The following is a 221,536-nucleotide window of genomic DNA, read 5'->3' on the forward strand; positions in this document are numbered from 1 at the left end:
TTTAGTGCATCCTCTTTCAGTGCAGGGCATAAACTGATGCTCCAGAAAGCAGCTAGATTCAAGTCACAAAAATGAAGAGCCTTCTCCCAGAAGTCCTGCGGTGGAGCTGCACTGGAGCCCTATCACTGTGCAGAACATGCTGTGCTAGACACCGCGCTAATCCAGAGCAAGGCTCAAGCCCATCACAGAGCCAAACTGGGGCTGTGTAATCCAGCCCTACCGCTGCTCTGCCAATCAACGGTTGCCCGTCCTGCCAGTGCAGGCCATCGCCACCAGATCTGTGAACCACTGTCCCGATAGCTAGGAGAGAGGAAAGAATAATCCCTCCAAAACAACTCTGCTAAGATCAACTGCAAGAGCAACTGTCCAAGAAATGATCAGATCCTCCAAGCCCTTTCACAACCAGGAGGGAAGGCTCCCACTGGTATCGAATGCCAGGCTGGCTGGTTGGCACCGCCCATCTTTGTCCCTGAAAAAGCCTTCTCAAGTCTGGCAGCCAGAAGGTGAAAGGGCAAGTGGAAGTTTCAGCGAGAACTGGGAAGATGTTCTGGGGCAACTCAGGATCCAAGAGAGAAAAAAAGAAATTGTGAGGGGACACCCAACCCCGAATTCAACACCCCAGGCACAACGCAGCACAACTTACATGTCAGCATCTTCATCCCGCCTGTTGGTTTCAGCTGAGATGGAAGGTCCCAGGTTTAGATTGTCCTCTTCATTAATGCTAAGTGGAAACCACAATGTTTACAGGTTTGCATTTGTTTGTGGGGTTTTTTTAACTAATTTGACGAGTTAGGGTAACAGTGACTGGCTAAACTGCATTATGTTAAGCTCTTCAAAGCAACACAACATCTGGTTAATCTGTTTCTTCATCGCTGGGATACAGAAGAGCCTTTGCTGAGTGTAATCTGACACTGTGCACCTGTCCCAAAGTCCCCCTCTTTTCCATCCTCAGGCTTTAATGTAGAAACTCCTCTCTCAAGAAGATGGTTTGGGCACTATCCAATATGTAATGGTTTCTACCGAAAGGAGGCACACGACAAGAGAGGAATTTACTGTTGCATTACACCGTCAGACAAAACACAACTTCACATCCCTTACCTCAGCCCACTCAGTTCCATTGTGAGGCTCTGAACTTCGTTGGCTTCCCCAACACTTAACCTGAAGAAAAATCATTTGATTTAGGACTTGATGCTTTGGTTTTAATTAATTAACTCAATCTGGTTTTCTGCAGTCAACCCCGAACCTTCTAGGCAGGCTTGGCCTTAAACTTCTGCCTATCAGCGTCCACTTCTCTGGTTACAGCTTAGAGAGATACGTTCTCTTTTACTTGAGTTAAGCAATTCCATTTCTTTAAGCAATGAGAAAAAAACCACATGGCAACTGCTGGACGTGTCCCGTCCAGATGTCTTCCCTCAGCTGAGGAAAGAAGCACCCAGAGGTGGAAAGGCTTTAAGAAGAACCAAAATGGGAAGACCAAGCTGAGGATCACTGGTCTTAGTCCATTAAGATCTCCAGACAATATTCGCCTCACAGTAAAACGGAGGGCCACTAAGTGAGATGAATTAATGCGGGGCACCTTTACCTCTTCAACAATGGCCCTAGCTAACAAAAGAAGAGAGCCACTTCTCAGGAGAAGGGGGAACACTAAGGAAGCACTCAATTTGTGGCAAAATTAGCAGCAGCTCTCAAGTGAATATGATGCAGCTGAGTGGTTGTCAAGATACAGCAGTGCATGAGTGAGTCAGAAGGTGGTTTATGGTAAATCTAAATCACAAGTCTCTCTCTATAGACTGACAGGCATTCTGAACGTCTTCAGATACTTGGACTTTTCCTAATTATGCATGTCTTCCGGTATCTGCCATGAACTATGCATCATAAAATATTGTTCAGAGAGAAAATACCAACACGAAAGACCTTGCTTGGACTGCAAGGATCTGAAAAATAAAGGGACCACCTGTGGGTGCCAATTTCCACAAGGCAGAAGCAGAAGAGAAGTCACTGTTAGAAATCACGCGCAGCGCCAGCGAGAGGGCAGGTGCCAAGCAGAAAGAGAGGGTCTGTGTCGGCCCACTGTGACCGAGGGCTGCTCTGGGTGGCCGCCGCTCTGTCCCAGGACGGCTCCAGGGCTGTCCCGCTACAAATGCTCTCCACCCCGGGCCGGCACAGCCCGGAGGAAGGGGGGAGGCAGATGAGAAGTCTCTGTGGAGTAGACCACCCACGTCCCAGAGCGGCCGGAGCTCCGGCAGGTTCAGACACCCCCGCTACACCCGCAGGGACGAGCCAGCGTCCCTCTGCCCCCTGCCCGAGCCCTTACCCGTGTGGCGTCCCACCCATGGCCACAGGAGAGGGCTCCGCTCAGGCAGCTGTGCCACAGTCCTGTGTGAGCCTGCGTCCGGACACGACGGCACGACGTGACAGTGGCACGGCGGCGCAGGCTCTGGCAGTGGAATGTTGCAGTGGGAGAGAACGTCACGCAGCAACGTGATGAAATAATGGCGTGACGCATCGAAGCCATAATACACACGGATACAGCATCTCAGCCTTCATACTCGGCACAGCAAAGGCCCTTGGGAACAAACAAGAAGTCTCTTAGAAAGCTACATTCAAGCAAACCGGCTTTAAACCTTCCCTTTACATTGACAAGGCAAACAGCACTGCTGCTGTTAAAGGCGCTCTTTTTTCCGTCTTTTTAGGAGGGTGAAAGAAGCTGTGAAAGTAAGTTTGTTTTGTCACTAAAAAATGCCAGCCATGAAAGCTCATGTCCTTATAAAACTTCCTTTATCGCTGAAAATAAGTTATATACAAGATCTTACCGACCAAAGAGTTCGCAATCACCTGCAAACTGATTCACTCCAAGATCACAAGAAACGCTTGGTAGGCAACACCAGCATGTGAAGGCAGTGACTCCCCAACTCGGTTCCAGGTCAAAAACAACTCCTTTATTAGTGGAATATAAGAACAATTGCCAAGACTTCATTTCACGTTCATCAGTATCGTCTACAGATCTTCTTGAATTTGTCATAGTCATAATCTTCTGTTGTTTTTTCACTGAGCGGGCATTTGCGATTTGCAGGTGACCCTTCTAAAGGAAGGGGAGGCCGTCTTCTTTCCTGTCCTTTCATCTTCTTGAATTTCTTGTAATAATAATCATCTCCTGCTCTTTCATTGGTTGGTCGCTTGCGATTTGGAGGAGACCCTTCAAAAGAAAGAGAAGGAACTATTATTTCCCTGTCCTTTCACAGGAGACACTTCCTTATCTCCACCACTGCCCTTCTACAGCCCCGTGCTGTGTGAAAGGTTACTGCTTGAGCTGTCAGTGCTCCCAACCTTGCACCCCTTGCTCTTCCAGCTTTCATCAAACCGTGGTCAGCCAGCTTTGGCACCACGTTTCAGTTGAGACCGTTGCTACTCCGCCCTTGGGCATCTCTAAAGACACACCAATCTGCCTCCAAATCACCCCTGAAAGCATGGTGAGACACAGCAGAAGGCTGCCTTTCCTCCCGATGACTGCAGTAGGAGAGGCTCTCCTGGAAATGCATTCCCATCTCCTGCCTAGTAAGGTCTATGTTTGCTCGACCACCTGTCTGCTTTGGCAGCCTACAAAATGGATCCGCCTGATTATAAACCATCATTTACCATCGCAGACGAGGCGGGCCTTTCCAGCCCACGCTCAAGACGCAACTGAAAAGAAAAAGTCTTGAAATCTAGGAGGCAGTGTCAGCTGGCAGTTCAAGAGTAGACAGGCAAGCCGTGAGTAGGTTGTCACAGAATGACGGGGGTTGGAAGGGACCTCTGGAGATCATCTAGTCCAACCCCCTAGCCAGTGCAGGTTCACCTAGAGCAGACTGCACAGGAATACGTCCAGGTGAGTTCTAAATATCTCTAGAGAAGAAGACACCACAACCTCCCTCTGCAGCTTGTTCCTGTGCTCTACCACTCTCAAAGTAAAGAAGTTCCCCCTCACGTTTAGATGGAACTTCCTATGACCAAGTCTGTGCCCATTACCACTCGTCCTGTCACTGGGCACCACTGAAAAGACTGGCCCCATCCTCCTGGCACCCACCCTTTAAGTATGTATAAGCATTAAGAAGATCCCCCCTCAGTCTTCTCCAGACTAAAAAGACCCAAGTCCCTCAGCCTTTCCTCATAAGAAAGACGTTCCAGACCCCTAATCATCTTTGCAGCCCTTTGCTGTACCCTCTCCAGCAGTTGCCTGTCCTTCTTGAACTGGGGAGCCCAGAACTGGACACAGCACTCCAGATGCAGCCTCAGCAAGGCAGAGTAGAGGAGGAGGATAACCTCCCTTGACCTGCTTGCCACAATCGCCTTGATGCACCCCAGGATGCCATTGGCCTTCTTGGCTACAAGGGCACATTGCTGGCTCATGGTCATCCTGTTGTCCACCAGGACTCCCAGGTCCCTTTCCACAGAGCTGCTCTCCAGCCCCTAACCTGTACTGATGCCTGGGGTTATTCTGCCCCAGGTGTAGTACCCTACACTTGCCTTTGTTGAATTTCATAAGGTTCCTCTCTGCCCAACTCTCCAGCCTGTCCAGGGCTCGCTGAATGGCAGTGCAGCCTTCCAGTGTGTCCGCCACTCCTCCCAGTTTTGTGTCATCAGCAAACTTGCTGAGGACACACTCTATCCCTTCATCCAGGTCACTGATGAACATATTGAACAGGGCTGGACCTGGTACTGACCCCTGGGAAACACCACTTGTTACAGACCTCCAACTAGACTCTGCCACTAATTACAACCCTCTGAGCTCTATCTATCAGCCAGTTTTCAATCCACCCCACTGTCCATTCATCTAACCCACACTTCCTAAGCTTGTCTATGAGGATGATGTGGGAGACTGTGTCAAAAGCCTTGCTGAAGTCAAGGTAGACAACATCTACTGCCCTCCCCTCATCTATCTATCCAGTCATGCCATCGTAGAAGGCTATCAGATTGGTCAGACATGACCTCCCCTTGGTGAATCCATGTTGACTACTTCTGATAACCTTCTTTTCCTCCAGATGCTTTGAGATGATGCCCAGAATGAGCTGTTCCATCATCTTTCCAGGGATGGAGGTGAGGCTAACTGGCCTGTAGTTTCCTGGGTCTTCCTTCTTGCCCTTTTTGAAGACTGGAGTGACATTGGCTTTCCTTCAGTCCTCAGGCACTTTGCCCAAGACCTTTCAAAGGTGATGGAGAGTGGCCCCATCAATGACTTCTGCCAGCTCCCTCAGCAATTGCGGGTGCATCCCATCAGGACCCATGGACTTAAGGATGTCCAGTTTACTTAATTGGTCTCTAACTTGATCCTCCTCAACCAAGGGAAAGACTTCCTTCTTCCAGGCTTTGTCTGTTACCTCCAAAGTCTGGGACTCCTGAGGGCTGGCCAGAGCAGTAAGGACTGAAGCACAGAAGGCATTCAGTAACTCCGCCTTCTCTGCATCATCTGTCACCATGGCACCTGTCTGATTCAACAGCAGGCCCACATTTTCTCTAGTTTTCCTTTTGCCTCCGATGTACTTGAAGAAACCCTTCCTGTTGACGTGGGACTTGAATATCACCCAGCTCTCTTGAGCCCCCCTACCCTCTAGAGCCCTAACCCATGGGATTTCTCCAAGCAGCTCCTTGAGATGATCACAGTTAGCCCTCCTGAAGTCCAAGGCTGCAATCCCCCTTGTTGTTCTGTGCATACTGCACATGATGCTAAACTCTATCTTCTCATGATTGCTACAGTCAAGGCTGCCCCCAACCTTAATGTCCTCCACCAGCCCCTCTTTGTTTGTCAGTACTAGGTGCAGTAGTGCACCTCTCCTTGTTGGCTCCTCCACCACCTGAGCCAAAAAGTTATCATCAATACACTGGAGGAACCTCCTGGACAGTACATACCTGGCTGTGTAGCCTTCCCAGCAGATATCAGGGTGATTGAAGTCCCCCATGAGAACCAAGGCCTGTGATTGTGAGGCGACTCTCAGCTTTCTGTAGAAGGCCTCATCAGCTTCCCCATCCTGATCAGGTGGCCTGTAATAAACACCCACAACAGTGTCTCCCATATTAGCCTGCCCCTTAATCCTTACCCACAAGCTCTCAACTTGCTCTTCATCTGCCCCCAGGGAGAGCTTGATACATTCTAGTTCTTCTCTCACATAAAGAGCAACTCCACCACCTCACCTTGCTGACCTATCTTTCCTAAAAAGAACATAGCCATCCATGACAGCATTCCAGTCATGTGAGCTATCCCACCATGTCTAAGTAATTGCAATGAGATCATGGCCCTGCAACGGCACACAGATCTCGAATTCTTCCTGTTTATTCCCCATGCTGCGTGCATTGGTGTATAAGCATTTCAGGGAGGGAGTTGCGTGTGTAATTTTCACCCTTGAGGGGTGGTAGGCCTTCTGGTTCTCAACGATACTAGCATGTTGCCCCACAAGTGCTGAGCTACTACACCCAGGTGCCTCTCTAGCAAGCCCAGTTACCTCCCTGTCCCCCTTCAAATCTACTTTAAAGCTCTCTCAATGAGCCCTGCTAACTCTTGTCCTAGAACCCTCTTCCCCCTGTGAGATAGGCTTTTCCCATCTGTTACCAGCAGGCCTGGTGTCTGGTAAATCAAGCCATGGTCAAAGAACCCAAAGTCCTGCTGGTAGCACCAGGCTCGGAGCCAGGCACTGATCTGCTGGCTTTTCCTGTTTACCCCCTCATCATTCCCCACAACTGGAGGGACAGAGGAGAACACGACTTGTGCTCCCTTGACCAGTCGTCTCAAGGCCCTGAAATCTCCCCTCATTACCCTTCAACTTCTTCTCACTACTTCATCACTGCCTGCCTCAAAGATCAAAAAGGGATAATAATCTAAAGGCCGTACTAGGAAGGAAGGTACTTTACATCTTTAACCTGGGCCCCAGGGAGGCAGCAGACTTCCCTATGTGGCGGGTCCGGCCAACATATCAGGTTTGCGGCTCCCTTCAGAAGTGAGTCGCCTATGACAATGACCCATCTTTTATTTTTTACTGAGGTGGTTTTGATGCTGGGGGTGGTCCGCCTAGACCTCAACAACACCTCCAAGCTGACAGAACCATCATCCTCACTGTTGTCCAGTTCCCCTTGCAGAGCACCGTACCTGTTTTGCAACGACACCTGGGAAGGTGAGGTAGTCACTGGGAAGACGCGCCTGCAGTGCCTGTTGCGTCGGGCAGGAACATCTTGCCATTGCCCCCTGTCCTCAAAGGCACCACATTCAGCTGGGCGGAGAGAGGACAGGGAGTTCTCTGTAGCATGGGCTCTGTCTGCCTGCTGCTACCTCTCCTTGCTGACGGATGGAAGAAAAAGACCAAGCCAGATGGGGTCTATATGAGCACGCCAGAAAAAGGAATCGGACAGCTGCTTGTGCTGATAGATGAACTAATTTGTCCCACATCAGACTCTGTCCCAACTGACTGCTTTTTCTTCAGCAGTGGAGAGGGTCACACCTGGGTGAGGAGAGCTCCGCGAGACTTGCATCTGTTGTGCTGGACATAGTTAACAGCCATGTTGGTGGGAACAAAGGAAGTTTTGCTGCCTGTCTTTTTCTTCTGCTCCTCTGCCAGCAGCTTGGCCTTGGCCTCTTCAGTTGAGGTGGTGTTTTTTATATTTGTGCTAGAAGAAAAAAAACGAAGGAAAAACTACTCATTCATCTTCAAAAAGGGTAGTAGGCTTGGAAGTGCTAAGTGGAAGGATTTGGGGGATAGTAAGAGCACTGCTATGGTATTGGATGTGTTTTTTGAGAGAGGAGGCAGTGCTATATAGCAACTGATGCCTTGTTTCAAAGGCCCAAGGGAAGCTCGCATCATTAGTGCATCCTCTTTCAGTGCAGGGCATAAACTGATGCTCCAGAAAGCGGCTAGATTCAAGTCACAAAAATGAAGAGCCTTCTCCCAGAAGTCCTGCGGTGGAGCTGCACTGGAGCCCTATCACTGTGCAGAACATGCTGTGCTAGATACCGCGCTAATCCAGAGCAAGGCTCAAGCCCATCACAGAGCCAAACTGGGGCTGTGTAATCCAGCCCTACTGCTGCTCTGCCAATCAACGGTTGCTCGTCCTGCCAGTGCAGGCCATCGCCACCAGATCTGTGAACCACATACTCAGTTCCGAGGTCTGCTTCAGGAGTGCCGCTCAGCATCTGGATGGAGAGCATCTCCTGGGTCTTGTTGGCAGAGGAGGCACGGACGCTCTCTGGCAGCTCATACAGAGTCTCCTCGCCATTCCTGAGCTTCACCTGCTGTTCCTTGTTCTCCACGGTTCCCTTTCTCTTCTTCGGCTCAGTCTCCATGTTCTTCATCCTAAACAGAAGCACATGAGAGACACACAGTATTTAATTGTTTTGTGTACTCTGTCACAGCACTGCTGGGCACAGCTGCATCACTGTCCCGATAGCTAGGAGAGAGGAAAGAATAATCCCTCCAAAACAACTCTGCTAAGATCAACTGCAAGAAGCAATTGTCCAAGAAATTATCAGATCCTCCAAGTTCTTTCACAACCAGGAGGGAAGGCTCCCACTGGTATCGAATGCCAGGCTGGCTGGTTGGCACCGCCCATCTTTGTCCATGAAAAAGCCTTCTCAAGTCTGGCAGCCAGAAGGTGAAAGGGCAAGTGGAAGTTTCAGCGAGAACTGGGAAGATGTTCTGGGGCGACTCAGGATCCAAGTGAGAAAAAGAGAAATTGTGAGGGGACACCCAACCCCGAATTCAACACCCCAGGCACAATGCAGCACAACTTACACGTCAGCACCTTCATCCTGCCTGTTGGTTTCTGCTGAGATGGAAGGTCCCAGGTTTAGATGGTCCTCTTCATTAATGCTAAGTGGAAACCACAATGTTTACAGGTTTGCATTTGTTTGTGGGGTTTTTTTTAAACTAATTTGACGAGTTAGGGTAACAGTAAAGTCAAGCAGATAAAGAAAGTAAGTGGAATTCAGTGAAAGGAAACACATTACCAACAATACCACATTTCTTCTCCATCCTTCTCTACATCTAGGAGATGGTCTCACACACTGTATTAACACTAAGTGGTCAATCTTCCTAATCCCCCCACATAGATAGAGGAACTGTTGCTGCTTTGGGGAGATGAGAAGTGAAGGCAGATTTTAGTGCCTTACAGCAAGTCAGCAAAATAAGGAACAAAGCTTATTGTGGGTGCACATGTCAACGAGCTCATCGCCTAATAAATGGCACTAGATGAGAGAGGAATTAGGGTGGAGGAGGAGGTGCAAAAGTGTCCAATTTAAGCCATGCGTGCAGTACAAAAGTAATTACCATGAAAACACATTTCATGGTAAATCCCAATCCTCATCTTTTTCTTCATGGCTGGGATACAGAAGAGCCTTTGCTGAGTGTAATGTGACACTGTGCACCTGTCCCAAAGTCCCCCTCTTTTCCATCCTCAGGCTTTAATGTAGAAACTCCTCTCTCAAGAAGATGGTTTGGGCACTATCCAATATGTAATGGTTTCTACCGAAAGGAGACACACGACAAGAGAGAAATTTACTGTTGCATTACACCGTCAGACAAAACACAACTTCACATCCCTTACCTCAGCCCACTCAGTTCCATTGTGAGGCTCTGAACTTCGTTGGCTTCCCCAACACTTAACCTGAAGAAGAATCATTTGATTTAGCACTTGATGCTTTGGTTTTAATTAATTAACTCAATCTGGTTTTCTGCAGTCAACCACGAACCTTCTAGACAGGCTTGGCCTTAAACTTCTGCCTATCAGCGTCCACTTCTCTGGTTACAGCTTAGAGAGATACGTTCTCTTTTACTTGAGTTAAGCAATTCCATTTCTTTAAGCAATGAGAAAAAAACCACATGGCAACTGCTGGACGTGTCCCGTCCAGATGTCTTCCCTCAGCTGAGGAAAGAAGCACCCAGAGGTGGAAAGGCTTTAAGAAGAACCAAAATGGGAAGACCAAGCTGAGGATCACTGGTCTTAGTCCATTAAGATCTCCAGACAATATTCGCCTCACAGTAAAACGGAGGGCCACTAAGTGAGATGAATTAATGCGGGGCACCTCTACCTCTTCAACAATGGCCCTAGCTAACAAAAGAAGAGAGCCACTTCTCAGGAGAAGGGGGAACACTAAGGAAGCACTCAATTTGTGGCAAAATTAGCAGCAGCTCTCAAGTGAATATGATGCAGCTGAGTGGTTGTCAAGATACAGCAGTGCATGAGTGAGTCAGGGCTGTCCCGCTACAAATGCTCTCCTCCCCGGGCCGGCACAGCCCGGAGGAAGGGGGGAGGCAGATGAGAAGTCTCTGTGGAGTAGACCACCCACGTCCCAGAGCGGCCGGAGCTCCGGCAGGTTCAGACACCCCCGCTACACCCGCAGGGACGAGCCAGCGTCCCTCTGCCCCCTGCCCGAGCCCTTACCCGTGTGGCGTCCCACCCATGGCCACAGGAGAGGGCCCTCACGCAGACCGGGGGTCCCGTCCCCAACGGCCGCAGGGCTGGGCGCGCCCGCACGCCCCAGGAGCGGTGGGCCTAGCTGGGCTCTCTGCGGGCTCCCGACCCCCTCAGCCACCTGCTCGTCGTCGTCCTCCTCAGAGTCCTCCCTCCGGCGGTGGAAGGACCTCTTGCCCGGCATGGCGCCGGCTGCCGCCCAGCGCTACGGCCGCCACAGTGCAGCGCCCCCCACCGCGGCGGTCAAATCGGCGCCGGATGCGTCGCGCGGCGATGACGCCACGGCCCCGCGACGAAGCCGGCGGCGCCGCGTGTCCGCCAGCACCGCGGCCGGGCAGGAGCCGTGGGCCCCGCTCTGCCCCTCGTGGCAAGCGGCGTCTCCAGGCGCTGCTCCGGCAGCGCGGCCTTCGCCCCGGCGGTTGGGCTGAGCCCCCTGCGTGCCCCCTCGGGCCACGTGCCATCTTTAGTGAAGGAAGGTTTTAGAACCCGTCCTTCCAAGCAGGACGTGGCTCCCCCACGCCGAGCTGGTGCCAGAACCCCGCGTGGCCGCAGCGCGAGGCGCCGTGTCCCCGCCGCCGGGCCGTGCTGCTGGGGTCCCCCGGCTGAGGAGAGCCGGGGTTCGCCCCTCCAGAAGCGCCCGCCGCGGCAGACGCCCCGCCAAGGGCTGCGGCGGGGGGGGGGGGGGGCTGAGCTCCGGCCGCTCGCGTGACGCGGGCTCCGGCCCGGCCCTCTGCCTGGGGAGCCCTCGGGAACGGCCTCCCCGGGGCCCGCCAAGGCAGCGCCGCCGCCCGCCTCCTCCCGTCTCTTCCCCGCCCCGCCGCGGCCCGGCCCCCGCCCCTCCCCCGGCCTGCGCGGCGCCCGCCGCTCCGCCGCCGCCTCCCCGCGCTGCTCGGGGCGCCGCGGCCCTTCCCCGCGCCGGGCCGCAGGGCGCGGCCTGCCCGGCCTGAGGCGAAGCCCCTTGGCGGGGCGGGGGCGGCGGCGCCCCGAGCGTCCCACAGGTGAGAGGGGGCCGCGGGCTGGGGGCGGCGGCGGGGCCGAGGGGCGGTTGGGCCTCGGGCCGGGGCCCGTCAGGGCCGCTCCGCCTCGGACGCGGTGTCGTGGGGAGGGCGGCCGCGCCGCGCCGGGGATGATGATGCAGCAGCAGCAGCGGCGGCGGCCGAGGGGCTCCTGCGCGGCCCTGCCGAGGTCCCGGGGCCTGGTGCCTTCCCCGGGGCGACAGCGGCCCCAGCGCCCCCCCCCCCCCTTCCCTCGGCCTGGGACCCTGCGGGGCGGCCGGTGGCTCGTTCCTCCCGAATCCAGCGGTGTGAATGGATATTTACATTCAAATTCACTCACGCTGAACAGCTGTAGTGTCTGATAGGAGAGGAGTTGTATTTTGGGGGTCTGCTGCGCTTGAGGAGCAACGTAACAGGGCGAGGGGGGAGTTCCTGAAGGTGTTTTTGTCTTAAAAGCTAAATCTCTATGTGCGCCATTGTGTCGTAACCTCCAGGAATAAATCTGTGTTAAAACCTGGTCTCCTGTGCCTGTTCTACATAACCCCCCTGTCTTTCCCACACGGCGCGCGGTGCAAACGTCCAGCTAAGAGTCAGAAGCGCCTGGTTTCTGGTTCTTCCTTGTCAGTAGGGCAGTTCAGTAAATATGTCTTTCTTCAGTATCACAAGTATAAAATGTCACTAAGAAGAGCTGCGGATACTCCTTTCTCTTGGGAGGTTATGCAAGATGAGCGAGTGGACCCGGTAGTTGTTTTGCGGAGGAACAGTGCTAGGACTTCTTTGATTCGTACAAACAGTTACTCCGCAGACCGTGAATCTGCATGTATCTGAAATTCTTGGCAGCTGGCTGTAGCTTTGGCACAAAACCGCACAGTTGTTTTAAGAAAAAAACCCAACCCACCGCAAGAAATGTGTTAGGGTAGAAGGCAGAGACCCTGCGTTTGGCAGCAATTTCAGCAACTGAAAGTAGGTTGCAGTTCCCGTGGAATTGTTTTGACATGTTCATGTACTGTTCTCCCACAGTGGTGCTTGAGAAAGACAGGCTGAAGGACTTGTTTTAAGGTAACTTCATTTCCCATCATACACAGTGCATTTTGACAAGCACAGTTAAGTTTTCTGGCAGTGCTTTTATTAAAGTCCTAGTTTCCTGAGCAGCATTCGAGAGCTGTGTGCGCCAGCTAAGGCTTTTAGGGTAGTGTCGGGGATTGAATTCTTTTTTCTGAACAGTTACGACTCAACCCTTTTCTTATGTGATCAGTCCAGGCTGAGAGGTGAAAATGAGGTTTTTCATGTTTTGTTCAAAAAGGGAAGCCCTAGGTGGGAAGGTCAGCATCCCAGTGCCGGAAAGTTTAAAGGTGTGGTTTTAATTTTGAGTAGTGGGGTGGTCCCACCAAATGCATTAAAACCATCCACATCCACAAGAGTGAACTTAACATAGTGTGCTCTCAAATCAGTTCCCAGTTAGCTGAAGCTGGTGAAGGGGTCTGAAGTTGATTTTAAAACAATATTTTGTTCATTATTCTGGGAAACCGCTTGTGGGCAAGGGATAAGAAATCAAGGAAGGTGAGCTAGCAAACATGGCATGGATACTGGTTTTTTTCAAATTGGACCAGCTGATGCATCTGGGAAAAGGGGTTGGTTTTGAGGAAGGGACTCAGAGCCTGAAACTGTCCTGGTTTTACATGTTAGTCAAAGATACTGCGCTCGTGTGAGTTGTCTTTTAAATCAACAGACCTTACATGATACTATTCTGCTTCTCAGTGAAGCTGCATGAAATTGCTCCATTGTTTGTTAAGCATCTCTTCACAGGTTACTGAGGTCCTGGTTACCACCACTGTTGTGTTTTCTGGCATGTAAATATGATTCCTTCCCCCTCCACTTCTTTTTTTGTTATGATGTGGGCTTTTCCTATCTGCTTCGTTTCCAGCCAATAGTAATATTGTCGACCCTGGTCTGTGGTGTTAATATCACTTGTCTTCTTTTTTCTTTAACAGTGACAAGTGAGGTTACTTAAAATATGTTTAAGAAACACAAACTCTTTTCATTTTGTTTTATAGCTACATGCTACTTAGACATGTTTAAAGTCTTTTACATACCCATGGACCACCATGAAAGTGTTTATTGTGCTCTTAAGCATGCAGCTATGAAATCCTCTGTACTTGCAGTGCTTGGATGTATGAGCTGGGTGGAACAGTGTGTTGTTATGTTTTGTACAGTCTTTGAGAAAGTTATGTGGCTCATACTGTTAAAAATCTATCTATGAAATGGTAAATTCCTCAGAGCCTAAAGGCTGGTTATCTCTTTTACAGATCATTTAAGTCTAATTCCCTCTTGCCCAGCTTCATTTACAACAGTAATCATATTTTTAATGTTTGATAAAGTAGTATAATAACTAAATGTTAGATTCAGATCAGCACAGTACGGGTAGCGTGAAGCCCCTAGACACCCTAGGCTAAATACTCATGTCTGGGGCTGCAGCGCTCTTTCACTTTTAATCTAAGTTTCATGCCAACAAGCTAATTAGATTTAACCTTTTCATGCTGCGTGTTTGTGTTTGGCAAGAGGAAGTCAGTTCAGATCACCACATTTGTGTTCTCACCCTACCTGCTGAGCTAGCACAGAACACCTAGTTTCTCGGGGGAAAGCATAGTTTATCAGTCTAGTCAGGTTCATGGAGTACCGAGTATTCATGGTACTCAAGACCAGTTAAGTGATGTATGAAAAGCATGTATGAGTTAATGGGAATTTTCATTTATTGCCATAGGACTCCGCATCATTCAAAGATGTTAGGTGATCCAGAAAGTCTGGGAGTTTAAGATTAAGAGGAGGGGGGTCACTGTACTGCTGTTTTCATTTTGAGGCTACAGCAAATCCATCCCCGTACCTGAAACCGAGTCAGCAGCTATGCTGCTGAAGCTGTGCCTGTGTTTCTGAACGCACACTCCTCATTGTACAGACTATTAGCTTTATTCCTGCGTTTACTTCTCCTCCTGGTTGCCTTGCTCGCTTCCCTACGATACCACAATGCAGCCACTCAACAACGGGTCAGAACTGTGCTAGCTAATATGGCTGACTCCAGATTGAGATTTGCTTTGATCTCTGAACCTTTAGGATGGGTATCGTAATCTCTAAGATGCAAGACATGCTAATTTATCTTCTTACAATCTGTGAGAGCAAATCTGCCATGTAGCTGAAAGGAACTATCCTTTCTTGTCTTAGGAAATCACGGCCCCGCAGGTGAGCGTTGGTGAAAATGACGGATACAAGAGACATCTGTCCTCACCTGGATTCCATAGGAGAGGTGACCAGGGATGATCTGCTGCTCAAATCCAAGGTACAGGGTGTTCAGGTTGTCAGTCCTTTCCCTTTTAGCTATCGTGCGTGGGTTTGCATGTTTGCTTTTTAGAGAAAACGCTGCCTATCTCCGTAGAGGAGCGGCAGCAACTCTTATTCCAACGCTGACGTACCCTGCACAGGTCCCATAAAGTAAGCCTTTGTTGACCCCATCTGATCTGTTTCTCACTGTCATTTTATCCTGCTCAAATGTGCCACTTAGCTAAAATGCTGCAAAGCGTAGATTTAATTGGGCGTGTGATACTAAGAAACGAAATACTGTGAGCTGCAGGTTGGCGAGGCCTGTCTTACAGAGAAGTTCGCCGCTCCTGAAGGACTAGGTTACTTAAAAACCAACCAAGCAAACCAACCTTCTTTTGTCATGAATATGCAGGGAACTTGCCAGTCTTGTGGAGCTGTGGGACCAAATCTCTGGGCTTGTCTTCAGGTAAAAATGGCTTGCTATTTGTGCGCATGATATGGTGGGACTTCTCCTTAACAGCCTCTGGAAAAAAGAAAGGAAGGATTGTACTGAAAAAACCCAAGAAGAGCGGGAAGCAAAGAGGGGGTTCACAGTAGAACTACGCACTGTTTTTTGATGGGTTCCAAGGAAAAGACTCCCGAGATTGAAGGCTAACGCTGTCAGAATATGCCAAGATGTAACAGTTTGCTCCTCATAGGCGATTGCCCCCTGGCAGTCCCGAGAGGAATGAATAAAATGCCCAGCCCTGACCGTTGGCTGGGTCCTGCCTCTGCCGGCAACTGGGAAGGGAGGCTGCAAGCGTGAGACCTCAGAAGACGTTGCTCAGGGCAGCGAGGCAGAAAGGAATGACAAGGGGCATGCGGGCGGGCAGGGCCAGTTTATTTTTACACTGGAATGCCCAGGCGTTGTGGACTGCTCAGGTGAGCTGCCCATTGGAGCAATTGCCTTGGAAGGGAGCCTTGACGTGGGTGCAAACCTGGTTCCAGGTTTTCTTTGTTAAGTCAAGGAATTCCAATTTTCCATCTTATTCTGGGCCCTGAATAAAGAGCAGGTTAGAAAACTGGCAAGATGCATTTGGAAGTTGCAGCTGCTGGTGGGACTGGAGTTGCAGGCTATTTTGTGAAGGCCCTAATTTGTGGTGCCCGTTGTACTTTTGCGCTTTTCTCTCACTAGATTGGTTGTCCTTACGTTGGTTGTGGGGAGTCCTTTGCTGACCACAGCACACTTCATGCACAGGTGAGCTTTTCTCTGTTGTCCATCTCAAGATAGAATTGGATTTTTCCCATTACCTAATCCTCCTCTACCCTGTTCACCAGTCCAGTGTTTCAACTGACACCAGCTGTCAAATGAGATTCATTATTTCACCTTTTAATTTATAGGCCAAAAAGCACAACCTGACGGTGAATCTGACCACTTTCCGTGTCTGGTGTTACGCTTGTGAGAAGGAGGTGTTCTTGGACCAGCGGCTGGCAACGCACACGCAGTCACCGCCAGTAAAGTTCAATGAACCGGTGGGTCTGTGTCACAACGTGGCAGGGTTAAATGCTTGGCAGGGTTTTTGTTTAATTGTTGCAAAATTAGCCAAGAGGTTTCTATTATTGTCCAGGCTTTTGTTGTGATAGGAACTCTTTAACTGAAAGTGGCTACCTGTAGTCAAAGGACCAATGACCTTGTCTTACAGGATCTCCAAGCAAGACGACTTCCATATGACCTGACTATTCATTCTGACTTTATTTTTAACCTTTCCTAGCCTCTTCTATGGGGCGTCTGTTTCTGAGAGGAACCACAACAGCTGTCACATCTTCATTTCCAATGCATGGCCCATGGAAATTTTAGCTGTCAGACCAGAAACACATGTACTTGTGACACTGCTGCATATTCCTGATGCCTCTCTTACCATGTGGAAGCAGTAATGGTACTATTTCTACTCCCTGCTTGCATTAGTGAGAAGGGTAGACAGTGCAACTGGTTCATCTCTCTCCAGTGTGCTTTTTTTAAAGGCTGGCTCGATTTATGTGTAAGATAATCTCTCTCACAATGCATCTTTCAAAGAAGGCCTCTCACTGATGCTTATTTCTCTGTCTTTCATCTAGGATTCTCCATTGCCTGCTCACCCTTTGAAAGCTGTTCCAATTGCAGTGGCTGATGAAGGCGAATCTGAATCAGAGGATGATGATTTGAAACCAAGAGGTAACCCTGCATCGAGTTGATGAAAGGGACGTGAGGGTATCTCTGCAATCTGTAGGACCTGCACTGAGAGGTTCCTAGGAGCAGAGTGTAGACACTGCCTAGAAAGGGCTGAATTCCGCCTCCTTTGGGGAAGAATGTAGAAAGCAGCACGTCTGGAAAGTGTTTGATGCCTCTCTTGTTTGTGCTTTAGGCCTTACTGGAATGAAAAATCTTGGGAACTCCTGCTACATGAATGCAGCACTTCAGGCTCTCTCTAACTGGTAGGCATTAGGGCCTTTCAGTAGAGTCTTTACTAAACTTCACTAAATATCAAAAGTGGTGCCTCTGATCTGAGACCTTCATGAGTCTTGCCCAGAGAAATCAGCCAGGCTAGGTGCAAAAAAAGTCAGTGTTTGTTTAGGGCAACAGAAGTTTTACAGTGGGAAACTGAGTGAATAGCCAACTTTTGGGTACATACAAGACTCATGTTTAGATGAGTGCTGGAAGTAAAATGTCATCATTTCTATTGTGACAGAAATGTATTTATCACATGGGAAGGCATGTCACATCTCTTTACTCTCCCCAGTGATATCATTCTAACAACCCATATCCTAAAATATTCTCTAGCCATCCTGCTGAGAACTGACTCCAGGATCTCTTCTCTATACTGGGAACAGATTCAGATCAGCCTTTTTCATTTGTTTCAAGTTAGAAGATGAGTCTGCATCTGGAATCGCTTCTTTCCTCAATTTAAAAACAATATCTTAAGCATGCTTTCGAAAAGGCATGCATTTAAGTTTTGATAAACCCTTAAATAGAAGCAGAGGAGAAATTTCTGTGCACTGAATTCTTCTCTTTTTTTCTTGTAGCCCACCTCTCACACAGTTTTTTCTGGAATGTGGTGGACTGGTCCGTACAGATAAGAAACCAGCACTGTGCAAAAGCTACCAGAAGTTGGTGTCTGAGGTTTGGCATAAGAAACGGTGAGTGGTCACTCCCTAGTCTAATCTGGACAGGTTTCATAGTTACGTTAGTTCTGAAGTCTGGCATCAGCAAAGAGGAAATTTGATCTTCAGGGATAAGTGCATAGTCTAAGGCAGTCAGTTCAAACCCTTCGTAGATGGGTACGTGAGGATTCCCCCATATCTAGGAGATCCCGTATCCTGCTACTGGTGATAAAATGGGCATATTGATGTGAGTGAAAAGAATACGTTCTTAATTTTATAACTTTAAAAAGGAAGAGATTTTTTTATATATAGCTTCCCTGTTGGCAGTGAAGAAAAAATGATGGAGTAAGGGAATACTCTTGGCTGTTTCTGAGTGTTTTGCATGGACTGACCAGCACTTAATTGCACTGCTCTCAATTAGCAGAGGGATTGATGATTTGGATGGAAAAAGTGATACAGAGATTTTTACCAAAGAGAGTGGAAAATGCAGGTGACATTTTGGGTAATGTTCACTGTTGGTTCAAATTCTAGACCAGTTCAAGTTCTAGACCAATTCAAAGGACAGTGTAAAATAATGCAGCTCTGTTTAAATCTGAAGATGTCTGCTCTGTGCAATCAATTGGAAAAAATCAAACTAGGAATTTAAATGGCATTGCATGTTTCTTTCATGTTAGTTGTTAACAAGGGATAAGTAATATACAGAGCAAAAATGATCTGTGTCTTTCTGGAAGAGAAGGCTGTAGACTTTGAAGCAATATAATGTCATTTGAATATTGGTTTTGATTTACCTCGTTTTCTGGGTGGTCAGCCTACCCAGATTGTGAGACAGACAGACATGGTGCTGTGAATCAAACCAAGTAACTAATGCAAAACCCTGCTCTGGAAAGAATCACTTGAGACAATTCAAAGCGTGGACAGAGCTTTAAGTTAAACGTGCTCTAGGGAAGACTTTCTCTAGAAGGATAGACTGAAATGACTGTGAGATGTTTTCTGTCTCTTAATTTGTACGTCATCCAGCTAATAGACAAATATATGCCCAGGCTTTGCAGGTGCGTAATTACCTTTTGTCCTCTTTAACTAGTTACCACACCCTGTTCTATGGCTTATTCGACAAACCGGCTCCAGGCCTGATAAGCAAACTAACTTTTTTTTTTTTTCCCCATATCTAAACAGCCCGAGTTATGTTGTTCCAAGCAGTCTATCCCATGGAATTAAACTCGTCAACCCCATGTTCCGAGGCTATGCACAGCAGGTGGGGCCTCAACAAAAACATGCCATTATTCCAAAGATGGTGGGATTTTTCTTCCTGCAGTAGTGGTGCTTGTGTTCAGAAAGAAGAGCTTGAGCTCAGGGGTCATGCCTGTTTTGTGTCAGTATTAGTGATCTGACAGAGCACTTGGGTGGGATTGAGGAGACCTGGCTTCTCCCTCAGGCTCTGCCTCTGGCTTGCTGGTACCAAATCAATGCATTTTCCTGTGTCAGCTTTCTCACCTCTGAAATGATGATAGTCACCTCCTTTATAAAGGGCTTTGAGATCTATTGATACGTGCTCTATGAGAGTTAGGTATTTATTCATGTCAGAGCTGGGAAACCTGGATAAATCTGTACTATTTCTGGGGAATTACAGCAAACTAGATCTTATTTGAAGATGGTATCTTTTCTTCTTTGAAGTTTTTATCACCATATCTCTTGTGTTTATTCTTTAGAATAAAATGGAAACATCAAACTATGTTTGATTAGAAAATTTACAAAAGAAGTGACAGTACATCTAAACTGTGATACTGTCAGGAAGTCAAAACAAAGGATAAAAATAATTATTAATGAAAGAACTTCTATATTTGTCTTTGATGTGAAGTATATTGGAGTGGAAAACTTTCAGCTGTAAAGAGATAAAGTTGAAAGGAAGACAGGGCAGGCTAAAAGCCAAACTACCATAAAATAACAGCATTATCATAATTAACTTTCTGGAGTTGTCAAAATACCAAGTCGCTTTCCAGCAAGTCCTTTGAAGCCAGTGTATCAGCTTTTACTATATATTATGAATGTAGGAGCGTGCATCTAGACTATAGTCTTTGGTTTCTGGTTCCATTCCCTATTTATTAAAGATTTTAATCTGCCCTCTCTAAGAGAGGCATTTCCATGAGCAGAAGTCAGTGTTCATTAAATTTGTTTTGTGGGTAAGCGTCTATGGCCTGCTGTTTTCATTAGGTTTCTCCTCGTCTCTTGCCTCTTATCAGTAGTAAACCCCTGATAAATAAGCTCATGGTTTGCATGCTACGGCTGCTCTCTGGCTTTTCAGGGTCTTTCAGCTGAAGATGTTCAGATAAAAATTGGGTCTTTTATCATTTAGGAGTTAAAAACATTTACGTAGCAGAGAGGCTTCTTGGTACATTGCCACAGTACGCTCTTTGCTTCAGTAGGGTCTCCTTGTTTTGCAGAGGTGGCTAACCTTTGTGGGCAGCATTGAAAGAGGCTGTGAGTGAAGCCATCTCCTCTTTTGCCCCTGTCATTTGCCCCATTTCTGGATGGATACTGACATGGAATTACTCCTGGTTTTCAGGACACTCAGGAGTTCCTGCGGTGCCTGATGGATCAGCTTCATGAAGAACTGAAGGAACCAATTGTTGCAGAGACGAGAGATTTGGATACCAGTGACCAGGACGACAAGCGAGAGGGTGACCGAAGTCCTTCGGAGGATGAGTTTCTCTCCTGTGACTCCAGCAGTGACAGGGGTGAAGGAGATGGTCAAAGCCGGACCACAGGGAACATGGGCAGCAGCTCCCTGGCAGAGACAGAGTTGTTGATCCAAGATGAAGCAGGGAGAGGGATCTCCGAGAAAGAGAGGATGAAGGACAGAAAGTTCTCCTGTGGCCATCGGCGCAGCAACTCGGAGCAGGTGGATGAGGATGCAGATGTTGATACTACTATGATGCCAGTTGATGGTAGAGCCTCACCTGAGATGCTGCCAGCTCCCCGTCCTGCCAGCCCATGCAGGACACCCGGTATAAACCTCTTCCAGTTGTGTTACTTGTGAGAAGACATGTTACCATCCTACGCAGGGACAGTGTTGTAGTGCAGGGGCAAACCACACATAATGTGACTGTTCCTTCTATGGGTTTCAAAAGGTTTTGCATCCCAGACTTTCTTCAATGTCCCTGGCAGTAGTTCAGCCTTTGTGCACAATTGCTTCTGTAAGAAAATGTAATGCGTGAGCCAGAGAGGTGCTTAGCCAGGCTAAGGTGCTACGGAACTGAGTAAAAACTACATCCTGAAGGCAGCGATAGCTGCTTCTGCCAAACCTACAAGTGCTGTATTTATGCCTTTTCTTAATTTAAGAAAAAGGCTTTATATGTGTACATTGCTTTATCTGATAGGCTGGCCTGGGGAAATACTAGCTGTGGAAAAGGCATGGAAGAAGGTATTTGTTAATGTTGGACTGTGGGCTTTGTGGAGAGAAAATAGCGACAGACAGTTTGTGCATTTCTGTGTCTTAGGGAAAAGAAAAGAGCAGCAGTTAAGACGTAGGTGTGGAGTCACCTCAAACTGAACATATCCGATCTTTCAGCACTTCCTTATCTTAGAGTCTTACTCTGCCAACTGGCACTGAAGACAGCGATGCTGTTTATGTGGTTTAGGGATACGGGAGCAAGCCGTAAAACCTAATTAGTCATAAGTGTGAAAAAATGGCAGGTTGGGGTTTTTTATATATATAATTATTAGCTGTTTAGTATAGCTCTGTATGCACTCTTAGCTATGCACTGAGGAAGCTCTGCCAATTTGTGCAAGCAGGACGGTTAATAGACACTGAACTGTGCGTATTGGCAAAGATTCTGTGCTGGAATGCAGAGCTGGGCTGACACTGACTGCAGTAGGTTTGCCTTCCATAACTGGGGTTTTCACCAGTGCTCTTCTCCCCATTTTCCCAAACAGAACCTGACAACGATGCCTACGTGCGCTGCTCCTCACGTCCCTGCAGTCCAGTCCATCATGAAGTGCACTCCAAGCTCTCTAGCAGTCCTCCTCGCTCCAGTCCTGCCAGGCTTGGACCTTCCTATGTACTCAAGAAAGGTAGCGCAAGGAGTGTATGCTGGGAGGCAAAGGGAGGAATGTGTGGAGGAGGAGGGGCTCATTTGCAGAAGAGAGAAGGAATCATCATCATGATTCTTGATTAACAGTTGTAAGAGTGCTGGTTCCCCTGGGTATCAGCGCTTTCTAAAATAGTACTAGGCAAAGACTACAGTAAACCTGCAGGTAAAGTCATGCTCTGGGCACAACAGATGTTCTAGTATGCTCTTATATTGGAGCCTGAAACAATTTCCATGTCTGCATCTGCATGCTGTGTTATTAATAAAATGGCTATGAAGTCCCAGGCACAAGCTCTGTCCCTTTAGGGAAGTGTGGAGACGTGTAAACATTTGTCTGCCAGACCTGAATTTCATACTGTGTGGGCCAAAGAACTGTAAGATGATATTACCAAGAGAGAGCTTCCTGTCTCTTAGACTTCTTAGGCTCACAATAATAGAATTAAGGCTGCAGATGTCAGTCCAGTGCTGGGAGCATTGTTAGACTTCAGAGTGGAGCCTGACTTCTGTTGTTATTGAACTGGTCTCTTCATCCCAAGCAAATTGCAAAATGAAATCCCTCTTGCGTAGCCTGCAAACACAATGGCATGTGCTTATACCACTGTCCCTACAGCTGTTCAATAATGGCATTCTTTCCTCAACTGTGTTCCAGCCCCTTGGCTGAGGTCAGCACAGCCACAGATGTTCTGGCTGGATAAAAAGCACTCTGTCTCCATGCACGTGTGCATGGGGAAGAGGGTTTGTTGCTGAACAAAACTGTGTGTTTGGCCAGTCCCTGCTGTGGAGAATCCTCTCCAGTGCAAGACACTTGGTAAATGTCAGAGGGGAAAAAAAAAAAGGACAAAATACACAGGCAGGTGAGGGGGGAGAGGAAGTAAAGTGTAAAGCTTAGAGCAAAATGTTGCAAGACCTTGGAAAAGCAGGGACTCTCTGTGGCAGGGCCAGGCTTCTAAACATGTAGTAAGAGGATGGAAACAGGACTTCCAGTAAGACAATTTCTGCCTGCTGAGAGCTGGCACATTTGTGTTGGTTCAGTTGGCTGCCTCCCCCTTTCTTGTACCACACGAAGCAGCAGTGTTCTTCATGTCAGTTTACTAAGGGTTCCGCTGTCTCACTGGCATGCAAGTGGCATCTGAACATGCAGGACAGCACTTGTCTTGTGTTCTTGTGTGGCTGCGTGACTCTAATGAGACAGGAGACTGGGAAGAGGTTGCTACATGATGGGGCTTCTTTGTCTGTCTTTCAGCCCAGATGCAGGCTTCTGGGAAAAAGAAGAAAGAACTTCGCTATCGCAGTGTGATTTCTGACATCTTCGATGGCTCCATTCTCAGCCTGGTGCAGTGCCTCACCTGCGACAGAGTGAGTCGTCTGGTGGCTGTCAGTCAAAGAGCACAGTCTTCTAGCTTGTAGATCTCTTCTTAGGAAATGGTGCTCCTATTTCCCAACACTCTGGGATGTGGTAGGCCTGCTAAAATGGTGACAGGTGGATGGTAGGGGAGGCGTGAGAAACCTGCCATGCCAAGAAGTCATATTTCTCTGTAGGGGTCTGCTTGCTTATCCGTGTTACTGAGTTGGCATAACAAAATCACATCCATATTAGAAAACTGATTCCAGTGCTACAAAAACCATGACAAAAGTCATGCTGCTGACAGCGGTGAAGAATAATTAGCCAGAGCGAGTTGCTCTTACTCCCAGCTCAGGTTTCTAGCCTAGACAAAATCCAAGCAGTGATAAAAGGTGATGAAGGTCAGGTCACACCTCCATTGCATGCACAGGAAACCCAGACCTCTTCCTCTTGGATATTTCCAGGTTTCTACAACAGTGGAGACATTCCAGGACCTGTCACTCCCAATCCCAGGGAAGGAGGACTTGGCCAAGTTGCACTCTGCCATCTACCAAAACGTGCCAGCTAAGACAGGGGCATGTGGGGACAACTATGCCTCACAAGGCTGGATTGCTTTCATCATGGAGTATATCCGGAGGTGTGTTCCCTATGCAGGACCTCTTTTTTTTCTGGGGTTTGCCCTGCAGTGCTGGAAGGCAGCTACCCCTAACCAGTGGTGTTTGCAGCAGAATGTCAATTGTAACCCTTCCTTGGATGCAACAGTATGTGGTACCTCACAGGTCTTTGAGCCTTTTCATGTAAACCAGTTGCTACTGTTCCTGTAGTTCTGTCAAACACTTTGACACCTCTTGTGCAGCTGATAATCCCTCACTTACTTCTGCCTTTAGCTCAGTCTTGCCCTCCAGAGCAAATTAATTCCTGGTGTAGTTTTCCAAATAATTTCCAGTTTGAGCAATCACCGTAGGAACATCAGTTGAGAGAAATTATGCTTTCCCTGCTCCTCTGGGGTGTGTGATGAGCTTAGGACCTACAGCTAGAAGGAAACCCATCATCCATTTGGGGTTTTGTATGTCAGAGTGTCCAGCTATTTTATGTATAACTCTTTCTCTTAATCCTCTCTCTTCTGCAGATTTGTGGTGTCCTGTATCCCTAGTTGGTTTTGGGGTCCTGTTGTGACGCTGGAGGATTGCCTTGCTGCCTTTTTTGCAGCAGATGAGTTGAAGGGTGAGTTTTCTTCAGTGGGGTCTGACAGCACAAAACAAGGAAAACCACGTGGAGGAGTATTTCACATGCATTTTGGAGGTGGATTAAATCTCCTGGAAATCCTGCCTCAGTATTTCACTTAGAGACTGGCAGTACCAAAAATTGGCAGTTCAGCATCTCTGAGCAGAAGTGAGTTTCCCCACCTGCTCACGGGTGCTGCTGTTTCATACTGAATCTGGATGATAGTGTCTTCAGCGAGGAGCAGACATGGCTGTTGGCTATTTGGGAGTGCTGTGGCTCCTTAGCCTTCTTAGTTTCTTCACTTTCTCCATCCACTCCATAAGCTCTAGAGGACTTAAACAATTTGCTGTATTCACTTGTGTCAGTAGGCAATTGCATACTTTTCTGCTAGTTTACTACATTCTCTTTTTGTCTACACTTACTGAGAGAAGTGCTGATTTTGATCTCTTCTCACCCTGACTTCCCCGAGAGGTCACTTAACTTGGTTTTTCTGCACTGGATGGAAATGTAGCCATATCAGCATTGTTTCCTCTGAGTAACCACATAATGGCTTTCTTCTCTTTGTCTACAGGGGACAACATGTACAGTTGTGAACGGTGTAAAAAGTAAGTTTGCATTATGTGTATTGTGTTGTATTTCTGGAACTGTGTATCTCTGTACTGCTGTCAAACATTTTGCTATGCCCTCTGCCTGGACATTTCTTCTGCTGAGTGGCATGTAAAATCTGCCTTGCCTTAAATTAGAGTTCTGGTCTTGAGAGGTCACTGATTGCAGATAGGAAGAGTGCTGATTTTGGGGGGAAAAGACAGGAAGAAGGATATGAACAGGGATGTGGCTTGGCAGTAACGGAGCTATCGTAGTAGAAAGAAGCAGCATGACAAACTGATCATGCCATGCCTCATTTGGGAACAATGCTGCAAAGAGCCTGAATTTGTTGCTGCTGGAATTCAGGATTTGTCTTGGATTTCAAAGCGAGCAAGACCCAGCCAGAGCAAGACTCAGTCTTGCCTTTTGACATCCCTTTGCTTTAGAGATTTCTCACAGCTGGTTTCTTTTTCTCCCTCAGGCTGCGGAATGGAGTAAAGTATTGCAAAGTCCTCCGGCTACCAGAGGTGAGTAAAAGCAGCTTGTTTGCTAGTTTTCTTTCAGCAGCCACTGAGGAGGTAAGGAGGCTAGAGGTAGAACAGAAATAGCGATTTGTTTTGGTGGCAAAGTCCTGTATCTAGAAGAAAAGAGACTTCCCCATTCTAAGCTGATGAGCCAGCAGGATTCATGGCTAACAGGCAAAGAACTCTTGCAAAGCTCAGATGCAGAGATGTGCTGTTGGATCAGAATACCCACGTCAAAACTGCGCTTTGGTGTTCTCTGTCTTTGGTCTTTTAGATTCTTTGCATCCACTTGAAACGGTTCCGGCATGAGGTGATGTATTCCTTCAAGATCAACAGTCATGTCTCCTTCCCCTTGGAAGGGCTGGATCTGCGACCTTTCCTAGCCAAGGAGTGTGTCTCCCAGATCACCACCTACGATCTCCTGTCGGTCATCTGTCACCACGGCACAGCAGGCAGTAAGTCCTTCTTTTGTGAGTACAGGCAGAGGTGAACAGGAATGACATGTGCATGAGCAAAGCAGAAGCATGTTCCAGGACTAGTCAGCACCTCTTCTGGGGTGAAGTGCAGTGTAAGGCCTGCCCCCGCCATTCCCAGGCTTGCTCAGCCTCTGCCCTTTGAAAGGTGAACCGAGCAGCTTCTGACAGAACCCCTGCAGCTATTTCAGCCTCGCCACTGGGTTGGCTGAAACCCTTTCCCAATGTTCAGTCTCACTGAGGGGCCCTTTCCAAGCAAGGCAAATCAGGGTGACAGTGCCAGGCTCCCCTGCTCCTGCAAAGCTTGCCTGAACAGGAGTTATGCCTTTTTTTTTTGGTCTCTCTCTCCGTTCTCTGCCAGCAGCTAATCCTGTTTGTGCTGCTGACGTTATCCCAGGCCTGACTTCTGTCTGCACTCCGAATCCCAGCAGTGTCGTGTTCTCTCTGTTACAGGTGGGCATTACATAGCCTACTGCCAGAACGTGATCAATGGCCAGTGGTATGAGTTTGATGACCAGTATGTCACTGAAGTCCATGAGACAGTGGTACAGAATGCAGAAGCCTATGTCTTGTTCTACAGGTGAGCTGGGCCCTGGGTGCAGCAGTCCCTTGCTGGTTGCAGAATACCTAGAAATGCGTTTGGAAAACTAAGTTCTCAGGAATTGCTTATTTTCTCTTCCTTTCTCCACTTAAGGAAAAGCAGTGAAGAAGCTGTGCGAGAGCGTCAGAAGGTTGTGTCCCTTGCCAGCATGAAGGAGCACAGTTTACTGCAGTTCTACATCTCTCGAGAGTGGCTCAATAAATTCAACACCTTTGCTGAGCCTGGTCCCATCACCAATCACACCTTTCTGTGCTCTCATGGAGGTGAGGCAGTGCTGCTGGACCTGGGAATAGCAACTCTTAGCTATACCTTTTATGCTTCAGAAAAAAGCTCCAGCTGTCATCCTGATACAGTGTACGCTGCAGTAGGATCCGCTTCTTTGGCAGAAACTCCAGCCCGCTCAGGGAGAGATGAGACAATTACCCCATTGTCCTGCTGATCAGAGGCCCAGAGGGATGTGTAGTGCTGGGAAACAACAGTTTTCAGTTCTCTGTTTGTTTTTAAAAACAAACCTGTAGAAAGCAGATAAGGCAGCATTTATCTGTGTTACCCTATCAGCAAGGTTGGCCTTCAGTGTTTGTTTGGAGAATGAAGCACGTGCTGCTGAAGAGAGCTGATACCATGTTTTACTGTTCTGCTTCTTCATCTGTCATGCTGGGGAGCCCTTGTGTTTCTAAATCACCGACTGGAAATGAAGCACTTGGTTAGAAATTGAGGCCATGAATTGAGAAACCTCCACAGTTAATGAACTCTTGATGGTCTTCCATTAGCAGAGGAAGGAGATTCTGGAATCAGGGAGTTTTCAGCAAGGAAGATCTGCCTTTTTTAATTGTCTTTACCCAGCAATAAGGAGTTCCCTGGTTAACTCTCCCTCTTGCCTTTGCTCCACAGGGATCCCTCCTAATAAGTACCACTACATCGATGACCTGGTTGTGATTCTGCCCCAGAATGTGTGGGAATATCTCTACAACAGGTGAATATGGCCACTTAATTCTTCTTCCCCATGAGTTTTGGGTTTTGTTTCACACCTTGGGTGGTGATCAAGACATAATCCCTTCCCAGGCCACCTTAAAGGCGTGCAGTACTTGGTGTGGACTGGCAAAGACTGGTATCTCGTAGAGCCTCCTCATCTAAACCAAAATGAGCTTTTTCAATGCATTGTCCCAGAGCAATATTGTGACCCTCACTGTGTTGAGTAAAGGCAGTACTTTCCATTCAGAAAATGGCTGCAGATGCACCTCCTTCATCAGCATCTGTAGTAGTATAAAAAAATCCATCTCTGTAAGATTCAGGGCTGGGAAACATTTCCATTCTCCTGCAGTTCTCCATTCCCCTCCCTCTCTTCCTGCGCTCAGGTTCGGAGGCGGCCCTGCTGTGAACCATCTGTATGTGTGCTCGATTTGCCAAGTGGAGATTGAAGCACTTGCCAAACGCAGGAGAATTGAAATCGACACCTTCATCAAGGTTCGTATGGGAAGCATCTGGAAGCAACGGCAAAGGGCAGAGGTGGGAAATGGAGACCTGTCACAGTTAGTGGAAAACTCTTGCCCCTGTTTTCCAGAAGTGATCTACAGCATGGCCAGGAGATTGATCTTGGGGTCCCACAGTGCTGGCAGCATGGGGAGGGGCAGCTGGAACAGAATAATGCTGTGCGTGGCTGCATTCAGACACAAAGTTTGAAACCATCCTAGTCTCTTGCCTGCTCTAGTGAGCAGGAAGAGGTTTTGAGGAAGGTGGTGGAATTACAATGGGCTCTTCTGAAGAATGGCAAGGCTTCCTTACAGCTAACAGAAGGGGCTCCCTAGATCTCAGGAGTGACTTAATCCTTCCTTGCATGTCTCTTCTCGCTCTTCCAGCTGAACAAGGCATTCCAGGCAGAGGAGTCTCCAAGCGTCATCTATTGTATCAGCATGCAGTGGTTCCGTGAGTGGGAAGCCTTTGTCAAGGGGAAGGATAATGGTAAGAAGCCAGGGACCTGTGGAGTCTGTTGGGGGTGAGGGGTAGAATGGAAACAAGTCTATTTGCTAGGTGCATCTCCTCAGTGAGCACTGCACCTGACTGGTATGACTTGAGGCTGAACGGAGTTCAGACAGCAGCCACTCAGACTGCCTGCAGGTCCCCAAGGCCAGGGCAGAAATAACAAGAGAACTAGCTTGGGAAATAAGCTGAATCTGGTGGCAACGTGGAAAGCAGAATGTTTTTTGACATGTTTGTTCTCCTCTTACAGAGCCTCCCGGACCAATTGACAACAGCAAGATTGCACTCACAAAAGCAGGTGGCCACGTGCAAGTTAAGCAGGGTAAGGCTTGTGCTTGCTGTCTTGTAGTGTTCCTAGAAGGTGAAGGAGAATGTTCCGCTGGATCTAGCTGTCCATAGTGAAGCAGTCACAGAGCAAGATGGTGTTGCAGAGGACAGTTCTCTGCACATCCCTGTGCTGACTGCCCTGAGTGAGCCATCTCAGTTCTCCGTTGGCAGCTCCTGTATGACCAGCTTGCCGATGGGACTTGCTGTAATAAAGCCTGCAGTCCCCCATTTCCTGCTGTTGCTGTTCCCAGGCCCTTTCCACCACTCGCCCAGCATTGTAGCTTTGATCTTGTCTTGCTCCTGACTTGTCTTTACTCAGCATCTGCTGTGGTCCAGCTTGTGAAATAATAACATTGCTTGTGCTGTCCTTGCTGGGCTCTCCTGCCAAGCAGATAAAGATTGCATGTCTACCTGGGTTATCTCTCAAAGCAACCCTTTCTGCTTTCCTCTTCTATAACCGTTATGGCAAAGTTCTCTGCTTTCCCTGCTTTGTGCTTTGACCACCTTAAGTTGGCCCTCCTGGGACAGCTTGGAGGAGTATTTTCAGTCTCTCCCAGGCAGTGCAACCCCAGCTGCCTGGGACTGGTGTGTCTGAGTGCACGTTTTTAAGCCCTCTGGGCTGTCAGAGCTCATTCACTGCTGTGCATGAGACGGGGGGTCAGGTGGGCCCTGGTATCATGGGCTGTTGCTGCTCAGTTCCTCTTGGGGAAAGGAAGAAGTGACCCCACAGCAGTTGGTGACAGTGCCGTGGAGCCCCGGTGCTTCCAGCAGCAGGTGGCACCGCCGAGGGCTGCTGGGGACCACGGTGGCTACAGCTGTGGCTACAGCTGTGCAGTGCAGAGCTGCCAGCGGGGCGGGGGCCTTCGGTGGGTCTAGACCCTGTGACTGCAGACAGCGCTCGTGCCTCGCTTTCCCTGGGGGTGGGCCTGTGCAGGGGGAGGTCCTCGTGTTGTGGTGCACCAGCCTTTCCCTCCGGCGGCTGCACAGAGCAAGGGCCCACCGGCTGCACGTCCGATTACTGCTGTTGTCCCTTTCAGGTGCTGACTATGGGCAGATTTCTGAGGAGACATGGATTTATTTAAGCACGCTGTACGGAGGGGGCCCAGAGATTGCTATCAGACAGAACGTGGCCCAGGTCCAAGAACTGGAAAACCTACACGGGGAGCAGAAGATTGAAGCGGAGACGCGGGTTGTGTGATCCGTGCGGGATGGGGCAGGGAAGGTATGGCACAGAAACGTCCGTGTGGGGATGGAAGGCTGGGGAAATCCTGAGGCGTCAAACCTCTTCCGTTGTCTGGTACGTGAAGGTGTGTGCAGCTCCCACCACCGCTTCTGGGGAGGGCAGGTTTCCTCCAGCGTCCTTTCGTGTGGCTTTGAATATAGGGGTGGCGCTGGGCAAGACTGGGAGAAAATCAGCTTCTCTGTAATTCATCTCTGGATAAAGCTGGGGTACGAGAACGCAGCCAAACTTCTCTAGGATACGTTTTGACCTGCGCCCTCTCCCTTTTGTTTGTTTACGAGGAACCAGCACTCCCAGCTTGCCCCAGTGAATGAGTGTCTGCTCCTTTGCAGGTTTTGCTTTTGGCACTTTTCTTTTTAACTCAAACGTATAAAGATAATGAAAGGTTATCTATGTTTCCAGCGGGCAGTGTTGCAACTAGAGAAATCTGTTATTTGAAGCTGACTAAAGCCACAAGGTCTCCCAGTCGTTTTGTGCTGGTGGTGCACAGCTGTCACAACTTCCTCGTTTTGCTCTTTAGCTAATTCTTGCAAATTCCATTGCAATCAACTAAGAAATTTTGAAAGAGGCCATTTCTTTCTTCCCTAGCCCCTAAAGCCACACCTTCATGGTCTTGCAGAATTTTTTTTTTTCCTTGTATCTGATTTCATGTGTTCAGCACGTTTTCAGAGAACAAAGCTGGAAGATGAGCCTTCCTAATGGCTTCCCACTGCGCTCTTTCTGCTCAAGCTCTTGGCAGCTTTGTAGCTGTGGGATGCAGCCTTCCAGGGGGTTGGCTCACCCAGGTGGTTGGCTCACCCAGGTGGTACACGAGCAGCTTAAACGCAGAGCTGTTAACGGGCAGGCATCGTTAGAGCAGGACACCGGACAGCTCTCATGCAGACTTTGGGACTCCTGATTCATAGCCCCATTCTCAGAGTGACCCCGCTGTAAGCCTAGATCTGTCTCCGTGTCTGTCACGAGAAGCGAAGGGTGCACGAAGGCTGAGAAGGAGCCCGTTTGTTCGCACAGAGCCTATTTAGATGGCTCACCCCCGGACAGGGCGGTAATGCAGTGCTGGGGCAGGGGCCCGGCCGAGCAGCCCCCAGGCACTTGAAGCAGCTTTTTAGGAATGAGCTGCTTTCTGCAAACAAGCCCCCACCTGTGTGCTGAGGTCATTCCAGCTTCTCTACACAGATGTCGTTTGTGTACACAGTGGCTCATTTAATGAACAGAAATAACTCGCTCCCCAATCTACCGCCACTAACGCAGCCATGGAGCATCCGCTAGCAGGCAGCGGAGAGAGGCATGAAGACAAAAAAGGCTGAACACTACTTTTTGCAGCAGGACTATTCTTAAAAGTTCTTTATTCATCTCAAGCCAGAAAGGCAATAGTGAAAACTTTGCAAGCGTTTGAGTGCAATTTAATGGAAGCAGAGCGAGGCAGAGGTGGCCTCTCACGGGCTGAGGAACCGAACTGTGTGTTCACCGTGCTGGAACCTGAGTAATTCCACAGCATCACGTCTGGCCTGGGAGGTACCAGGCTCAGCACAGGGCTGGGACCTCCTGAGCTCCTCAGTAACAGAGAGAGGGAAGGAGGGGGGGAAGGCTGCTCTTTGACTTAGAGATAGAAAGTGGGAAGGGTGTAGGGCAGGAGAATTTGGAAGGAAAAAACGTGGCCTTCAGATTTTTTTTTAGACCAAATGTTTGCTGCAAACAGCAACAACTTCTTTAAAAAAGTGTCTGTAAATGGTTCAGCATGTTAATTTTACTATGCTGTTTGTTGGATGCTTGTATATACCCAGCCGGGCCCGAGGGGAGGTCAGAAAATGAGCCACTGTTGGGATTTCTCATTGTTTTAAGCTGTCTTTGTTAGTCACTGCAGCCACCTTCGGATCTGCTGCGGAGCCTGTAGGGCTGCATGTCTGTGTTGTCTGTGCCGGTCGGAGGTTGCTGTACAGATTGTAGTAACACGCCTGTGCTTAAGTGTTATACTTTGTGCTGAAAATGTGTTAAAATAAATACATGTGCATACAACAAGTTGCATGACTTGGTGGCTGCCCTGCGTGGCCAGAGGGTCTGACGGCTTCCAGGGAGCTTATGGGGTTAATGAAGAAAGAAAAAAAGGGGAAAAAAATTTAAAAAAATAAAAATTTAAAAAATCCAAACTTCCTGCTGCTGAGAGGCTTTGCAGTAACAGATCCTGCTGAGGAGCAGCAGTGAGCCCCAATAGCCCATACTGCGCTCGTTCGGAGGAGGGCGCCTGCTCCTTTCACTCCCTGCTTACCAAGACTTCATGGCTCTTTTACCCAGTTTGTCTCACGTGCGATTTGTGGCCATCATTGCTGTGAGAGTAACTTGCAAGGGAAGTAGCTGAAGTTTCACTGAGCTGTTCCAGGTCTCTAGAAGGAAGTCTGTGCAGTTTTCTGTCAGTCTGTTGGGTGGCTAACGATGTCATTACCGATATAATCCACTGCCCTGGTAACACTTACGTGAGAGCAGCTTTGCTGCCGAGGCCCCAGGAAACACTGGGCTCTTGCCAGCAGGTTCTACCACTGTGAATAATGGAGTTGCTAAACCAGGCGGGCGATGCGAGAGCTGCCTGCGGCTGAGGGGCTGGAGGACAAGAACCGTTCTCTGCCAGAGCAGTGAATGACACTGTGGTAGCTGAAGCCTGAACTATCTGAAGAAATAGAGCTGGAGTTGGGTTAATAAGGACACGGAGCTTGTTCTTTAGCAACCTGAAGTCAACTGCCAAAACTTGCATCTCGCAAACAAACCCGTCACCTCAGCAACTGCAGAACAGCGTGTAACCCTCCAGGAGACAGTAACGAACGCCCTCCCCCAGGGAGGGGATTTCAGCGTCTAAACAGCTCTACTGCTGCTTTGGCAAAACCCTAGTTGTACTTTTGTTATCCTCTGTCTGTTAAAACACTCCAAGCTTAGTTCTGCACCTATATTTCATTTGAAATCTGACTGCAGCCTTGCTTTGCTCTGACTCCCGCAGCAGGCAGCTACGGTATTTCTGAGCACGCACCTCAAACGCAGCTCTGGGACCCGCCGCCAATGTAAGCTACATTTCATGGCTGAACTTTTATCAGTTCTGTGTACAGTCACTTCATTTTCCCCTTATTTTAATCAGGTCCCTTGCTGATTGCAACAAAGGGGAGATGAAAGAACTATTCATGCACTGGACTGATGGAGCCAGGCTCACTATTTAGATTATCTGCTCTCTCCCCCCAGTCTGCTGGGAGCACTGGGGAGTTCAGTTTACATGAGCCGCTCTTCCCCCAACTCTTGTCATGCCCAGACGACAGCCTCATGAGCAGACAGACCATTTGGATGCAGCTGAGCTGTGACACCCAGACAACAAGCACTCTGCTCTGTCTGCCCCACGCTCTCACCTTACAACGCATGCATCACGTCTCAGCCCACGGAGAGGGGAACTGGCTCTTCCTCCGGCGATGCAGGACCACGTACTGCACGTGTGCCCCACAGCTTCACCTTCACGAGTGCTCGCTCACGAGGCCACAGCTGTGCTCTGTGGCCCACTAGCGCCGGCAGCACATCCCCAAGTATGTGGCATCCCACACACTCTGACATGTTCTGTGACGCAGCCGGTGTGTGTAAAGCTTGTTTTATTTTCTTCCCAGTTATTCCTCAGCTTGGCTTCAGCTTCCAGCCCTCAATCACTCATTCAGTTGTGCTGTTTCTATTTCTAGTTAGCAATAGTAATACTGTTTAAGATAAATCAAAATCAGAGCCAGACTGACACCCCCTCCTATTCATTGTTTCCCAAAAACGCAAAGACTAGCACACTGTTTCATAAACAGTACTGATTTGTCCTGAATTGACAGGGATTCTGTCAAATTAAATTCTGTTTTAAAAATAGGCAATCTGACCTGAGGGAAAAACTCTCTATAGCTGCTTCAAATGAAATTATCAGCCAGGTGTCACCTACTATGAGCTGTACAACTGCAAATCCTCACAGCTCCTAGATGAGGCCATTTCCAATGAACTGGACTAAGAGGTAATGGAGAAGCTGTCCAGAAGCCAGCCAGGGGTTTTGTCTCAGCTAGAGACACACACGCCATTCACCAACCCTGCGTATTAAAATGGAATTGTAAATATCTTCACCCAGACTTGCAGAAATGCAGCTGGTTTTCAGATTATTTGGTGAAGGGAAAGATTACTGTGTTTCATACATCTGCATGTTCACGCATGCCTGCACAAATGCATTATTTGCTAGGCTTGCAACAGGTTTAAAGTATAAACCATCAGTATCAAAAACATCTGCAAAGACAGACTTGCAATTAAACCAAAGCATTCACTACAGGCAGCACAAGGTATAGCGCTCTGCTAGAGGAAATACCTTCCCCAAGCTTCCAGTTCTCATGGCCTCCGACTGAGGTGGGAAAAGGCAAGATCCCCCCGTCCTTCCCAAGTACACCAAGAGCCCCAACCAGAGCTGTGCGGTTTTCTTTCTCCTCAGACAACCAAATAAAAAAACCGCAAAACCCCAACCACTTCAGCCTCCCTTCAGTGCCAGCTGGAAAGGTAAAAATGTGCTAAAATTGTGTCTCAAAGTGACCCGATGGGAAGTAGCTATGTGCGACAGTCAGTCAAAGGTACAGGCAGAGCCAATTTAATACTCCAAATACCTGAAAATTCCATGAAATAAACCCTAAGAAAGTAAGAAGGTGTCGTCGTTCTTCTGAATACAGCAGCTAGGTCCATGCACCCCCCTGGCACAGGCTGTTTCTGCTTATTTTTCACAGCTGGACACAAAACCCAAATCCAGCCCATAGCCAAGGAGAATAACGAGGAGTAAGAGAGCAGTTTAGGGGAGTTTCAGGCTGTCACATTTATACCTGGCTGAAACAGTAAGTCACAGGCAAATTCCCGTTCCCGACTGGGAATGTTTGTGGGGAGGCAGAAAGGTCCCTGGAGAGCAACGGCCAGAACCTCAACGGCAACCTCAGCACAGCAGATGCCCCACCGAAGAGGCAGAGCCTTTTTTATTGGGAAAGAGAAGCGACAAAACCATTTTTCTTCTTCTCTGGATGATCAAAAGGGTCCAGTGAAACTGCACTTCTGGAATTAAATGTTTATTTAAATATGCGGATGACTTTCCTCTCATTGTTACAAGGTCAGTATTCGCTTTCAAATGGAAGCACTTTATTTGGTTGAATTCTGTCTCCAGAAATGAATGGGCAACACCAGAACCTTTTACATTGGCAATGAAATCACAACACTGAGATGCCGCCAAGATCTAGAGATCAGTGCTCAAACACACATACACACACATATACAAATAAAAAAAAGTGCTCGACATCATCATGTTAAAATAGAATTTGGCTTCTTTTAGGTCTTTTGACACTTCAGGCAGGAAAACAAAAAGAACAATATGCATCAAACTAAATGAACTTCTGAAAAATACTCAGCATTAAACACAACTTTCAGTATCAGTAAATATGTTTCTTCTCTATTTACAGGTGTTAAGAAAGGGCATTAGAGACTTTTGCTGGGGATAATGAGGTTTTGAAGGATGTACGGTCCACGCTTCTGGGCGAGATTAGTAAATGCTAGCAGAGTTTTTATAAACCAGTCATGTATTTAATCCTTCAGATTTTGCAAAAGGTAAATTCTACAAAAATTACTCATTCGTTACCCTGAACAAAGGCAGCAGAATAAAGATGTGTAGGCTACAATACATGACTGCCGCTACTTTTTTCTTGCAGTAGGTTTTAAGTTCCGGGCTTTCAGGAACTAGTTGCCAAGTTTATAAAAACTCCATACACGGTCTTTTAATAAAACTTTTGAAGAAAGTCAGTCAGCTAAAGCTAATGCTCCTTCTAAAGCGCTATTCAGCAACACAGACATTGCAATTGTTCAAATGTTCCACAGAGGCTGACAATAATATACTGTCCACCTAGATTAAATATATAAAAGCAAACTTTTATCTAATTTTTACATAGATGGCACAACAATAGGTGAAAACGAATTCTTCTAGCTGCTGATTCAACAGTGCATTGGACACGAGAATAAAAATACTGCAGCTAAAAATATTTTAAAGATATTTCTGCACACCTGTTAACTGCTTAACCATTTAGATCCCCTGATGGATGGATGCAAGAAAGCCTTTGCACAAATCTCTGTACAAAGCCACCGGTGCCAACCGTACGGATCGCATTCTGCAACCAGAGGCTCATGGATCTAAACAGTTAAGTGACCACTGTAGCAGCAATGATGAGGACGGTAATTTAATTATGACCCTTCCGACGCCGCTAACACTGTAGCTGAGCGGCCTCAGTGTTGGTATCACCCGCTTCTCAACGCAGGCTCCTGAGCCACTTGAATTAGATTAAAAAACATAACCTTTTGCTGGTCGATGCTTGCAGCTATTAAGCACCATAATACAACAGCTACAGTACTGCCTGTAGGACTGAGGGACTTTGTGCTATTAAAAATAAAAGTTGGTATCTTGAATGGAGAGGAAGGGACAGAGTTACGAACACAACATGTAACCCAACTCGAAAGTCACTGCATCCTGAGTGGGGATGACCTAGGCAACCCCCAACATGGAGAGTACTTGATTCTTGGACACATTTCTGTATGCTGACCCTGCACAAAAGCACAGCAGGCAGCAAAACGACACACACGTTTGTCTGCAAACTAAACCTGAGAGGTTTCATTTTAGGGTCACTGCCCGTAGTGGCTTCCATATCAATTTTCTCAAATTCTGGGGATTTTACAAAATATGCTGAAGTTCGCTAAGAGCGAGTAGATTCCCCCAAGTGATGTGTGGATCTATGAATAGATTAGGCCCTCAGAAGCTATTAAGTAGCAACTGACTCTTACGGGGCTCAAATGTGTACAAGATGGCTGTAAAATCCAAGCAATGGTAAAGACTTAGGAAACCAACAGTTAGAATATCGAAGTTTAGAAAGCAATTGACCCTTTCTTAGGCAGTTGAGGTCCAGATCGTGTGGTACTTGGAGATCTTACAACTCTCTCTCCACTGCATGACACGATAAAGTCCAGCATCACTTATGCTACTTCTGTTTCAAATAAAAGCATGTGAGAACAGGATGGTCACAATTCCTGTCTGGCTTCTGGGTCGAGGTCCAGTCCATGACAAGGTGGGAGAGCAAAATAGAGCGCGGTTTCTTTTTTTCTTTTCTCTTTTATTTTTCTAAAAAAATTCTCAAACATTAACTGATGAGAACGCACAAGAGGTCATGCAAAAGGAGGAGAAGGCAGGTCTGAAACGCTGAAAAACAAACCAACAAAAGAAAACTGCAAAGAGATTAACAACCATGAGCCACAAAATAACGTGACCCTCAGGAAGGTGGGCGCAGGCAAGGCAACAGGGCGAGCATGCAGACTGAAACGAGAGCAAAACGGAGGTCTTTGTGACGAGCAAAATGGGGCTTCAAACCAAAACGCCAGTGTCTCTGTTTGTGTGTGTCTGTGTGTGTGTGTGAGAAAGAAGAGGGAGAGAGGAAGGAGGGAGTAAAGAGGAGGGGGCAGAGAGAACAAGCAGGAAAACAAGCGTACATACGTGAGCTTGAAGGCTTTCAGGAAACAGCAAGGTCATAGGGATTTAATACTTGGAATGAGCATCAGCCTAGATTTAAAAAAAAAATATAAAGGCTGACAAGTATTAGTGACCTTTTGGGGAAAGCAGAATATTGAATAATGCACGTGGATCAAATTTAATATCCGCAAATTCAGAGCCCAGTCCAGCTGCTGTAACACTGTTCCCAGGGGAGGCTTTCCACGTGTACGCACCTCCCTTCCAAGCTGTTTGATGAGACTACCCGCAGGATTAGCACTAAAGGCACCGTGTGAAATGCTGATGGAGCAGTGCATACATTCAGATGGACTGAGGGACAAGGGAGGACAGAAGAGAGACCAGTACATGCTTGGGACTCTCTGGGTACCCGTTGCATCAAAGGGCAGCCAGCAGTTCTCTGACCGGTGTTGGGAGGAATTGGATGGGGGAGAAGTGTTGGTTACATTTTACGGAGGGGCTGTGCCAAGCTGGCAGAAGAGTGGGAAAGGCTGATAAGTTAATCTGAGCCACAAGTAGCATGCCATGAAAAAGAGCAAGCATCTGAATGGTACTGGGATGGAATTTAGGTCTGAGTTTTTCAAGTGGGAACTCCAGACAAGACTGTGAGTCTGGCTTTCCATGGGTGTGTTTTAACTGCCTGCAGGGTAAACAGACCATTTTGTTTCTCCTTCTGTGACAAGCTCGCCCCGAGGTTCTTGCACCAGCACAAACACCTTTAGGAATCTAAAACATAAGAAAGACAAAAAGAAAAGAGACTGGATTAGAAAGAGGTTGGGGAAAACAGGATCCCTTAAGAGTAGCACTGCCTGCAGGAGGTTAAAGGAAATACAGCATCCAAGCATCTACCAGGTTACAAGGGGTTAAGGAAGGCTCCTGAACTCGGGCATGCATTGCCAGCACTCAAACAGCAATCATTCAGCCTCAGCCCTTCCCTCCAGCCTGGGGATGAGCATCACTGGGACACTGCTCTCCTCTGGGAGGAGGGCGTCAAACTCGGGAGCAGGACCTTGCCAGCACTTTCTTAGTGCAACAGAGAAAACAGCTTTTTAATTTTCCGTCTGCAAAGGAGTACTGTATCTGTTCAAGTGACAGCTCCAGAGACCACGAATGATACTGAACAACAGGAAGCTAAAGCACAAGGAGTTTCCCAGACGAATGCAGGCTAGCTATCCTTTCCACAACAGGCTGCAAAGACCTTTCATTCTTAAGGCAAGTGCAGAAATAAACAGGTAAGTGAAAGCAATCTTAGCCTCTAAACCCATCCTTTGTCACATTCCTATACCCACTGTCTTCTGGCCGAGGGTAAGTTTTCTCTGTGGCCAAATGAAGCTACAATCCAGAAGTGAGATTTGGCCAAAGAGACTGCTGTATCCAAGGGAATACAGGATGATCCCAAACCTCCCTCACATTCCAGAGAGCAGGGGAACCTTCCAATCTCCTTTGCACCCACTTCCATAAAAGAAAAATCTCCAAATGACACCACGAAAGAGTTTTCACAGAGCCACAAGAAAATACTTTTCCTGAAAAGTAATTGCACTTGTACTTAGTGTGGGAAAGCAGGTGAAAAGCAGCTCTGGGCCATTTGCTTTCCCTTAGTAAAGTTAAACTTAAATTAATTGCCATTAGAAAAAAAAAAAAAACCAAACCAAAAAAAAACCCCTCACAGGAATGAGAAAATATAATGTTTATTAGAAGAAGACACCATGGTACATCAAGCTATAAAGAGATTCCTGACAGATGATGATTCTTTAAAAAATAAGAATAGAAACAAAACAACCACACTGGCCAGATTTAACAAACCTTAACACAAAAGTTTCTATGCAAGACCAACCAGATGCAGGCAGCTGAGGAACCAAAAATGCTTATCAACATAAGAGGGACTGAGTAGTTATCAAAACAACAACTAGGTTACGCAGAAGAACAGCCTATAAAACCATTTATAATTATACATATATAAAAGGATAAAAACAATTCAAATTCAAGTAACTTTAGGTTTTAAGTTATGTTATATACATTTTTTTTTTTTATACTGGGAGAACTAAGGGCAAGTATTTAACAAAAGGGTTTAAAAAAGCCACAGTCCAGTTTATAATTACTGTTTCCTAAATAATTTGGCAAGCATTAAATAATCAGATATATCCTAGATAAAAAGTGCATCAGCATGGTTAACTTTTACCTATTTATTTATATAAGTCAAGGCTCTGCATAATGGTTACAGCAAACAAACAGCAGAGCTGCAACACTGAGAATCACAGAGCTGTCTATAAGGATTTATTTATATAATTGCAGGCGAGGAGAAACAGACCCACAGGGGCAAAGGAGCCGAAATGCTAATCAGCCCATGGCTCCAACATTTTTTTTATCAGGAAGCTTAACATCACAAAACAGCCTCTATTCCTTGCATGTCACCCAAACAGCCAGTCTTTCTGGTGGAAGCGAACATGGCATTTTTGTTGGGTGGAATGGATGGTTTACATAAAAGCCAGTTATTTCATGCAAGTTCTTTTGTGTATCACACTAGTTCACAACATCCCTCAGTGAAAGACAGTTTTGCTCCCAAAATGATGATGAGGTACCAGATTCACTAACAGTACAGTCAGTCTTGAGCAAAAAAGCCCAACTGGTTCCTGTATTTAACAGTTGTCAGCATCAGCACCAGATACCTGCCAGGTGCAGAAAAGCCCTGCAAGAAGCTACACCCATGGGTGCACAGAGTTTTCTTCCTCGTCCCCTAGCAGTTAGAGCTTGGCATAAGCCCCAAAACACAAGTTTACTTCCAACAGATCCCATTCTTAGTCTGCATGTTTTTTAGCACTTATAATAGTTTCCTGCATGCGTCACAAAGAGAATGAACTGTGTCGGCTCTCATTTATATTAGGAAGGACAATAATGCTGTTTACAACTAAATTCGTACAGTCGGGCTGGTACTTTCATTGATAGTGATGCACATTTAAATTTCAAGAGGTGAACTTATACATGCATCAGCTGAGTGAACGGTACCTAACAGAGTCTTTCATTGCTGGAGATATGTGCATTCATCTCTTCTAAAGAAAACCTTCTGAAATAGAGCTCTTAAAACAACCGTAGCAGCAAACCAGCAGAATAAAAGGTGAACAGGCCTATGCAAACCTACTCAGAGATTTTCTGAAGTGATTTGTACACATCTGGAAAAAAAAAAAAAGGCAAAACAAGATAGATATTACTGTTCTTTTTTGTGATAGGGTTTGCTACACTCTCTGACTGGAGGTACCATTGTAAACTTTACAAACAGCCCTCACACAGGTATTTGCAGGAGTAGGCAGACCTAGCTCGGCTCCCATGAAGACTACCATCAGGAGAGTGACTGCAGCACACAACTTACCTGTCCTATTCATCTCGGGTTCGGCAGCAGAGCCCTGACAACACAGGCTTCAGCTGACTGAAAGAGCTTGCCAGCTGCCAAGCGGCTTTTCACAAAGCATTTCGCAGTTGGGTTTCTCAGGCGGAGCTGCCTCGGGCTCAGAGCACTGGCACAACCTAGCCAGGCAGGTTCGCCCCAGCCAGGACTGATTCTGCTGGCTAGAAGAGTCACGAACGTACCCCGAGCTGGTGTGAATGCTCCCACCCTTCATGCAACTAACCTTCAGAGGTACCAGCGGCTCAAGCTTCTTTCCAAAAAAAGGAAATAACTACTCAAGTTTGTAAATGCTTCAGGATTTACAGTGTCATTTTCAGGAATGTCATAGCTTTTGTTTCAAGGACTGCATAAAGTCACTTCTACTAATATGTCTCAAATGAGAAATTTGCAGTTTGCAACAAAGTTTTTCTTTTAAACACAGTAGCACTTCCCCCAAATCTTTATACTGCTACTGGGACATTTTATGGAAAGTTCTCTTTTAGTTTTTCTTTTTAACCAGAGAACTGAGAAATAAGAGGTAAATATTATAGTTCCTTTACATTAGATATTCACAGATAAATTTGATTTTGTTCCTAAAGTCCAGCAAAATTAATGGAAAGACTGAAAAGGATCTGAAAAACCTCCATCGTTGCTACAGAAGTGGCTGCAACTGTATCAGCCTTCACTCCCAGCAGACTGCATTTTTACGATCATTCAGCATCATCCTCTAACTTATCTAATACCATTAACATACTAATACGATTTTCTGGCTGGTATTGCAATACTCCTGCAATATTCTCTCCAGAAGGGTAAATTAAAGACAAACTTTTGCTAGTTTAGTTAGCAGGACTGCGTGAGGATCTCTCACCCCACCCAGGATACGCTTTGCTTCACTTCCCACCCAACCTGCTGCTCTGCTCGTAAATAGGTGATTTGCTGTAACGTTCCACTGATGTGAACCACGCTGCGTATCTGAGGGCAGGAGAGCCATGCTTGTTACTTAGGACAGATTTAGATGCCACACCAGCTTAGCTGTTTCAAGCTGCCTACACCGCTGAACAACAAATTTTCCAGCAGAATAATAACGTTGCTTTCAACTATTGCCACACATAAAGCAGTCGATCTCCATAGGAGGGAACACAGGGATAAGAGATGGGATCTCCCATTCTGTGCTTTCTGCCTTGTTCTGAGTATGAAGGAAGGAGAACGTACAATCCACGTTCCTCTTTCAAAGGTTAATAAAAGCCGACAGAGGGGCTGAGCTTTTTGCACTCTCGCATCTCAACTGACCCTGTATTTGCCAACACAAACATAAAACTACCGTATTATGGCAAAATAAAACAAATCCCCAGACTTTGATCTGCAGCAGACAAGGCACTGCACTGTTTAATACTGAATCCAAGACACTGAACTGATCAAGTTATAGTGTTTGTTTAAAGAGAGAGTCCTACTCCTCTCTTCCTACTGTCCATAAATCCCAAGGAGAATGGTTCTGTTTTCCTTTAAATTGGATGAGGCAGCTTGTTTCACACCAAGAACTCTAAAGTCTAGGAAACACAAAAATAATCTGAAAGATTAAGTTACTGAAAAAAACACATAAATTATTTAACAGTGGACTTCAAACACATCCTGATTTAAAACAGGACTAAAGTCTTTTGATTTCTTGGTGTATTACATTACCAGGTATTCACGGTGCTAGCATATATTCTATCCAGGATTCCCCTGTAGCATTGCTTGCTTACACAACACACCTACTTGTGAGGAGTTAAAAGCAACAACGAAACAGAAGATTGCCGAGTGTAAGCTCTGAATGTCTCCACTGATCTTGAGTGAGCAAAAGATTAAACCATTAGTTATGGTCATCTGAAACAGCAAATACATCTTCTGAAATGTATCAAGGTGGGAAAGAATAGAGGATCTTTCTTAATGTTTTACTGATTTATCAAGGACTGCAGAGTGCTAGGTAGACAGGTTTTGGCAAGATCTCTCCTTCCCCTTCCAAACACACTAACTAAATGATGACCATGTTTCAACCCAAAAGGTCCACAGAACACATTAGGCTCTGAAAAGCTACCACACAGACACAAAACAGCAGTCTCAATATTTCCTATATAACATTCCACTGAATCAGTTTGGGACAAACAGCTGACTTGTGAATGTGTCTGAGATGCCACCTGGATATCTGAGGAGAGCCCATGTTATTCCAAATGGCTTTGTGTTTCCTGCACTAAGTCGGGCGTGCAATGGCAGTGACAGTTGAACAAGCACTGTCTAGGAAAGGCTGCATCTCCCCTCTAGTTTTACAGTCTAGCACACTATCCCTCTCTGATCAATAAAAAGCACGTTTTGCAGTACAGCAAGCCGTATTAGTCCACGTACAAAATAATGCACCTTGTGGCATTGTACAGACTTTTAAAAGGCTCTATCTGCAACACAGAGCAGTTTCATGGTTGGATATCTCTGTGAAAGCAAATAAAGTAATAATAATAGTATTAAATATAAGTCATAGCACCTTTGGCATTTTTGTCCAAATAGACTTCAACATATGATGTAGGGACATAGCCCTCCTCATCTTCATTCCTTCGGATTCGTGTCCACCCATCACCTTTGTCTTCTTCTATTACATAGAGCATTTCTCCTTCTGCTACAGAAATGGTTCCTTCATTCTGACCTGAAAGACACAGTAACACAGAGTTTAGGCTGTCCTGCACAATAGGAACCACAGATGTAGTGGGGGGTGCTCAGGGCACACTGATGACATGCTGACGCAACCTTCGTGGCATAACGAGCAGCAAGAACAAGAGCACGTGATTGCGTACACACTGTGGTCGCCAGACAGAACCACATGAATGTGATCCTGATATCAGACTTCTGTTTCTTTTTCTTGCAGAGTCCCTGCATAACAGGAGACAAATCACTGTCTTGGGGCCTCTCTAAGAAAAAGAATCATGCCAGAGCCTCACTTGCCCTTTCTTTGTCTATTTAAACACTGCAGGGGTTAAATGAAGGTTTTCCTCTTGTCCTTGCCATACGAACTAAACAAAACAGTAAGTGAAATGAGAGTAAAGTTTGAGCGATACCTTCAAATGTATAGAGCGCTTTACATGTTCCTATGGTGGGTAGTGGTTCTTCATCATCAAATTCATCGTCAAAATCCGTTGCAGGTACTTTCATCTCAGTCTCCTGGCTTTGCTCTTCTGTGTAACTGCCATCTGGGCTGCTCAAGAGAGGAAAATACACAGCAACTATAGCAACCAGTCTCAGGAGCAAAGAGAATGACTTGGTTACCAGACACTTAAGGCAAGGTGAGCAACTGTAGCTGGAGCAGCTCAGCAACTCCAAAGCATGCTCAGAACTGGCTGTTACCACTAGCAGCTGTCACAACGTAATGGGTAAGACCAGTCATTTTTTCCATCAAAAGCTGTGAAAAAAATGCACCTGCCTCACTCACCTTCACAGGGGCTATTATATATTTCATCATATTCAGAAAAGTAGCTCACAGTTGGGATCTTCTATATGCTAAAATCAGGCACTTCATGGAGTGCCTGCCTTTAGTCTGGTTACAGAATAAGTTTCTGAATGCTGCAGAGCTACAGTTTTCCTGATTAGCTAACTAAGGAAAGCCGGTCCTGTTATCAGCTGGAACAGGACAGCTCTGTACAGATACTGTACCTCTCCCGGTCCTGCGCACAGCTGTTCACTGCTGAAGTGTTCTGGGCTTCATACAGTCCACTCTGCCGCCGGGCCTGTTCAGTCCGCATGGGTAGCCTGCCCTCCACCTCAGCCAGCCAGCCCTGCAAGGGGAAAGCAGTCTCACACATCTCTCATGCTTCAAATTGCAAGGCGATAGATGTTGCTTTTACTCTGCTGTGTCATATCTGACTATCAGACTATGGAACCAAAATCAGATTGTAAACATATTTGAATTTTCCTTTGGGTTGCAGTTGTCAGGGGGAATAGATTTCGTGCATATTAAGTCTATTGGTCTTGCCAAAAACACCCCTACTGAAAACTCGATTCTTTTTTGACACCGGCTGCCGAAAACAGTGTGACCCAAGAGATGCAGTTAACAACAGCTGTTGGGAGATGCTGCTGCTCTAGTCACAATAAAGTAAAAAGACGTGTGGCAGCTTATAGTCTCAGTAACACCAGAAATGCAGCAATGTCAGTGACTGCTGAATGCAAAAGAGGACTAAAGCTGGGCAGAATGAAAGACCCGGTGATTTTCAAATGGATAAGAAAGCAGTGGGTAGTAAAGCCAACAACTATAAGGAAACATCTAAAATTAACGGGCTGTATCTATTTATGTACGTAGCCTGACTTACAGAATGAAGTCTTTTCTCAGCCCTATAATCCTTCTCATGTAGTTATAATGGCTTCATATATTCCAAATACTCCTTGTGCTCTTGAGATTTTGTATCTCTAAGAAGCTTCCTGTTAATGGCAGACTATTCCTTAAAACATATTTTATCTTATCTGAAGGCTTCTATCTTGCTGTTAGACTATAAATGGTGCTTTACATTTATGTTCCTGATTTTCCAGACATCTGTAACATGATACTTCAAATTATTTAATTAATTAAATAAGCATCTGAACCCCTCTGGGCAGTCCAGAGAGCACTACATTTTCTCTTACCCACCACTTAGTGCAGTTTGTTTTCTGTGGCAAATTAAACATCAGGATTGTTGGCTGACTGTCACAAGAGATGGTGCATGTTTATGTTACGCAAACAGGCTCAAAGATCGCAATTAATGCAAGTGCTTAAGTAGCACTTACCCATACATGGTAAGAAAATGCATCAATACATCTGGAAAAGCAATGAAGCATCTGCTTAGAACTGAGCATACGCTGAGCTACATTTTACTGAAATGTCTCTTCCCATACCTCAAATTTCTGAACTTCTAATCGTAACTTTTCAATGTTCTGTCCAAGTTCTGCTAATCTCTGGTCCACACTTGCTGCATCTCCCATCTGTGGGTTCTTGATATACACATCTTTCATTTTTGTTAAGGCATCTCTGAGAGACAGAAGAAAAACAAAACATGTAAGTGTTAGTGCAGGTGGGGGCTTTCTCTAAATGAGGGCAAATGAAACGATAATATACTGCCTCTTCTTTATTCTGTGGTTCAAGCCTAATTGGTTACAAAGGTAACAGAATATCCAGACAGGGGCTTTTACCCTGTATAGAACAGCCATTAAAAAAAAAAAACAAACAGTAAAATCACCTGCCAGAAGAGAATTTACACTGTCAGAGATGGAAAAAAGTGAGTGACGCCTTTACCTACAAAGTGACATGACAGAGACATTGTACACAAGCCAAACTCTTCAAGCTCCTATATTAAAAGGAGCTCCTCACTCTACAGGCAGCTGAGGGTTCTTCATGTGAGCCAGGCTGGCAGCAGGAGTCTCACTAGAGAGAGGATAGTGAAGCTACACAGGAGATGTGCTGTGTCGATACAAGCACACAACACATTTAGGCCAAATGATTCAAGCTCCACATGCTCAGCTTGAAGAATCTTAGTGGAAAAATGCCTGAATTCTTGGACAGTGGCCTTTTGCAAGGCAAAAGGAGGAATTTGGTATTGACTTTTAGCCTGACACGTTCTTTTATTTAGTACTACGATTTTTACTTGCTAACCCTGGGGAAAAAGTGAAAAATAAAAAAATCTCGCAACCATTGCAATGAATGACAGCTTCAACTTTCTAGATTAATATCATCCCAGTTTTTGGGGCACAGACAAACAGTTGCATCATTATTCTCTATCATGGGCTGAAATCCAGTTGAGAAACTGGGACAAAGAGCTGGATGTGGACATATTAATAATAAAAATGGAGCGCTAACCAGAAATTCTCACCCTGCCTGTTGCAGTTTGTCTTTTGCAACCCAAATCATTTATAAGGTATTTATTTCACACTGCTTAAAATGAAGCTAAATCCAGATGGTTTGCATTTGTCACAGCACAGCGACAGATGGACCTTAGGCCACATAATGCGACCCTGCACCCTGTTAAGTTATACAGCATTTTTACTAGGCTCTTTCTGGGGTCTGTGTTTCGTATCAACCCAGATGCCAAACACCTAGGGTTTCAGAGATGTTAATTTTAAGTTCTGCTATGATGAACGTGGTACTGTAAGGCCAAGATTAATGTAGTACATGCCTTCATGAGCTCCCTTAGGAAAGCCTGCGGAGCTCTCACTGACAGCAGTGTGCTGCCTTTGAACTGAGGCAAGTTGAGGCTGAACTTAAAGAAAATAGTTATCTGCGTGATGATGAACATTTCAGAGCTTAGAGAGGGTGGACTTATGAGCTGATTTCCTGTATTACTGGAGCAACTATTCAGCTTTTCTCTAGGCATTACTTGGGGGTAGAAAGGTTAATGCGAGTCCCACGACTCAAGTTAACACTCTTTATATTTTAGAGTTTCCCACCAAACTCTTGACAATTGCAATCCTGTGCCTGCCTTTGCTTTGTGTGTACAGAAAATGGGAAAAAGTGTGGGTGGCAAGGAAGTGGGACTGCTCTGTGGTTGAAGCCCTAAGGGACAATATTGCAAACATATGAGTCATGATTATTACTATTTCTTTTAACTCTTATTTAACTGCTGGTGCTACTTCCTCAATCATATACTATCTTTATTTAAAATAACTTGGTTCTGCTCTGATTTCATAGCCGATTTGAACATTGGGTTACCTCAGAATCAATACAGAGCAGAAAGGAAAATCTGTAAGTTACCACAGAGGGAAAAACCAAAGCAATGAGAAATCATAAAACCACGTGCAGTTTTCCTTGCTTATTCATTATATAAAACAAAGAAGAAAGCTTGGGTTACCACACCAAATAAACAGGTTCTTCAAAGCGAGCTAGCAGAAAACACAGGCACATCTGTACAAACGCAAAGCGGTATTTAGGGATAGACTAGTACTGGAGAGGCTAAGTCTTGAAAGCATTCAGGGAAGAAAAGTTCTGTCTCTTGCAAACACAACATGCTGAATCTTTAATGCAACTGCAGAATGTGAACAAACACAAAGCAACAAATACAGGCTGCCAGAATCAATAAAAAATGTGTAACTAAAATAGCCTTATTCTCAACCAGAATAAATGCAGCCTTGTAGAAAAAGCACCCACAAAAGCACAGGAGTCGTTATCTTTCTGCTTCCAGGAAACGTAAGCTACAGATCAGAGAGCCTTAAGACACACACCAATCAATCAGCACTTTTGACAACGTTATCGTGCTTGTAATAGCCTCTCTTGTTGGGATCTACCCATGCCCATCATATAGTAATAGGCACTCTGCTTAGTGCTGAGAAGTCTATGATTGTACCTCTGACTGATGCTATATTTACACCCTGTTCTTTCCTTAAAAACACCCTCAGGAACAGCTCACATCAAGAAACAAACCTAGTTTATCTAACAGTAACCTTTGTCTGGCTCATGATTAAACTGCTGCTCTCCTGCAAAAGCCCAAGAAAGCAGCTCCAGAAAGAAGGGAAAACTGCCTAATTGCTACACTTATATCATTCCCATCCTTATACTAGGATCTTCTCATGATTCCAAAGGCAGAATATGCGTTACACTGACATGGGAGAATGGAATACAGAAAGCCAGCTTTTTGCCCCAGCTCTAACCTACATCAGCCAAAATTAAATAACTCATTTCAGAATCTGAGTTGTGGAGAGCCTTGCATCTCTCAGGTGTTTTTAGCCATAGAAACTCTCGTTCTTTTTTTCTTGGAACATAAACAAAGACAGAACCTTGTTCTTATTTGTTCTTTCTTATATTTTAGTTGTTTCTGTTCTATATGAGAATACTGATTTAATTCTTCATTGGAGAGGTTTGACATACCTTTGATCCATCTCCTTCTGAATGTCTTTGTTTAGTTCATCGACTTTTTGCTGAAGTTTCTTTCTTCTTTGCTCAGGTGGGAGATTGCTGAAGTCTTCTGGCCCTGCTCCCTGCACAGAGTGGAACGGAGGGGGGAAAAAAAAAATTCAGAGCCTGAAAGAATCCTTCAGGATTGCATTTTGAAAACAGCTCACAAAAATCTGTGCAAAATCACAATGGTCTGAAGCATTGTTATCATTTGTATTGAGAGTTATCAGTCCCTGAATGGTTAGGAATCTGGATGCCTTAGAAATAATGCCAGGACCACATCCCACTTCCATGCCAAACGGCTAATGGGAGATCACCAAAGAATGCTAGAATTCAATGGCAAAGCTGAGAAACTATTTTTATCTATAGTTATAATCAGATTTTATTTAACAGAGTTCCATTCTCATGGAAAGCTGATCTTTCCTGCCTACCTCCACTCTGCTACAAACAGCATCCCCATAAAAGCAGTTGCTAGCTTTTACTCCTGTGTCACAGTCACACTTCTCATGTACACTACTAATTGCTGGGTTGCTCTGCATAGTCTGAGTGTTGGTCCAATACAGTTAATTTATGTCAGGGCTCTCCTGAACTCACTAAAGTAACAGAAGCACTTCCTCTGGCATTCTGCAGTTTAAAAAACACACTGCTTACTTTCCAGGATCCACATTCCGTGTCAAAGCCTCTAATTTTTATCTCTCTCACTTGTACTAGCATAAAAATCAGGAGTTACATCAAAGCCATAGAAGCAATCAATTTGAAATCATAACCAAAGAACAAAATTTGAAGACCACAGTGGTTACCTTTGTGTGATTCTGCCCTTTTCTGCCTTCAAACTGCTATGCCTCTTCTTGATTGCCTCAATTTGATACAGCAGACAGATGACACACAAAATACATCCATACTGTTTTCTTCAAAGTACTACCTATTTTTGTCTTGCAAGAAGGCAAGGGGGGCAGTTTGGGTGGGCTACACTTAACACACATCAATACTAATTAGTTGCACCATAAGGGAATGAGGTTCTTGTACATAATCTTGAATTTGTACAGGTTTTTCCTGTTTTGGTTTCTGCTCATTCCATGTCCCATTTCTAAGGGGGAATACCGGCCTATGGGAGAAAGAAGGGTAAAAACACATTGCTGAGTAACCAAATTCAATGGCCCAGCAGCTTACTGAAAGCTTGTGAGCAGAGTTGCAACATTAGTCTTACTAAAATGCCAAATCTCTCTCTCTGAGGAGTGTGATTTAGTGGAAACTCTGCCACAAAAGCTGCCCGTTAGACCCTTTCAACTCCGCACTGAATGTGCTCTGAGACAGTACTCTTTTTCTTCTGCATTTGCAGAACAAGCTGTTTAGAAAGAAAGCGTGTGGGTGTCAGAGGGATGGAGGACAACTACAGACAGGTCAACTCCTCCTCTGAAATGGTCTAGCCGTTTCAAAATAACAGAACAGGCAAACCTAATGAAATTGCTGCCATACTGATCTTCAGTAAAAGACAGCATATGTGTCTAGTTAAGCCTTGATCATCTGTGTAATAATACACTTAAAATTCCATTTCATAAGACAATGAGAAAGCAAATTTAAGACAAATGAAGGAAACAACTGAGTTACACTCATTCTGAAACTTTAACCACATGAAGTCTTAGCAGTGCTTACATTACCTGCTGTGCATGGTACAGGAGAGATCTATTTTAATTCATTGTTTAATGATAATAATATTTTGCTTGATAGCAACTCCCACATCACACTAGACATGAGAGTGATTCAATATATTTTATGGATAATCTACACACTAAAGCCATACGTATCTTTTTAAGGCAAAGCATCTGGATGTAGCTTTGTAAATAAACAAACAGATAGAGGAAAGACTACATAACAGTCTTCTCAATTTAAGCAGAAGAGACAGATATGCTTGAAAATATCCCCAGTTACGTATTAGGACAATGTAACAGATGTAGTTAAACAAATTTGGAAGAGCATCTTCTTTTTGATTCTTCAACTTCATTCAAAAGCTCTAGGTTGGACTAAATTCAGTATCTTTCTTCACAATGCTTCAGACCAAAGCATTAGTGTTGCATAGAAATGCATGCCTGAGACCAGGAGGTGATCTCACTCAGACTTTATTCCATGCTCAATAATTTTCCATCACAACAGAAGCTACAGTTCCTTTTCCAAAAGGAAGAGTCAAGGAGCAATTTTTGCACATGCTGGGCACATTTCATGCTTTCAAGCAAAAACACACCTGGGCTATCTCTCAGGTAGTGAACATTTCCTACGTTTTTAGAAATGCTTCAACAGTGAGTGGTGGTGGAGAATCTGTGCTATTTTTGATGTGTTATCATAGGACCAGCAGAGCCAGTGCCCACTAGATTTCCTTACATAAAGATACTGGGATTTAGGATGCAAATTGTCCCAAGATGAAGGACTGTGAAAAAAGAGACCATGTTAGGACCAATTTCTGGGCTGAAGCTACATATGGGGAGAGCATGAGGTTTATCAGCCCCGGTTCTGGCTCTTGTACAGCTAGGATCCAAGAGGAAATTACGAACAAGGCGATTTCCTTTGCCTGAGGTGCATGCAGGTCTCAGCCCTCTCTGCACATCTTTCTGATTCGTGCAAATCTTGGGGAAAGGCCAGGTCAGCCATTTATTTTGGAAGGATTTATTCCTACATACAAAGGCTTTGCCCTTCTACACAACATACTAGCACTGTGACTAGGAAAACAACAAATGGAAATCCCTGGTATAAATGCATTGGACTACCAGCCAGAAGTACCAAGGTTCGCAAGTAAGCTAGAGATTTCCATCATTCCTCAGGCCCACCACAGGTCTTCAGTGAGAAGCAATATTGCTAATGGAGCCCAAGCAAGTCACTGTGTTGACAGAGAAGCAGCAGGACCTGAAACCTCCAGAGCTACAGCAGGTAGCTTTCCTGGCCCATGCATTTCCTCCGAATAAGCTGCTATGAACAGAACAGGTCCACAGTCTATCCAAGAACAATGTATGTGTAGGTGGGAGAGAACACCTAAAGGCACTGACTGGTGAGGAATAAGAAAACTTTCAAGCTAATGCAGTTAAGGTGCTACTGCAGATCTTCTGAAGCTCTCCAAAACTGCCATCAGTCATTTGCAGCTCTTGCATGCTGGCATGAAGTGGGTCAGCAAACCAGTCGCATTCTCCTTGTGATTGGGCTCGTGAAGGGCAAAGTAATGTAGACAAGCTGTCAGCAACATATCAAGGTGTGGAGCATCTCAAGCAGTTATGGTACCTTGTGTATGAAGTTCAACACATAATTTGCTTTCCCAAATATGTTCACCCCTTCCCTTTCCAACTCAGTAACATATTATCTTACCGTAGTTCAAGAAACCTTCCCAGCTGCATCCAAGATAGAATTTAGGATTCATATATATGTATATCTCTCAATTTGCAAGTTCAAATCAGACTGAGTTAACCTTGTTGGTTAAGGTTTAGAGAACTTTAATTAATATCATTATTAGTTATTCTGAAGGACTACATAGGGCTGTAAAATGTAGGTGATAATGATGCAGATTCCCAGCAATACCTGGACATGGAAAGCAAACTTTGCAGCTATGTTACACAAAAGACATGCATTTCTCTCTGGAAAAGGTCCAGCAAGCAGAGACTTTTTTTTTTTTTTCTTTAAATGTTTTAATGTATACTTATGAAGTAGCAGAATTACTCAATACTGCTTTTCTACATTTTCATAGCCCTAGATTATAAAAGTGAAAACTAACTATGTGTTAGAGTTAATTTTTTAGCAGCTTATTAGAAAGACTGAATTCTGATCACCTCTATTAGACTCCAGACCTGTGTATTCAGAGTTATCTGATAAATATCAAAAAAAGCAGACACAAAGAAGAAACAAATTTAACAGTTAATTTCAGTGTCATGTCACATGTGGCACAGTGCACATTAAAACACACACGGAAAATTGTGATTAAAACACAGGACAGGCATGCTGTAAATGTGCTTACCAGCTTGAGAGAAAGCTTCATGTAAAAATTGGAGAGAAACGGGATGGGGGGAGAAAGAGAAAAAACAACAGTGCATCAGTAGAAGAGGAACTTTTTCAGACTGATGTTACAATAAAATGACACATAATTCCCTTGCTGTTGGAAGGCAAAATGGGTAACACTAACAGATCTGTGCAAAAGTTCACACGATGGGCCAGCATTATCAGTCAGCTGCCGTTTCCTCACCAGAAACAGAAAAAGTGTTGTACCTCTACACATCTGCTTTAGCACTGCAGGTAAAAATCTGGCCTGAATTGCCTTATTTGCAGCAGCTACAACAACAACAACCGTGCCTTTTCTCATTACAGTAACATCTCTGAAGTGGGAAAGAAACCTCAGAACTTGCAAATGTATGCAAGTCACTTTAGATCAAAAATGTACCGAAATGCAGTCACAAACGTCAGGCGCTTTATGCAAGGGCTTGAGAGAAGGGGTGATAACCCCTAGCCAACGCTTGGTGAAGAGGTAAGGTACTGCACTTGGCCTCCAGCTGCAAAAAGCATGATGGGATCTCCAGCGATCTCCTAGCTCTCAGGCCAATGTCCAAAGGACAACATCCCTGAAATATCCCCACTGATTGCGTACAGCGCAGTCTGGGCAGTCACGTAAAGTAATTTCATGTTCTTGAACAATTCAAAAACAAATACTCAGTCCCAAACGTATTTTGGCCGTACAGTCAGACAAGGTCAGGACCAAGAAGGAGAAAAAAAACCCCATACCTCTTCTCTCTACACCAAATTGATTCTATGACAGCATCATAAGACATTATTCAAGCTTTTAAAATGATATACATGATCTAATTCTTCAAAGGTTACCACATTTTCTGGTACAGAGCCAAAACATTATCTTTTAGTTACTCTGGGAAAACAAGACTAAAAAGTAGTATATGCTTAAAGGGCCTACCCAGCAGCATGGTTTGCCTCTGCCCTACATCACTTGCACACAGAGCTCTCAACAGCGCTGGAGGGCCTCAGAAACTGCCAGGTGAACAATGTGTCCGGGCAGCCGACCACCAAAATTACCAAAGCCTCTTCCAGTGTTGCAAGACGTTACGACAGCCGCAATTCAGAAGGTTTTCCAAGAGATAAGGGGACTAACTGTTACAGCGCCTTTCTGTTCTGTGCCAAGGAGCACAAGTTAGCTGCTGTTCAAGACATAAAGCCAGATTTTAAAAGGAGAATCAAATCTGCACCCAGCCTCCTCCTCCTCCAGCAACCTGCACTGTGCCTGTCCTACCAGCTCTTTGGGGAGAGTTGTGAAATGCTCAAACTATGCAACAAACTTGTAAGTGCATAAATGCACATGCTCGGTGTGAAAGACGGCTGAAACGTGAAAGTTGGAAAACGCCTCTCACTCCAGGCAATGATCTGTACTGTGAGACTTTGGAACCTCTTTTCATTCAAGAGTTCTCCGTTGTTTTACTACCAACAGCTCCCAGGTATGGTCCTCTCAAACAGACGCTCCATTTTTAGCAAAAGCACAGCTCTTCAGGATTGGATTTAAAATAAAGGTGGCTCCACACCTACAATGTTTTTGACAGCATGTTTTGAGAAATACCCATTTTCAAAAATAACAATTACCATTAGTTACCAGAATTTGTACAACAATACACGCCAACCATTCAAGGAAAACACATGGCCTTGCAATAAATAGGGAAATACTCCATTTGAACTGATGCACTCAGTGACAATGCAGCAGTTAAACTTCCTTCTGAAGTTCAGTCCATTAGGAAGTAAACACATGATAATAATCACAGTGCAATGAAGAAATTCACTTTCTCAGCTACGAGGCCATTAAAAAAAGCAAACAAACCCAATCCATTTGAGAAAATAATCATACAGGAAGGAGAAAGAATGAGCTAAAATATGCTGCTGAAGAAATTCAGCGTAGGCAGCTTTTGTTTGTGTAATTGCTTTAGCACTCCTGTGAACTTTAGCATAGACATGATCAGCACAAATTGAGATCCTTGTACATATATACAGACAAGACTCATGGTGCAGAATAAATATTTACCTATGAAGCACTCTATAAAAGGCACAAACGTATGCTACATGCGCTAGTTTCTAAACACTATTCGCTCTAAAGGCACTACACTACTGCGAAGAATCATCTGCATCAAGACTATTCTTTTGCTGTAAATTCAGCAAATTTGAAAGGGATTATAGACACTGTATGCCGAATTCTTATGCTGTTAAGTATGACAAAAATAGACAACTTATTAATAGCATTTCCAAATAGTACATCAGGGACTGTTATAACCAGTACAAATAACAAAGCAGATCATAAGACTGGAAACAATGAAATGCTGAAATAAGTCATATTTGCAGTTTTCCATTTCTGAAAAGTATTCATAATTTTACATGAGAACAATTCAGTTTCTATAAACAAATATAAGCAGACTGAAAATAAATCTGCATTAAACACTACACAACTACTTTTGCCCATTCTGTTGGGTTTTCACAGCTAGAAACTTGCTCAGAGCTTCTGGGAGAACAGGGGCATTTTTCGCCCAAACGATCAAATAAATTACATTTCTTCAAAATGAGCAAATCTGTTTCAAGCTGTCAATTTAAAACAAGTCTAGCTTAGTCTTGCAGGGAAAAAATGAAGAGTCTAAGAGCCACAAGCTTCAATAACACATGAGAGAGCATGAAAGCCAGCAAGTCCATGTGTTATTGGACAGTCACAGGCACTAACCTCACTTACAGAAAACAGGGTTGAAATAAATCACTGGACTTCCATACAACCAAGAAGTAATTTTCTTTCTTAGTGGTCCTGTAACAATCTCCCCATACTCTGCTCTATCCAGGTATCAGATTTAGATGTCACATATCTTGATTCCATGAACTATCATCATTACAGAGAGTTCAGGGAAGCTTCAGAAAGCTCCACAGAGTGCTCCACGACCAAGGCACAGAATGTGTCACTGTATTGCTGTAATTCAGGGGTTAGCTCATGATGCTCAAGACTGCATTCATAAAATAATTTAGAATAAATGCATGGAACCTGTTTGTAGTACTTACTCTGAATTTCACAGGTCCAGCTACTTTAATCGTGCCAATTTCAGCATTTCCAAGGCTAGCAGACGTATCTTTCCTGCACATAACACAGTAAGCTGCAACTTGCCTCCCACCGAATTTTCCTTTTATCTTTTACAAAGCACATTTCCACAGCACACTCTAACGGTGTTGTAAGTGGGGTTAGCGACTGTGCAGCAACGGTATGGGCTGATCACACCATACACGAACTTACAACATAGTCCCTAGCCTCAACGGCACACGTGGGTGTCCCTAAAGTCCTCTTCATGAGTTCTTTGTGAATATACAAAGACTGTGTCTGCTGGTGAGTCAGCAAGAGAAAACACACATCCGTTACAGTGGAGACGAGCACAGCACCTCAGTGCTTACTGCTTCTACAGCAAAAGACAGCTTGGCATTTAACCAGCCTTTAAGTGCAAAGTGAAAGCTTCCTAGAAACTAGGTGAATATTAAGAGTTTAGCATTCTCACATAAATCAGAAAATATCATGTTTTTAAATGCTAGCTTAAACACTTAAGGTCAGAAAACATCTCTCTCTCTGTGCCAGAATAAATCACGGCTTTAATGATCCCACCCGCCAAAAAACCCTGGCCTTTGCACAGATTTATACACTTACATTAGAATAACAAGTACTCCCAGGGGCAGGGAACAGAGCAGGTACGAGAGGGGGTGGTTTGTTTTGTTTGCTGTTTCTGCATGCTCACAGAACAACAAAGTACTGATCACCCAGGCAGACCAACAGCTAGGTGTCTAGGGAGAAGACTGTACAGTATGTCACAGAGGCAAGACAGAATGGTAAGGGAAAACATTAACTGGTGCAATGGAAATAAAATCACATTGTAATGAAGTCAACAACTTCCACTAAAAAGGAAACCACAAAAGTCCCTCCATGTGCCTTATGGAACCGCCTGGAGGCTGGAAATTGGGTAATGACAGCAATATCTGTGTCCCAGCTCCCAGGGCCATCTTCTCTGCTTAATCACAACCCAGTCTCCGAGGTAAGAGAGAAAAAGCCAGTCTGTCCAACACAGTAAATCAAAGGTGTAAGTTCTACCCCTGGATTTTGTTAGTTCAGAAGTATCGCTCTTTAAATAAAGGTGCTGATGTTACTGCCACTATAGCAATAAAACAAAAGAACACAAAATTAATATCAACTAGCAGAATATAGAGTCATCTTTGTCCTCAAAATGGAATTAGAAAAAGCAGAGCAAGCATAAATGAAATTATGACTTATGTAAGTGGTTCCTCATTTTTTGTACTCTTCTGGCTTTAACTTCCCTAAAGAGACAGAGTTGATTTTAAGTGTTACACTACTTTTATACTGCCTTTTTAAAGAGTTATTAGAAACAGCACTCACAAAAACTGTGTAAAAGACTTTTTTCCCCTCCTCTTCTAGTTCTGATCCATGACAAGTGCTGTAACGGTTTTACAGAATTTTCTACAATGGACATTTCTGCTGTTGGGGTTACAAGAAAGAAGCTTTGAAGAAAATACAAAAAATGTGATTAGGAAACCATAGACACTGACAAGAGTCAGCACCTAATTTTTAAAATTTTTTTTTTAAAAAAACAGAGTAGGATTTCATATTGGCAGTGACCACTGATACTGGTATTGGCGCCTCTACATTAACCTCGCATCTGTTGTAAATTGTTCAGGCATCTGCTTCCTTCCATGAAAACAAGATTCATTGGATTTTTTGGTTTGGAAGCAAAATTAAAACCAGACTGGGCACAGGACACATCATTACTAATTACATAATTCATTTTAATAGTCACCAGTGATTTTTCCGCTTTAGTTTTGTAATTTCTCTTTCCAAATGCAACTTAAGATGCTAAAGCAAAACTTTATATGGAAATTACTAAAACATACTGCTTTCTGCAGACATGCTCTGATACCAAAGATTTCATGGAGGAATTGTATGGGAATCCATCCAATCCATACAACTCACTTATGTTTCAAGGATCAATTACAATGTGCAGTTCTGCTGGTGGTATTTATCCTGTTAAGGTCTTAATATCTACTGGACTTGTTCGCATTAAGTAGTTCCTTTTCATGCACTTCTTCCTTAAGCCAGTGCAAAAAAGGAACACGATCCAGTTTCCTCTGAAATAAACAAATTGTTACCCTGGCTTTTGTAGGAGTTAACAGCTCATTTCATCAACAAAGCCAGGAAGGACCTGCTTGACAATTTGGTTGAATACTCTCAAACAATACTTAAAATGCTTTGTGGCCATCTTTACTGCAAGGTGTCTGGCTGGAGTGGAATTTTGTCTCTGAACAAAACCAGCAGCGGGGAGACAATGTTCAGAGCAAATGAAATTATACAGTGTCCAAAGTCAAAGACCGATTACATTGTACTGTCCTGCTGGCTCCCTGCACGACCTTTCCAAAAGTTGCTTCACTGATGTATTTCTGTACAGATCAAATGTTCTTCAGTATAGAGGACAGTTTCCCCTCTATGTCCTCCTAATTTCTTTGCTAACATCACAATCCAGTATTCGTAACATTACTGCTCATGCCCCTGAGCAAAATGCAGATGTTTTTGGATTTGGCAGGGGGATGGAGAGGAACTGAGAAAAGGAAATGTTATAAAACTTAACATGGTAAAAGCAGAATTAACAGTATTATCTGTCTGTAGTGAATATAAAGTGGGTCATATCAACCACATCAGCTGAAACAAATGCCAACCACTTATTTTTCATCTGATCAATTGACAGGATTTGGGGGTGATTCTTCATTTATTTTTTGCCTGGTTAGAATTATGTAATTTTTGAAGGTCATATGGCATTCTCATGAGCTTTTAGTCTGACCATTTGTACAAAAAAAAAAAAATCACCAAGGACCTATGAAATGTGAACTTGACAAGATTTCAAATCAGACTGAGCAAGCTGCCAGAGCTTTGCAGCCTCTCCTACTCCATATTTCTAGACAAACCAAGTGGCCTGAATTCGCCCCTCTGGAAAAAGAGACGATGATCTGACCACTGGCCTCCAACTTTGCGGGAGGAGTCAGGCAGGAAAAGTATTTACATACAAACATCCTGGTAGCTAACAGAGGAAGGAAATGAAATAGAAAGAGAACACAGTGAAAGGTTTAAATGAAGATTTAGCAATAGCCTTTCCTTGCACTTTTTTAATGAACATGTCAGCAGAAATTTGAGGGATTTCAGAGAAGACTACTGGAAATTGTTCTCGTTATTTTACCTTTCACACAAACCACTTAAAACAGTATGCAGGATTCGTAAGACTCGCTTGGACTTCTCAGATAGATAATACATAAAATAATGGCTTTTCTTCAGGAAATATTAAAAGCAATTAGTCATAATTGCTTATACGGCTAAATACTCACTAAATAAGAATTTGTACATTTGAAATATAAGCTTGTGAAGTGTGCATGAAACCACAAACTAGTATTTTTAAATCAAGTTAGAATTATTCAGCACTATTTTCACTATTCTGTTCCGTGAATGGCACTATTGGAGCACTAGATCGCAACACAGACCCTCACCTTCAGCAGTGCCTCACTCTCCGAAGTCTCACTGCTACCCTGCATGAAGACGACTGCCAGACGCCTACCTACCGAAAGCGGGTGCCATCAAGACACCCACTACCTAGCACATCCCCCAGGTTTGCTGCTACAGGAACAGAACTGAAAGACTGTTTGCCCCAGCCCCCAAAGCCACTGAGAAAAGATGCTCTGAGCCAAACTGCAACTGAGGGAAGGAGGTACATTTACAGAACCTGCCTTTGGACAACTTAGAAACTTCCCACTTCCCTAATGAAAAGCACCAGAAATAGGATTTTTTGGGTCCTGAATGTCCCATTAAATGGCAATTCCCTAGCAAAGAACTGAAAACCACTCTGTATAAAACATTGGGGTTTTTTTTAAATGTACTGTCTGCAATCAGATGAGACAAAATATTGTCTACAGCACTGTTCTCAATTCTTTGTAACTAACCACTGAAGTTCCCCACTGAAATCATCTCTACTTTTATACAATTCCAGCCCTCAGCCCTAAATGTCAGTGCAGTCCCTGGAGCAGAATTTGGGCTTTTTAAAGTAGTCACTTCCTTGCTGTTACAGCCTGCTGTAAAAAACGTTTTAAAATACTGAACACTTGTGTCTCCTTCCTGTTAATTTTTATAGGAGGAAATAATTCTAAGGACCTTAACCTAGGAGCCAAAGCCATGCTGTGCCAGCAACTTCTCAGTACAACTGTGCCACGTGCAAGCTTCTGGGAAGATAAAGTCATGGTTTTGTTTGACAAATGGAAAATTTTATCTCAAAGACCTGTCATTTTACTTACTGCTTATGAAGACCACCAATGAGAGCTTCTAATTCAACACAAACAATTCAACATCATTTTAGCAATATAGTCACAGCTGATGTCAAGGACAGGAACAGAGCAGCTGACCTGGGAAAACTCGGGCCATGCTTCCTACTTTACCAGCAGCAAAAGAGACAGGGACACTGCACTTGCAACAGTGATGATGTGTCAGAAAGTGTTGATCCAGTTTGATCTAGACCCAGGTGAATCCCCAAGGTCAGCCATGGAGGCTTGCAGCTTCTCTGCACTGTACAATGCATAAACCAGCATCTAACACACTGCATTTCAGCTGCTGGCAGGGGAAAAACCCAAACCCTCATCCCCCAAAACATCTCATCTGTGTTCTGGAGCTCGCGTGCTAGACTGATAAAGCTTTTGCAGACAGAGTATCATTTTAAAACTGTGTGCATCTTAGCACTGGGAAGTGAAAGTCAGTTCAGAAACCAACAAAATCTGTGGACTTAATGTGAAATGCCCAGAAAAAGATGTGCTGGCCTACAATTCTGCATGCTAATGTGTGTAGGGAAGGCTGCAAGGACAAGTCAAACACGGAACTTGAAATTTTTTTCTTAGCTTTGCAATGGTTCATCACATAATGTTTATCAAACTTTTAGTTAATGTCTTTCCTCCGCAGTTTGCAAGAATGGCAGCTATTAGTGGCCATTACAAATAGTTTTTCAACTCGGTATTTTTGTGAAGATATTTCATTGACATTTAAAGTGTCAAGAATAAAAATTGTGGAAAAAACATTGAAAACTGATTAGTAAAAAAGTTAAAGAGCATGGCAGGATTTAAAATTCTTCTATGGATGCTTTAAAAGCTGTTTAAGCCACATCATCTGCTCAAGGAGGCCCAAACGCAGACATGATAAACTTGTTGGGAAGCAGGATTTCTTAGGCTGTCTACAAGAATCAAATCAAACCTTCCTATCCTATTGAAACTTCACGTTACGGGATGTGGTTAAGATCCTTGAGAAGTGTCAGACCCAGATATTTAGACACAACTGTAATCAATACATCTAGGTAGCTGCAGGGAACATTAAATTCAGCGTGTCGTCCCCCCCAGTCTCCACCAACATGGCAGCCCTGGGTTAAAGCACCCATGTACCAAGTAAACAACTTTATTACCACCTAGAATCAGTTCATCTTTCACATCTCACCCATTTCTTTATCTTAAGACTCAGACTTACTAAGCAAGCTAACACTGCAGCACTTGAAGCACAAGCTGAGGCCGAGTCTCTGGAACAGAAGTTGCACAGAGGCGTACTTGGCCATAAAATACAGGGAAGTCATCTTCCCGTTACTACAGCAAGAGGTGTCAGATCTTTTCAGGGAAATGCCTGAACTTGCACCAACTGAGGTCAGAAGAATTATTTTCTAGAATCCCTCCTAATTTACTCTCCTCCTTCTGACACAGATATTAAGCTGAATCCACCCTGCAGAGAGGAAAACTTCTCACATTAAGGTAGACAACATGCAGCATCAGGATCAGAGTAAACCTCTGAATGGGGCTCCTCCAAACCTACTCTGCCACAGACATACGCAGGGCTACTAAATAAACGACTGACTTCTACATGAGTATTACTTAATGTTCAGCTCTTCCATACTTTGGACAAACCCTCCTCCCCAAAAAACCCGAATGGGTAATTTCCATCAGCAACTGTACTTTTTGTGGTTTCATTGTGGGGTTTTTGACTACAAATGGCTTTATAGGTTGGGATTCTTGGATTTGTCTGCATGTTATGATAAAACACAATGGATTCATTCACAAAACAAAACAAGTTTTTACATAACAGAACGTGCAATAAAAGCGCAAGAAAGAAAGAAAAGAAAGAAAGAGAGAGAGAGGTATCCAGAGGAGAACTTACCCCGCGCTTTAGGCTCCTGAAGCAGTGGATTTTGGGTTTGGAGGTCATGAACTCGTTGAAGCGATGGGAGAGGGGTTCCTTTTGCTGCTTGGGAGACTGGGGGCCGTTGGGAACAGCAGAGGGTGAGGCAGAGGCAGGGGGAGGAGGAGGGGGCTGATGGGGGGATGTTAAAAGGGACATAAGCTACGTATAAGAGATGGAGAAGTGATAGAATAAAAACCAAAATAAAAAGATAAAACACAAAACGAAAATAAGCATCAAAACCAATATTTGAAATCCAGAGAAAAAAACAATTAAATAATTAAATATTAAAGGCCATGGTTCAAAAGAGGGGGGAAAGCAGTATTTAAGAGTTGTGTTAAATGAAGAATGTGATAAATGGAAGTTTTAGTAAGTGATGCAACAGAAGAGTAACACAAAGTATTCTGACAGGAGGCTCATGCAGACTCTTCCATGCAGCGCTATCCCCATATATTGCCCTGTTCTCGCTCTGTGGACAGCTCAGAATAATGCATATGGATAGAGCTTTCAAATACCTGAATTTAAATGGATCAGATAAGGAAGGTACCTTAGTGCCCAGTAGAGTTTCTATTATCTGGAAAACAACAAACCACATTCCTTCCTGCTTTCAAACCATACCTCAGTAATGTGCATCACACTACACTTTTACAAATTATTCTATGAATTTACTCAGGAGTTAGTCCTGTTTTTTTTTTTTTCTGGCTACACTGATGTAAGCACCAGACAGCCGTGTTCTCTCATATACCAGCACGACAGGAATGATCCATTTTGAACAGGTAGATGTTTTGACTGTGTAATTAGTAGAAGTGGTTTCGTATGGGTCACAGCAAGTGTGAGATCAAAACAACGAAGCTACTCTGGGCTTCCATCAGTGTTACTGAAAACCGACTTAGTCCAGTCACCCTGACACATTCTGGTAACCCCAGATATATGCTGCCATGCATTATGGTGTAAAATATGACAGTGAAATGAAAAAGGTTTAATGGATACATAAGTTAATATGGTCTTTTAAAAAAGTCAACTGCTCAGTTAGTTATGCTCCGTTAGTTGTGCTTAAGAAGAATGAATCGCAGCAATTCCTTGTTCCCAGCCACCCAACTGCTGAACCCAGTGCACAGACTGAAAAGATAACACAAATGAAAAGCCAAGGAGAGTTTTAGAAGTGTCAAAACAGTAATGCCACATTAGAGCTTCCCAAAAGTAACAATGTTAGTTAGCACACATGGCGCTAGGTAAGTGGTATACAATTCCTTCTGAGTTACAAACAGAAATGGACCATGGCAGAGACGTGACAACTAAAGTTAAATTAATATAAAAACTGCAACATAATTAAAGAATTTATACGAGAAAAAAAATTTAAAGATATAAAGAAAATTAAGTAACCAAAGACTACAACAAAACACCATATTAAGACATCAGTTATTAACTTTCTGAATCTAAAATTCTCTTTAAAAAATTGTAATTGCCAGGATTACTAGACAACACAGAGGTTATTGACTATAAACATACTAGCACCAAGCTCAAGTTTGCAAGTCAGTACCTTATTTTTCTTGATGAATGGCCACAACTTGCCCTTGGATTTGCTACCAAATTTCGGCTCAGACTTCCCATCCCCTCTGGAGTTGGAAAGGCTAGATTCCGAGACAGTCCGCTTCATTGGCTGCGTGAAGTCCTCAAAGTCGATATCTCCCGGAGGCTCGAACCCTGATTTAAAGGCTTCTATTACCAGCTGTGAATCCTGAAATGGGACAGATCCAGTACAAGTATAAACATCTCAGATGAGGGCTGTCATCAAATTGGTGGCATAGAAAAACAGTACAAGGACAAGAAAGTTCGCCCTGTGCGGGAACCAACCTTTACAGGGACCAGTCTCATTCCCAGGAACGAACACCCTTCCAGACCCCAGGATCAATACAAGTCTCTCCAACTTCTGCTGCAAGATCAGGGCACCTTGGACCTATTTTCACTACCATGATGTGCTTTAAAAAAAACCAACCGCCTAGGCACAGCATAGTATCCTACCAAAACAAGGCACTCTAACGTGTAAAGTTTAATACTCTCCGATACTAAAGTGATAAATGCCGTTAAGAACACAACCACCACCCCACACAGAACAAAATTTTCCAACCTATGTCAGTCAGAATGTATTACAACTGGGAACATAAATGGCTACAGTCTCAGTTTCATAATAGATCTCTAAATAAACAATCAGTTTATGGAAATAAAGCAGGTGAGCTTTAGCCTCAAATGGTCTGTTATTTCCTGTTATGAAACTATAGCCCATTGTGCAAAGGTATCACTGAGACCAGTCATTACTCAAAATACCAACAGATAAAAACCAGAGGATTATGGTCTGTTTAGGAAAATTAAAAAAAATAGATAACTATCAGTAAAGCACAGGTCATTGTAGTTAACTAAAGATGATGCTTAGGAAGAGTAAACTCAGGTCTCTGCACTCCAGCCTTCCACTCACTGCGCTGCACAACCCCTGAGTCTGACCACAGCCTAGCAATGTTTTCATTCCTTTTGTTTCGTTTCCAACACAAAAATCAAAATTCTGATACAAACATCTTTTAAAGGCTTTTTCATGTCTACTTGTGAAAATTACTAAGAGCTTATTATTGTTAGCTTTACTGACTAGAAAAGCAATCATACTTCAGTAACTGAACAGGTAACTTAAGTGACTCATAACAAAGACTTAAGGTATAGAATTGCTGGGCATGCAGCTGTAGCAAACTAGTAGAAAATCTCAATAAATACTCCTATATAAAGGAGCTCTTGAGTGATCACACTGCCACAAGTTGACAAGTTGGTGCTTGTGAACTCAGCTACAGTAAATGACAGGAGTTTATCTTACGAGCTTTACCTAACAGCTGAGCAGTCCAAGGTCACACAAGTAGCCCAACACCTCGGTGCAGGCAGTGGCTGGGAACTCCACGTGCTGTCATTAAAGCCACATTCCCTTTTGGCACTACTAGGAGTGCTAGATGCAAGTCAGCCACACCACACACCGGCTGTGTACTCTGTACAATGGTTTATACTCTTTTTTTTTTTAATATTTATGTTTGACAGAGGGAAAAGGAAAAATAAAGCAAGAACAACATAGACCATTTTTCCTAGTCAGGTCTACAAACAATTAATTACACATAAGCTCAAATTCAGACTTCAGCTTGCCAAATGCATTTAAATCTTATGGACTCAGAAAAAAATTATTTTAACACACTTCTCATCTACTTGACTTCTTGGGAAGAGAGCTTTTCATGTTATACTGTTCTAACAGTTTTCTTCTAAGATCATTAGAAAAAACTGTGCCACAGCACACAAATATGTTATTAGTCTCTAGAGAAGAGCATCAGCATCCTGTTCAGATAAAAAAGATGAACTTGTTGCTTTGAAGGCATTTCACAGATTATGTCCGTAGGTAAAACGCTATTGATGAGAAATCTAGTGGGATATAAACATATCTAGAGGCCAGGCTCAGTTGAGCAAAACACAGCTATAGGAAATGCTTTGCAAAAGTCTTCATGGGGTTGTGAAGAAAATTAGGTTTAAGATCCTCAACGTATCAGATGCACTGTGACACTCCTACACAACTTTTAGGGAGGTAGAACAACACTTTCCGTTATCTCATTCTAGTTTGACATTAAAACTTCCTGACATCTAAACATTTGAAGATACTATTAAAAACAGTCATGAAAGCAAGATGAATAAGGAAATGAGAAGAGACTGCAAACACACACACAAGGTTACATTAAATACTCTATTGGTATTTTATCCTATGCATGGAGCTTTTCTTTTTTTCCTCTCAATTTTACAGTGTTTCTTCCATTTAGTCAAAACATCCTTCTACTACAATGGAGCTAAAAATAACCAGCATGCTCCATATATCACAGAGATAATGTCATAACAGGAACTCCAAAGTCCGTAACAAATTAATTTTATCTGCTGCTAGAGCCTTCTGAAGCAAGTTCTGCATAGGTTCACCCAGCAGTCACTATAGCTTACCCTTGCAACATGACCTCTGTGTTGTCCGAGTTGTTAGAAAGAGGAGATGAAAAAGAAGCATATTTACAACTGCATTAGAAAAACAGGGCTAACCAGCATTCCCAGCTAAATCCAGACAGTTTCTATGGCTATTAGCGGGAATTCTATACACTTCAGTAAAGGCATAAAGCAATCCTATTTACAGTTACAAATTTAGTAACTAAACCTGAAAGACTGGCCATTTTGCAAGTAGGCATAAGGCAGAACTTTGCAATATTTGATCTGCAGACAATATAGAAAGAATTAAATCTATCCCATATGTCATTCTGGTTCTTAACACTATCCAATGAAATAGAGGCCCTGGAAGAAAAGTGGTCTTCCGTAATCCTACTAACACCCCCAGAGGGAGGGTACATGGAGCTGGCCATGGAAAGGATGCCTGTTGTTGGCAGTCTGCACTTCCTCAGTTTCAAAGTCACTATGGAACTACATCCCTCCCTCCTACTGTACTACACAATTCTGATGCTAGAAATCATGGTGGTTCATAGATGCCATAGGAACCACCCCTTCACAGAACAATGTTTGTAATTTACTTACCTGAAGCTGAAAACTGATTATCAAAAAGCTCTGAGATACCTACATGAAGTGCAAAGTTCTGCTGCTTTTATTTTGTTTTTCTCTTTTAAACAGTAATTCCTTACCATCAGCTGGTAATGTTTTACTGACAGCAGAAAAAAAAACCAAAAAGGGCTGCAGAATTTGCAGGTTCTTACATCCTTTCAGTTAGAGTTGACACAGTTTGGTACTCAGGATAAACTACTAAGAATTGGTGCTTTCTCTGCAATTTTTTTTCTTTCTGACTAATACATCTTCTATATTAGTTGTGGTTGTTCCATATAAAGCTCTGGTTTCTGAATTGAAGTTACTGCACAAAGAGCACAGCGTTCATTTACCCTCTCCCCTTCTTCAGCAACTCTGTATATGATAGCTGGGTAGAAAAAGTGAAAATAAAACCAAAAGATACCAAGAGCTAAATAAGAACTCCAAATGCATCCCTGCCTTTTGTCAGTGGCATAGTGCCTGACTTTATACATTTCAAGTTTGGCAATGCTGTATGTTTGTTTGTGATTACCAGATCCTGGAGATCTCCTCCCAGCTGGGAAACACATGTCTGTGTGGGCCCAGAGTTTCACACAAAGGTTTTCCTGCTCAGCAGGCTGTTGGTTTTGCTCACCATTGTACTAGCTATATTACCACCAGCTGTCCTTGCATTCAACTTTCCTGGAATCTGACATCATTTTCAAAGTTGACTACAGCTCAGATCTAGTCAACTTTCCTATCCAAAGTCTTTCAAGCTTGAAGAAGATGAGTAAAGAAGACAACCTACAATTTCAATCTTTCAAGGAAAAGGAGAAACCCTCCTCATGGTAGCCCAAGAGAGCCCAAACTTGCTTCGTAGAACATTAAGGTGTGAGATGGGAAAGGTCTCCTGTTACACTCTGCATTAGTGGCAAAGGTAGTACATGATCTGGAAATAGAGAAGATACAGCTTTTAAATTGTTACTATGTTCACCTATGGCCACCCTTATAAAGTAGCAGGACCTGCATCCTGCAGAAGGGCAGGAACAAGCATACCATTTTTAACAGAATCAAGAATGTTAGAAACTAGTGTTCCAGAGATGAAAAAAAAAAACAATCCTTGATGATATTTAAGAAGAAAAAAGAACCCTTTGTGGATATAACTGTTTTCCAGATGGAACGCTAAACCCTTTGTAATTGTTCAGCTATAACAAATTTGGTTAAATACATTTTTGTTAGCATGGTGTTTACAGGAGATCCCTTAGTTATAATGCTCAAAGCCACCATTTTCTAGTGTCATACCTGAGCACATGAGCCATCAGTCTGACTTCACTGTGTGCAAGAGAGACTAACTTGAATATAAAATTCACGGTGATTCAAACATCTAGCTTAAGTCTTGTGTGCGTTTTGTTAAGACCTCAAATGAAGATTCAAGCAGAGCGTAGGCTAAGATATGAATCTCCCCAACGCGATTTCACCATGCAGCACCAAAAGCTGTACCTCACGAAGGGTACGTTGTTCTAACATGGGAAGCTGTGCCCCAACTCCCCCCTTCTCCCACCCTGAAAGAGTAATTTTCAGATTCCTTGGTTTCCTATGCTGCTGTCTGTGAGAGCAATTGCTGAGCAGAAAGTAGTGGATTCATTTCAAAACTTCAGCCTCAGGCTTATGCTGCCAATTAATGGCAGTCTCCAGGCTCTGGGCACAGAATAGCTCAGAAAAGACTCCAGTGAAAAAGACGTAGGGGAAATTCAAACAGCGAGCAAGACACATGCTGTTTGTATTTGAAGCACTAATGTGATCCATGAGAAGGACTGAAAGAGCAAGCAGAGACTTCATTTATGAAGGGAGCAGATCATTCTGAAAACAAAATAGAAAACACATTTGCCCTTGTGCTAACTGTACAGCAGGAAGCTCAACCAAACTCTTTATCAGCCTTTTTATCAGGAAGGCTTCTTTTTACTCCTACAATGATGTTCAGAAATCAAGATTTGCGAGAGCTTATTTACAGATAGCTAGCAAACCTCAAATCTGCAAAGAAAGATTTTACAGTACAGTAGAAATTTTGCCAGAGTTGTTTGCAATAACTTATGTAATCAATACTTTTAATACTTCCATTATTATAAAACTAACTGGAACGAAGATACTTCTGTAACATTCAGTTTTCTGACAATTAGACACAGAACCCATCTGAATAAAAATTGGTGATTATTAGGTATCTGGAATTATGCCCACCATCTTCCTTATTCTACACAGAAGCCTATTTTTTCAATTACGGTATTTCGAAATGTAATTATCCTAGTAAAAGGAGAGACTATTCCTAACAAGAAAAGAAAATTGAAAAATAAAAAGTGTGGCAGTAGAGGCATTTCTGGGTGTTAAGTAGATTTGGGAACTAATCTGAGCACATCCTGCCTCAAAGTAGCTTGGGACAAGAAGCTATTCTTTGCTTTAGTTCTATGACTATAAAGCTCTTGTGCTGCAGCCTGCCCCCAGGATTTGAGTCTCCATATGTAAGTGATCAATACTAAAGATGACAATCAACAATCTAAACAATGCAACACTTACATTTTTGTGATCAATTGATTCTGCAGCCTTTGTTATTTCATCCAGACACTTTCCAATGATAGGGATCACTTGGCGGTCAACCTCTGCGAAAGTTTTCATGGATTCACCTATCCTCACGATTCTTCTTTCCTCCATATCTTGTATTTTCTAAAAGATTAGATTTCAGTCAGATCAAATATCAAGATTAATGTCACAGTTTCAAACAATTTTTCTCCCCAGCATACATCAACTGCTTCAAAATTTATTGTTTAAATATATTTTTAAGAACAAACTAGGACAGCCGTTCTCATGAAGGCACCAAGTGATATTGTTCCCTCAAATATCAAAATGCATTCTAAAAGTAATCTCTGTTACTATTACTGGGAATTTTTCAATTAACTTTTTATGTTAAAAAAATGCTGATTTGTCAAAACCCCAGCTTTAGACTTTGTAAGGATGGCTCCTAAGGCTTTTGAGAGAATTTCTGCAACAATAAATTCTTTCATTTTCTGCGCATGTTCTGTAAGATCTTATTTTCATTCTACTGCAGAATCCAAGCAAACAAAAATCTTGATGTCTCCCCTTCTCCTTTTCCCTAGAAGGTAATTTTTGGTTTACAGGCAGTCCTATACATCATGTATTGTTCACACCAGGGCTTCTCAACATATGCTCCCTGTTGCTCAATGGGTTCAGTGCCACGATCTCCAGCATCTATTCCATGGGCCTCTCGTTTACAACAGGGGGAATCTGGATGTGGCATAATGCTATTACGACAGATTATAACAGGATCCAGAAGGGCATGAACAGGAATGGCCTGTTTCACATTAGACTGCAGGAATCCTAGGGAGCACTGTCAACTTAAAAATCCCCATTGCCTTGACTGATCCACAAGCAACATAAATTCTTTACAAAACAACTCATTTCAACATCTAAAAGAATGGTGCACTGGTAGTGAAAAGGATACATCTGCAGTACTTTAAGCATGCTCACCTACAAATCAGAGCACTTACTAGATCTAGTATTAATTACAAATATATTGCAAAAGTTTTATATCTGATGCCAGGGATAAATTATGTCAAGACGTTGGTTTGAAATACCATGAAGCAGAAGAGGTAGTGTCCATTTAGTGAAGAAGTTCCAGCTATGGATAAGAAAATGCATATGTGCTACACAAATATCAGTTATTTCTCATCAGATGATAAGCATGTGACATTTTCTCCCTTAAAGAGGTTGTATTTTCCACTTCTGATGCTTATGACCCATTACAATGGAACAGTCATTTAGAACTTCTGTTCTACTACATTAATCTCTCTTTGTTCAGTCAAGCACAAACTCAGATCTTCAGTCAGCATAATGGCTTTTATATATATATGGCTTTTATATAATATATATGGCTTTTTTGTTCTTTCTCTACAGTCTTTCTTTAAACACCCTAAGACATAATCAGCAAGCTTGCTTAAACCCTTTGACATTCACTACCGCAGAATTATTGTGGTTTAAATTTAAACATCTGTGAAGTCTGATTTGAAGACAGGTTATAAAGGGCTGTGAGGCTTTACAGATGTAATGAAGCCCAGCTGACTCCTGCCCCTACAATGCAATAATGCTCTCATTCCCCAGCTGCATGGACACAAGAGTTTAACAGAGTAAGATTGTGAGGATTCCGAAGACTATCGTAATCTGTCATGACAATTCAATGTCACCTTCCTCATATATACTATTGATCAGTTGAATATCTAGTCTAAAAGAAAGGGACAATTTATCCTACCAAGCCCTCCATCTCTTGGGTTGGCAGACTGCACGCAGGATTTGCTAACAGTAACAAAAATCACCAAAACGTGAAAGACAGGGTCATAGAATTGAGGCGATGTGCAATACACCCTTCTGTTCTTATCACAGGATTATGAGCTACTCTAGATCAGTGCCAGCAACCCTTACCTGGAAGATGTTTGGTATGTGTGTGTAGTAATGATCATGTTGCTCACTGTTGAACTTCTGTAGAGTGGAAGAATATTCCGCTTTGCTGTCTTCTGCCATTTGATGTCGCAGCTGGGCTTGCTGTCTTGCCTAAAGACATGCCAAAAGAAATTTATAATTTATACTACATGGAAGGAAACTGCATTGTGTTACTCCACATCTTACTATCCTTACCAGTAGACAGGACAGGAACATTAGCATATGGGTCTCTGGACACTTCAGCTTTTGGTTTACTCCTATTTTGTGAAATGGTTCATCTACATCAAGCATAAGCCTGCAGTGTGCACACTGCTGCTGTTCTTTTCTTGTGTTACAACGTGCTATTTCCATGAACCATTTTGCATTCCATGAACAACCTCTGCTCGTACTTCAAGTAAAACGCTGAACCAAGTTTTCCCCTCTACTAGCCCACTTAATGGGCATGCACGTGGACACTTTTCTTGCTCTATCATATGCCCTGTTGGAAGGGACCTGCTCTTCTCTAATGAACTACTTACCTGTTGGTTAGCAGTATTTTTTGGGGAAAGAGAAGCGACAAAAAAGGCAACACAGTTTTGTCTCATTTCACATGCCTTAGTCAACATGATCATGACAAAACACCTTAACTTGTGCTCCCGCTGTGCTCTCTGCAAAGCCCTTTATGTACACTTCCTTGAATAGCGCTGGCATGAAGTGCACAAGGAAAGGGGAGCCTGAGTAGCAGCTGAGACACAACTCCCTATTTTTACCCACACAGATGATTTGCTTTGCTACCCAGCATAGCAGAGCACTGGGCAATTAATCTCACTTCTTTCCCTAGAACAATCTGTCCCTGAGTGACCCTTTTATATTTTCAGATTCCTCCCCTTACAATTCTGCTTCCCAAGGCCTTCTGTTATCTGTTTCACTGCCCAATATTATTCCCTTACTGCCTATCCCATCTGTTTATTTTAGTTGCCTTTTCCTTCCTTGCTGTTGGCCTTCATAGAGCAACTCTTCCTTCTCCTGCCTCCCTACACCCATATGCCTTCACTCCCTGTCCTGCGTCCACTTGTGGAAGCTCCCCTCTCTCCCAGTTCGCATTCACCCGGCCGGAGCTCTGTTGCCCACCCTGCTCCCACACAGCCCCACTCCACCTTGCCCACTCCCACCCACCCCAGCAGAGCCTGCTCCACAGCTGTGGACCAAATGCTTGCTCCAGTGAGAGCTCTGCCATGGATCTGAGTGAGCCCAGGGCTTGGCTTTGTAAATATAAACTATCCTGAGGTCGCACTCATTTTTCAGGCACTCATGGAGCCTCCTCACCCTCCGCTGCCTACCTAGCCCTGGAACAGTGCTGTGAGTGTCCAGAAAGTATTATGTTCCAGTCACTCCCTCAATTTCAGAATAATCCCTTTAAGAAAGGAGAAAGAAAGACTGCTTTAAAAATTATTTGAAGGATTTTGGGGTGTTTCAGGGAAAACAGCCCAACAATTAATTTTAGCATATTCTAAGTGGGCTCCCATTAAAAACAGCTCAGAATGGGGTTATTCTTTGAACTGTTCCAAGCAGACAATAGTTTCCTGACAATAAATACATGACATACCAAATCATGGAACATTTTAGTAATCATAACTGGAAGGTAAGAAATCCTGCCAGAAGGTTTCAAATCTCAATTTGCAAAGAAATAGGCTTCCCTCCCATTTGTCCAGCTCACACATCTCACCTAATAATTTATTTCACCTCAATTCAGCTATTTCTTTTGCAAGCACAGTCAACTGTAGGAATTTCCCAGATCCCCTTCACATTCTTCCTACAAAAATAATTCAAGCACAATGAGAAAACGCTAGGCACTGAGTGCATAATGGGAGATGAAACAGTAGCATCAAATGGAAAAGACTGCAACTATAACCAAATAAATAAATCCAAATAAAAAAAAAAAGACAGACGTTCAACTTTGCTTGTTCCCCAGGAGTTTTAACTGTCCGCTAACTCCTGTAAAGGATGCATATATAACTTCAGAAAATTTACTTGCTGCAGTGAAATTCCAAGAAGCCGTATCAATCATTTTTTTCTGCCCAAGTGCTATATAGCTTATTAAACTTTATCATCCCCACTCTCATATCTAGCTACATTAAATATGAGTGGAAAACAATATAGCCTTGTACTACAAACATAGATTTACCAGCAAAACAAAGTCAGCCATGGAAAGGCTGACAGCTGTAAGAGTGATGTACGCTTGTCTCCCAACCCCTTCCTCAAGTCCCAGCTGCTACAGATCAATATCCATTTGTGAGGCCTATTCTCTTCATCTACCTAAGAGCAACCCATTGTTTGAGCTGACTTCTACAACAGCCCCAGTCCCACTCATACAGCTGTCTCTTCTTCTTTGGTTTTTTGTTTGTGGTTTTTTTTTTTTTTTTTTTTTTTAAATAGCGCAACTCAGGAATTTGTCCCTTGACTCTATTGTTGAAGCAGAAAAACAAGAAATCCATTATTACACATTTCCAGGCAGATCCAGCAAACATTAAGCCATCAGAGTTCATTTTCATGAGTGAGCTCATTGGTCGGATATGAGCAAAGTAACTCTGAGCTAAATGTATACAGGAGTAGGCGCTCGGTTTCCAAAACTATCTTAACTGGCACCGAATAAGAGGAGGCAGCAGATGAGTAAGTAAAATTGAGTACATTCCAAAAGCAAGAATTTTTGTATGAGAGCCCCAGTGATGTTTTGTTTCTCCTGGCCATTTAATGCATTTGGCAAGCTTCAAACAGTTTAAATATTTTTCCAATGAGGTATTTGGTTCTTAAAATAAAAATATGAAAAAAGTCTAGAATTTTTTTGTTACTTCATTTGGGTATGTCACTTACTCTAAGATCATCATTTCTAGTATTAACAGAATTATATTTTATAGCTAGGTTCCTGCACTCTGCTGAAGCACAGAATGATAGAAAAGAGCTGATGACATTAAGTTTCACATTCAGAGTAATGGATGCAGTGGCCTGGAGCCGCACAGAGTCACAGGAGCTACTTCAGGAGTAATTTATAGTTGAGCTTTACAGAAAATAAATTTTTGCCTTCTTTACTGCTCACTTGTGCATGCAAGCAGCTTCAGAGACTGTATTTTTCGGGGCTTCTTAGAGTTAATGTTAAAATATTTGCTCTGAACAGTATTTTCAGGAGGAAAAGCTTTGGAATATAATTGCTCTCTGGAAAACCAGACCATGACTTCAGATATAAGAGGATGATACTGTGATGCAGCTTTCAGTCAACATACTCCCTCCTTTTACTGGGCAGGGATGACTGAGCAAGAGCTCATGTTTCCAGCACCACATGTGTAGATGATCTGGATTGTGGTTTCAGACTGCCAGATTACTCAATTGTAAGAGATGTCAAGGCTAGGTACTCGTAATGCAACAAAAAATACCCTCCCCTTTTAAAAGGAAGAAAGAATGAGGTTACCTTTCAGCATCATGAAAAAGCAGAAAAGGGTATATACATTTGAGGGATTTGTGGGGAGAAGAAAAGCAGCTTGCTTTCAAATGCGTGCTTCTGCACACATTTGCAGAAGATACACAGGTTTTGCACACTCCCCCTCAGAACATACCTTTGTAACATCTTTTTGTCCCCAAATAAATGTGCACAGTGTATATACATATTGCCTCCTTTCCAAAGTCTGTTTTTGTTACGGCAGTTCTTCTCTGAACTCATATGGCAGCAACAAAACCAAAAGGTCACATATGCCAATGCACGTCTCATCAAGAAAAGGACGCCCAAGAATGAATGACAGCCCAGTATCTGCTGCACCATTAACCTTGCAATGAGCATATAGCTAAACTTCAGGTTTCCACTGCCACGGCAATCCAATTTAAACTCAATCACACCAAAGGAGTGTTCTCAACAACTGACTCTGAAAGAAAACTCTAGGTAAAGTAAGTGTAGCTCTGATATACTGAACTAGTTAAAAGCACACCAGCAGCAGGTAAGGCTTATTATGTATGACCTCTTCTCTCACAGAACCGCCATTAAACATAATCAAAACCAATCTTTTTTCCTTCCTTTAGACAGCCTTACTAGTTGATGGGGGAAAACGCAGGGCAGTAGCTAACTGCAAGGCAGTAATAACTTTCAAAGTGTTAATTTTAAAAATCAGTAGAACTGTGACTGTCTTCAGAGCTTTAAAAAAAAAAAAAAAAAATCAGGCCTCGACAGCATTTACCTTATGTGAAAAACAACATTAAACTCAATAGCCACATGAACTGGCAACACACACTATAGCTTCTATCTCTTCTGCAAGGTAGCAGGAAAAAACCAAACATTATTCTCTCAAGATCATTTTGACCACATTTCCTGCAGATTTTCTACCTAACCACTGAGTTGCAAAAAACAGACTTTCAAACAGCATCAGAAGTTAGTTCCAGATGTTTAAATGACTCCACCAGGAATCCAGAGATGGCAGGTTTGAGCTAAGTGACAGATGCCAGGGTGGGACACTGATGGTCTGAAATCTTTCATGACTGAAGTACTTATGGAAGTATTTCTTTCCCCTTTAAAACAAGAAATTAGAAGAAAGTTAACCCTGCAACCTTTTTACTCTGAAGTAACCTGAGTTAAAGAGATATTTAGTCTGAACCTACTCATCACCTGCTTGAAAAATCCTGCAGTTTAGCAACATGATGCAACTTAAGTAATCACTGCGTATCAGAATGAGACAAAAGAATTACTGACAAGGGAAAGTTCTCCATAGTCCCTGCAAACATGCAGTACTAGTAAAGCTTTATATACGGATCTGAAATCAGTCTTAGTCCTTTATGCCTTTGACCAGCGGTCAGAAAAATAAGTTTTAACAGAGAAAGGGGATATGGACATCTTTATGATGGGCACTGTCGATCCTGAAGGTGTGAGAAAACATTAGTAAGCTGCTATGCATTACGTGCTGCCTCTTAGAGAATTCAAAAAATAAATCCTTGTATAGAGTTACTTGCATACACCTTCTCCCCCCAAAACCTGATTCGATATGAAAGGCAACTGGTGATTAAGTGTAGGAGAAATTTTTAAAAAACAGGTACACTTTCTGCCATTTCTGTCTCTAATACAGAAAAGAATGAAGGATATTTTGCCGAGAACAATCTTCTAAGACACATTCCAGAAACAGCAAGAGGGTCAATAGACACACTGTCTTCTGGGTTTACACAGACAAAAAATGCAGCTCCTCAAGGCTGTTATGGTGGGAGTGATATGAATAACTGAAAAGGGCAGAAAAAATCTTTGGCTGCTATTCAGCTGATCCACACTAAGTGGAACAGTTCAACTTCTCAGCAGTCACTCTTGTCCAGGATGGCACAGTTTCCAGTCAAAACTTTGGTGTAGTTTTCTTTCTTTTCTCCCATTCCCCCCCTCTTCTTCTTTTTGAACCCAGACAGCATGTGGGATGCATCACTGCCAGGCCACTGCCTGCCAAAATAGATCCGTCTTTGGTAAATCCAAGATCAGACTAAAATGCAAACACAAAAAATCACCCCTGCCCCCCCCAACTACACAATCCCTTCAAAATAACTTAATGATAAAGGCAGACTCAGAAACACTTCACCAATTTCAGGAATGCTTTCAATTGCTCACAGATTTTTCAGCTGCAGGCTCTGGTCCTCTCTCCACAGACAACCTCACACAGCCACGCTCTGTTACGAGCGGGCACCATCACGAACAGCAGCGGGGTGCCTCTTGATAGCAGCAACACTGCCAGCATTTGCAGAATCATTAATAACAGTGGGAATTCTGCCATGGACTTCAAAACAGGGCCAGGATTTCAGGCTTTGATTTACATAGCCTCCAAATCAAGCTCCATTGTTTACTATTTTACAATAACCAGTTTGGTCTCTCTGAAATGACGAACAGAAGAAGGTTTTGAAATCTGCTTTCCTGAAGGCAAGAAGGTAGAATGGGGAGTGCAAAATAACAAACAGGAAAAAAACAGACAGAAAAATCCTTACTTTTAATATTAGAAGAGATGGGAAAAAAATCTGGGAATCTGTGGAACCCTGAAATCCTTTGGCTGAATGTAATACACAAATGAGCAAACTGCAGACAGGGGATGGAAAAATCTTCGTCACCAGATCTCAGGAATTGTTATCTAGTGCAGCTGCATTCCACATAACTCTGCCAGACTATAGAAGTGCTCACTAACAAGAGATCTACTATAGCAACAAAACACCACTGAAGCTCTAACGAGAAAGATGGACCAAATTAAAGGAGCTGGGACAGTGACACAGTAAGCACGCTGCACCGGTCTCTAGCGCAGCCCTTGAATTGCTCTGGTCACTGTCAGTCCTATACTAATATGACCAGTCCTGCAGCATGACTAAAGGCACAGTTGCTTGTTGATTAATGGAGTTCGACAGCTAGAGGTTACTTGAAATTTTACTTAAGTGCATGAGCCCAAGACTTCAGTTGCCTGGCTTCAGACTTCAGTTCTGCCGCAGACTCCCTTGCACAAACTTGAGTGCTGTACTTCCCAGTTACAAAACAAGTATATCACTTTTTCTTTGCTATCGCGTCCAATCGCCTCAATTCAGTCTGAAAAGTGTTCAAAGCAGTCTAAATGTTGTTGTGTAAGAGAAGGACTGTTACATAAGAATTAACAGCAGAAACCACTGCTGACATGTGCCAGAGAAGCACCTCTCAGCACACTGCTCCAAGGCCCTAGTGAAATAACTGTGCCTTGAATACAAAAGTTTGCCTCCTTGCGCTGCCATTCACGAATACTAAATATCCAAACTCTCTCGGTGACCAAACTGCAAATCCCTGCTAACATCCAGTAGCTTGCCACACAGCTCGGAGAAACGCAGTTCCACGAGGATACCTAACAAAAGTTTACTGCAAAAGAATGAGGTGTTCACAGCGGGTGGAAGGCGACGTGGACTTGAGGGAGGAGGTAACAAGAAAAGATGTACTCAGAGCAGTGGCCAACAATGTTTAAATGATTTCTGGAGATCTGTTTAGTTGTACTAACATAAGCAATTAAATTCTGCTGTGTATAAATGTAAGTATTGAATATAAATAATGGAAATTACTTCAGGACTGTATAACAGATTGCTTAGCTCATACTTTGAATACTGGGCACCATTCTAGTCATCTCTCTCCGAGAAACAATTTACAAACACAGCCAATGCAGAATGGATACTCAGGGTTGAAGAAAGTTACCAGTATGAATTTGCTAGCCTTAAAACCCAACTTTATGGGTACAATACAGTCACTTAAATGAACAACTTACAAACAAACAATAAGCTAAATTCTGAGGTCTCTGCTTTATTTTCCCTTAGTTCTTAAACTGATGAGGATATCTGTTCTAATATTTTGACAGAATGACTATGAACAAGCCTTTCAACTGCATAGCATAAACTAATTGCTTTGCATTAGCTAGGAACACTGGTTATATTACACTTCTGATTCAAACCACAGCTGATCCTTAATTCAGAAGTTGCTCTTAAGCCTTCCCTTCACACCCCCTTTCCCTCCCTAACTTGTTTGCTCCTTTAGCAATCTACCTCCCAACAGAGTTGTATTGTTACAAAACTCAGTCAAATTGCTATGTAGAGCATTACTGCAGAGGTGTACCACTAAGAGGAAATGTAAGTTCAAATGGATTTCCTTATCTTACACTAAAACTGACTGGTGCTTCTGTTGATTGATCTCTTAACACCAAACACAATGTATGCATGGGATACATACGAATATTTATTAAGTTTTCCAGCCACTCCTGCTGCAGTCATCAACTCTTTATTGACTAGAAATCAAAACTCCTAAATTAGTCATGATTCCAAAAGGGAAACAGCTGCTATATACAGAGTCACAGACAGCAGGTTGTAAACAAGGCTTACTTTTCCAGAAATGCAAATGACTGTCCTGAGGGACTCCCTACGTTCACACACTACATCATCCATTAGGAAGGAAGCAGTTCAGGAAGGAGATTGGGGTCTGCATAACCCAGAGAAACAATGTTACTGGGAATCTAATGTCCTTAAATCACATTACCAAGAAAAGACTGCACTTGAATTGATGGAAAATTTGACCCATGTCACAAGCAAAGACACAGAAGGGTTTAGCCAGCTCCATCTGTGGAGCAAAAGAAAAGCAGCTGCCTAATGGGAGTATGTAAAACTCACCGCTATGCAGAAAATCTTATGCAATATCTAACTCTCAAATAACAAATGCACAGGCCAGGCCCTCTTGCACTATATTCAGGACTAAGCCTTATGCACCTTGCCTCCAGATTTCACTGAGACGCTGCTGCTGCACTTCTATAAATTCACAGCAGAGTATGGGAAAAGCAAAGCCTCTGGAACTATTCACTGCAGTAAGTATTCGCCATATTAATGGCACAAACACTGCAGAGCTTGTCCACCTTTAACATTACCTTTGCACGGCACTACATTTTCCAAAATGTTGAGAAAGTTCATTATGCCTGAAGGTGCCTCAAGGTGGGCAGGAGAAGGAGGGGATAGAACAAGCCCCACTGTCACAATGCAGATGACTCAGTGTCTCCTGAAAAATTAGGCCCATCAAGTAGTTATGGTCTGCAAAAGGCAGGCACCCACAGTCTTGGGTTATGCTGCAGAGTTTACTGCTGACTGTCTTAATTGACTAAACCTCAGTGACGCACGATGCAACAACAGAGCACTGAGCTGGAGATGCTCCTTTATGGTTTGTCTGTGGGGTTTCAGTGATGCACGCTGCACTGGCTGCGTTGTGACTTGACTACTGTTCCGACAAAGCATGCTGTAAACAGTGTATGCAGGTTAGTGCTGAAACACAGATCAGAGATTTCTCCAGAGCCCAAGTAAAAATAGCTTAGTGCACCCTTCGTTGTAACGATGCATAAATTCTTCATTAAGAGATTTGCGTCCTGCAGCGCAGCAGCCTACGGGCTGGAAAAGCAGTTTACCACTTGCCAGCATAACTGCCTTTGCACAGGCAGGAAGATCAGCTTATTCCAAGACTCTTTCTAAGTAGGAGTATTTCTACATCTATGTTCAGTAAGACTTTGCCAGTAATTCAGCTCATGACTACCCAAGGCAATGTAAGTGGAGATGTCTTCTATGGGTAAGGGGGGAGATACAGACTCTTTACCCTGCATTGAAATCGATGGTGAGCACCCAGGGAACATGGCATAAGAGAAGAGAGAATGAAACTTCAAGCATGAAACAGTAGTATCTCTCTGTAGTTATATTTACAGACTAGAAAATTCATGTCATGGTGATATTGTATTATGAGGTTTTATGCCTTCATGCAAATCTTAAGCTATTCTGGGACTCTAAAAATCGTGGGTATGGCAGACATAAGCTGATCTGTCCCAGAGCACTGGGGAAAGCTCCTAGAGATCTCAAGAAACTTGAGATTACTTCTATTTCCCTCAATTTCTCCACTTCAAAAACAAAACAAAAACAAACAAGAAACAGCCACTACATCTAAAACTCCTAAGTATCTCAGGATCAGCACAGGAATAGAACCATCAATTTTTTCATTTCTTTTGGTTTTAGATATGACATAGGATTGGGCAGAGAAGAGAGGAAGGAATGGTATGATAATTCTGTAATAATTTTGGATAGAAGTTTGGATAATTTTGGAGTAACTGATTTCAAACCAACAGCTGACTTGCAACAAGCTCAAGCAGCTGTAAGCACATAAGAAAGCAAATTCAGTAGGAAAATCCCACTGCCCCAGAAAAGATGCCTGCATGTCACAGGATACAAATAAAATCTTAATACAAGTTCATCCTTTCTGGGTGCAGGTTGAAGACTTACTAAAGATGAGTCAGTCAAAAACCCACAGCAAAACCAAATACCCACCCCATGTTTTTAGCAGCGTCAGAAGCTTCTTGACTTATGAGAGTTATGGTCAAATTTGCACTTTATGTCTTTCTAAATCTGCTACTACTAAACTACTTTCTAAATCCACAACACATTTACATTAATCTCAAAACGACTCAGGGTGGAACCCTCCTAACATAACAGGAACAAAAATCAGAGCAAGGTGATGAGCCCCAACTTCAGGACAGCAGTTCTGGGAACTTCACACACAGCTCATTTTTTATTGCTAAAAGCTCAAGTTATTTTCTTGCAAAATTATTACCTAGGGCACCAACATATGACCATGCTACTCTTCAGCAAAGAGACAGATCCTGCCTGACACCAAGTACCTTAAACTGCTGTCCTCCCCCTCAAAAGTGCTGTGCAAATCAAGAGGCAAAGCATTCACTCCTTCCCATGGCTGGCCTCAGCCACTTCCTCTTTAAAAACAGGTTCTGAAAAGTCTACTTTGAAAACAAACCTTTAGAAAAAGCCAGCTGATTTTTTTTTTTATTGCAAGAAGACTGCAAAGGCACCACTGGGTACCACATTATCCCATAAAGATGTCAGCTTTTTAGTTATTGCAGCTGTAAAGAGAAGGAACAAACAATAGAGTGCTTCCTTATATGTACACCGGCTCTGCGCTGGTGACAGAGGCCATTTCCCCAAATGGTCAAAAAATTGAAGCAGCTCCACTGTGGTTTTTGAATGAGAACTTCTTTAAAGCACACATCACACTGCAATCCAAAGGAAGCTAAAGCTAACAGTGATACCTACAAGGCTTCCTGGTATTAGCATCAGCGTGTTGCACCATATACTTAGTTTATAAGGATATTTTCACAGTACAGCTTTCTGCAACACAGTAAGCTTCCCACCCTGACTTTGCTAAACTGAACTGACAAAACCTTTGTGCCAAACTGCACTTTGTGTTGATATTTAAACACCTCTCTGCAAACATCAGCTGCTGGTAATTTAGAGGCTCCGTGCAAACACAGGCAGGGGAGCTCAGGGGCCCTAATCCGCTCTCCTTTGATTCCTGCATAAAGACCATGACCATTGCAGAGACTGAACACAGCCTTTTGCTCCATGTTTCTACCACCAAAAAAGGAGATGGGAGGAAATGAAACAAAACAAAACACCCTGCTCTCTCTGAGATCAACTATCAGACTGGTTGGCTACAAAGATGGTCAAGCCCATACTGGCCACAGAAGTGGCACAAAAGGCATGTGCCCTACGCATATCGAACCTGAGCTGGTCCTACAGAAGGAGTTTGGACATTGGTGCAAGATACCCATACTGCACATCCAGCCCTGACTCCAAGCACACACCCTTTGCGAAACAGTCCTGAAGAAATAAGGAGGAAAGTAACTCTTAATTTTCTTCTCTGCTACTACTCTGGTTACTTGATCCTAGCAAACTGTAATACCAAGTGTTATCCCTTAGGCCAGGCCATGTTAAGTGCTGGTAGCTGGCAGCTCTGTCACAGAATTTCCTGCTGCAGTTGTCAAAGGCTACAACAACTGAAAGACAGAGATGAGAGCATTTCAGAGCCCCAAACAGCTTAGCATTAGGTACATTAGAAAATTGCAGCTATATATTCTTTCGATTGCATGTGTCATTGTGATCACTGCAGAATTTTAATTCCATTAGTTAATAATGCACGATGCAAAAAATAGCTCTAGTGCCTGCTCATATTTGCAGGTACAAGCTGAAGTAGCCAATGTGTCAATCTCAAGCCAAAGAAATGAGGGCAACCGATCCCATTGCTTGAAGAGCACCTTGTTCTGCCAAAGTGAATAGCATTGGCTCTGAACATAGCCAAATTGTCTGCTTTCCTGGCCAGACAGATTTTTGGGAGCTTTTGGGAGCAGGAGTGCAGCAGCCAAGCCATAAGGGGCAAGGGAAATCAGAACCGCTGCAGTAGAAGGAGGAGGTTAAAGTCATCACATTGCTTCATTTGAAGCTGAGCAGTTTCTGCATCTCCCTGGAGCGAGCTGGCGAGAGCTGTCCCCAACAGCAGCGCTTGGTTAAACAATATCCTATTTTGCACTTGGGAGTTATGTAAGAGCGGTCCCAGTCACACGGGCAGAGGGAAGCAAAGAAAGGGCATTATTCACAGCTTGACATGGATGAACCCAGTTTAACACATGCACTTGGAAAACACTGTTCTCTCTGTTTGGTAATATTATTTCACATTCCACTCGTTTTGATAACCTTTTCCTTCTCCATCTACCCCACTGACTGACTGGAAAGTCGACTAATGCCTTCTCCAGAGATTAGCCAACACACGTAACTGCAACAGATTTTTTTTTTTTTTTCCCCAAGATACCACTGAGCCTCATTTTGCAATAAATAATTTACAAATGTATACAATAAAAAGCTAGAGAAATTTGGAAGGGAAGCCCCTCCACTTCACTTTACAGGGAAAGCGCACCAGGGTAGGGCTTGCTTCCCAGAATTTACCTAATGCTATCAGATTGATATACCACCAATACACAGCCTTTCACTCTGTCCAAAAAAGGCCAGCATTAGAAAGGGATATGGAAGTAAGGAGTTTCAACCCTCTATATCAAATAGTAAGTCATGTCTCTGTATCCCTTTGACATGGCCTCAGCTTTGAAAAAAAAATCTAGGGCAAGTCCTAATTTTATCTATGAAAAAAAAAAAATGTATTCTAAAATCACTTTATCCAGATAAAGCAGAGATGATCCTCCTCTGTCAGAAAAACCCACATGTGGTGTTACATCTTTGACAATCCTGTACATGCATTCATCTGTGAAGTGCCCTGGCAAATCCAGAAGGCAACAAAGGATCAAATCTGCATGGTGAATTTACAACTAATAGCCAAGCACATGACAAGACCACAGAAGTATTTTTTTCCTTTGGGATGCAATAGCACTTTGGGGAAATTTTCTGAGCCTCTTTTTCATTTACCGTCCTCATTTCTAATTGCATCCTTGATGCTATCTGCTATGCAACCTCCATGATGCTCAGCATACTAGAAACATCTTAAGATCCCACAGATGTAAAGAAAAACTTGTATTTGATAGCTTCCCAGGATTGAATTAACTGAGAATAGAATGAAGCAGACTGAGGAGCAAAAGCTATGTTTTAGATGGGCTATCTTGGATTAGAAAAGATTCATTACATACATTTCCCTTCCTGTCCTGCAACAAAATGTTTGGTGTATTTTAAGCTTCATCTTCCCCCCCACCCCTTGTTTTCTTTTGTTGCCCCCTTTTTTTTTTAAAGAAACAAACCTTTTCAAATGTTCTGGCTATTTTCTACCTATATGAGTTAAACTCAGGGAAGACAAAACTGCCCTTACACATTGTAATATGGTGTTTCTGATCTACATTACTGCATCTTCTGAGCAGATGTGTAACACCAAAAAGAGAAGCAATTTAAACATGCTTTCTCCCTCTGCATTGCTTCCTTAAGTTACAGATAAATCACTGGACTTGGACATTTAAACTTTAAGCATCCTTCTGCACATCCAGTTTTGAATCAAGAAGAAAATATTTCACCACAGATATGCTGAAACAGAAATGTATGTTTAAAATTAAGCATTAGTTCAAAAGCTTCACTGAGTGGGGATCAACGTATAAAAGTCACAAACGACTCTGCAACCAGACAGCAACTGAGAAATAAAAATAAAAGTTGCGTGCCATCTGTGACAAGCATGGATTCCAGGACTCTGCATAACATGAAAAGCTGTCCTGCTGTAAACCTAGAACCACGAACAACAATCCTGGTAATACTTTGTTGCAACCAATGACATTGGGACACCTTCGAAGTGTTGCTTAAAAGGCAGGAAGTTTAGTTCTACCTGGATCACAGAGTGACCAACAATGTGTAGTAACTGCAAACATGCCTCAGGGAGCCCTCACAAGCTCGACTCTCACAGAATCTGGGGTGTTAGTTGAAACTGATTTTGCATAAGCTTGTTTAGAGCCATGTCAGCTATGTTAAACACAGGTATCACCTTACTGAAGAAAACTGACTGTATCTGTTTAGAATTTTTATGCAAATATAGGTCTCTGCAGAGATCTCCCTATTTTTAATTAACTACAGACTGACCTAAGTGAGGCATTAAGCCTCAGATGGTTTATCCTACCAGCAGGATTGAGGAACTATACCTATCACATCTATGTTTACAAACAGTCTCTCCACCCTCTGGCTTACTTTTTCAACATCTGCTTTTGTAACATTGATGTCAGCATCCATTTTCTCAAAATACTGCTGTGCTCGATCAGCTTCTTTGCAATCACGTTCAAACCGCCTTTTACTCTGAAAAGGAAAAATAGAAGCCTTCATTATGGGAAGGAAACATGATATCAAAATCTACCTAAAAATCAATACCTGCCCCTAACTTGATCTGCTGTAACAACTGTCAGATTTTAGGATTCGCCTCTTTACATTGGAATACATTTCCATATTAAAGAACTTCAAAAAAAACAAAGTTTCCAGAAACAAATTTTTTGTTCCGTTCTTCAGGCTGCTTGATTCTCCCAACATCACTACTATTTTAATATTTCTCCCTGTTAGCATCTCTGCTCTTGTAGACCAAATCGCTCCCTTCCAACACTTAACTCCCTCATTTTTGTAATGCACAAGGGAGTTACTAAGATTCATACATTTGCAAGTAGGACTTCAGGTTACTGATGTCCCCTTTCTTTATCTTCTCCTCTACTCACTTTTCATTCATCACATGAACGACAATTCCAATGTATTTACTTTTGAGAAACAGCACCTTACTCAAGAGATGACCCCATTCAATTTATTCACGCAACATGAAGCTATTCAGCTTACAGTGGCATATCTGAATAGGACCCTTGGGGACTCTGCATTTCCAGCAACGCCTAGCACACTTTTCAAGTCATATCAAATTAAATGCTACTCATGATAGACACAGATCCCACAGAAAGCCAAATGAACTATTAAAACAGACTTTTTTGTGTCTACCAGTGTATTTAAGACAGCAGAGTTTTACAAATCCCATTTCTACAGCTTTTATCCATGCACTCTTCTTTTTCCAAATATAACATTTGGAACCATCTCTATGACAACAGTACAAAAATGACTTAAATGTCACATCTGAGGAAGTTTCCACTTACTGCTTCAAGTTGTTTCCAGCAAGTTTCAATATGTTGTTGTGCCTTTCTGCCATCATGGAAGTGCTGTTTAGAAAAAGAAAAGAGAAAAAGAAAACATTTTGAACAATAAAAGAACAAACAGCCAGCTATGCTCAAGGAGTTGCAGAAAAAAACCTCAGAAATTATTCTGACAGCTGTGTTCTGCAACACTGGTAAATTAAGCAGGTGGATGATCACTGTCTAACATCTCAGCAGGCTGCAGATGTATATTTGCATCAATTATAGGGGTTAGTTAGACTAAGGCTAATTAATCCCTTTAGCAATTCTACCTTGTATTGTTCACTGTATGTCATAATTATTGGTTTCCTATACCATGAAATCTGAAGCACTTTTATGTGAAGAGTATTTCTTTGGTTACTGACTGAACACTAGCTCTAAATTAAAATTTCTCTCTACATGGAATTTACCAAGACGCCCTTGATTGGCACATTCTAACAACTGATATTTGTCCTGATTTTCATTCAGACTCAACATAAAACCCTCTTCTTCCTAGTTACTGGCTGTGTGCGTGTGAGGCCAGCTGTTCATTTCTCTTGAGAGGTTTTCAATTCTTTGGGGCCCTCCAGAAACTCTCCTCTCCCACACACTGGGTGCATGCATGTGTGCACACGCTAAGGTGTTACAGAAGTTTTAATATGAGATGTCAGCTACATAGTAAACAAGGAAATTCTCCTGACGTGCCTTTTTGAGCAAGACTCTTAATTGCAGTTGGTTTAAATAACCATTCTTAGCCCTTACACAATGCTCTTCAGAGAATCTAACATGCTTTAGATACTACTCCCTCTATCTTCAGTATGCCTCAATTTTCCTCAGGATAAGCAATTTGTTCAAGACCGTTGCATAAGTCAGCGACACAGCTGTAAACAGGAATTTTAACATAGCCCTCAACTGACTGCTAGAACAGGTTGCTTCCCTTATAAACCACCTTGCGTAATAAATACAGCAGACTCAAATAGGAAGAGAGATTCCTAATTTACTGGTAATTAGGATGTTTTACTCAAATACAGGCATGATTTCACACAGTCAACTTGAACAATAAAGGTCTGATATTACCAGATAATCCCACTGCAGCTCACTAGAATCTGTGCATTCTCAGGTCTGCACATAATCAGACATTAGATAGATCTTACGCAATTTGGTATCAATAGTCTGTTGGGTAGAAAAGCTCCAACTTCAGAACAGTAGCCTGCCACAAACTGCCAAAGCTAGAAAAAACGTGCCTGCAAGCACTTTATAATTGGCAGCTACTTGGGTTCCTGCATCTTCCACTAAAGCAACTGATATTTTCCTTGTCAGAAAGGCAGGTTTCTGGAGCAAAAGTGCTAGTGACATTTCCTAGCTGCCTTTCTGACCCCACTAGACACACCAGTAAAAAGCCCCAAAACTGCAATTCTCTGTCACACCATGTCCAATAGACTTGCATTGCCTTAAAAATCTCAATAACCTTCAACCTGTCTGCGAGAACGGAAGAACACCACACTATCCTAGTGCTCTGGATCCTATTACCCATAGTCCCAAAGATCAGCTGTTAAGGAGGGATGCTCACCAATAGTTGAACATAGGGGCACTCTATAGCTTTAACATTTTGGATGGTGTTTATCTCTACACAAAAATGTTTGAAGCACAGAGGCACAACATCAGTACTGCTTTTAATCCTGGGCATGTGCCGTGCTCCGCTCTAGACTCTACACCTACACCGAGAAGGGAGAGCATGTGGGAGCCAGCCCACCAAAGGGAGCACAGCCAAGAGCCTGGCACTGCTGCGGCTGGGGAGAGACACCTTTTGTCGTGAACTCTGATGCTACTTGTGCAGTTCAGACCTCTGCCCACCACGCTAGGCTTCTCCAAAAAAAACTCAGTCACCACATTATGACATTAAAAAACCCCAAATGTAACTGTAAAACTGCTGGGGTGGTGGGGAAAGGCTCCAAGCTGATTTCGGCTCCTTTTGTAGTTCCCCATTTCCTTTCAACTCTGCATGTGACAGATCCTGCATCTTCCTTGCCAAGGGGCTTTGAAACACTCCTCATTTCAGGCTTGCTTTTGTAATTAAGAGTTTAGGAAAACAGTCCCAAGGAGCAACACAAATAGTCCCAAGGAACAACTGTAATTTAACACTGCATTTTTCAACATTTTGCTAAGGAGCATGGTATTCGTGAAAATCTCTAACAGTGAAGCTGCAAGTAAAATTACTTGGCCATCTTCATAGTGCACCTGCAGCCTCCATCAGCCTTTGTGTGCTCCCCTCTTCTCCGTCTGACTTTGCTGGAGTGTAGGAAGGGACTTGACTTGGGAGCAGCTGGCCTGCATGAAACCTAATACTGTCAATGACCCATAAACCTTGGGAAAACAAGATGCCAGGTTAATTTAACAGAACACAACTGTACATAGGGGCTGAAGGATTAACTTGGAATCAAAAGCATGTCAGATAACAGGACTACCCTAGGCTTGTATTTTTAAACCACTTTGTAGTTAATCAATAATGTAGTTTTAATTTTGTACAAGCCATCCCTGTTATTTCCAAATTTGCCTTATCTGTAAAATAAACTATACAAGGTGCTGGAAGTACATATGAGAGAAGCAGTAAGCCTGAGCAGTATTGCTGCATCTTGCTCAGGTTTTGCTACTTTTTTTTTTTTTTTTTGAGAAGTTTCTTTACAGAACTGGAACACTGAGATGTAAAATGGGCACTACTGAAGATTACTAAACAGTGAAACAGAGGACTGATGTCGAGTGACAGTTTGATAAATACAGGTGCATCATGTTTTGGAGATTTCACTGCAATATTGCTTTTTTTAGTTCAACCATTTCCTAAGTACATTTATAACCCCCAATTCTTGTTGTGTTATGCGAGATAAAGCTATACATGACAACAGATGTAATACATATTGAGAGCACTTCTGCTTTTGCAAATCTTTTGCCTTCAAAGGATGATTTCTGCCTTCCAAAAATTCATTTTTATAGAAGGCAACTAAGTGGTACCTTCCAACTACCTATATTTCTTCACTGCCCCAATTTTATGGGTAAGAAAATCAAGACAGTACAGTTAAGTGACCTGCTCAAAGTCATACAGGAAGCCTCCAGTTTCCTCAAACCCTGTACTATCTTCAACTTCCGCAAACTCATTTCCTTTAAAATCTCCTTGAACAGCAAATGCCTTTTAGCTTCCCCCCCAAAAAAAAAAAATTAGCAAAAATAACTTTAAGATCATCTCTTACTTGACAAGTTTTCAAGACACAAGCTCTAATTTAAAGAGAAAAATTTTTTAATCAAATGAAATAATTGGTTATTCTACACCTGATGATTCAGCAAATGGGAACATGACAAATTATTTAGCAAATCATATGGAAAACTATCATTCTTAATTAGTCAAACACATTTCAGCAGCACACAGTGATGAATTTAGAATAGCTGATACAATATAGAAATTTTTTTTTCCCCCAACTGAATGCCCAAACTAATGAACCCTAATCAGGCTTTCTATTTTAAAAACTCAGATTACGAGCAAGATACTGAATTAATGAACCACACTTCAAGCGTGCCAGTAACACATTTGCAGCAGCAGTGCTGGTTGTTCACATGCCATGATTTCCTCCAGACTTTTCAGCCATAGCTACAGCATTCAAAGAACATGTTAAAAATACGGTGAAGTAAAAGTTTTGGTTTTATTAGTGTTCATTACTCGATCTCCCTAAATCACCTTTTAATCTACACTTTGGAGTCTTAGGCTAGCAATCACCATGCCAACTTCAAGATTTCCCTGAAAAATATTTTATCCAAGCTTTAGACCTAATAAACAGCTTAAAACATAGCAGCATTACCCAAACCTGAACCATACTGGCTACATGACCATGATGGTCCTTTCCCCCCGCCCCGTGCGTTAAAGCACAATGCAGTTAGGATGTCGCAGGGTGCTCTGAACAATCCATAATTAGCCACATTTTGACTGGACGTCTCCATCCATAACTACGCTCACAGCATAAGACACCTAAAACCTAGCTTACTGGGATCTCATGAGGGTTGTTAAGACCTGAGAGATTTTCAGCACAGTATTAAGTTGCTTATATGAAGACTGTGGATTAGATCAACTTTTTAAAAAGCATTCATTATATTCTAAAAACTCCCAGCTCAAGGAGTACTCAGCTACAGTAAAGGAAGAAGAGTTTTAGGAAAAGCAGGAAATCCACATAAAGACCCACTGTATGCGTGAGTTTTTCCCTTTTTAAATCAAGTCATACCGATGGGTGTGCTCTCCTCATTACCAGGCTGACTGTGTTTGTAACAGCTGGGGAGAAATCCTGGCTGCTGCGCAATCAAAGACAAAACTCTCATTGACTTTTGTTAGGCTCAGATTTCACCCATGTTGATCAAAACACTGGGAGCAGCGAGCAAGCTACCTACAATACAGCGCCTGTTACTGCCAACACTATTACAATAAGTAGCAGTGAAATATTTTTGCAAATCTTTCTTGATATGCAAGAGGGTTTACATAGCCATGCAGCTCACAGAGCAGGCAACAAAAGCTTGTTAGAAGATGACCCTTATCTTCTTTCAGACCTTTTGAGAGGAGCAGTAGAAAAGCAAGACGTAGTTAAAAGCATCTTACGAAAGACAACACAGTCCAATAATTTTGCTGAGGAATTCCTGGGCAGTTCTAAAGGTAAGAATTGCCTGAAACGTGTAGACTACCAGCATGACAACAGGGATGCTTATACTGTATCAAAAAGTGACCATGTGAAACATTTTAAGAAAGGTTGTAACAAGACAGCCTTGTTTTTCTTAAGGAAGTAAACAGCAATTGGTTGCATGGTTAAACTTAAGATTTGCACATCTACAGTCTGTTTGTATTATAAATAGCCAGAAAAATAATCTTAGTTAACTTATATGCATAGCATATGGTTCATGTGACAACATCCTATTTAAGAATTTTCAAAAAGAGATACATGACAAGGCTGCTTCATTCCCTTTTCTGTTTTCAAACTAGATAATATAACACACTGAAAAAACAGGTACCTTTGACTTCAGTAACTGGCACTCTCAGCTCATATTGATAGTAAATAGAGACACAGTCCTAGCAATGTAGTACTTCCTCCTCTAATTCAAACTCTAGCTCCATTTTTGTTACAAGCGATTCCTAAAATAATGGCCAGCGATTAAAGCGTACCAGAGACGGAAATGAGAGAACATTATTTTTTCCTCAATTTTCCCAGGTCAATTCGCAAAAAGCCTTGTCAAATGTTTTTCTCTTCCTGGCTGCAAAGACAGGAAACAGTCTCCTCAGAAGAAATCTTTGTTTCCAAGAATAGCAACATGCTCTTAAGGTCTTATCGCTCTCATTTGTAATAAGAGTAGCATAAAATAGTCCTGTGAACATTGACATGAAACACATGACTATCTTCACACAAGTTCATCAATGCTACTTCTTAATATTGTGGCATAACCCTGTTCTCCTTTCAACCTTCCATGTGAACATTATTCTTAACATGTACCTATCAACTAGGTTAAACCTGAAACAGGTTATACGAATATCTGTTCAAGGTTGATATTAATTCGATGTGAATTGTCTCCTCCTGAAGTGGTGCATTCCAAAGGAATTCCAGTTACAGACCTCTAAGACCAAAGTTTCTCAGGCTTCAAAGACCAGGTCAGCTGCAGAAGACAACCAGAACTAGCTGCTCATGCCCACCGGGAGATGTGACAACAGAATGATGGCGATTAGCATAAACCTAAAAGACACTGTGGTGGTATTATTCATGGTAACTTGCCGTTTCATGCTACTTGTGACAGATAAAGTCCTTATACTGGGAATCGTAACTCAGAGCACAGTAACTTCTTCTCAGGCACAGAGAGAACAGTGCATTGTGCTCCTCTCAGCAGAGCAGCACTGCACTCCTACAGCTTCACAGGACAACTCCACAGGAGCAAAGCTACAGGGATCCTCGAGAGCACTCTGCTACACTGGCCAACTCTTCAAGCAGTCCTGCTGAACCATCTGGCTTCCTGGCAGCAGGCCAGAAGGCCCTTGATTCAGTGAGCACAAACACAGGTACGACAGGTTGTTTGGAGATCACATACCCCACTCAAATCCATCCTTGAGGGCTGATCATGTTGTTAAAACCCCAGCTGTGCCAAAGTTCTCTATGAGGGCAAACCTATGGGCTTTTCAAAGGGAGATCCAACATTACTACTAAAAACTAAGGTTTGAAGAAAAGATGCTTGTGTTTTTAAGTCCTTCAACTAGAATAAAGGAGCACACTACTCTAGCTTCCACCTCTTCTAGTTCCCAGTCTTGTCACAAAGCTTCTCTTCCACTGATCTACAACCAAGAGATACCATCTCAACAGAATGTCTCCTCCCTCCATAGAAATGATCTGTGACAGTCCTGTACAACTTTTGCAGTGATAAGAAAACTAGATGATGTTCAAGTTAATGCCTCAACAGGCAAAGAAATACTTCTTATTTCTTTAAATAACTGCAACCTTTTAGCTGTTTCCATATAGTCTTCATTTATGCATATACCCACACATGAGTATTAAGACCTGCATCAGATATACAAAATATTGAATGTTAACTAAAATGCCAGCTAAACATGCCCACATGTACCATGTACCTCAGGCCTTGGATAAAAAGCATCCGTACACAGTTAAAGTATGCTCTACTAGTATGGCTTTATTATTGCTCTTCATTTTAGGCCGATCTCTGCAGCTGTCTGGATAGAGCACAAAGGGAAAAATACATACATGGCTGATGCTCAACCGCTCTCGCTCTCAGGCATTTTGCAGTCCTGCACTGGGAAGGAAATTTTACTGTCAACAGAAGACATCTTTCATCTTGTCCCTCTAACAGGCTGTTGCTCTGCAGTGCAATATCCAGGCTAATTCACAGAAAATGCAACTACATTTTTTTGTAGCCATATTTTGTTTCCCAATCAGAATACTTCATATAGTAAACAGAAGCCAATTTATTTATTTGAACTATTATTTCATAGTTCAATGTACTCATTCAAAACTGGGAAGAGCACAATATTAAGTCCAGTGGTCTCAAGTTTAACCCTGCTAAATCCAAAGTTCACATTATACCTTTCAGCTGGATGGGTTATTATTATTAGTTTCCCACACAAAAATGTTTTTTTAAACTTTCATAATAAGCACTTGCTTTTTCCATCCCAGAACAGTGCTTCACAGCACGATTAGATGATATGTACAAAAATTTAACGCAGTTTCATTGAATTTGTGCCATAGTTTGGGGAAAACCAATAAACACTCAATAAGAACATACAGAATTTATTATGATCTTTCCTAAACAATTTTCTGCATTCTTTCATTTCTTATAGCTACTACTTAATACTCTACTGATAAAATTTAACTTAATGAAATACAGCTGAAATATCTTGTAAGAAAGAGAGGATGAATACATAGAGTTGGATCACTGTGCAGTGTATTTATCGAGCACAACAAAGTCTCCCATAAATGCCTAGAGTTTTCTTTCTGTTCATAAATAGCTCCTGCAAAGCTTCTACCTGGCAACATAACTATTTATTAATGTTTAATTTTTATACCACAGAATGGTTTAGGTTGGAAGGGACCTTAGAGATCATCTAGTTCCAACCCCCCTGCCATGGGCAGGGACGCCTTTCACTAGACCAGGTTGCTCAAAGCCCTGTCCAACCTGGCCTTGAACACTTCCACAATTTCTCTGGGCAACCTGTTCCAGTTCCTCACCACCCTCATGGTGAAGAATTTCTTCCTAATATCTAATCTAAATCTACCCTCTTTCAGTTTAAAGCCATTACCCCTTGTCCTATCACTACATGCCCTTGTAAAAAGTCCCTCTCCAGCTTTCTTGTAGGCCCCTCCAGGTACTGGAAGGCTGTTAGAAGGTCTCCCTGGAGCCTTCTCTTCTCCAGGCTGAACAACCCCAATTCTCTCAGCCTGTCTTCATGGGAGAGGTGCTCCAGCCCTCTGATCATCTTCGTGGCCCTCCTCTGGACTCAATCCAACAGGTCCATGCCCTCCTTAGACTAAATCTGAATACTTCCGACTCCATTCATGGGGCAGTAAGCTGGAAGTGGGTTACTCACAGAACAAAAGCTGGGGAAAGCTCAGTTTGAATCTCGTCAGTCTGAAGTTTGGCAAATCACTTCCTTTCACTGTCTCTCTTTTCCTCTTCCTACTACCTGCTCTGCCATTAGTTTGCCATTTCTGGAAGGCAGCAATGTCTCTTTGTACCTCTGCAGCACAAAGCACAGCTGTGCTCCAAACACACAGAGACCTTGAGGCAGATCCAAAATGCAATATGGAAAAATCCATTGTGCACTTGACAGGGTCGTATTCTGCCATCCTGTCCCACGCTTGCACAGTGCATTACACCATAAGAAATCCTGTTGAAAACCACAGGACTATTTGCAGAACAGGGCACTATTCAGAATGAATGAACGTAGCAGAATTCCTCCAATTATTTACTTTTCATCAACACCTGAGAGTCTACAAGAAACAGAAAGCTCTCTGACATGTACACCCCCTGTATGAATACACAGAGGGAGGGCGCACATGCTCCACCATAAAGAACCAAACAATTTTTGCCCTCACAGTACCCATAAGGATGCATTCATTCCCTGTTCCCCTTCTATCCTGACACAAAATGGAACATATTGACATCAGGTAAATTCTCTCCCAACCACAGAATCCCAGTGCTGCACCAGTTCAGTCTGCAGCAAAGCTCTTGGCTTGTACTTGGCTTTCATGCTTGATTGTATGGAGCCAGCCTACCCCCAAGGGGAGGTGGAGGTAGAGGTGAAAGCAGCAGCAGTAATAAAAAGGATAGTTCATGACTCACAAATACATTTTTAGCAAAGCTGATATGAGCAACAGCTACACAGAGCAGCTGCTGCCAGAGGAGACCGTGAGTCAGACCTAGTTTGTGACCACAGATCTAAATCAGAATTGTCCCAGGAATTAATTCTTTAATATCTATCCAGACAAACTACAGTACTGAGGGTTTTCCTCAGCCATAGTTGAGAGAATAGCTAGACCAAGCTATCTCCTGTGAAGCTTTAAGAAAAATAGGAAATTCTCAATGCTTGGGCCGCAATGGCTACATGCTTGCCGTGTAGCTTGTCTTGAGCTTGTTCTCAAGACATTTCTTGTGTCTGAGGACAAGAAGTCCTCTTAGGTGTCACCCAAAAAAAAATAGGTAGCAAAAAAACCCCCAATGTCTAGATTTTTTTTTTTTTTTAATAGAACAAAGCATGCTGAGTAAAACTTGGCAGGCGCAGCAATTCCCTCACCTAAGCAATCAAAATGCTAGTGATCTTTCTCTCATATGGGGATTAACTGGTCTGCTTAGGAGCTACTGTCACAACCAGCAACAGTTGTGATGGGCAGGAGTAGAACTCTTGAGTACATCTCCAACCTGGAAATGTATTACCTGTTAATGCTCGTAAAGTGAAGTCTAAATACCCCTCTTGACATTACTGGGATCATCTCCTTTTCTTTTGTCACAGACAAGCAAGATTAAGACCCAATTTTGTAATACTGCAGGGACCCCAGCTCAAACTTGACACCTTCCACAGCTACCCCAGAGTAAGGTTTTGATGAAATTGGGGTGGTACAAAGAATGACTGCAGAAGCAAGTTCTTTCCCTGAACCACTCTGTGAGGCAATCCTCAGCTCTTTTGTATGGCTTGGTGATGGAGGTCTTTGTACAGTGAAGGGGAATTCAGTCACATGCATCTGGCCTCAATAACCTCAAAAGGAAGGTGAATGGGACATGACCTTCACACATAGCATAGAACTGAAATTTCAGCTTTGAAGCAGCTAGCAAGATTCTGGCTGAAGATGAGAATTACTCATATGAGAGCATGGACTCACTAAGATCAAAATACAAGATGTTGAAGTGAGGAACTGTACTATAAAGAGTTTCACTTCACTGGATAGCTGGGAAGAAATGAAACAGTGCAAGGAGTTCTCCCTCTCGCACGCACACACACACACAGTGTGTTAAAGGCAGGCAGGGTGTACACCTAACTTCCTTGACTGTGAGGGCAAAATAACTCACCTGGTACAGTGATAACATCAACTATGGAATAGTTAAACGCACTGATTGACCTTTGTGGCTAAAGACATTCAAGTTTCACAAAAAGAGTCTTTGCCTGATTTTTCTTACCACTTTCTGATGATCAGAAACCATCATGCAACAAAGCACGTGACCTGTAAAAACGTAAAGGTAACCCAGAACTCTCCTGAGCTCCAAACCAGGCCAGAGGAAAGAGGAGGTATCTGTCTTTTGAACTGCACCAAACCACTGTGAATTTGCAAATCATCCCACTTGCCCAACCTCCAGACTGTCCTGCCTGGCTTTGATTAGCTGCTTCTTCCCTTATTTTCACCATTAGCAACTATCTTACATGGAAAAACATTACCTAGGCAGCCATCAAGTACACCTTTCACAGTAGTCAAACAAATCCAACATACGTAAAAATTGCATGCCAGATGAATTTTATCCAGCATAAAACCAATGTAAGGCTTTATATACTATCAGGTTCTGTACTGCTTCCAGGCTATGGGCTTGTACTTGTCAAGGGAAAATAAAGAAGCGTGATTTATTATTGTGTGACCCCAATCATCTGCTGGTATAATTCCACTTTAAAATCAATAGAGCTAAATGAGCATGAAAACAGGCATGCATCAGACCCTACACGTTTAAAGATCACCACTCTCATCCCCCATGACTCTATAAAATGCATAATTCCTATTGCACATCAAAGGGGTTTCCTTCAGAAACAGAAGCTCTTGTCTGATATATTTGCCTGACCACTTTCTGCTGTACCTGAGTTCATCTTTCACACATTTACCCTTATGACACCTTCATTTTCCATCTTCCAGGTGGGAAATTACAGCAAAAAGAGAAAGGGTGCTTATCTATCTCAGTCATACTGAAATCACTGGAAATTCATACCATTTTACAGGTATTTGGACACCTGAATGACCAAATGATACAAGACTCTGTGGACAAGAATGTGGGTCTCCCAATTCCTACGTGTGGCCCTAGCCCCAGAAGTGATCATCTTTTCTTACAGTTTATAGCAACTTGGCAGACTTGGCAGTGTTAGGTTAATAGTTGGACTCTATGATCTTAAGGGTCTTTTCCAACCTAAACAATTCTGTGATTCTATTAATTTGTAGCATAACAGTTGATGACATATCAAGCAGCAAGCATGAGAACTCTGCCAGCAAAATTTCTGGAAATACCAGGCCATTCATCAGTTACTATCATAAAAGGTTTTGCCAAAGCATCAGCCCTCTGGGATATTTACACAACCACCACCTTCCCCTCCTGCAGATCCCAGCATGATTGATGCATTTGTGTTTTACAGTATGATGTGAGAGAAGCTATGTATGAAAAATGCCTGAAGGAGGAAGCAGTTTCCTCTTCAACACCATTTGCTCATAAATGAGAATTCTACAGGAATCAGACAAGGATTCATAATTCACGTAGCTTATATTCGTGTTACAAGAACAACACAACCAACCATGACTGACAAATGTTTTCTGTTAAAGGCTAAGAATTATCAGCAACAGCAGCTAAACACACACTGTCAGTTGTTTTTTTGCTGTTACCGTGCTGTTAGCACTTGACCAATATTAAAATAATTTTCCTGTCATTCACCCATTACTTATATAAGCCATACTTACTACAAAACTCTACAAACAAAACACAAAAGCGATACGGTTACTGAAAACTTTCTTGTAAAGAATGTAAGCAAGTCCTCTTTCATCATACTTAAAATGTCTAATAGATACTCCAATCACCTTGTACGCCCATAATTGAAAAATTAGGTTAAAACATTAAAAGTGACAGAAAAATGCCATACAAAAATGCTTTTTTTGCTTTGCTTATTGTACAGAGTCCATGCTGAATAAAAGGTCATAGAAGTAGCTGAGAAAACATTCTCATCACAGCTATATGTAAAATATCCTTCCATGTTGCTGCCAAAATATTATGTCCATGAAAGATTACGCACCATTCTGCAAATTAAATGTATGCCTGTCGACAGACTTACCATCCTAATACTATACTTAGGAAAAGATGGTAATTTCCAGAACTCTGGTCCTGCACAGCACTTCAACGCATGCTTAACATTTAGTGGGACTATTTATAAATGTGTAAGTTTTGCTGGACTGAGCAAGAGTACTTTTGCACTTCCCATAATGGACCAACAGTTTGGAAATCAAATATAGTGCCTTGATGTTCCCTTGCCTTGTTGCACTTTGCTTAGTCATTTTATACCTGCGTTATCAGTATTTGTAACAATAATGCTTAGAATCACTATTTTATGCCCACTCATCCCAGAGATAAAAGGGTTCAAGGCAAGGAAGAAAAAAAAATTCACATCTCAACTATATGCCTTTCAGAGCTGGTGACATGCAAATTAATCAGATTTGAACATTTACTGTAGCAGGCACATAGGTTCCTAAACTACTAGCTAAAATAGAGTACTAACATAAAGCTCCTAATTCTACCAGTCTTGAAGGATAACAGGTTGAAAACCAGATTTCCCACCATCACAAAAAAAGACAGACCCCATATTTCTCATCAGAATAATTTTTCAGAAAGTTCTGTTGGCCAGATCTGGCTGAGAGGCAGGAAAATGTGAACCAAGATCCTAATAATTCTTTCAAATCAGCCTCAGTAATACAGTTTCTCTGTTTATTTCAGGCTTTACACAGTGCTGCTGGACTCTTCCCTAAACAAGCTTTTGGCTAACAGAGTCTTAAGCACAGATGGATCTCTGACCTTATTTAGCAGGGATTCTCCTGAAGGCACTGCTGTCTGGTTTTATAACATTTGATTCAAATGGTTCGGTGACTTGGCCAGGGCACGTAACCCACTTTTTTAATGCTTGGTTCATTAGCAAAGCTCATGTTTATTAACTACAAATAAATTTTGCTTAACATTGAACTCCCCTACCGCTAATTATCTGTCTCAAATAACAATTAATTGTGAATAATAAAAAATGATCAATTACCGATTTCCTCTCTTGTTTCAGCTCCTGCACATAGCGTGTTAACTCTCCAGTGATAAGAGAGGTCATGTTCTCAGAAATGACCTCATGCTGTCCGGCATAGTCATTCATTTCATTTAAAGTGGCTAGGAAGGCTCTAGTTGATGTGTACCTGCAGAGGACAAAAATGCATTTTGCTTTTAGTCCCTTTCTTTTCAGAAAGACACACTGCAAAGGGAGGTTTTATCCTTCTTAAGCATTTAGTATTGCTATGTGAGACTGAATATGGGTAAGCACAAATTCACTTGAAGGAATTTCTCAAAAGGAAGCCTATCCCACACACTGACCGTTTTTTGATAAATTTATCTTGATTTAGACAGTTTTTCTTAAAATATCACAGTTTGAGAGTGCCAGGGTTTTTTATCAGCACAGTTCTAGGACTTCACTATTCTAATCTCTATTCACTAAACATTTCTAGTTATACTCTTTCAAAGTCCTACAAGTCAGAGCACAGAGTCATCAGTATACCCTACCTGGCAAAATCCTGTCTAAGCAACCAACTTTTTGGCTAGCATAGTGCAGAAAAGAAAACTGTTCATAGTGTAAATTGGATTTAAATCAGCTATAGTTTATAAAGTTTTCAAAAAGGTCGTGAGTTTACCAACCAGGTGTTCATTGTCAGACCATATTTTTTAGTACCTTCCATTGCAAGGTTTATTTTTCGTTAAAAAATCTCCCATACAACATTCCACGTATTATTAAAAGGAAGAAACGAACATCTGTGCACACAATTTCAAAACAGCAGATTATGTCACTAGCATATTCAGCACAGCGCCAACAGAGCTGCATTTAAATACCCCAGCTGGCTGTGCTGGTCAGCTGGAAAACGGCAGCTTTGAAGAACTGCACTTGTACATACTACAAAAACTATTAATATTAAATGGTAGCAGTCTGCAATGATAACATCACCTAAAGGTGAAAAAGCAAAGCAAAGAGGGAGAGATTTAGAGGAAATAGAGGAGAGTGGTACAAGTGGTACAAGAGGATGAAAAAGGCATCAGAGAAAAAAAAAAAAAAAAAACAACAGAAATAAGAAACAAAAAAAAAAAGAGGGACTGAAAATACAGTCCAGTACAAGCAGCCACATTCACAGTCAAGCTATGGTGCTTTGAGAGAAATCCCAGTTGCAAAAGAGAAGGGATCAAAGCCACAGAACTACAGACTGACAATGAGCTTGAAACCAGATGATTTTTAGACAGGTTGTCTCAAAGCAGTGTCCGAGGCACCCAAAGGTCGCATGACAAATCCCCAGACATTGTTTAGAGACATGAGGAAACTATACTCAGGTGAACACTATATTTAAAAGGGCAAAGAATACACAGGATCTTCTGTGCCACATCACATGAATCATTTAACTCCCATATCCTTTTCCAGCAATGAAAGATGTGTCAAAAAATGTTGTAGTAAACTCAAAATACCCATTTATGGTATAGCTACCTAAAAGCAGATTTATTCCTAATCCCGGGTACAGACCAAAACAGCTGATGTGCTGGTAACATAAGCTTCCTTGTGTAAATATCAATATCTCAGGAAACAGTGGCATAAATAACTGATTCCCAAACAATGTTACTAAAAATAAATTTAAAAGAAAATGAAAAGGCTGTTATCTCTGTTAATACAAGCCACTAGAGTAGCTGTATACAGCAGCTTGGGGGTCTGACCCAAAAATCTAAATTAATATAATCATACAGTTGAACCCGTATCCAAACTCATTTGAAATGTTTCAAATTTCAAGGTCAAGGGTTTGAGTCTGCTGCTGGGCTCTCCAGAGGCACAGCAGCCTCCTGCAATACAAGGCTGCATGGTCAGACTCTGCGATGCCTTTGTTCAAAGCTGATGCATTACAAACCACTGATGTTGAGAAACTTCACAGTCAGAGTGCTCTAAGGAAAAAGGTTCTCGCTCTGGCTTATAGCCTGTCTGTTGGAAAACCCCTCCTCTAGAAAATTATCTTTAAAGAGTATCTTCAATCTCATCAAGGGCAGGAATGTTCTTAATGACATATGGTCTATCATCACTTGTATCCACATCTGCAGCGTCACTCAGTGAAAGGAGCTGTGCTTTGATGCTGCAGTCACTATCTGCAAGCACTACATTAGTCCCCTGCCACCAAGGAGATAGAGTCTGAATTCATGAATCAACAGCAGACAGCTGAGGCTGTGCAACATCCTTCACAGCAGCAAGATGTGCGTCAGTCCATCCCAGGATACTGGGAGTACAAGCTGCATCCTTCACCTTACTCTTCAAGAACCACTGGTTTCTCTGTGGTGTTATAACATTATCCCTTCAGTAAGTTACTAATCTGTGTTGTCAGTCCATTTGAGTAATTTAATACTTACGCAGACTGCTCAAGTTCCATGCTAAAATTAACTGTTTCTGTTCCTGCTGAAAGTAGTTAGGAGTTTGGTCATTCATTTCAAAGAGCCAGGATCATACAGTCTGGCTTAAAGTTTTTAAGGTACATGAAAAAAAAATAAAAAAATCCCCCAAACCAGGAATCCATAAACCATAATATATAAAGGGAACTGAGCAGTTACAGATCAAACCCAAACTTTGAAAACCCCCTCCTTAGTATCTACCATATCAGCCTGTTTCTGCATGTATGATTTCTATACTCTTTCATTTGACTTCAAAATCTTTGGTTTACAAGCCAAATCCTAGTTGGTAACCCAACCTTTTCCCCCTCCTCCATCAAAACATGCTCACCCAGCAGAGGATCATGAACATACCTGTATTCTTCCTCCTCTTTGGAGTTCTTTTTGGGTTGGTATTTCTTTGAAAGATTCCTAAAATTAAGAATACATATATATAAAATTAAAATTTAAATCTCCTTTAAATTAACTGGATAATCTTTGCAAGCACACACATTCTGTGGGGCTTCAGTTTTTATTTGCAGTGACTAGACACCTCTTCAGAAGTATGATTGCAATTAGGCTTTGATTGCATTGTAGTAGCACTCAAAGAATGGGCCACATAGTGCTTCAGTCTCTATAACCACAATAAAGTAGCAGATTCTGAAACCAAGAAGTTCATAAATTAAGGTCATGAAGTCAATACATTCGAGTTCTGGTTCTGCTGATGCACCGGTCTCCCTCACCTGATCTAAAGGAGAGACCCTTTCACAGTAAAAATACCGGTCCTTAGACACACAGACATGCTTTACAAACTCCACCCAGTAGAAGGTGCTATTCCATGTCCAAGGTCAGCCGGCTCATTAAAGTGTGATGTGCTGCAGCAGATAACACTCATGGCCAGGCAAATTTTCCTGCCTTTAGCAGGATGCTTCCAAGGAAGAGAAAAATCTTCATAAAGCTGTGGGAAGCTGCACTGAGATGACAAGGGGATCATTTTATGATTATCAACTGATGCTGGGAGAACTGTGAAATTCAATTATCGCAATTAGCACAGATGCTTGCACCTCTCATTACCCCACATCCAACTAATGATTTAATTTTAAAATATTGATACGCTCTTCAAGTGATCATATCTTGAGTAAGAAATTTGAACATAACTGTTAGCACATTAGACAGTATATAGCTTTCATTGTCCTGAAAGCACTGACTACGACCCCCTAGCCAGCAGCACATCAAGGGTTTATTGAATGTATGCTGTTCCACTGAACACACCCTGCTGATACTTAAAGCTCAACATTACAATGCATATTGCACTGTAGCACAATACAACATCAGGCATCTTTTAAACTATGCAAACCAGAGAGCTGACAAAATTTACTTAGCAATTTTAAGACCTTTTCAGCGCTGCAGCACTGGGAACTCCTCTATTCTAAATTCAGCCCTATTGCTATAGGCCTTCATGCAGCCTCCGTTACCCTATTATAAAATGGAAGCCATTTGTTTTAGCTTTACAGGTTGTTTCAGCGATTAAGAATAATATACAAGTTATATTGATGGAATCGTTGTCTGAAGGGCTACCAAATTTCATTGGCCTATCGGTGCTAAACTCTTTGGAGGACTCCCAGAACGCATCCAGTTGAAAAGAAACCGCTTTTTCAGAGGTGTAACCCACTCCCTGTTGCATGCTGGTTTTACTGCTAACTGGGAGACAGCAGGGCCTCTTGTCTCACATTTCTTATTCCTTCTGTTCTCCTTAAGGAATTAAGGAGCATCTGCCCAAACAGAGTAGTAGCCAGAACCCTGGCAGATTTGCCCAGACAAACACGTTTCTCAAAATCTAAGTATCCCTACTGGAAGGGATCCAAATGAGCATCTCCTTTCCAGTCTCTGCCTTCTCTGAAAAGATCATGCTCTGAAACAATGAACTTTTCTCCAGCTCTGCATGCAGCAGCTTCAACCAAAGAATACCAGCATGGCAAGAATTCTGCAAACTGTTCTGCATGATTACAGTAAGTCTTATAGTACTTTTCGTATGCCATGGGAATGCCTCCCTCCACACACCTGCTTAAAGAGGAAAGGAAAAACCACAACAAAACATGCACAGAAGACTACACTAATAAGGCATTTTCACACACACTCAAAACACACGTGTCCCTGCACTGTCATGCTGCCCAATTAATTCTGACATACAGAGCTACTGTATTCTTGTGAACCTTTAAAGGCGTTGAAATGCTACAGAGCTAGGGCAAAAAAATCCAGACAGTGTGCTTTCACAGAAAAAAAGATTCTGAAAGCATGTAACAATGATTAGCATCTGGCTTAAACATTTTATTATTTTCTATGTACTTTATAAAACACATAGAGTCTATACATTTGAGTTTTTGAATTTTTTCCCCCTCTTTTTTTAATCAAAAATATACATAGGGTTTTAAACCAGGATACACACAAAAAAACAGAAGTGATACAGAATCCTGAAGTGATACTGCATCCAGTAAGAGTCAATATGACTCTCTCACATTGCGGTTCAGCATGCAATCATGCAGTCTCATAACCAGGTGCTTCCCAGGTTCAAGCTCATGAAGCAATGACACCTTCAGAGCTAACAGTGATTAAAGAGGGAACTAACAAGTAAGAACAAAGACCAGCAGTAAAATAGCAACTCTGGAAAGATTCTGTGCTAGCCTGCGCACCTGTCTCCAATTCACATTTCTATTTGCCTTTCACCCTGCATCATTTTTTCCTGCCTTTCCAGCTTGTTTCTCTGCTCCCTTATTTCCCCCTTCTTTCACATCTTGCTCTCTCTCTCACATTTATCACCCATCAGAGGTTCCTGATTCTCAGATTATCCTGATATCTTAAGAATTTTTTTTCCAATACATCTTTCCTCAAGGCTATCTATCCATCATCACATCAGGCAAGGCTTTTGACACACTTTCTGATGCTCAAAGTCTGTGTGCTCTAAGGTAAGTAGTGACTAGGGAAGGAGGACAACAAACACCTTTTCAGCACTCAGAGCACAGCGCCCAGCATGTCACATCCAATGGAAGTTCAAAACAAAACACAGGAACAAATGAACACGCTACCGTAGTTTCTGCATCCCTTCCTTCCCAGCCTAGTTTAATGACTCAACAATTATAAAGAGAATAATCATGTCAAATCTGAACTGGACTCTCAAACCAGGACTGATTGTAAATGGTACAGGCAGGACTTGAATAGTACAGGCACAATGAAGAAGGTATGTGACATTAGGGAGTTTCTTCCACTGGTGTTACCAGATAAATTTCATGCATCCTGGAAGTACGTAGATCTAACTTAACACTTCTAAAATAAAATATTGCATATTTATCTGCAGAATTATAAAGAGGAAAGAAACATTTCTAAATAGAAGACAACTAAACTTCAACAGCTGACCAGGCTGAGACGTAGATAGTCAGACAGGAAGAATAGCTAGCTAGGGAGCCAGAGACCAAGCAGAAAACACAAGTTTCCCAAAAGAAAATAAAGCTCAGCAGCTTTACTTACACTATAAATAAAACTTTGAGTTAAATCATAAAACTTTGAGTTAAATCCCCAGGAGCATCTTGTGTTAACTTGTCCCTTTTTAACAGTATGTCTGCATGTTATGACATGCAGTGATATGCTGCAGCCCTTTCACACCAAATGGATGTGATACAAGTAAGGTTTGCACCGGGCTTGAAGAGACCTATTAAAAGCAGATGCATGATATTTTTTTTTTTTTTTTTTTTTTATGTCCAGCACTGTTTTACCTCAACATTTGACAAGTCTACATTTTTGGTTTTTCTTTTATACCTCTATCTTCTTAGATGACGCCAAACAGCATTGTGTATAAGAGCTCCTCAGAGATGAATGTATTTGTCCTCAAATCATACCCGTGGGTGGGGGAGACAAATGCAGCTATGCATGGGGAATTAAAATACAGAGAGAAGAAACAAATTGACCAAGTTTGTTTTGGAAGTCTAGGACAGAATAAGAAATAAAACTCGTGAGTTCAGAGTTTCTACAGTCACAGGTAAAACTGTCTCCCACTTTCCTTAAATATTTTTGTGTTTATTTTCATAATTATGCTCTTTATACCTGAAATTTGTCATCCTAAGAAATTCACTGAGTCTAGTGTGTGAGTCTTCATAAGACAGGCCTTCTCACACAGATACTCTGCTGGGGTTTCCCAGTCCAGTCATACTCTCTTTCTTCCAGCTCATTTTGCCTCTGTAATTCAATCTCTTCTCATCTCCATAGGATGTGAGCAATTTGTTCCTGCACAAGTCATTTTCTATTTCCTGCTTGTCTATAGCAGAAACCCTGGGGAATCCTTGTGGCATTCCCCTGAGAAAGCACATAACCATAAAGGCAGGGTTTTATCAACTACCAGCTCCTTGTAAATAACAAGCCATTGTGCATCTCAAATCCATGCTAACACAAGCATCAAAAATTCCAGTTGTTTTTTTTTTTTTAAATAGACATTGTGCTTTACATTTGATACAGATCAACTAGAACCTCAGATCTCAAGCTCTATAAATACTGAGAAGATGGTAGAAGTTCTAATATGTATTATAGTCATGCAAAAAAAAAAGGTATGGATATACTGGCAGGGTTAGGAAGGATTAGTCCTGCACTCCCCTCCCCAGTTAGCCCCACCACCTCCAGTTTATCACCCTGGACACTAGCGCCTGCCAACAATATGGCACCACAGCCTCTCGGCAGCAGCAGGACTGCCTGTGTGCTGTACTCCCTTCTAACCCCTGTTCACCTCTCTTTTCTTCTACCCTACTGGGAAAAGCAGGGTACGGTTCTTAGCACCCCTTCCCCTTTCCCCTTTTTACACTGGATCTGACCTCAAGGAATATGTTTTCTGGGTCCGGTTCACATACCCTCATCTCTTTACCTACAACCTGATGGTCGAACCAGACACGTAGAACATACACAGCAGGAATTTCCAGTAATTTAGCTACTTGAGATAAATTCACAGGATCTCTGCTCTCTTCAGGAGACACATCACAAGAACAGTGGCAAGATTATAAAACTGTCAAAATTCAAATCTCAGGCTGCAACCTGGCTAACTACACAGATGAAACTTCCATAGGCCGAGACTGACTTTCTGACCTGCAGTTTCTCCAACACGCGTTCATAAAGAGCCTGTCTTATGAAAAGAAACCCTAAACTTTGCCTCACAACAAATGATCATTATTCTCCTGAATTCTTAAACCCTTCTTCAGCATTTACACGCAGCACTCCTAACTTCATGGAAAACATTACAATGCTATCCTCAAAGTCTGAGCCATTAATCATGCATAAATCGTGAGCAAGCCCTAGTATGCTACTCAGTCACCCAAATAACCTTTCTTTTTGCAAAGCATATGATTTTTAGCATAGATAATAAAACAGTATCTTAAGTTAACTTTAGCTTTCCCTTCCCTCAATTAAAGCTATTCTCTAAAAGCCATTATTATAAGCCAATTACCCTCATTGAAACAGTAAACTTATAGATGATTACAGGCTCTGAACAGATGCCACTCAAAGTCCAGAACTTTACATATCAACTTACCTAAGCTGCTTTGCATAGCTGAGTTCAATCTCTGTTCTTTCTTTTACAAACTTGATGTACTTTTCCAGAACATCAATACCCCATTGCGTGTGTTTTTCTAAGTTGTCAAACTGGTCCTGCAATGAATCAAAAAAATAGTTTAGTCTCGTTGAACATAGAGATAACTAAAAATAATTTCCAAAGTGCATATCACCATAAAGAAAGTGTTATTAATATTTTCCATTACCACAGTTAGACATTTTTGTAGCGACACAGGTTTTTAATCGACGGAAATCTGTCTTTTAACATGAGACCAATTCAGTAACATTCTTCATTCCTCATTTCTGAATCAGTTTCATGTCAGAAACCCTGGCAATTCTACTGAATACAATCTTCTAATATTAAGACATACTTAGACAAAGGATAAGAAATAGATACTCTTGCCAGTATTTTATTTTACTCTGAAGAGTTAATAGAAGTTCCATGAATTTGGGGTCTACTCCTAATTAATAATTCTGATTTTGTCTGAAAAATAGAGATTTAGACTCCAGCTTTGACAGTGTTATGAATTTAATATACTATTTAGAACAGCTAACAGTCTTTTTACAGAACAGAATTTATTTCCCCTATTTTGTTCCAAAACAGAAGACATGCTAACAAATTATGCCACAAAAAATGGCATTAGCTATGTTTACAGTAAGTTTTCTCATATACCTCCATTTATATACAGATGCTACTTCATTCTTCAAATATAGTTGCCCAAAAAACCAGTCACACATGTTTTCAATAAAATCTTTTTCAATCAAGAACATTCCACAAGTCAGTTTGGGATTTGCAAATGCCAAGAGAAATTAAGCAACTCTAAATCCAAATTAATTATCCAAGCCAACTTATTACTGTCTGCAGATTTAACCTAAAATTACCTTATTTTTAAAAATTTGGTTACTTCAACAACACTCAAATTCCACAATCGTCCATTCCACACAGCATTTCAGAAGTTAATGTTTCTACAAGACTTGAAAAATATTTTTTAAACTGTCATACACTGAATACTGATCCTAACAGAAACAGTGTAAACAAGGCCTCTAATAACAGCCTGACTTATTAGGCATCAGGTTGCATTATGGTTTAAATGGAATATAGAGAATAAGTTTGTACATCTGCACTACAAAGGTTAGATTTACAACATTTTCCAAAAAATTGTACACAGCAATAGATGTGGGTCAGATGCTTAGCTGCCACAATTAAAGCTTCTGACAGAAGCGATGCTTCTTTCTATCTGCCAAAGATTTGCTCTTACGACTTTCCGTTTGTAGAGCTATCATCAAATGTTATCAAAGCAATACAAGCCCACTTCCTTAGATGCACAGAGCAGAAAAACAACAGAAGACTACTACAAAGCCTAGTTTATGATTGTGTTGCTTTTAAGCAAATAACTACTTTCTGCTTTGTAGCATATCTGGCTCTGACAGTAAGTTAGATTGGTGGTACCAGGAGAGATTCTTCCAGCATTGAACAAAACAGTCATGTACACAGAAGGTGCTACTTGCTAACAAAACCGCTTTAACTGTATTTTGAAGGGGAGAAATAGAAACCACGTTAGAGGAAGAAATTTGCAAAACCTCAGCAAGAAACAAAGTTAAAACAGCAGGTAATATGCATGGAATAGGACACACAGTGTTTGTGTATCTGCGTATTTCCTCTGGTATAGCATAAGGTACTATTTTAAAACAATTCAGCCAAACCAGACTATGCTTCAATTTAAAATATGTCAGTTTGAGTCAATTAAAGAGGCACTGGGGGCAGAACAGCAAAAGGGCAATAGTATAAAGTTACAAAAATAGTAAAGAACTTCCAAGCCCCGTCCTCCAGGAACTAAGAAAAAGTGGTTAAGGGCAACTGAAAAAAAAAAAAAATTCAAACTACACAGAATAAAAAAGCCTGACTTCCAGCAATACAAATCACCCTTAAATCAATGTAACATCATTCATGCAAAAAGAAGATGTATGTATTCTGCAGAAAGAGAAGATGTGGTCTAAGCCAGTACGTATTTGCATGTAGACAAATCCTTATTTCAGACAACTTCACAGCTGGGGAGAAGACAAAGACGACATGGGTAACATCACGGAGCTCTCCTCCTCCCAGAGGGCTCAGATGGGGAAGGAACACGGTGTGCTGTCTGGAGTACGATGCCAGCACAATGAGGCACCTTCTGCTCTGCTTCAAATATACAACCTCTGAATCTCTCAGATTATGCTGGCATCAAGAAAGTAGTGCAAACACGGCCTTTTTAAGGTTTCTGATAAAGATGTCTTGATAGCTATCCCACACCCTACTCTTCCACAATTTACATTATTTAACATAAACACATGCATAAAAAAATAAATACCTCCCGAGGCAGTCCATTACTCACAAATTCACATGCATTCACACGCACTCCCAGCTTTGAGAAGGGAAATCTCAGGAAAATCAACTCCCTAATCCCTGTAAGCAAATTACACCACCTTTATCAGATACACCATACTAGTAGCAAGAAACTAACTTGGCATCCTACTGTAACCCCATCCAAAAAGGAAAGGTCATGGTTGCCCATAGGAAAGAATGCCTTTCAAGGACATCCTGCCCTTCAAGATAATTCAGACTGCTGTCTGCATGGAAAGATAGAGCAGGTTCACCCTGGAAAGGCAATCTTGGTGGTGGCTTGTCCAAACCTCTTCCACCACCATCATCCTGGCTCAATTCTCAGAGCATCGTTTTGATCAGAGTATGAATAAAAACCTGAAAATGGCTCCAGGTAGCTGCCTCCGTTTGGCCTGTTATCCCATAGATGAATCTGCTGGACTGTTTCAGCGGCCTCACTATGTCACGTTTGGCGAAAGAAAACTCCATGATGTGCAGTGCAAAGGCGAATACACCGTGGCGCAGCTGTCAGGCAGACCAGCTATGTGAAGATGCTAACTTCCTATTTCGGCGCAGCTGTCAGGCAGACCAACTATATGAAGATGCTAAATTTCTATTTATAAAGTGAGCAGCGACACTCGTCCTGCACCGAGCTGTTCAGAAGAACCTCAACCAGGTAAACTACAAGCACTGACCACTGCTATAAAGAAGCTAGGCAAGGTAAAATTTAGCTTTCTGCAGACTTCACTGAAGAGAAGAGTTTCTGTCCTTTTCCAGGCATGGAACAGTTTTGGCCCAAGTGCCATTTTCACTAAGCAGCCAACGCCCCACAACAGTGTGTTACTCTGGGGTCATGTATTCCATTATCTGTTCTCTTTTCTGTGTTCCTTAAGGATGAAAAAAAGCCAGTAAAATTGGCAACACCATCACTTGCTGAGCATAAGATTCCAAAGGAAAGGCAGTGCAGCCAGAGGGACCCCAACACAGATAGTCCTCCTTGTTTCATGGATCTGCTCAGCAAGCTGAAGGTAGGCAAAGGCTCTGTGTTAAAGCAAATGAATCGTAGGGATGACAGAGGACACAGAATGCTTTGGTCGTAAAGCATAACCTTTAATTAATGGAATCCCAAAGTCCAGGGACACATGGAATCAATGCAAAAACAGAACTTCTAAAAAGGAGATTTTTGAGAGCAGTTAACAACAACAATATCATGCCTTCAGACAATCAATATTGAAAGGATTTTTTTTAATTGATTTAGTATTTCCAAAGTTCATTATAAAAGTGCATTACCACATGGAATCTGAAGAGCTAAAAAAATCTCAATGTTCTGTAGCAAATTTGGTCTAGTTTTAATATCCTTAACAATGAGATTTTCACCCTTCTCCATAACAGACTGCCTCCCACAAAAGATTTCCCAGAAGCAAACTGCTAGGAAAGTAAGTTCTTCAGAAGATTTCCAAATTCCAGTACTATGTTTCATTTCAGTTTTCAATAACTCCAGAATCATTTTATAGCTTAAAAAAAGCTCTTCATAGTAATTAATCCCAGCAATAAATAAATAAATAAATAAATAAAAAATCTCATGAAGGGGGCAATGTCATCAGTAAATTACCTAGTACTTTGGTTAACTTAAGCACTTTTAGCACCGGGCGTAAGAAGCTTCTCATACTCAAACAGTAAAACTCAACGAGGATTTTCAAACACAGATCAATAAAGGTATCAGTGTCCCACTGAAGCCAGGAAGAAGCTAGTGGCTGGGGAAGCATCTACCTTACAAAAAGAAGCAAGAGTGCAGCTTGTGAGGATTTATCTGTCTTGGCTCTGAGGAACTTGGCTCTACAACCAGGAGCAGTCTAATGAGAGCAGCACATGGTTTCAGCACAAAGTGCACTGTCCCTGCCAGTGGTGGATACAGGTTCAGCAGGTAAAGTGTGCCATTACAGCTGTGCAGGTTCACTCATCAGCTGGAAGATGGCTCAGTTACCTCCATGAGCTGCTGTTTCAGCTTTCAATTTCAATATACATATTCCCCTCTGTTCATTTTTGCAGCCTCCTCACCTTTCCAGTTAGGGATAACATTAGAAAACAATAAATTCCACAAGGCTTTAACATTCTTCAAGAAAAGCAAGAAAACAAGACAAGGAACATGATGCAGTGTTCAGCGAGAATGCTCCCACCAGACCACAGTGAGGGGGGAAACAAAAGGTCACTTTGCACCTGTTTTCTCTGAAAAAGAAAGCCCAAAGCATTTTTTAGAAGCATTCACTACTTTCCTCTGACTCAGAGACTGGTTTACATCTAATAACACTCTTGAGCAAAATACCGCACTGGCAATGAGTCATGTATCACAGCAGGCTCCCACCACAGCCTTCACATTATTGTCTATGTCCTTTGGCCTTCCAACCTGCCAAACCTCATATTCTCCCATTTTCAAGTCCCTATACTTATTGTGATTATCAACAGCTTATTAAAAAGAATAGACTTTTGATTGACAATCAAGATGTGCACGTAGTTAAACTACTCATACAGCTGTAACTTATTGCTCTTCATCAGATTCCACTGGCTTCCCAGTGACAGCAACACGTGCCAGTACAAACACTTCACGCCCTCCCCAAGCAATGGAGGAGTTTGAACATACGAGCTGACCCACCTGACTTCACGTGGGTGGGAAAGCAGAGCCTCTGCTGCAAGCTGCTTGAAACAAACAGCGTCTTCATATTTGTTCGGAGCTTAACACATTCTTGAGCATGCACACAAAAATTAGAGCTCAAAAGAGGAAAGAAGAACTTTAGTCATTAACTTGAATGGGAATTGGACATCTGAGTACCCAGAGTGCTTTGAAAATTTTATCCCTAAGGCAAAGTGTGTTTCTAACTTCATTTCTGTTTCCATTAATTCTCCTGGTATTTTTACCGCTGCCCAAATAACCTCACATTCATGCATTCTTTCTGAAACTCAGCTGCATGCTTGTTACACTGACAATGCTTAAAATGGAAATAGTGCTGCCTATTTGCTTTTCTTCATTTTAACGGCTACTTTAAGCTGTCAAATCCCCTCACTTCTCAACTGTTCTCCTGAAGTCACATTCCCCAGCTATGCAAGGTATTTTGGGAATAAGAAAGTTAGCCATTAAAAAAAACAGAAGAAAGAAATGCTTTCTTCCCATTTCTAAGCCACATAACATGGAGTACAACCAATTATTGAGCAATAAAGAAGTGTTATTCATGTGGTCTTTGAAGATCAGCTCAGTAAGATATTTCTTCCTCTTTCAAGAGTGCTTCCATCTATTGTGAAATAGTTCAACACAAGGCTTGTTCAAATCCCATGATGGATGGGACCTTAATTTGCCACCGAGGGGCTTCAGCATTAACATCTACTGAAACAAAGGGAGTGTCCTCACTCTTCTCTTGAGTTGCAGTCTCAGACCGTCTGCAGCCAGACAACACTCACTCAGGTCGCCGTACTCCCTGTCTCTGGTAAGCGCTTTTCACAAACAGAAAGGCTGATGATGTGGAGTCCAACTCCACCATACAGCTAGGCCAGAAGTCCAAGGATTTCTATTTGGTTTCAAGTGTGAACAAAACATTAGATTCTGGGAGACTTCACCAATTAATTCTACAACTTTAATTATCATGTCAAACCTGCTCAGATTAGACTTTGGTGGCAGTGTTTACCATACCAGTAACCAGGCTGAACTGTCACTCTGCCTGCTATTTTCATAGGTAGTGGTGCAGGAGCATGACATTAAGAATGCTAAGACAGAGACAACTAGTGAAGAAATAGTATGCTGAAAATTCAGGTGCTAATAACAGAAAAACAAAGACTTTATATTTAGCTTATTCCTCCTATAATTCTAATCTAGCAACATAATAAAAGACCCATGATTCTTAAACATTAAGAATATTTGAAGACTTTCTACTGCCTCATTCTCCAGGGAGTTCAATTCCATTTCCTCCCAAAATTACTTGTTTATCTACTATCCTAAAAACATAAGTAGGAATAGGGGAATTAAATGCTAATTTTCACCTCTGGTTGATACCTTCTCCTCTCACATCCCTTTTTTTTTTAAACACTCTAATTCCTTTTTGCCTGTGGAAATGGGTGAGAATGAAGATCAAGAGAATACACTACAGTGTTCAAATTCTAAATTACTTTTTTAGATTCCTTGGTTTAACAACTTCAAATTATAGAAATAATTAACAAGATGATGAGTCCTTCATAGGCTCAGTTAAGTCCCATATGGCGCTATAGTGCTAGCAGAATACAACAGAATTCAGATCACAGTTCCTCGGAGACCTACAATAAAGCTATATGCAAATGTTAACAGTCTTCAGGCAAATTAATAATGAAAGAAAACGCATAAAGTACAGGCTACCACTGCAAGAGCCTTCCAGAAAACAGAGATGAACAGAAAATACGAGGGCACTTCAGCATCTGTTGATTCAGCCGCTACTGATGAGAGAAAACTTCCCACACAAAACTTGTCAGCTACAGTCAGTGAAATCCTCTGTTAATGACAACTAAACAAACATCCGTGTTTATACATGTTAAGTATGTTAAGTATGAAATGGAGTACAGGACACTAGCACTGCTTCACACAGCACAGACAAGGACTAATAGCACCATGGAAGGCATACCGATGGGACAGGGAGACCATCTCTTTTTGGTTTACATTCAAATGATGCTGTGGCTTTACCGGTTGTTTTATTATTCTACCCTTCCATCACCCCTGTATATCCGGTTCTTGTTCACAAAACTATTCATGATCACATGCATTTTTCATGTGGATCTCCTATTCATCCACATGTTTAATTCCATTTTACTCTTTAAGTATTAAATAATTTCTTCCTGACCTTTCACCTTAAACAGGCGTATTTCCGCTCAAGCTGAATAATAAATACCCCAGAAAAAAAAAATCCATCTTACTTTCCCACTTCATTCTCCCTTCATTGCCATCCCTTAAACCCATTTTTACATAAAGCCCAAAAGTTTTTTAACTATTCTTTTATCTCTTCTGATTCACCTCAGAACTTCAGCTAGTTAGGAGAAAATAGAAACAAAAATTAAGATTCTTTGCTGTATCATTAGGCAACTGAGTGCATTTCAAACTTAGGCTTAGGGGAAATCCCAGAAATCAAGAGTGGAAACAGACTATGTTTTATGTTGAAATATCTTTTATGTTGCTAGATAAACTCACCTCTAATTGTCCTACTTGTTCCAGTAAACATTATGAATTAAGCAGTTTCTGGTCTATATTTCAGCCTTGAAATGCTTACTCTCTTCAGCATTTTGCTGAAGCTGTAAAGCAAAATAAGTTATAGTATTTATGCCAATTTTAATTTGGATTTAAAATAAGGTTGCACCAGTATAATAGCAAGGCCCTCTGCACAGCAAAGGATAGCAACAGGGAGTAACCCTCTTAATTGCTCCTGAGACCAACCACGCTCATCCCCACCCAGAAAACCACCTTCCACAAACTCAAGAGTGACCCCTCCTGCTAATTAAGCAGAAGTGCTGTCTCACAGGCAGGTTTTGGCCATACCCTAACCCTACCTTGATGGAAACTTGACTGAAGTAAAACAAGAAGTGCTTCTGAAAAAAGCCCCCTGAGCATATGGCGCAGAGGCCAGCACCTGGAGAGCAAAATGAATATTACAGCCACGCTGAGGCAAGGCCAGTTCTGGGAGTACAACCAGATCGTCAGGGTTGACAGGGAAGACATTAAATTACAACATCTAACACAAAGACCCACCTACAGTAAAGCTGCGTAAGTACATCCCCCACTAAAGAAAATGCTGAGCTTGTCTTCATACTAGTGTAGCTTACAACCTCATTGTAGAGAAGATGATGCACAACACCAGACCCTAAAACACAGCAGTAGGTTACAAAGAGCAGGACAAGAAATAGCAGTGCAAAGCCAACTAGCAAGCTTTGAAAGTGGGGAAGGGAGGGAGAGCGACTCCCTCAGCAGCAGCACAGAGCATCAGGTCGGCAGCAAGACACCTCCGCCTGCCTGACAGGTCGGTCACCAGGAGCACAGCCCGAGCGCTGGTGTTGGTGACCCACTTTAACACCTATCATGGAAGCCTTACAAAACCTGCCACGTGGTTCACGGGAGGACGCTTCCCTGTGTGAGTACAACCAGCGTCATCAACTGCCAAGACATTCTCACACACACACTCTCAATGTCTAGTTCTCTCTGCTGACAGCTTAAACCGTGAATTGAAACTACTCCTTCCTGCAGCAGCCAGAAGCCTCTGAGTCACTGCTGCCGCCCGGCCGCGGGTGCAGGAGTTGTGGAGCTCCAGGAGGAGCAGGTGCTCCTGCAAGAGACCTCCTGGTCTTGGCTCCAGGGGCTGCTCTTGGGACAACAGCAAACAGCCTTCCTCACCAAAGCTCAAACCTATTAAATGCTCAAACCTTCCACCTCTGCCATCCTGGTGTCAAACCAAGCCTTCTCCTCCCCCTTAGCCTGCTGTATCCTACAAAGGATGTGGTAAAGCAGAACTTGTGGTCCCTCTACAGCAACAGGGCAAGTAACAGTGCTAACACAGCAGCCAGGAAGGAAGGTGTGAGAGACGATGTGCCATACGAGAGAGGATGTGGTTGCTGCTACTGCAGCAGCTTTAAAAAGATGCTGCGAGAGGTAAGACAACAGAGAGGAATGATTAATTCTGGGGAGTGGGAAGGCAAGAGGATGTGAACAGCTCAACGGGAGCAGGACAGAGCTGATGAGCAATAGGCGATTAAAAGAAACAGCAACTAAATCAAAGGATACTGGATAGTCAGGGACAGTAAGACAGTCCTTTTACATGCAAAAGGCTAACGGGAAGCCTGGCTTTCTTGGAACAGGGGAGATTTTGATGTGAAATGATGTAGGTTACATGCCCTGGATGGCACATGTGGAAGAACATAAGTCCATCTAGTATAGAGCATTATATAGGTGCTGTTTCATTTTTATTCAAGCAATTACCTGAAAAGGCCATACAGAGGCGTTAGAGACTTGACACAGGTCATCTGCTGTTACCCGTGGGAGACGCTTCCAAACAAGTTGTATTACATCTCTTGAAAGAGTAAACATGCATCCTAGAGGTGTCAAAACTTCATGCTCTTCAAAATTTAAATATTACAGTTTTCTTCAAATAAGGAAAAGGTAAGGATCAAAAAACATTGTTTGCAATGTCCAAGGATACTTTTCGTAGATGGCCATGCTGCAGCAGCAATTAATTTCCTTCAAATAAGTTTATACATTTTGAGGTTTGAGGCACTGCATGACTTCGCCACAATGAGAACCATCTGTCATAAGCCGACCATTCAGAAATGAACACTTCTTTTCAAGCATACAATTCTGCTTATAAAATACACACAAGAAACCCCAGAATGGGACAGAGTTTTGTTTCAAAATACATTATAATGTGCAAATTATAACCCAGGACATAAGAAAGCTCTTAAAGAGCAAGATAATAAGAGAGAAACCTCAACTAATGCCAGAACTAAGGTCAGAAATACCAACTATTTTTTTTGGAGAACTGAATGCATTTCAACCTTTTTCTGTACGTGTTCAGTTATTTAAACTGAAGACAAACATGCACATGCTGCTTCTCCTTTTGGCGATACTAGTGCAATTCAACCAACTTCAGCGGACTTATTCCTACTAGGTACGGAGATAAGCAGCAGAATCTAGACCTTAAAATCCTGATTCATTAGCTAAGCAAAAGCTAAGCAAAGGCTCATAACCACTAAAATCTACTGGGGCCCAGAGAGATGATGCGTCTCTACCATTAGCATTAATGATACCCACAAAACTCATTTAAAAAACAAAGAAACAAAACAAAGCGATGCTAACCTCTTCCTCCTTCTGCTCATCCTGGGGGAACAGGAATGGGACAAGGATTTAGTTTTTGCTGACAGTATCCAGAGCTGCAGACTGAAAGCTGCAAGGACCCACAGGGATTCACTGTTCTGTTCTGTGTGTTATAAACAAGAACTTTGAAAATGAGCAGATTCTGGTATGTATGGCTCTGCTGCTGGGATGGTATAAATCATGAGCCGCAGCAGAGCTCCAGATCTGAGCTGCCTCCCTCAGGAGCTGCAGTATGGTAACAATGCTAAATATATGTTGTTGTTGTTCCAGTAAGGTTCTTCAGTCGACAATGTTGCAACTTTTCACTGTTCCCCAGCACCATCCCACTTCCCTGATTTAATACACACCCATTCTTTTATTCTGAAATAAATTTGAACAAATGCAATTTTAGAACTAATTCCCAGTAAATCTTTTGGTGCCTGGCTACATATTTGGATTAACTGTCGACTGATTTTCATCCTATTTTTTTCCATTCTGCGAAGCTCTCCCTTAATAATAGCAGCTGTTAAAACAAAGATCAACAAGATCTCTTGCCCACACAGTTTCCCCTTTGGGCAGCTGTGTACTAATTATTAAAAATGAACCATACAGTGTTCCTGCTTATTGCATGGATAACTACAATAGAAAAACAAACAAGCCTGCTGATCCATGTAAAAGACGACACACACACACAAAAAAGGCAATTCTGCCCTCTTATCCAAAACCATGCTGAATCACAATAGTAGAATCTTATCCACAAGAACAATACTTCAAAACTGTAGTAGTCTGAGGGAATGTATTTTGGGGAAACTAGCTTTTTGCCTAACTTCTTCATAAACTAATGCCGTACTGGATTCATCATGTAGAATATCCAAGCTATACTATGCATCCTCAAAGTGCACAATTTTGTCCTTAATACCAAACCTTTTCAAATATGATAACCACTGTAAGCATGCAGCTGGAGTTTAGGAACTCCTGAATTTCAATCCCATTCTGTTGAATTCTTTGGAGGAGTAATATCTGGGGGAGGGGTTTTTGTTTAGTTGGGGGGGTGGGGGGGTGGGGGGTGGTGTTAATTTTATTATTTTTATATACCCACTTTAAAAAAAAAGTGACATCGTTAAACTTTGCAAAATAAGAGTCCATGATTTCCCTCTATCTAAACGTAGCCCATATGGACTACATTTAAAAAAACCATAAAGGCCTCGCTAGGTATGCCTGGTATTCTCAATGGCAGAACTTCTGATCTTCTAATCTCCATTAAATAAATCACCTGTCAGGTGTAAAATTGAGCATGTGTGCGAATCTCTTTTCTACACATATGCTAATGCAAAGATGTATTTATTTATGAAACAGAAGAGAACAGCCTTTACTCCTCTGACTCATTTAGGCCTCCTCCTTTGGCTGCAAAGCACTCTTGAGGGTTGACTACCAAACTCCACTGCAGGCATGGCGTCCTTATGGGACGTTTAAGCAGACGCTTGGAAAAGAAAAATGTTGTAAAAGTCACTGTAATTCTGCTTAGCTGGAGGCTGCCTCCTAGAATCACTGGAGCAATGGCAATACCTAGGGTCAAAAAAATAAGCCCTCCCCCCAAAGCGTGTCCAAAGCCCTTCCCTAAAGTCCAAATGAAAAGTGAAAATCTGTAAACTGACTGTTCCCTCCTCTCTTTTCCAAATTAAATGGAACTAACAGCTGAAAAAGACTGAAGTCCTCCTTCGCAGATGGGGTTCAAAAGCATTTAGTATCTTAAATACCATGACATTACAAATACAGTCCTAGATTTTTCAAGGGCCACTCCACGCTCAGGACCAAATAAGATTACTGCTATGCCTTAAGTATTTCTATCTGCCATTGCATTCCATTGTTAACCCAGAAATTAGATTTGGTGCTTCTGCTCTGATTCAAGAAATAGTTACGTTTCCAAAACAGGAGACTTCGCAGAGAGATATATACGATTCAGGAAATCTAATGCAATAGATAGAACGACAGTGTTGTTCTGAGTACATAGCATTTTAAACGTCTGCAAACTTAGGCATAAATTCAACATAAATTTTAAACACGAAGTTGATCACTTCAAAATCTGTTAACAAACTCTGTTCAAAGTGCATTTCATAATTCAGTATTATCCACTCATACATCCCACTCTGTGGAGTGGAGTCAAGCAACACTGACAAAAAAATGGATTATTTCTGGAACTAGGAGAGAAATAGAAAATAAGCAAAGAGCTGAAGAAAAGCTGAAGAGACACTATTCCTTAAATCCATCTATTGGGGTTTGTCACACAGCTTTTTTATTACAGTAAGACCCAACTCTTCCTACAGCTGTGAAAATGGCAACCAAGACATTCAGCTAACATCCTGTCAAATATTTTCCTATTACCTTCCTCATCTCAGCTTTTCAGCTGATAAACACTTCAAAAAAAGGACTAACCCCTGCTGCATTTGCACACATTCTGCAGTACTTCGTACAGAGTCCGGCCATTTGTCTTGATTTTGACGACATTGTTTCAGACTGATCCCACTTGCATAAAATACTCAAACTTTAAGCTCAATCTTGCCGTGCCTCTTTCTCCTCTGCAAAAGATGAGATCACCTTTATGGCCACAGTATTAATCTATGATTAGCAAACTAAAATATGGCCAAACCAAAACTAATGTGGCAAGTGTACCACTGACATGTCTTGCTAGGGATCAGAAACATCCACCTGTGCAAAGCATATATTGCTATCAATAACCAAAGATTCTCTGATAACTTAAATTTCTTTTCCTTTGGAGGGAGAGAGCATATAGTAAGTAATATTCTCACATGCTCACTTCTATTCCATCTCTATGAAGTTTATCCTCAGGTAACAACTCCCATTAATTATAGTGTGAACTCATGTTAAATCAAAGCTTAAATCTGAGGAAAAGTAATCACATTTCCCTTAACCAAAGAATCACTGCATAGCTTCTCTGAAACTCCACTGGGTCTCCCCCCTCCTCCCAACAGAAGCCTCTCTCAGTTCTCAGTAACAAGATCGCAGCAAAAATAAATGAATGCATCGAAGTAGGTGGAATAAAGAAGGGGAAATATTGTGCAAAATGCTGACCCACCAAAAGCACACAAAGCATTTGTTCAGTAGTGACAACGAATAATTTAATCTGAGGCAAATTACCAAACAAACATCAATTAAATTACATGCTAGAATACAAGAGAAAGTTCTCCCACACACATTTCAGGTTTGCAGAGTCAATAGAGCAGCACGCACACAGCCAAGCACAACACTGTGGATTGTGGTGAAGCCATCCGAGCTACTCACTCAAGGATACTTGAGATTCTTCGCAGGACATGAGACAATTATAAGCATCTAAAGAAAAAGAGGTAAATTTAACACCATCACACTAAACAAACACTCATACAAGAAGAATAGAGAGATCACGTGTCACCGAGCTTTGCAAAAAGAAGAAATCAGTGTTTCCTACCCTATAAACATGACATTCATGAAACGTACATAGACTTTTATAACACAATTATCTCTACCACCCATAAATTCTAAGTGCCCAGCCACCTGATCAGAGAGCATTTGAAGCAAGCTGTAGCAGCAGCAAAGAGCCTCCAGCTGTAACAGCAGCCCCCTTGTGCTAAGTGCTGCCTATAGGCCTAACAGCTCTGAAATAGGGACCAGTTCACAGAGAAATCAGAGACAAGGTGGGGGAACCACAACGCAGCAAATGACACAGTGGTTTGCTGACCGTCCCACAAAGATGCTGTAAGGCCACACTCTGAGCCCCAACAGACAAAGCTCAAGTTCAGTGCGCTAACCATACTGTGCTAACCAAGATAACCTAAAATTACAGTTTCTAGAAAGTAGGGCATCTACTGACTGTACAAACCTTCTAGCCTGGCTCCCTCCAAAGCCTCTGGCCTCTAAAAGTAAAATAGCCAGAACATTTTATGGAAACAAATCAACAATTACATTCTCTTTTGATCAACGTGACTTGGAAACCAAAGCAGCAGGAATAAATAATGTTTCACCATCCTCAGCAAGAAAAGCAACATCCTTTGATCCTTTAAATAAGGACTGTTTTCCTCAGCAAGGATATTCTGCTCATAAGCTGAACAGGCAAGTCTAGCTGAGCAAAAGGGGTAATTCAGTTTTCATGCGACAACAATCTCATGTCCTTGGGTTCCAAAAAAAACCTTGAGTATTTTATAACACATGCTGAAACAGTGATAATGGTACCATGATATAGATTTCAAGCCTTCACAATGCTTGAATAAGCACGCATCTTCACAACACTAATGGGAATTACATCAGTAAACAGTCTTTTCCTATTAATCTAGTTTTTAGACATAGACATGAGGAAAAGCACTACCCAATTTAAAATAGTGCTTATCAGAGCGAAGATTAAAAGCTACATGTATGTCACATCAGTCTGACCACTTCCTTCCACCCATCCCATCTTCTAGTACTACATATTTGCCTAAATCCAGCATCAGTGAAACAAGGGACAGCATAAAATGTTTGGGTTTTGTTTTGTTTTTTTTAATTCCATTCCTAAGCATGCAGCTTTGTATTCAATTCCCAGTTCTCAACAGTCAATCAGTACTAGTTCATAAACCTCAGATCGAAGTTGTGCTGCAGCAGGTAATAAAATTATGCTTTACCCATCTAGGCAGCTTTTACTAAAATGTTTGGGTTCAATCTCTGAATAAAAGCATCCATTTTAAAAACGGAATTCCAAAAAGTTTGAAACTTGTTGCAGTTTTAGAACCCCATTCATATCCCTCTTCTCCGAGAACTGCCAGACAGAATACTGTTGGGCGTGTGTGGGTCTGTGTGGTTGGTTTACCACACAAAGAGGAAAAAGGGGAAAAAGGAAAAATGGTTTAGCGTCATATCAGTTCTCTGGCATTTAAATACCAACTCATGAACTTAAGATGGAATGGAAAGTACACATGAAAAAAATCATGTTGACTGCATAGTCTCATTAAAACCACATTATGTTAGTTTACCTACTGTAAGGCAACTATTTTTTCAACATAAATCCTAGACTGTCCATTGAGATTAAGCACATATCAAAACATGCAATAAATGTATCCACTGGCATCTAGACAAAAGCACTAATAGGAACCTCATATAATAATGAGCTATACAGTAAAACCTAGAGCACAATGAAACTCCAAGACAATTAATACTACCAGGAAAAGATTGTTACTAACTTGTGCGTCCTGGGCTTAGCAAACATTTTTCAAATACAGATCTCAAAATTCTTTATAAAGCTGGTAAGGCTACAACAAGCAGACAAGAATTTTAAACTCTCTTTTAAGGAGTTTAGAACCAACAAAGGTCCTGGTATTTTAGTGACATTGCAGGCTCTTGTAACACTGCAGGCATTTAGAAGTGCTAGCAAATTAATATGCTGCACCAACTCATTTGGTGAACAATCTCATTCAGATCTTAAGCTGCTTGTCCTGTGTTCTGAATGTGTTAGCAGGCTGAAAAAATCTGAGGCGCCAAAGATATTTCTGAAAGGGTGCTACAGTTTTTCAAGCATAAAGCTGCTTGCTGTACTTTGGACTGATTACTGGGACAGCAATAAAAAGCATTCTGTCTTGAAGACAAAAACAAGACTAAATCATGATGTTATTAGTTAAAGGACTAACACAAACTACGGCTCAATGTTATTAAAATCTTCATAACACAAGTAATGGAGAGCTGCTGGTCAAGTTTTGAGTTGGTGTTATAGGACAGCATATTTTACAGGAATATTTCTTAATGAATTGCTTTACTAAGACTATGTCATAGGAAAGTGTGTTGAGCACAGAGTACATGTGATGAAATTTTGTGAATAAAACTACACAGCTACACACGATCCTGATTTCCACTCTTCTCACGTTCTTGGAAGATCAAGTAGAAGGCTGCCGCAACAACAACAAAAAAATAAACAGAGGGAATGCTTACGTTATAATGTGCTACTTGTGTTTTCCTATCACAGCAATAACAAACCACAAAGTATCAAAAGAGGATGGCAAGCACAGTGCTGCTCTTTTTTACCTCTATGGTGGGAGGAAACCTAACAAATGTTTGCTTCATTTCCAAAAAGTAAAGGATTCCCCAACTCTACAGGTCTATTTGGAATAAACAGTGCCCACAAATTATATGCAAATCTGTTACTAATTCACTTCTCCATAAGCTTGCCATTCAAAATAAGCAGCTGATAACACAGCAGTAACAATGAATCCAGCCAGTCACTTTCAAAAATACTGCAAACGGCTCAAGAGTAGACTGGCATCTCACAACATAAATTTAGGTCAGCTTGTAGCTGAGCTGTTACAGCAGCAGAACAGGAAACAATGTGATGTGCAGAATAAGATGTCGGTCACTTGCGCTCACTCTTTCCTGAAACAAGAGAAAAATTACAGCCCACTTTCCGTACTGCTTCTGCATACTTGCTTCAACTGGAGGAGCCTGCCTGCTGAAAGGTAGAGACCAGCTCATCCCCCTCAGGAAACAGGAAACTCTCTTTCTGGTAACATCCAAATGTGTATTCACGGTGCAACGACCTACAAAGACAGATGAAGCTGTTTCCTACAACCATTATTTTTGAGCAGGACCATGCAGGGCAACTCACAATTACATCTTTAAGGAGTAAGTAATTAACTCCTTAAATGAAAAGAAAACAGACACACACACATTCCATCTTCTATTTATCAGGGATGTGTGAATATCACCCCCGCACAACTTCAAAAGTCTAGACCGGGAGGGTTTTAAGCAAATGCCATTAAATACTGATGCTGTCGTATTTCATTTTTTGCCTATTTATTTGAAGGGCTTTAATTAGTATATTGGAAAAATAATTCTTTTAAATGTAACTGCCAGACATACAGACTTTTTATAGCATTCAGTGAACACTGCAATTCTAGTATAGAGAATCTATTTTGGGTATCTATCAGCAAACTATATTGGTTTTCAATGTAAGAAGATACAATAAAATCCATACCCTCTACTTTACTTTTTAACTTAGTCTCAGGGTACAGTAACTATGCAGTAGTTTACAATTTCACAACACTTAAGAACTTTCGTAAAAAACGTGTGTGCAAGAGAAATTACTATCTTCTTCCCCGGACCAGCAGAGTCATGAGATGGGAGAGGTTTGAGACCCGTGTATGATTTCCATGTCCTTGAGTGACACGCACTCCATCCTTCCAATCTCACTTGTCTTTAATTCGTATTACACAATTTGCAAGACAGGGCCCATCAATACCTGGATTGCACAACGCCTCGCACCGTGCAGATGGGATGTCCAGCAACAACTGCTATGGCATCAACTCCCAGGTTCATAAAATAAATAGAAGTGGGACTTCTGGAACAGCACACCACTTTAAGCAATGCACTTCTTAAAACAGCAGACGTTTAAGTGCTACAGGGGTTGACATCCTGTAAATTACACTCAGAGACACTCCTCAAAAGCCTTGCTAGATGCACTTCTAACTCATTTATTACTGGAATGAGATGGTATTAAGAGCATTTAGCTTCAAATCAGAAGATATTAAAGGCAAAGTTTAATTTTTTGTGTAAGAGATGTTGGCTTTGGATATTACAGCTCATCAGAGCAAATATAACCTGCGAAAACTCCCCACTGCAAAACACTTTTAAAAAAAAAAAAGTCTTACCTTTATATTAAAATACCAAGTTACTACCAGCAAGCCTCCTTCCAGTGCTCTGGAGTCTTAGAGTAAGTTATTTGCTGCTTCTATGACACTTGGTATATTCAATTGATCTGTAAGACACCTTCCTTCACTAAACATGACACTTCCTGACTTGGCACTCAAGCCTGCAAGAGGTTGTCATGCTACACTTCAGTCGACATTTTTGGAAACAAACGTTGCAAATTCTTAAGTACATGGTGATATGAGTTAATCTTATGAGTAATGCAAGAGAGAGACAAGAAAGAACAGTGTCTTTGAGAATAAATAATCTACTCATGGAAAGTAAGATGCATGGGGCGACAGCAGAAGATAATGGGATATTAACAAAACACCTTGTCCTGCTGCAGGACATCAGAAAAGAGAAAATTTACTTTACCAGAGCTCAAGACTAAAGCGTAAGGCATCTTTATGTATTGGAGAAAGTTTTCTTACTCAGGATACTAAAGACACAAATGCTTTAGAAAAACATGTGCCTGAAATGGGACCAAAGGTTCTGAACATTGCCCTGCCTTGCAGAGACATTGATGCAAACAGAGTGACAGATGTTCAGAGGGCAGAGTCAGCACTACTAAATTAAGCACAATGATCTAAATTTCTTATTAACCTCAAAAAAAAAAAAAGACATAATGCAGACAGATACAATGGATGCATAAACAAAAAGCCCAGGGCTTCAGCTCTTACATCTGCACTGAAATAATTGAAATTACTCATGAAGGTAAGGGCTGAAGAATAAGGTTCAGTCTTTAATAAATGTGATTTAGTTGAACAATGGTACAAAATACAAGCAATTTCTAAAATAACAGATACACTAATACAGAGAAATAGTCTGAGCAATGTTTTATACCACTGCAAGTGCTTTGTGAGACAAAGCTTATCATAAGGGCTTCATATTAGAAGTGATAGTGGTGGCAAGGTAAAAATAAATCTCACGAGTTTATCCTCTTTCTAAAATTAAAAGGCTTTAATTTAAGCAAAAATAATAAATTTCCCTACAGATAAAATCCCCAAAGTTATATAAATGTTTCATATCTTTGCTTTCTTGTTATCTTTATAATTCCTATTCCATTGTACTTTTCTGTCTAGGCAGAAGAAAATGACATGGTTTACAAACTCCAAATCAAATATTTCAAAACACAGATGTTAAGTGAAAATATCTTGTCTCATTTATACAACAGTACTTAACATTTTATCTTGGGACATGATAATAAAAATATACTCCTTGTTCTACTTTCTTTTTAATGTGAACGCAAAATATAGGATCAAGATCATCTTCCAAATCTAGACTTAAATACAATTCTTAGGAAAACTGAACTGCCTTAGAAAAAAAGACAAAAAAACCAAAAATAAATCTTCAGAATACTCATGCTCAGAAACGCTTACCCAGAAAGCACTTTCAAGAAATAACAGCATCTATCATATCCAAAATGAATGAGTTACTATCATAAGCATCCAGCAATATCATCACAAGCTATCCAGAGCAGTCACACAGATTAAACTGCTCTGCAGGACTGACAAACGGGAGCTCGGACCTTTGTGAACTTTGCAAGAGGAAGAGCCCACAGCTGAAGGGTGACTGCTGCAGCAATTCCATGTGACCACTGGCAGAACAGGACCAAGGATCCCCGAAGCTTACAGCGGACCTAGAGACTCTATTCTCAATATACAGCTGCTCCTTCTGACAGAAAGGCCACCAGTCCCTTGGCAATCTGTATCAACTCCCGACATTAAAAATAACAACGTGCCAGCCTTCCTCCTCTTCCCCTTTCACTCTTCCTCATATCTATGCTTTGCTTACTTCAGCTTTCATCCATTACATTGCTGCAGCTTTGTCTGCTGGATTAAAGAGCACTCAAACACGGAAGAAATGCCTTTGTTTGTAGAAGAACAAACAGGAACCTCCTGTCCAACCTTTGACTTGGATGGATCAGAGCTACTGATCTTCATACAGCAACTGGAGCTTCTGGGCACAGTTCCCTGAACATCCCATGACTCCCCAACTATTTTATAACACAGGGATAGACCATTTGCTTGATGAGCAGTTGAATCATCTAAAAAATACGAAAGGGGATATTGACTTGAATGTACTAGATGCTTTATCTGCCAAGCAGGGAAAGCAAGCTTGGCCTCTGAACCAGACTGATACAGAGGAGGGAGGAGAGGAAAACAAATGCATGCTTACCTATGTACACAGAGGGTAAGGGAATTTCTCACAATTTGACAAGAACACCCCCTCCCACAGCAAGGACAACAAGGTCATTTGGTGTTCTTCAGTTGTCATAATACCACCTTCCACTTAAAACAGTCTTTGGAAGCTGCAACTCTCGTCCAAAGGTTGACTGAAACTGCTATTGCTGTCAGCCAAGGAAGGGGAAGTAAAGAGCTTATTTTTCACAAACCCTGAAGTTTAAACCCATCTCCCCAAATAATGGAGTTTTGGCTGCTAATGCAAACTGGTGGGCCATGAACCAGTAGGACCACAAAAGTTTATGTTATGGTGACTTCAGAGATGCTCTGCCGAAGTATGAGGTCTTTAACACAAGGGCACCTGCCAACTTCTACCAGGGACATTCAGTACGTCTTCACAGACATTATTAACAAAGAGTCACCCTAAAACATTACAGCTTTTATAAAGTTCTCAGGCCTTCTGGATCTATTTATAAAGGATTCCAATACTCTGTAAAAAGAAAATGACTGCTTACCTGACTTGGTGTGGAGACTGAGATGGACCGAGACAAAGTGGCTAAGAACTAAGAGCAAGTGCAAGAAACGTCATGTGGTCCACCCCGCTTTTTTTTTTTTTTTTAGTACTCCTGTATCTGAATGACATTCATAATGATCAGTAAGCATATCCAACAAGGGTACTGACATATTGTAGTTAGTTCTTGCTTATGAGCACTTAATATACAGACTAAAGCTCAGTAATACTGCTTCATTCCTCATTCAAGTTAATGAAAGGATTTCCAGAAAAGCTGAATGCAACCATGACGTTTTTATCCTCAAGAAATTCATGCGTAATTGTAGCCTCTATAAATGCACACAAGTACACACAATCTTAATATTTTGCAAAATTAAGACATAATACAATATGCATAGGAACCCACATTTCCTCAGTAGTGACTGTTGTTAAAATGTGGTGTATTTCCTGGCTTTAGGATGCTTAATTCTACTAATTTAATATTTGTGACCATATCTATTTTTGGAACGGCTATGGAACACATACACAAAGGAGAGAAAACAAGTTATAAATGCAATGCCATGAATAGAGCTATATAGTTCATGCATTTTTTCTTTTCTTCCCTAAGAGAATCTGAGCATTAATACATTTTCTTTGTGTGGTGCAGTGCTTACAGTCCCCTTTTTTAAGGGTGATTTGAGCCTGTGGGTTTTTTCTTTTAGTTTTGGGTTCATCTTCTGATTATTTTCAAAATTCTCTTTATCCAAGAAAGCCTCTTGATGTGCATTAGGGCTTACACATTAGTCCCAGACTGTTTAATTTAGCCCTAATACCTTGAGGAAGCTTCAGGATGGATTGTTGCTATTCTGATTAAGGAATCAATCTCACCCCCTGCTGAGAAGGTTAGATGAATGCCTTGCCCCCAGAGGGAAATCAGTGTTGCTCCACTGACCAGCAACTTCCAAACACCACATGCACCAATGCATCATGAAGAAAAAAGCACTTAATTCTTGCATTCGAATTATAAAGCAAGTTCCAAATTTCCGCTATTTTGACACCTCTTTCTTTACTTGTTGAACTCTTCAAGAAGCATGGATTCTAGCTTTTTACTACTTTGTCAATATTCCAGATTTTTTTTTGTTCCCAGGGATTAACCCACAAGCAAGCCACAAAAGATAACTATACCAAGCCAACAACAGATCCATCATTCAAGTCAATACAAATTGCTGTAATTGTATGCATGAAAACCATACATATCATATAAAAGAAAGGATCTTCTGACCTTTGTGTGAATGGAGTGCACTTTGTCATGCTGTTCCTAACCATCAAGTACTTCAACTCAACTGCTAATGACCAAGTGAAATATTTATATTTATATTGTTTAGCTCAGCTAAGGCTTTTGTTAGCTGGAACAATTCAACACACTCCCACAAACATTAAATGCTGGCACTATGATACACAAGCTTTCTATTCAAGACTAAGTATTTCCGAAAAGCATCAACCACTATGCAGATCTCTGTCTCCAAAGATGCCTAAATTAGGTGCATGTGTTTCCCAACAGCACACTTCTTGCAAAAATTGTCTTTTCCCAACAATTACAGCGTTCCTATATCAAGACAGTTTCATGTTAATCATACGGAACCTCTGGAAAAGGAGCTTTCAACAATTTTATACATAATACAAGTATAAGGATGATGCAGACAAGAATCAGAGTAAAAGCCACAATGCAAAAAGAAAAAACAGCCCACAACTATCCAGAAGAGGGGGTGTAGAGGTGCTCACAGTTCCTATCATGCTTTACCAGCAATGGATGCATGCTTCCACCTTTCCAGGGTTGTTTCCTGGGCTACTTCATTGCATCTTACAAGACAGTATGCAGCCACACAGGCAGAGAAACATTATTTTGTCTTTAAATAGAGTTGGAACCTAGCTATCCCCCCATTCCAAAAATAAGGCTGTAAATCCCCAGGGCACTGATTTAAATAGGAACCGAGTCACACATGTCATGTGATATGCATTCTCATTACCTAAAGGATAGGCTAGTGCATTTGCTCAGCTTACAATTTTGGTTTTCAGGTAAAGCATGCAACAATGATCTTCAAGCGTTGAATGCCTTGATCACCGTGGGTAGGCTGTCTGTCCTTCAGGAGAATGCAGCCTTTCTGATCAGCTGATGACAGTGTCTTTAAGCAAAGTAGCAAAGAAGCTACTAACCAATATATACGCTACTGAAGCATTTGCTTAGAGTTTTTTTGCACACCAAAAACTGAAGTAAAGCTGCGCTATACAGTTTTTCAGTTTTTAACATGTTAAGTTACGAACATATGCCAAAAAGCATCCTCTGTGAAACACAGATGTTTCACAACTCCAGAGAGTTGTAAGGAAATAAAGGGTCTTGACCAGCATATACAACCTTCTCTCACCCTTTATTTTTTTAAGGCTTTTCCAGTGGCAACACACAAGCAAAAAGTATCTCAGGCTGTTGGGATTGGGAGAGAGAGGCAGGATAGGTGAAAAAAATATTTATGTAGCATTCTATCACAGCTCTCCCGGTTCATCCACTGCCAGTTTTTCTTTTACTGCAGCAAAACCTTAGTTACACATTCTTCATGAACGCCACTCCTACAAGACCTACATGTGACAGATCAACATCCCTCAAGAGGGCAAGAAACATTTCCCTTCCCCATCTAACTTTTGTTTGAGAAAACACACTTCCATTCACTTACTCCTGCATGCCAATCATTTTTTTCCTTTTGTAAATACAAGATAAACATGTTAAAGCATGTATCTCTGCATAAGAGAAAGCATAATGCAGAGTGAAAAATATTATCTAAATGCATTTTAAACCTATTTGCTAAGCAATTCCTCAAAGGCTTCTGCACAGAATAAGTGGATGAAAAACAGCAGTGCACACACTTCTGGATAAAGCTCTCATTTGGGGATGTGGTCAAATATTCTTCCACAGTGAGTAAAGATGCAAAATGCAACCACAGAAATCAACGTACATACATTCAAACCAGTAAGTCAACTCTACTTAAATATTACATGGAAAAAGCCATATAAAAATAGCAATGCTACAAAACCAAGCATGCAAAAGAGGACTGCTAGGTCCCTTCACTACTTTTCTGTATTTGTTATCTAACCTTCATCCTTTGCCCCATGCTTCTTCCTTCCCCCTGTGCACCCACTACACTCTCCCGATCCCATCAAACTCTTGACTTGCCGTTCCTAATGCACTAATCCCATTGCACATCCTGTCTGACAGCAAGTCACAATCCCACCTGTCCCACCCAGAGTCCAATCCTGCTCTCCCAACATGCTCTTTATCCAAGCTGTTTCCTCATTACTGGTTCCTTGCTTTTTTTGTTTGAACTCCCTTTCTCCTCTTGAGCACCTTTCTGCTGTTTCCTTTGCCCACTTAGTCCCAATTCTCTCATCCTCCCTGAGTTCACTATCAGAACTACCCATTCAAATTGTCTCTCCTCAAACAACCCCATTCCCGTCATTCTTGGCACTCCAGTCACAGGAACGGTTCCTACACAAGCAGCTCCAAGTTTCTGTAACTAGATCCTAGTCTGAGCTCTACTACTTCTTCCCCACCACATATGGTCTCTTGAATCAGCTAGGTTCCTCTCTGACCACAGCATCTCTTCCCCCATTCCTCACGCTCAGGTGAGCATAACAAGAGAAGAACCAGTTTGCTACCATCAAGGAAGCTTAAGTGGTCAGACAGACCCTTAGCGTGGCTCAGTGCAGCCATGCCTTTCATCCCCTTTCCCTCCTAGCTGTAGTGCACTTTCTCCCAACTCACTGACCTACATTATCCTCCCTTAATACAGCCCAGACCCCAGTCGTGCGGGACACTGTTCCAGCCAGCTTCCTCCTCCGTACCGCTGGGTGCCAATAAAGGAGTCGGAGAGCACAAGAGGTTGCCTGGCTCCACCCCGGCCTTGAGTAGCCATGTCATGGAACGTCTGGCTGCACTCTTGCAAGGACTGGATTGAGGCATGTTCCACTATTCTGTGGGTGACTACATCATCTTTTGCCACAAAAACCCCCTCCAAGGCTCAAACGCACTCATAACACACTGGAACGTCTTAAGACTTCAGCACTAATATCTTCGCTGAGTACTTGCAAAGTGATATTTTTCCAAAGACTTAACAAGTTTGCCTAATTTGGGCAAATTTTCTCAGGAACAACAGAAGGCATATCCCTGTTCAACAGCTATTGCCTGCCAAATTTCAAAACCTTGCTCCAGCAAATGGGAGCACTACAGCTTTCCAAAACCAAAGAGGCATCATGATTAGTATGTGCAAGACACTGGCCCTGGTAACAACTGAATAATCCTGACTAATCTGAAATACAAAAACATGAGGCAGGCACAGAAAAAAGAAAACTGCAGTCTGAACATGCCAACTTGGAAAAAAAATTAAACAGCAGAAAATTCAACAGAAAGCATTAAATAACCTTCATAATAAGAGCTACCAGCTCAGTCTACAATATAGGCTGAGATGGAGAAAACTGTCCAGGGCACCCAATAAGCAATTTCTCAGAATTAATCGGAACTGAACTGACTCCAGGAGTCCAGTTAGTAAAAAGCAATATTCTCAATATCTCTGCAAGATGATCATTCTCCTGTCACATAGGTAATACTCCTTTATCTGCATATCCACAGACTCAGTTCAGTGGAAGTAAAATTTTTGAACTATAAATTGAATAATTCATGAGATAAATTGTACCCGCTCTTCACAGAGGAGTAAGTCTAAATGCTACAAACTATCCTTCCCCTTCAGATACATAAATGCTACTAGCAGCACTGATACCAGTCTGACCAAAATGGTAGAATTCAAGGATTTGCTATAAAACTTTTTTAGGTACCAAGCAGAAGCACTTGAAAAATACTGAACAAGAGACAACTAAGTGACACATATCTAACATAAGAAACCTATGTTATTTCAGCTACAAGAAGAATGATAATCCACTATGGCATTTCCTCAGGATTAAGGACTATCTGGATGACTTGGTAGCTCATTGGGGACCATCTTTCTAAACCAGGCATTAATTCCTGAGAGACTCTGTTTCAAGTTTTATGGCTTTACTGGGTTTCTGAGGGTGTCTGGGGGATTGCTGTTGCTCTTTTCGTTGTTTTTCCAATTAGGCTGACTCTTCCCCAAATAAATTAAGGACAACATTGCAACAGAACTGCTTCTTTACGTGCTTTACAACATGCATGTTTGCTTCAGCAATCAGCAAAGAACACCGGGCAATCAACATTTCATTCTTGCACTTTAACTGCACTGCTCTGCACTGTAAGTAATCTAGAAACCTCATCTACATTTTTCCCATTTTTAGATGCAAAAAGAAGCATTTGATAATGCTAACAAACCACTCTTAAACTGAGCCAGAAGATTTTATTGACCAGGTTAACAAGGTTATCCAGACAACACAGAAGCAAAGCAAACATGTAGAAATTCCAAAGGGACCCAAATCACTCCTACCACACCTGCTTAAGAATAAAGACTGAAACCATCATATCCTGTACATACCTATGTGCATACATACAACATATATACTACTTTTTCCCATTTTGTTTTTTAGAGCCAAAGCCATTGTTTGAAAAGAAGGACAAAGACTGCAATATGCCAAGAGACAACAGTGTTTTTTCCTCTCACCAATTTTACTAGCTTATTGTTTAAAAAAAGTGAAACAGAAAAACAGAGTTTCTAGGGGTGGAAGGAGGAAGACAAGTTTCATCTGAAAAGCATACGATTATATTGAAGGAGGAAGTTATTTTAAAATATTTATATGAACACCGAGGAAACTCAACAGAGCATTGGATTTTGACAGCTGGATTGGAATCAATGTATAACCAGTCTCCAAAGCATTATTTCAAATAGGATGAAAGTGAATTTCCAAAAATTCATTAGCAGGTTACCTTTCCAGCAATCAACAGAGGCAATAACATAAAGCATGTTATTAAGTTACAGTGCAGCAGTAGCTCCTACTCTTCATGTGGAGTATGTTTTTTGAAATTCTGCTTTAAAAGAATATTTCACAACATGAGTAACACTAATGAGCTGCAAAGAGCCCAGAAAAACATCGTCTCATGTTTGACTGCCTTCCCATATGGTTCAAGAAAGCAGAGGATCTTGAACAGCCACAATACAAATGGAAGAGTCTGTGAATGAAAGGAAAAAAAGATATTCTGCAGTCTTGACTCACGCCGGGAGTTAGTAAATCCCCCATTCTTTAATGAATAGGTAGGAAATAATAGAATAGGTCGGTGACAATATTATAGAAAACCTCTTTCTTAAAGCAAAGCAGAATTGTAAACAAAATTACTCAGACGTTCACACATTGAAGACCCAGCAACTCCTTCAGGTGCCAGAAGGGAGTCTTTCTACTCCTAGCACCTGGAAGTACCAAGGGGTGTATGCAGGGACCCCACACATAACCCCATTCTCCTACCAACCAGCTTCTGCGAGCAGCAGAGGAGTTCCCACACAGCACATCTAAAAGTTTAAAAATCAACTACTTTTAAACTAATGAAAAGGACTACGATAGCACTAATTTCAAAATGCACATACTTAGAGGCTGCAGCAGCCTAAACTACCATCCTGTGCTGGGCAAACGCACAAAGGTGTGCGCTGCAGAATTAAGATACTGTGTAATGATTCAACTTCTATAAACAATTTCTCACTCAGTAGTCTGCATATGCAGACTGACCACTTAAAACAGTGAGTGATCCACTCTGAAATAAGGAGATATTAATGTCAGACAATTTTGCTACCTCAAAACTGTCCAAATAACTATGCAAACCACTTGGCTAATGAAAAGTGTATTTTGCTTTGAAGTGCCCATCTCCAGCACTCTGTATACAACTTCTACTACGAGCCTTAGAATAACCAAGCCAAAATTATAAATATGATGCATTTATTCCTGACCTCACCTTTTTTTTTTCTCCCCCAACCTCTCACTGTATTTGCTTTTAGGGTGCCTTACTCTGGGAGTATATTTTTGTGGGTGAAATTCCAGCCTCTACAGAAGTTTTAACATGTTACTAAATAGAAACCAAGATTCTACTAAACACAAAGGGAAAGAGGTCAGGGATACAGAGCTCTGCCTCTAGGAGTTGTCCGAATGACAAGTAAGTTGCAACAATTCGCAGGCAATTTACTATAAAACACTCTTTTCAGAAGAGCATTTGCCATCACTACAAAAGAAGATTTTCTAAGCTGCAAACAATTCATCCACCCACCTTTGAAGGTTAGGCCATTACCTTGTATAATGGAAACTCTCAACTCATAATCACAGTTAACTTGTGATTTAGCATGCAAGACTAAATATTTGTAATCTGTGTCCTTGTCCCATCAGAAACCAGCTCCTTTTCCTTTCAGTCTTGGAGAGTAACAGTTAACACCCAAACCCAAAGAACTGGCCAGGGGGCGGGATAGGGGGTGTGAGAATGGGATGGGTGGAATGACAGACACAGAGATTTCTATTGTATGCAATCAGCTATAGTGGTGCATACAATAAAACTAGATGTTGTCTTAAGAAAAGAATCAATACATCAAACCTAGATCCAGCTCTGCAGATCCTCTTACAGGGAAGAAGCTGACAAGAACAGAGCCTTCATTTAAGATCACGTTTGGCTGCTGTGCCCAGATAACACCACTATGTAATGCCACCAAAGTCAAAATCACCTAGGTACTCCAGACAGTTTCCGAATGTGAGTCACCACTATATGCAACACCCATACATTAGAAATACAATTGAAGAACAATACTGCATTCAAGCAAATTTAAGAAATGTAAGTTACAGCTGTTTAAACAGAAATTCTGCTGATGAAATAGAGAAGCAAGTACTGAAAGAGGAAACGATTTATCAGTTACAGATAGCAAGTGGGGCCTTCACGTTCAACTCGGAGTTGCACCCATGTTTCATCGTCTGACAATGAGGACGTAGTTAAGAGAACATGGTCTACAAGAACCCCACTTGTTTTAATACTGTGAATTAAGAAATTACTATTACTGAAAATACTAATTTTCTAAACCATAAGAAGTTTAGAGACAATTCACGTTTATAAGTAGAATGACCTTTATAAGGCAAAAATAGCCATATCCACAAATTGTATTTTTTCATACTAAAGCATACTTGAACACACACAAACAAAAGGCGCAGTCCCCAAAGTATCAGTCACACGAGGGGTAGGCCAACAGAGCCCCTTGCATAAGGATGGCAAATTAAGTCCTTTGCAAACACAGGATATTCACCTTCTCACAGGTTCAAAGGACAATGACAGCTGTTAGCAGACACTCAGCTTTTTGCAAAGGTCAAAGAAAAATTCGATTAAATCACCCTCCTCCCCAGTCTTTTTTTTAAACTTTAGATTGAATGTGGAAAAAACCCAACAACAAACCCACAGCGTCTGCACCTCTGAAACATTTATAACAAAAAGATGAATATTCTCACATTTAATCACTTTACCACTTGCACTTGCCATGCGGTGTGAACAGCATTCGGAAGAGACAAGAGTTTTTCCTGGACCACTTAACCACAAATTTACACGTAGCTCCCCGAAACTATGCACCGTACCAAAACTCATCATTGAGAAAGTTCATTCCCTTCAATATACCAACGATGCAGCCATAGCTTTTTCTACTCAAAAGACAAGGGTGGAAGCACCGAGGGTAGTTTTAGCTCAGTTTGCCATGTAGTTCCTACCACTTGCTTCAAGGGCTTCATACCACACAAAAGGACACTGGTTGGAAGAGTAGCACACAGTAGCATTTTACAGCTAAAGCACTGTGACTGTGCTGTGCCATTCTCTATGTTCTTCCCCATTACCCAAGAGAGGAAAAGGGTGAAAGAGATCCTAGTATGCTTTTACAGCGTATTGTCCCCAAAGCATAGTTGACTGAAGGTACAAGTTGGGTCTGTACACATAATCTTTACTTACCACTTACATTAGCTAAGTATTTAGAAAACATTGCCAATTTCAAGAATCAGACATGAAATAAGGATCTACTACACCCTCCTACCTGTTAGCCCTTAACGCTACTCTTGAACTGAGGTGAAAACCAAAATGGTTCAGTCCTGTGACTGTACTTTGTCCTTCACCCACTGCTTCTTCCTCCAGCTCCTGTATGTTTAAGTGTAACGGGCAGAAAGACTTTTGCAGGGGCCGGGTAGACCGACAAACTGCACAGCGCAGCCACTGCCACCCTGTACAGTATGCTTACACACAGGAAACTCGCAGACGGTTACACGAGACCTTCAGGTTTTGCTCTGTAACACTGGATTGCTTGGAGGCCCCAGATGATCTCATTATCCCGAGCATTTAGCCTCATACAGGCCATAAATGCTGCATTAGTACCTCTAATAATTCTGCTGGTTATGGGTCCATTTACACTCCCAGGGCCAATCCTAAAATGAAACTCAGAAGTCTAGATTCAAGTGAAATATCAATAGGAACTTTGCAATAAGATTTGCAAGCCAGAGGCACAGAATACACTCACATCACAGCACAAGGCTAAAAGTCTGTCTTGGGAATAACTTAACATGTTGCCGAAGGGATTTTATTGCTTCTGAAGTATGAGGCTTTCTGCAATCAGCTTTTTTTTTTCCCAGGAATGAACAGAAATTCTACATAAATCCATACACATTAACATTCTACATGCTCTAAAGAGCAAGCTTGATTTTACTTCTCCTTTGCTACATTTAAAGGGGTAAATCATGAACATACATACAGCCTGATAGATCAGCACATCAGAGATACAGGGTGCAAGTCAAGTCTGATCAAACAACACTAATCTTTCTAGAAAATGTCAAACTTCTAAACTACAGTTGGAAACACTTGTTATTGCCTCAACTTTCAGTCCATCAAATGGTTGCATCAAATCATATACCAGTCACACCGTAAAACATGCATTTGTTGCTTACAACACCTGTTCCTAAATACCCATTCCCTGACTACTTAAATACTAAGGTAAATGGAAATTTAATTTTGTTTTAAAAAAAAAAGCATGCCATGACTAACAAAAGGAGGTAGCATATATTAAATACAGGTTGTTCGTGTGGTTTCCTCTCCCAGTAAAAGGGAGAACACAGAGAGAGAAATCAGTGTTTTGGCCTAAATTCCCAGAGCACAGGGAACAGATGTGTTTTCAAAACTCTGCCCAATTTAAAATAAAGCAACTCCTAACAATTTTGTATCTAGAATCATTTAATCTGTTGGTCCAACTCTTTTCCTTAGTAACCTGCTACACTTCTCCAAGTACTACACTGAAGACATGAAAAATAACACTTTGATGCTGCTGAAGATAATGATTTCACCAACAAAATTTTCGGGGGAAAAAAAAAAGTATGTTACAAAAGCAGATTGTAACTGTTACAGAAGACAAATACATGACTGCATACACACCTGCAAAGATTACATAAAACAGAAACAACTATTATAAGCAGTACTCTACTACTACCGTTCTTGTGCAGAAACATCTCAGTATCGCTTGCACATTTTTAGGAATGCAAAAATAACTAAGTCCATCTTGAGAATTCAGAACGCATTTTCCTGTGTCAAAATTGTTACAGTGACTGTTAATTTAATTCCACTCAAACTATTTCATCTCCCTCCAAAGCATCCAACATGCAGAAAAAGAAGGCAACTGCAGATTTTCCCATAAACACTCCCATGCAGCAGAGCTGTTTATGTACTGATGAATCAATATAACATCACTACAATATTTCATCAGTATCACCTTTCTTTCTCTGGAATATACAAACATACCACAATAACCTCTCAGTAAGCATTTGCTCCCTAATTTACTGTCTAATTCTAACCAGATCTAGCTATAAAGTGACTACAATGTCACAGCAAAAGGGGAGCTTACTTAACTGTCTGCCAGAACAGGCCAGTAATGCATCCAGAAAGGACAACAATTAGCACATCTAAAATAACCATTTCTGTACAGAGACAGTGTAAAAGCTCAGATATGTTTACATCTTAACTCGTACTGGTTACTAGCCACAAACATGAACACAGGAGCGAAATCCTGCGGTGCTTCACAATCCAGATGACCCTCCGCCACTCATTCTTGACTTCTCCATTCAGAACACAATTTCCGTTTTCCTCTTCCCCCCCTCCCGAGCACAGATTTGTCCAAAGATTTTCAGTGTCCCACCATTAAATTAACAACTGCTTGCACAGTCTCCTGTCCACTATTACAAGCTCTCAATAACAGGTTTTGCTCCATGCTCCACCATCACGCTGCCAAACATGGCTGCATCATGTCCTCTTTGTGATTGAATATGTATATCTCTTTTGCCTTTCAAGACTTCTTTTATCTGCCCACCCTTGTTTCCTCAGATTAGCAAGGGACCATTTCAAATCCCTATTATCCACTCTTCATTCCTTTTAACAGTTTGATATTTGCCAGTAATGTTCCATCGTAAACCAAATGCATTTATACTTTCCAGGTTCACTTCAAAAACAATCAAGGAGCTTTATACACTGAAACCTCCCCACCGTTAAAACGTACTTATTTACACACAACAGAAAACTCTTCTGATAGAAACCTCCGTCCTTCAAAACCAGCGTGGAGAGAAATCCCGTAACAACGGCGAAAGGAAATTTTATCATCTGGCTTTTTTCCCCGCAGCTCCCTCTCCTGAAATTGGACCCCCTTGGATATAAATCCACCTCGGAGCCTCTCCTCCAGCCTCCTGCAGAAGCCACACACACACACACCCCCCCAGCCTTCGCCCGAAAGCCTCCCCGCTCTGGAACCGCGGTCGCTTTTTCTGCCGTTGAGCTTTTTTTTTATTATTTTACTGAAGAAAATAAATAGAACTGCTAAGTCTCGGCTGGGATTTCCCCGCGGAGGTTACACGTCAAAGTTTCTGGAAAGGGGAGACCCCCCCGGAGAGAGCAGCCCCCGGCCAGACCTCCCCCACGGTGCCCCGCACAGCGGAGCCGCGGCCGCCCCGCCCCGGCCCCCCGCACCGCAGCGGGGCCGGCGCCGGCCCCTCCGCACGGACCGTTATGACACGGGGCGGGCGCGGCGCTCCGCGGTAACCGCCGCAACGGCGGCCCCGCTCCGTCCCTCGTTCCCCCCCCCCCCCCCCACTCCCTCCCTCACTCACCCACAGCTCCGTGCCCCAGCTCATGGCTCCGCCGCGCCGCCGAGGGCCGGCGCTGAGGGGCGGGCAGGGGGCGCTCGGGGTCTCTCTGTCCCCTGGCTGGGCTTCCTTCCCCTTCCCTCGCACACGGAGGGCCAGAGCCCGGGGGGTGCGGTGCGGAGAGGAGCGGGACGGGGCCGAGTGCTGCTCACCGCCGCTCCCGCCTCATCGCGCCGCAAAATGGCCCGAGCGGCGCCGCGCGGGGAGGCGGTGGCGGAGCGGGGCGGGGGGGGGGGGGGCGCGATTGACAGCTCCGGCGCACTGCGCAGGCGCGGCCGCGGCTGGGGGGGAGGCGGGTGAGGCGGGCACCGCGCAGGCGCGGCCTCCAGTCAGCCCGCACCCGGTGCCCGCGGGCAGCGGCGGCACGGCGCCGCCGCCCCCCGGGCCGGCCCAGCCCGCCCCCCCCCCCCCCGGGTCCCCGCACGGTTAGGCGGCGCGGCAGGCAGCTCTCAGCCCGCCCCGCTTTGGTGCGGAGCGGGCCGGTGCGAGCAGCCGGCTGGGTGAAGCGGGCGCTCCCCGCCCGGAGGGCGGCCCTGGCCCTGATCTCCGCCCTCAGGTGTCGCTTCCCCATTTCTTACCGCCCTCTCCCCGAGCAGGTGGGGCTTTTTTTTGTAAGCAAATGTTCCTCTTTTGACCATTTAGAAGAGGGGGCAACCGCCCTAGAGAAGAAGGAAGCCCACACCCTTAAAACTGACTGCAAAGGCTGACTTCTTCTGACTCAGCTACCCAAATACATACATATATACATGCATACCCCCAAAATAACCCAAATCCGGGAATATTAAGTCTGCCATCTGTCACCAATAGGCTCAACCAGCAAGCAGAAAAATAACCAAATTATCTGCCTTTGCCTAAATGCAGGTTATTGTAGCAATTATGCAGGCCTTGCAGAAAATAGCCCATTTCCTTGCCAGAGAAATAAGATCTATTTTGTGCTCTTCTTCCTCTGTAACAGCATTTATTTCAGCTGTGTCACTTAATCTGATTTTACATTTCTGTTTTTCAGCTACAAGAAACGTAAAAAGAGCTTTAGACAGCTATTGTATATTGCTGCATCTGTTCACTGAAGATTTACACAGGGAAAAAAAAGGGAAGTGCATTTATTCACCTGAGGAAAAAGGTGTCTGCTTACAGAGAGTGGGGATCCTTTTGATGTCAGAAGATAAAAATTCACGAGCTGCTACAAGCGCTATCTCCTTTAGATTAATGCACTTCTTTCACTGATGCTTGGCTATTACCCTACATGAGAAAGGACAAGAAAAGAATAACTTATTAAGCCATTCCAACGTTTAGAACAACAATGAAGACAAGTGTTATGTTAATAACTGAGTTGTATTTATTTTTATCCTAGTTCAATTGATTTGAACATAAGAGTAGAATGCTGCTCCTCACAGAGCTGTCTTTGAAGAGAGACAGAGGACAGGCAATGCTTTTGTTCATCATTAAAAGTTAATATTTTAAGGACTGACTTCGTAACAACTGAGAGACACACTGTTCAACTCATTTTACAGAGTACTTTTTCCTGCTGCTGCCAACGTATTTAAATATCAGAGCCTGCCATGCTGCCTAAAGCACAACCACAATCCTCCAAGGGCTTGTACTTCCACAGACTCTCAGGGAAGGGGCACCAAAGCCCACTGTCCTTAGACCTACGTCCATCCAGAACGCATTGCAAAATCAGACAACACAGTTGCATCACGACTTTTTGAGAGCTTAATCCATAAATGCTTGAGTAAAAAGAATGTACAGAGACCAAACAGAAAGCAGCACTAGTATCATCTGAGGTAAATTTGCAGTGGAATTTCCTTTTGCACAAAGAGCTGGGAGGGGAACAAGGCAAACCTGTTACACCAGCACGGGCAGGGAAACCTGTCCACACTGAAAGATAGAAATGCTTAACCAGTTCCAGAAAGATAAAGGCCAGAAATGCAAGTTTTGTATTATGATGGTACATTAGAATCAACCATGCCAAAACCTATGAAAAGTTATTAAAATTTGTGTGAACAGAAGTTCAAGACAAACACTCGGTAAAAGTAATTCCAGATTTCTAGAATGGGACTTTTTCCTGTCTTGATTATTTAGCCTGAAACTCTCCAAGACAGGGACTGCCACTTATGTTATTACTTTCAGTTGTACAGTACCCAAAACAGGAGGGCCTGCAGCTTGGTTGGTCCCTAACTACTAATGTAATTAACAATGATGGGAGCGTTAAGAGCCGTTTATGCCGAAGTACTTGCTGGAAGGCTCAGTAGGTCACAGCCTCAAAAGAATAGTTCAAAATGGCACTTAGAAATTACATGATCTATCACTTCATTACTTAATTCACACAATTCCAATCTGAGCAATACAGAAGCTGGTGGGATTTTTCACTGAGAACAAGACCATGCAGATCTGTTGTCTAGATGTGGGCCTATTCCAGCAAATTCTCTGTGTTTACCTCTCCCGTTGTTACAATTCAGAGCTCTGCCAGAGGTAGATCCTAAGCCCAAGTAGAAGCAATTCCCTTTTTAAAGACCAGGACTTTGTTTAGGAAACCCCAATCCCACTTGAAAACACCCTGATTAGCTGCTGGATGATTCAGAAGGTATTTAAAGATGATAAATCCCTAAACTACAGTTCAATCTAAACCCTTTTCTCTGGGTTTGTTTACTCATGCAAAACAAGAAAAATCACAGCTTTCAGAACACATACAAGCATTTCTAGCTTCCAGGATACAAGAGGAAAAGGACCCACCTTTCCCCCCAGAGTTATCACCCTTGCAGCTGCTTCCCTTTTAGTTTTATAGTTCTACCCAGATTATCCACATCCAAGACAAGGAACGTGGATGTTGCTTGTAACCTCTCATACAGTGGGACTGGAACAGCACCAGGAAAGGAAGAGGACACACCTTTCCCTAAGGCCATCACAGCTGTTTCCCTTCTGCTGTTACAACACTACATAGATTATTCAGACACACAGCAGGGGACCGGGTGCTCTTTAAATACCCTATCAGGGCCCAGAGGGGCCTAATTAAGGCCTGATAAACCTTAATGACCCTGACCAGCCTCACCTGTGGCCTCCACCCACACCCTCTGCCCATGGACTCGGGAGCCCCATTTAAGCTTTGGCCTGAGGGTTCAATCTCTGTTTCAGCAATGTTGTAGGGGTACTGGTCTCTGGCTCAGCCACAGCTATGCCTGGGTATAGACCCTGTTGATGTGGAGCCTGGCTCATATCTGGCCTTATCTCAGACCTGCCTCATCCCTGTGGACCTGTCCAGCCATCGCTAGACCATGTCTGACCTTGGTTACCATCACCTGAACTGCAGACTGGCTTCTCAACACAGCCTTGCCCCTGTCTCACTGCTACGAGCTCACCTGATGACCTGGACTCTCTGCTGCTCCCTGTTGCTATCCCTGGGTCTGCTCTGCTCGCTTTACTCGGGACTGTGGGACTGGACCCTGAATGGTGAGGCTCCTGCCCTGTTGTCTGTGTTATCATGCTCATGTCCCAATTCTATGTCCCTCAGGGGACAGCCAGCCCTTGCTACTCCACGACATGCCCATACCTTGGCTCATGGTTTACATTAATAAATTGACACTTAATCTGCTTCACTCTGTACTGAGGTGTATCTATAGTCTATCCCTATGCCAAGATTTTTCTGATGCTGCTGATGCTTTCCATCCAATCTCAATAGTTACCCATGATGCCCTTAAAAAAACCCAAACATCTGTGAAGGGTTCTAATTTGATAATGAAGGAGTAAAGGAAAAAGATATCCAGGCTAAATGTGTTTAACCACAGCTGAGAATAACTGTATGTGCTAGGAACAGCACATTTGGAGCAAGGCGAATCTTGTCTGGAAGCTACAGTAAAACATATCAATGTAAGGATGAGACTTGCTGTTCTAGCATATTCATTACAGACAACAGCCAGTTTGCATATTGATAGAGATGTAAATTTAAGTACAGGCATCTTTTAACATACAAATTTTTAGAAAAATGCACAGCCAAAGAAAGTAAACATGTTATAAATTCTGGTTTTGAGATCATTTAGTCTAGGTAAGTAGGGAACTTACTACAATGTACTAATAGTTGGTAGAGGATTACATGAAAAAAAATCTTCAGTCAGTTTCTAGTCTGTGGCATAAAAATTCCTGATTGCTATTAGGAAGTATCTTCAGACTAAGAGAGGCTTTTCAGCTGAACCAGTCCCCAGAATTATAGGGGAAAACCTCATGCTGTTTGACCACTGAAGTAGTCAAAGTGTGCCTGATAACTCAGTAGCGCAGCAAGGCGTGAAAGCCCGCGCTGCAGCTGTAGTTGCAACTATTTCTGGGGAGTCAGAAGTCTCTAGTTTTCCCAGGTGCTCCGTGCACAGGAATTATAATAATTACAACATTAAAAATATTAATTCCAAGCAAATATCCGGAGCAGAGTTCCTTTTTCAGAACCCATGGTCTGATGTTCATAGCTCCCAGGGCCTTACGAGCCGCGCGCGGCAAGGCCCGGCGCTGGCACGACATCTAGCGGCGGTGCCGGTCCCTGCCCGCAGAAAGGACCCCGCTAGAAAAACACAAGATTGGTTTTTTCATGCTTCCAGATATTTTCTGGTACCGGTCCAGGTTTCTTTGGCTGATGGCGAGATTTCGGTGTTTATTTTATTACCTAAGAGTATAAAAGGGGAAAATGAAACCGTAAGAGGTAACAGGTCATGTACAGTAATGTCTGAATCACCTCTGTACAAAGATGCGACATTCCACATAATAGCTAGTATAAAGGTCAAGACGATTGATTTTTCTCTGCCTGTTGACCCTTGCTTGCATTTTACTACTCGCCTGGTCCCATCCAGTTGTTTATCTGGCTCTAGATGAAGAAACTTGCCCAGCTGTTACTCCACACTCTGAAAGGGAAAATCAGAATGTTTGAGTTCTAAGAGCTTACAGCACTGAACTTCACATTGAAGAATTATATTTATTTATATTGATGGCTTCGTGTAAGGAAGACACGTTGCATAGTCTTTCCATTTTCTTTTAGCAGTGTGTTAGCCTAAAAGCCATTTTAGTTGCTGCTATTCATGTTCGCTGTGCTTCTTGTGTTACTCAGTTTGAGCAAGAAAGAAGTCACTGAAGTCAGGCCCAATCTGCTTGCTGTTTCTTTTTTAAGTGGGACTACAGCTACCAGTTTCAAGTAGTGCAATAGCTGCAAAACTGTTCCAGTAAGGAAGCAGAAAGCCCTTTGTTTTGTTACATATTTTTTTGTGATATTTGAAATTAATACTCTAAAGCCAACTTTAAACAGAAAGGCAGTTTTTCAGTTGTTTGGACTACCTGATGCTCAGACATCTGCTCTCACCATAGCTGCCAGGAAGAAGCTGAAACTTGCTGGCTGATCCACAGCTGAGATGGAAGCAACAACCCCAAAGCTCCCTATGAACTATGCCGCAAGGCTGAGGGCCGAGGCGGGGAGAGCTCAGGCCTTCACCCGGGGGGTGGAGCGGCCCTGCGGCACCTCACCCCAAACGAGGGCCTTGCTGGGCACCTCCACTCAGGGTGCTCTGGGGAGGCCTCAGGGCTCCCCCTTGGCCAGTGTCCCCAGCGAGGGCCATCAGCAAAGAGGGAGCTGCCACAGGGCCCCGGCCCTCACGGAGGGGCCCGGGGGCACCCTGGGAGGCAACCTGCGGGCGGGGGGCAGCCCTCGAGGGAGGGAGAAGGGCTGGGAAGCCACAAACCCCGGTGACAGGACAGACCCGCCGGCGACAGGACTGAGGGACAGCCCCGCCCCCGTCACGTGCCCCCGCCGCCCCTTGACCCCGGAAGCGGGGCAGGAAGAGGATGCTGATGCTGGAATAAACATGGCGGCCCGCGGCGCTGGGGCTGCGCTGACGCGGGCCGCGGTCGTGCTGGGGCTGGTGCTGTTCTGGGCGGGCCCGGCCGGCGCCCGCGTCCATCACCTCACCCTCAAAGTAAGGTCTGCGCCGCCCCCTGCCCTGCAGGCTCTGTTCCCAGCCGCGCTGGGCTCCCTCCGGGTCGCCTGAGGGGAGTGGCGGGGCCGGCCTGGCCCGGGCCGGCCTGGCCCTGCCCGTCTCCCGCCGTCCGGGGCTTTCTTCTCCTTCCCGCGTCTCCAGCTTCGTTCCTCTGCCTCCCCCCCGGCACGTCTCCCTCTTCACTGCTTTCTGGGCTCTCCCGCTGCGCCTCAGCCTGCCCGGCCCCCGCTGTGCTGCGCTTTCCCTGACATTTCCCCCCGCATTCCCTTAGCCCCATCCCTGTCTTCTTGGTCGTCTGTTTTTTAGTCGTGGGGAAAGTGTGTGAAGGGGCCTCAGAACTGCAGTGCTTTGAAGGTGCAAATGCTTCGTGTCCTGTTAAAAGCGAGGGAGAAGACTGTATGTGATGAGAGAGGGCTGAACATGGGATGGGCGGAGGTTTCTGGAGGGAGTTTTGGGTTGGTTTTGCTTTTAATGTGCGTTTTGCAGTACTCTTCTTGTCCTAATTGCTGATTGCTCGACTCTGAAAAGTGGCATGGCTGTTTTATTGGCCTTCCAGATGTAGTTTCTTTGCACTAATCCAGCAATCAGTAGAGGCAGAAGAAGAAGATACTGATGCTGGCAGTTTTCTGTTTTGGTTTGATAGACTTCTGGTTGTGCTTTGAAAGAGTGTTGTCTCGTCCTGTGACTATATTCAAGAAGAACTACTTATTCAGGGTTATTGATGGGAAGTGATGCAGATTGTGGCAAAAACTTGCAACTCCAGAGTGCTGGTGTCTGTTGTGTTTTAAATGAAAAGCTGTGTAGTGGTTATGTGATAGAGGAACTGTGCATTTGGGGTGATGCTTTTTAAGAGCTTCTGTATAGTTCATGAAGTGCTCTGTAAATCTTCAGAATGAGATTGTTAATCTTGTCAACAACATGCAATATTTTGCCAATAGAAACACTGCAAGAAGTTAATAAAGTGGTATATGGCTAGGACCAGCATTACAGTGTTCTCGTAGCGGTTTAGGGAGAGTGTCAAAACTTTGCAGGAGCTCCCCTTCAGCCTTTGGGATACAGCGAGTGCCAGGGGAGGACATTCATGACTTACTCATAGGGAGTTTTCCAGATTATGTAGCTGTCTAATGTGCAACCACATGAATATTGTTCTGCTTCAGGAAAAGTAATAAATTATGAGGTTTGTGCTGGTTACATTATTGTTTTGAGGAATTTGTGACCAACAGTTGAGTGCTGGAAGAATTTGTCCTGGGGTGATACTTTTCCTTTGCACAGAAAACTTTCAAACTGGCCTCAAGCAGATGTTCTCAGCAGCAAACATTACAGCTTCTAGTTCCTATTAGGATGTCTTTTAACCGCCTGGATCAATTATTAAACTGTATTTGCTGATTTTTTTTATGATCAAAGTGGGGTATGGTTTTAGTTTTGTAGGTATATTGTGTGAGTTGCAACACTGACGTACCAAGCACTGTGGAAAGTAGAAGTGCTTTTAATGCCTTTGTCCACCTCCTGTATAAACATGAGCTTTATTGTTAGAGCACAGTCTCTCCCATTTCTACATCATCCACTGCTTTACAGTGTTTATACAAACATCGGGCCCCAACAACTGTACCCTTTCACGGTGAAATCTCCCTTCTAGTGTTCTTGCCATTGGCTCCTTGCTTGTAAATGTGCTTTGACACTGTGCCAAGCTAAAGGCCACAGCTTTGTGTGAGTGGTTGCTATTAAGTTTCCTCAAACAAGCTGTTATTGCTTAAGTTAGAATAGCTTAATTCTTGTACCTTTGTAATTAGCATGCTAAGGTGAAGTGCTTTTTTGTTGTCAGAAAAACAAGCCACAGTCTGAGTGGTTTCCTGTTCTGAAAATAACTTACTTTATAAAAACATGAAAAATTATTTATTTCTTCTGAGTTAGGAAAATGATTTGTGTGAATCTTGCTGTTAGACTAACCTTGTCAAAGGACACTCCCTTCCTTAGTAGCATGTTACCAGCTTCATTAGTTTAATGAGTTATGGTAAAAAAAAAAAAAAAAAACAAACCAACGAAAAACCCAAACTACAAAAACCGACGTTATAGAAGATTGGAAACAATTTTCAGAGGTTTTCAGAAGTAGCTGGTAGTCGGAATGTTTCTCTTGACCTGAAATAAGACTTTTCTTGTCTTAACAGTTGAACGCTGTAGTATTAAAGCCTTACGCTTTGTGTAATGCAATGGCAAACTGTCTCAGAGAATGAGGAAGCTGGTCTAAACGAGGCCTTTGTCAAGCACACGGTTAAGTTTAATGCTAGCGAGTAGCCAAATGTACCCGTTTCTAGTGATTTATCAAGAGGAACCATTTGACTGGCAATGCTGTGTAGCAGCTGTGGTGTTAGTTTCTGGTTAAAGTGAGTAACCTTTGCAATTAACTGGCTTCCAAAAAGGAAGTAAGACCTCTCCTATTTTATGATACTGTCAAGGTTACAGTTTCACATTAAATTATTATTTGGAAGATGTTATTTTTCAGTGGTTGTTTGTAAATACTTGTGGCCTTTTAATGTTGGTAGGTCTCAGGCTTCAGTTGCTCAAGTTGAAAATACCTTCCACAATAATTAATTTAGTCTTACACAAATTATAAGTCTTCCTGTTAGTCTCGCAAACAATAAAATTCCTTCCACATAAGGGTAAGAACTCTCTGATGAAAGTGTCACTGTATTGATAGTGTGATCCCGATTAGGTTTTGGGTAAAATGTTGAAGAATATCTTTTTGCGCATTCTGGGCTACAGGATCTCGGATACCACTTTCCTGTAATCTTATTCAAATGTTGCAGGATCAATTTTTATCCTAAAGGAGTGGAAGAAGTGAGGAAGAGTTTTATGGAAATAAACTGAGAACTTACTGTATTGGTTTGACTGTAACCCATTAGTGATGAGTCCCAGATCATCTCTTTTCAAAGGGGCAGGTTTAACCATTAAATGCATCCTATGTAAATTAAAATAATGTGTATGCTAACAATTCAGATGCTTAAGTATTCACTTATATGGGTTCACACCTTCATTGTAAACTTACAATTGAGTATTTCTGAAGTCAGCAGTTGAGTGATTATAAATAAGACGGATTCTTCCAGCCTGTTAAATCTCCTGTGAGAGGTGAGACAATTATTAGTAAGCCAATATCTTTAAGCTGTCAATATATGGAGCAGTAGATGCTCTTGGAGAGCGTACTGTTGCTTGGTGGCAACTGGTGACTGTGTGGGATCATGTAAAGCTGAAGTATTTGTGAACTAAATCTGTAAACTCTGAGCACTCAAAGCTGAGATAAAACCAGGGAGGAAAGTGTGTGTGTGTTGTATATTAATTGTCTTTTGTTGATGGGGAGCATATTAGTAAACTGGCAGCATAAATAAACTTAAATTGAACTGAATAGCTTTTGCCAGCACTCTGAATTAAGCAGCTGTCTCTGGTCATGTTTACAAGGTGCAAAATACCTTGCGTCTGGGCGACACTGTATCCCCCACTCGTATTCCCCTCCACCCAATCACCCAGACAAATGCTTGTCTGTCCAGGTGTGGTTAAATACATAGGATGTGGCATATAAAGAGCTAGTATTAATCTTCTATTCTGACTGGGAAATTATATTGAAAGCAGCATTAAAGGAACCAGATGGGCGCTTGTTTCAAGCGCATTAAGTGACCTAGAACCCGAAGACAGCACAGCTATGGTACTCTGTTGAACAAAGCATCTGCGGTGAGCCATGTGTCACTAACTTTTTTTTCCCTCTTCTGAGCATTAAGGGAACCATCTGGTTATTTGCCAGGTTAACTTGATTCTATTAGGGCGATCTTATTACAGCTAGATTACAGTTTAGCTATGTCAGCGTTAGTGTCCTGCTGTTACAGGGAATGATATTTTACGTGTCAGGAATGTTTTGGGCAGAGATGTCAAAATTAATACTGGGGGTAAAGGAAGAGAGAGAACTTACTGTACTTCTACAGTTCTTAGCTCACTCTTCCAGTACGTCGTCCAAAACAGTTTGTTGCCTTTAGCAGCTGACTTTTCTGCGTATTCTGCATCTGATTATCTTTTCCTAGAAGAATCAGGAAGAAGAAACAATTTTCTTATTTTTGGTGACAACTTGTAAAAGTGCTTTGAATCACGTCTTAAACTTGCTTTTTAATTTTTGTTGCTCTGTTTCTGGTTTTCTTCCAATTAATGATCCAGTAGGACTGAGGGTCCAACTGCCTACCTATTTATTGATTTATAAATGCAAAGTAACAGGGATATGACCTTTCCTCATCTGATGTGGCAGCTGTGTGTAATGTTCACAGCTTTTCAGGTGAGGTCCTGCATGACCTCCTTATTTAAAAAAAAAAAAAAGCTCACTGTACTTGAACCTTTATCAGCTGAGCAAAGCATGGAAAGGGATCAATTTCTACAGTTTCATTGCCAGACTGAGAGGAAGTAAATTATTCTGCAACTAAGACTGGGAACAAAAGAAGGGGTTGGAATTTTCCTGTTAGAGAAACTAACCCAAGCAATTCTGTTTGCACCTACATATCCAGTTTTTGGTATTTGTCCTGCTTATAAGGCACAAGGCCTTGCTAAAAATCATTTTGAGGAATGGGACTACATATGAAATTTTCTCATCTACACCTTACACATAGTTTTCCAGTGTGTTACGTGTTTGACTGTCCAAATGTTGACTCTGCCTAACATAGATCTGATGGGATGACAATACACCGTGATACTTGTTAAACACTTAGCCAAAACCCAGCTCACAGTTAGGTAAGATCAGTATAGTCAACTGATTCCTCTTCAGTCTGTTGCAGTGACAGTAGCTAGCGTTCGAACAATAGTTGTCTTGATTTGTCTACAGTCTCTTTTCTTTTTTTTTTGTAGCAATATTTTGTTTAATCAGTGATGCCAGATATTTAATTTCTTCCAGACTTTTTTCTTGCGGATTCCTCAGTAGTATAGCCAGGTAATTAGCAAAGACACATTTATTTGAAGTTCCTGCTGTTCAGGTAGTTGGAAGAGTTGGTTGATGCCAGTGAAATAGTTGGTTATATCTGAAGGTATCCTAAAGAAATTTGCTCTTGGTAGGATCAGATAGATGTTTTGCACGAATACTTAAGTAAGTGTCAATCTCTGTCACCCTGCTTCCTCTTTGACTGCTGCTGCAGATGACTGTGTATGTGATTTGTAAACTTGCTTTCCTTTGTTACAGGATGATGTCAGGCAGAAAGTGCACCTGAATACCTTTGGCTTCTTCAAGGATGGTTTCATGAAAGTCAATGTCAGCAACCTTTCATTGAAGCCGCCTGTGGGCTCTGATGACAAGAGTGGTTTATCAGTAAGTCACTTTGAGTCCAATGCCTGTATTAAGGTTCCTGTGAAATTGCCCTTGCACTGGATGCCTTAGCTTGTTTGAGGTGTCAGATCCTAACTGGTGGTGCTATTGGCTTTGCTCCCCACTGTGAGCCGTTTATGAGGATATGTATATTGTGAGATTTATCCTTGAGCACTATCCATTCTGCTTTAACTTTAACTTACTGGATCCTCTACTGAACTCGATGCACACAGCTGTAACCTATATTGAACACAGGTTTTCTAAGCAGTCCTCTGATGTGTGATTTTCACATTGTTGTCCTGTTGCATTGCAATGCATCTTGTAGTCATTATATCAGTAGGTTTCCAGAACAGTGACTGTCTTATTTTTAGAGTACTCTTAACATTACATGTTATATAGCACATTATATTAGTGATTTTAATAGACTGAAATACCAGGGTAGAAAAGAGATCTGTGTTACTACTCTTCTGCGCAGTTCGACCTCTTTATTACTAAAAGTATTAAATGTTTTCCTCAAGCAAAAACATCTGGAAGAATACTGAAATAAGTTAAAGGTTCAGGGACAGAAGGTGCTCTAGATTAGTTTGGGTTTGAATCATTATGTATTTTATTCTTGGTGGATATGGATGAAGCAGCAAGTTTATTACATCTGAAGATTTTTTTTTTTCTGTCTAACAAGGTAATGAGAAGAACACCTGGATTCTGCCTTAAACATAGGTTAATTTAGAGCACAGTATCTTTGATTCTTTCAGTGGTGGTTTGGCTTCTGATACTGGGGAAACCTGAGCTGTTTTAATTTGACAGATACTTCTCAATTGTCTTATAGGTGGGGTTCAGTTTGGATCGAACAAGGAATGATGGGTTCTCCACTTACCTGGTAAGAGTAAGAGATGTGAACTTACTTTCCTAAGCTGGGGACATCTCATGGTCTGCCTTATTCCAGGAATGGTTGGAAGAAATGAAAAAAAAAAAAAAGTGGGGGGCCTTTAGACATGGGCAGGTTGTTAAGGATAATTCAGTTTTACAACTTGTTGGACTAAGAATGGTAACCTCTACCTGGGGGGGAACATGCCCCATTTCTTATAAACAGGAGGGCACTTCAAAGATGTTTTGCTTATATTGCCAGGATGAAGAAGTGGATTACTGTATCTTGAAAAAGGAACCAGAGCAAGATGTCTCTGTTGTAATCTTACTTCTGGACTTCAAAACTGAAGTGTGAGTAAATAGTGTACACTGCATTTTAAAGTTATTTATCTAGTTGAAGCTAACGTAACACATGTGAAATTTCTTCAAGGGTTTGGAAAGCTGCTGTGCATGTAGTTTATTTTTTAATGCGTTGCATGAGAGTTGAGGGGAGGTGAGAGTGAAAGAAAAAAATCTGCAGTATAAAATGGACCAAGAATTATTGCTGTATGTTGGAGGGATAAGGGGACATAGGGCAAAAGAATCATAGCTTAATTGTGCTGAAGGCATGAACATAAAGTCTTGGGTCACTTTTGCAGCTCTTGCACTGAATATGCCATTTTATTGTTTGTCTTGAATTACTTGTTTTATGGAACTACCTTTGAGGGTGCGTTGCTTTCTTTTGCAAGAACAACTGTAACTGTTTGTGTGGAAAGATAATTTCTGATGAGACTCTGGTTACCAAAACTGAATAAATTTACTTTTCTTCAGCTGCTCTTACATTTGATGTAAATGTATAGTGTGACTTCTCCCACAGTGATCAGTTTAATGCCAGGCTGCTGTAAGTCATGATCTGGTGCTTGCTTGTTCTCTGTGGTAAAAAAAAAAAACAAGACAAATTGATTTCCCTTTATTGGGTATGTGTAGGCTATGACAGATAGCCTCTTTATGAATATTGATTTGCTTTCATTTTGTATAAAACCTCTTTGTTTCTTTAGTGTGAAAGTACGGTTCTCTGCAGAAGCTGCTTCTTTGTTACCTAAAATTTCATTCATGTCTGAGGAAAATGTTACTGCCTTAAGTACCAAGCCGCTAAAAACTTCTGAACAGAGCAGCGATTCTGGTAAAAATCCTGCAAAGACCAACCAAAATACGGACAGCAAAGGTAAGCCTGCTAAACCTGACCTATATGTGCTCTCACTGCTAGTTCCTCGTTGATGTGCATATGGCAGTGTGTTGTGGTCACATTCCAGGGTCCCCTTGGGCCAGAACTTGACACACAGTCTTGTGTAAACCTGCGCATAGAGCTCCCTTCTGGGCTGGAGTCTGTCCTGCTCAGTGATTTGTGTTAACCAGTTCTATTGATCCAGCAGAGGCCTGACCTAATGTGACTGTTGGAGACCTACAGTACCTGTGAGGAGTGGTTGAGGTACTTAGTTGTCTTTTGTCTGGCAAAAAGAAGGCTAAGGGGGAATTTGGTAGCCACCAAGAACTAGTTAAAGGGAGGTTAGAAGGACAGTGATGCCAAGCTATTTTTCATAGTGGCATACGATGCAACCTGTGGCTGTTACCCCTTATTAAATCTTGGGTGTCTCAGATTGGATGTTAGGAGGGAAAATAAGACTTTCCTGGGTAGGTATTCCAGCATTGCGGCAGATCATTTGTGGAAGTTGTAGAACCTCCATCCTTTGATGTTTTAAACACTTGGTTAAACAAAACCAGGGCCAATGTGATACAGTATTGGAGCTAGGCATGCTATGAGTCAGAAGCTGGATTAAATACTTCTACAGGTCCTTTCCAGGCAATGTTTCTATGTATCTAAAGAGTTGAAATCTAGTCTGTCATGTAGAAGCTATGGGGATGGAGAAGTAACTATACAGTTAACCTTTCCTGGAGGCACAAATCTTTGTCTGGCTTCCAGATCAGCAGACGGAACGATTTTATAATCTCAGCTCTGATGGGATTAGCTCTAAACAGTTCATGTTATCCTTTCCTGGAAGAGTTTAGACTTCAGATCAGACTGCTGAGCAGTCTGATCTGAGGTAGTCCGAGTCTGTCTTGGCCTGTTATGTTCACAAGCTTTGATATTGTTGAAAATTTTACACAGCTCTTCTAACAAGTCAAGAACTAAAGCTGGATGGCACTGAAGATAATTGATCCGACAGCTCTAGTTTTGCTTTTTCTTGCATTAAAAAGTGTACCACGCACATTGACAGTGCACTGAGGTGCAAGAGCCAAAACCAAAGCTTAAGCCTTGAACTTTTGCTTCCTGGTAGAATCGGATGACCTTATGTGTGAAAAGCTCCTTATAGGAGTGGAGTGAAACTGTGAACTTGACATGCTGCTCTATTGAAGTCTCCTGTCAATTTAAGTTTCTCAAGTTAAGAACAGATACTGACTTGGCAGGTCACTTACGCTTTTGGTTTTTGTTTGTTTTTTGTTTGTTTGTGTTTTTACTAGGGCCTTGTTTAGCAGAAAGCTGAGAACTTTTTCCTTCCCCAGGGCTAATTAGGACTTCCATATGTTTTTCAGGCCATGTATTAATGTCCTGATTAAGATTAGTCAGTGAGATTAACAGTACTCAGTCATAGCATTAAAAGTCATAGCTGTAGACGGTATGAAACAAGGCTGTAGCGCCTGCATCTGGTATAGGTCATCTGCTTCCTGCATCACTGTAATTGGAGGGGTTGGAAAGATTTCTTGGGTAGGCTTTTGTAGAAGCTGTAATAGTAGAGAAGCCTATCCTAGCATTTGAGGATGCATTCAGAATGACTGCTAGTTGTAGGAAGAGTCCTGGGAGAGTAAGGAAGAAAGGGGAAGAATCTCTGTTAATGGTTATCTAGGAAACTGCCACACAGACAAGTATAGGAAGATTTGAGTAAGGTTTTGGCAATGTGTAAAAGGTGGTAGTCTATGAGGATGTCGAAATGGAAACACTCTAAATGTACCATTAATACTTTTATCTCTAGATAAGAAGTCCAAACGAAGTACAACGTCCTCCCAGGTAAGAAACTATCTGCTGTTCTTTTTCAGAAAGAACCTGGGGGAATATTCCAGTATAAGCATAGCCAGAAAGTGGAGAGTGATTTTTTTTTTTTTTTTTTTTTTTTTTTTCCTATTGCTTTCAGCTTCCACTGTAAATACACAGAATGCAGTTTTGATTGTCTGGATGATGTAGCCAAATGTGGTAGTTACCTGCTTAAAAAAATCTGAAAGTCTCTTTTTCTTTTCCTAGAGCGTAGTAGAACAAGAACATCCTGTTCACAATGACAGAGGAACTTTCTCATTTCAGGTAGGGTGTCTGTCGGTGTCCAGTCCTAATGTGTGCAGACAGTTCTTTCACTGTACTACTTTGTGAAAAATAAGTCTGTTTCTCCCTACTGTAATCCCCATTTCTTTGGTGTAGATGCCTCTCTGATAGCTCAGTAAGTTTTTGCATGGACTCTTGTTAAGAATAAGTGCTGGAAATCCTTCTTCTTAGGGTATGGGAGCTGTTTCAAACTGTCTTTGGTATGAAGCAGTTTTTCTAAATATCTTAGCCTGTGAGCCCTCAGCATATTAAAGTTTACTGTGATGCAACTAGTGCATACAGATTTCTAACAACAAATAGCTGTGACCTGACTGATGACTCACTTAAGGGGAAGATACTCTGTGTGAAACCAGATTAATGCTTTGTTTTGGCACACTGGTTTGCTTCTGAGTGTTGGTCACTATAAAACAAACACATTTTAAATTCTCTTACATGAGCCAAATCTCATTTCTATAGCTATCACAATTTGTATAGTTGGAGGAGGAACAGAATAGCTGCTTATGCTTCAGGGCAAGTATGATCAAAATTTTATGCTTCACCATGTTAAATACACAACACTTCTTGTTATCTTTTCTCTGTGGTGAACTAAGTTAAACACTGATACCTAAAGGCCTTTGATAAAGGTCTTGGATTACCAGAGTGCTTAATTATAGATAGGTGCAATGATTTTGCATCTGGAATTCTCTTGAAACTTGCAGATATGCTGGTAGCCTCAGAACAGTATGCTTGCTGAAAGGAACCAACTGACTCTAAATGACTGACCTTTTTCATGCTTCGGTAGAGATGGCTTCTTAGCAGGGCAACCCTGTTGTGAATGAGAAGAATGCTGACTTTCCTATTCCTTATTTTCAGTTTTTTTTTAACATCAGCTCTGATAACCAAGAAGGTCTCTACAGCCTATATTTCCATAAATGTGTTGGCAAGGATGGGCCGACGAATGATCAGCAGCTATTTAGTCTTGATGTGAGTATAGCTTCTAAAGTATAATTAACTCGTTCACTTAGACTGAAATGCACAGCTTCCAATTCTAGCTTGTATACCAAGCAGACACTGTACATGAGTGTTATATATGGGTTGGGAAGTGATTCAGAGTTGTGCATTTAATCTCTGTAGTGGCATTTCTGAAGAAGCTACTACAGTAAGAAGAATTAAAATACTAGTTTTGGAGAAATGTCTGGAAATCTGAAGACTGCGTGTGGGCTGGGTTCAGTCTACACAGTTGTGACTAGATGCTGCAATGAGATGGGAGCTAAACCAGCTGTTCATGTTTTGCTGTGCTCAAATCACTTTTTTTTCATTACACAATTGCAGATATTAAGCCTGTTGCTGCAGTCTGAATTGTTGGTATTTGTGAAATCAGTGTTTTTGTTTTTTCTGGCATAATCAAAGGTGCGTTTCTACAGTGTTAGATGCACATCTTAAAGGCAATATGTTATAGCAAATGTCTTACCTCTTTTAACATCCAAGGGTTCGGTCCTATGCTCCTTTGAGCCAGAGTGCATTATCACAGTTCAGGCTTTCCCTTTTGTCTCTTTCCTGTGCTCGTGCTGGCATCCATGCTGGTGCATAGTGAGCTATTCTGTAATGAATCCTCTCGTGGACCAAGGTAACTCTCAGCCAGGTCAGACCCCTGAACTGCTTTTTACACGGTTGTGCTAACGCTACTGCAAGGGAGCATGTAGGTGATAAAACGTAGCAGCCCTAACTTAACTCAGACTAGACTACTTTAAATCTGCTTTTGAAGTTGTACGTTTAGAAGACCAAGTTTTTGAATTGCTGTTTCTTGCTTTGACCCACTGAAGAAATTGGAAAGAGATGAAGACCTAGATAACTAACCTGCTTGGTTGTATTTAGAGATGCAGGGCAGTTTCAGTACTGCAAACTAGTCCTGGTGCATTATTTTAATGAAGTCCTAGCACATATAGCCAAGCTGTTTAGGGGTATAAATGGGATGTTAAATAAAACTTCTGTTTTCTCAGTCACAGGGTAATAGGCTTGCAGCAGAGTGCTTCCTTTGTCTTGACAGGTGAAGAAATCCACTGTAGTAAACCTAATAGTGAGTTTTTCAGCTATGTATGACTCTCTCCACACCTAAAATTGGGACTGTGCTAAAAAAACCTGCTAGTTTTGTGCAAGGTTGTACATGCTGCTTCTGAATCAAAGGTGGGGTGGGCAAACTCTCTGAAGTTTAATATAGAGAACAACTATTCTTTGGGGAAATTACTTTGCCTTTCTGAATTATGTTGCATAACTGAAGTACTGTAAGGAACCTCTGTCCTTTTCTGCTTTCCAACGATATTGTTGTGGGTGTGATTTTGCAGAATGTTTTGAGATTCTTGAGGATGAAGAGTTGCTTTTATTTTTTTCTTTGAGTCTCACAACAGTCACCACTTCAGAAAAGCTAATTTTAAATGAACGAATTTGATTGTGAACTGTAATTGTTAACTCAGTGCTTTAACAAAATGTTTTTTCAACTGTACACATAACACATGTTTAATTTTCAGATAGAAATTACGGAAAAGAATCCTGAAAGCTACCTCTCAGCGGGTGAGATCCCACTGCCAAAACTTTACATTTCCATGGCTATCTTCTTCTTCCTGTCTGGGACTGTATGGATCCACATACTTCGTAAACGCAGGTAAGCGGACTATTTTGGTGTCAGTGACAAGTATGGGCCTACCTTGTTTGATTTTTATTCCTCCTCTTATAATGCCCAATTCACAGTCAGATTTAATCACTTAAAACTCCAAATCCGGCTCAATATTGTATGCCTAATAGATACAGTTTATAGTTGAAACCAGCTACTTCTGTCAGTGTCATTGTTGCAGACTATTGTTCTGAAGTTATCAAGTCTTATGTTAAGAAATTCTTTGTGTAGTATACATATTTGTTGCCACAATATATTTTAATAAACAGGAAATTCCTGTAGTAGATGGCAAAAGGAGAATGCTGTTTGAAAATAACTTTAAGTAACAAGAAAAACTTGGTCAAATTTTTTTCATATGGGGAATGGCAGCTTATGGCAGTGGAGAGCCATAAACATTTTGATTATAGTCAAAAGTGGTAGGAATTCCTAATTGAAAACCATGCTTAATAGCTAAAGCAGAGTGACAGAAGCCAGGAGCACTATGATTCCATTTTGGCTTTACCTCTGACTTAGTCTGAAGTTCACTTGGTGATCAGATTATTTGGTAGTCTGGTGTTCACTTGATGGTCTGGTATAGTGATTTGGGGGCAGAGGGTGGAGTAATACCTGTTTGAATTATGTTTTGCAAATTTGCTAACAGTTATGATCTGTATATGCAAGATGTTCCTATGAATTACTACTTTCAATTAACCCAAGTATTAAAAATCAGAGTTGTAGAACATGTAGTTGAAACGTTGTTCAGGATGTTGCAAAAACTTGGACTGCAGCATTAAAGGGAATCCTTTTACACTAATAGTCAGCTCAGCCTGGGAGTTACTGTTTGACATTTATAGGTTTTAAAGAAATACCCTTGGGAACTGAAATTTTTACTGCTGGCTTTTAATTGATCATCTTTCTTCTGTTTTTTCTTCCCAGAAATGATGTCTTTAAGATTCACTGGCTAATGGCAGCCCTCCCTTTCACAAAATCTCTGTCCTTAGTCTTCCATGCAGTACGTATAATGTCTCTGCCTTAAGTTGTTCAGCTAGGAAGTAGAAACATGGAATCCAGAGCATTCTGTCAGAGAAATCTGCTTTGGGGGGGAGAATGGGAGGGGGAGAGAAGTGTCTTTCATATTGAAGCATTGGAACTGAACTGCAGCTGTTTGGTGGAAGTGATTCAGTTTTCATCAGCAAATTCTGACTTTAAATACAATTGAGATCGTGGCCTGAAGTGGTGAAGCAGCAAGCATATACGAGGGTTGAATGAGTTCCATGAATTCTAATGTTTTGGCTATCTAAGGCTGGCCTGAAAGCTTGAGCTATGGTGCTGCTTCAGCTACGGGGCTTGCAATAAATGTTAATAAATGGAAACCTTGATGAATGTTTGTAAAATTCAGGGGCACTACTTCATCTAAAGTAGTATGGTGTACTGTAACAGACCTAACATTATAAACTTTAACACCTTCAATACATAAAGTCTCTGTTGAATTGTATTGACTTTGCCTTTCCACTGGAAAGATCTCATAAACAAAGGTAATGGTAAGCATTTAATCCTTCAGTGTTTGTGCCAGCCATGATCTTCACCTTCACGTTCATGATAGGATAACTGCTGCAAACATTTTTGGAGTTTAATGAACTGAGTCTGGTTTCCAGTGAAAGTGAAACTAGAAAGCCTCTAGTCACCTAATGCAAGAGAACTTGAACAATGAATGAATAAATAGGTTACATATGCGGGTGTTTAACTACAGCTAAGTGTGGGAGCTGTGTGGGAAGGATGTAGGTTGTATGGGATATATCCACTAACACTTAGGAAATACAGCAAATGGAAATGAACTCATTGTTGCTGAACAAAACTAGAATTCGTTGGGAGGAAGTATTCTCTAAGGTGTGACAGAACTGAGTTTGTACACGCTGATTAGAAAATGAAACTTGAAGTGGCTGTCAAGCAGACCTATTTTATAGACATGGGTGAGGTGCTGATGAGCAGCTTGTAAAGTAATGTACTGTATTTTCTGCTTCCAGATCGACTATCACTACATTTCTTCTCAGGGATTTCCTATTGAAGGCTGGGCTGTTGTTTATTACATCACTCACCTGTAAGTATGTCAGAAGATTGATGTGATAGATTCAAACAATGAAGCTGAATTCCCTGTGGGGCTGCCCCCTCCCTCCCTCCTGAGCAAACTGAAAAATTGCTGATTCTTTGGTACTACGGTCTGAGTGACAAGGCAACAATCAGCCCTGTGTGAAGGGGAAAGCTTTACTTATAGAGGGCAGCTGCAGAGAATTGGTACTTATCTGGGTGGAGGAGTAAATGGAGAAGAAATGCTTTGCTTTTCTTTGTTCATGCTAATATTCAAGTATCTAATTTGCTCTTGGTGTGAATGGTAAGAGGGTACAGCTGCCAGTGTTTTCTCCTGTTCATGATGGTGAATGGATGACTCCCCCAGGAAAAGACTGCATATATTGACAATTGTGAATGAAGTGTAATATTGCTATGTGGTACGCAGTTGTAAGCAAGTACATCTGCTTCACTGTTGTAGGATAAGCACTTGCCAAAATTATGAATAGCAAGGCATTTGTTTGGGTTTACTGACTGTAGGAGAGAACCTGGGCAGAAGAGGAAGTGTGATAAAATAAAGTCTCTCACTGCAGTATCTGTTTCTCTTTCAGACTGAAGGGTGCTCTTCTGTTCATCACTATCGCCCTTATTGGCACAGGCTGGGCTTTCATTAAACATATCCTGTCAGATAAAGACAAAAAAATTTTCATGATTGTCATCCCACTTCAGGTGAGGACTGAGCTGTGTCAATACTTACTATCTTGTGGGAGAGCTGCTTGTGGAAACTGTAAAAGGCTGTGAATCCTTCGCAAAATACCACACAGTTACTGCTTTTATAAGCCTGTTGGTTACAATTTCAGTTGATCTGGAATTTCCTGGGCCAATAGTTGCTTCTGTAATTTTCCCCACTTGTCTCCCTATATTGAGTATGAGATAATGGTGATCAAATAGTGTTGGCAAATGATTAACTGGCTATAAGGTAGGTATATTCCTGCTGAGGCAAAACAGTACTAAACTACTAAGCAGAGAAATTAAATGAAAGTTGTCACTTCTGAAATGCTTGCTGAATGGGCTTAAGAAAAAGAAAGGGGAAAACTGAGACTTGTGGGTCCACTGGGTCTGAAGGAAACTTTCCCAGTGTGTTCAAAGTGATCAGTGCTTGCCTCCTACTCCAGGAACTGATGTAAATAGGAGGGCAGCACTTCTGTTTGTTGTAGATAGAACAGCTTTTCTGCCTTTCCAGATGGAATCCCTTACTTGGCTGCAGATCCAGAAGTATATAATTAGTGCTTGAGGCTCTTACAGAGCTCAGGTATGGAGTACAAAACATGGTCAATGACCAGTTTGAATTATTGGCTTTTTATCTACCGATACTGTAGATTCAGCATAGTACATAACAAAAAGGACTACTTTCTGAATGTTAGCAGAAATATGTTTCAATCAGTTTTACTTCTGTAAATCCTGTGAAGATGCTGCTGAACGTGTGACTTTCTTGACCTAGAGCTGCCGAAGAATTATTGATGTTACTGAATGGGCTCTTTCTGCAACTGTGGGACAGCTTTTGCTGAATTGGCAGCCCACATCTAGTACCTCCTTGGAAAGCTTCTGAAACCATTAAGCATGTTTTGTCCTGTAGGTACTGGCAAATGTGGCGTACATTATCATAGAGTCAACAGAAGAGGGGACAACTGAATACGGACTGTGGAAAGAAATCCTCTTCCTGGTAGACTTGCTATGTTGTGGAGCCATCCTATTTCCAGTGGTATGGTGAGTCACTGTATGTGTTGTGTGGTTTCTGAGCCTTGATGGCTTGAGCTGTTTCTGAACTAATGAGTATTGACTGCTAGTTAGAGCTAAAGATACTGCCAAACCAAAAAGGTTGGTCCTTTGGAGTCAAGCATTCTGTTAACTTTTTTTAAACTGTATCAGTCTTAACACTTCAATCTTGTGTTGTGGCAGATACTTGTTTTTGGGGTGTTTAAGTGGGGATAAGGTAAGGTGGGCGGTGATTTAAGTGTGGCCAGCACAGTGTAGACTATAGGTGCTTTTGAAACTTGGAATTCTGCAGAAGTGCTGACTCTCTTACGTTGAGGAATAGGACTTTATTTTACTGACTGAGGTTGAAAACTAGGCTGTTTAGACAACACTATTGTTTTAGAATTTAAGATCAGTGCTGCCTTCAAGCAGAGTAGCTGCATTTTTACTTGACTGTTTAGAAGAAATAATCCTCCAGGGAGCATTTCCCTGCCCTTCCTTCCTCTCTACTTGGCAAGCAATAATGTTGGTTACATAAAACTTGACAAAAACACAGATAATTCAGATAAACACTACTGTTGCTTCTTGCCAGTTAGTCAGGACATCTATCTTCTAAATTAATTTTAGTCTTAGTTGGATAAACAGCTGGATTTAAAGGAGGATATGAAGGAGCTTCTGGCTCCTTGGTTAGTAAACACAAATATTCTTTTTTTCTCCACTATATCTGGTATTTTTTTTCTGAAACACAGAGTGAATATAAATGTCTGTCTAGTAAACATGTCGTCATCATCATCCCTCTAGAATGTGTAACTCTTTAGTGTTTCAGAGAAATGTTTCATAATGTACATGTGTGTACGTGTATAAAGACACGCATACATGTTGCTCAGTAGATGGGAGTAAGCTTCAGCTTCACTTGTGAGGGTGAGTTTCAGCTATCCTTACCTTCCCAGTTGTCCTCTGTATCAAGGCAAAACCCTACACAGTCTTGGTGGCCTTCTGCCAAGGCTGGGAAATGTCTTCCAAGAAATCTGCACTACTCACTTGTCCCTTCCTCCGCTCCAGTCAAAATCTTGCAGCTCTTCTGAGTTTGAGAGCATTTGGGTATGGTAAATAAAACTATGGGAATATTAACTTTAATTGTAGAGACGCTCTGATTTCCTGTGATAAAGGTGACTCTCACAGTCGCAGCTTTTACGACCTAATGCTAGAATCCGTATGTCCTACTTAGTGGTATGCTGGTACAAAAACTTGGTTTCTATAAGGGAACTGTATCTGAAGAACAAATGCATTTGGGTGAGCTGTCCTGTAACTGTTTATAGTGTGCAGCTAGTGTTCCTGCATTGTCATAGTACCAACATAAACCGGCAGTGAAGCCCAGGACATAAAATCCTGCCCCTTTTCCATCTGGATAGTGTCACTGCAGCTGGTGGGATGACTCATGTGAGCAAGGTGACTAAGACGTGGCCCTTGAATTTGCATTCCTGCAGCGTAGCTTCTGTTACATAAGTTGCCTATGTAGACATGTAAGCTGTAATCAACTATTTAAATGAAAAGAGCTTAAAAGAGCAGTAAGATGCCAAATGCTTGACAGTACTCTGAATAGTAGCTCAGCTTAATTGTACAAGTGGAAAGCATTATGCTGGAAAATGCCCCAGTTTCTCACTCTGCTCCCTCCCTCCCACAAAGCCTTCTGTAGGCTGAAGTAGGCTTTGGCAATCTGCTTTCTTAATCACAAGGAGATACAGATACTTGAACAAACTGCCCAAGCTGAGGGTGAAATATATGCACTGCCAAGCACACTAAGCACAGTTAATTACAAGCCTACCCCAGCCGTAAAGAGCTAACAAAACTTGTCAGTGTTCTAGAGGGCTGCAGTGAAAAGGGAGTACAAAAATTATAGCAAATCTACTCCTTTTTTTAATTTTTATTTTTCAGGTCAATAAGACATTTACAGGAGGCTTCAGCAACAGATGGGAAAGGCAAGTAATCTGTAACTTTTTTCTATTTTATGCTACATGCCATAAGATAATGCTAGAATATCAAACACATGATGCTGATTTAAAATATGTAAACTAAAACTACAAATCTATGCTATGTTAGTGTCACACTGCTGCTTTTCCTCAGTGGGCTTGTGGGAGGGAATAACTTTCGGAAAATGACCTTTTTCATGTATTGCTTTGACTATCAGAACTCATATGTGGAACTCACTGTCTCGTACTTGCACAGCTCTGAGAGCTTGAGCTAGACACGACATCTAGAGCAAATCATCTTGACAGATTTGCCTTCTTTTCTCAGACTTGAGTGTTTGGAAGCAGAACTAGAAATGAATTCCAGAATTGCTGGCTATTAGTCAAAATAGACCCCCTTATTTCAATTTCTGCAGAAATCTGTTCCTGCCAGAATAGAGGAAACAAACCTCATTGTGAAACAAACCATAAATTGGCATTCAATGTAACACAGTTCTTGACTTGTCCATGTTTGTAGAGCAGCTTAAAGGACTACTTGTGTCAAGTCGAGTTATATTTATTGTAGCAGTGAAAATGAGATGATGGATGGAAAACCAACCCAAATATGGCTTCTGTAGCGTGTGCTTTTCCTGCCTTGTCTGCTCACTTCTGAATTAGTTCTTCAGTTGGCTGTAGATGCAAGCTATGGAGCATAGCACTGGCTTCCTTGGAAGCAGGCAACCATTTCAATATTCTGTCACTTGATGGCTTACTCTTCTTGGAATCTTTATTTGTAGAAGGTCCTTTTTTGGCAACATCCTTTCAACCCAGTCTTATCCCTTAACTGTTGTCTCTCCTTTCTGGAGATAGCGTCCTAGGTCTGGATACTTCTTCCAGCCGTTTCCTGGCTCCCACTGAGGCACTTGCATTTCAGTGCAGATTGCCTCTGTAGTCTAGTAGGTGAAGTATAAGGCTGGGTACTGAACTCAGGTCTGTGCAGACCACAGATTAGGTCTTTTCTTGCCATCCAATAGAATGAGACAATAATGAAGGTGAGCTCAGCATTTTTTTGAGATTCAGAGTTGTTTAAAAAACCCAAACAGCAACCGTACACACACACAGAAAACCCCACCCCAAACCTGGGGTGGGGAATATTAATTTGTAATAGAAACCAATGTGAAAGAGGTTAGTGTTGATAATGTAATGTGAATCTTATTGGTAGCTTTCTCGTAAGTGTGTTCACATGGGTTCAGTGACATTCACTGATGAATTTGTTTTACCTTGTCCACTGAGCATATATGTTCTGGAGTATTTATGCTCTTACTGTTACAAAGTCTGCTTAAATTTAGACATTTCTTGAAGCAGTCCCTTCTGAACTGAGGACTTCACGTATGTAAGGCCTGCTTCTTAGCTGAAGCCACCGTGTGTGACACATAGAGGTCAGCTTTCCTGTAACTAAGGCAGAACTGCTGGGTGGCAGTGGAGCCTGTGACTATTCCGGCGCTGAGCACTCAGCAGCTAGTGCTTGTAACTGAGAGACAAACCCTCTAAATCTGTGTGCCCTCAGGTGATCGCCCCGTGCCTACTTTGCACTGGATGGTTCTTATCGCAAGATGGTGCTATGGAGTTTGCTTGACTTCAAAACATGTTGAGTGAAGGAGAGAAGTAAGGTGGCTAACATCAGGGATGTTCAGCGTAAAGACTGGACCTGTCCACTGTTCATCTTAATGGGTGAAATCCAGATCTGAGTAGAAGTAAGCGGTTCTGAGGGATGCATTGTAGTTTATAATGGAGGTAAAAGAAAATGGTGATCTGAGAAGAACTGGTTGTGTCTTTATAGCTAGGCAGTGCTATGCACAATAGCCCTTGAGGACTGTTCTTAGTCCTCTGTTTTGCATTGTTTTCCACAGTAACAGCACTCTTTATCATGAATGTTGCTTGTGGATCACCTACTGCTGGTACCACGCTTTACCTACTGATGTTACCATCTGTTTGTACAGATCCTGCAAGTGCAATAATTGAGTCTTGAGAGGGACTTAGCAGCTGTGTTATGCTACGCTAATAATAAAAGGGTAGCTAAGGAAAAAATTTTCAGGGAAAACATTGCATAGGCTGGCAGCAGATTGTTGCCAGCACAGCCACTGTGCTGGGACTCACTTCTGAAATAGAATGTGGTTATAGTGTTTAGAGGCTGTTGATAGGAGCCCATAGGGAGCAAGTGAATGGCAATGTGATGCCAGAAGCAGGATGTTACCTAATGATGTCATGCTGCTAGTGTGCCTGGTTGAGAAAACCAAAAGTGATTTGGTTGCTCTGTAATAAGGTAAAATCGTTCATGTTAGGCTTATCATGAATAGTCTTGACCAGAACCACATGCTCTTAACTCTGTAGGCTTCCCTTAGAGGCCCTGTTCTGCAGAGGTGCTGCACGGTGTCTTAGCTTCTCATGAGAAGAACAGGACCAGTGCGAACTCTAAAATTACCAGCATTTTTTTTTTCACAGATAGTTTTCTCCTGAAGTGGTGAAAACTACTGGATCCTTTCTTATGCAGTTTAACTGCTGCACTGCCTGTCCTGTGGTTAGAGTTGACTGAATCTTGTGCAGACAATTCTGGTTGGACTGCCTATTGCTTGCTAGGATTTATTGTCTAGTATTACCCCAAAGGCTGCTGTCGCTGTTCTCTTACACAGACTTCATTAACTTATAAGGGTGTCTTGGGGAGTTATATACTATAAATTAAATAGCCGTTTTTCCTGGTGCTGAGTCTTCTGGTGACCTTCTCACTAGCGAGAAGGTCCTAAGGTAAATTATTTTTGCTTCCTTACGTCTATGAGAACTAACAACTCTAAGACTTGACAGCTCAGTATCCTGGCAGTGTTTCCTGACTGTCTGTCTGTCTTGTCCTCTTCCAGCTACTTCACAACCTGTTTATTAGATAGCCCTCCCTTGGGTCAAGTGCAGCTGTGACGGCAGTGTTGAAACCAGAAAGCTGGTCAGCCTACCAGTCTTTTAGTCTTACAGCTGTGCTTGGCATAGGCCTTTGCATTAGCAATGTACAATTATTAAAAAGGCTTTTCATAAGTAGCAGTGATTTGGAGTCACTAGCTAATGGTCATTTAAACTTGATTTATTTTTTTGAGATTATTTAAAGTGGGAAAGCTAGAGGAATGAGTCTAAAGCTGTAATTATCCAGGGAGACCTTACATGTACAGATGCTGTGGATTGCTAGTGAAGAGTAGGCATGGCACAGTGATACAGCTGAGTTTGAGCTGCCTGGTTGTTTGCTTTTTTTCCCTTGAAGGTGATCTTTAACTGTAAAGCAAAATATGTGACCTACACAGGCTTCTTATCTTGCACAGCAGTAGGCGTAAACATCCCATTTTTAGAAGCTTTTTTCTTCCCCTTTTAAAATCGCCACCTTCAGACTTAAGCAAGTGCCTAGCTGCAGCTCTTTGGTCTGTCACTGTATCTTCTTTCAGAACGGAGTGTGCTCTCTGTCCATTTCTAGATCTGCATTACAAATGTCTTGCAGATTTAAGGAAATCAGCCTTGCAAACTGAGCTAGAATTGTTTGGGCTGGAAAGCTGCGCAACTACCACTACTTTGTTTACAGGCATCATGAGAAAAGAAGAGAGGGAGTATGTTGCAGTAAACTAGCTTATTTTTGTTTGAAACTCAAAGTTCTTAGTCACTGGACCTCTCAAGTCTCATAACCCGCTCTTGTGTATTGTGTCATCTGTTGCTTGAGGGAGTAATGGAGGGCTGGAAGCACGACTGCAGTTTTTGTTCTGCTTGTACCTCTGTGTATGTGATGAGAGATGTGAAACTCGGTGCAGTCTGATCACGAACGGTTAGCTATTTTCCTGAGGCACTGCAGCATGTCATAGTTGGCAGCAGAATTAGAGGAAATACATTGCAGTGTGTAGCTCCCAGGCAACATTCCCTGTGTGCTGTGCAATGGGCAAATGATGATTAATGCTTTCATGCTTGCCCCCATGTCAGGAAAACCCATTTGCCGTATTCGGTGTCTTCCTGCTTCTGTACCATGAAAATGCTGTGAACAAAGAGCCTGGTCCTGCATTTTGCAGAACACCCTCTGCTTAGCTGAGCTCAGCAGATGCTGGAGGCGATGGCTCTGTGGAGACCCATGCTAAAACACCTCCGCAGCTCTCCAAGTGAGGAGGAGGGGGTAGAGCTGGGGTAAACATGCTTTAGGCAGTACGTGGGCATCTCAAGCCTTGAGATAAAGCTTAGTGATTTAAGTGTTGAAACCTCAATGGATAGCACTGGAGAGCTGGGAAATGTTGAGAAATGAAATAGGCCTATTATGTTCCAGTGTACCACTTCTAGGCGCCCCAGATAGCTATCTAAGGTTGATGTGGCAATTACGTGTTGGAGATAGATTGCTTATCCTGTACTCTGGACATTCTTCTGACCCTCATGGGGAACTTTTGTGCCAAATGGCTAATGTGTGTCAGAATATTCAAGATTAACTAGTCTGTGCCACCTTCTCATGCATGATGCTGAGAGCTGCTTTATCTGTTTGCTTGACCTCTTCTTTCTGGTATAGGAATGCATTTAAGCAGAGTGCTGTAGAGATTATAGGGCCATACTTCTCAGAGTTACTCGTGAGGTTGCTTTTTGAGGTCTAGATCTGCATCAGTTCCTTGCATATTATTTTGTTTATATGATGCAAAATAACATCTTTTCAAGCAGAGGTTTAGATTGGATATTAGGAAAAACTTCTTCACAGGAAGGGTTGTCAGACACTGGAACAGGCTGCCCAGGGAGGTGGTTGAGTCACCATCCCTGGAGGTATTTAAAAGACGTGTGGATGAGGCGCTTAAGGCCACGGCTTAGTGGTGGACTCAGCAGGGTTAGGTTTACCATTGGACTTGATGATCTCAAAGGTCTTTTCCAACCTAAACGATTCTATGATTCTTTGTGTGCCTTCATTCTTGGGAGCTGGGGCGGGGGGGAAATAGAAAACTTCCATTTACTATTTGGTAAAGGCACAAATAGCATCTCAAATGCATGCTATACTAACTCTGGTGCAAAGCATTGTAGAAGTATTCTTAGCTGTACTTCAGCAAGTTCAGTTGAGATGCATTATGTTTTGCTCTTGCATTATGTATTATCTGGGCTTGAGCTCCCTATGCCCTCAGCTGCATTCCTCTTACTGTTATTACATAGGTATTCTAAAAGGGTCAGATTTATTAAACAAAAAGCTATTGTCTGATGGTGCACAAGGCTGTAGTGGATGGTCTGACTTTCTTTTTCCCTATCTTATAGGCTGTCTCAGCATTTGAAATTAGCACAGGTGGCAACCTGAAAAAGAGACTGATTATCAAAATTGTGTGGTATGCTGTTTTGATCAAGGCAGATCAGGCTATTGCAGGCACAAGCTGTTAAAGTAAATGGTGGTAGAGAGGGGAAACTGAGGGAAGCAAGGTATAGATACTGTAAACCTTTCTTGAAAGATGGCTTTTATCTTTTTAATTACTCTATGAAAGAGGTGGAACACAAATATGAATTCATTTGTAAAACCTTTGGTAGAAAGTCTCTCGTCTTTTTTTTTTTTTAGACCTTCTCTGCAGTTAATTACTGTTCCTTGAAGAATGGTTATCATACTCAAAACATAAATTTACCCAACCTTTACTGCATGCTGTGATTGCTGCTGTGTTATCACAGCTTTACAGGTTGGGGCTGCAAGTGATTCAAGTTGTAAGTGACAGCTGCTGGCCTAGCCACTCTCCTTGCAAGTGTTGCTGTCAGTGGCTGGACTGCCAGGCTAAGGTGAATCAAAGTCTTTAAAGTGTCCAGCATAGTGAGACTCCAAGTGTTACTGCTTGGAGCACATCCATCCTGTGAAAAAGCGATTTACAGGCTGCTGATGCCAAGAAATGATGATTTTAGACTTTCTCCAGAACAGTGTGTGCTGTAACTTTGAGCTGTTTAAAAAAACTGGCAGAATTTTGTAGACGTGCATTAATACTGACTTTAATATCTGATAGTGGAGAGAAGTATTCCTGAAGCTGAGGCAGCTAGATGAGAGCACCTAGTTGTGATAAATAAGCAAGCCAGCTTCCAGAGGTGGGTCTTCAGTTCTTCTCCTTGGTGGTGGTTGTCTTTTTTTCCTCCCCTCACCCTTCTTTCCCACGCTCAGCTGTTCTAGATATCTGGATGTACCAACCTATGACTCTTTGGTATTGATTATCATGATGAATAGGTGAGATCTTGAGCTGTGCTCTGTCAGCTGGGAGAGGTGGTATTGTGACACTTCAGTTGGCAGCCAGATCTTTGGCTTCACTATCCTTTCCTCCTAAGCACTGCATGAATCCAACAGAAGTGACTCCCCAGCTCACTCAGTTGTTGACTGTAAAGCATTGATGGACTGGCAGTTTGAATCACAGCTGTTGAGTTGGTGTTCCTTTAACTATAAAGCCTGGTAATTCTCATGGCCTGTCATTGCACCAGTTGGTGGCAGTTCTTGAAGATGAATGCGTTGAGTTCAAAATAGATCCTTCTCTGTAGAAACCGGTATGTGGTAAATCACAAGATCTTCATGGTCACACTTAATGTAGCTCTCCTTTAAATAGGACAATATTGCTTCCCTGCTTCACAATTTAATGAGCTTGTCCTGCCTATTTACACACTTTAATCTTTCTCCAACTATATTATGAAAAGCTTTTAACGTTAGGTTATCTGGTAGAGCACTAGAGCCGTAAGTTTTTGCTATTTAAATGTGGGAAACTAGCTTTTGTGAGGGACAGAAACTAGGGAAAAGTAGCTAAACCAATGTCTTGGGCTGATGTAGCTACCAAGGATTTAGTTAAATTCTTGTTCTAGCAGTTCCAAGTCTTGCCATCTGTTGCCCAGTGAAGTGATCTGTGCTTTGCTGCTAGTACTCTACGGATGCCGGTCTAGAGCTTGGGCATTGCTTTCTGGAGTCCAGAACTGTATATTGCAAAGTAGATGCTATTCTATGTTCAGTGTTCCGTGTTGCAGTCCAGAAGAGAGCATCCTCCCAAAACTGACAGGTGGTGTTCCTCTGACATACTTTTCTATAAGATTGCCCCCATGAACACAGTCTTGCCCAAAGCCAACCCAGTCTGACTGGTGTTCACATGAGTGTTGCACAGTATGAGCTTTAGTGGCACGGAAACAAACTTGGTATGCCTTCACAAATAGGGTTTGCTTTTTTCCTCTTGAGATCCGGCTTTGCTTTCTCTTATTGACATGCGCTGTGCTCTGTCAAAAGTTAAACATACCGTTTGGAAATGTGTAGAAGCCACTAGCCAGTACTAAATCAAAACTACTCTTAGCTTAGTTTTATCTACTTGTCAGTCACTTTATGCCTTGTGTTAGGTGCTGTTGTTGTAGTATCTCTGCTGGAGGAGGGTTTGTATCTGTCTCAAGGTGTCCGTAGCTTTCAGTGGGTCTCCTGGAACGCTGAAGGTAAGTTTTGGAAAGTGACTCTTGATCTCTAGATCATAAAAAGTAGGTTTATAACAGAATTTTGTCTGTCTTCACTGTAGCTTATGTAGTGGAAACCTGTAAGAGTTTGAGTGGTGCATTTGACATTACCTTTCTATCAGAAAAGCTTCACCGTTTTTGTCATAGGAAGTGTGAAGCATTTTTTTGGTAGCTATTAGCCCTCCTCTTCCTGGTGTGTAATACTATATTTTGCACTGTTGTGACCCTGGAAGACCTTACGTGCAAATGCACCCAGCCTTTTATAAATCTTCTTTTTGCAGTGGGTGATTTCTGTGAGGGAGTGCAGGTGAACTTAAGCACAATGTGTTGCACTTTCACATCTGATAAAAAAAGTAAGGGGAGCTTGGAGGGAATACCAGTAATTATGTGGCACTATCTTCTAACTGGCAACTTAGGTTCGTTGTCTCTAAAGTGCATCTCTGAATGCTGTCTACATATCGTGGTCTCTTTGCCTCTTGTGTTGTCACAAAAGCACCAGGAATCTGTATTTGTAATACTGCTGCACCTCTAAACCTGACTTTCAAACCAGAGTTGACAGCTGTGCCATCTGTTGTTGACCTCTGCTCGTTCACGTGAATATCTGCTCTGTTCCTCAAGAGCTGATGTAATCTACCCCATAATCTCAGGCTAGCCTGGGGCCTTAGCTTACACGGTTTGTGACTGAAACACATGCATTTGTTATGAGAATTATTTAGTATGACTTCCCATTTCACTTGTAAGTTGTGACTGAGCCACAAGTGATAGAGGATACTGTGTAGATGTTAAAATACTCCAGCTGCAGTTCAACAAGACGCAGTGGTTCCCAGAGCCGTGGTTACCTCAAAGTCGCTCAGGTCAGCTGAAGGCACAGAGCAGGTCAGGAAGTACTCTAGAAAAGATACAAATTTTCTGGGAGGCAATGTGAAGTGGCATGGCCCTTCTGGCAAGAGTGAGGTGACAGTATGTAGTTGGCTATGTATAGATAAGCTTTAGAGGAAGGTTCTACATTGCAGAGTGTCTGCATATAAAATTTGGCATAAAGGTGATGTCACAGAGTTGCCTTTTTAAGGGGGCATTTACCCCAGCCTCGTTGTCCAGTATGTAGACAGGCTGGCACTCCTCAGAGTGCCCACCAGGCTGTGGAACAAATCCTTCTTGTCTGGGATTACCCAAGTCCTAGTTTTGACCACTTGCCTACCTTGCAGACAAGCGTCAAAAGAAACTCTGTCTCATTTTAGTAATTTTCTGATGGACTTTTGTGTTTTCTTGATAGCTGCCATTAACCTAGCAAAGCTGAAGCTTTTCAGACATTACTACGTTATGGTAAGTAAAACATGTGTACACATGCATGCAGAAGCTGTTCAAGCCTTTTGATGGATTACCTGTTGGAAGCTACTATGTAGCTGGTGGATGTGGTGGAGATGTTCCTAGTTTTGTGGCAGTGCTTTGCTTTGGCGTCTTGGTCAACTGGGTTACAATCCTCAAAGCAACTTCCCTTCTTTTCCTAGTGGTTGCATCCTTCTGTCTATCTTTAAATTGGTTCCAGCTATTTGTAACACTTACTGATTTCCTCTGGAGACAGCTTGAGCTGCCAGTTGAATTGATGGGCTTGTATAATGTACTGTAAACTTGCTAAAAATTAAACTTGGGACCAAATGGTGCCTTGAGATGCATGTGTGCAGTTTCTGATTAAGTCAGTGGGAGCCATGAGCATACCTCCCAAGAGAGCATAGGCTTCTTAATGATTTCCAACAGCCTAATTTCAGACTCCTACAAGTGGCAAGAGTAATAAATTACAATCCTAATTTTTCAATTTCTACAAAATCCTAATACTTAAAGCATTTTCCTGCTGTAACTTAAATATGTTAGCAATAGTTTAAGTCATTTGGACATTCAACAAGCAGTAGAGCCTTCAGCCTGTATCTTTCGTGTTTGTCAAGGAGCATAACAAGGCTAATCTGACATAATGAGTTGCCTGGGAATTGCTTGAGCTATTTCTCTGGAAAAAGAGGTTCTGTAAGGATGGTGCTATTGTTTTCATCATGCTTTCTTCTTTTCCGTCCCAGATTGTCTGTTACATTTACTTCACACGGATCATTGCAATTCTCATAAAGATTGCTGTTCCATTCCAGTGGAAATGGCTGTACCAGGTATTTGCCAGCAAAGGAAAATACATCTATTCCTTGAATATTTTTTTTATTTTTCTTATTATTCTTTAAATATAACTGCAACCCCCAAAAAATTCCATCAATTGTTCCTCATGTTGTAGTAGAACATCTCGATGTTGCACCCTGCCTCCTCCTGATTTTTGTCGCTGATGTGCCTAAGGTGGCAGGAATATATTTTCAGTTTTATGTTTGTCCAGCAAGACTGCTGGATTATACATGAGATGTCTGAAAGTAATTGCATTATTGATTTTTAGTCTTTCAATTTAAAAATGTCTGAAGGAAATTAATCAAGAACATATAAAGGAGAAAAAAAGATCAGTCAGGTTTGCCCTGTGTAATTGAGGCCCCAGGGAGCCAGTGAAATAGGCTTTCGCTCTTCCATCTACAGGCTTTATTTGCCTTGTGACTTTTAAATACTTGGTATCTTAACGTATAATCCAAGTAACTGTGCAGGGAGTCTTTGGAATACATTAACTGTTGAAAAATACTGAACAGCATGGGGATGATTCCCCCCCCCCATTTAAAAGCCAAGTCTTACTGTAGTTATTTAAAAGCGCTGGAGTGATGGCTAGAACTGTAACTGTATTTAAAGTGACAGGGAAAGCTGGAAGAACAAAGAGCTTGACAGCCTTCAGCCTGGGATTAATGATGACAGGACAGGAATTGCTTTGTTATTTCTGCTATGGCACAGGTTTTTTGGCCATTAAATCTTATGAAGGAGGAAGAATGTTTCATGACCATGAAGGTTTACGGGACTGAACTTCAATCTTGGTTTTTTTACTTGCAGCTGTTGGATGAAATGGCCACACTTGTGTTCTTTGTCCTCACTGGGTACAAGTTCCGTCCAGCATCAGACAACCCTTATCTACAGCTTTCTCAAGATGATGAGGATGACTTGGAGATGGAAGCTGTGTAAGAACCCTTCCCCCCCTTTTTTTACCTCTTCACTTGATTTGAGAAAAGTAATGTTTAAAAACAGTTTACTTTAATCTCTCTAAATCCTTCTTTGAAAAAGATTAAGATCTGCCCACACGTTTAAAGATGAGGTGTCTATTTGGTGTGTGTTAAACTACCAAAGAGATTTGTGATATGCATAGGAACCTCTGAGCTGGATTCTGCGGTAGTGTGGAATAAGCTGGTAAAGCTTTTCATGGGGCAAAAAGATGCCCATGAAGATATCAAGTAAAAAAGCTTCTGAGTTTAATCTGTGTTGCTGAATACCAATGCGCCTTACAGATTGTCATTAATGCTTCATATTTAAAAAAAGACCAAACAACCAAACCAGCAACAGAAATGAACTACCAATCTACAGAATATAAATTAACATGGTGTAAGGTCACTTCTACCTTGAAGTTCAGCCTGTAGCTTTACAGAAAATAACACTGAGCTGAGGAGCTGGATTTTTACCAATATTCTTCACTGTTCTATTCCTTGCTGCTAAACCATGAGGCACCACAAATGTGGTAGGACCTGAGATAGTCTGGAGAAATTATGAAGTGGGGCTCAGCCTAAGTCCCTGTCACTTTCTTTGCAGTGGTTTTCTGAGGACTTAGAAAATGACTGGCATTTCTGAATCTATAATAGAGACTGCCGAAGAAATTCAGCATGCCAGAAGTGTTGAATACAACTATAATTGCCACAGACTCTGCCTTAATAGGAGCCAAGCTAACCTAATCTCTTTAGTAGTTCCTCATTTCATGTATAATCGCAATTCATGTACAGGCTCAGAAGCCTGTTCCTAAGAGTTTATTTCCAGTTTGGCAAATCTCCTTTACCTGATCTTGGGTGAAACAAATCAACACTCCAATTTTTATTGTGGGGGTAAAAAAAGTCAGAATGTGTTTGCCTTTATAGATAGTTCAGAAAGAAATGGAGCTTATTGGGGAATTTCTACAAGGAGGTTTGAGGTAGAATCCGGCCTGAAATGTCATGCAAGGAGTTTAATTTCTCAGAACTGTCTCTACTAACAAAGATCATCTTTCCAAATGCTTCGTTATTTTTGCTTTGGATCCATAAAATCTGTCATCGTTGCAAGCGGAATCCAACTAGTGGCTAATGACCCTAAAATCACTATCACTTAAAAGTGTTTAAATAGTTTATGTAAGAAGCTGGTTTCAGTTTGAGAGCTGGTAAATAAACATCCACATTAGGAAGGCACTGTCTGAACTGGAAGATATGGCAGGATTTGTGATTGTACAGAAAAGAGCTTTTTTCCTACAAGATTGCCCATTAGAGTGAATTTCAACTTTGCATGACATGCTTAATGAATTTTTACTTGGGATTTTTAGGACTAATAGTATGGCAGCTTTCACATGTAGTAATTTCAGTAAATTGGAGAAGCTGCTAAATTTAAGAGAACCTGCCAGGAATAAGCTGGAGAAAGTTTAATGAACTAATTAAATGATTTACATCTTGCCACAGTGAAATGACATTACTAGAAACTCTAGGATCAAAATTCCTTGTGAGCCTTTTCCTAGTAAGGCATTTTGCTCTTTGCCTTGGGAGTTTTCATTGTTGTGGCTTTGTTCCCTTTAGCCTTGCTTGAATTTTTCTCATCTGATTTGCCGGAAGTTTTACTCCATTTGGGCACTTGGCAGGCTATAATCTGTAAGAGTGTCTTGTTCTTCCTTCCCCAGCTGCATCAGGGAGGTTAAGTTTGCACGTATTTGAAAAGTATGGTGTAGACACATTCTGTGACAGGTGAAGCACTGCAATGAAAGGGTATTAAATTTCTTTTTGACTTGGTCTTGCTGGTCCTATTTTTGCTTTTATAAATATTAAATGTTGTTTCTGCAGGGGGAAAAATATCAAGGCTTATTTGAGCAAATGACTAAGTGCCTGACAGCATCCTGACTAACCATTGTATGAGTGTGTTTTGTCTTTCATGTGATAAATACCCACTTGTCTTCAGAGGCTATGGCAGAAGTTAAAAGCATGCAAACTTCAAACTTCATGGTGTTCTGCCATGTCTTATTGCCAGGTTTTACAGTTGTTTTCTTCTCCCAGAGGGTTTTTGTTAAAATCAGGCTCTTTAAAGCATTTGCTGCAGAAGCATTCAGTTTCTTTTAAGTCCACATTTCTATGAGCCAACGGAGGGGAGAGCCGTGAGGTCACCAAGCCTGTTTTCCAGGCTTGCTTGTCTTTCAGCAAAAAACAGGATATTTTAAGTGCAGCTCTCAAGCTTATGCCTGTTTTCAGGCAGCGTAAACTATAGAAAGCTCAGTCTGGCAGTAAATGTCAATGTTGTTAAGGACAGTATGGAAATCTACAAAGTTTCAAGAAAAATCCAAAGACTAGGTGTCTGTGACAGAAGCAACATAAGGCACAAATCCTCCCTCTGTAAGTTCTTGTGACTCTCAAAAATAAAATATAAATCAAGAACAGCAAAGGTAACTCATAATAAGTCTTTTCAACTAATACGCCTCCATCTTGGGAGAAAGCATCCACAAATGTTTTATACCAAACTCAACAGAAGTTCTCCTGGTGGAGAGGAAGAGTATGACTAAACCTGAACTAAGGACCAGTCTGTTCTTTTTCAAGTAGGGTCAATAGCTATTAATCATCAACAAAGTGGCTCTCTGTGTATTCTGTGCTGGGCAGCCTCCTGAGCCCGTTCTGTCACTATGTGGGCTTGTTGCTGACAGTTTGTTAGATTTAAATACTCTGTTTGAAAAGGTGCAGCCAAACTTGGCAGAAAGACTTGTCAGGCTTCCAGTCCTAATGCCATTTCTGGGGCATGAACACAAAAATATAAACAATACAGTAGAATGAAGTGGGGTGAGGAAGGGGAAAGGAAGCAGTTCTTGGTTTTTTTACTCTTGCAGTAAGTTATTTCATTAGCTCAGTAAGTTTGCTTTAAATGTTAGGAACCAAAGTGCTTTTCTACAGATCTTGGTTGAGAGTGATGTTCATACATGCATGTGGGGTTAAGATATTTCCACTGGAGGAGGAACTGCAGGAAAAGCCATTAATGGTTTTGTTATTAATTCAGTATTAATCCATCTTACTGAGTGCGTGGAGACTAACTTTGTTTTTTTTATTTAACACCCAAACCAGCTTCAACATAGTGAACTGTTGTGGTAACACTGACCTACCTTTGCATATGCCTTGGGATCTGGAGTTTCTCACTGTATCATGAGGCAACCTATTCTATGCTGAGACTTGAAGTCCTGGTTGGTTCCTTTTCTCTGCTTTCTCTCAGGTTGTGCTTCATGGCAGACTGATTCATGATGCTCTCCATTAGAAGTGATTTTTCTTCACCTAACACATCTTTCTCATGCAGAGATCAGCTTTTTTGCTCAATGGCTGATCAGTTTTCACTCCAGTTTGCAATAGCTTGTAAAGGCTGGCGGCTGCCAGTATCGCAGTGTTTCTTGTTGGGACTGTAAAACAAAAAAAAAAGGAGAAAAGACAGCTGAAATCCACCACTGTGGAGGGCTGAAAATGCTTCTGAATGTTTAGCCATCTCTTGATACCTTGGATACAGTGCGGGGGGGTGGGGGAAGAAAACTATGAAATTTCTGCAGCACATACCGCTGTGCAATGGAGTGTTCAGGGAACTCCTTTTGTGCCTCGTTTGTGACAGGTATCCCTCTGACGACCACAAAAATTGTCTCTGGAGAGAGATGGTTTAGTGAGAAGGATTTGTTGCATTTTAGCTACTGCTGGTTTGTGGGCTAGAAATGCAGTTCAGCAAACTACAGGCGAGGAACACTTACTTGCAGTATTGCAGGTCAGAACTGAAGTCTTGAGACTGCTCGGAGGACTAGAATGAGAATTGCAGCGTGCTTGGTCTTAGTGCTGATACCATTATTTTACTGGGCACTAAAATGTTTTGGCTGAACTGATTTAGAGAGTGAGAGGAATTGCCCGCTGTATATGAACAATCTGGAAAAAATGAAGACTTGAACTATGCCGTCCACTTGTCATGGGACAACAACAGTACTCATCAGATAGTCTTTAACTTTCACTATTGAGGAATCCACCATGAAATCTCTCCCAGTTCTTTGCTATCATTGCAGGGGGGGACGGGCCAGTAAAGGGCCTCTCTCCCTGGTAACAAATGACATGACTTGACTTGGCTGCAATGTCAGTGTGTAGCTGCTTGTTCTGTCCCTCCATGAATGTGGGAAGTGGATCATTCCCTCTTAGCGATAACCTCTCCTCACTTTTGTCATCATCTTGATGTGCAATGGATTTGTAATTGTATTAGAGTGCAGCGCTAAAATCTAGGCTGTGTGCCAGGTGGGATCTTACTAGCTGTGAGTCAAGTGTTAGGGTTACTTTGGTGTGCAGAACACCTATTTATATATCCCAGTATGTCTGCTGTTGCGTTGCTATGTTAGTTGCTCATTTTTGGTTTGTAGCCCATTGTAATCTTCAGCTTCTCCCTGAAGAATTGATACTTAGCCCCTTATTCTGTAATTACAAAGTTTATTTTTTCTGACGAGTAAACTTCATAGTTACCTTGCTGTGTTGTACCATATTTTTCAGACCATTAGTTCCATTTGCCAGAATCTTTCTGCTTTCTAGTTCTTTTCTCAAATACGTAGCTCTCGGCGTCTTCCGCAGATTTAATAAGCAAGTTCTCTCTTCCATTACCCAGGCAATTACTGAAACTACTGAGTAGAAGTGAACCCAAGACAGACCTCTGTGGAACCACACTCGATGTCCTTTCATTTTTGACAGGAAACCATTAAGTACATCTCAATGCATGCTTTTCCAAGTAGTTATACATCTGCTTTGATGGTTTTGTCTGGCTCATGTTCCCCCAGATTTTTTCCTATGTGACTGTAGGAAAACCTTTGTCAACAGGGAGAACTTAGGAGATCTACATGTTCTCTGTGCTGATAAGCTTGATATGATTTCTTCCAGGCAAGCGCTTAGTGTTTGCCAATTCCATCTTTGTCCTTTAAGCAACCTGCTTACTTTTATTTCAATAGGGAATAAAGTTGCTATTTAATCTGTACTCTTCTGACCCTTTCCCTATTCCCTTAAACACAAGCTCATCTAGGCCTGCTCTAAAGTGTCTGAACCACTGACACTCACAGTACTGCCACCGGTAGAGAGTCACTGAACACACCAGTTCGAGTAAATTATTTTTACAGTACGTGAACAGAAGCTGATATCTAACATAGAACTAAGGGCATTATCAGAAGAGTGTACCTGAAGATTACTTCTTCTCTTGGGTGATTCTGTGCAAATGTTGTTAGCTAGTCTGATCAAATAAAGTATTCTTACATGGTAAACAGCAGGTGATAGCACACAAAGACTGACAGTGGCATCTTTGAACAGGACAGTTTTATGTACGCTCCAAGGCATCCCTTGTGGATGCGTTGAGCTATTGGCACTCTTACTTTCAGCATCCAAAAAAACCTTTGTAGCACATTTGTGGGGAAAAAATACCTGTATGGATTGAGAATAATATTGTGCAAAAAAATAAAGCAGGTGTCTTGTGCATGTGAATAGCCTGTTTTGTATGGCAACAAAGAAAGCTACTGGGCTGAAGAGCTTGTTGGATAGCCAAGGCGGTTCTGAGAGGAGTGGTGCTGTTCTGGCTGGATAAACAGTTCAGTCTGCCTAATGTTAGAACAGTATTCTGAGGCTTTATAGTTCAGTGGTCCGATTGCTGTGACGAATCCAGACTTGGATGGTATAAAAAGGGTGACCTCTCTCTTCTGTTTTGTTGCTGTTCATTGAGTAATTTTGCTATTAACGGGAGTTGGTGTGCATTAAGCTAGTAGGGTTCATTTGGGGCACTGTCCGCTGTGTGTGCACTTGTATAATACGTTGTACCTATTAAAAGCATTGCAAATGCAGAAGAAAGTCTTCAATGCACAGAATTAAGGGTGTTCAGCTGTATAGCAAAATGTTTTTTAAGCAAGGTGCTCAAACTTTAGCAAATAAACACCTGGTTTAACTCTTTAACCACCCTTGCTATCTTCTTTCAAGTACAAGCAAATATTATTTGCTGGTTTAGTTTAATGATAGATGGGGGGGGCCTTGAGGTTCTTAAGGACAGCGGCCTTGCTCCCAATGCCCATCAGTGTTGTGTCCGAGAAGATACCTGGCTTGCAGAATGGTAGCAATAGGAGAGACCAAACATCGAGACTAGTAGGTCTTGGTAAAGAGACATTCAAGGAGTGTTATTTGATACGCGCAGGAAGGCAAGCATGGGCTATTGGTGAAATGGATGTTACAGTTCAACTTCTGTTCTCTGATGTTTCCCCCTCCTCTTCCAGGGTGACCACTTCTGGAGTAATGGAAGGCATGAAGAAGGTCAAGAAAGTGGTGAATGGTTCAGCAGAGCCACGGAGCGAGTGGGACAGCACGGCATGATGGACTGGACTAAGGCAGCGCTTTCAGAGAAACTTTTTTAATTTATTAATGTTACTCTCAGTGGAAAGGGAGCAACTAGCACTTCCCAACACTGAAACTGCAGAGTGGGGTGCATCTAGGGGGAGCAAAGCAGTGCAGAAATATAACTATTCCTCTGATCATAAGAAAATGGGATCTCTTGGTACCTGCAAGGAGTGTGAAGCTTTCCTAGGGAGCTTGGGTAGCTTATTCTTTTTTCCCCTTTCTGGATTGGTTAGGTATTCTGAATTGTTTGCAGTTGCGTTCTTCAGAATGTGTAATACTAATTTGAAGAGAGACCTTTAGTGTGTATATAAAGTATATATTTTATATAATGCGCATATATATACACACACACACTTGGTATGTAACATGTATGCTGGGAATTACAAAGCGTATCAGAAGGTGGGAAAAGAAGATAAGAGATGTAAGTATTCTTTTTTTCTTTTTATAAACTCTCCTTTTGGCTTGGACAAAACATTACAAAACAAATTAATAGAAACAACTGCAGTTATTTGAGAGACTAAATGGGGTATTGGGTCAGATGACTTCTGCCACTACTCACATCAGTGGGAAAGCTGATAAGTATTATCCATGCAAGTATCCACTTGAATGTGTCAGGTTTTCAAATGTATTGCTATACAGGAAGCAAGTGACTGTTCTCCATTAAAAGCACTAGCCTATAGTGCAATAAGCATCAATGTAAATTCTCCACTGATTCACACCCACCTGACAAGAAGTACACAAGAAGTGTAAGAATGATGCTTGCTTTTTAGGGGTCTGCCATGCTATGTTAAACATTCAATTTCAAGCTGTGACCCAGAGCACTTTGATCTGCTTCATAAAATATTTTCAAGGTATTTCAAAAGACACTCCTTTCTGGCACAGTATAAAGAGTACCAAGATCTCCAGTGGAAATCTGTCTAGCAAATGTGCTGCAGCATAAACCTTGTGGTTCACCGTTATCCTGAGTTACTTAGCCTCTCTGGATATTGTACCTCTCTGGCTATGTAGGATTAATGATACTGCTGTTTTGAGATGGGCTGAACTGGTCAAAATGGTATTGCTGCCAAAACCAGGTAACTGCAGCTTCCAGTCCTAAATGGTTTTTGTCAGGAAAGGAGAAGATTATGACCAGAACACTCAATGCAGGGGAATATGGAAGTCTTAACTATTAGCTGCAAACTTGCAGTGGAGTCTTTAGAGACATGTTACAAATGCCATGTGCGTTTTATCTGTAGTACTCTGCTGTTGTTAATAAGGCAAGCTGGTGCCCATGGCTGTAGTAGTAAGGCATAGCAAATGATTGTTAATTTGGGGGAGGTTGGAAGTGGTTCACTCATGTAATGAGGATAAGCTTTAAGAGAAATAAATCAAGTATAACGCACTGACCCACTGAAGCCTTAATATTCATGTAGAGACATTGACATACAGTTCTGTTGAGCGAAGTATTTCTGTCAGGGTGACAGGGATAGGCATCTTCACAGAGCTTCGGAGGTGCCTGCATCTTTTACAAACTCACTTAGGAATTGCTTTTTTTACTGAAGGGACTACATCTCTGGGGCACAACTGATTACCGTATTAGCCACTAGGTTTTTTTTATTCTTTAAGTTTAGAAGGGGGGTTTCTTTGGAACTTTGAACCACTTCTTCCTCAGTTTTGAACAGGGATTGTAGAGCTCTTAAATGAGCCACCTGTACCAAGACTTGCTGTTTGAGCAGCAGCATTGTTTTCTCTGGTTACCACTTCTTTTCCCAGGTGTTGGTTCTATGCATCATGGAAGTGCTAGAAATGAGTCTACCTGCTTTGATACCTGGCACTGGTTTCTCTTCAGATAAAGCACAAGAACAGCCCTCTTCTCTGGGTACAGAGTCGTCTTCTATGTTTTCCTCCTCAGCTGTAACTGCATAGTAATTGCAGCAGTGATGGTTTGACTTTTGCTGTCACGGTTTTACAAAGACACAGTTTTAGTGAGAATAGAGAAGCCTACACAACTAGAAAGGCTGTTAGGTGACCTATAAGCCTTTTAAACCTTCTGTATGAGGAAATCTTCTGCATATTAAGTAGCTGAGGTGTGAGAAATTGGACTATAAACAAACATAGGCAGTCCCAGCTCATCATACACTTAAATACAATACCTAAAAAACTCATCTTCTCACTCTTTGCATGGTTACTCTGTCCCTATGGAAATGTCACTGTCTGCATCCAAAGGGCTACTCAAGCAAGCTATAAACTTTGTTCAGAGTAGTCCACTGGAGGCTTGAAGTCTGTTGGCACTGAAGTATGTAAAGGATAAGGATTTGCTGTCAGGAACAGAAGTGCAGTAACAGTGTTAATCCAGACATGATGCTGTCTTAGAACCTGTTAATACCTTTTGCGAATTAGATGTGAAATTCTGATGGGTGTGGCATTTCACCCAAAAACATGAGAGGCTGTGCTGGTTCCAAACAGCTGCCTATTCCATACCTCAGCATCAGTGGAGCTGTCGATTTGGTGAGTGCTTTTACCTTACTCTCAGGTTTCTTTTTTTATATGCACTTTTTTGCCAAAGTTGCCCATGGTGTAGGTTTACCTGCCAAGTCCCTGGCTCACTAGTCAAAGGCCAAAAAATGGGTGACTTCTTTTTGTCTTGGCATGACAAACCATGGCAGTACTCTGAAAGGGGTTTTGGAAGAGCTGTTTCCAAGTTCAGACCTGAGCTTCAGCAGACAGCTATACAACCAACTTCAGCTGGCACTTAATGCAGGATGCTAACCAGCGGTACAACAGTAACTAGTCAGACCTAAGCATTAGTAAAGAAAATGAATGTGGATGCCCAAGTCAAAAAACAGAGTGATAGAAGGTTCTTACTGCATCCATTTCCAAAGTAAATTTCCACTTTCTCTGGTGGAATTCGTCGGAGCAGGTTGAAAAATTTGTCTCGCAAGGTTGGATGGTGGATTGGATGGTGGCTGGGATGTTGGAGGATGGAGAGGATGGCTGCAGCTGTGTTTCTCATGCAGCACACTGTGCTGCACTGCAAAGCATCAAAGGGAGAGCTACTCCTTCCCCCTTCCTCACAAGGCAAACCCACGTCTGCATGTCTGGCAAGTGCATGACTCTCTATTGCTAGTGAAAAGTGGCGGCTTAGAGCTTACCAGGCAGGACGATCGCAGTGATTGCCTTTCAAATGCAGTAGCTGTCTATCTGGTAGGAAGCTGTCTTTCACAGAGAGGGAAAACAGAAGAGCTGCTTGTGGCTTACAGATTGTTTTGGGATACAGCCTTACTTTCCTGTCTTTGCCTTTTACTGAAGTGAGCAACTAAAACCATCGCCCTGTTGAGTGCACAGTGGTATAAGGACAGCAGTCCTGGAAAAGCAGGTCTGGTGTAAATCAGAATAAATGGTTTTGAATGCATTCACATATGTTGCTGCAGTGGAGTACTCGGCACCCTCTGCAGACAAAAATTACATTGGTTCAGTCTTCAGTTGTAATGCAGGTTATGCCCCAATAAATCCCTATTGACGATGACATGCAAGTGCCACTGATGCACCCCTTCTTCCTGCTGTAACTGTTCAGCAAGCTGTCTTCCATAGCAAACCTCCTTGCAGTGCAACTGCCAGACTCTTGCATTCTTCAGGCTTGATAATGTTATCCTTGATGGTTCATCAAGAGACGTACTAAAAGAAAGCAAGACATAATGGGGTCATCTGGAACATTGCTGCTGCTTGCTCAAAATGTAGCAGTTTGAGTTGAAGAAGCCACATGCTGGCCTATTAAGATGCTCTTTCATGTTGTCATCTAACTCAGCGTGTCATGATCTGTGCAGTGCATTGTTCAGTGTTTCTCTCCAGCTGAGTGCCCTGTTCCTGGATTTCCATGCTGGCATACCCTGGGAGCATGTTGTAAAAATTTGCTGCATTGCAGTATTTTGTCTTGGAGCTAGTAATGTGGAAGATGTATTTTTCTAAGCTAAGTGGACTCTCTAGCATGTGTGTGCATCCACCATGTATCCTTAAGCACTGTAATATTCCTTTTGGCTGTGAAAGGGCATGTCCTAATGACTCCAGTGTGCACATTTGGTGAAAGTCCAATGGATGATTTTTAGTGTGTTAAGTCTTTTTTCCTTACAGTATGCTCCTCTTCAAGAAGAGAAATGCAGTCTGGCCAGTGACAATCATTGACAAGAAAGGGGGTTTTTTGTTGTCTGTTTGAAAAATGCCCAGTTGCATTTGAAGCAAATATTGGGTGTTTGTACATTCTGTTGAGCTCTGAGAACTGAAGTTGCTTAGCTATTAAAAAAATAATCGGGTAGTAGCGCAGATATTGAAGGGAAGGAAACCCTTCCTCCTTCAGTCTACCTGGTTTGTCTCCTTCAGTTTGACCTGTCATGATAGCTAACAGACTTGACTTTACAGTTACTTTAAAGCAAATGTGTTTTATTGAATCTGTGTTATGACCTCCACTTCAATCATAAAACGTTTCCCCATTTTTCACCTTTGTAAAAAGAGCGTGGAGCTGTGGTCTGCAGTAGACGGAAGGTACAGTGATATTTGAAACGTAACGGGTCTTACGCTGTCTAAAACCTGTGACCTTGTGTGTAACTTCAGTAACCTGAATGTTTCATGAAAACTGAGCTGGTGCTGCCCAGAGGCACTTGACCAATGTTTCTTTGTGTTCCCTGGGGTTGATTTGCTGGAAAATGTTGTTCTAAATTGGATTAATCTGGCTTCTCTTGTAGCTGCTGGGTATGATGCTGTTTTGGGCTTAATCGTTTTTACTTAGCAATATTGGGAAGCTGTGTATTTCCCCCCTTGTAGTTTCTTGCTTGGATATAGCAATGATCCTGTAAAGAACTCTGCATGATATGTACTTGCAAGTGGCCAGGACAGGATTTAAGAAAAATGCTGAGATATTCGCTTATGTGTAAAGTGATGGTACTGGAAGAAAGTGGCTGAGAAGAGAGTCACTCCTTGTAGGATGACTGGCTCAAGAACCCATTTATGTTTTGACTGCAGCAATCCTGTAGAAAGGACAATTCTTAATAAATATTTCCCTGTGGGATTTCACTCAGCGTTCTGCTCTCTGTGTAATAAAGCAGAGCCCGACCTCCACATTATCAGAAGCACTTCGTCTTGTAGCTAGGATACTGGAGCGTTGGGCTGGTACCTGTTCTGTCAAAACAGAGTATGGGTCTAAATAGCTTCCCTTTCCCTTTAGTAACTATTAATAATTAATTCTAGATCCTCTTGTGTTATTAAGCAGCTTTAGGGCACCTTGTACAATGTAGCTTTGAATTCATTTAGTAAATGACCTCCAAAAACTCAAAGACTTTCCTGTGTACAGCAAGGTCCACTTCCAGGGTTTTTGGTGACCTGTAAATATCCTATTCTTCCATTCATGTTCAGATGTACAAATGGATTTTTTCAGTATTTTTTTAAATTTTATTAAAAGAACAACAAACACTATTTGACGAGAAGCAAGGTAGATACAAATCAGGATGGTCTGTGTAACTTGGTTTCCCTGCTGTGATGCAAACATGTAAAATAAAGATTGACCAGAAAGAAGTTTAATGCATCTCATTCTCTGCTTCTGAACTGCGAGCAACCAAGCTGACCCGTTGATTCCAAAGTCTGCATTTTCCCATGCCTGACTTCCATTTGCAGCCATTAACATCTGCATCACGGATACAGGGCCAAATCACAAAAAACTTGCGTGGAAAAAACATTTCTAGGGGAAAAGCTTTCCTGTCAGTGCCCTACAGCGGGGTTCACTGAGGTGCCTTTCCTTGAGCTGAAAGACTTCCAGGTACTACAGTTGCGCTTGTATGTGCCTAGCTCCTCTTTTAGTTTTGTAAGCTGAACTTCTGCGGTAGTTTGTGGGCTGAGGCTCAAGTGAACGGAAGCATTTCTCGTAGCCCAGTTTCTCATGGCCTTGCAGTCTCGGGCAGGAAGGCAGGCGCATCCAGGGCTGCTTGCTGCCCGACAGTGTTGTGGTCTCCTCATGCCACAGGGTTTGGCATCATCTTGCCATGCAAGGGAGGACAAGGAGCTGGTGATTTCAGCCTTGCTGACCAGATACAAATTAGGGGTAGAAACCTGTATTTTAGTAATATCCTTTGTGGATCTGGCCACATTATCTCAAAGGAGCAGGTCCTTGACCTGTTTGTTTTAGACTAGACTGAGGGCGATTTGGGACTTTTGTAGTTGTTCTCTTCCTGAGATGTCAGGATCTAACCATGTGTTTCAGTTCTGCAAATTGGTTGGGTTGGCAGGGATGAGGAGGGCAAAGTATTTCTGTGAAGTGCTCTTCCTGATAATCCCCCGCCCCTCAAAAGCATATGTCCTTCATCACAAAATGTAGGTCTTCAAGATGTTTCTTACAGTTTAGCCTATAGTTCTCATCCTACCACAGAGGGATAATGCCTAAAATAGCCTGTGTTCCCTACCCTGCAAATCCAAAGCAGTCAGTTCTGCGTTGCCTCAAGCCTTTGGGTGGGTGGTGTTTTACCAGGGAACTAAACTATAAAAAGTACATAGATTTTGGACTTAATAATACCCTGCTGTAGAATAAAACAAACTTCATGTGATGAAGGTGATGGCTGGTTGTTGCACTGGGGTAGCTTATATCTATTTCATGCTGGTAGTTCTTGGATGTCCAGTTTCTCCAGGCTAAACGTCCTCTGCTTTGTCTGTTTGTTATATATTTCGCCTTAAAACATCTCCCCTTGAAGTGACAGCAGCCAAACTCATCCTTGCTATACGTGCATGGTGAGTTAGCTGCACTGGGCCAAAAAATCGCTCAGCTGTAACGAAAGGTGAAATGTTAGGGGAGGGGTGTGCAATGTGGGACTAAATTGTGGGAAGACTCACTTGAGATTGAGACCAAGTGTAGGTTATGTGGGAAAAATACTGATTTCTGACTCTTCTCCAGGGAGAGATAAAAAGAAAAAGCCCCTAACTGCAACAGAGCTCCTAGTATTTAAGGTCTGTTGCAAGTGGAGACTGTGGTAGACTTGCACAGGGGGGAGAACAAACAAAACCAGACCCCTAACGCAGCTTTCTCAATGCACTGTGTTTGGATGCAAGTTTGTGGGTGTTTTCCTGTCCAGAGGAGGTAAATTGTTTTACCTTGCTTTAAGGATTTTATTCCAGTGTCTGAAATTCTGAACTGTCTTGATCATTTGCTGCTCCTTGTTGCAGTCCAAGCTGCCTGCTGTCAGTGCTCTTGCTCTAGCAAGATTATCTTCATGACTGCAAAGAGCTGCCTTCTCTTTAAATCTTGCTTTTTACCTTCCTTTGCCTTCTGCCTGACAGACTGTAATGAGCAGGAGCGTGTTGTAGTGCCCTGTATAGTGAATAGTCAATAAAAACAAATTGCTTTGTACAGAAGAGGTAATAACACAGCTTGTATTGGCACAGCTGATCCTGATACTGGGGTCCTCAGTTAGGAGACAAGGGCTTTCATGTGTCTTAAGTAATAACAAATGCGTGTCATCCCTTTCTTCTCTCCCCTCTCACCCATGGAAAATAACGTAGCTTGGGGTGACACTGCTTTCTTGTGACTCTTTTCCCCTGTGGAATATTTTTAGTGGGGTGGCTGAGATATAACACATGAGATAGCTCTTGTATTACTGGAAAAAAATAAACAGGCATGCAAGGTGAGGCTCTTACAGTGGTGGTAAGTGGCATAGGTGAAGATCAAAATGGAGAGGATGACTTAAAACTCCTTTTACTGCTCCCTCTTGGGATGATTATGCAGAGCTTGGCAAGAGGCTTCCAGCATCTTCAATGAGAGGAGCTGTTAACAACATGGGTCTCTTGTGGCAAGGGTAAATATATTAATAAGGGGGGTTTTTGTCCCTGAGGATACTGTTCTGAGGTGCTTATCTTCAGTCCTGAGTCATTTTTGTCAGGTGGCACGATATCCCCTTGGCAGCCTATCGCCCTAAGAATGCGTATGCACCCGCCACTTACTGCGGGGTGTGGAAGAGCGATTGTTAGTGCCTCAGCTGCTGCGTGGCTGGAAATGCCTCTTCCCGGAGCTGCCTGGGATGCTTTGTTCTGCAGGAGTGCTGTGAAGTTGGAAGGAATCCCACACCTGGCACGGCTGTGAAGGTATTGATCTGTACCCCCTGGGAGAAGCCAAACTTGTTCGTTTTGGGATGGATCTCGTACCAGGAGGTGGTAGCCAAATTGGAGGGGCTACAAAGAACAGCTGCAGTGACTGAGATGAGAGAATTGGGCAATGACAGAAGATTACGAGAATTTAAAGCTGTAAGCCTGACTAAGTGATGATTAAATAGAGCCAAGATGATGTAGCTCGCTACAAAATGGCTGCATGGGGGGAAACTGCAGAAATGGGTGGGGAATTAATTAGTGTGGCTCAAGGCCTGAGCTGTGGAGAGGTGAGATGAGATGAAAGCAGAGGAAAGCAAGATGTCAGGAGAAACCTTCTGCCAATGAGATGGGTTTGGCTGCAAACAATCTCCCTGGAGAAACGGAGGCAGTTCTGTGTTGTTTTCTATAATTAACAGTAGACTGGACAAATCACTGCTAAATACACTGTAGGGAATGACCCCTTATCGGCCGAGAGCTGGACTAAATGCCCGAGTTGGTCTTTTTCCATTTGCTTATCTCTGTGTGAAGTATATTGCATGCATAATTTCTGGTTTGGGGGTTCATTTTTGCTTTACTATTAAACCTTGTAGATGCCTTGAGTGAGCTCAGCTGCTCCATAGAAGGGACATAAAAGTACTACATTAAAATGAATCTGGTACGTGTGTGCCCTAATCTGTATTCATGGTAAGTCAGGGTTTTAACTGCTGTTGCAAAAACTGAGCTGAGATTTACCAAGCACACAATGCCTCTGTATTGCCATGAATCAGAGCAGCCTTGTGGGAGGCAACGGTTCAACCTCTTACGGCAATGAAATTTGAAAAATAGGTACAGGTCAATTTTGTATGTTTGAATTTTTTTGGGTTTTGTGGTTTTGGGGGGTTTTCTGTTTTGTTTTTTTTTTTTTTTTTAATTTAACGATTGCAGGGTGGGGTTTGGGTGGACAGACATCACTGCTGACAGCGCAGTTTGCTTACGAAGCTTGCTCAAGAGGCTCCTGTCTCATCTTAAAACCAGACCAGTTCAGCAGTGACCAGGGCTGCTGCTCCTTGGGCAGCTCTACGGCAGCGGCCGTGGCGGGGTGGTGCGTGCAGCAGACTCCAGGCGCTGAGAGGCTGCTGGTCTTACATGACTCAGGAGCAATCTTTGAAAGAGGCTGATTTCTGCCTGGCTCGTGGCGTGAAAACCACCACCGCGCTGTTCCCCTGCGCCCACGGCGAGTGCTCGCAGCTCAGCACTGAATGGACAAAGACACCGAGCTATCTTCAGAGCGAAGATTGGGGCAGGAAGGCAGGCAGCTGCCAGCCGCATACCTTCCCTTTATTTTGAAGGTTCTTACGTACATATATTTAAAAAAAAAAAAAACAGCTTTGTTCTGCTCCAAACCCCAGTCTTGCAGTTTTAAGGACTCTTCTCTCAAAGAGGTTTGTTTTTTTTAAGTAGAACCATCTGCTGAAGCTGGGCAGTGAAATCAGTGAACAGTGCTCAAGTAACCTTGTACAGTGCATTGTTCACAGTGTGGAGAACAGCCTCTCCAACCCCTCTTTCAGCCCTGAGGGCACTGGTGGATGCTGCCGGGCATCTTCGCTGCAAAAAGCTGCTGCTACCTCTGCGACTGTGATCTTATCGCACGCAGACACAACTGCGCAGCACTTGCTTGGTTGTCGTTATGAGGAGTCTTTTATTTTCTGTCCCTGAACAAATGCGCTGGCTGCTTTTAGTATCGAGACTTGTTTGAAGGCTCAGGGCAGCTGGGCTGAGCTCTGCGGTTCCTGTACTGCAGGATAAGGCTGGCAGGAGCAGAAAAAGAAGGTTTCCCAGTTGCCAGCTGTGATTTGTGATGTGCCGTGAAGGAAGATCGCAACACCTCCTCCTGCTTGGCTTTGTCTCAGCCAACTGCTGGCTCCACACGGCAGGCAACTGGGAGAACAGCTGAGGAGCTCACCACAGGCACCCCTTCCAGGTTCCCACATTAACATAACAATTACAGACCCAGAGGCTGTAAAGAGAATACAGTCTTTAAAAAAAAAAAAAAAATGCTAGAATTTGAACAGAGAAAATAATAGCGTAGCAAATTGTAACACTCAGCGTGTCCATTGCACGTCAATCGTGAAAGAGCTATACTGCAGCCTTGGCACAGTTGTGCTCATTTCCAGACCTTCCTCTGCATTTGGCCATCATTTCAACATCTGCAATTCTGTTTCCTGCAGAAAGCACCTGCAGAGCACCATTCCTGCTGCCATTTACCCAAAAACCTGGTATGTTTGGTTTCTGCTGTGTTTTCTCTAAAGCCGTGCTACGTATTGGCATTAAAACGCTGTGCTCGCTGAAATTAATTGAGAACGGTGGTAGCCAGTAGGGCTGCTGGAGTTCAAGCCTCGGTGTGTTTTGGGTTATAAATCTTTGATCTCTGAGGCTTTCTCAGTTGTATATAGCTCAGTTACCAAAACAGTTACGACGGTAACTGCCAGCGCTTGGTGTTTGCTGTGGCCTGCAGTGAAACCAGGGCCGAAGCAAGAGCCGCACTGCTCGCATCTTGTCAAGCTTGAAAGAGCTTCAGGAACGCGCTGCTGGATGACCTCAAAGCTGTGATGTCCCATTTAAAGCTGCCCGCAGTCTTGAAATCGTACACGTATGTAAAATTGTTGTACCCTAGGTTAGGGTGATGCCTGGGAAGCCGAGGCACGGGTGAGGATGTCCTCAGGACTAACTGATGCATTCCTGCATTCCCTGTTTGTGGCTGTTGCACCAGGACATTCAACTCGCTCTACTGGCATTTTATTTTTTTTCAAAATGACTCAAAAAGCAACTATTTTGGTGGCTCTCTGTGCCAGCGGTGACCACAGCTTGTCTGGTGGAGCAGCCAGCGCTGATGCCAATAATTTCTTTGGCTCTTTTTCTGACTGAGTCAGATCGCTTAAGCATTAACCTTAAAATAGCCACTATTTTTGTAGTTGATATAATTAATCTTGTGTATGTTCCTTGCCCATCCTAGGCTTTGAGGCTTCACCACTCCCCTGTTGACTGACTCCCTGCTTTGGCACAGGAAAGCTCTTAGCAAAACTTGGCTTTTTCACGAAAAAGCGTAAAGGAGGGGCTGCGTGCGCTCTGCTCAGTGAGTTCACAGCCAGGCAAAGGCTGTTTGCCTTTGCTGCTGCCGTCTCCAGCGCCAGATTCCTCGCTCGCGTGGTCGGTTGTTTTTGGAGCAGCTTCTCGATCTGCTTTTGCATGGGTGGATGTGGAAGGGGGATGTTCGCAAGCCAACAGGTCTGGGGCGTAACGCTGGCCACAAAGATGGCAGTAATGGATGGATGGACGTGTGGGTTTAGTGATGTATTAGGAAAAAGGGGGTTGGTGAAGCCTGAAGCATGAGGGGACCCTGTGTGGGGCCTCATCCAGCCCTGGGAAGGGGAGGAGAGAGGCAGGGGATGGGCTGAGCTGAGCCGGGCAGTGGATCTGCCGCCCGGCTCAGCTCAGCCCATCTCCTGCCCCTCTCTTCCCCTTCCCCGGGCGGCTTCTGCATCAGTGTGCATCTAAGAGTGGGATACTGGATGCTACCCCATCCCCAGTTTTAGCCCCACTGGTGGCTCCAGCCATGCCTGAGGTGGGGGCCAGAGGGTGCTGGGCTTTGGTCCCATTATACCACTGATTTTTCAGGTCTGAGCACAGCAGCAGGGGAGAGGAAGGGCGGAAAGAAAAGAGCTTTTGCAATGAAGCAAAGCGAGCGAGTGCCCTAGAGCGGGGCACAGAGCTATACCCACGAGGTGACTGTAATCCTGACAATTAAATCAACAAGGATGCGTTGGGGAAAACCCCCGTGATGGCGTCTGATGATGCTTTATTAAATGCACGCAGCGTGGCGAGCCCACGTGGAACAAAGGCTGCGTGGCTGAGCCTGACAGACTTGCTGTGTCCTGGGGAAAAAGAGCTCAGCGGTTTTATTAAACACTTTTTAAGTAAATACTTGAGGAAGGAAAAGCTTTCCACAGACACAGACTCGGCTGCGCAGCCCACGCAGCTCCCACCTTTTGCAGTCAGAGCATGGAGCGTCCTCAGATCTCATCCCAACCTCCACTGCTGGCGTGGCAGGAGAGGCAGCAGCTTCCCTATAAGCTAGACCCGGCTCCGACTGCGGCAGCGACAAATACCGCCCAGGGACTGAACATTTCCATGGCAGCACGTTGCAATATGGTGAACAGACGGCGGATGCACTGCGAGCAGCACATGCAGTGGCTTAATGAAAAAGCCAACCCCGGGCCAGGGCTGGGCAGGCTGCAAGCTGGGGCTGCAGTCGCTGGCGGCGGGGAGATGCGAGTTGCTGGGGCTGCAGAGGTGTTCCTCGGAAGAGAAATGCGGGGGGATTTGCAAACCAAAACTGCTCTCGAGGGCTGGCCCTGCCTTGGGTTTTCCTCTCCGAGCAAACAACTCTGCTCCTTCCGCGGTGCGCTGACCGCATTCGGCTGGACAGGATTGTTTAGTGCCCCAGTCACTGTTCAGCTTTCAATTCCGCTGGCCCCAGGAGTCTTTCTGGGCTGGGGCTGTGTTTCTCTGGCTGTAGAAATGCCACTGCATCCCAGAAAATGCCACTAGTGATGTTATTTAAGCAATAGTAGGGTTAAAGGTAATAATTAGGAAGAGAAAGTGACTGGCTTGCAGAGTTTCTCATTACTTTTCTCCTCTCGTCTGTGTGATCTGAGCTCTCTCTTCAGCATTCCTCGTGGTGGAGGCAGGGTAGAGTTTTAAATAGAATTAAATCCCTTTAACATCAGTCTTGCATCAGCAGAGCTTGTGCTAAAATGCCTGTGCTGCGTGGGGAAGGTTTGGGACCTTGCTGATCACCCCGGCCGGGCGTGCTCTGCGCACAGCAGGACACCCCCGCTGCAGCGCGGTTACGGCCCGGTGACCACGGATGAAGGGAAATACTGCAAAAATTGGTATTTTGCTGATGGGCAGCAAAAGAGGGGGCTGCCCAGGGCGTTTTGCAGCAGATTTGGGGACCAAACTGAAATCTGCTGAGGCCTATGCCCCAGTCGCAGGCGGGCCTTTGTCCCTAAAGGCCGTGCAAATATTGGTAACGGCTGGGAAGGATGCTGGGGGGAAGGCACGAGCCTCGCGGAGTTCTCGCAGCCGCGTGCTGCAAATCCCCCGTCACTCAGTGCCGTTGGTCCCCCGGGTGTGCCACTGCTGGGTGCCCAAGCTGGGACGTGGTGATGGTGGTTTGGTACTCTTCTGCCCTAATGAGCTCGTTTGCGGAGGGCTGGGTAATAGAGGACTATGCATTTTAGAACCACCTACCTGGGGAACGGATCCCTGGAGAAGCGAGTGTCAGGCAACCTTCGCTGGTAAAAAAAAAAGGTGCGGAGACCAGCGTTGTGTCGGCTGTGCTCCGTGTCCCCTTTGCAAATACCCGCTGTGTTTCGTCTTGCAGCCTTGCAGACAGGTTTTGCTGTATCCAAGCGCATTTTTTTTCCCTCCTTGGCTGCTACCACAGAAGTCCAGGCATGTCTGGGCAGCTCCAGTGAGGCCTTCATTGCAACATAGGCGGGAAGAGAACTGTATTTATCGTGTGCATCGCTGCAGCTAATGGCTGTGTGCACACACACACAGAGAGCTTTTGTGGAGGCATAAAGCCCTGCATGGTTTTGAGGTGGAAAAGAGCTGAGCGCCGCTGCTTTTAGCACTTGCATGGTTTCCTGGCTGTGCCGCAAACCTGCCGCAGGTTGAATCCGTGGGATTTTTGAAGGGGTTGAACTGGGTCTCTACATGCACGTTGCAGAGAGTGAATGAAGCCTCACAAAAGCCCTGAGGACCCCGGGGGGAGAGGCACAGACCTGCCTTCAGCGGGGGGCAGCCAGGGCCGGGAAGATGCTTCTAGTTGGAGGTGTGGGTGTCCCACCAAGGTCACCCCCGGGCCCCGAGCTCTGCCGCGCTCCAGGCTGCGGCTTCCCACCGCGCCTCCGCTCTCTCCCCATCCTCCTCTGCCCATCGGCGCTGCCGGCGGGACCCCGGGGGGGGGGGGGACACGGGACACACGCCTGGCAGGACACCCCAGCTGAGCATCGCCCCCCCCTCCGCCTGCCGACATTTTGCTGCGGGTTTCCCCCGCCGATCCCTGCGGCGCGGGGGGCATCCCGGGGGCGGAGGCCGCTCTGGGATCCCCCTCCCGCCCGGGGCCCCCGCGGTTTGGGGCGGCGGGGCCGTGCCGGAGCCGCCCCCCCCCCCCCCCCCCCCATCCCGCAGCGCGGGGCGGGGCGCGCCGCCCCTCCGCGCCTCCGCAGCGCCCCGCGCCCCCGCAGCGCGGCCGCGGCCGCTCCGCGCCTGGCGGCGGAGGGCGGGGAGGGTGCGTGTCGCCAGGGACACGCGCGCACACGCACACGCAGGGCGGCCCTGCAGCGCCGCGCCGCTCGCCTTTGCGACCGAGCCCCGGCAACAAAGACACCCGTCCGTCCCCCCCCGCGTCCGTCCTCCCCCTCCGGCTCTGCTGCGCGGCGCTGCCCGTCCCCTCCGCGGGATGTAGCCCGGCCGGGAGCCGCCACCGAGGCACCGCGGCCCCCCCCCGTCCCTCCATGCCCCCGCAGTGAGGCCGGGAGGCGGCGGGCGAGCGGCGCTGGGCGCTCTGCCGGGGCTGCCGGCCACCATGGGGAAATCCAACAGCAAGTTGAAGCCTGAAGTTGTGGAGGAGCTGACCAGGAAAACGTACTGTGAGTAAGCGGGACCGCCCGCGGGCGGGGGGGGGGGCTGCCGGTGCGGCCCCGGGCGAGGCGGGGAGGCCGCCGGGGGGAGCGGGGCCCGCGGGCAGCCCTGAGGCGCGGTGCCGGCCCCGGCCTCCTCCCGCGGCTCGTCCCTGCCCGCGCAGCGCGGGCGGGCTGCGGTTCCTCCGGGCAGCGGCGCGGCCCCGGGGAGGGCGCGGGCCCGGCGGGGCTTTGTGGCAAGAATTCAGAGGTTGGCCTGGGGGGGAGGATGAAAGAACCCCGCAAGGCAGCAGAGACGGGGAGAGCGGCAGGGAGCCGCAGAAACGCGCTTTTCTTACAAAAACCATTCGCCGTGGCCTATTTCGAAGCCTTCGGTAGGTGCGGGGCGAGGGCCGTGTCCTGCCCGCCCGCCGTGCCCACCCGGAGCGATGGGCCCTCCTTCCCCGAGCCCCGCTCCTGCCCCTGCTCGGAGCATCCCTTCTCCCGGGGCTTTCCCTGCCCGACGGGTCCCCGCCGACCGGCGCGGTGGTTGCGCTCCCCTCGCTGCTTCCCCGGGGCCGGCAGCTTCTCCTTGAACAGGGAGCCAAACCATCTGGGTGGCTTTCGAAGTTTGGGTGCGTTACTTGGAGGGGTTTCCTTTGTTATCGTGCTCTGAAGTGGAGAGAAGAGCCCGACACCAGAGGGTTCAGTGTTTTTCTACGAGTATCTCAGCATCAGTTTAATAACCTGATTTTCTAAGCGAGTGGCTTTCCCGTCTGAACCTCTACGGTAATCTTATTAACGTGGCTAGTGCCTGAGCCATCCAGTTTTAGCAAAATCAGGGTGGTTTTTTTTTTTCTGAAGGATGCACAAAGGAAACAAAGGCTTCGGTGGTTCAAGTTTGCCTCTCCGCTTGCAGGTTGGAGATATTCCCCTAACGTGTAGCAGACCTGCGAGCTCTCCCCGCTGTCATTGCTGCAGTCCCACGGCAGCGCTTACCCAAAAAGGCAATAGATTAGGATGCAGCAAGTTCTCCCATATGGAGAAGAGGCAATACTGGTGCATTGCACAACCCTACACGCGGGGTTGCTCCCTCGCCGTGGTACAGCCGGGAGCAGGCAGGAGGAGGGCAGGATGCGGGGGGCATGTCCGCATAGCCAAACCGTGAGTGGTGGTAGGAAGGGTTGGGGTACCCCGGCTGGGCTTCCTCCAAGTGGCTCAGGGAGAAGAAATAGTGAGAACGCGGCAGTGCCGGCTGGGCACAGACCCCGGCTGGAGCTGAGCTTTGGGTTTTGGTGTCCTCACTGCGGCTGTGACCCACGGCGGGTGCAGTTGCGCTGGGCCGGGTACGGTTATTGCCGTGCTGCGATCGCCCGCTCGATTTGCAGCCGCCGCGACGATCCGATCTCCGATGGAGAGGGATCTGGGAAGAGCCAGCCCCAGCGCAGCCTTGTCAGCTGGTGATCTCCTGCGTGCTGGGCTTTTTGCGCCCCTGGGGTGGCTCCTCTCTGCGTGGGGAAGGTGCCGGCCCCAGTGGGGCCGACGGCGGGGCACACGGGTAGCGATGCCCCGTATCTTACCGGCAGCCGACGCCAAGCAAACACAATGCTGGTGAAACCATCGTTTGCGGGTACGGGGATGTCTCTTTTGCTGGACGAGGCCAGCAGAGGGTCATTGCCTTTTGAATCACTTTATTCCTAACTTTTTGCTCCTCTCTCTTGGGTGCCCTCCCCTTTCCACCACACCCCCTCCAAAAAAGACCCCTGTCCTCTGATCGCTCCCTCAGTGAGTTCCCGGCCTGCCTGGGGTTTTGCCTGCCTGCTCTGGGGCTCTTGCTGCCTCTTTTTCAAGGTGCAATGGACCCATGTACCTGTGCAGGTGAGGCAACAGCGCCTGGGCAGCCATGCCATGGGGCAGCACGTCGCCCTTCGCGTGGCCGGAGCCCGGTGCAGCATCCCAGCGTGCCCTGGCAGTGCGCGGCCGGCTGTGTGATGCCTGTCAGGGAGAGCCGTTGCTAATACCAGGCTCTGTTTGTTGAGCTCTGCTCATTCCACCTCTCGTCTCTGGGATTAATTACTTTTGCTGAGTGTTTCTGCCCCTTTTCTGCAGCTGTCAAGGCGAGCGCGCGTTCCCTTGTCTGGCGAAGCACTTCACAGGGCCCTCCCAGGCACGTCTGAGAGCCTCTGATTTATCTTCAGAACCTGGGAGACTGGAAAGATACTAATTTTCTTCTGCATTTTGGGGAATCCAAGCAGAGGAGATGCAGGTAGGAGTGCAGGGTTGCACTGAGTACGATGGGAGGGACTGATCCAGACCCCTGTGCCGTGGCTAGTGGACCAGCTTGAGCAGGGGATAGGCGTACCCGCAAATCCATGGCATACTCAAGAATTTCTGGGGGTCTGTTTGGGAAAGGTTTTACTCCACAGCGCTGCGGTATGTTGGCACCTTTCTGGTGGACCAGCGATGACCATCCATCCTTCAAAGCACATCCCTGGTGCATGCTGCCCTTCTCGCGTGCTGGCTGCCACGTTACCGAGCGGGTGCTGGCCCTGCCTTGTGCGTGGTGCTGTTCTGCTGTTACAGCACATCTGGGCAGATGTCTCTGGGAGCTGTAACTGGCAACTAATGACAGGGGACCTGCTTTTGGGCCAGGGAGGTTCCCGGGGCAGTGCCAGCTGTGGCTGCCCTATGCGAAGGGTTTTTCCCACGGTGGGATTTCCTTCCATTGCATCGTTTTCTCTTTGTGCCGTTTGCAAACAAAACGAAGCAAGTAACAAAAAGCCCCTTCTTGGTTCTGCAGGTTCAGCGGGATGGGGAGCCCCTCTCCCAGCCCCACGTGGCTTTTGTACAGATTTATCACCTCTGTGGGACACAGAGGACCTGTGCCGTGTCCCCTCAGTGCTTTTCCTATGCCTGGTACCTTCTTGTGTCCCCCAGCCGCTGTCCCTCCTGATCTCACCATCTCCTCTTTGTGGTGTTTCTCCGGCCCTGCCTCAGTCGCAGCGATCATGGGGCAAGCGGTCGGTGGGAGCAGCCGGGAGAGGAGTGGGACTGCTCACGTGCCAGGGCAGTTGCGGGCACGGCGGTCGTGCCGAGGATGCTGCAGGGTTGCTGTCAGGGGCCTCCATGAGATGTGAGAATTATTTTACTGCAGGTCTTCAGAGCAGGTTGTCCTGGGTCCTGCTGGGAACCGGACACGGAAGGGCAGGAGCCTGGAAACCTCGTCTCTTGGCTTCCCTCCCCACTCTGCTCCTGGCTTACGGTGCTGGGGGCCAGATTTTAATGGCACTTGGACACCTAAAGGCGCAGAAGGACACCTGAGGGCTTCTTCAAAGTGCCGGCTGCCCAAGTCCTGTTGATTTGGAGCCGTCACTGTGTGCCTTTCAGCATCACTGGGCACCTGAGTGCCCAGGAATATCTGGCGGTGCCAAGCCCACCCTTCTGCCAGGCGCTGGAGCGGCGCTGGCGGGGAGAGCCCAGCTGCGGGGCGAGGATTTAACCTTCCTCAGAGGCCAGGCTGGTGCCATATAGGAGCGTGCGGGAGAAGCCAACGCTGAGTGATAATAATAATGAATAATAAATTATGTAATTCTTTATACTTCTATAGAGTCTTTGATCCAAAAAGTGCTTTATAATCGTTAATTTATTCATCTTCACGATGTCTCGTTGGGGTAGCTTGGAGACACAGTTTTGACCGCTGTGTGTTTTGTCCCAGGAGGTGATAACGCCCAAGACTTGAAGGAACAACCGTCCTCCCTGGATCGCATCTGTTGGCCCCTCTTCAGCGGGGATTTACGCCTGGGCTTAACTTGGGCCAGGTGCTTGTGGCTCAGGGCCGTGCTGGGATTTGGGATTGTGCTTAAGAGCCTTGCACGACCGCGGTCAAAGGGTTCTGCTCAGCTGGAGATTTATGAAGGTCCTGGGGTATCGCTGCTCCCTGCAGCCTGCATTAAGTTGTGTAAAGTGCACGTGTGCAGTTGTGGGTGCAGAATATGTGTCGTGGATGGAAACGGCTTCGCGTGGACTCCTGGTAGAGAAATTGGGAGAGAAGCGCAGTGCTGAGTATCCCTACTTGCAGCAGTGCTCCCAGGCCAGCCCAGCCACAGCACGGGCAAGCCTTAAAATCATGAAACAGGCTTAAAAACATGAGGTTGTTTCAGAATAGCATATTTTAGCTCCTTTTTTTCAGTCATTTGGGGGGGGGGGGGAGGATTGGATTTCAGGGTTCACTTCTCATAGCTATTGCCCGTGTCCAGAACTACTAACACTATATTTTTTAATGCCAGCCGCAATAGCTGTGCAATCCGGCGCGCTCAGAGCCATATAGGTGCAGCAGCATCACTGCTGAGACCGGGTGTGGGGTCAGGATGATGGTCCCGGTGCTCCGGAGGCCACAGTGAGGCTCCGGTGAAGACGTGGGAGCCGCGGCGAGGGTGCCAAAACGACGCCCGCGGCGCTGAGAGGCTCGGGCTGCGGAGTGGGCGCGGGGAGAGGAAGATGCTCTTTTCCCAAGAACCGTGTCCCACCCACTGTGATCTATTTTGTGGATTTTAAACTCACTCTGGCATCATCATTTTCCGCTCTTTTACAATAAGCTGCAAAATTGGCTCTGTTGCTCGACAGTAATGCATTGAATTAATGGGCATTAGTTTAAGAGCAAACTACAAACATATTGATTTGTAGTTACGGGGGTACGTAGTGGCGGGTTGAATTCTGCGGGAAAGGAAAGAAAATTCTCCAATTGCAGCAGTTTTCAGCCAGGAAAATGGGTTGGTTCCTCGCTGGGTGCACTGGGCTGGGGCTTTGCTCCGTCGTGCCGCCCAGGTGCCGGGGAAATGTGCCGGCTGGGGCGGTGGGCAGGAGCAGAGGGAGCAGAGGAGGGACCTTGGTGGCTCCCCGCTGCCGGTTTATTTTTAGCCTCCGAAGTGTTTGGCCCCAGGCGCTGGGTTTCTCTGCCAGGTTGGTTCGTGTTGAAATCCCTCCTGCTGCTCATCCTGCAGAAAGCCGGGCAAGCTGGCCAGGTGGTTGCGCACCCGTTATCCCTCGGCGGCGAATGCTGGATGAAATACCTAAAGCCTGGAGCCCCGAAGCCAGGCTGAAACACAGCTCCCTGCCTGCGCCTGGCAGCTGCCTGCACTCGCCTCTGCAGCACCAGCCCCGTACCCCTTGACTCCGCTCAGCCCTGCAAGCACCCTGCACAGCCACGGGCAGAGAGCCGGTGGGCAGGATCCCACCTCGGCGTGGGAGCCCTGTGGGACCTGCTCCTGGGAGAGGGGCACCGGGATGCCGAGGTGGGCGCCCGCCTGGTGTGTGATGTTGAGGCTGGGCTGCTGCTGGCCGGTTGACCCGGCGAGCGTGCCTGCCTGCTCCCAGCGCTCTCAGCGTGTAATATGATTTGCAGGAGCCCAAAGGAGAAGTTTTGGGGGGAGGAGGAGAGCACCTGCCCAAGCCCCCTGGAGATGCGCTGGGGAGAGGGGAGCAGAGCAGGTCTGCTGTCCTGGGGGAGTCCCGGGGGAGGGCCACGGGCAGGACACGCCGGAGGGATGCCCAGGGGCTGGCTCTTGTTTGGGGCCTGTTTTTACTGCAGCCACGTGTAACCCAGCGCTGCAAAGGTGGCAGCTGCGGTGCGGATTCTCTGCGAGCTTGATGGAGACCTGATGTGCTGCCTCCGGAGGGCTCTGGTGGTCTGGAGGCATCTCCAGCCCCTTCCCGAGGGAGACCCCAACCTCCTCCCAGTGAATCTCGTGCCTGGGTACGCATGGACCCTGGTGCTCTGCAGGTCAATGCAAGCAAAGCAAGTTTTGGGGTATCAGAAGCAAGTTTTGGGGTGTCCCTGTGGTCCCTGGGAGGTACTTGCAATGCCAGGGTGGGAAGGGGAAGGTGTGACCAAGGGCCCCATGGGCTCCCTCTGCGGCAGAGCGGAGCAGCCGTCCCTGCCGGCCACGCTTGCGCCGCTGCCTGATGCTGCTCCAGCATCAGAAGAATCACATTTCATTTATCCCCTGACATGTTAATGGATCTGCTTAACCACTCTCCTGACCTTTGCTGCTGCCGCTATAATTAAGGTTGTGAAACAAGACGCTCTGAAGGCATCAAAGGAAGCGGCTGCTTCAGGGAGGAGCCCGTGGACGCACTTGCTCTGTTATCGGGGTGACATTTGTGCGGTCGCTTTGTTCCTCCCTCCCCTCCTCAGCCTCCCCGGTCTTCTAGGGAGCTGGTGGGAAGGGGAGGCAGGGTCCGTGCCCTGCACCCCTGCGGGCCCCAGGGCAGGGGTGGCTGGGGGGTGCTCAGCCCAGGGCGTGGTGACCACCACTGTGGTTCCTCGGTGGCTGCTGCTGCAGGTTCCCCAGCCCTGCGGCGCTGGCACAGGGCTCGCTCCCCACACCTTCCGCACGTTGTTCTCCCTTCAAGGCACGTTTTTGGCTTCTATATGGAAGGAGGGCTGCCTGTGCTTCGTCCACTTGTGTTTCTCCTGTATCGTCCTGATCGATGGCCAGACCCTGTGGAGATGCCCTAGGTGTCCGTGCTACCCGCCGTGGAGGAGTGGGTGTTTGGTGGCTCCAGCACCCTCCGCTTCGGCAGCCCTTGGCACAGCCCCATCCCTGTGGGCAAGACGGGGAGGGGGCAGAGGTGGCGCCCGCTGCCAGCGAGGCTTTGCCCTGCAGCATCCTCCTGACCTTCCCTTGGACCCAGGGACCGATGGCCGAGTCACAGAGACTTCCCTTCCCCTGCCCACGCTGGGTCCGGAGGGGAGTGCTCTCCTCTGCTCGGGGCCGGAACCGCTCCATGGGTGGGGAACAGCACCTCGGAGCACCAGGCCATGCCGAAATCCCCGTAGCCAAGGAGAGGATAGAGCAGGGGGGCAGGACACGGCTGCCCCCCACGCAGCCAGGGCAGGGGGGCTGCTCCATCCCTGCTCCCGGCAGCACTGGGGATGCTCTGCCCCGCTGTGGGGCATCGCTGCCTGGGCTCGTGGGGAAGCCGGGATTAAATCCAGCCCGGGCTAGACTTTCCTCAGCCACCGGCTCCTGCTGTGGGTGTTTTTCAATCTGATTCATTAATTTCCAAACGAAGGCACTGTCCTTTGCCCTTCCTCTGCTGCCTTTGCTGCAAAGAGCGACTGCTGCTTTTTCCCCGAGCCCAGTTTCCAAAGCCTAATGTCGAGTCCTTAAATATTTAATAAAGTCTAAAAAGGATTTTAACTGCATATTGGCTTTCCTGTTGGTACCAGCCCTGGGGGAGATGAGAACAGAGCTGCTCATGGACCTGTTTATCCAGTCTGGGAGCAAGACAGACCACTAATGGCAACCGCCGGCGAGAAGAGTGCCAAACGCACATGCAGTTCTCTCCGCATATTGCTTCGTATCTCAGCAGTAACAAATGACACCAATAACAATGTCGGGCTTGTGCTCTGAACGTCTTGGAGGCTCCTGGACCCGCCGTGATACTGGCGATGTTTGTCTTTGATGGGGAGAGAAGCCAAACTGGGCAAACGCCCGGGGAGATGGGCGAGCTGGGATGGGGATGTCCTGCTCCGACAGGTAGGCAGCACCGGCTGTGTTGGTGCCCGTGCGGTGAGGCTGCTCCGACATCCCTTTGCGATGGGATGTTGCAGGGACAGGTACCCACCCGGGGACGATCCCGGCATGAGGACACGTGCGGCGTGTGGGCGATGCGGCCGGGAGCGGGGACTGGGCACTGCTGGGGTGTGTGAGGCTGCGATGGGGAGGCGGTGGTTCGGGCAAGCTGCTGTGGGTCATCTCCGGGAGCAAAAGAAAATGTCATCGGGCAGGCTCTTGCCACGGTTGTTTCCATGGGGGGTGACCCCGGTGCTGCAGCCGGGTTTTGTCAGGATCGCGTTTTAACGCTGCTTCCCCAAAGCTGGCCCTGCGCAGGAGCAAACCCCAGCCCCGAGGCGGTCTGGTAGCCCCAGAGCTGGGGCCGAGCCCTGACGGAGGGCAGGAGGATGGTGTGCTCTGTAATGTTTAACCAGGCCATCGGTTACATATTTAAACCTGGATTTTAATGAGATGGAGTCGTCAGGGCCAAACAACCCAAATTTCCAAAGTGCTGACGTGCGGCGTATCTTAAAAGTTACTGTCGTCGAATGGGGACCTGGGTGAGCTCCGAGGTGCCCCAAGACGGGGGGTGATGGACAGTCCCGGGGGAGGACTGAGCCCATGGCAGCCTGGGGGGGTGTTTTCACCCCTTCCCCTCTTGCAGTGCAGCTCCCACAGGCACTGGGCTCCGTGCCGGCGTCTGGTGCCAGCGCCGGGGGAGCGCATTGCTGGGGGAGTCTGGTGCCCACGCTCCAGCCCTCCCCGGGGACCAGCGGGTACTTCCCCCTGGCCTGGCCTGCACAAAGGCACCCAACAGCCCAGGCTGCCGGAGATGGTCCCGGACAGCCCCGGTCCTGCCGGTGGGGCACCCTTCCTCTCCCCGCAGGGAGATGCCGGCGCTGCACTGAGCGGACGCTGCCCAGCGCCCGTTTGGGGGCTGGATGAAGCCCCACAGCTACTGCACTCGTCGGTACCTCCAACATCTTGAGCCGCTGCTGCGCTGTTGGCTATGTGTTTTGTAGGGATGAGGCCTGAAATGGGTAATGACCGCTCAGGTTATGACGCGGTTACGCCGGGTAACCCGCTCTGCAGGGCTGGGGGCTGGCGCTGGGGATGGGTCCATCTGTGCCAACTGATGGGACCTTCTTGGGTCCGTGTGTGCAGGAGCAAGGTGAGAAGTTTGCACCGAGTATCTGTTCGGACTGCTGTCTGGAGCCCTGTGGGGACCAAGGGCTAGTTCTGCCATGGGTGTTTGTTCGGGCTGTGATGCTGACCCCCAAACCTGGGTCCCCGGGGGCAAGGAGTGAAATCTGAGCGAGCGCACGCACGCGCTGCTGAGCCCCGTCACCCGCTCGGCGGGGAGGGAGGGGGGAGCTCGTAATTGGTGAATATTAACATTGTGATGATGTTGAAAGTGGAGTTTGTAACAGATTTATGTGCAGACAATTCTTAAATATGTGTTTCTCAGAGGCGAGGGGTGGAGTGTGTTGGGCATAAATTGCAGGGTGTGCGGGCTTCACCCCGGAGCACCGTGGTATTTTACGCATGAGGGGATGATTAGCTCATGCATCAGCACCCCAGTTATTTCCGCATCAGCACCCAATAAGTTCACGCATGAGCACCCAATTAATACACACACGAGTGCACAATTAATTTACATATGAGCGCCCAGTTGATTTATGCATGCGTGCTCAGTTAATTTGCACTGGATCGCACACTGGTCCGTGCATGAGCACCCTGTTAGTTGATGCATGGCTGCCCAATTAATTGGCGCATGTGCCCTCAATCAGTTCATGCCTGAGTGTCCAATTAATTTATGCATGAGCACCTGATCCATTCACACCTGAGCATCCAATTAGTACATGCACAAGTGTGTTGCCTACTAATTACACTAATTTACACGAGTGCCCAATTAGTTCACGCAGGAGCGCCCAGTGAATTTATGCTCGAGTGCTCAATTAGTCCATGCATGAGCAGCCAATAAATTCATGAGTGCCCAAAAAGTTTATGCATGAGCACCCAGCTGGTTCATGCATAAGCACCCCTTTCATTCACGCCCGAGCACTCAGGTAGTTCATGCATGAGCGCCCGATGAAATCATGCATGAGCACCCAATTAGTTCATCTAGAGGCACCCAAATTTATGCATGAGTGCCCATTTAGTCCATGCATGATCACCCCATTTAGTTTTGCACGAGTGCCCATCTAGCTCGGGCATGGGTGCCCAGCTAGTGCGTGCATGAGTGCCCCATTAATTCACACCTGAGCACCCACTTTGTTCACATGGGACCACCCACTCTGCACACGCATGGGTGCCCAATTTGCCCTCATCTGGGTGCTGCATTGAGCATCCGCAGCCCCAAGCCCCGAGGGGAGCCCCAGCGAGGGGCGATGTGCCAGCTCCCCTGGACCGGGATGCGCAGGGATCAGGATCCGGCCCTGCAGCTGAGGCTAAACCCCTGCCCTTGCGCAGACAGGGGCGGGGATGGCTGCAGGATGGGATGGCAGCACAGAAAAAGCCCTGTGGGGATCGTGGCACCTCATGCATCCTACCGTGGCCAGGGATCCCCAGATCGTTCCGGATCCGGCCACCTCTCCTGCAGTCCTTACTGCCGCCCTGTCCCTGCCGCGGTCCAGGGAGCAACGAGCTCCCCCGCGGGCAGGGCAAGGGATGGGAATTCGCAGTCCTGGGTCCCTCCTCTCCTCGCTGCCTGGCAAACACAAATTAACAGGCTTGAGCACTGATTAACCAGAGCCGTTTCTTGCTGCAGTGGCAGCTGGGTGGTGGGAAGAGAGGGGGCACCCGAAGGGCGGGTGGTGACGGAGCTGTCAGTCCTCGCCTGTGCTGTTGGGGATTGATGGAAAGGTGGAGGCAGAGGGTTGGGGGTTTTTGGGTACCGGTAGCTGGGAGGAGGGGGCTGGGGGCTGTTTGCAGTGCAGCCCCATCGGGCAGTCTCTGCCCCTCTGTGCTGCATGGGAGATGTGGCTGAAACCCTCCTCCCAGCTGAGATGGGAGCGGGGACGGACCGACCAGTGGACCAGCGCTGCGAAGGGGCAGTGAGGGCCCGTGGCCGTGGCTTGGCCACGTGGAGCAGCTCCTGTGCTGCTCTGGGGTGACTGGCCCTGCTGCCTGCGCCTGCTGCCCGCTCCTGCCTGCGGCGCCAGCCCTGCGCGCGGCGTTTCCCTGCGCTTTGCTAAGAGCAGCAGAAACAAAGGTGCTGCTGGCACGAGCTGCCGTGCGGCGTTGTACATATGGGAGGGCGTCTGCGGCGCGTAGCCGGGGCTCCCGGCTCGGCGATGCCTCTTACAGCGTTGCGGTTCATAACGAATGCTAATACCCTGCTTTTATTTAGCGCCTTTCATCCCCAAGGATCCCATGGCATGCTGCATCCACTAACAAGCTGCTACGTGTGCTATTTATAGCCATCCCCGTAGCGGCTGCGGGAACGGTGGTCCTTGGGGAGTGTGGCACGGCAGCTGAGCCGGCTCAACAGGGGCATGGCGAGGGACGCGGCCGCGCTCGGGTGGGATGCTGCAATGGTGCTGCTGTGGGTCATCCCCTTGTCCTTGAGCGCTCGGGGTCAAACCTGGCTGAGGTTTATATCACTGCAAATTGATTTGCATCGGCTCAGCATCGCGCCATAATCGATGCCGGAGGAGGGAAATGCAGCAGCCACCACCACCGCCGCACAGGTACTTTCTGTGAGCTTGGCTGGGCTCTGCACGCCAGGGAGCTGCAGAGGATGGATCAGGGAGAGTGGAGGGACAGCCCTGCCCCTGCAGATGTCCCCTGTCCCCAGCCCCAGGATGGGTGACTCAGCCCAGCCAGGAGAGCGGCATGTCCCTGCTGCGGGACGGGCATTAGCATCCCTAATCGGTGCCACTCGGAGTGTCGACACCCAGCGAGGTCAGAGCATCTGGGAAGTGGCAGCCACGAAGTCATCATCTGTCTCGGATCCGTAACTGCAGATACGGGGAGGCAGGTACCCGCTCAGTCCCAGCTTTCCCGGCTGCAGCGACGCTGGGCTCAGGGCTGTGGTATTTCCCTGCGCTGGGAACACTCTGCCCCGGGGAGAGGGAAGATTTGGTGGCAGCAGAGGGATGCACCCAGAGGTGGGTGGTTTTCCAAAGGCTGGGAGATGGGGCCATGTTCCCACCCCAGGGCAAACCCCGCAGCTTCCCCTTGCACCCGGGGCAGGAGGAAGGGCACTGGTGCCAGTGCGCTGGAGGAGGGATGGGGCTTTGTGTGGCCCGGTTCCAGGGATGCACAAATCCCACCTCGGGAACCCCATGCCAGTTTTCAGGCTGGCACCTGAACGGTCCTTTCCATCGGAAAAGCCTCCTCCGGGAGCATCACGCGTCCCTCCTGCAGGCACGAAGGGAGCCGGCTGCGTCCCTCCCCGCCCACCCCAGCCCGAGCGTGTCGTTACCAGCGTTTCTCCTGTACTAAAAAAAGCATAAATTTCTTAATTGTTTCCTGCTGGAGTTGAAAGGCGGCTCCCGGGCCCAAAATAGCACATTGGGGGAAACACAGCTGAACGACAGAGAGAGTAGAAGGCGATTAGCCCGGAGGGGCTGAGCAGAGCCCCGACTGCAGCCCCGGGCTGCTGCCGTTGCCCCTTTCGCCTGCCCCAAGGGCTGCCCGAAGTCCTGCCAGTGCCTGGGGCATCCCCCGGGCATCCCCGGGGTGGGGGTCGTGGCTGGTGTCTCGATGCTTGTGGGGAATGCGTGCAGGGAAGCCTGTTTCTGTTAGAGACGTCGCTCAGCATCTCTCTTTTTGGAAGGATGCTTTCGTGCAACCCTTTTTTTTGGGATGGCGAATCCTTCGGGACTGGCACGACTGTTGTTTTTGCCCACCCCAGATCAGCCGCTGGATGCGGCATCTCCTTCCCCGCTCCTTCCTGCCAGGAGACCTCTGTCCTTTCCCCTGTCTGCTTTTCTCCTTCCACACAGCCCTGCCAAAACAGCCCTCCAAATCCTTTCTGTGGTGCGGCCGAAGCCTTTGGTGTCTTTCAGCCCAGTTGCCAAGCATCCCCGCGCCTGCCTTCCCTCTCTCAGGGTGCTGCCGTCCAGACACCCCACGGCGGTACGGTGGGCACGGCTGGTCCTTGCCCTCCCAGCACGGCCGCCACAGCCCTTTGCTGGCTCCCCGGGGAGGCAGGGGAGAGGCTGCCCGGTGCTGAGCCCGTCCTGGGGGGGTTTGCAGGCTCTGTCCCTCCAGCGGTCCCCAAGCTGGAATGGACGGACCCCTTGTACGCACAGGGACAACCTCAGGCGCAGCGATTCCTGCCCATGGGGACGCGGGAGCCAGCACCCGTCCGGCTGCGAGGTGGTGGCCAGCGTGTGCCCTCCCGGCTGCCCCACTGCTGCCGCCTGCCAGCCCTTGCCTTCTGCGGTCTGCGCCTTCTGCCAGGCATGTTATAAATCTTTCTGATGGAAAATTGCTTTCTTTTTTTTGCCATCCAAGGTAATTGGCATCCGTTGATGTGTCTTGGGTCTCTATTTTTATCAGCCATTTGCACATTGACACATCTCCACTCCGCCTCATTATCCCAGCGCGTTTCAGACCTATTGCTTTTTTATTATTATTTAGATGCACGGTGCAAAGGAAATGACTAATGAGGCCGTTCCCCCCATGCCCGCCTGCTGGCACCAGCCTCCCCGCTGGCGTGCCGGCCAGGCACCGCTCCTGCAGCGGGACACGTGGGGACAGGCACCAGCCCCCCGCCCCATCGGGCTCCCCAGCATCCCGCATCCCATCGGAGCCTTTCCTCTGCTGAGGACATTTGCGTTCTCAGCAGCTGTCCCAGGGCTGGGAGCACTTGGGGTTGCCAACGCTCTCCGTTTTCTAGCTTATCACATTTTTGGGTTTTCTCCGGAGCCTGGTAAAGCTTCCCGGGGCCCTGGCACGGGGAAGATATTCCTCTGTGTGGTTCAGTGGCAGCTGGTACCCAGGGGGTACTGGCCCCGGGGCTGTGCCCATGCCCACGTTCAGTGTGTCAATGTCAGGGCTGGGCAGGTGCCTTCCCCAAGCCGCCTCCAGGCAGATGTTTTGGCAGATGTTTCCAGGGATGTTTTAGCTCTGGGGAGGAGGGAGGGCAGGGCCGGATCCTCCCCAGGCATGAACCAGCCCGGCCCCTGCGTAGTCCATAGCATCTTGCAGCGATGGTGCTGCACTCCCCTGGCAAAACGTCTTGGTGGGCTCCCCAGCTTTGGAGCTGGAGGGACCCCAGTGCCTGCAGCCTCGGCCCCATCCACGTCCTGGGCTGGCGGAGGACTCCCGGGCTGTGCCTCGAAGGCAGCCGCTTGCATGCGGGTAACACACGGCAGCGCATGGAGCGAGTGAGCCCTGGGGCATCTCCCCAGGGAAGTCACTTATGTGAAGTGCAAAACACCAACCGTCGCTGGGAAAGCACTAAATTCCTTTTTCTTTTTCTCTTTTATCCCGTTTTCTCTTGCAGTTACGGAGAAGGAGGTGCAGCAGTGGTGAGTGTCCGGCGCGGTGGCGTGGCGGTGAGCTGCCGGGGCGCGGGGCTGGTGGGCGAAGGGGCGGGAGCCGGCGGTGCTCAGCAACCCCACCAGCCGTGCAGAGCAAGGGGTGCAGGCGGGTGCGCCTCTTTTGGGGTGTGGGTGTTACCTCATAGAGAGGAGACCAGAAAATAGAGGGCTTTTTCCTGCACACCTCGCGCACGGTGCACGGCGGGGCTTGGCTCTGGCTGCTCTCGGCTATCCGTGTGGGACGGTGCACTCTCCGTCTCACCTCTTCCCTCCCCATATGGGCAGCTGAGGGGAGTGGGGACGTGGGGACTGTCCCGCTGGTGGCCGTGGCCCTGGCTGCGGGAGACTGGTGCTATCCCAGCGTGTCCCCGTTTGCAGCAGGGCCTGCAGAGGCTGGCGGGGGCCAGGGCTGTGGTCCCTTGCTGGCAGCACGCTCTTGCCCTGTCCCCTGCGCCCCGCCGAACGCGATGCCCTAGAAAAGCCACCGCTTCCCTTTCATCTTCCTATCCCACCAGTCAAGGTTTGCTTTCTTTATCCCTTTCTCTCATCCTTCCCCCCCACCCCGATGAGTCATAGCTGCAGCAGCGTGAAAAAGATGTCACCGGCACTTTGGTTTCCCACCTCGCCACCCCCTTCCCCTCCTCCTCCAGCCCTCGGCCCGCCGCAGCGGGCGCCTGACAGATCTGGGCGACGCGTTGCATAATGCTCGCGCACCCCGCGTGGTCCCTGCACCCACGGAGCCAGCGAGCCCCTTCCCCTGCGCCCTCCAGGGTGGCACTTTGCAGCATCCAGGTCCATTCCGGAGCCGGGACCAAGGGCTTTTGGGGGTGTTTAAGCGCTGATGGGTTTTGGGAGGTGCCCTGGGCTGTGCCACCCCGAGGACGCAGTAACCCCAGCTCCTCTGAGCAGCTTTCACTTGGGGTCGTGCAAAAAATGCCATCGTGGAGCCTCGGCTGCTCCGGGTGCTTCAGGCTGCCGTGCTGTTGGTTTTTACCAGGGCATGGCTGCAGCATGAGCGTGCCAAATGGTGGGTTGCAAATTGCCCCTGGGGTTGCTGTCAATCGTGAGTCCCTCCCCTGTGGTAGTGCAGCGACTCGGGGGGAGCTTTCCCAGCCACCTCCGTGCCGGAGAACCAGTCGGATGTGCCTGATGTAGCCGGGCCACGCTGCAGCAGTGGAGGGGAAGGGGAGCTCTGGCCCTTGGGTGAAGCTTTCCATCTGCAGCTTCTAGCTTGGGAGCCATGTGCATCCAAAGTTCTGAGCAAGGGATATAAATACTCCCTAGCTGGCCCCGTGACGGCTTCAGGGCCGAGCGAGGCATTGCCTGCCCTGGCACCTCCGCCTGCAGCGTGGCTGTGCTGGTGGGAGGAGACTCTGTGCAGAGGGCTTTTTATTTTAAAGGCAGTTTAAAAGACTCTCCCCGGTGCTCCTGGCCGGGCAGTGGGTCCCTGTCCCCTCCCAGGTTCTGGACAGTGTTCGACAGGAGCCTGGTTGTGGCTCGATTGCCACTTGTGGGCTGGCAGCGGGGTTGGAGCAGTGTGGTGGGCACCTCTCGGTGTCACCCGTGCCGCTCGCTGCTCCTCCAGGCTCTCCCCGCTGCCACCCTCGCTGCGGTGCCCGCAGGGACCTTGTCCCACAGGGCTGGGAGGTTGCGGGCGGGCGATGGGAGCAATGCAGGGAGCACCCAGGGACCTTCCCAGCTCCAGCCCTCTGCAGTGCTGGGACGAGCCCCATCCTGGCTCCCCAGCACTTGGGGGGGCTGCGTTCAACTGGGAGACCCACCTGGTGCCCATCCTCTGCCCTTCCTCCGCAGGTACAAGGGCTTTATCAAGGACTGCCCCAGCGGGCAGCTTGATGCCGCTGGCTTTCAGAAGATCTATAAGCAGTTCTTCCCCTTCGGCGACCCAACCAAATTCGCCACCTTTGTTTTCAATGTCTTCGACGAGAACAAAGTAAGTCTATGAGCCGGGGGCATGGTCCGCAGGGGTCAGGGCTGGGCCCGTGGTGATGGTGGGGCGGGTTCAGTAATGCGGCTGCGCGATGCCGGAGGAGCAAAATATTCCAGTGCTTCCTGGGGCGTGAAATTAAAGCGGCACAGCTGTAGCGAGTGAGCCCCCGCGCTTATTTTAGTCGATGAGAGTCACGTGGGAAAAAGCGATGAAGTGGCAAGCGAGAGAGGAGAAACGTGATGTTTCGGTGCCGCTGACAAAAGCCCATCTGCGTGGTGCCCCCGCGCTCCGGAGTTGCTCCTGCCGGGATGCTCCCTGGCAGGCTGGGCACCAGCGGCCGGATCACGCTGCTGGAGATAAGTGTGCATCAATCCTCCCTCCCCATTGCTCTTTTGGATGTGCCTCCTAAGTGGGCACGCATGGGCAGGGAGGACTTTGTGGGGTTGGGGTGGCAGCAGCACCCTCACCCCCTCCTTTCCCCCCCCCAGGACGGGAGGATCGAGTTTTCGGAGTTCATCCAGGCGCTGTCGGTCACCTCCCGGGGGACACTGGACGAGAAGCTGAGGTGTAAGTGCTCCCCGCAGGATGCCGGTGGGCTCAGCCCTGTGAGGGGGCCAGGGGGTGGCATGGGGGCAGCGATGGGGTGCGTGTCCGGTGGGGGGGCCACGGTCCCCAGCACCTCGGCATTGCTCTGGCTTGCAGGGGCGTTTAAGCTGTACGACTTGGACAACGACGGGTACATCACGAGGAACGAGATGCTGGACATTGTGGATGCAATTTATCAGATGGTGGTAAGCAGCGGCAGGGGGGCGGGGGGGTGAGCAGCCCCCGGGGGTCCCCGCTGGGCTGGAGCCTGGCTCTGTGCACAGGGGGGCTGCGGGGATGATGCTGAAACACCCCTGATTCCCTCCCCGAGGTTTTTCGGTGGGGGGTCGTGGCCATCGTGACCAGGGCAGGGTCCAGATCTGGCTGCTGAGGATGTCTCTGGTGCCAGTGCTGGCCCTTTGTGCCCTGTCCTGATGTGGGGGGTGTTGGGGGGCAAAACGCATGTCCTCGCCTGGGGACACCATCCAGGCAGAGCACAGATGGGTGCGTGACTGGGTCCTGTCCTGCTGCCGCAGGGAAACACGGTGGAGCTGCCTGAGGAGGAGAACACGCCGGAGAAGAGGGTGGATCGGATTTTCGCCATGATGGACAAGGTGAGGATGCTTGAGTGGTTTTTTTCCTGGGGCCAAGGGATTTAGGAGGCAGTTGTGGGCCCCCTTGCCGCGTCTCAGCTCTTGCAGGTACCTCCTTCCCCTGTGAATACAAGGTCTCAGCTGCTGCTGGGCTCGCTGCAGACCCCTGCATCCCTCGAGGGTCCCCGTATCCATTTCAGGGCCCCCAAGGTGGCATTGCACACTCCACGGCATTCCTCCCTGGCTGCAGGCGTGGGTGGTTTGATGGGGAAACTGAGGCTGTGGTGGTGGCGGGGAACCGGGCAGCTGTGCGGGATGGCGTGGGTGCTGCCAGGGCCCTGGGGTGTTGGGTCCCGGGGTGCTGGGTCCCGGGGTGTCTGGTGTCTCCCTCACCGGGGCGAAGCGGCGCTGCAACGGGAGTGTTTTGCAGAACGCGGACGGGAAGCTGACGCTGCAGGAGTTTCAGGAGGGCTCCAAGGCCGACCCCTCCATCGTGCAGGCGCTCTCCCTCTACGATGGGCTCGTATAGTCCCGGGGCCAAGCGGCGGTGAGTGCGGCACAGGGGGGCCTGGGGGTGCCCCATCTCCCACCCACCTGATGCCATTCCCACCTTCCCCGGGGGTGGGCGGCTGGTTCTCTTCTGCTGAAGCATCAAAGCATGGGCATCCCCCCCAAATCCAGCTGGGGGGGGATGTTGCCCCCATAGTGATGGGTTTCTCCCAGTCCCCCCCATTCCACAGGGTACCCCTGGACCGCAGCCGGTGAGGATGCAGTCCAAGCCACCCAGCTGGCAGGCGTTCGCCTGCGGCACAACTCACGCTCTCGCCTGCAGATGAGGCTGTAGGGGAGGCAGGGAGGCAGCTGGTGTGCTGGGGGCATGGGGATACTCCGGAGAGATATTATGTTAAATGCTTTATTTATGTTATATCGTATTATATTACACCCTGGAGCTGGCAGGGTTTGGCGTGGCAGTGTCAGGGACGCTGTGGTTCTCAGCATCCTGGGGGTGCTGGGCTGAGCACCCCGTGGTCCTCACCATGCCCCGTGGGGCCATGCAGAGATGTCTCTTGGCATGATTTTGGTCATTGCAGTCGAGGCAGTGTCTGACCATGGGTGGTGGGAGGGTTTTTTAACCCTGCTGGAGCTTTGAGCTTTTCAAAATCTCTCTTCTGTTTCCAGCTTTGCCCTTCCCGCTGTGCTGGTGTTGCGTGAGACGGCTGCAGGGCTTTCTGCCCATCCTTCTCACCCGATTTTCCTTCTCCCCACCCTCTCCTGCAGATGCCTGGGGGAAGACGTTCTCCGTGCCATCCGACCACCGCCGCGCGAAGCTTGCCTGTCCCTCTCGGCCTTCCTTTCTGTTCCGTGAGCAAAGGATGCCCTTGAAGCGCGAGCTCATTCCCCCTCTCTGCACTCTGAACCAGCCGCTGCCATTTGCCAACTTCTGCTTTTTCCAAAAAAACCCGCGACAGACCCTGGTCTGAGCGGCAGCGAATGCCTGAGACTTCAAGGCCGGGGGAACGGGTTGAGCATCGCCGAAGGCAGAGCCCCCCCGGCCTCCTTGCCCCCTTTGCTCCCCTTTCCTATGTTTTCGGATGGGACTGCGGATGCGCCGGCATCGGTGTGGTCCTCTCCCAGGAACCAGCCAGCTGGAGACGGAGCCCAAAGGTACCGGGGGGCCGCGCGCCCCGGGGTGCTGCCTGCGCGGGGCGGCCGGGGAGCCGAGGCACTGACGGCGATTGGGAACACAGTCCTGGTGTCACCTGCGATGCCGCTGGCAGCCCAGCCTGGCTCACTAGGGAGATATATATATATATTTTTATTTTTTTTTGTGAGACAGTATTGTGCTTTCTCTTTTTTTTTTTTTTCTTTTTTTTCCTTTGGTGGAAAAAAGTGAGGCTTTTTTTTATATGCCTATCTCGACGATCAATATCCTTATTTATTTGTTGTAAATGTTGCTGCCGTGTTTAGTCTTGTGTGTATGTCCGACCACCTAGGTGATGATATGTAAGGTTTACATGCTTGTACACTATTGCGGGGCACCGGGAGCCTGCAATAACGATGAAGCCAAAAATCTGCCTTCCCCCCTCTCCTCCCACACCCCGTATCCCGAGCTCCATGGGCTGGCTGCTGTTTTAAGGGGATGCTGTAGCTTCTTTTCCTCTTCCCATTCCCCCACTCCCTGCATTTTTCTGTTCTCCCTTCCCTTTGCAAGCTCAGTGAGGGCTTGCTGAGCCCAGGCTCCGAGCAGACCGAGCTGCTCCATCCCTCAGCCGGGCAGGGCGAGGAAACTGCCAGGCACCAGAACGTCCTCATTTCCATCTTTTTTTTTTCATTTTCTCACTGCATGAAAAAGTATTAATGGAGCCGAGAGTTGGGTTTAGCTTTCAAGCGGATTCCTTTCCTATTTTATTTTTTGCAAATGGTGGGAAGGTCTGTTTGCACCCCAGGGAGGTGGCTGGGAATTAGCCCCTGTGCCGGCGGGGCTGGGGGAGCAGAGGGGACGCCCGTGGGGATGGCTTGCTCTGTCCCCCCCATCCCAGCTGAGGCGATGCGGCAGCTCCCGCCTTGGGGGTGCTGGACTGGGAGACGCGCAGCTCAGGGTGTTTCCTTATCCCCTTGCTCCTCATTTAGGACGTGGGAGGTTTTGCTGTAAACCAAGGGCACGGCCCCAAAGCGGAGCCACTTGCGCCCACCTTGGGGGAGGCGGAGGGCTGGGGAAACCCGCTTGGAGACACCTGAGCGTGGGCTTGGAAACGGCCCCCCAGCCGCGAGCGGTGCCTACGTGGCCTCTCCATCGCCCGCCACCGCTCCAGGATGTGCCCAAGCAGGGCTCAGCCCCACCGAGACACACACCGTGGGACACCAGTTGGCATCTCCGCCAGAGGATGAGCGTTACGTGGATGCTGCCGCAGCTCTGTTTCCATCCGCCTTGGCTCCTGCCCTGGGGAAGGAGAGATTTGCACCTCCTTGGGAGCGAAGTACAAGATGCCTGCAGGACCCTAATGCCAGCTGGGGTACAAACCACTCCTGCTCCGGCATGGTTTGTTCCTGGCCCAGCAACCCCGATGCCGCTCTCCCACCGCCCCGGGGGCTCACCCTTCCACCCCCGGCGCGGCTGATGTGGCGTCACCTTTCCGCCCCGCTCTCCGCCGGGATGCCTACAGCACCTGTGGCCGAGCCCAGCCGGTCCCCACAGCCCTCAGCCATGGGGACCGTCCCCAGGGCAGCGGGAGGTGATGTCTGGACATGGAGGACGTTCTCACAGGTGTCCCACAATGCAGGAGACAAGACGATGCCCCAGCCGGGTCTGACTCCTCCCCGCGTGGCAGGGACAGACTCTCCAGCCAAGCAATGCTGGTCCTTTGCCGTGCAGCCTGGCTCCCCCGGTTTCAGGGCCGTGTGGTGGTGGCCCTTTCTGATTCCCGTAAAAAGCTGCCCTTCCCCATCCCCGAGAAGACCGACCTCATGTCCACGTGCAATATTTCTGCCTCTTCCGCGGTTCCTGCCCCCAAGGGTGCCCGTGGTTCATTGCTGGGGGCTCTTGGAGGGTGTCACCTTGCTCCTTCCCCTGGAGACTTTTTCCTTGATGCTTTGTGGCCAAAATGCAACTCTCTTGGGTAGATCTTTGCAGTGCCTCCAACTTCTCTAACGCTCGTCTGCCAGACCGGTCCCTTCCTGGTGCCAATCGATGTTCCCAATGAATGTGACACTGCTGTAATTGCCTCCACTGACAAGTGATGGACCCCACGACCTTTGACATAATTCCCAGACAAAGGCAAACCTCATTTGCTCTGACACTTTCCCCTGAAAGGCTTTGATTTTTTCGGAGGACCTGCCATGCTCTGAGCTTCATCAGTGCTCGCCGACGTCTCACCTGGGAGGCAGTCCTGCAAGGGCAGTGGGGTGTGCGGCCCCCGTCACGGGTGAGGTGAGGGACCGGCGTCAGCCTGGGAGAGCTTCAGACCCCAGAAATACCAAAATTCAGTGTCCACCAGGCCAGTGCTGCCAGTGCTGCCAGCTAATCCTGCTGCTGATCTGCTGGCGGGCTGAGGGATGGAGCCCAATGCCTCGTCCTCCCTCACCTCTTGTTAAATATTTGCACCTTAGACAAAAAAAAAAGAGCAAAAAGGAAAAAAGCTGTGTGCCGGCTGACGAGGAGCCTGTTGGTTTGGTGGCGATGGTGAGTTTTCCCAGGCAGAGGCCCCTGCTGCAGGTTTGGGACTGGCTCTTGTCCTGGGTCCCAGCGTGGGGTCTGTCCTGCCCCGCTCTTGGCATGCTGAGCATTCCTAGGCAAATAATTTTGGCCCCAATATTCCCCCCTGGCTGCAGATTTGGGACCCTGGCTTGAATGCTTCTAGCTTCCCTTTGGGGAGCACCAAGGGCCCCTGACCCCTCCTGAACGTCACCAGGATCTGCAGCTTCTTGGTACTGCTGAAAATAAGGCTTGAAGCATCTCACGCTTGGAAATGTTGGCCTTAACCTCCTCGTGCCTCAGTTTCCCCATCAGTGAAATGGCCTGGGTGAGCCAACCCCCCCTCCGGAGAGCAATTCGATGCCTGTGCCCAGGGGAGCGCGAGCGCTGGATACGGCTCACGGCTGCAACCATGAGGGTTTGGCAGGACCCATTGGACATCAGGCACGTGCGGAGTGGGGCATGAGCCACTGGGTCGGAGTTTACATCACCGAATAATTAATTTGGGTCTTCATTTTACACCTGCTCATTATTAAAAGCGAACAGACAGCAAGACCCGATTTGTTTCTGTTTGTACTCGGATTCCCGATACCTGTCTGAAATAAAGCCGGCTGCAGCCCCGGCGATGGGAAGGGGACCCGAAGCACAGCCAGGCAGAGGCGAGGGTCCGGCCCCAGCAACTGCGGCGTGTCCCCCGCCCCGTTTGTCCCCGTCGGTGTTGCCCCATTAAAATACCGTGTCTGTACTTTCCTTTCTTTTCATTTTTCTGTTCGTGCGCTGACTGTTGCTGCTTTGTAACCGTCTTTCCTTGAGCTCTGGGGCTGGGCTGGGCTGAGCTGTTTCCCTGCGAGAGCAAAGGACGTGGGAGAAGGCTGTGGGGGCAGATTTCCCCCCCACCCTCTCATCACGGCACAAACCAGGACCCGAGAGAGAGAGAAGCAAAGCGGGTTTTTCCTCCAGAGCAGCCCTTTAGTTGCTGCAACTCGTAACGAGACCGAGCAGCTCCTGGGAGCGCTCCCCGCTGGGTTTGTGGGGGCCGTTTGCTTATGGGGGACCCCAGACCCACTTTGCGCCAGGTACCAGCTGCATCTCACCCGACCGTGCAGAAGCGGGCGCCCATGGGTGCCTGCCTCCCATGCCGGCAGGACACTGCATCCCAGCTGGATGGGGGCGTTGAGGCTGTGGGACCCCCATCCCAGAGCCACTGCTCCCCCCGAGCAGGCAGGGGTGCAGGTAAGTGTCTGCCACCGGCTGCCGTGGGGCTGCACTAACCCGGGGGGTGGAAGGGTCTTGGGGTCCGGGGCCGAGCCCCGCTTGGAGCAGAGCTGGCTTTGAAGCAGGGCCAGGCATGGCACAGGGGCAGCCGAAATCGCTGGCAGAGCTGCCCTCTTCCCATATATTCAGGGTCAGGGGGATTTGGACGGGGTGGGAGGGTGACCTGCAGCCAGCTCGCTGTCCCATCGTTCCCAGCCCCAGGGTAAAAGGGGGGATCTGGGGCATTTTGAGAGGGCACCAGCCAGCCCTCCTTCACGGGGCATCGGAGAGGAGGGGTCTGGCTGGGGCAGTGGCCGTGGAGTGAGGGCTGGGGGCGAAGGAGGGAGCTGATGGCCCCGGTCTTGGTGCAGAAGCTTGGGGGTCACCTTGCAGAGCAGTTTTGGGGTCTCAGTCACACGTGCCAGCCCCGACTGTTCCAGCGGCACTGCAGGAAAGCCGTCCTTCCCTTCTCTCTCTCTCTGCTCCTGCGGCCGCCAGCCCCGGGTTGGGTGCCATGTCCCGTGGGACCCCCGCCCGGGGGACAGCCGAGCCCCGGGCTGAGAAACAGCAGCTCCAGCAAAGAGCCTTGTTTGTAGAGATGAAGCCTGTCTGTGCGTCCCTGCCGGAGTCTCGGCTTGCATGCCCTGCTGCCTTGTCTTGAGATGAGTTCAAGAGCAAACCAAGCAAACGAAACAGTTTAAAAACAAAAGAAAACAAAACAAAACCCAGGAACTTTGTGACAGTGGAAATAAAAGCTTAATGACAGTAACGAAGCACCCGTGGTCTGTGATGTGCTGCGGGGTGAGCTGGGGGAAGGCAGGCAGGCTCAGGGGGGGCACGGGTCAGGCTTGCCGCCGGCTGCAGCCCCCACAGCTGTCCCCGCGCTCAGCGGGGCTGGGAGCTGGGCTGGGGGCTGCGGCCATCCGCTGCGCTGTGCCCCAGGCGCGGGGCTGCAGTGGCAGCAGCAGCGAGCGGTGCCTGGGCTGTGCCAGCGTGGCTGCACATGGGGATGCACTGAGCTGTGTTGGCAGGTAGTCGGTGAGGTGCCGTGCCCACATGCTGTGATGAGCTGTTAGGTCTCAGCTACGGGCACATGAGGGACCGTTCACCCCTGTAACACTGCTCCTTCCACCTCTCTTTACCCAGATACAGCTTTTCTTCTGCCAGGTCCTATCCCCCTCGCAATGCCTGCATCCTTTCTTCTTTTTCTCTTTTGCAGCAAAGCCACTTGCAGCCGTGCCATGCCTGCCTGTGCTGTCCCTGTCTCGTCCGACCCCCCCCTTGTCGATGCTTGGGCTGGGAGCTGTCGGGTCGCTTTTGGCACACAACGACTGCTGAGGAAGCTTGATATTAATATCTCGTATAATTGTGCCTCACAGCCCGTAATGGAGGTGCCCCTCCGCAGCCCCCCCCGCGGCTGGCTGGGCGAGCAGAGAGGCTCACAGCCTGAATTAGGCTTTTCACGTGCCGCGGGATCGCGTTTGCCATTCTGCCCTGCCAAGTCTTCTGGAAACGAGCGCTGCAAGGCCTCTCTGCCAGCCCATCTTCGTTTGTTTGCTCTTCTAAAAAGGCTGACTAATTATTTTTGGGAGGCCGGAGGAGATGCCCTAATGGTCTAAACAAGGAGGCTGTGTTTGCACAAGGGGTTTTGTTCAGGGGTGCCTTGTGCCAGCACACGGCGGGGGCACCCGGGGATTTATCCCCCATGCTGGGGAGCAGGTGAGGACAGGCACAGGCTCCAAACTGCGATGGTTGCTTACCCAGAGGCGGTGCCTTGCTTTGCTTTGCTGTGCTTTAACCGCCAGCAAGGAAGGGGTTAAAGCCCAGCTCATGCAGGTGCGACTGGAACTGGGAGCACTGGTGGGTGTGGGAGAGGCTGGCTGGGATTAATTCGGTGATGGGGAGAAGCTGTTGGTGTTTCTTTGTGCCAGCAGCGTTGGAGAGAGGTGCTCCCTGTTGGGGTGCAGGATGGAGCTGGGGCGCAGGGTCAGTGGCTGGGGATGCTCTGCAGTAGGTTTGGTGGCACTGTGGGGTGGGGGACACCCCCCCACCACCTGAGCTTGCAGTGAGTGTGGAGCTGGGGGGTACAAAGCCTGGGGGGCACAGGGGGCTGCAGGTGAGTGGCTGTGTGCAAGCCTACAGCCCTGGCTGTGGGACAGGAGGGGGACAGGCTGTGGGCACAGCTCACGGCTCAGCCCCGTGGGGCAGAGGTGCTGTCTGGCTGCCCCCTCTGCCCTGCTGCAAGGAGGGGGGTCCTCGTCTGCCCTGGGACTGTGCTGGGCTGAGCCCAGGCTTGCAGGGACATGTGGGGTGGAGGGATGCACAAGAGGGTCCCGCTGTCCCATGTGTGGGGATGTGGGGTGGGTGGTCCCTAATCCACCTTGGCTCCTGGGTTTGGGAGGGGCGGGGCTGATGCCAGTGAGGTGCTGGGGGCCGGAGGAGGGGTGCTCAGCCTGGGGCAGGATTCGGCCCTCGGTGCGCAGCCTCACCTGGAGCTGGCCCTTGGCCGCGGCCTTTCCCTGGGTCCCACTGCGGGGGAGTTGAGCAAGAGCAGAGCATCCCTCCGGAGCGGCCATGAGCTCAGCGCTCCGCTTCGAGGGGAGCCAGGAAAAGTCCGCCGCCCCCGGGGCAGCCCCTGGCCAGTGCTCCGGGCCAAGGGCTGCCTTTCCCGGCCAAGGGCTGCCTTTCCCGGCCAAGGGCTGCCTTTCCCGGCCCACGTCCTGGCTCTGCCTTGGTCTGCGCTTTCTGTGGCTGTTTGCTCCCTGTTCCCAGGGCGGCTGTGCCGGGGAGCCTCCCCAGAGCCCCTTGTCCCCCCCAGCCCCATTGCGGACCCCTGTTCTGGGGAGAGCCCTTTGCCTGGCAGAGCAGGGTTGCTTCCTTGGGGTCCCTTTTGCGGCTGGCTCTCCTCCCGCCCCGCCGTGGATTTGGCAGGGTTTCCCCGCAGGCGCTCAGCTGCGAGCCCCCGTGTCCTCCCCTGACCCCCAGCTCCCCTCGCAGAGCGGGGGGCTCTCTAAGCCGGGGCGGGTCAGGGCCGGCGAGGGAGCCTGGGCAGTGTTTCTGACAAGCCTGTGGGCTGCAGGACCTGCTTCCCAATCCCCACATCCCCATCCCAGTTTCCTCCCACTCCCACCCACCTCCCT

The 221,536-nt window shown here is 44.7% G+C and overlaps 5 protein-coding genes and 1 long non-coding RNA gene across 7 annotated transcripts; 3 read left to right on the forward strand and 3 right to left on the reverse strand.

Moving 5' to 3' along the window:
* Positions 1-2,326: 2,326 nt before the first annotated feature.
* Positions 2,327-6,006, reverse strand: LOC132319078 (uncharacterized). The gene is made up of 3 exons (XR_009484442.1): positions 5,884-6,006; positions 2,814-3,196; positions 2,327-2,566 (listed from the first exon to the last, which is right to left on the reverse strand). It is a non-coding gene; the product is annotated as an uncharacterized LOC132319078 (long non-coding RNA).
* Positions 6,007-7,282: 1,276 nt separating this feature from the next.
* On the reverse strand, positions 7,283-9,581 carry LOC132319129 (splicing factor C9orf78-like). The gene is made up of 4 exons (XM_059829047.1): positions 9,562-9,581; positions 8,751-8,828; positions 8,115-8,312; positions 7,283-7,629 (listed from the first exon to the last, which is right to left on the reverse strand). The coding sequence occupies exons 1-4, from the start codon at positions 9,579-9,581 to the stop codon at positions 7,458-7,460; spliced, it is 468 nt and encodes a 155-aa protein (XP_059685030.1). The 3' UTR covers positions 7,283-7,457.
* Positions 9,582-14,665: 5,084 nt separating this feature from the next.
* USP20 (ubiquitin specific peptidase 20) lies at positions 14,666-32,234 on the forward strand. Of its 2 annotated transcripts, none has more exons than XM_059828674.1 (23): positions 14,666-14,754; positions 15,148-15,201; positions 15,910-15,972; positions 16,116-16,247; positions 16,830-16,926; positions 17,117-17,186; positions 17,775-17,888; positions 19,026-19,104; positions 20,413-20,854; positions 21,783-21,934; positions 23,192-23,293; positions 23,744-23,916; positions 24,409-24,503; positions 25,075-25,108; positions 25,570-25,615; positions 25,887-26,067; positions 26,539-26,665; positions 26,780-26,949; positions 27,578-27,659; positions 28,042-28,150; positions 28,543-28,645; positions 28,914-28,985; positions 30,028-32,234. In XM_059828674.1, the coding sequence occupies exons 1-23, from the start codon at positions 14,674-14,676 to the stop codon at positions 30,186-30,188; spliced, it is 2,739 nt and encodes a 912-aa protein (XP_059684657.1). In that variant the 5' UTR covers positions 14,666-14,673; the 3' UTR covers positions 30,189-32,234. The 2 variants fall into 2 exon arrangements, with proteins under 2 accessions (XP_059684657.1, XP_009805834.1); XM_009807532.2 differs by having other exon boundaries at positions 21,783-21,920; positions 23,181-23,293.
* An 11,422-nt stretch (positions 32,235-43,656) lies between these two features.
* FNBP1 (formin binding protein 1) lies at positions 43,657-140,130 on the reverse strand. The gene is made up of 16 exons (XM_059829002.1): positions 140,075-140,130; positions 107,344-107,459; positions 102,156-102,212; positions 99,391-99,538; positions 86,325-86,387; positions 85,393-85,497; positions 71,365-71,493; positions 69,448-69,594; positions 63,857-64,054; positions 62,296-62,478; positions 53,026-53,040; positions 49,008-49,117; positions 46,049-46,181; positions 44,837-44,958; positions 44,245-44,381; positions 43,657-43,835 (listed from the first exon to the last, which is right to left on the reverse strand). Exons 1-16 carry the CDS (start codon positions 140,096-140,098, stop codon positions 43,657-43,659), a joined length of 1,866 nt encoding a protein of 621 aa, XP_059684985.1. The 5' UTR covers positions 140,099-140,130.
* A 5,811-nt stretch (positions 140,131-145,941) lies between these two features.
* Positions 145,942-186,495, forward strand: GPR107 (G protein-coupled receptor 107). Its single transcript, XM_059828715.1, has 18 exons — positions 145,942-146,052; positions 151,274-151,399; positions 152,223-152,273; positions 152,523-152,611; positions 153,298-153,464; positions 155,269-155,303; positions 155,535-155,591; positions 156,462-156,572; positions 158,114-158,247; positions 159,172-159,247; positions 160,260-160,333; positions 160,911-161,028; positions 161,936-162,066; positions 163,990-164,033; positions 172,750-172,799; positions 173,543-173,626; positions 174,432-174,556; positions 180,886-186,495. The coding sequence occupies exons 1-18, from the start codon at positions 145,942-145,944 to the stop codon at positions 180,980-180,982; spliced, it is 1,680 nt and encodes a 559-aa protein (XP_059684698.1). The 3' UTR covers positions 180,983-186,495.
* Positions 186,496-195,734: 9,239 nt separating this feature from the next.
* On the forward strand, positions 195,735-214,263 carry NCS1 (neuronal calcium sensor 1). Its single transcript, XM_059828802.1, has 8 exons — positions 195,735-195,798; positions 209,788-209,812; positions 211,637-211,775; positions 212,261-212,339; positions 212,475-212,563; positions 212,894-212,971; positions 213,381-213,497; positions 214,229-214,263. The coding sequence occupies exons 1-7, from the start codon at positions 195,735-195,737 to the stop codon at positions 213,477-213,479; spliced, it is 573 nt and encodes a 190-aa protein (XP_059684785.1). The 3' UTR covers positions 213,480-213,497; positions 214,229-214,263.
* Positions 214,264-221,536: the final 7,273 nt, after the last annotated feature.

Source organism: Gavia stellata, chromosome 24 (assembly GCF_030936135.1).
Source record: "Gavia stellata isolate bGavSte3 chromosome 24, bGavSte3.hap2, whole genome shotgun sequence".
Lineage (NCBI taxonomy): Eukaryota > Metazoa > Chordata > Aves > Gaviiformes > Gaviidae > Gavia > Gavia stellata.

Bases quoted from the DNA above. Each gene is read 5' to 3' on its own strand.
- USP20 (XM_059828674.1), top strand. From the start codon at position 14,674: ATGACGGATACAAGAGACATCTGTCCTCACCTGGATTCCATAGGAGAG. The intron at 21,935-23,191 runs GTATGCTGGGAG...GCCCAGATGCAG, and splicing joins AGAAAGGTAGCGCAAGGAGT to GCTTCTGGGAAAAAGAAGAA. The intron at 28,986-30,027 runs GTAAGGCTTGTG...TGTCCCTTTCAG, and splicing joins CCACGTGCAAGTTAAGCAGG to GTGCTGACTATGGGCAGATT.
- GPR107 (XM_059828715.1), top strand. From the start codon at position 145,942: ATGGCGGCCCGCGGCGCTGGGGCTGCGCTGACGCGGGCCGCGGTCGTG. The intron at 155,592-156,461 runs GTAGGGTGTCTG...CCTTATTTTCAG, and splicing joins GAGGAACTTTCTCATTTCAG to TTTTTTTTTAACATCAGCTC. The intron at 159,248-160,259 runs GTACGTATAATG...TTCTGCTTCCAG, and splicing joins TGTCCTTAGTCTTCCATGCA to ATCGACTATCACTACATTTC.
- LOC132319129 (XM_059829047.1), bottom strand. From the start codon at position 9,581: ATGGAACTGAGTGGGCTGAG. The intron at 8,829-9,561 runs GTAAGGGATGTG...GTTTCCACTTAG, and splicing joins ATGGAACTGAGTGGGCTGAG to CATTAATGAAGAGGACCATC. The intron at 8,313-8,750 runs GTAAGTTGTGCT...GCTTCTGTTTAG, and splicing joins CAGGATGAAGGTGCTGACGT to GATGAAGAACATGGAGACTG.
- NCS1 (XM_059828802.1), top strand. From the start codon at position 195,735: ATGGGGAAATCCAACAGCAAGTTGAAGCCTGAAGTTGTGGAGGAGCTG. The intron at 195,799-209,787 runs GTGAGTAAGCGG...TTTCTCTTGCAG, and splicing joins GCTGACCAGGAAAACGTACT to TTACGGAGAAGGAGGTGCAG. The intron at 212,340-212,474 runs GTAAGTGCTCCC...TCTGGCTTGCAG, and splicing joins ACTGGACGAGAAGCTGAGGT to GGGCGTTTAAGCTGTACGAC.
- FNBP1 (XM_059829002.1), bottom strand. From the start codon at position 140,098: ATGAGCTGGGGCACGGAGCTGTGG. The intron at 69,595-71,364 runs GTAAGGGTTGCT...CTAATCTTTTAG, and splicing joins ACATACCAAACATCTTCCAG to AAAATACAAGATATGGAGGA. The intron at 46,182-49,007 runs GTATGTCAAACC...TCTGTCTCTCAG, and splicing joins CAGAAGGAGATGGATCAAAG to AGATGCCTTAACAAAAATGA.